Source organism: Triturus cristatus, chromosome 4_1 (assembly GCF_964204655.1).
Source record: "Triturus cristatus chromosome 4_1, aTriCri1.1, whole genome shotgun sequence".
Taxonomy (NCBI): domain Eukaryota; kingdom Metazoa; phylum Chordata; class Amphibia; order Caudata; family Salamandridae; genus Triturus; species Triturus cristatus.
The window spans coordinates 27,620,524-27,908,881 of NC_140585.1; the positions used below are offsets into that span (position 1 = coordinate 27,620,524).

A 288,358-nucleotide genomic window follows, 5' to 3' on the forward strand; every position below is an offset into this window, starting at 1 on the left:
TGCTCTCCACTCTCGGAGAGCCTTGCGTCAGCCTCTGCTCTCCGTCATCTCCGAGAGCCTTGAGCTCAGCCTCTGCTCTCCACTCTCGGAGAGCCTTGCGCTCATCCTCTGCTCTCCGTCATCTCCGAGAGCATTGAGCTCAGTCTCTGCTCTCCACTCTCGGAGAGCCTTGAGCTCAGTCTCTGCTCTCTGTCATCTCTGAGAGCCTTGAGCTCAGCCTTGCTCTCCACTCTCTGAGAGCTTTGAGCTCAGTCTCTGCTCTCTGTCATCTCCAAAAGCCTTAAGCTCAATCTCTGCTCTCCACTCTGAGAGCCTTGAGCTCAGTCTCTGCTCTCCGTCATCTCTGAGAGCCTTGAGCTCAGTCTCTGCTCTCCATCATCTCTGAGAGCCTTGAGCTCAGCCTCTGCTCTCCACTCTCTGAGAGCCTTGAGCTTAGTCTCTGCTCTCCGTCATGTCTGAGAGCCTTGAGCTCAGCCTCTGTTCTCCGTCATCTCTGAGAGCCTTGAGGTCAGCCTCTGCTCTCTGTCATCTCAGAGAGGCTTGAGCTTAGCCTCTGCTCTCTGCCATCTTTGAGAGCCTTGAGCTTAGCCTCTGCTCTCTGCCATCTCGGAGAGCCTTGAGCTTAGCCTCTGCTCTCTGCCATCTCGGAGAGCCTTGAGTTCAGCCTCTGGTCCCTGCTCTCTTTCATCTCAGAGAGCCTTGAGCTCAGCCTCTGCTCTCCACTCTCTGGGAGCCTTGAGCTCAGCCTCTGATGTCCACTCTCTGAGAGCCTTGAGCTCACCCTCTGGTCTCCGTTCTCTGTCATCTCTGAGAGCCTTGAGCTCAGCCTCTGCTTTCTGAGAGCCTTGATCTCAGCCTCTGCTCTCTGTCATCTCTGAGAGCCTTGAGCTCAGTGTCTGCTCTCTTGAGTGCCTTGAGCTCAGCCTTCGCTCTCTGTCATCTCTGAGAGCCTTGAGCTCAGCCTCTGCTCTGTCATATCTGAGAGCCTTGAGCTCAGTCTCTGCTCTCTGAGAGCCTTGAGCTCAGCCTCTGGTCTCCGTTCTCTGTCATCTCTGAGAGCCTTGAGCTCAGCCTCTGCTTTCTGAGAGCCTTGATCTCAGCCTCTGCTCTCTGTCATCTCTGAGAGCCTTGAGTTCAGTATCTGCTCTCTTGAGTGCCTTGAGCTCAGCCTTTGCTCTCTGTCATCTCTGAGAGCCTTGAGCTCAGCCTCTGCTCTGTCATATCTGAGAGCCTTGAGCTCAGTCTCTGCTCTCTGAGAGCCTTGAGCTCAGCCTCTGCTCTCTGGGAGCCTTGAGCTCAGCCTTTGCTATCTGGGAGCCTTGAGCTCAGCCTTTGCTCTCTGTCATCTCAGTGAGCCTTGAGCTCAGCCTCTGCTCTCTGCCATCTCTGAGAGCCTTGAGCTAAGCCTCTGCTCTCTGCCATCTCGGTGAGCCTTGAGCTTAGCCTCTGGTCTCTGCTCTCTGGGAGCCTTGAGCTCAGCCTCTGGTCTCCGCTCTCTGTCATCTCAGTGAGCCTTGAGCTCAGCCTCTGCTCTCTGAGAGCCTTGAGCTCAGCCTCTGCTCTCTGTCATCTCAGAGAGCCTTGAGCTCAGCCTCTGCTCTCTCTGAGCCTTGAGCTCAGCCTCTGGTCTCCGTTCTCTTATCTCTGAGAGCCTTGAGCTCAGCTTCTGCTCTCCTTCATCTCCAAGAGCCTTGAGCTCAATCTCTGCTCTCCACTCTGAGAGCCTTGAGCTCAATCTCTGCTCTCCGTCATCTCTGAGAGCCTTGAGCTCAGTCTCTGCTCTCAATCATCTCTGAGAGCCTTGAGCTCAGCCTCTGCTCTCTGCAATCTCTGAGAGCCTTGAGCCCAGTCTCTGCTCTCCATCATCTCTGAGAGCCTTGAGCTCAGCCTCTGCTCTCTGCCATCTCTGAGAGCCTTGAGCTCAGCCTCTGCTCTCCACTCTCTGAGAGCCTTGAGCTTAGTCTCTGCTCTCCGTCATGTCTGAGAGCCTTGAGCTCAGCCTCTGTTCTCTGTCATCTCTGAGAGCCTTGAGCTCAGCCTCTGCTCTCTGTCATCTCAGAGAGGCTTGAGCTTAGCCTCTGCTCTCTGCCATCTTTGAGAGCCTTGAGCTTAGCCTCTGCTCTCTGCCATCTCGGAGAGCCTTGAGCTTAGCCTCTGCTCTCTGCCATCTCGGAGAGCCTTGAGTTCAGCCTCTGGTCCCTGCTCTCTTTCATCTCAGAGAGCCTTGAGCTCAGCCTCTGCTCACCACTCTCTGGGAGCCTTGAGCTCAGCCTCTGATGTCCACTCTCTGAGAGCCTTGAGCTCAGCCTCTGGTCTCCGTTCTCTGTCATCTCTGAGAGCCTTGAGCTCAGCCTCTGCTTTCTGAGAGCCTTGATCTCAGCCTCTGCTCTCTGTCATCTCTGAGAGCCTTGAGCTCAGTATCTGCTCTCTTGAGTGCCTTGAGCTCAGCCTTTGCTCTCTGTCATCTCTGAGAGCCTTGAGCTCAGCCTCTGCTCTGTCATATCTGAGAGCCTTGAGCTCAGTCTCTGCTCTCTGAGAGCCTTGAGCTCAGCCTCTGCTCTCTGGGAGCCTTGAGCTCAGCCTTTGCTATCTGGGAGCCTTGAGCTCAGCCTTTGCTCTCTGTCATCTCAGTGAGCCTTGAGCTCAGCCTCTGCTCTCTGCCATCTCTGAGAGCCTTGAGCTGAGCCTCTGCTCTCTGCCATCTCGGTGAGCCTTGAGCTTAGCCTCTGGTCTCTGCTCTCTGGGAGCTTTGAGCTCAGCCTCTGGTCTCTTCTCTCTGTCATCTCAGTGAGCCTTGAGCTCAGCCTCTGCTCTCTGAGAGTCTTGAGCTCAGCCTCTACTCTCTGTCATCTCAGAGAGCCTTGAGCTCAGCCTCTGCTCTCTCTGAGCCTTGAGCTAAGCCTCTGGTCTCCGTTCTCTTATCTCTGAGAGCCTTGAGCTCAGCTTCTGCTCTCCGTCATCTCCAAGAGCCTTGAGCTCAATCTCTGCTCTCCACTCTGAGAGCCTTGAGCTCAATCTCTGCTCTCCGTCATCTCTGAGAGCCTTGAGCTCAGTCTCTGCTCTCCATCATCTCTGAGAGCCTTGAGCTCAGCCTCTGCTCTCTGCAATCTCTGAGAGCCTTGAGCCCAGTCTCTGCTCTCCGTCATCTCCGAGAGCCTTGAGCTCAGCCTCTGCCCTCCGCTCTCTGGGAGCCTTAAGCTCAGTCTCTGCTCTCCATCATCTCAGAGAGCCTTGAGCTCAGCCTCTGCTCTCCGTCATCTCCGAGAGGCTTGAGCTCAGCCTCTGCTCTCTGCCATCTCTCAGAGCCTTGAGCTGCTCTCTGCCATCTCTGAGAGCCTTGAGCTTAGCCTCTGCTCTCTACCATCTCGGAGCGCCTTGAGCTTAGCCTCTGGTCTCCGCTCTCTGGGAGCCTTGAGTTCAGCCTCTTGTTTCCACTCTCTGAGAGCCTTGAGCTCAGCCTCTGCTCTCTTTCATCTCTGAGAGCCTTGAGCTCAGCCTCTGCTCTCCACTCTCTGGGAGCCTTGAGCTCAGCCTCTGATCTCCACTCTCTGAGAGCCTTGCGCTCAGCCTCTGCACTGTGTCATCTGAGAGCCTTGTGCTTAGCCTCTGCTCTCTGAGAGCCTTGAGCTCAGCCTTTGCTCTCTGTTATCTCTGAGAGCCTTAAGCTCAGCCTCTGCTCTCTGTCATATCTGGGAGCCATGAGCTCAGTATCTGCTCTCTTGAGTGCCTTGAGCTCAGCCTCTTCTCACTGTCATCTCTGAGAGCCTTGAGTTTAGCCTCTGCTATCTGCCATCTCTGAGAGCCTTGAGCTTAACCTCTCATCTCAGCTCTCTGGGAGCCTTGAGCTCAGCCTTCAGTCTCCACTCTGAGAGCCTTGAGTTCAGCCTCTGCTCTCTGGGACCCATAAGCTCAGCCTCTGGTCTCCGCTCTCTGTCATCTCTGAGAACCTTGAGCTCAGTCTATGCTCGCTGTCATCTCCGAGAGCCTTGAGCTCAGCCTCTGCTCTCTGAGAGCCTTGAGCTCAGCCTCTGCTCTCTGAGAGCCTTGAGCTCAGCCTCTGCTCTCTGTCATCTCTGAGAGCCTTGAGCTCAGTCTCTGCTCTCCCTCATCTCTGAGAGCCTTGAGCTCAACCTCTGCTCTCTGTCATCTCTGAGAACCCTGAGGTCAGCCTCTGCTCTCTGCCATCTCTGAGGGCCTTGAGCTCAGCCTCTGCTCTCTGTCATCTCTGAGAGCCTTGAGCTCAGCCTCTGCTCTCTAGCATCTTTGAGAGCCTTGAGCTCAGCCTCTGCTCTCTGACATCTCTGAGGGCCTTGAGCTCAGCCTCTGCTCTGTGAGGGCCTTGAGATCAGCCTCTGCTCTCTAGCATCTCCAAGAGCCTTGAGCTCAGCCTCTGCTCTCCGCTCACTGTCATCTCTTAGAGCCTTGAGCTCAGCTTCTGCTCTCTGTCATCTCCGAGTGCCTTGAGCTCAGTCTCTGCTCTCCACTCTCGGAGAGCCTTGCACTCAGCCTCTGCTCTCCGTCTTCTCCGAGAGCCTTGAGCTCAGCCTCTGCTCTCCGCTCACAGTCATCTCTGAGAGCCTTGAGCTCAGCTTCTGCTCTCCGTCAGCTCCGAGAGCCTTGAACTCAGTCTCTGCTCTCCGTCATCTCCAAGAGCCTTGAGCTCAATCTCTGCTCTCCACTCTTGAGAGCCTTGAGCTCAGTCTCTGCTCTCCGTCATCTCCAAGAGCCTTGAGCTCAATCTCTGCTCTCCACTCTTGAGAGCTTTGAGCTCAGTCTCTGCTCTCCGTCATCTCTGAGAGCCTTGAGCTCAGTCTCTGCTCTCCCTGATCTCTGAGAGCCTTGAGCTCAGCCTCTGCTCTCTTCCATCTCTGAGAGCCTTGAGCTCAGCCTCTGCTCTCAGTGAGTGGAGAGCAGAGGCTCAGCTCAAGGATCTCAGAGATTACTGTCATCTCTGAGAGCCTTGAGCTCAGCCTCTGCTCTCCACTCTCTGGGAGCCTTGAGCTCAGCCTTTGCTATCTGTGAGCCTTGAGCTCAGCCTTTGCTCTCTGCCATCTCTGAGAGCCTTGCACTCAGACTCTGCTCTCTGCCATCTCTGAGAGCCTTGAGCTTAGCCTCTGCTCTCTGCCATCTCGGTGAGCCTTGAGCTTAGCCTCTGGTCTCCACTCTCTGGGAGCCTTGAGCTCAGCCTCTGGTCTCCACTCTCTCAGAGCCTTGAGTTCAGCCTCTGGTCTCCGCTCTCTGTCATCTCAGAGAGCCTTGAGCTCAGCCTCTGCTCTCGGAGAGCCTTGAGCTCAGCCTCTGCTCTCTGTCATCTCAGAGAGCCTTGAGCTCAGCCTCTGTTTTCCACTCTCTGAGAGCCTTGAGCTCAGCTTCTGCTCTCCACTCTGAGAGCCTTGAGCTCAGTCTCTGCTCTCCGTCATCTCTGAGAGCCTTGAGCTCAATCTCTGCTCTCCACTCTGAGAGCCTTGAGCTCAGTCTCTGCTCTCCGTCATCTCTGAGAGCCTTGACCTCAGCCTCTGCTCTCTACCATCCATGAGAGCCTTAAGCTCAGCCTCTGCTCTCAGTGTTTTATAAAGAACAAGGGTACCCCAATATACGAACCTGGGGTGGTAAAGTGTGAAGAGAAACACAATGGTTCTCAGTGAGCAGAGGCTCAGCTCAAGGCTCTGAGAGATGAGTCATCTCTGAGAGCCTTGAGCTCAGCCTCTGCTCTCCACTCTCTGAGAGCCTTGAGCTTAGTCTCTGGTCTCCGTTCTCTTATCTCTGAGAGCCTTGAGCTCAGCTTCTGCTCTCCGTCATCTCCAAGAGCCTTGAGCTCAATCTCTGCTCTCCACTCTGAGAGCCTTGAGCTCAATCTCTGCTCTCCGTCATCTCTGAGAGCCTTGAGCTCAGTCTCTGCTCTCCATCATCTCTGAGAGCCTTGAGCTCAGCCTCTGCTCTCTGCAATCTCTGAGAGCCTTGAGCCCAGTCTCTGCTCTCAGTGAGCGGAGAGCAGAGGCTCAGCTCAAGGCTCTCAGAGATGACAGTCATCTCTGAGAGCCTTGAGCTCAGCCTCTGCTCTCCACTCTCTGAGAGCCTTGAGCTTAGCCTCTGCTCTCCGTCATCTCGGAGAGCCTTGAGCTCAGCCTCTGCTCTCCGCTCTCTGGGAGCCTTAAGCTCAGTCTCTGCTCTCCATCATCTCAGAGAGCCTTGAGCTCAGCCTCTGCTCTCCGTCATCTCCGAGAGCCTTGAGCTTAGCCTCTGCTCTCTGTCATCTCAGAGAGGCTTGATCTTAGCCTCTGCTCTCTGCCATCTCAGAGAGCCTTGAGCTCAGCCTCTGTTCTCCATCATCTCTGAGAGCCTTGAGCTCAGCTTCTGCTCTCTGTCATCTCAGAGAGGCTTGAGCTTAGCCTCTGCTCTCTGCCATCTTTGAGAGCCTTGAGCTTAGCCTCTGCTCTCTGCCATCTCGGAGAGCCTTGAGCTTAGCCTCTGCTCTCTGCCATCTCAGAGAGCCTTGAGTTCAGCCTCTGGTCCCTGCTCTCTTTCATCTCAGAGAGCCTTGAGCTCAGCCTCTGCTCTCCACTCTCTGGGAGCCTTGAGCTCAGCCTCTGATGTCCACTCTCTGAGAGCCTTGAGCTCAGCCTCTGGTCTCCGTTCTCTGTCATCTCTGAGAGCCTTGAGCTCAGCCTCTGCTTTCTGAGAGCCTTGATCTCAGCCTCTGCTCTCTGTCATCTCTGAGAGCCTTGAGCTCAGTATCTGCTCTCTTGAGTGCCTTGAGCTCAGCCTTTGCTCTCTGTCATCTCTGAGAGCCTTGAGCTCAGCCTCTGCTCTGTCATATCTGAGAGCCTTGAGCTCAGTCTCTGCTCTCTGAGATCCTTGAGCTCAGCCTCTGCTCTCTGGGAGCCTTGAGCTCAGCCTTTGCTATCTGGGAGCCTTGAGCTCAGCCTTTGCTCTCTGTCATCTCAGTGAGCCTTGATCTCAGCCTCTGCTCTCTGCCATCTCTGAGAGCCTTGAGCTGAGCCTCTGCTCTCTGCCATCTCGGTGAGCCTTGAGCTTAGCCTCTGGTCTCTGCTCTCTGGGAGCCTTGAGCTCAGCCTCTGGTCTCCGCTCTCTGTCATCTCAGTGAGCCTTGAGCTCAGCCTCTGCTCTCTGAGAGTCTTGAGCTCAACCTCTGCTCTCTGCCATCTCAGAGAGCCTTGAGCTCAGCCTCTGCTCTCTCTGAGCCTTGAGCTCAGCCTCTGGTCTCCGTTCTCTTATCTCTGAGAGCCTTGAGCTCAGCTTCTGCTCTCCGTCATCTCCAAGAGCCTTGAGCTCAATCTCTGCTCTCCACTCTGAGAGCCTTGAGCTCAATCTCTGCTCTCCATCATCTCTGAGAGCCTTGAGCTCAGTCTCTGCTCTCCATCATCTCTGAGAGCCTTGAGCTCAGCCTCTGCTCTCTGCAATCTCTGAGAGCCTTGAGCCCAGTCTCTGCTCTCAGTGAGCGGAGAGCAGAGGCTCAGCTCAAGGCTCTCAGAGATGACAGTCATCTCTGAGAGCCTTGAGCTCAGCCTCTGCTCTCCACTCTCTGAGAGCCTTGAGCTTAGCCTCTGCTCTCCGTCATCTCGGAGAGCCTTGAGCTCAGCCTCTGCTCTCCGCTCTCTGGGAGCCTTAAGCTCAGTCTCTGCTCTCCATCATCTCAGAGAGCCTTGAGCTCAGCCTCTGCTCTCCGTCATCTCCGAGAGCCTTGAGCTCAGCCTCTGCTCTCTGCCATCTCTGAGAGCCTTGAGCTGAGCCTCTGCTCTCTGCCGTCTCGGTGAGCCTTGAGCTTAGCCTCTGGTCTCAGCTCTCTGGGAGCCTTGAGTTCAGCCTCTGGTCTCCACTCTCTGTCATCTCAGTGAGCCTTAATCTCAGCCGCTGCTCTCTGAGAGCCTTGAGCTCAGCCTCTGCTCTCTGTCATCTCAGAGAGCCTTGAGCTCAGCCTCTGCTCTCCGCTCTCTGGGATCCTTGTGCTCAGCCTCTGATCTCCACTCTCTGAGAGCCTTGAGCTCAGCCTCTGGTCTCCGTTCTCTGTCATCTCTGAGATCCATGAGCTCAGCTTCTGCTCTCCGTCATCTCCAAGAGCCTTGAGCTCAATCTCTGCTCTCCACTCTGAGAGCCTTGAGCTCAGTCTCTGCTCTCCATCATCTCTGAGAGCCTTGAGCTCAGTCTCTGCTCTCCATCATCTCTGAGAGCCTTGAGCTCAGCCTCTGCTCTCCATCATCTCTGAGAGCCTTGAGCTCAGCCTCTGCTCTCTGCCATCTCTGAGAGCCTTGAGCTCAGCCTCTGCTCTCAGTGAGCGGAGAGCAGAGGCTCGGCTCAAGGCTCTCAGAGATGACAGTCATCTCTGAGAGCCTTGAGCTCAGCCTCTGCTCCCCGCTCTCTGGGAGCCTTGAGCTCAATCTCTGCTCTCCGTCATCTCAGAGAGCCAAGAGCTCAGCCTCTGCTCTCTGCCATCTCGGAGAGCCTTGAGCTCAGCCTCTGGTCTCCACTCTCTGAGAGCCTTGAGTTCAGCTTCTGGTCTCTGCTCTCATTCTTCTCAGAGAGCCTTGAGCTCAGCCTCTGCTCTCTGTCATCTCAGAGAGCCTTGAGTTCAGCCTCTGGTCCCTGCTCTCTTTCATCTCAGAGAGCCTTGAGCTTAGTCTCTGCTCTCCGTCATGTCTGAGAGCCTTGAGCTCAGCCTCTGTTCTCCGTCATCTCTGAGAGCCTTGAGCTCAGCCTCTGCTCTCTGTCATCTCAGAGAGGCTTGAGCTTAGCCTCTGCTCTCTGCCATCTTTGAGAGCCTTGAGCTTAGCCTCTGCTCTCTGCCATCTCGGAGAGCCTTGAGCTTAGCCTCTGCTCTCTGCCATCTCGGAGAGCCTTGAGTTCAGCCTCTGGTCCCTGCTCTCTTTCATCTCAGAGAGCCTTGAGCTCAGCCTCTGCTCACCACTCTCTGGGAGCCTTGAGCTCAGCCTCTGATGTCCACTCTCTGAGAGCCTTGAGCTCAGCCTCTGGTCTCCGTTCTCTGTCATCTCTGAGAGCCTTGAGCTCAGCCTCTGCTTTCTGAGAGCCTTGATCTCAGCCTCTGCTCTCTGTCATCTCTGAGAGCCTTGAGCTCAGTATCTGCTCTCTTGAGTGCCTTGAGCTCAGCCTTTGCTCTCTGTCATCTCTGAGAGCCTTGAGCTCAGCCTCTGCTCTGTCATATCTGAGAGCCTTGAGCTCAGTCTCTGCTCTCTGAGAGCCTTGAGCTCAGCCTCTGCTCTCTGGGAGCCTTGAGCTCAGCCTTTGCTATCTGGGAGCCTTGAGCTCAGCCTTTGCTCTCTGTCATCTCAGTGAGCCTTGAGCTCAGCCTCTGCTCTCTGCCATCTCTGAGAGCCTTGAGCTGAGCCTCTGCTCTCTGCCATCTCGGTGAGCCTTGAGCTTAGCCTCTGGTCTCTGCTCTCTGGGAGCTTTGAGCTCAGCCTCTGGTCTCCGCTCTCTGTCATCTCAGTGAGCCTTGAGCTCAGCCTCTGCTCTCTGAGAGTCTTGAGCTCAGCCTCTGCTCTCTGTCATCTCAGAGAGCCTTGAGCTCAGCCTCTGCTCTCTCTGAGCCTTGAGCTCAGCCTCTGGTCTCCGTTCTCTTATCTCTGAGAGCCTTGAGCTCAGCTTCTGCTCTCCGTCATCTCCAAGAGCCTTGAGCTCAATCTCTGCTCTCCACTCTGAGAGCCTTGAGCTCAATCTCTGCTCTCCGTCATCTCTGAGAGCCTTGAGCTCAGTCTCTGCTCTCCATCATCTCTGAGAGCCTTGAGCTCAGCCTCTGCTCTCTGCAATCTCTGAGAGCCTTGAGCCCAGTCTCTGCTCTCTGTCATCTCGGAGAGCCTTGAGCTCAGCCTCTGCTCTCCGCTCTCTGGGAGCCTTAAGCTCAGTCTCTGCTCTCCATCATCTCAGAGAGCCTTGAGCTCAGCCTCTGCTCTCCGTCATCTCCGAGAGGCTTGAGCTCAGCCTCTGCTCTCTGCCATCTCTGAGAGCCTTGAGCTCAGCCTCTGCTCTCAGTGAGCGGAGAGCAGAGGCTCGGCTCAAGGCTCTCAGAGATGACAGTCATCTCTGAGAGCCTTGAGCTCAGCCTCTGCTCCCCGCTCTCTGGGAGCCTTGAGCTCAATCTCTGCTCTCCGTCATCTCAGAGAGCCAAGAGCTCAGCCTCTGCTCTCTGCCATCTCGGAGAGCCTTGAGCTCAGCCTCTGGTCTCCACTCTCTGAGAGCCTTGAGTTCAGCTTCTGGTCTCTGCTCTCATTCTTCTCAGAGAGCCTTGAGCTCAGCCTCTGCTCTCTGTCATCTCAGAGAGCCTTGAGTTCAGCCTCTGGTCCCTGCTCTCTTTCATCTCAGAGAGCCTTGAGCTTAGTCTCTGCTCTCCGTCATGTCTGAGAGCCTTGAGCTCAGCCTCTGTTCTCCGTCATCTCTGAGAGCCTTGAGCTCAGCCTCTGCTCTCTGTCATCTCTGAGAGCCTTGAGCTCAGCCTCTGCTTTCTGAGAGCCTTGATCTCAGCCTCTGCTCTCTGTCATCTCTGAGAGCCTTGAGCTCAGTATCTGCTCTCTTGAGTGCCTTGAGCTCAGCCTTTGCTCTCTGTCATCTCTGAGAGCCTTGAGCTCAGCCTCTGCTCTGTCATATCTGAGAGCCTTGAGCTCAGTCTCTGCTCTCTGAGAGCCTTGAGCTCAGCCTCTGCTCTCTGGGAGCCTTGAGCGCAGCCTTTGCTATCTGGGAGCCTTGAGCTCAGCCTTTGCTCTCTGTCATCTCAGTGAGCCTTGAGCTCAGCCTCTGCTCTCTGCCATCTCTGAGAGCCTTGAGCTGAGCCTCTGCTCTCTGCCATCTCGGTGAGCCTTGAGCTTAGCCTCTGGTCTCTGCTCTCTGGGAGCTTTGAGCTCAGCCTCTGGTCTCCGCTCTCTGTCATCTCAGTGAGCCTTGAGCTCAGCCTCTGCTCTCTGAGAGTCTTGAGCTCAGCCTCTGCTCTCTGTCATCTCAGAGAGCCTTGAGCTCAGCCTCTGCTCTCTCTGAGCCTTGAGCTCAGCCTCTGGTCTCCGTTCTCTTATCTCTGAGAGCCTTGAGCTCAGCTTCTGCTCTCCGTCATCTCCAAGAGCCTTGAGCTCAATCTCTGCTCTCCACTCTGAGAGCCTTGAGCTCAATCTCTGCTCTCCGTCATCTCTGAGAGCCTTGAGCTCAGTCTCTGCTCTCCATCATCTCTGAGAGCCTTGAGCTCAGCCTCTGCTCTCTGCAATCTCTGAGAGCCTTGAGCCCAGTCTCTGCTCTCTGTCATCTCGGAGAGCCTTGAGCTCAGCCTCTGCTCTCCGCTCTCTGGGAGCCTTAAGCTCAGTCTCTGCTCTCCATCATCTCAGAGAGCCTTGAGCTCAGCCTCTGCTCTCCGTCATCTCCGAGAGGCTTGAGCTCAGCCTCTGCTCTCTGCCATCTCTGAGAGCCTTGAGCTCAGCCTCTGCTCTCAGTGAGCGGAGAGCAGAGGCTCGGCTCAAGGCTCTCAGAGATGACAGTCATCTCTGAGAGCCTTGAGCTCAGCCTCTGCTCCCCGCTCTCTGGGAGCCTTGAGCTCAATCTCTGCTCTCCGTCATCTCAGAGAGCCAAGAGCTCAGCCTCTGCTCTCTGCCATCTCGGAGAGCCTTGAGCTCAGCCTCTGGTCTCCACTCTCTGAGAGCCTTGAGTTCAGCTTCTGGTCTCTGCTCTCATTCTTCTCAGAGAGCCTTGAGCTCAGCCTCTGCTCTCTGTCATCTCAGAGAGCCTTGAGTTCAGCCTCTGGTCCCTGCTCTCTTTCATCTCAGAGAGCCTTGAGCTTAGTCTCTGCTCTCCGTCATGTCTGAGAGCCTTGAGCTCAGCCTCTGTTCTCCGTCATCTCTGAGAGCCTTGAGCTCAGCCTCTGCTCTCTGTCATCTCAGAGAGGCTTGAGCTTAGCCTCTGCTCTCTGCCATCTTTGAGAGCCTTGAGCATAGCCTCTGCTCTCTGCCATCTCGGAGAGCCTTGAGCTTAGCCTCTGCTCTCTGCCATCTCGGAGAGCCTTGAGTTCAGCCTCTGGTCCCTGCTCTCTTTCATCTCAGAGAGCCTTGAGCTCAGCCTCTGCTCACCACTCTCTGGGAGCCTTGAGCTCAGCCTCTGATGTCCACTCTCTGAGAGCCTTGAGCTCAGCCTCTGGTCTCCGTTCTCTGTCATCTCTGAGAGCCTTGAGCTCAGCCTCTGCTTTCTGAGAGCCTTGATCTCAGCCTCTGCTCTCTGTCATCTCTGAGAGCCTTGAGCTCAGTATCTGCTCTCTTGAGTGCCTTGAGCTCAGCCTTTGCTCTCTGTCATCTCTGAGAGCCTTGAGCTCAGCCTCTGCTCTGTCATATCTGAGAGCCTTGAGCTCAGTCTCTGCTCTCTGAGAGCCTTGAGCTCAGCCTCTGCTCTCTGGGAGCCTTGAGCTCAGCCTTTGCTATCTGGGAGCCTTGAGCTCAGCCTTTGCTCTCTGTCATCTCAGTGAGCCTTGAGCTCAGCCTCTGCTCTCTGCCATCTCTGAGAGCCTTGAGCTGAGCCTCTGCTCTCTGCCATCTCGGTGAGCCTTGAGCTTAGCCTCTGGTCTCTGCTCTCTGGGAGCTTTGAGCTCAGCCTCTGGTCTCCGCTCTCTGTCATCTCAGTGAGCCTTGAGCTCAGCCTCTGCTCTCTGAGAGTCTTGAGCTCAGCCTCTGCTCTCTGTCATCTCAGAGAGCCTTGAGCTCAGCCTCTGCTCTCTCTGAGCCTTGAGCTCAGCCTCTGGTCTCCGTTCTCTTATCTCTGAGAGCCTTGAGCTCAGCTTCTGCTCTCCGTCATCTCCAAGAGCCTTGAGCTCAATCTCTGCTCTCCACTCTGAGAGCCTTGAGCTCAATCTCTGCTCTCCGTCATCTCTGAGAGCCTTGAGCTCAGTCTCTGCTCTCCATCATCTCTGAGAGCCTTGAGCTCAGCCTCTGCTCTCTGCAATCTCTGAGAGCCTTGAGCCCAGTCTCTGCTCTCTGTCATCTCGGAGAGCCTTGAGCTCAGCCTCTGCTCTCCGCTCTCTGGGAGCCTTAAGCTCAGTCTCTGCTCTCCATCATCTCAGAGAGCCTTGAGCTCAGCCTCTGCTCTCCGTCATCTCCGAGAGGCTTGAGCTCAGCCTCTGCTCTCTGCCATCTCTCAGAGCCTTGAGCTGCTCTCTGCCATCTCTGAGAGCCTTGATCTTAGCCTCTGCTCTCTACCATCTCGGAGCGCCTTGAGCTTAGCCTCTGGTCTCCGCTCTCTGGGAGCCTTGAGTTCAGCCTCTTGTTTCCACTCTCTGAGAGCCTTGAGCTCAGCCTCTGCTCTCTTTCATCTCTGAGAGCCTTGAGCTCAGCCTCTGCTCTCCACTCTCTGGGAACCTTGAGCTCAGCCTCTGATCTCCACTCTCTGAGAGCCTTGCGCTCAGCCTCTGCACTCTGTCATCTGAGAGCCTTGTGCTTAGCCTCTGCTCTCTGAGAGCCTTGAGCTCAGCCTTTGCTCTCTGTTATCTCTGAGAGCCTTAAGCTCAGCCTCTGCTCTCTGTCATATCTGGGAGCCATGAGCTCAGTATCTGCTCTCTTGAGTGCCTTGAGCTCAGCCTCTTCTCACTGTCATCTCTGAGAGCCTTGAGTTTAGCCTCTGCTATCTGCCATCTCTGAGAGCCTTGAGCTTAACCTCTCATCTCAGCTCTCTGGGAGCCTTGAGCTCAGCCTTCAGTCTCCACTCTGAGAGCCTTGAGTTCAGCCTCTGCTCTCTGGGACCCATAAGCTCAGCCTCTGGTCTCCGCTCTCTGTCATCTCTGAGAACCTTGAGCTCAGTCTATGCTCGCTGTCATCTCCGAGAGCCTTGAGCTCAGCCTCTGCTCTCTGAGAGCCTTGAGCTCAGCCTCTGCTCTCTGTCATCTCTGAGAGCCTTGAGCTCAGTCTCTGCTCTCCCTCATCTCTGAGAGCCTTGAGCTCAACCTCTGCTCTCTGTCATCTCTGAGAACCCTGAGGTCAGCCTCTGCTCTCTGCCATCTCTGAGGGCCTTGAGCTCAGCCTCTGCTCTCTGTCATCTCTGAGAGCCTTGAGCTCAGCCTCTGCTCTCTAGCATCTTTGAGAGCCTTGAGCTCAGCCTCTGCTCTCTGACATCTCTGAGGGCCTTGAGCTCAGCCTCTGCTCTGTGAGGGCCTTGAGATCAGCCTCTGCTCTCTAGCATCTCCAAGAGCCTTGAGCTCAGCCTCTGCTCTCCGCTCACTGTCATCTCTTAGAGCCTTGAGCTCAGCTTCTGCTCTCTGTCATCTCCGAGTGCCTTGAGCTCAGTCTCTGCTCTCCACTCTCGGAGAGCCTTGCACTCAGCCTCTGCTCTCCGTCTTCTCCGAGAGCCTTGAGCTCAGCCTCTGCTCTCCGCTCACAGTCATCTCTGAGAGCCTTGAGCTCAGCTTCTGCTCTCCGTCAGCTCCGAGAGCCTTGAACTCAGTCTCTGCTCTCCGTCATCTCCAAGAGCCTTGAGCTCAATCTCTGCTCTCCACTCTTGAGAGCCTTGAGCTCAGTCTCTGCTCTCCGTCATCTCCAAGAGCCTTGAGCTCAATCTCTGCTCTCCACTCTTGAGAGCTTTGAGCTCAGTCTCTGCTCTCCGTCATCTCTGAGAGCCTTGAGCTCAGTCTCTGCTCTCCCTGATCTCTGAGAGCCTTGAGCTCAGCCTCTGCTCTCTTCCATCTCTGAGAGCCTTGAGCTCAGCCTCTGCTCTCAGTGAGTGGAGAGCAGAGGCTCAGCTCAAGGATCTCAGAGATTACTGTCATCTCTGAGAGCCTTGAGCTCAGCCTCTGCTCTCCACTCTCTGGGAGCCTTGAGCTCAGCCTTTGCTATCTGTGAGCCTTGAGCTCAGCCTTTGCTCTCTGCCATCTCTGAGAGCCTTGCACTCAGACTCTGCTCTCTGCCATCTCTGAGAGCCTTGAGCTTAGCCTCTGCTCTCTGCCATCTCGGTGAGCCTTGAGCTTAGCCTCTGGTCTCCACTCTCTGGGAGCCTTGAGCTCAGCCTCTGGTCTCCACTCTCTCAGAGCCTTGAGTTCAGCCTCTGGTCTCCGCTCTCTGTCATCTCAGAGAGCCTTGAGCTCAGCCTCTGCTCTCGGAGAGCCTTGAGCTCAGCCTCTGCTCTCTGTCATCTCAGAGAGCCTTGAGCTCAGCCTCTGCTCTCCACTCTGAGAGCCTTGAGCTCAGTCTCTGCTCTCCGTCATCTCTGAGAGCCTTGACCTCAGCCTCTGCTCTCTACCATCCATGAGAGCCTTAAGCTCAGCCTCTGCTCTCAGTGTTTTATAAAGAACAAGGGTACCCCAATATACGAACCTGGGGTGGTAAAGTGTGAAGAGAAACACAATGGTTCTCAGTGAGCAGAGGCTCAGCTCAAGGCTCTGAGAGATGAGTCATCTCTGAGAGCCTTGAGCTCAGCCTCTGCTCTCCACTCTCTGAGAGCCTTGAGCTTAGTCTCTGCTCTCCGTCATCTCTGAGAACCTTGAGCTCAGTCTCTGCTCTCCGTCATCTCAGAGAGCCTTGAGCTCAGCCTCTGCTCTCCGCTCTCTGAGAGCCTTGAGCTCAGTCTCTGCTCTCCGTCATCTCGGAGAGCCTTGAGCTCAGCCTCTGCTCTCTGTCATCTCTGAGAGCCTTGAGCTCAGCCTCTGCTCTCCGTCATCTCTGAGAGCCTTGAGCTCAGCCTCTGCTCTCTGTCATCTCTGAGAGCCCTGAGCTGCTCTCTGCCATCTCTGAGAGCCTTGAGCTTAGCCTCTGCTCTCTACCATCTCGGAGTGCCTTGAGCTTAGCCTCTGGTCTCCGCTCTCTGGGAGGCTTGAGCTCAGCCTCTGGTTTCCACTCTCTGAGAGCCTTGAGCTCAGCCTCTGCTCTCTTTCATCTCAGAGAGCCTTGAGCTCAGCCTCTGCTCTCTGGCATCTCTGAGAGCCTTGAGCTCAGCCTCTGCTCTCCACTCTCTGGGAGCCTTGAGCTCAGCCTCTGATCTCCACTCTCTGAGAGCCTTGCGATCAGCCTCTGGTCTCCGTTCTCCGTCATCTCTGAGAGCCTTGAGCTCAGCCTCTGCACTCTGTCATCTGAGAGCCTTGAGCTCAGCCTCTGCTCTCTGAGAGCCTTGAGCTCAGCCTCTGCTCTCTATCATCTCTGAGAGCCTTGTGCTTAGTCTCTGTTCTCTTGAGTGCCTTGAGCTCAGCCTTTGCTCTCTGTCATCTCTGAGAGCCTTAAGCTCAGCCTCTGCTCTCAGTCATATCTGAGAGCCATGAGCTCAGTCTCTGCTCTCTTGAGTGCCTTGAGCTCAGCCTCTTCTCTCTGTCATCTCTGAGAGCCTTGAGTTTAGTCTCTGCTCTCTGCCATCTCTGAGAGCCTTGAGCTTAGCCTCTCATCTCAGCTCTCTGGGAGCCTTGAGCTCATCCTCTGGTCTCCACTCTGAGAGCCTTGAGTTCAGCCTCTGGTCTCCGCTCTCTGTCATCTCAGAGAGCCTTGAGCTCAGCCTCTGCTCTCTGTCATCTCAGAGAGCCTTGAGCTCAGCCTCTGCTCTCCGCTCTCTGGGACCCTTAAGCTCAGCCTCTGGTCTCCGCTCTCTGTCATCTCTGAGAGCCTTGAGCTCAGTCTATGCTCGCTGTCATCTCCGAGAGCCTTGAGCTCAGCCTCTTCTCTCTGAGAGCCTTGAGCTCAGCCTCTGCTCTCTGAGAGCCTTGAGCTCAGCCTCTGCTCTCTGTCATCTCTGAGAGCCTTGAGCTCAGTCTCTGCTCTCCCTCATCTCTGAGAGCCTTGAGCTCAGCCTCTGCTCTCTGTCATCTCTGAGAGCCTTGAGCTCAGCCTCTGCTCTCTAGCATCTCTGAGAGCCTTGAGCTCAGCCTCTGACATCTCTGAGGGCCTTGAGCTCAGCCTCTGCTCTCTGAGGGCCTTGAGATCAGCCTCTGCTCTCTAGCATCTCTGAGAGCCTTGAGCTCAGCCTCTGCTCTCCGCTCACTGTCATCTCTGAGAGTCTTGAGTTCAGCTTCTGCTCTCTGTCATCTCCGAGTGCCTTGAGCTCAGTCTCTGCTGTCCACTCTCGGAGAGCCTTGCGCTCAGCCTCTGCTCTCCGTCATCTCCGAGAGCCTTGAGCTCAGCCTCTGCTCTCCACTCTCTGAGAGCCTTGGGCTCAGTCTCTGCTCTCCACTCTCGGAGAGCCTTGAGCTCAGTCTCTGCTCTCCGTCATCTCTGAGAGCCTTGAGCTCAGCCTCTGCTCTCCACTCTGAGAGCCTTGAGCTCAGTCTCTGCTCTCCGTCATCTCTGAGAGCCTTGAGCTCAGTCTCTGCTCTCCATCATCTCTGAGAGCCTTGAGCTTAGCCTCTGCTCTCTGCCATCTCTGAGAGCCTTGAGCTCAGTCTCTGCTCTCTGTCATCTCAAAGAGCCTTGAGCTCAGCCTCTGTTCTCCATCACATCTGAGAGCCCTGAGCTCAGCCTCTGCTCTCTGTCATCTCAGAGAGGCCTGATCTTAGCCTCTGCTCTCTGCCATCTTTGAGAGCCTTGAGCTTAGCCTCTGCTCTCTGCCATCTCGGAGAGCCTTGAGCTTAGCCTCTGCTCTCTGCCATCTCGGAGAGCCTTGAGTTCAGCCTCTGGTCCCTGCTCTCTTTCATCTCAGAGAGCCTTGAGCTCAGTATCTGCTCTCCACTCTCTGGGAGCCTTGAGCTCAGCCTCTGATGTCCACTCTCTGAGAGCCTTGAGCTCAGCCTCTGGTCTCCGTTCTCTGTCATCTCTGAGAGCCTTGAGCTCAGCCTCTGCTTTCTGAGAGCCTTGATCTCAGCCTCTGCACTCTGTCATCTCTGAGAGCCTTGAGCTCAGTATCTGCTCTCTTGAGTGCCTTGAGCTCAGCCTTTGCTCTCTGTCATCTCTGAGAGCCTTGAGCTCAGCCTCTGCTCTGTCATATCTGAGAGCCTTGAGCTCAGCCTCTGCTCTCAGTGAGCCTTGAGCTCAGCCTCTGCTCTCTGCCATCTCTGAGAGCCTTGAGCTGAGCCTCTGCTCTCTGCCATCTCGGTGAGCCTTGAGCTTAGCCTCTGGTCTCTGCTCTCTGGGAGCCTTGAGCTCAGCCTCTGGTCTCCGCTCTCTGTCATCTCAGTGAGCCTTGAGCTCAGCCTCTGCTCTCTGAGAGTCTTGAGCTCAGCCTCTGCTATCTGTCATCTCAGAGAGCCTTGAGCTCAGTCTCTGCTCTCCCTCATCTCTGAGAGCCTTGAGCTCAGCCTCTGCTCTCTAGCATCTCTGAGAGCCTTGAGCTCAGCCTCTGCTCTCTGACATCTCTGAGGGCCTTGAGATCAGCCTCTGCTCTCTAGCATCTCAGAGAGCCTTGAGCTCAGCCTCTGCTCTCCGCTCACTGTCATCTCTGAGAGCCTTGAGCTCAGCTTCTGCTCTCTGTCATCTCCGAGTGCCTTGAGCTCAGTCTCTGCTCTCCACTCTCGGAGAGCCTTGCGCTCAGCCTCTGCTCTCCGTCATCTCCGAGAGCCTTGAGCTCAGCCTCTGCTCTCCACTCTCGGAGAGCCTGGCGCTCATCCTCTGCTCTCCGTCATCTCCGAGAGCATTGAGCTCAGTCTCTGCTCTCCACTCTCGGAGAGCCTTGAGCTCAGTCTCTGCTCTCTGTCATCTCTGAGAGCCTTGAGCTCAGCCTCTGCTCTCCACTCTCTGAGAGCCTTGAGCTCAGTCTCTGCTCTCTGTCATCTCCAAAAGCCTTAAGCTCAATCTCTGCTCTCCACTCTGAGAGCCTTGAGCTCAGTCTCTGCTCTCCGTCATCTCTGAGAGCCTTGAGCTCAGTCTCTGCTCTCCATCATCTCTGAGAGCCTTGAGCTCAGCCTCTGCTCTCTGCCATCTCTGAGAGCCTTGAGCTCAGCCTCTGCTCTCCACTCTCTGAGAGCCTTGAGCTTAGCCTCTGCTCTCTGCCATCTCGGAGAGCCTTGAGTTCAGCCTCTGGTCCCTGCTCTCTTTCATCTCAGAGAGCCTTGAGCTCAGCCTCTGCTCTCCACTCTCTGGGAGCCTTGAGCTCAGCCTCTGATGTCCACTCTCTGAGAGCCTTGAGCTCAGCCTCTGGTCTCCGTTCTCTGTCATCTCTGAGAGCCTTGAGCTCAGCCTCTGCTTTCTGAGAGCCTTGATCTCAGCCTCTGCTCTCTGTCATCTCTGAGAGCCTTGAGCTCAGTATCTGCTCTCTTGAGTGCCTTGAGCTCAGCCTTTGCTCTCTGTCATCTCTGAGAGCCTTGAGCTCAGCCTCTGCTCTGTCATATCTGAGAGCCTTGAGCTCAGTCTCTGCTCTCTGAGAGCCTTGAGCTCAGCCTCTGGTCTCCGTTCTCTGTCATCTCTGAGAGCCTTGAGCTCAGCCTCTGCTTTCTGAGAGCCTTGATCTCAGCCTCTGCTCTCTGTCATCTCTGAGAGCCTTGAGCTCAGTATCTGCTCTCTTGAGTGCCTTGAGCTCAGCCTTTGCTCTCTGTCATCTCTGAGAGCCTTGAGCTCAGCCTCTGCTCTGTCATATCTGAGAGCCTTGAGCTCAGTCTCTGCTCTCTGAGAGCCTTGAGCTCAGCCTCTGCTCTCTGGGAGCCTTGAGCTCAGCCTTTGCTATCTGGGAGCCTTGAGCTCAGCCTTTGCTCTCTGCCATCTCTGAGAGCCTTGAGCTGAGCCTCTGCTCTCTGCCATCTCGGTGAGCCTTGAGCTTAGCCTCTGGTCTCTGCTCTCTGGGAGCCTTGAGCTCAGCCTCTGGTCTCCGCTCTCTGTCATCTCAGTGAGCCTTGAGCTCAGCCTCTGCTCTCTGAGAGTCTTGAGCTCAGCCTCTGCTCTCTGTCATCTCAGAGAGCCTTGAGCTCAGCCTCTGCTCTCTCTGAGCCTTGAGCTCAGCCTCTGGTCTCCGTTCTCTTATCTCTGAGAGCCTTGAGCTCAGCTTCTGCTCTCCGTCATCTCCAAGAGCCTTGAGCTCAATCTCTGCTCTCCACTCTGAGAGCCTTGAGCTCAATCTCTGCTCTCCGTCATCTCTTAGAGCCTTGAGCTCAGTCTCTGCTCTCCATCATCTCTGAGAGCCTTGAGCTCAGCCTCTGCTCTCTGCAATCTCTGAGAGCCTTGAGCCCAGTCTCTGCTCTCAGTGAGCGGAGAGCAGAGGCTCAGCTCAAGGCTCTCAGAGATGACAGTCATCTCTGAGAGCCTTGAGCTCAGCCTCTGCTCTCCACTCTCTGAGAGCCTTGAGCTTAGCCTCTGCTCTCCGTCATCTCGGAGAGCCTTGAGCTCAGCCTCTGCTCTCCGCTCTCTGGGAGCCTTAAGCTCAGTCTCTGCTCTCCATCATCTCAGAGAGCCTTGAGCTCAGCCTCTGCTCTCCGTCATCTCCGAGAGCCTTGAGCTTAGCCTCTGCTCTCTGTCATCTCAGAGAGGCTTGATCTTAGCCTCTGCTCTCTGCCATCTCAGAGAGCCTTGAGCTCAGCCTCTGTTCTCCATCATCTCTGAGAGCCTTGAGCTCAGCCTCTGCTCTCTGTCATCTCAGAGAGGCTTGAGCTTAGCCTCTGCTCTCTGCCATCTTTGAGAGCCTTGAGCTTAGCCTCTGCTCTCTGCCATCTCGGGGAGCCTTGAGCTTAGCCTCTGCTCTCTGCCATCTCAGAGAGCCTTGAGTTCAGCCTCTGGTCCCTGCTCTCTTTCATCTCAGAGAGCCTTGAGCTCAGCCTCTGCTCTCCACTCTCTGGGAGCCTTGAGCTCAGCCTCTGATGTCCACTCTCTGAGAGCCTTGAGCTCAGCCTCTGGTCTCCGTTCTCTGTCATCTCTGAGAGCCTTGAGCTCAGCCTCTGCTTTCTGAGAGCCTTGATCTCAGCCTCTGCTCTCTGTCATCTCTGAGAGCCTTGAGCTCAGTATCTGCTCTCTTGAGTGCCTTGAGCTCAGCCTTTGCTCTCTGTCATCTCTGAGAGCCTTGAGCTCAGCCTCTGCTCTGTCATATCTGAGAGCCTTGAGCTCAGTCTCTGCTCTCTGAGATCCTTGAGCTCAGCCTCTGCTCTCTGGGAGCCTTGAGCTCAGCCTTTGCTATCTGGGAGCCTTGAGCTCAGCCTTTGCTCTCTGTCATCTCAGTGAGCCTTGATCTCAGCCTCGGCTCTCTGCCATCTCTGAGAGCCTTGAGCTGAGCCTCTGCTCTCTGCCATCTCGGTGAGCCTTGAGCTTAGCCTCTGGTCTCTGCTCTCTGGGAGCCTTGAGCTCAGCCTCTGGTCTCCGCTCTCTGTCATCTCAGTGAGCCTTGAGCTCAGCCTCTGCTCTCTGAGAGTCTTGAGCTCAACCTCTGCTCTCTGCCATCTCAGAGAGCCTTGAGCTCAGCCTCTGCTCTCTCTGAGCCTTGAGCTCAGCCTCTGGTCTCCGTTCTCTTATCTCTGAGAGCCTTGAGCTCAGCTTCTGCTCTCCGTCATCTCCAAGAGCCTTGAGCTCAATCTCTGCTCTCCACTCTGAGAGCCTTGAGCTCAATCTCTGCTCTCCATCATCTCTGAGAGCCTTGAGCTCAGTCTCTGCTCTCCATCATCTCTGAGAGCCTTGAGCTCAGCCTCTGCTCTCTGCAATCTCTGAGAGCCTTGAGCCCAGTCTCTGCTCTCAGTGAGCGGAGAGCAGAGGCTCAGCTCAAGGCTCTCAGAGATGACAGTCATCTCTGAGAGCCTTGAGCTCAGCCTCTGCTCTCCACTCTCTGAGAGCCTTGAGCTTAGCCTCTGCTCTCCGTCATCTCGGAGAGCCTTGAGCTCAGCCTCTGCTCTCCGCTCTCTGGGAGCCTTAAGCTCAGTCTCTGCTCTCCATCATCTCAGAGAGCCTTGAGCTCAGCCTCTGCTCTCCGTCATCTCCGAGAGCCTTGAGCTCAGCCTCTGCTCTCTGCCATCTCTGAGAGCCTTGAGCTGAGCCTCTGCTCTCTGCCATCTCGGTGAGCCTTGAGCTTAGCCTCTGGTCTCAGCTCTCTGGGAGCCTTGAGTTCAGCCTCTGGTCTCCACTCTCTGTCATCTCAGTGAGCCTTAATCTCAGCCGCTGCTCTCTGAGAGCCTTGAGCTCAGCCTCTGCTCTCTGTCATCTCAGAGAGCCTTGAGCTCAGCCTCTGCTCTCCGCTCTCTGGGATCCTTGTGCTCAGCCTCTGATCTCCACTCTCTGAGAGCCTTGAGCTCAGCCTCTGGTCTCCGTTCTCTGTCATCTCTGAGATCCATGAGCTCAGCTTCTGCTCTCCGTCATCTCCAAGAGCCTTGAGCTCAATCTCTGCTCTCCACTCCGAGAGCCTTGAGCTCAGTCTCTGCTCTCCATCATCTCTGAGAGCCTTGAGCTCAGTCTCTGCTCTCCATCATCTCTGAGAGCCTTGAGCTCAGCCTCTGCTCTCCATCATCTCTGAGAGCCTTGAGCTCAGCCTCTGCTCTCTGCCATCTCTGAGAGCCTTGAGCTCAGCCTCTGCTCTCAGTGAGCGGAGAGCAGAGGCTCGGCTCAAGGCTCTCAGAGATGACAGTCATCTCTGAGAGCCTTGAGCTCAGCCTCTGCTCTCAGTGAGCGGAGAGCAGAGGCTCGGCTCAAGGCTCTCAGAGATGACAGTCATCTCTGAGAGCCTTGAGCTCAGCCTCTGCTCCCCGCTCTCTGGGAGCCTTGAGCTCAATCTCTGCTCTCCGTCATCTCAGAGAGCCAAGAGCTCAGCCTCTGCTCTCTGCCATCTCGGAGAGCCTTGAGCTCAGCCTCTGGTCTCCACTCTCTGAGAGCCTTGAGTTCAGCTTCTGGTCTCTGCTCTCATTCTTCTCAGAGAGCCTTGAGCTCAGCCTCTGCTCTCTGTCATCTCAGAGAGCCTTGAGCTCAGCCTCTGATCTCCACTCTCTGAGAGCCTTGAGCTCAGCCTCTGGTTTCCGTTCTCTGTCATCTCTGAGAGCCTTGAGCTCAGCCTCTGCTCCGTCATCTCCAAGAGCCTTGAGCTCAATCTCTGCTCTCCACTCTGAGAGCCTTGAGCTCAATCTCTGCTCTCCATCATCTCTGAGAGCCTTGAGCTCAGTCTCTGCTCTCCATCATCTCTGAGAGCCTTGAGCTCAGCCTCTGCTCTCTGCAATCTCTGAGAGCCTTGAGCCCAGTCTCTGCTCTCAGTGAGCGGAGAGCAGAGGCTCAGCTCAAGGCTCTCAGAGATGACAGTCATCTCTGAGAGCCTTGAGCTCAGCCTCTGCTCTCCACTCTCTGAGAGCCTTGAGCTTAGCCTCTGCTCTCCGTCATCTCGGAGAGCCTTGAGCTCAGCCTCTGCTCTCCGCTCTCTGGGAGCCTTAAGCTCAGTCTCTGCTCTCCATCATCTCAGAGAGCCTTGAGCTCAGCCTCTGCTCTCCGTCATCTCCGAGAGCCTTGAGCTCAGCCTCTGCTCTCTGCCATCTCTGAGAGCCTTGAGCTGAGCCTCTGCTCTCTGCCATCTCGGTGAGCCTTGAGCTTAGCCTCTGGTCTCAGCTCTCTGGGAGCCTTGAGTTCAGCCTCTGGTCTCCACTCTCTGTCATCTCAGTGAGCCTTAATCTCAGCCGCTGCTCTCTGAGAGCCTTGAGCTCAGCCTCTGCTCTCTGTCATCTCAGAGAGCCTTGAGCTCAGCCTCTGCTCTCCGCTCTCTGGGATCCTTGTGCTCAGCCTCTGATCTCCACTCTCTGAGAGCCTTGAGCTCAGCCTCTGGTCTCCGTTCTCTGTCATCTCTGAGATCCATGAGCTCAGCTTCTGCTCTCCGTCATCTCCAAGAGCCTTGAGCTCAATCTCTGCTCTCCACTCTGAGAGCCTTGAGCTCAGCCTCTGCTCTCCATCATCTCTGAGAGCCTTGAGCTCAGCCTCTGCTCTCTGCCATCTCTGAGAGCCTTGAGCTCAGCCTCTGCTCTCAGTGAGCGGAGAGCAGAGGCTCGGCTCAAGGCTCTCAGAGATGACAGTCATCTCTGAGAGCCTTGAGCTCAGCCTCTGCTCCCCGCTCTCTGGGAGCCTTGAGCTCAATCTCTGCTCTCCGTCATCTCAGAGAGCCAAGAGCTCAGCCTCTGCTCTCTGCCATCTCGGAGAGCCTTGAGCTCAGCCTCTGGTCTCCACTCTCTGAGAGCCTTGAGTTCAGCTTCTGGTCTCTGCTCTCATTCTTCTCAGAGAGCCTTGAGCTCAGCCTCTGCTCTCTGTCATCTCAGAGAGCCTTGAGCTCAGCCTCTGATCTCCACTCTCTGAGAGCCTTGAGCTCAGCCTCTGGTTTCCGTTCTCTGTCATCTCTGAGAGCCTTGAGCTCAGCCTCTGCTCCGTCATCTCTGAGAGCCTTGAGCTCAGCCTCTGCTCTCTTTGTCATCTCTGAGAGCCTTGAGCTTAGTCTCTGCTCTCTGAGTGCCTTGAGCTCAGCGTTTGCTCTCTGTCATCTCTGAGAGCCTTGAGCTCAGTCTCTGCTCTGAGTGCCTTGAGCTCAGCCTTTGCTCTCTGTCATCTCTGAGAGCCTTGAGCTCAGCCTCTCCTCTCTGTCATCTCTGAGAGCCTTGAGCTCAGTCTCTGCTCTCTGGGAGCCTTGAGCTCAGCCTTTGCTCTCTGTCATCTCTGAGAGCCTTGAGCTTAGCCTCTGCTCTCTGTCATCTCTGAGAGCCTTGAGCTCAGTCTCTGCTCTCCATCATCTCTGAGAGCCTTGAGCTCAGCCTCTGCTCTCCACTCTCTGGGAGCCTTGAGCTCAGCCTCTGATGTCCACTCTCTGAGAGCCTTGAGCTCAGCCTCTGGTCTCCGTTCTCTGTCATCTCTGAGAGCCTTGAGCTCAGCCTCTGCTTTCTGAGAGCCTTGATCTCAGCCTCTGCTCTCTGTCATCTCTGAGAGCCTTGAGCTCAGTATCTGCTCTCTTGAGTGCCTTGAGCTCAGCCTTTGCTCTCTGTCATCTCTGAGAGCCTTGAGCTCAGCCTCTGCTCTGTCATATCTGAGAGCCTTGAGCTCAGTCTCTGCTCTCTGAGAGCCTTGAGCTCAGCCTCTGCTCTCTGGGAGCCTTGAGCTCAGCCTTTGCTATCTGGGAGCCTTGAGCTCAGCCTTTGCTCTCTGTCATCTCAGTGAGCCTTGAGCTCAGCCTCTGCTCTCTGCCATCTCTGAGAGCCTTGAGCTGAGCCTCTGCTCTCTGCCATCTCGGTGAGCCTTGAGCTTAGCCTCTGGTCTCTGCTCTCTGGGAGCCTTGAGCTCAGCCTCTGGTCTCCGCTCTCTGTCATCTCAGTGAGCCTTGAGCTCAGCCTCTGCTCTCTGAGAGTCTTGAGCTCAACCTCTGCTCTCTGCCATCTCAGAGAGCCTTGAGCTCAGCCTCTGCTCTCTCTGAGCCTTGAGCTCAGCCTCTGGTCTCCGTTCTCTTATCTCTGAGAGCCTTGAGCTCAGCTTCTGCTCTCCGTCATCTCCAAGAGCCTTGAGCTCAATCTCTGCTCTCCACTCTGAGAGCCTTGAGCTCAATCTCTGCTCTCCATCATCTCTGAGAGCCTTGAGCTCAGTCTCTGCTCTCCATCATCTCTGAGAGCCTTGAGCTCAGCCTCTGCTCTCTGCAATCTCTGAGAGCCTTGAGCCCAGTCTCTGCTCTCAGTGAGCGGAGAGCAGAGGCTCAGCTCAAGGCTCTCAGAGATGACAGTCATCTCTGAGAGCCTTGAGCTCAGCCTCTGCTCTCCACTCTCTGAGAGCCTTGAGCTTAGCCTCTGCTCTCCGTCATCTCGGAGAGCCTTGAGCTCAGCCTCTGCTCTCCGCTCTCTGGGAGCCTTAAGCTCAGTCTCTGCTCTCCATCATCTCAGAGAGCCTTGAGCTCAGCCTCTGCTCTCCGTCATCTCCGAGAGCCTTGAGCTCAGCTTCTGCTCTCTGTCATCTCAGAGAGGCTTGAGCTTAGCCTCTGCTCTCTGCCATCTCTGAGAGCCTTGAGCTGAGCCTCTGCTCTCTGCCATCTCGGTGAGCCTTGAGCTTAGCCTCTGGTCTCAGCTCTCTGGGAGCCTTGAGTTCAGCCTCTGGTCTCCACTCTCTGTCATCTCAGTGAGCCTTAATCTCAGCCTCTGCTCTCTGAGAGCCTTGAGCTCAGCCTCTGCTCTCTGTCATCTCAGAGAGCCTTGAGCTCAGCCTCTGCTCTCCGCTCTCTGGGATCCTTGTGCTCAGCCTCTGATCTCCACTCTCTGAGAGCCTTGAGCTCAGCCTCTGGTCTCCCTTCTCTGTCATCTCTGAGATCCATGAGCTCAGCTTCTGCTCTCCGTCATCTCCAAGAGCCTTGAGCTCAATCTCTGCTCTCCACTCTGAGAGCCTTGAGCTCAGTCTCTGCTCTCCATCATCTCTGAGAGCCTTGAGCTCAGCCTCTGCTCTCCATCATCTCTGAGAGCCTTGAGCTCAGCCTCTGCTCTCTGCCATCTCTGAGAGCCTTGAGCTCAGCCTCTGCTCTCAGTGAGCGGAGAGCAGAGGCTCGGCTCAAGGCTCTCAGAGATGACAGTCATCTCTGAGAGCCTTGAGCTCAGCCTCTGCTCCCCGCTCTCTGGGAGCCTTGAGCTCAATCTCTGCTCTCCGTCATCTCTGAGAGCCAAGAGCTCAGCCTCTGCTCTCTGCCATCTCGGAGAGCCTTGAGCTCAGCCTCTGGTCTCCACTCTCTGAGAGCCTTGAGTTCAGCTTCTGGTCTCTGCTCTCATTCTTCTCAGAGAGCCTTGAGCTCAGCCTCTGCTCTCTGTCATCTCAGAGAGCCTTGAGCTCAGCCTCTGATCTCCACTCTCTGAGAGCCTTGAGCTCAGCCTCTGGTTTCCGTTCTCTGTCATCTCTGAGAGCCTTGAGCTCAGCCTCTGCTCCGTCATCTCTGAGAGCCTTGAGCTCAGCCTCTGCACTCTTTGTCATCTCTGAGAGCCTTGAGCTTAGTCTCTGCTCTCTGAGTGCCTTGAGCTCAGCGTTTGCTCTCTGTCATCTCTGAGAGCCTTGAGCTCAGTCTCTGCTCTGAGTGCCTTGAGCCCAGCCTTTGCTCTCTGTCATCTCTGAGAGCCTTGAGCTCAGCCTCTCCTCTCTGTCATCTCTGAGAGCCTTGAGCTCAGTCTCTGCTCTCTGAGAGCCTTGAGCTCAGCCTTTGCTCTCTGTCATCTCTGAGAGCCTTGAGCTTAGCCTCTGCTCTCTGTCATCCCTGAGAGCCTTGAGCTCAGTCTCTGCTCTCCATCATCTCTGAGAGCCTTGAGCTCAGCCTCTGCTCTCCATCATCTCTGAGAGCCTTGAGCTCAGCCTCTGCTCTCTGCCATCTCTGAGAGCCTTGAGCTCAGCCTCTGCTCTCAGTGAGCGGAGAGCAGAGGCTCGGCTCAAGGCTCTCAGAGATGACAGTCATCTCTGAGAGCCTTGAGCTCAGCCTCTGCTCCCCGCTCTCTGGGAGCCTTGAGCTCAATCTCTGCTCTCCGTCATCTCAGAGAGCCAAGAGCTCAGCCTCTGCTCTCTGCCATCTCGGAGAGCCTTGAGCTCAGCCTCTGGTCTCCGTCATCTCAGAGAGCCAAGAGCTCAGCCTCTGCTCTCTGCCATCTCGGAGAGCCTTGAGCTCAGCCTCTGGTCTCCACTCTCTGAGAGCCTTGAGTTCAGCTTCTGGTCTCTGCTCTCATTCTTCTCAGAGAGCCTTGAGCTCAGCCTCTGCTCTCTGTCATCTCAGAGAGCCTTGAGCTCAGCCTCTGATCTCCACTCTCTGAGAGCCTTGAGCTCAGCCTCTGGTTTCCGTTCTCTGTCATCTCTGAGAGCCTTGAGCTCAGCCTCTGCTCCGTCATCTCTGAGAGCCTTGAGCTCAGCCTCTGCTCTCTTTGTCATCTCTGAGAGCCTTGAGCTTAGTCTCTGCTCTCTGAGTGCCTTGAGCTCAGCGTTTGCTCTCTGTCATCTCTGAGAGCCTTGAGCTCAGTCTCTGCTCTGAGTGCCTTGAGCTCAGCCTTTGCTCTCTGTCATCTCTGAGAGCCTTGAGCTCAGCCTCTCCTCTCTGTCATCTCTGAGAGCCTTGAGCTCAGTCTCTGCTCTCTGGGAGCCTTGAGCTCAGCCTTTGCTCTCTGTCATCTCTGAGAGCCTTGAGCTTAGCCTCTGCTCTCTGTCATCTCTGAGAGCCTTGAGCTCAGTCTCTGCTCTCCATCATCTCTGAGAGCCTTGAGCTCAGCCTCTGCTCTCCACTCTCTGGGAGCCTTGAGCTCAGCCTCTGATGTCCACTCTCTGAGAGCCTTGAGCTCAGCCTCTGGTCTCCGTTCTCTGTCATCTCTGAGAGCCTTGAGCTCAGCCTCTGCTTTCTGAGAGCCTTGATCTCAGCCTCTGCTCTCTGTCATCTCTGAGAGCCTTGAGCTCAGTATCTGCTCTCTTGAGTGCCTTGAGCTCAGCCTTTGCTCTCTGTCATCTCTGAGAGCCTTGAGCTCAGCCTCTGCTCTGTCATATCTGAGAGCCTTGAGCTCAGTCTCTGCTCTCTGAGAGCCTTGAGCTCAGCCTCTGCTCTCTGGGAGCCTTGAGCTCAGCCTTTGCTATCTGGGAGCCTTGAGCTCAGCCTTTGCTCTCTGTCATCTCAGTGAGCCTTGAGCTCAGCCTCTGCTCTCTGCCATCTCTGAGAGCCTTGAGCTGAGCCTCTGCTCTCTGCCATCTCGGTGAGCCTTGAGCTTAGCCTCTGGTCTCTGCTCTCTGGGAGCCTTGAGCTCAGCCTCTGGTCTCCGCTCTCTGTCAACTCAGTGAGCCTTGAGCTCAGCCTCTGCTCTCTGAGAGTCTTGAGCTCAACCTCTGCTCTCTGCCATCTCAGAGAGCCTTGAGCTCAGCCTCTGCTCTCTCTGAGCCTTGAGCTCAGCCTCTGGTCTCCGTTCTCTTATCTCTGAGAGCCTTGAGCTCAGCTTCTGCTCTCCGTCATCTCCAAGAGCCTTGAGCTCAATCTCTGCTCTCCACTCTGAGAGCCTTGAGCTCAATCTCTGCTCTCCATCATCTCTGAGAGCCTTGAGCTCAGTCTCTGCTCTCCATCATCTCTGAGAGCCTTGAGCTCAGCCTCTGCTCTCTGCAATCTCTGAGAGCCTTGAGCCCAGTCTCTGCTCTCAGTGAGCGGAGAGCAGAGGCTCAGCTCAAGGCTCTCAGAGATGACAGTCATCTCTGAGAGCCTTGAGCTCAGCCTCTGCTCTCCACTCTCTGAGAGCCTTGAGCTTAGCCTCTGCTCTCCGTCATCTCGGAGAGCCTTGAGCTCAGCCTCTGCTCTCCGCTCTCTGGGAGCCTTAAGCTCAGTCTCTGCTCTCCATCATCTCAGAGAGCCTTGAGCTCAGCCTCTGCTCTCCGTCATCTCCGAGAGCCTTGAGCTCAGCCTCTGCTCTCTGTCATCTCAGAGAGGCTTGAGCTTAGCCTCTGCTCTCTGCCATCTCTGAGAGCCTTGAGCTGAGCCTCTGCTCTCTGCCATCTCGGTGAGCCTTGAGCTTAGCCTCTGGTCTCAGCTCTCTGGGAGCCTTGAGTTCAGCCTCTGGTCTCCACTCTCTGTCATCTCAGTGAGCCTTAATCTCAGCCTCTGCTCTCTGAGAGCCTTGAGCTCAGCCTCTGCTCTCTGTCATCTCAGAGAGCCTTGAGCTCAGCCTCTGCTCTCCGCTCTCTGGGATCCTTGTGCTCAGCCTCTGATCTCCACTCTCTGAGAGCCTTGAGCTCAGCCTCTGGTCTCCCTTCTCTGTCATCTCTGAGATCCATGAGCTCAGCTTCTGCTCTCCGTCATCTCCAAGAGCCTTGAGCTCAGTCTCTGCTCTCCATCATCTCTGAGAGCCTTGAGCTCAGCCTCTGCTCTCCATCATCTCTGCGAGCCTTGAGCTCAGCCTCTGCTCTCTGCCATCTCTGAGAGCCTTGAGCTCAGCCTCTGCTCTCAGTGAGCGGAGAGCAGAGGCTCGGCTCAAGGCTCTCAGAGATGACAGTCATCTCTGAGAGCCTTGAGCTCAGCCTCTGCTCCCCGCTCTCTGGGAGCCTTGAGCTCAATCTCTGCTCTCCGTCATCTCAGAGAGCCAAGAGCTCAGCCTCTGCTCTCTGCCATCTCGGAGAGCCTTGAGCTCAGCCTCTGGTCTCCACTCTCTGAGAGCCTTGAGTTCAGCTTCTGGTCTCTGCTCTCATTCTTCTCAGAGAGCCTTGAGCTCAGCCTCTGCTCTCTGTCATCTCAGAGAGCCTTGAGCTCAGCCTCTGATCTCCACTCTCTGAGAGCCTTGAGCTCAGCCTCTGGTTTCCGTTCTCTGTCATCTCTGAGAGCCTCGAGCTCAGCCTCTGCTCCGTCATCTCTGAGAGCCTTGAGCTCAGCCTCTGCACTCTTTGTCATCTCTGAGAGCCTTGAGCTTAGTCTCTGCTCTCTGAGTGCCTTGAGCTCAGCGTTTGCTCTCTGTCATCTCTGAGAGCCTTGAGCTCAGTCTCTGCTCTGAGTGCCTTGAGCCCAGCCTTTGCTCTCTGTCATCTCTGAGAGCCTTGAGCTCAGCCTCTCCTCTCTGTCATCTCTGAGAGCCTTGAGCTCAGTCTCTGCTCTCTGAGAGCCTTGAGCTCAGCCTTTGCTCTCTGTCATCTCTGAGAGCCTTGAGCTTAGCCTCTGCTCTCTGTCATCCCTGAGAGCCTTGAGCTCAGTCTCTGCTCTCCATCATCTCTGAGAGCCTTGAGCTCAGCCTCTGCTCTCCATCATCTCTGAGAGCCTTGAGCTCAGCCTCTGCTCTCTGCCATCTCTGAGAGCCTTGAGCTCAGCCTCTGCTCTCAGTGAGCGGAGAGCAGAGGCTCGGCTCAAGGCTCTCAGAGATGACAGTCATCTCTGAGAGCCTTGAGCTCAGCCTCTGCTCCCCGCTCTCTGGGAGCCTTGAGCTCAATCTCTGCTCTCCGTCATCTCAGAGAGCCAAGAGCTCAGCCTCTGCTCTCTGCCATCTCGGAGAGCCTTGAGCTCAGCCTCTGGTCTCCACTCTCTGAGAGCCTTGAGTTCAGCTTCTGGTCTCTGCTCTCATTCTTCTCAGAGAGCCTTGAGCTCAGCCTCTGCTCTCTGTCATCTCAGAGAGCCTTGAGCTCAGCCTCTGATCTCCACTCTCTGAGAGCCTTGAGCTCAGCCTCTGGTTTCCGTTCTCTGTCATCTCTGAGAGCCTTGAGCTCAGCCTCTGCTCCGTCATCTCTGAGAGCCTTGAGCTCAGCCTCTGCTCTCTTTGTCATCTCTGAGAGCCTTGAGCTTAGTCTCTGCTCTCTGAGTGCCTTGAGCTCAGCGTTTGCTCTCTGTCATCTCTGAGAGCCTTGAGCTCAGTCTCTGCTCTGAGTGCCTTGAGCTCAGCCTTTGCTCTCTGTCATCTCTGAGAGCCTTGAGCTCAGCCTCTCCTCTCTGTCATCTCTGAGAGCCTTGAGCTCAGTCTCTGCTCTCTGAGAGCCTTGAGCTCAGCCTTTGCTCTCTGTCATCTCTGAGAGCCTTGAGCTTAGCCTCTGCTCTCTGTCATCTCTGAGAGCCTTGAGCTCAGCCTCTGCTCTCTGAGAGCCTTGAATTCAGCCTCTGCTCTTTGTCATCTCTGAAAGCTTTGAGCTCAGTCTCTGCTCTCTGAGAGCCTTGAGCTCAGCCTCTGCTCTCGGAGTGCCTTGAGCTCAGCCTTTGCTCTATGTCATCTCTGAGAGACTTGACCTTAGACTCTGGTCCCCGCTCTCAGTCATCTCTAAGAGCCTTGAGCTTAGCCTCTGTTCTTACTCTCCCTATTCCTTCTCAAGTGGCAAAGAATGTTGGATTTTGGCCGGATTGAAGATCACTAAGGGCCATCCAATGAGTAAGGAGTCTGCCAGTTGTTTTTGCCTGCTTAGAGTGCTGAGAAAAATCCTATGACTTGACTCCTACCCATTTGTACCCAAAGGACAATTGTTCAGGCCTTGATCATCTCTAGTCTGGACTATGGTAATGTACTTTAATGGGGCCACAAATCATCTGTGAAAAAGCATCAAGTCACAACACTGCAGCACACCGTCTGTGTCCCATCCATAAGCATGCCTCTGTTTCCACTCAGCTTTGGCATCTTCACTGTCTTACTATAGACAAGTGTATGAAGCTCAAAGCTTTTTGCTACATGCATAAAGCCAAGATGCAGCCAGGACCTAACTTTTCAAAGATGCTTGTTCATCTGATCCTTATTCTCCAACCGTTCTCTACACTCAATCAATCAGCATTTGTATAGCGCAGCAATGTCATCCTTACGGGTTTCGCTGAGGGTGCCATGAGGGTACGCTGTGAACTTGGCCACACAAAGAGGGCGTTCTTTTGCTTAAAATTCCAAATAAAGGACTTTTCAATGGGAAGAACCGTACTGGGATTACCCCGGGATTACGCCTGTTGCGAAGAGACTAAAAATATCTGTGCTTCTTTATTGTGAAGTATTACTGAACATAAGACGTCAATACTAACATGATGTGCCTTTATTTGGAATTTTAAGACTTGAAAAAGCCCTGGCCCAATTCTAGCCACTGGGTGAAACACGTGTCGGCTGTTAGCTCTGTTCAGTGTGAAGATAGAAACAACACAACAAATAAACAAGAAAGGATAGGACTTGATTGTTGGAGTACCTGAATAAGAGCGTTTTATACTGTAACAAATAAAACAAAAACCTGTACTTATTTAAGTACTCTGACCATTCTTACTTCAAATTAACAAAAGGAGGAGGTTTTGACTGATAACTTTACGTATGTACTTTTTTCAGAGGCTATAGAGGTCCAGTGTCTCGAGTCAACCTTCTTAAGAAATAAACAACATATATTGGGCAATCCTCTCTGGAATTGGGACCTCTGGACCATAGCAACTTTGTAAGGGCGTTCGTTTGCATATTTGAACTTCTTTCATCCTTTTATGAGACTTGTTCTGTAAACAATTGAACAAATGGTTATTTAATCTCTCTCAGTATGCCCCAGCTGTTCCAGTTCCAGGAAGCCCCTCGGAGTGGGCATTTCAAAGCCAGCTTGACAAATCAGAATAACATAACATGACCAGGGGCATATATAGTTTTGCAAGCCCTCCACGTACCTCAGAGAGAAGACAGGGTCTTGTCATCCAGACATGAAATCAAGATCTTCTCTGAAGCAAGGGATATGTTGGCTGACGTTGATATACCTTGCCTACTCTGAGGAAGGCTGGAGTGCGGGTGAGGACGTCATCAGTGGAGGGTACAATGAGCTGGTGTGACAGAGTCTTCTCAGTACCTCTCCCTGAGGGATTTAGCAGTAACTCCTAGGGTGCGCACCACTGCAGGTGTAACAGTGTCCAGAGCCCTGGCACACCAGTGGTAATTACCAACACACTAAAGGAACCTGTCCAGTGTCATCCGGATGTTCCAGACCTGGAGAAAAAGGCCTGATCTGGCTAACATCTGACTCTCTTGTTCCAGTCAGCATCATGGAGTCAGCTCTACTACGTCTCCAACTTTCTGACTGCTGACCACCACCTCTGAACCCTTATTCATATTAACCTCTCTTGGCGTTTAACGCAGTCGACCCCCCGCCATACCAGCCACTTGTGCCTCTAGACATCACCAGCAGTGCACTGCATTAGTTCTCGTCCCATCATTGCACCCACTTTACGTCTGTGTCCCGGTGCTCCCATAGTCTCTGACCACACCCCTATCAGTAGGAGTCCCTGGAGGTTCAGTCTTGGGTACCATCATCTTCTCTCTCTACAGATGAACATCTGTGGTGGCATCTGATGTCACTTCTGTGCTAAGTACTCAAGTTATACTATTCCCATTCAACCACATGTCCTCCGTCTGACTGAGAATATCAAACTTCCTCTCAGTTCTTAAGCAGTGAATAACTCCCTCTTTCTGGAGTTAAACACCTCATCCTCTTGCTCTCTACTACTGTTGCTCCCCCAACACTGACATGAGGAGGTGTCACTGTCACAATCACTTCCACCATCTCAAAGCGTAAGTGAGGCGGAGGTCAGATTTCGGCTTCTGAACACTGGGGAACAAGCCCTCATCTCCCCGTACAGTCACCAAATCACTGATCAACAACCTGGTCATGAGGTTGTTAGATTTCTACCACATCCTCTAGTCTATACTCCGTAAGTGACTGTTCCTCCAACTCACAACGTAATAAGTTTTGCCAAACACGAAAGGACTGATTCATTTTTTTGTTATTCTCAAACTACAAGTTAATACTAAGTTCATGACTGAGGAGACTCCGCAGTCAGGGTGGAGCAGCCCATAAACTGAAGTATAGATAAAACTTACATCTTGTAGTACGTTTTGTTTTTTGTTTACGTTTTGTAGTACTACAAAAAGTACTAGAAAGCGCAGTTTGTGACTCAGGCCCATGGTCTTTAAAGTGCCTAGACTCACCACTACTTCTCCCTAGAGGCGCCAAGATGGCCGTCATAAGAACCATGCAAACTCCTAACTACTGTCTGCAAGGCAGCACATGGCACAGCTCCTGACTGTTGCTGTTATCTCTCCCCCTTGCCCAAGCTCACTCACAGCTCGTGGGCATCCAGAGCCTCCTGTCTATTCCCAAACCAACCAGAACAAACTCCTTGGACTCCTCCAAAGGAGCACCCTTGCCGGACAACCTGGGGTGGACACCCCCATACAACTCACCCCATGACTGCTAGCCTCTGTATTTGAATGTAAACATGTGACATTATCAACGCATTATGTCTGTACTCGTTAACTAAACTATAGTATCACTTCTATATGTAACCTTCAATCTTTTTTTCAAAGTGCTTTTCTTGAATAAACAATAAAATACAGAAAAAAACAGTTGCGCAGATGGGCAGACAAGACTTTGACAATGCTTTTTATTCTCAGTATCCTCCCATGAGCTCAGAGTTTGATCAGATCCTTTCATTGGATGAAGCTGTTCCTGGTGAGGAGGACGAGATGTTTGATGAGGTGGCAGATGGCACATTGGTTGATGGTCCGACTACAGCGGCTTAGCAGGGTGGAAGGGTGGAAAGGTAGGGTTCTTGTGAATATCAGACTTCAGGTAGGCCTTGAGTTTTGGACGAGATTCCATCTTTTCCTGGAAGGCCTTCAGATAAGGGAAGCTGTTAAGGCACTCCGGGGCAACCACCAGGAGATTTTGGATGACATCCAGAAGATTATAATCTGCAAAGGAGACCTGTCCAGAGTAAAAGACATCCAAGTTATGAAGGGATCACTCAAGGAATAAGAGAGAGTAAGAGGGGTTTAGCAAACGAGACTTTTCCAGAGAAGATGGAGAAGAAACCCCCTATGTGACCAGAGTGAATGACAAGAGGAAAAGCAAAGGAGATCTGTTTATTTGTTAACACTGCCCTCAAAACAATCATTGGGTAAGCAACCACCCTGGGGCTCAAGGAAGGTGGAGAAAATGATCAGAAAAGGCCAGGCCTTGTGAGTCAGGCGGATGGGCAGTAGTGAAAGTTCCTTCCCAATATGGAGAACAAGAGTACCCATAATCTAGGTCTCAGCACCACAAATCTTCTGTGCACTTTGCAGTTTCTTCAGCGAATGTCAGGAGCATAAGATCAGCTGAAGGATTTAGTCAGGTGGCACTTGCTGATGTTTTATCTGAAGCTCGAGAGGGTTACACCAGAGAGACAGAATCAGACAGAATCTTGTACCGGGAGTCAGTGCATTCAGTCTCTAATGTGGTAGACCAGATCAATGTTTTGAAATCTGAAGATCAAATGCTGCGATCATGCGGTCTGAAAATTCAGCAATCCACCATACAAGGCGTTGTGTAATCAATTGTTCAACTGCTTACATCTCACTCAATCCTTGATGTGAATTCCAGGACAAAATGCAGGGGATCATGTGCAGCTGCCAAACTAATCCCCCTTCCTTGAGGACTTGCTTTATTTGGGGAGGATCTGTCCAGAGGAGAAGACAAAGAGAAGGAAGAATAACCCCACAAAGGGAAAAAAAGAAAGGAAAAACACTATGAAAAAGGTGGCTCATCTAGAGAAGAAGAAAACACAGAAGATGAAGGAATCACCAAGGGGTCTGTCCGAAGAAGAGGACACCGGAGAAGTAGGAGTGAGCAAGGGATAAGAGTGAGTGGTAGGCACTCGGGAACAGTACTAAGTAGGGAACAAAGGAGAAAGGTAGAAACGTAGATATTCTGAAAAAGATAACAGCAAGGGTTTGAAGCAGCAGCCAAGAGATACGGGAGTTAAGGAGAAAGGAAGAGTGATACAGCCAAGGATACTTGTTTGGAGGAGAATAAACGGCGTAGAAGAAGGAACTTTCAATAGTCCACAAAGGTATTAGGGGGGGAATCACTAACATAATATATAGAGAAACAATATTGTTCGACAAAAATGTTGTGTCCCTATACTTATAATGGTAACTACAAAAATATTAAAAATAAAATATCAATTCACTCTAATACAGTCCAAAAACATATAAAATGTAATTTTATATATATATATATATATATATATATATATATATATATATATATATATAGTTTAAAGTAGTAAATCTTACATATTTTAATACATAACTTTAAGATAATGTAAAATAAATACTAATAACTTTTAATACCATGTAAAAATATTAACTTATAAAAACATGTCTTTATATATATATATATATATATATATATATTACCTACTGGCGGTCGCCAGTAGGTAGTTATAGTTAGGACCCTGTTTCCATAGGAAAACCGCAACATTCTATTTTGAATAACTTTGGCGCCGGTCGACGAATCCTCGCGAAATTTTCAAAACTAATGGGGCGCTACGCTCCGCTCCTACCCTGAAAGTCTCAGGGGGATTCGTCAAGCGGGGGCTGAGAAAAAAGGGGGGTCCAAAAACGCGTTTTCCCCACGCATTTTTCCATAGGACCTTTAGACACAGCTACAGCCCGAACGGCTGAACAGAATTACTTGAAATTTGGCAGAGAGGTAGTCTACAGGTCAAGGAAGTGCCTTTTGTAGGTCTGGTGTAAATCTGTTCAGTAGTTCCTGAGAAAATAGCATTTATATAGCTATAGATATAGATATAGATATAGATATAGATATAGAAACAGTCCCTCTCTGCTCTTCACTTCAGCAGAAAAATGAAGGTACAGACCTCTCTCCTCCGTAAGAAATAAGCAAAGAGTGGATGAAGCAGGTATTTATTTCTCCCAAAAGATCAATGTCAGTAAATCATAGGACTAGTGTCCTCCATAACGCGTTTCGCTCCATGCAGGGAGCTTGTATATACACACACACACACATTATCTACTGGCGGTCGCTAGTAGATAGTTATAGTTAGGACCTATTTTCCATAGGAAATCCGCAACATTCTATTCCCAATAAGTCTGGCGCAGGTTGACGAATCTTCACAAAATTTTCCAAACTTTTGGCCAGCTCCGCTCTGCTCCTACCCTGAAAGTTTCATGGTGATTCGTCAAGCGGGGGACGAGAAAAAAGGGGGGTCCCAAAACGCATTTTCCCCATGCAATTTCCCGTAGGATCTGTTGTCCCAGCTACAGCCAGAACTGCTGAACGGAATTACACTAAATTTGGCAAAGAGGTAGTCCTCAGTTCAGACTCGTGCCTTTTGCATAAATGGTGTGAATCCGTTCAGTAGTTCCTGAGAAAATTAGAGTTAAAAGTACATATACATCTATGGCCGGGGAGGATCCACGGACCCTACCCGCACCGTAAGCGCAACCTCCCCGAACCGAGCGCGCACCCTCCCGATCGCGCGCTGAATGCTAATTGGCTGTCGAGTGTCTGTCTACATTTGAAACCAGGAACTGTTGGTGGCCATTTTCTGCCTCGGTAGAAGCGAGGCTGAAGAAGCAAGGGGAATAAGTGTGTAAAACATATAAAGGGGGCAGAGTGGAAATACTCTGACCCTCTAGAGGTGCTTAGGGGGTCCCAGAAGGACCCCCTGGGGCACTCTTTAAAAAAAAAAAAACGGCGGAATGCGCGCATGGTGCGCGCATTCTATCGTGTTTGGTACACGGATCCTCTTGCGTTGGGTGCGCGGATCCATGGAAAAGAAAATTGAAAAAAGACAAGAAATCATTGGTTGTATGACAACTTTCTACACTGAAAGGTAGGCTGTATATTTCTGTTTTTTTAAAGGCATGATTCTTATTGGTTAACAAACACTGATTGTAAGGAACATTATATATGATAAGCTGATATGCTGAAAAGTCAAGCACACTTGCTGTCTTGTTTAGCAACATTGTGTGCTGAACTTGTGACCTGTGTGCTCAGTGCAGTGTTCCATGACCTGTTTCTATGGTAACAGGCAGAAGGCAGATTGGGGGAAGGGTTGAAATGTATTTCATTTGGAAAGGGTTGAAATGTTTAACCAATAGAAATGTGTGTTTGCTTTTGAATTTATGTGTGAAGGATTGTGATTTGATGTTTACATGTATATGTGTGGAAAATGAAAGGGAAGCTTTTCCATTCTTTGTTTTTGCTGAGAGGTGCACAGTGCAGAGATTCTGTAAAAGAAAATCTGGTGTGTGACTGATATCTGGTGTGTGACTAATATACTTCTTAATCCACAAAACAACTTGAAAGGTGAGTTATTTAATTGTGAGGGGATGTATGTAGACTATTTTGATTTTAATCAGACTAATGTATTTCTCCTGCTAAAGTGTAGGGAGTACTTTTTTTCTCTACAATCTTATTGACAGTGTGTGTGCATGTAGAAACCATTCTGTGATAAGCATTTGTGTTTTTCATGTGTTTGCAGACAGATAACTGTGCTGTTTTTATATTTTGGTAGAATTAGAAACCAGTCATTGTTTATGAATTTGTGAAATGAGTTATGTTTCTATAATAAAATGTAGTACTCCTTCTAGATGAAGAAATGAGTTTTGGTATATTGCAAGGGATAGTGTTGTTTGTCTAGAATCACACAGTGAGTATGTGTGCATTTGGGAACCACTGTGAGAGGAGCATTTGGTAACATCGTGTATTTGCTGACAGATAACTGTTTTAAAACCTGTCATGTTGTCAAGTTTTAGCAGCATTAGAAGCCAGTCTTTGCTTACGCATTGATAAAATAAGTCATGCTTTGAGACTAATGTGCTGTACTGTAATATGTAGATTGTGTGTAGTCTCCTTACCCCTTGCACAGTAGTGAATGAGTTTTGGTAAGTTGCTAGGGATAGTGTTGTTTGTCTAGAATCACACTGTGAGTCTGTGTGCATTTGGGAACCACTGTGAGAGAAGTATGTGGTAACATCGTGTATTTGCTGACAGATAACTGTTTTAAAGCCTGGCTTGTTGTCAAGTTTTAGTAGCATTAGAAGGCAGTGTTTGCTTATGCTTTGATTAAATGAGTCAGGCTTTGACACAAAAGTGCAGTCCTGAAATATGTAGATTGTGTGCAGTTCCCTTACCACTTCCACTGTAGTGAATGAGTTTTGGTAAACTCCTAGGGATAGTGGTGCTTGTCTAGAATCACACTGTGAGTTAGTCTGCATTTGGGAACCACTGTGAGAGAAGCATTTGGTAACATCGTGTATTTTCTGACAGATAACTTTTTTAAAACCTGTCATGTTGTCAAGTTATAGTAGCATTAGAAGCCAGTCTTTGCTTATGCGTTGATTACATGAGTTAGGCTTTGACACAAAAGTGCAGTCCTGAAATATGTAGATTGTGTGCAGTTCCCTTACCACTTCCACAGTAGTGAATGATTTTTGGTAAACTCCTAGGTATAGTGGTTGTTGGCTAGAATTACACTGTGAGTCTGTGTGCTTTTGGGAACCGCTGTGAGAGAAGCATTTGGTAACATTGTGTATTTGGTGACAGATAACTCTTTTAAAACCTGGCATGTTGTCAAGTGTTAGTAGCATTAGAAGCCACTCTTTGCTTATGCATTGATAAAATGATTCATGCTTTGACACTGATGTGCTGTACTTTAATATGTAGATTGTGTGTAGTCTCCTTACCCCTTGCACAGTAGTGAATGAGTTTTGGTAAGCTGCTAGGGATAGTGTTGCTTGTCTAGAATCACACTGAGTCTGTGTGCATTTGGGAACCACTGTGAGAGAAGCATTTGGTAACATTGTGTATTTTCTGGCAGATAACTCTTTTAAAACCTGTCATGTTGTCAAGTTTTAGTAGCATTAGAGGCCAGTCTTTGCTTATGCATTGATAAAACGAGTCAGGGTTTGACACTAAAGTGCAGTACCATGTACTATTCTCTTCACTGTGCCAGAACTGAAAATTTAAAAGTTTTACCCAGGCACTGTCCTAGCAGTAGTCTGATGATTTAGTCAGTTTCCAAGTACTCATGTTGTGAACCATACATTACCACATAGACTGCTTCAAATGTCTATGCAGTCTTCTAACATACTATACACTTGTCTTTCACATCTTCAATTCCCTAGTCAGTATCCATACTGTCCAGCAAACATCCTGTCACTCCCTTTGCACTCCTCTAGTGACCCATTCAGTACCAAGTACTAATCCATTCACTGTGTCAAAAGCCAACCACTTATAAATTCACCCAGGCACTCTCTTTGCTGTACTCTAATCATTCCGTCAGTTCCCAAGTACTCATGCAGTGAGCCAGGCCTTAGCACATATGCATGCAGGCCTCTAACCACCTACACAGTTGTCTTTCACACCTTCAATTCCCCAGTCAGTATTCATACACTTCTAGCAAACACCCTGTTACTCACCCAGTGTGTCTCCTTATAGTACTGTAATCATTTAGTCAGTTAGCATGTAGTCTTTTAGTGAGGTAGGCTTTAGGGCATGAACTGCTTCAAAGTAGTATGCACTATGCATGTAGTGTTTTAACCATCGTCACACTTGTGGTTCAGGGCTATAGTTTCTTAAATAAAATGTGTTTGTACAGTAATGGAATAGTATAAATTTGAAAGTTATTAATATACATTTATTTGTGATTCTTTTTTACAGATACTGTTTTTCAATGTAAAAATAGAGAAATCATGCCAGAAAAAAAAGAAAAAGAAAAGAAACTCAGAAAGGCACAGGAGGAGGAGTGTTTCTCATCCGTTTGCACTCTTCTCGTGCAAGATTGTTTGGATGAAGGGTCCTTCGTTGTTTCATCATACTTGCCGTGCCGTACGAGTATTTCTTGTTAGGATCCCCTCGAGACAGTACTCTTTTGCAAATCTTGCACGTGACCAAGGTGGCATTAATCTTTGTTTCCACACCACTGAAGAAAAACATTGTGGGCGCGGTGCCTCCTCCAAAAATTCATCCTTAGATTCGGTGAATATTTTAAAGCGACAACATTTACAGTTTTTGTAAGTTAAACTTATAAAATTGTTAGCCGTAAGTATTTTATATATCTGTGATTTGTATCTTGTGGTATTTTGCTGAGAATAGCATGTTGTTGTTTTTTTAACAATCTTTCTAATTGTTTTTTTTTTGCCCGCTGTTAAGTGATGAGTACGATTGAAATCACTATTTCTAGTGAAATTCAATATATTCTGAGAACAGCAGAAAGGGCAAAGAAATTACTTTGTGGAAATTATGCTGTGTTGTAAAAAATGTATTATTACATGTTATAATTTTTTTTTCCTTTTCTTTCACAGATTCAAATTTAAAAATAAGCAATTTATATGAATTTAGATTACAATGACAATCTGAAAAAAATGTATACCATTTTTTATTGCTATTACTGTGAAGGTAAGTTTAACTAAGTCTCAATATGCAGAATGAGGAGGTCTGCAAGAAGCTACAAAGTTGAAACACGTTTCTAAAAACACTCTGTTTATACCTATGTAGTTTTTAAATCTGACCATAATCAGATATCATGTGACCTGCACAAAAAGAGATTTGAGGGGTTCATAATATTTCCCATTGTAGCTATTGAAGGACCGCAATTAATTCAATCATTCTTCTTTGAACATCTTTGCAGACAAAACTCTGTGCTTACCTTCTATCATTCGCAAGGAGTTTTTTAACTGGAAATATGTCACTTTTTGTAACATAGTTATTGCGCAAGACACTCTTTCATATTTACAAAGAGAGTAAAAGGCACTCTGTGCACTTTTTATACTCCATGTAAATACAACCTCATTATGCACACCAGTTTGCATTGAAAGGGTGTTCTATAAGTGTTGTTGTGCATGATTGCACTGAATACTCATAGAACAAGACACATGTCTAGATTTGTCAGAAATCATAAAACTCGATTTGTGTGTGAATGCTGCACCCTTCTAAAATTGGTGTAGGAAAGCACAACAAGGAGAATTGTTTTCATTTCTCCACATTTTTACATCTTCAATGCATGCTAAAATTCTCAGCATACATTGAAGGAGAAAAATGCCTTTACTGATTGTTTTTGTGCAGGAAGGTGTGTCTTCCTGCACAAAAACAAACAGCACATGACACAGATAACCTTGCACTATGGTGCAAGGGTGCCTGTGTCACCACATGGCTGCAGTTTAAGCAGCCGTGGAGAGAGAAGCATAGATTTGCAACATATTTATGTACATATGTTGCGTCCCTGTGCTTCGGAACTACTGTAGTTAATGAGGTTACTGTGTGATGCTGCAGCACTTCCTCATAGTTCTGCACTCATACATTCACCATACGCTACTTTGTTCAGTCAATTACATACTACACATACATTCATCTAAACTTTCACAGACAAACCAACAAATATAGCTCTTTTTTTAAACCAGGAAAGTTAGTTCTTAAAAGAACTTTTTTTTCAAAAGACAACAGGAGGAACAAAACAGTCAACTTCTGCAAAAAAATAAATAAACACAAGTTTAGCACTTGTGGATTTGCTGCGCTCGGCAGATTAGTTCAATTGACTGCTCGCCGTAACATAGTAGTTTGTTGCATTTAATGCAACAAATTTTTAGTTTTCCAAATTCTGGACGTATGTCCGGGTGAGTGCGTGATGGTGATGCTGCATAAGTGCTTGCCACTGCTGGCTGAGGCTGCTGTCGGAGTCTTCTGCATTCCTGCTTGGCCAAGTTCACGGGATGCAGAGTCTTCAGGTGTTTTAACATACTCGCAGTCCCACAAGAGTATTTTTTTGATGGATCTCCTCTGGAAAGTACTCTTTGACATATTTTACATGTCACTTTAGTTGAATTAGTTTTATTTTGTCCTTCTGGGAAGGTAAAAAATTTCCACACCACAGAGGTGTATCTTTCTGTGCGTGGAGGTTCCACAACAAATTCCCCATCGGACGAATGGTCTGATTCTGATGGTGGCTGCTGCTCAGAAGCCATTGTCTTCAGAAAAATTGCAGCTGTGGAAATCTTCCCCAAAAAGTTTCTTCTAGTTCTAAGGTGTGAGATGTTCCTCCAAAGAAGCTCAAAGAAGAATGATTGAAATGGGTGGGGTCTTTAAAAAAAAAATATACTACTTTTAAGACTAGTTTAGAGTTTGTCTTCAATTATTATTCACATGAAATACATATATATATGTTTTTTTAAATGTTAAATATTTCGCCGGATCCGTGCACCCATCGCGTCATACACGCATATGACGCATCGCGGAAGCGCGCATGCGTCGCGTTACGTACATCGTACGTGTCGCGTATAGGCTTGGAGTCGCGTACCGGTTGCATTGGAAACACGTACCCAACGCATACTGTGCGCGGATGCTTTCGCGTAGGGATCGAGAACGGTGCGCATAGGGTGCGCAAATCCCCAAAAAATGGAGAAAAAAAATAAAACATAAAGTTTTGAAAATATAGTTTCAAAATAGTTTTAAAAATATAAAAAAATATTTTTAAAAACCCAATAAAACCAAATAATATTTTTTAATTTTTAAAAGAATTAATTGAAAAAATAAGTTAAAAAAATGGTGATAAAATAGTATTACAAAAAAACATAATTAATGAAATTGACACACTGAAATTGAAAAATAAAGAAATGCAATGAAAATCATTAAACATGATATCTTTAGAGATAAGTTATAGATAGGAATTACCATTTATAAAACCTTTGCAATTCACTGGAAAAACTATAGGTTTCATGCACGTTATAGTTAGGAATTGGCATTTAAAAAACCTTTGAAATTCACTGAAAAAACCATAGGTTTCAGGGGACTTATAGTTAGGTTTTGGCATTTAAAAAACCTTAGAAATTCACTGAAAAAAACATAGGTTTAGGGGCGTTATAGTTAGCTGGAAATGTACCTCGTACAAAACCCTAGAAATTCCCCCGTTATAGTTAGTTCAGCTAACTATAACTCGCGCCCCCGCAATGCACTGCTGATGACGTCACATATTACATCACTCATGACATGGTCAGTGACATCACTGATGACATCTCAAATGACATCACTGATGACATCATCCAGTGAGTATGTGTTTCTGTACAGTTTTAATATGTTGAATATATATGGGGAAAGGTCTGTTGAAGAATGAGTGGGTGTACAAGTGTGTGAATGGATGATTTTCTAGGTGCGTAACTGACTCTATAAGTGAGTCATTAAATGTATCTTACTGCAGACTAGTGACTAAACTGTGTGAATGTCTGTGTGTAGGTGTATAAGTGGCTGCATGGTTTTGTGAATAGCTATATGAGCGTCTATATGGGTTATTGATTGGTTGTCGGAGTATCTGTATGGGTGCCTGAGTGTTTGTGTGGGTAGGGTGTGTGTGACTCTATGCATAGATGTGTGAGTGGGTGATTCTATGGGTGCATGGTTTTAAGAGTGCATCTGGGATGGACTGTATGGTTGGGTGAGTGTATGTATGGGTGTGTTAGGTATTGAATGTATATCTCAGTGGTACATGTGTAACTAACTACATATGTGAAAGGCAGTATATATGTGTGAAAGAGTATATAAGTGGGTATATGTGAGAGTGTGTGATTGTGAGAGTGGCTGTATGGATGAGTGTGTGCTTGTATCAATGATTGTATAAGAGCGTAAGAATGTGGTACTATTTTTATGAGTAAGTAAACTTGAGTGTGTTTAACTGTATAGGTGAGTACATTGGACTGTGTTTAATTACTTGCACGACTGACTAGGTGTGTCAGTACCTCAATGGATGATTGGTGGTGTGTGAGTGTCTATATAGGTGTATAAATGCATATGATAGTCTTGTACGGAGTGACTGTAAATATGAGTGACTGTACAGGTGAGTGAGTGGAGGTGTATGTAGACCTAAGAGTTAATGAGTGGGTATGTAGTTATTGGTATTGGAGTATCTATGGTTTTCAAAATGGCCGTCTGAAATTTTGAGTCGGTGTATCAAAGGTTAAATTAGGGTGTGAGAAAATGCACTAATTTATCACATGGATGATGTCATCAGTGATGTCATTTGAGATGTCATCAGGCTCGACGGCAGGCGGTGTGTCCAGCAGGTTGACACGCGGTGGCGAAACCTTGATGAATGTGTGACTACAGGACGCTACCTTGACACACAAGACCTGCATGATGCTATTTAGCATCTACCAGTAGAAAATCTACTGGAGTTCGAGTACAAGAAATTTTAGGTGAGTGCATTAAGCCTCATGAGTGGTATGCATGAAGTAAATGTGTAAAGACAAGGCAGGGACCTTAAATTAAGGAACAGAATAACAACGCCCGGACGAAGGCCCCAGACCCGATAGGGCTAGTAGCGAGGGCCGAAACATGTTGGCACTTGAATGAGGGTATATTTGAAAAATTATGTTCAAAAGAACCCCAACACATGATTTTAATGGTACCACAAGTACCCCAGAATAAACGATTTGACCGGGGTATACTTGTAGGTATTTTTACTATATCAAAAAATCTGGTTCCCTGCTCAACCAGTTATTATCTTATATAAGAACTCCCAAAACATCTTTGGTTGAGTCCGCCCAGATAGTACCACCTTATCTGGGTGTGGAGAAAACGCCTATGATGAAGCATGTCACTACTAAGTGAGTGAGGCGTCGTCTTCAATATCTTTGATATTCCACCCGACAAAGTGAACATCTCAGTATATAAGAAATTTAGAGATCTGGTGATAAAACAACGGATTTGCCGATACAACTGTAGGTCCGTGTGGGATTACAGTTTAACAACAGTTGCTTATAGTGAAACAAAAAAAAAAAAAAATGTCATCAGTGATGTCACTGACCATGTCATGAGTGATGTAATATGTGACGTCATCAGCAGTGCATTGCGGGGGCGCGAGTTATAGTTAGCTGAACTAACTATAACGGGGGAATTTCAAGGGTTTTGTACGAGGGAAATGTCCAGCTAACTATAACGCCCCTAAAACCTATGGTTTTTTCAGTGAATATATATATACACACATATAATGCAATATCATTATTACATTTGAGTAGTCTATTGAATTTTGTTATGAAAAGCATATGCATATTTAGATGTGTATAACTATACATATGCACACCACACACCTATTTAATTTTATCCATATCTAAATATGTATTTAAATGAAGCATAAAAAATATTCATAATTCAATTACAAAACATTAAATAAATAAAATATAAAAAAAATAAAAACAAAAAAGACATTTATAAAAAATATAAAAATTAGATACACATATAAATAAATAATATAAAAATAATAATAATAAAACATATATTTATTAGTATTAGGAAAAGTATTGGCGTCTGGGAATATTGGATACACTATTCCCACGCTAGTTTATGCAACAGCAGTGAAAGTGCAGAATTTGTAGGGGTAACATTTATTATTCCCACTCCAAACAGCGCAACAGTAGAAAAAGTGTTGCACTTCGGAGGGGTTAGATTTACTATTCCAACTCCAAAAAGCGTAAAAGTAGGGAAGCGTATGACTTCGGAGGGGTTAGATTTACTATTCCCACTCCAGTCTGCAACAGTAGGGAAAGTGTTGGACTTCGGAGGGGTTAGATTTACTATTCCTGCTCCAGTCTAAGCAACCAACAAGATGCTTATCCTCGGTAACACCTTATCTGGTAGAGGCTATATCTAGCCACAGATTCCTCATCTTTGAATTTACCAGGCATCAGACTGGATCCGGAAGGTTTTTCGTGAGCAGTACCCCTGCGCATTGGTAGGTGGTGTTGTTTGGCTCCGCATGCCTCATCGGCATCGTCTGTGCCAGAAGTGATGTGCACGGCACCTTTATAGGAGCCACCTATGCAAGCTGACATCAGTTTCTTTACACGACTTTACATAACCAGAAGAGCAGAGCCATGAACGACAACCACTGGTATGAAAAGCTAGGACCGTGAAAGGTATTCGCCATGTCCCTAGAAATCGGTTCGCAGACCAGGGAGGATGGGTGAGTCGGTAAGGAATCTGAGGCTAGATATAGTCTCTACCAGATAAGGCGTAACCAATTCTAATTAATTTGCTCACCTGATAAACGCCTAGCGGCAGATTTGTTTGCCTTTGAATAGATAAACACCTAAGATGCCCACGCAATAGCTCCCCGGAGGTGGGTCTGCAGACCAATTTCACACAAGGAAGTCCTGCAAGACCAAACGGGCAAAGTGCCCATCTCTACAGACCTGACTGTCCAGGCAGTAATGTTTTGTGAACGTGTGCAGGAAAGTCCATGATGCTGCCTGGCAGATGTCCAGGACTGGATCTACGCGTGCTAACGCAGTAGTCGCAGCATTAGCTCTGGTGGAATGAGCTCGCAAACCTTCAGGAGGTTGCTTCTTCGCAAATGCTTAGTAGATTTTGATGAGTATGGCCCATCTAGGTAGAACTACAACACTTTATGGGTTCAGATGATGGTGGAGTCGCTCCTCTTCTTTGGAAGGGTGTTGAGGAGCGTAAAAGGTAGGCTGGGCGATTGACTGACCTACATGAAATGAAGTGACCACTTTCGGTAAAATGGTGGCCCTCTTGCCCACCTATGCCATCTGGCATGAGTCACGAGCAGGATGCAGGAGGCCATGAGGCCCACCAGACTCAGTCAGTCTCACCAAAACCCAGGACAGTGGATGAAACATTGGTATAATAGCCTGAATATCCTGGACTCACCACTCCGGAGGATAAACCCAAAACTGCACAGTTTCCAGAACAGCTCTGAAGAAAGGGAGCATCTGAGAGGGAGTTAGGTGTGACTTTGGCAACTTGATAGTGAACCCCAGCAAATTCAGGAGGTTTGCCGTAGTCTAGAAGTGGGAGTCAACAGCCTGGGGCGAGCCTGCCTTAAACAGCCAGTCGTCACGATAGGGGAAGACTGGTACCCCTGATTTCCGCAGGAGAGCTGCTACCAAAGCCATCACCTTGGTGAACACCCAAGGGGCACTGGTAAGGCCAAAAGGGAGCATGGTGAACTGTAAATGCTCGTGACCTACGGTATACCACCGATAGCGCCGGTGGGCAGGCTGGACGGGGATGTGGAAGTAGGCGTCCTGAAAGTCCAAGGCTACCATCCAGTCTCCTGGGTCCAGGGCAGACAAGACCTTAGCAACCGTAAGTATTTTGGATTTTTCCTCCTTGAGAAAGAAGTTGAGATCCTACAGATCTAGAATATGACGAAGGCCTTTTTCCTTTTTGTGAACCTGAAAGTAGCAGGAAGCAACCACACCCTACTCTCTCTAAGGCTGCCTTGACCAAAAGAGTCAAGACTTCCTTGCGGAGAAGGGACAGATGATCCTCCGTCAGCCAGTCATGAGATGGTGGTATGGAGGGAGTGGTTGTGACTAAGGGGAGGAAGTAGCCCCTTTGGACTATCTGCGAACCCACTTGTCCGATGTAATGCTCTGCCAGTGGGGCAGGTGATGGCGAATCAGGACACCAACTGGATGCCCATGGTAGCAATGGGGCAGATTAGGAAGATTTGGAGGCTGCAGCTGCCCGGGAGGTGGTGGACTGACCAGGCCACTGGCTACCTGACCCATAAGGCCTGCAAGTACTGCGCCCTCGGCCACGTAGAGGCTGGGGAGCATGCACAGCTGGGTGATTGGGAGAGAATTGGCGCGGTTGGAAACCCTCCCATAGCTACGAAAGTAGTGAAAGGCGGATTGGGGTGACATGGAACCATAGAGAGGCCCAAGGACTTTGCTGTAGCCCAACTGTCCTTGAAGCACTTCAGCGCTGAAACCGCCTTGTCTCCGAAGAGACAGGTATCATTGAAGGGCATGTCCATAAAGGATGCCTGGACATCCCCCCCAAAAAACAGTCATCCTCAACCAGGCGTGGCGACTCAAGGCCACTGCTCTGCCCAGTGAGTCGGTTGTGTCTAATCTACAGCAAATAGTGAATAGGGAACTTTGCTGCGTCCCTCCCATCGGCAACAGCCTGAGAGTGTGCAGCCCGGGCCTCCTCTGGGACCTACGGCAGCACTTGTGCAACCGTGTCCCACAGAGTGTGGGAGTAACGGAGGAAAAGGCATCCTGTGTTCACAGACCACAATCAATCAATAAGGATTTGTATAGCGCATCTAATCACCCATGAGCATATCCAGGTGCGGAGAGTGCCGCTGTAGGGGGCTCAGTTGAATACCCAGGACTTGAGTCCCTTCCTGGATTTCAGCCGGGAGGACGCAATCCAGATGTGAAGAGGAAAAATATTCCAAGATTTCATAGTGAGAAGGAGAAGGAGCGCCCAACACTGTTGCTGCGGCAGATACAGGGGGTGTGGGCGAGACAGCGGGAGGCGAAGCAAAGATGCTTGGAGGGAATGTGGAAGTTCAGTCGGTGGTTGATGTATGCTGGTCCCAAGTTGTGGAGTGCCTTGAAGGGGTGGTTCAGCATCTAGAACTGGCACCTCTTCTGAGCAGGGAGCCAGTGGAGCTTCCTGAGGTGGGGGGGGGGGGAGAGTGGGGGTGATGTGGGTCCATTTGGGGAGGTCAAAAATGAGTCTGGCCACTGTGTTCTGTATAGACTGGCCACTGAGTTCTGTATAGACTGGCCACTCAGTTCTGTATAATGCTAGGTTGGTGAAAGAAAACATCTTCTTCCCCAAGAATTCCACCATCTTTGAATCCCTATCCGGGGAGCGGTAGGGCATTCACCATGGGATGTTGAGGCTTGGACGACCAAGATCTCTGGGGTAGGGTGTTGGGTGAGGAAATTTGGGTCTCTTTGAGCGTGGTGCTGGCAGTGGGCAATCATCCTATTCACAGGAGCCCCTGTGTTGGGTTTGGACCAAGTCCCCAAAGGACGTCAGTGAGGGAGTCATTGAACGGCAATAGCGGATTTGATGTGGAGACTCCCGGTTGCAGCACCCCTGTCCAGATGTTAGTCTTGACTGCCACTGAGGACCTCAGCCACCCTCCGCATCACCATTGCTTATGAGGCTCCCTCCTCCACAGCAATGGTAGGGGAGAAAGCATCTGAATAGGTATCCAGTCCACTGGCTTCACCCAGTTCCTCACACCAGTCCATGCTAGAGTCTTCCCCATCCAATTCTTCCCCAAGTCCTACCGAGTCCAATCCGCTATGACACTAAATTAAACTTCTAAATCACTTACAATTACAAACTGTAGGAAGCTGTCTCACTTTATACTATACACTACACCAAAAAGAGGCATAGTGTGCAGAGAGTCCACTGGATGCCAAGAGGTTTTACAGAGGCTCAAGTAGATAATACTAACACTCTCTTTTTTGGGAGTGTGGGCGAGCAGAGGGTAGTGTTAAGCATGTGTTGTACAATAAATGAAACACACACAATTAATAAATCAGAGACCAATTTATAAAAATAATACTTGGTTAGATTCATTTTGTAGAACCACAGAACTTGGTCTCGGGTAAATACGTTTTGCAATAGAAATACTTTTCAATATCAAAAGTGGGCACAGTGCAATTTTCAGACTTTGGGCAGCGTACAGGTAGGTAGCATCGGCTTACAAAACCAGTCTTCGGGAGTTGAGCGCAGTATTGGACAAGGTTTAGTTCAGCGCCAGCAGTGCACCACCAGCAGAGAGGAAGCCGGGTGCAGCGCTCAAGGTCAAAGTTGGGCCTCCTATACAAATCAATGAGGACTGGGGCAATCGGACAGAGGCTGCTTACAGGTAAGTAGCGGCAGCTTGCGGGGGCCAGTCTCCAGGGGTTGAAGCCAGCACTGGGCAGGGTCCAAAGCAGCACGAACACTACACCACCAGAGGCCTAGGGGTGCCTAGGGGCGCAGGATGCCAAAACAGCGTTGGGTGCCTGACGTTAGGCAATGGAGAAAGGACAAATTGGAAAAGGGGTCAGGCTTTGGCCTGGAGGCCGGTTGGAGGAACCAGCTGGAGAGGTAAGTTGCGTAGTTTGGGGATATAGGGATACATTTGGCCCTCTTCACCAAGGCCCAGGGTAGAGGGGTGGCTTTTAGTGTCGGAAACGGCTTACCGGAGCATGTCACGGTTCAGGGGGTCTCTGTGCAGAGACCAAAAGCGCCGTTGAGGAGCCCGGTAGAAGTCGACTCATGGTGGACTCAGGCTCTGGAGCGCTGGGGAACCTTGCTGCAACCGGTGGGTCACTTGGCCTCGGCGGGAGGCATTGGTTGCAGAGGTGGAACCAGGAGCAGGATTTTGTGGATCTTCAGGTCAAAGAGGCCTTGCTTGTAGTTTGTTCCTTTTGAACAGGTCCGCTGTTCTCTGAAGATCTTGATCTTAAGTGAAGGCAGGCAGCCCGCCCATGGTTTTAGAGGATGCTGGGCTGCCTGACGAGTTGTTTTTTAGCGCAGGATCAACGAGGGCTGCGGACAGGCCAGTGGGGCTCTAGCCAAGTCAGTAGTTTTCTGCAGTCTTCTCTGCTGGTACGGCTCTGTGGTGTCCGACATTTCTTTGGTTGTCAGGAACAGAAGTTAAGAGTCTGGGGATTCCACCTAAACACTAGTAGTGGCAAATGTGCCCTTAACTCGGGTGTCTACACCAGCTACTATGCCCACTTTCTCTGGGAACGGGACATAGTTCTAGCCCTGATTGGATAAGTTCCATCATCTTCAAAATGGTGGGTACTGAAAAGCGTACTTTACCTTGCCTCCAGCACCTGAGCTGTGAAGTTGGCATGTCCTATTCGTACTAAGGTTTCCTGCCTGTCCTTCCACCAAAAAGGGGGTGAGGAAAGGAAAGGGGTTTGCTCCTAACAGGAGAGGCTGGAGTCGCATTACAAAGGAGGTAAGGCCTTTGAAGCTCCCCACCACAGATGGTTCTTCCTGACGGTTCCATGATGGAATATCGTTAACATAAATATCGTCAGAAATAAATATCGTCACTAAAATATCGCTTACATTAATATCGTCATCCTATACTTAAACAAGGATTCACACAAATATCGATTTTTTTTTATCGACAACCCTAATATCGTTCACACTAATATCGACAACATAAATATCGACTACTACATGATCGACTTTATTTTAAATAACATGACCTTAGACATATATATCGACTACACTAACATCGACGACCTATCTGCTTATAGAAATATACAAAAAATATCGTCTTTTTATTACCAACTCGATATGCACTATTCTTTTATTTTACACACTTTTTTTAACTATTTAACTTTACAAAACTATTCACACATATAATTATTTAACGGTTTTCTAATTCTAAATAACGTTCTCGACCAATGATTTTGAAATTTCACTAATTGAACCAATCAAAAGCTACCATTAATTAACTCACTAATATAAAAACAATTATACACTTAACGTAATTTACCATTTTTGGGCCAAACTTGGAGAAAAACAGTTACCTTGCTGAGAGAAGAAAATACAAACCTACGACTACAACTACAAAACGTCATACTACACTTGAAGTAAGTAAAATCCCATTGCTTTTTTCATTCGAACTTAGCATAAAGTAGATAAACTCCCTAAATTAAAAAGTGTTCTTCTTTAGAGTGAAAAAAGAACATGTTGAACTTATCAACAACGACCAGAAACTTACATGTAAAAACATTTATTAACTACCTTATCCATGTCTACTTAGATAGCTGACAAAAATTATTTAAACTTGCTAAGTAAATGTACAATTTACTTCATATATTAACAACTACTATCATCCAAATACTATAAGTAACACAATGATTAGAAAAAAAAAATGAATGCTGCACTAGGTTGCTGTCCAGTAGCACAGGCGCAAAGGAGGATAGTTCAGTTAATCCATGAATGTATAGGCAGCATACGTGGCAACTGCTTCCAACAAAAAATCGTTTGCAGGGCCACTAAAAGTCTCAGCCATCCAATTAATTAAAGAAAAGGAACATACGTGTTCTTCAACCATCGGAGCCTCTAGCACAATCAGAGGGCAACCGGAATGTTCCTCTAAATAGCTCATAGCCAAGAAGTCGTAGGCAACCGTTGATATGTCCCAATTACCCAGGATAACATGCGCCGCACCACAAGCCATAATCCGGACACCAGAACAGGCCAACTCGTGAGACACTAAGGGCCTCATCAGTCGATCGAAATCCGGCACCGGAGACACCGTGTTGGTCAAGCACAAATCCAGAGGCCATTCAAAGGGACAATCCAGGCAGTGAAATACAGGTTGCACGCAGGTGAAGTAGGAATACCTGAAGGATAATCCATATGCCAGGCTTAAAGTCGCCAATGGCAGAGTACCATAAAAGTCAAGCATCCTATCACGAAGAAGATGCAGACGTGACAGGTGCTCGTGTGGCACAGAAACAGCAGCCATTCCGTAGTATGAAAAGTAAAAGCAGCACACCTGCCACCAGCGCCAGAAGCAGCGGAACACCTCCAAAGATGCTCGAGAAAATCGAATGAAAAAATGCCGGAATCACACCAAAAATAGTTTGGAAAGAGGTCACGAGGCCTGAGCCTACAAGTTTAAAAAAATGAGCCAGGCCGGTCGTGGACGAGGCATTGAAAATAGTTAGGATCAAAGCTCCGAAATGTAGGGGGAGGTCAGTATTCAAAACCGCCTGTACCTCAGTGCGCGTATTAGCAACGTGAAGGACAAATGTTTCACGAGAGGAAGTCAATGACACCTCTTTTTGGAACAATACAGCTCTTATTCTGCTCAACTTGTTGAACTCTGCTTTCAAGGTTGGAATCGAAGGCCAGATGGAAACATCCAGCCGCCCGTGCGGGGGTGAAAAGAGAACATTATTGCAGGAGACAACCCTCTCCGATACAGTTACTATATATGGGATTCCCACTAACATCCCGCAGCAAGCTTCATTATTCAAAATTAAATAACTACTGTTTGCAAGCAGCGTCAAAGAAGGCGTAATCACAGGCACTGGGACACCTCGTAGGACGCAGGCCAAAATCGGGGCTTGTACATTGCATGCACCGTGTAATTGAATGTGCCTACATACCAAGGAATGATCTGGTGTCGTGGTACATTCCTCACCCTTCAGATAAACCTCAGTTCCGTCCCTAGTACATCTATATGTAAAGGGGAGGGGCCACACCTCATGTATGAAAGCGGTGCCCAGCTGTTCATATCTACCCAGAGCATAATGTTTCATACAAGACATAAACTTAAGAAGTGCGAACGGTAGAGTTATCAACCCGTATATAAGCCACGTGACTGAATTGATTTCCGCCACAGAGAAAGGTAACGGTTCTAATTTTTCAATATGTAATAATGAATATTTAGCATCTTTCATGGACATAAATAGCTGCTTATCAGTAATGTTAAAAGGAATGAATAACGATGTAGTGCTCAAATAGTCCCAAGGGACCCTCCCTGCCTTTAACGTCTGCAATGTCCATGCAAACTGCATAACAGAACGCAACTGGTTTTGACCATTATATAACACAGACATATCATCATGCACAATATCAACAACTGACGAAACAATATTATCTAATGTATAAATTCTGGAAGAGAGAGTGCTAATGCTGTTATCTATAACGGCTAAAACTTTTTCCATGTTTGCTTGGTCAATAGCTCTCAATCTTGAAGCCGCCTCAATTTGCGAAAATTTCCACACTTCGTTGTAAATAGCATACGCCCACCTTTTGGTTCTGCCACCCACAGGACCTTTAACAAAAGAATTCAAATCTATTTTGTCATGTAACTTCGATAAATGAACTTTGACAGATGCTAAGGTGGAATGTCGCAGCCAGGATTGACATAACTTTCAGACAGAATATGTAGTTACAGGATGTGACGACTCAAACCGAGGGTCTACGCGTTCCAGAGGACTAAATACCATTTTGATCAAAAATAAATTGTAAACTCAGGGAAAGTTCTGGATAGTAAACCATAATAAATTACTATTCTAACTCCAATCCAACATAAGTCAGGGAAAGTGCTGGATAGTAAACCATAATAAATTACTATTCTAACTCCAAACATAACATAAGTCAGGGAAAGTGCTGGATAGTAAACCATAACGTAAGTCAGGGAGAGTGCTGGATAGTAAACCATAATAAATGACTATTCTAACTCCAATCCAACATAAGTCATGGAAACTGCTGGATAGTAAACCATAATAAATTACTATTCTAACTCCAAACATAACATAACTCAGGGAAAGTGCTGGATAGTAAACCATAACAAATTACTATTCTAACTCCAATCCAACATAAGTCAGGGAAAGTGCTGGATAGTAAACCATAATAAATTACTATTCTAACTCCAAACATAACATAAGTCAGTGAAAGTGCTGGATAGTAAACCATAATAAATTACTATTCTAACTCCAATCCAACATAAGTCAGGGAAAGTGCTGGATAGTAAACCATAATAAATTACTATTCTAACTCCAATCCAACATAAGTCAGGGAAAGTGCTGGATAGTAAACCATAATAAATTACTATTCTAACTCCAAACATAACATAACTCAGGGAAAGTGCTGGATAGTAAACTATAATAAATTACTATTCTAACTCCAATCCAACATAAGTCAGGAAATGTGCAGGTTAGTAAACAAAATACATTTTTCTATCTAAATTATTTTTTAGACCCTATTCCCCTATAATACCAAAATAACGCTTCTTCAATATTAATTTAATATTTTTTATTAATATTAAAAAATAAATTTCGTGTAAAAATTTTAATTTCGATGTTAAATTTTGATTTCATGATACATTTCTAATTTATTAATATTTTATGCAATTTTTAAAGACTACATTTTTAAATTACTACCCACCCTAATCCCCTATACCAAAAACCCGCTCCTAAAATTTTTATTTGAAATTTTTTAAATTTAATTACAAATTTAAATTCGTAAACAATTAGAAATTTAAAATTAAATTTTTAATTTCTTAATTATTTTCAAATTTGTTTATATTTTATAATAATTTACTATTCTAACTCCAATCCAACATAAGTCAGGAAATGTGCAGGTTAGTAAACAATATAAATTTTTCTATCTAAATTATTTTTTAGACCCTATTCCCCTATAATACCAAAATAACGCTTCTTCAATATTAATGTAATATTTTTTATTAATATTAAAATATAAGTTTCGTGTAAAATTTTAAATTTCGAGGTTAAAATTTGATTTCATTATAAATTTCTAATTTATTAATATTTTATACAATTTTTAAACACTACATTTTTAAATTACTACCCACCCTAATCCCCTATAATACCAAAAACCCGCTCCTAAAATTTTTATTTGAAATTATAAAATTTAATTACAAATTTAATTTCGTGAAGAATTCGAAATTTCAATTTAAAATTTGGATTTCTTAAATATTTTCTAATTTGTTTATATTTTATAAATTTTTTATAAACCAAATTTTAAATTACTACCCACCCTTATCCCCTATAATACCAATAACCCGCTACTAAAATTTTAACAATTCTTTTGTAGAAAATATTTTTTAACACATATTATTACTAGTAGGAGTTTTGTAAGTTTTTTAAAAACATAATACATATTTTTTTATAAATTTTATAACAACTTATATTTTTCTGTCGATATTATATGAAACGACATTTTCTTCAACGATATTCTGTTCATCGATATTTTTTTATGACGATATTTTTGTCATTCTCACGAAACGATATTTTTTAAAAAGATATTTTCTATAACGATATTTTTCACAGTCGATATTCTTACCACGATATTAATGCTAGTCGATATTTTCCCGTCGATATTCTATCTTTATACCCTTCCTGACCACAGGGACGTGTGAACACCTCCACCCAGGAAAGTCATTATTCTTGACCTCAGAGTGTGCAGGTACTGTCTGGTGGTAGCAGGCTGGCTAAGGCGAGTCGGTGACCACACTAAGGGTTGGTAGGTTTCAGGGGACCTCTCTAAGGGGTCCTCTGTGTTCAATATTTAATAATTATACCACTGGAATCAGTGCAGTTTACTATAACAAAATGGTTATTTAACAGTAGGAGTAGTTTTGCAGCTTGAAGAATTTTCTGGATTCACATGCTGTGCATCATTCCGCCATCTAGTGGTTTGGTCCGGAATTGTCTTTGTTTTTTTCCCCATTTTCTTTTCTTGTTTTGCTCGCTGTCGTCCACCATTTGGTGCCAGATACGCCCCCTGTGTGATGTCAGACGGTATCCTGGAGGTCGACGTGCGTGGTAGCCATCTTCGGATTCTTTTTTCTGTTTTTCTTATGTTTCGTAATCCTTGAGATGGTTTTGAAAAATTACTGGTGTAGTTCTTTGCTTCCCCACCGGTTTGTTTTCCTTATAGGGGAGGCTGGGTGCGTCGCATGTGAATCCAGAAAATTCTTCAAGCTGCAAAACTACTCCTACTGGTAAGTAACCATTTTGTTTCGCAGCGGGAATCCTTTTCTGGATTCACATGCTGTGCATCAGTTTACGTTGCGGTTTCTCCCGTATTTGGGAGGCTGTGATGAAAGGAAGACCCTGCAAACAGGAGTTGAAGCACCCGCTGTCCAATTTGAGCTTCCTTATTCACTTGTATGTCCACACAATAATGCTTCGTAAAAGTGTGTGGTGATGCCCATGTTGCTGCTGCACAAATGGAATCAATGGGTACATTGGCCATAAATGCCAACGTTGCTCCTTTCTTTCTAGTGGAGTAAGCTGTTGGTTGCATTGTTGCATTAAACACCCTAGCACACGTAATTTTATGATTAAGGTTAATTTCCCATATTATTCATAGCATAAAAACACAAGCGAAGTCTTTTCGTTTTTCTGTCTTTTAATCCATTCGGGTGTTCTTTAGCCAACACGTGTTTCGTCGTCTCTGTAGTTTAATACACACGACTTGTTCACGGCTAAATGAGAAAACACACAGTACGGTGTTTCAGTTTAGAAAACGAAAAAAACCTTAAGGGGCAATATTTTACAATTATATAAAAAGTTGTTACACTAATTGTGAACGTGTCTGTGCATATACAACACAAAGTGATTACCACATATTAGAATTTAGAACCAGTTGTGGGAGGGTATTTAACATTGTATACCCTTCACTTTTTGTTTAGAAGAGATTAAAAACACACATGTGAATAGTGAAGGTTGTATGTGATTGAAATTAAATCTATATGAGAGATTCCCTGTGTCTCATAAAACCTTAACCCAGGAAAGGAACCTAAGTGCATATAGAAGTCCAAAGACAGGACCACAATTCTGGTCCAAAATGATAAAGCCCTGAGTGAAAAGCAGAACCACTATAATCCAATCTGAAAACCATGCATTCAATATTGGGAAGGGCATAGAAATCCAAAGAACAAACCTGAACTGTTATAGAGAGAGTAATCTGAGGGGAAACAGGGGAAAGAAAAATGTATACACTAATATCAGTATACGTAATATATCAATGAGGTGATTAAGTAGTCCACAAACTCCAAAAAGAGGAAAACCAAATACGTACTCCTATTGTGGCGATAATTCCAGGCCACAATAATCCTGTGGCGTGGGGTACACGAGAAAATCCTTCTTTACGGCGAGTCAATTAATAAGTGCTCTGTATGGGTTGTCAATCCACAACCCTCGTTAATCCCTGGTTTCACGTCTTCATCAAGACACTAAAATAAACAGGAAATCAATGTTTGCTTAATCTAGCTCCAAATTTTCTTTATCAAGAAAAAATTGTTTTCTTTACTAATATAAAACTGGTGCTTAAAGGCTTCAAGCACGTCCTGTCGGGTTGCTGTCTAGGTACTTACTTAAGGTTTGTAGGCTGCTTAACTCATAGCGAACGTCTCCCCACGCCGGTCTCCTCGAGAATATTGAATGCATGGTTTTCAGATTGGATTATAGTGGTTCTGCTTTTCACTCAGGGCTTTATCATTTTGGACCAGAATTGTGGTCCTGTCTTTGGACTTCTATATGCACTTAGGTTCCTTTCCTGGGTTAAGGTTTTATGAGACACAGGGAATCTCTCATATAGATTTAATTTCAATCACATACAACCTTCACTATTCACATGTGTGTTTTTAATCTCTTCTAAACAAAAAGTGAAGGGTATACAATGTTAAATACCCTCCCACAACTGGTTCTAAATTCTAATATGTGGTAATCACTTTGTGTTGTATATGCACAGACACGTTCACAATTAGTGTAACAACTTTTTATATAATTGTAAAATATTGCCCCTTAAGGTTTTTTTCGTTTTCTAAACTGAAACACCGTACTGTGTGTTTTCTCATTTAGCCGTGAACAAGTCGTGTGTATTAAACTACAGAGACGACGAAACACGTGTTGGCTAAAGAACACCCGAATGGATTAAAAGACAGAAAAACGAAAAGACTTCGCTTGTGTTTTTATGCTATGAATAATATGGGAAATTAACCTTAATCATAAAATTACGTGTGCTAGGGTGTTTAATGTATGTATTTTTGTTGCTCTTGCCACAAATCCTTTGGGGGAGGCTGGTGGTTCTCCCTCACCTTTTAGCACCGTTCGTAATTAGTGAGTGATCGTGAACACTTGAAGTGTGAATACTTGTGGCGCCTATTCCCTATTACCTATACCGCCAAAATCGGTTGCATTGTTGGTTCCTTTTTGGTATTGCCATAACATAATTGGATAGCTTGTTCTATCCATCTTGCAATAGTTGCTTTTGAGAAAGCTGATCCTGTGTTGGTATGTGCGTAAGCAACAAACAATTGCTTTGTTTTCCTGAGTTTTTCTGTTTTTTGCAAACAATAAAGTAAAGTCCTGCTTTACCCAGGGTATGGAGCTTCTCTCTGCTTTAGTTTTTGGGTGTTGGAAGAAAACTGGCAGGAGAATGTTATGATTTAAGTGATACTTAGATACCACTTTTGGCAAAAATTGTGGGTTAGTCTTTAAGATTACTTTATCCTTGTGGATTTGTGAGTAGGGTTCTTGTATTGTTAATGCTTGCAGTTCACTTACTCTTCGTAGTGATGTTAAAGCAATGAGAAAGGCTGTCTTTAGAGTAATATGCCTGAGGTCCGCTGCATGCATGGGCTCGAAGGGTTTGGCATTAGTTGAGAAAGTACCGTATTTAAGCTCCATGTTGGTACAGGAGACGCTCTTGGTGGAGCTATTCATTTTGCTCCTTCTAAGAACCTTTTAATGACTGGTCTTGTAAAAAAGCTTTTGCATGATTTTCCTCTTGTGTATGCCACTATGGCAGCAAGGTGCATGTTAAGGCTGGATAAGTTGATGTTGCTGTCCAAGAGGTAAGTAAGATATGTAATAACGGTTTCTTGTGTATTGATTGAACTTGTGTTGTTGTTAGCGGTGCACCATGTGGTATATCGCTTCCATTTCGCTGTATAGCATTTTCTTGTTGACTGTTTTCTTGCTTCTTTTAGAAGATACATGGTTCTGAGCGGTAGATTGAGATGCCCAAATTCGATGTATTCAGGCGCCAGGCTGCTAGTTGTAGCGTTGGAAGTTCCAGGTGAAAACTCTCTGTCCCTGTTGCATTGTCAGCAGGTCTTTTTCTGCTTTGATTCGGACCATTTCTCCTTTGGATAGTCTAGGAGAGTTGAGTACCCTGTTTCCCATGGCCAATGAGGAGTAATGAGAATCATATTTGTTCCTGGTTCCTTTGCTTTTTGTAGCACTATTTCCATCAGGGGTATTGGTGGAAAGGCGTAAACAAATGTCTGTGACCAATTAAGTGAAAGTGCATTTCCCTCTGACAGGTGATGTGGAAACCTCGAGGCAAAGCTGTGGCATTTCTTGTTCTGCATTGTTGCAAACTGGTCCAACACTGGCATTCCCTAGATGTTGAATAGATACTGTACAGTTGTCTGTTTCAACTCCAGCTTGTCTGCTGTAATGTTGTCTACCCCTGGTAGATGTACGGTCTGTAGATTGATTTTTTGGGGTATCGCCCAATGCCAGATTTCCTGTGCAAGTTTGCTCAGGGGAAAGGACCTTGTCCCACCCTGTCTGTTTAGGGAGAACATTGTAGTTGTATTGTCTGTTTGTATTAGGATGGTTTTTCCCTGAATATGTTTCTGCAATGCTCTGAGGGCCAGATAAACAGTTTAAATCTAAAAATATTTGATATGTTTTGTGGAGTCCTGTTCGATCCATTGACCATGAACTTTCAGCTGGTTGAGATGTGCTCCCCAACCATTGAGGGATGCATCCGTGGTGACTGTCACAGATGGAGTTGGGTCCCTGAATGGTCTTCCCTGTGATAAGTTTTTGGATGCCCACCATTGTATCTCTGCTCGCACCCTTTGTGTAACAACCAATAGATCTTCCCAACTTCCTGTGGCTTGTGACCAGCTGTTGTTGAGCCATTCTTGGAATGGGCGCATGTTTAGGTGAGCGTGAGGGATGAGAGGGATACATGATGCCATCATGCCCATTAGTTTCATTACTTTCCTCACTGTCAGACTGTCCCCTCTGGTAGAGGGCTGTTTCGTGATGGATAGCTTGTATCCTGGCATGTGTGGGATAAGCCTTGGCGTTTGCTGTGTTCAGTCTTGCTCACAGGAAGGTTTTTCTTCTTTCTGGTGTCTTAGAAGATTTTTTGTGGTTTAATGAGAAACCCAGGATTTGGAGCGTTTGAATTTTTTGAACATGATTGTGGCATGTTTGTTTTGGGCGTCCCCTTATTAGCCAGTCGTCTAAGTATGGGTAGACGTGGATTTTTTTTGCTTTTTAGGTGTGGACGCCACTGCGGCTAGATACTTTGAGAGCACCCACGGAGCAGATTTTATGCCGAACTGGAGTCCCTTGAATTGGTAGTGTGTTTCGTTGTGCAGGAATCTTAGGTCCTTTTGTGCCTTTTGTTCATAGGGATATGTAAGTAGGCGCCTTTGAGGTCTATTGTTGCCAAGTAATCCCCGTTTGAAGCTGTGGGATTATTTCTTGAAGGGTACACATTTTGAAGTGCTGTGTTAGTATGAACTTGTTTATGAATCTTAAGTCCATGATTGGCCTTAGAGTTTGGTCCCGTTTGGGTACTAGGAAGTATGGGGAGTAGTTTCCTTTGTATCATTCTTGTGTTGGTACCTTTTCTATTGCATGTTTTAGGTATAGTTCCTTGATTTCTGTGTTTAGCAGTGTTTATTCTGATCGGTGTAATTTTCTTGTTTTCAGTGGATTTGCAGGTGGTGTTTTTGTGAGCTCTATGCAATATCCGTATTGTACCAAATTTAATATCCAATTGCGTGTTGTGATCCTTTCCCATTGTTTGTGGAAAAAGGATATTCTTCCCTCCACTGGTGGCTTGTGTGGTTCTTCTTCTGTGATAAAGTCAGTTAGAGCCCTTTCCTCTTCTTCTAGAGCATTGGCCTCTTCCTCTGCCATTCCCTCTTCCTCGAAAGGGCTGCTTCTGCTGTTGTTTGTTGCCACCCTTGATAGTTAGACTGTTGACCCATCTGTTGGTTTGGTTTCTGTCCCTGAAATTGTAGTGGCATCTGCTGTCCTTCACCAAAGATGCCTCTACCTGTGGTTTTTCTGTTAGAGAAGCCTCGTCTTTGAAAAAAGAACCTCTTTGCTGTAGGGCCCCCATTGCCCTTGCTGTTTCATTGTCCTTTTTAATTTGCTGAAGGGATTCATCCACTTCCTTGCCAAACAGAGCTTCTCCGTTAACCCCTTCGATGCTCCTGACGGAATGGTTCCGTCATGAGCATTGGTGCTCCTGTGCTCTTGACGGAACCATTCCGTCATGAGGACAGGGGCACGAAACCCCTCTGCTGTCTGCTTCTATTTTTCCCCTGTGACCTCGGGAGCTGGGGAAGAGCTTCCCCAGCTCCAGAGGCCCTCCTCCACAGTTTCTGTGAATTGACGATCAGCGTGCACGTCGCTCTGACGTAATTTCACAGAAACCAAAACAGTTTCACTTTCTTCGTGCTCAGGGGGCTATCTCAGCCCCCTGAGCACGTAAAGAGACGGGAGAGGTATCATTGGAAAGGGGAATATCTCCCCTTTCCAATGGTCCCAGTGGATCCCTGCTCGGGGATCACCCCAGGAGGGCGATCCCCAAGCAGGGATACACCCACTAGACACCAGGGAGGGGGGAACCTTGGTCAAGGGCCTTCGCTCCCCCCCAAAAAGTAATGGGCACAATTCAGTCTTTCTGCCCCCCTGGGGGGCATATGGGGCAGTAGCCCCCAATCTGCCCTCCTGGGGGGGGGGGGGCAGAAAGCCCACTAAACGCCAGGGATTTTCTTTTCCACAATTTGTTTTAGGGTGGGGGCTGCCCGAAACGGGCATGCCAATGCCCCCACCCCCGTATGAGGCAACATCAAAATTGCCTATCACAAAATATTTTGGGCCCTTGCCTATCGTGGGTACTTGGGCCTCCCACACGAGTGAGGCACCATTTTTATTGGGAGACCCAGGGGAATGCTGGGTGGTAGGAAATTTGTGTCAGCCCGGTGATACCACAACCTTCCCACACAAAAATGTGTGAAAAAAAGTGACTTTTTCAGCTAAAATTGAAATTTGCGGGGGATTCTGGGTATGGAAACGTTGGGGAATCCCCTGGGTGTCTAGTTTTCAGAAATGTGTGGGTTTGGTAGGTTTCCCTAGATGGCCATAGAGCACAGGGCCAAAAACCCAGGTGACCCCCCTTGCAAAACCGGGTCGTTTTGAAATAGGCAATTTTGATGTTGCCTCAATACGTTTTGGGCCCTTGTCTGCCGCGTGTACTTGGGCCTCCCACACGAGGGAGGCACCATATTTATCAGGAGACCCGGGGGAATGCTGGGTGGTAGGAAATCTGTGTCAGCCCGGTGATGCCACAACTTTCCCACATAAAAATGTGTGAAAAAAAGTGATTTTTCAGCTAGATTTGAGGTTTGCAGGGGATTCTGGGTAAGGAAACGTTGGGGGATCCATGCAAGCCATACCTCCCTGGAATCCCCCGGGTGTCTAGCTTTCAAAAATGTATAGGTTTGCTAGGTTTCCGTAGGTGCCGGCAGAGCTAGGTTTCAAAAACTACAGCTAGGCACTTTGCCAAAAAAGGGTCATTTTTCACTGTGAAATTGTGGTGTGTCCATGTTGCGTTTTGCGCCGTTTTCTGTCGCGGGCACTAGGCCTACCCACACAAGTGAGGTACCATTTTTCTCAAAAGACTTTGGGGAACGCAGGGTGGGTAGAAATTTTTGGATCCACGCAGATTCCAGAACTTTCCACCACAGAAATGTGAGGAAAATGTGGTTTTGTTGATAATTTTTTAGGTTTGCAAGGGATTCTGGGTAACAGAACCTGGTGAGAGGCAGTTGAGTCACCACATCCTGGATTTGCCTGGGTGTCTAGTTTTCAAATATGTATAGGTTTGCTAGGTTTCCCTAGGTGCCGGCAGAGCTAGGGTTCAAAATCTTCAGCTAGGCACTTTGCCAAAAAAGGGTCATTTTTCACTGTGAAATTGTGGTGTGTTCACGTTGCGTTTTGCGCTGTCTCCTGCCGCGGGCACTAGGCCTACCCACACAAGTGAGGTACCATGTTTCTCGGAAGACTTTGGGGGATGCGGGGTGTGTGGAAATTTGATGATCCACGCAGATCCCAGAACTTTCCACCACAGAAATGTGAGGAAAATGTGTTTTGTTTAACAATTGTTTAGGTTTGTAAGGGATTCTGGGTAACAGAACCTGGTGAGAGGCAGTTGAGTCACCCCATCCTGGATTTGCCTGGGTGTCTAGTTTTCAAAAATGTATAGGTTTGCTAGGTTTCCCTAGGTGCCGGCAGAGCTAGGATTCAAAATCTACAGCTAGGCACTTTGCCAAAAAAGGGTCATTTTTCACTGTGAAATTGTGGTGTGTCCACGTTGCGTTTTGAGCCCTTTCCTGTCGTGGGCACTATGCCTACCCACACAAGTGAGGTATCATTTTTGTCGGCAGACTTAGGGTAATTCAGATTTGTAAAGCAACTGTTATTACCTATTGACTTTTGATGCATTTCTGCCTTCCAAAAGAAAGACAATGTGTAAAAAAGAAGTAATTTTGAAAAATGATCGATAATTCTCATGCTAGTATGAGTATTCCCAATTTTGGAAATGTGCAAATATCTACTGTTTCTAAACTCTATATTTTGTTCCCATTTCAGAAATACATAGGTGTCTTTCATACCGATTTTTCCATGTATACATTTTCCCAGAATAATTGCTATATACCTGGTACATAATAAAAAACCATCGCTTCTCAGTTTTTGGCTCTGGGTTTGTCTGGGGTTCTCGGGTAAGGTCTAGCGGATGTAACGATATGTTGCTTTCAAAGAGCTGTCATAATTAGAAGAAGTTACAGGTGAAAACATTGACACAAAAGGCTGTTTTTTTCAACTAATTTTCAATTTTTCCTATATTTAACTGTTAGTTTCTATAAAGAAACCTTGAAAGATCTACACAAATGACCCCTTGCTGAATTCAGAATTTTGTCTACTTTTCTAAAATGTATAGCTTTCCAGGATCCATTATTGCTTTCCTACCCTTGTCTACCATTAACTGGAAGGAAGTTGAAAGCACAAAAAATAGCAAAAAACGGGCTATGTCCCAGAAAAATGCCAAAACTGTGTAAAAGATTTTGGTTTTCTGACAAAAGTCTGTCATTCTGCAAAAGCGGGGAAAATGGTGATTTCAGCCCCACAAACCCTTTTTTGATACCATTTGTAGGGAAAAACCCAGATGCTTTAATTTGCAGCACTTTTTGCCCATGTTTCCCCCCAAAAAACTAAATGTAGGGGTTAAATGGTCTGTTGATGATTGATGTTTGATCTTCTTGTTTAAAGCCAGAAGTTCTGAGCCAGGCATGCCTTCTGAGGATGGTTGCGGGGCACGTGTGTCTGCTTCCAGTATCTGCTGCATCTAGGGCTGATTTTAGGCAGGTGTTATAACACATAAAGAAGTAAGGATCATGAAATCGCAGTTTGTTAGATAAGATACAAGGTGTAGCAAAGTACAATGCTTTGTAAAAACTGCCCTCACCCACAACGGATTGTGGCATGCTTCATCATAGGGCGGCTGCGACACCTCTGCGCAGACCAACGCTAGAGGTGGAGCAATAGGGTGGGGTGGAGAATACAAACACAGAGAAAAGGAAAGGATCCGAGGAAAGAATAAGGAGTGCAGATATTAAGTTTAAAACTAACCATGGGTGGTCGCATAAAAATGTATTCCTGGACTCTCTCAATTAGGCTTAAAAGGGTATCTCCCTACCTAAGGATGGTGGTGAGGTAAGTGTATTTAAGCACCAACCACCCCTCCGTTCTGCGTTAAAGTCAACATGTTTCAGCTGGAATCCGTTATACCTCCGGCCTTCGTCAGGACTGTAGGATCCCTGTGCTAATTAAAAAATGAAAGCCCTCAGTAAAAGGGATGCCGGTAAGGATATGCCCCTCTATTAATATGTGAGACTATAATCGTTTCTGCTCAGCCATATCTTCAAAAACGACGACTCAACGGCGTGGCACCTCCGCTGCCACAGTTCTAAATCAGACCTCGCTCTGTCATAGCCCAGACCCCTCCTTACTTCGTCTGTTCCCCTTCCCTGAATAAATCCATGCTGCCATCGGGAGACCAATTGCCGCATAACTCTATTAAGGCGTGAGGCAAAAATCTTAGAATATAATTTGGCATCGCTATTTAGGAGCGTGATTGGTCTATAGGAACCCATATTTAGCGGATCCTTCTCCTTCTTTAAGAATATTACAATATTTGCCAACCCCCAAGACAAGGGTGGAACATCTCCGCCCTTAACGGTATTAAAGAGAGCTAAAAGCTCCCTTGCTATCTCCTGAAAAAAAGTTTTATGAATTCTAATGGTATGGCATCCATACCAGTAGCTTTAGCCAACGGTAAATCAAATAACGCCTTCTGGAGTTCCTCGTCTGAAATTTCTAAATCGGTACATTTCTAATTGGATTCTGGAGTGTGCCTTATAAGCCCCTAGTATATGGTATACAATGTACCTAGGGCATAGGTACCTTAAAGGCCTACCAGGGGCTAAAGCATGTATTATGCCACCCCAGGGAAGCACTCCAAAATGACACCACAAGTCTGCTACTGCAGCCTGGGTAAGGTGGTGCATGCACCCCTTACTGTGGTATAGGCTAACTATATCACTACCATTGCACACACATATAAAACCTATAAGTCACTCCTATGGCAGGCCTTAACAATCCTGAAGGAAGAGTGCTTGGTTTTTATGTGAGAGGGTGCCCCTGCATGAGCAGAGCCCCTCTGCAGCGTTCGGAGTACCTCCTCTGATGCTGTTTGTGGTGCAGCCTGACCATATACTCTTAAGTGCATTATAACCTCGCGGTAAATGCTAACTTTGGACTGGCTGCACGGAAGCATGTCGTGTTTGGTGTCAAACGCTTTGAAATACTACCCCCCCCCCCCCCGCCAGTTCAGGGGTAGCATTCCACCCTTCTAGAGGGAGAAACATGATCACACTGGTCTGCCCGGTTAAGACTTTCTAAAGCCCTGGCATCACAAATTGGATGCCACTGCCACAGACACGGGTCTGGCCTCCTGCTGCTGACCGAAACTCCAGAAGGGGAGGCCTGGACAGTAGGTTTACTGTCCCAGGGAGGTGTTTGATTTCGGTGCCTTCGGTGATTTTCACACTTCGGCAACCTTTGAATGGGTTCCGTGGGGTTCTTTTAATTGCGGCTGATCCTCAATCGCCTTTTTTGCTCAGCATCGTGGCGGCCTTAAGCGTCTTATGTTTGTGGCCCTTTGGCTCCGACGGATCTTTATGGTGTCTTACCTTTTTCATCTTCTTTTTCAACTCTCTCGCCTTCTTTTCGGCGCTGATGTTTTCGGAGTCCTTCTCAAGGATCTCCACATCCGATCCTTTGTGTGTCGACTCTGCTGGAGTACCCTGCTGTTCTTCGTCGCTACAGAAACCCAGGTCCCTCATGGAAGGTTTCTTTGTCGACTGCGCGTCTTCGGCAGAAACGCAGTGCAGGCCTCACAGTCCTTGTCCGGATGATCTTCGGGCAGGCAAAGGTTGCACACGTCATGTGGGGTCGCGTTGTGCATATTTTTGGTGGCACTTGGGGCAGAATTTGAAAGGGGTATTCTCCATGACCCCTACCTCGCCATTTGTGGACTTCTGGTGTTCTAACGGACGCTCTGCTCCTGCCCTTGGCTACGACGTCAGTTGATCGATCATACTTCGATGATCCTTAGATGAGAATCTTCTTTTAAAGTTTTTTCGAGAAAAACAAAAACTTTATTTGGAGCTTCCCGTCTTGCTTCCCACCCCTAACGGCAGAAAAAAGCATCTGAAGATGGCTACCACGCATGCCTACCTCCAGGATACCGTCTGACGTCACACAGGGGACGTACCTGGCACCAAATGGTGGTCGACAGCGACCAAAACAAGAAAGAAAAAAAACCAAAGACAATTCCGGACCCAACCACTAGGTGGCGGAATGATGCACAGCATGTGAATCCAGAACAGGATTCACGCTGCAAAACAAGATGTTTGGAACCAAATTTCCCACAGTTCAGTGAATTCATCATATTGCTAGAGAACTTGTAACGACCAGTGTCCATCCCATGTACTTACTTTGGCTTCCCTGGTCACTTACTATATCCCGGAATCGACAAGGATATTGCAGGGGTTTATCTGCTCATGCAGATATGCCCTTACAGGAGATATAGTGCACCCTGCCTTAGGGCTAAGGCCTGCTAGAGAGATATCTTACCTGTACCCCATGCAGTGTCTGTGGCCATGGCACACAGGGATGTGTGCCATGTGGACTCTTCAGTTTTGTCTGCACCAAGACACGCTGGCTGCTGTGGCAACGTGCATGTACTTTGTGAGGGGTCTCTAAGGGCCAAAGACTGCCAGAGGGGTGTCTTACCTATATCCCATGCAGTGTCTATGGCACTCAGTTTTGTCTGCACCAAGACACGCAGGCTGCAGAGGCAGTGTGTATGGGCTTTGTGAGGGAACCCTAGGGTGGCACAATATATGCTGCAGCCCTTAGGGACCCTCTTTAGTCACAAGGCCCTTGGTACCCAGGGTTCCTTTTACCAGGGGCTTATATGTGAGCTGAAGTAGTGCCAATTGTGGAAACAATAGGTACAGTTTAGGGAAGGAGCTCCGGCACAGGGAACATGCAGGCACATGCATCAACGTAGACTTGTGCGATTCCTTAATTGCGATTATTAAGGAATCGCAAATAAGGAATTGCAAAAGCCTATGCATGTAGGAATCGCTATAAAAATAGCGATTCCTACACATTCCTTAATTGCGACTCGCAAATTGCGAGTCGCAATTAAGGAATGCCATCCCATTCATTCTTATGGGCCTCCAGGCCCATAGGAATGAATTGGAGATTGCGGGAGCAATTTGCGAGTACCAGTTGGTACTCGCAAATTGCTCATGCAATTTCAAGGGTGCAAGGGTGTCAAAATGACACCCTATTGCACCCCTGAAATTGATCTGTGCACATATGTTGCACACACACATGCTCTAAGGGCATGTGTGTGGGCAACATGAAACTTTGAAAAATGCACAAAAGTGCATTTTTCAAAGTTTTTGCAAATTACCATGAAGTTCAACTTCATGGTAATTTGCTCACCCTATTAGCGAAATCGCTAATTTTTTTACTTTAATGCATTGCATTTAAGGAATCTCAATTTGGGATTCCTTAAATGCAATCGTAATTTAAGTAATCGCAATTTAGAGATTCCTTAAAGTGCGATTTTTGCATTTGGGATGATGCATCCCAAATGCAAAAATACCGGTCACAAAGGGGCAGATTCTGAGAATCTGCCCGCTTGCGACCGGTTTTTCCTTTGATGCATGTGCCTGATAGTTGGCAAGGACACTGTGCACTTCCGGATGAAATTACATCATTTTCCAGGCAAAACGTTGGGGCTAACCATGACCAAAAGAGGCACTTTCCTACACAACCTATATTTTAAAAAATAATTGCAAAAACAATAGTAACACAAAAAAAATATATATACTAAAACCCCTTAAAATAATTAGAATATATATTTTTACAACGATATAATTGAAAATGATATTAACAATATTCATAAAAACAATATTCATTACTAACTATATTTTTGCATCACAATATTTTTGTGTCACAATGTTTGTTTCTGATATTTGTAACTAATGATTTTTACAACTCAATATTTTGTCCAAACACCATTTGTGCAAAGGAAGAGGGGAAGGCAAAGAGAATTTATCAGGAGGTGAAGATTGCAGCGAAGAAATTGTCAATGGGAAAAGAGAGAGATGGAAAGCATTAACGGACAAAGCTACCATCCACTTCCAACCAACTTCCCCTGAGCTCTTCGGTGTCAGGTTCCTTACAGCCAGATGTAGGGTTAGACCATGTACACTATACGCCAAGTCGGTCTCTGTCGCTGTATAAATCAGTCATCTTTGTGTAGTGTGAAGGCCCAACCCCACCAACCATATACCTTACAGATTACAAAGCCACTATGTCTCTGTTCCCATAATGCATTGTGAGGGACAGAGTCCATGGGCCCGCGGGACTGGAAGTCTCCAACACTGTGGTTTTATGAAGCCCAACCTCTCTTTAACCTGCAGTTCTTTTACACCCCTCTGGAGGGCAGTCATGCTACTTACCGTGCTGCCAACGAGGAATCCAGACGAGTTCTCGGAGAGAAGACGCTCAAAAGGCCTCAGCTGATTGGGCAGATCTTCAATAAACTTTTCGTTGCCAGTTTCCTGTATTGAAATCATTCAAACATTGATAAACTCAATAGGTTTGGCTTCTTTATAGTGCATGCACACAGACACCCAATATAGAGGCGTATAGTCATGTATATAGGTGCTGACTGCTATGAACACTTAACAGCAATCCTGCATATACATACAGGCAGAAAAACATCCATATATTCAGCCAACAAGCGTGCAGGCATCTGCGCACAGAAACCAACATGCATACAGGTAATCATGCATCTAAAACAGCAAGCACATAGACACCATTATACACTGAACAGACATATAGATAGCCATGTGCAATACCCAACATACATACATATAGGCACTCATGTACATGGACAAACATACTTTCAGGTAGCCATGCACATAGGCCTCCATAAAACAGATATTCCTCGTAAATTGACCAAAAATGTTACCCATGCATGGAGACCTAAAGACTTACAAGCACACAACTACATGCAACCACCAATGTGCATACACAAAACACATACAAGCATCCACTCATGTAACAACCTACAAAGGCACACAGGCACCAGTGACATTATATAGAAAAATACACAAGTTATAACAACATATTCAAAACAAATGTATCAGCACTCATGCACACTGACCAACACACTCAAAGGTACCAATACAAACAGACCAACGGACATACAGGTGTCCATGTACAAAAGCCAATGGCCATACAGGTACTCATGCAAACAGACGAGCAGACATGCAGGCACTCATTTATACACAAATCAACTGACATTCTGGCACAATAATAAATAGAAATACAGACATTCATGTACACAGGTAGTCATTCACACCACTTCTCAGACAGTGATCAACAGTTTTACCCACACATGGAGACCTAAATACTTACAAGACCATGTTTTACTGTAGTTACCAGCAAGCATGCACAAAACACAAAGGCATACACATATGCAGCAACCCACCATGGTACACAAACACACACAGTCACAAAAATCGCAGTCAATACCAGACATACAAGTTTACATGGAACACCGAAGGGATGGACCAATAAACTAGTAGGTGAAGGCAATGACCACCGAACGAAGAGGTAGGGAAACGGATGAACAGTTGGATGCATAATTTGTGGCAGAGCGATGCATTCTTCTTTGTACTGAAGAGGAAATCTCAATGGAGGTGGGATGTTAATACTCATTTCATTCCTTCCCTTCCATTTGAGGAGTCACTAATAGGGGAATTCACCATCCTATCAGTGCAATTATTAGAACGAGTACCATTGCTAACATCACACTGTGCTCTGCACGCCCCTTCAACTAACCCGCCAGTAAAAAACAAACAACTCCGAGTCTAGTCAGCTCTCGGCCATTTTATAATAAAACAAGCAACAAAGCAGTGCAAGCTTCGCAAGCATGAACACCAACTTAAGCAAGTTACATTTCCATTAGAAAACACCGATTGCATTTAACATTCATAATGTTGATAATTTCACTATTATAGGTTTTTTGCATTCATAACACAGAATTTCAGGAATCAAACGTCCTGCTTCTGAAGCCTAATCCGCAGCATCCATGCAGAACTGATGGAGAGAGGCAGGAGACAGACACTGCAATCCCCAGAAACACACTCTCATAGTCAGCGTATTCAATCAGAGATCAGCGCACACTCTTAGTCAGCGCATTCACTCGGAGATAAGCAGCGCACACTCCTAGTCAGCGCATTCACTCAGAGATAAGCAGCGCACACTCGTTGACAGCGTATTCACTCGAAGATAAGCAGCGTACACTCCTAGTCAGCGCATTCACTCAGATAAGCAGCGCACATTCCTAGTCAACGCATTCACTCGGAGATAAGCAGCGCACACTCCTAGCCAGCGCATTCACTCAGAGATAAGCAGCTCACACTCCTAGTCAGCGCATTCACTCAGATAAGCAGCGCACACTCCTAGTCAGCCCATTCACTCTGAGATAAGCAGTGCACACTCCTAGTCAGCGCATTCACTCAGAGATAAGCAGTGCACACTCTTAGCGTATTCACTCTGAGATAAGCAGCGCACACTCCTAGTCAGAGCATTCACTCAGAGATAAGCAGCGCACACTCTTAGCGTATTCACTCAGAGATAAGCAGCGCACACTCCTACTCAGCGTATTCACTCAGAGATAAGCAGCGCACACTCTTAGCGTATTCACTTGGAGATAAGCAGCGCACACTCTTAGCCAGCGCATTCACTCTGACATAAGCAGCGCACACTCCTAGTCAGCGCATTCACTCAGATAAGCAGCGCACACTCCTACTCAGCGTATTCACTCTGAGATAAGCAGTGCACACTCCTAGTCAACGCATTCACTCGGAGATAAGCAGCGCACACTCCTAGCCAGCGCATTCACTCAGAGATAAGCAGCGCAAACTCCTAGTCAGCGCATTCAATCAGAGATCAGCACACACTCCTAGTCAGCACATTCACTCGGAGATAAGCAGTGCACACTCATTGACAGCGTATTCACTCTGAGATAAGCAGCGCACACTCCTAGTCAGCCCATTCACTCTGAGATAAGCAGCGCACACTCCTAGTCAGCGCATTCACTCAGAGATAACCAGCGCACACTCCTAGCCAGAGCATTCACTCGGAGATAAGCAGTGCACACCCCTACCCAGCGCATTCACTCGGAGATAAGCAGTGCACACTCCTAGTCAGCGCATTCACTCAGATAAGCAGCGCACACTCCTACTCAGCGTATTCACTCAGAGATAAGCAGCGCACACTCTTAGCGCATTCACTCGGAGATAAGCAGCACACACTCCTACTCAGCGTATTCACTCAGAGATAAGCAGCGCACGCCTCTGGGAGTCGGGGTCCCACAGGGCTCTATCTTGAGCCCGACCCTATTTAACATCTTCATGACCCCGTTGGCGGCACTGGCGGAGTCGTATGGGGCCCAGATCGTATCCTACGCGGACGACACCCAGCTCCTCTTCTCGTGTAAGAGAGGAGGAGACTTTGATGGGGAGAGTATCAGGGATTGCCTTGGGGCTGTTTTTCAATGGTTCCAACTGAACAGCCTCAAGTGCAACTCCGATAAGTCTGAGGTACTCTTCTTTGGGTGCGACACTGAGCCAGACTGGCAGGCCTGGTGGCCGATTGATATGTTTCCTCCGTCCTGCTCCTCCCAAGTCGCCAAGAATTTGGGGGTTAAGATGGATAAGGGGCTAACATTTAAATCCCATATCCTCGGGGTGTCGGGCACCTGCTTCGGCATCCTCAGGATGCTGCGGAGGTTCCTTCCCCTGCTATCTGAGGAGCATAGGAAACTGACAGTGCAGGCTCTGATCGGGTCCAGGTTGGATTATGCTAACATTCTTTACCTGGGCCTGCCAGAGTATTTGCTGCAGCGGCTCCAAGTGGTGCAGAACGCTGCTGCGAGAGCAATCTTTGGATTAAATAGACGGGCCAGTGCATCTGGCTTGTTGAGAACCTTGCATTGGCTCCCTATCCGGAAGCGGATCGCCTTCAAGGCTCTGACTCTGGCCTACAAAGCTCTCCACGTGGTGGGAGCTAAGTATCTTCAAAAGAGACTGGTCTTCTATCAGCCGACCCGGTCTTTGAGGTGGGAAGCTTTGTTTTTGGCGGTTGTTCCGCGCGTGAAGAGAGCTCGTCTGGGTGGCCGCTCTTTTGGACTACTGGCGCCACAGTTGTGGAACTCTCTGCCGCTCACTCTGCGGGGAGCTACCAGCCTATTAGCTTTTAGAAAAAGCCTTAAAACCTGGCTGTTTACCCAGTAGTTTGTTTTTTCTTGCATGTATTTGTCTGGCATTCTGTTTTTTCTTTTAATGGTGTTATGTTATTGTGTTGCAGCCTTCCTTTTCCAAAAAAAAAAGCGCCGGGACACTCTTTTTGAGTAGCCGTGCGCTATACAAAAGATTAAATAACATAACATAACATAACATAACATAACTCTTAGTCAGCGCATTCACTCGGAGATAAGCAGCGCACACTCCTAGTCAGCGCATTCAATCAGAGATCAGCGCATTCACTCGGAGATAAGCAGTGCACACTCATTGACTGCGTATTCACTGTGAGATAAGCAGCGCACACTCCTAGTCAGCCAATTCACTCTGAGATAAGCAGCGCACACTCCTAGTCAGCGCATTCACTCAGAGGTAAGCAGCGCACACTCTTAGCGCATTCACTCAGAGATAAGCAGCGCACACTCCTACTCAGCGTATTCACTCAGAGATAACCAGCACACACTCTTAGTGTATTCACTCGGAGATAAGCAGCGCACACTCTTAGCCAGCGCATTCACTCTGACATAAGCAGTGCACACTCCTAACCAGAGCATTCACTCGGAGATAAGCAGTGCACACTCCTAGCCAGCGCATTCACTCGGAGATAAGCAGTGCACATTCCTAGTCAGCGCATTCACTCAGATAAGCAGCGCACACTCCTACTCAGCGTATTCACTCAGAGATAAGCAGCGCACACTCTTAGCGCATTCACTCAGAGATAAGCAGTGCACACTCCTACTCAGCGTATTCACTCAGAGATAAGCAGCGCACACTCCTACTCAGCGTATTCACTCAGAGCTAAGCAACTCACACTCTTAGTCAGCGCATTCACTCAGAGATAACCAGCGCACACTCTTAGCGCATTCACTCGGAGATAAGCAACGCACACTCCTACTCAGCGTATTCACTCAGAGATAAGCAGCGCACACTCTTAGTCAGCGCATTCACTCAGAGATAAGCAGTGCACACTCTTAGTCAGCGCATTCACTCAGAGATAAGCAGCGCACACTCCTAGTCAGTGCATTCACTCAGATATAAGCAGCACGCACTCCTAGCCAGCGCATTCACTCGGAGATAAGCAGCGCACACTCCTAGTCAGCGCATTCAATCAGAGATCAGCGCATTCACTCGGAGATAAGCAGTGCACACTCATTGACTGCATATTCACTGTGAGATAAGCAGCGCACACTCCTAGTCAGCCCATTCACTCTGAGATAAGCAGCGCACACTCCTAGTCAGCGCATTCACTCAGAGATAAGCAGCGCACACTCTTAGCGCATTCACTCAGAGATAAGCAGCGCACACTCCTACTCAGCGTATTCACTCAGAGATAACCAGCGCACACTCTTAGTGTATTCACTCGGAGATAAGCAGCGCACACTCTTAGCGCATTCACTCAGAGATAAGCAGCACACACTCTTAGCCAGCGCATTCACTCTGACATAAGCAGTGCACACTCCTAACCAGAGCATTCACTCGGAGATAAGCAGTGCACACTCCTAGCCAGCGCATTCACTCGGAGATAAGCAGTGCACACTCCTAGTCAGTGCATTCACTCAGATAAGCAGCGCACACTCCTACTCAGCGTATTCACTCAGAGATAAGCAGCGCACACTCTTAGCGCATTTACTCAGAGATAAGCAGTGCACACTCCTACTCAGCGTATTCACTCAGAGATAAGCAGCGCACACTCCTACTCAGCGTATTCACTCAGAGCTAAGCAGCTCACACTCTTAGTCAGCGCATTCACTCAGAGATAACCAGCGCACACTCTTAGCGCATTCACTCGGAGATAAGCAACGCACACTCCTACTCAGCGTATTCACTCAGAGATAAGCAGCGCACACTCTTAGTCAGCGCATTCACTCAGAGATAAGCAGTGCACACTCTTAGTCAGCGCATTCACTCAGAGATAAGCAGAGCACACTCCTAGTCAGTGCATTCACTCAGAGATAAGCAGCACGCACTCCTAGCCAGCGCATTCACTCGGAGATAAGCAGCGCACACTCCTAGTCAGCGCATTCAATCAGAGATCAGCGCATTCACTCGGAGATAAGCAGTGCACACTCATTGACTGCATATTCACTGTGAGATAAGCAGCGCACACTCCTAGTCAGCCCATTCACTCTGCGATAAGCAGCGCACACTCCTAGTCAGTGCATTCACTCAGAGATAAGCAGCGCACACTCTTAGCGCATTCACTCAGAGATAAGCAGCGCACACTCCTAGTCAGCACATTCACTCGGAGATAAGCAGTGCACACTCATTGACAGCGTATTCACTCTGAGATAAGCAGCGCACACTCCTAGTCAGCCCATTCACTCTGAGATAAGCAGCGCACACTCCTAGTCAGCGCATTCACTCAGAGATAAGCAGTGCACACTCTTAGCGTATTCACTCTGAGATAAGCAGCGCACACTCCTAGTCAGAGCATTCACTCAGAGATAAGCAGCGCACACTCTTAGCGTATTCACTCAGAGATAAGCAGCGCACACTCCTACTCAGCGTATTCACTCAGAGATAAGCAGCGCACACTCTTAGCGTATTCACTTGGAGATAAGCAGCGCACACTCTTAGCCAGCGCATTCACTCTGACATAAGCAGCGCACACTCCTAGTCAGCGCATTCACTCAGATAAGCAGCGCACACTCCTAGTCAGCGTATTCACTCTGAGATAAGCAGTGCACACTCCTAGTCAACGCATTCACTCGGAGATAAGCAGCGCACACTCCTAGCCAGCGCATTCACTCAGAGATAAGCAGCGCAAACTCCTAGTCAGCGCATTCAATCAGAGATCAGCACACACTCCTAGTCAGCACATTCACTCGGAGATAAGCAGTGCACACTCATTGACAGCGTATTCACTCTGAGATAAGCAGCGCACACTCCTAGTCAGCCCATTCACTCTGAGATAAGCAGCGCACACTCCTAGTCAGCGCATTCACTCAGAGATAACCAGCGCACACTCTTAGTGTATTCACTCGGAGATAAGCAGCGCACACTCTTAGCCAGCGCATTCACTCTGACATAAGCAGTGCACACTCCTAGCCAGAGCATTCACTCGGAGATAAGCAGTGCACACCCCTACCCAGCGCATTCACTCGGAGATAAGCAGTGCACACTCCTAGTCAGCGCATTCACTCAGATAAGCAGCGCACACTCCTACTCAGCGTATTCACTCAGAGATAAGCAGCGCACACTCTTAGCGCATTCACTCGGAGAAAAGCAGCACACACTCCTACTCAGCGTATTCACTCAGAGATAAGCAGCGCACACTCTTAGTCAGCGCATTCACTCGGAGATAAGCAGCGCACACTCCTAGTCAGCGCATTCAATCAGAGATCAGCGCATTCACTCGGAGATAAGCAGTGCACACTCATTGACTGCGTATTCACTGTGAGATAAGCAGCGCACACTCCTAGTCAGCCCATTCACTCTGAGATAAGCAGCGCACACTCCTAGTCAGCGCATTCACTCAGAGGTAAGCAGCGCACACTCTTAGCGCATTCACTCAGAGATAAGCAGCGCACACTCCTACTCAGCGTATTCACTCAGAGATAACCAGCGCACACTCTTAGTGTATTCACTCGGAGATAAGCAGCGCACACTCTTAGCCAGCGCATTCACTCTGACATAAGCAGTGCACACTCCTAACCAGAGCATTCACTCGGAGATAAGCAGTGCACACTCCTAGCCAGCGCATTCACTCGGAGATAAGCAGTGCACACTCCTAGTCAGCGCATTCACTCAGATAAGCAGCGCACACTCCTACTCAGCGTATTCACTCAGAGATAAGCAGCGCACACTCTTAGCGCATTCACTCAGAGATAAGCAGTGCACACTCCTACTCAGCGTATTCACTCAGAGATAAGCAGCGCACACTCCTACTCAGCGCATTCACTCAGAGATAAGCAGTGCACACTCTTAGTCAGCGCATTCACTCAGAGATAAGCAGCGCACACTCCTAGTCAGTGCATTCACTCAGAGATAAGCAGCACGCACTCCTAGCCAGCGCATTCACTCGGAGATAAGCAGCGCACACTCCTAGTCAGCGCATTCAATCAGAGATCAGCGCATTCACTCGGAGATAAGCAGTGCACACTCATTGACTGCATATTCACTGTGAGATAAGCAGCGCACACTCCTAGTCAGCCCATTCACTCTGAGATAAGCAGCGCACACTCCTAGTCAGCGCATTCACTCTGAGATAAGCAGCGCACACTCTTAGCGCATTCACTGAGAGATAAGCAGCGCACACTCCTACTCAGCGTATTCACTCAGAGATAACCAGCGCACACTCTTAGTGTATTCACTCGGAGATAAGCAGCGCACACTCTTAGCGCATTCACTCAGAGATAAGCAGCGCACACTCCTACTCAGCGTATTCACTCAGAGATAACCAGCGCACACTCTTAGTGTATTCACTCGGAGATAAGCAGCGCACACTCTTAGCCAGCGCATTCACTCTGACATAAGCAGTGCACACTCCTAACCAGAGCATTCACTCGGAGATAAGCAGTGCACACTCCTAGCCAGCGCATTCACTCGGAGATAAGCAGTGCACACTCCTAGTCAGCGCATTCACTCAGATAAGCAGCGCACACTCCTACTCAGCGTATTCACTCAGAGATAAGCAGCGCACACTCTTAGCGCATTCACTCAGAGATAAGCAGTGCACACTCCTACTCAGCGTATTCACTCAGAGATAAGCAGCGCACACTCCTACTCAGCGTATTCACTCAGAGCTAAGCAGCTCACACTCTTAGTCAGCGCATTCACTCAGAGATAACCAGCGCACACTCTTAGCGCATTCACTCGGAGATAAGCAACGCACACTCCTACTCAGCGTATTCACTCAGAGATAAGCAGCGCACACTCTTAGTCAGCGCATTCATTCAGAGATAAGCAGTGCACACTCTTAGTCAGCGCATTCACTCAGAGATAAGCAGCGCACACTGCTAGTCAGTGCATTCACTCAGAGATAAGCAGCACGCACTCCTAGCCAGCGCATTCACTCGGAGATAAGCAGCGCACACTCCTAGTCAGCGCATTCAATCAGAGATCAGCGCATTTACTCGGAGATAAGCAGTGCACACTCATTGACTGCATATTCACTGTGAGATAAGCAGCGCACACTCCTAGTCAGCCCATTCACTCTGAGATAAGCAGCGCACACTCCTAGTCAGCGCATTCACTCAGAGATAAGCAGCGCACACTCTTAGCGCATTCACTCAGAGATAAGCAGCGCACACTCCTACTCAGCGTATTCACTCAGAGATAACCAGCGCACACTCTTAGTGTATTCACTCGGAGATAAGCAGCGCACACTCTTAGCCAGCGCATTCACTCTGACATAAGCAGTGCACAGTCCTAACCAGAGCATTCACTTGGAGATAAGCAGTGCACACTCCTAGCCAGCGCATTCACTCGGAGATAAGCAGTGCACACTCCTAGTCAGCGCATTCACTCAGATAAGCAGCGCACACTCCTACTCAGCGTATTCACTCAGAGATAAGCAGAGCACACTCTTAGCGCATTCACTCAGAGATAAGCAGTGCACACTCCTACTCAGCGCATTCACTCGGAGATAAGCAGCGCACACTCCTACTCAGCGTATTCACTCAGAGCTAAGCAGCTCACACTCTTAGTCAGCGCATTCACTCAGAGATAAGCAGCGCACACTCTTTGCGCATTCACTCGGAGATAAGCAGCGCACACTCCTACTCAGCATATTCACTCAGAGATAAGCAGCGCACACTCTTAGTCAGCGCATTCACTCAGAGATAAGCAGTGCACACTCTTAGTCAGCGCATTCACTCAGAGATAAGCAGCGCACACTCCTAGTCAGTGCATTCACTCAGAGATAAGCAGCACACACTCCTAGCCAGCGCATTCACTCAGAGATAAGCAGTGCACACTCCGCCATGCCCTGAGCCTCAGACCCAGCCCCTTAATCAAAGGTTTACAGCTTCTTAACTCTCCCGGTCTCCTCCAACTCCCTGAAGGCCTTCCCCTGGGCTTTCGGTGAGTAACTACCCAAACTAAAATGTTATTCAATCAAATGCACTAACACCACAAAAGGGATGGTAGGTGCCACCCCACCCCATGAGGAGTCAGGCCCAGTGCCCTGCACCCTGAGTCTCTAGATTGAAGGATCTCACTAAAGAATGAAGGTGAGAACAAGAGGTCAGGGTCTATAAAGTTGTGAGTAAATTAAAGGTAGCCATTCCTCAGAGCAGCAGTACAGACATTAAGCGTGGGCTGCCCTATACGCGCTTGCTGACATGAGATTGACTCTGCACCTTATAGAGCATTGTTTGGATTGGAAATCAACCCATTAGGCTACCCTTCTTATAAAGACTGTTATAGGTTTCTTACTTGGTGCCAGAAATGTAACCCTAAAAGGAGAGGACCCAGCTCTCTGGCTGCCATCTTGTAGTAAACATAAAAATAAACCTACCCATTCAACGTAATAACATTTGTAAAACTTCTCTCGCAGGTCCTCCAACCCGTCGTTGGCCATGTCAATGAGCGCAGCTTCCTTGTTGTTCTTCCCGTAGAGATCTGTGAGGGAAGGAGAGGTGTTGAGAAGGGCGCAATGGGGCAGCACGCGCATCGGGCAGGATCTGTTGGACACATATAAGTGGGTGACAATCAGTCTATGCTCGTTCAGCGTCTTATGAGCCTGGTAGGGTCGGTTCGAAACCTTCCCCTTTGGTGAACCCTAGTGTACTGAGAGCTTCACCGCTCCAGAGGCACTGAGAATTTAGTTGAACCAAGCATTGTGAGACCTTGAGTCACATCTACTTCACCTCACTTCTATCAAAAGAAAGGATTCCATAAACCCTACAGTCAATTCGTACCCCCCACCTCCTTGTATGGTGCTCACCATGTTTGCGCCCCAGATATCGCAGGATGGCATTGGACTGGAACAGGATAAATTCACCATCAGCAAGCATGGGTAACTGCCCAAAGACCTGAGAAAGAAGAGAGAATAAATACATTAAGCCGAGTATGGATCTTACAGCCCTAGTGAAAGGATTCTGGTGGGTAGAGCACAGATCGAGCCTCAGCCGATGAGGGCACTCAATCAAGAACCAAGCGGCTACCCATCAGCCCACGGTGAGAACCTGAGACATTAACCAGATTTCTGGTTCGAATCCGCACCTTGGAAACCCTATGAATCTCCGTGTATGCCGTTAGCAATATGCCCCTCATAGAACCACCTGGCCTAGGAGGCGAGGATGCCTTAAGAGCAGGCGTAATAGGACCCAAATCCATACTCAGAAATACTTACCGTTTTCTTCTTGAACTCAACCTTTCCATCTAGCCAGTCTTGATAGCAGAAATAGTCATCCTTCCACTCGCAGCCCTTGTCTGCCAGCAGGAACTGCATGGCCTCTGTGCGGCCTGGAGGGACAAGCGAGGCAGGGAATTACAAACACCTTCCAAATCCTTGCATTTGGGGATACATTATGAGCATCATACATACATCGGAGCCTGCAATGCCAGTATAAAAGAACGCCTCTAAGTTCAATATTACAATGGAGTTGTCACATCTGTATTCACCTGTAATAACAAAATGATGTAGCTTTTCAACTGTAATAATGTATTACAGTAGAGTAGTGACTCATAATACCTGCTGCCAGCAGCTAAGGTGTTCGGTAAGTAACAGACCATGACAGCTGCAGTTTAAATAACGAAAAGGGGAAGTGGCATTTTGTTCTTCAGATCTGTTTTTCTAAATGAACAGTGATCAGCAAGGTTAAGATATTTACGACAGCATGCTGATTTTCTGTACATGGCTCATTACAGGAAGGAAAGACTCTTTCTGAATGTTACTACTCCCCTCATAAATCTGATTTACATTAAATTGAGTCGAATGTTTTACAACAAATAACTAACTGCAAATTGATTCACAGTACATTTTTACAGCACATGCCACTTAATTATGTGAAGTGGCGCAACGGCATCAGTTCGGGAATTTCACATAACAACCCAACAAGAGAACCACAAAATGGTGGTGTTTCCGGATTGCATCCATGCTGTGCTGCAGCGCTAAGAGTCCTTCACCGCAGTGAAACAAAACCTCATGACAAAGCGGCTGGAGTATTTGCTGATGCCCCCGGTGTTGGAGCCGGCCTCGTGGCGTGGTCCTGTTCCCCCTCGCTAAGCCGCACGAGGTCCCATGCACCTCGGGGCTCCTCCATTTTGGATTGTACGTGACTCTACGTAACCACCTACGTGACCCCGCTCCACCCGGCCTCGGTCCCAGCGAGGCCCGACATCGAGGCGCCAACCCCTTGCCCAGGGGATACCACGTGAACCCTTCCCACTCCCGGCGGAGGGCAGTATCGATGAGACCCCCAACAGTCCTTCCACACCTAGGTGCGATCGCCCCACAGCTCTCTGGGGCCTGGCGCCTCTCCTGCTGGGCGTCTGGCCGCTCCCGACCTGGCCTCTCCGCCCACCCCGGGCGCAAGGGTCCGGACATCAAAGGGTTCCAGACCTATATCTGGGGCGACCCGGCAACAAGACGACAGTTGTATCCCGGAGTCAAGAGCCCTGCTGATCGGATCGCGGCTGACCCTACGGAGAAAGACTCTTCCTGAAACCACACTCTGAGCCCTGCTGACGACGTCGCGGCTCCATCGTGCTTAAAAGACCTTCACGAACCTTTGGGGCCCTGCTGACGCTGTCGCGGCCCGACCTTGTTGAAACGTACCATCAGAGCCCAGCTGACCTCGCTGCGGCTCGACCTTCATGATGGAGCTATGGACCGAAGACAGAGTGCAGATGACCAGCTCCTTGATGTCCAACAATCCAATTCCTCCATTCCCGTCCAATACAGATGTTGAAGATCTATGGAGAAGCCTCAGTCCTTAGGTAAACTGGGGAAATCTACGTATCTCACTTTAGTTAACAGGGGCTGGTCTACTCCGGCAGGTGAAACGCAAACAAGAGGGATGGGTCAACCTGCAATAAACTATCATGGGAAGGGTAGACATATTCAAGAAGGTCACACTACCCCGCTTTTGATAGGTCCCTCAAAACTGCACACAGTTGTTTCAACCACTATAGTCCCTTCTCTGTAATGTCCTACAGGGGAGAGGAAGTCAAGTGGTCCACATGCAAAATGTGATGGACGATAGTGGACTGGGAATACCAGGAGATCAGCAACATTACAGGGCCGCTCAGCTGATTCCAATCAATGGCTGGCTTTTCTGAGAGAGAACTGACTCTGCTGTGAGATAAAATTAGAGCCCTAAAACTTGTATACCCTATTATACAGCATACCCACCCCCAAAATGTTGGAAAGAAGCACTAGGACAAATTAAATGGCAAGGGAAGTTGTTAGACCTGGCTTTTTCAGCAGATGTATCCGCAGACTTTTTTTCTTTTTTGGCCTCCTGTTACTGACCTGTTTTTGTTGGTTTTATGACTCGGGGAACTTTACCACTGCTGATTAGTGCTAAAGTGTAAATGGACTCCATTTTAACTGTGTTTATGGATTGGCGTTTCAATGATTGGCTTACTTGATTTACTACTAAGTCTTTGTGTGTACCCACGACCTGTAAATTAAATGATGCTTGTGGGCTTTGAAGCTCTGATTGTGCCACCCACACGAGCAGTCTTTCAAAGGGTTCTCAGACCTGCCACTGCAGTGTCTGCACGCAGTTTCTACTGCCATGTCTACCTGGCAAGTGTACCCACTTGCCAGGCCCTAACCTTCCCTTTTATTACATGTGAGTCGCCCCTAATGTAGGCCAAAGGTATCCCTGTGGGCAGGGTGCAGTGCATGTGAAAGGTAGGACTTGCACTGGTGTGTGTGACATATCCTGATAGTGAAATACAGGGTATTTCTGTTTTCACTATGGAAAGGCTATCTGTTCCATAGGATAGAATGAGGAATACTTTGTAACATCTTATAAGTATAACTTGGCATGAGGACAAGATGGAAAGATCTAGTATGCCTGAACTCAGAATATAAAAATGCATCTTTTACCAAAGATGATTTTTATATTCTGTGTTTGAAAATACTACTTTTAGAAAGTGGGTATATTCTTGTTTAGCCATCCCTTGCGCCTCTGCTGGTTTGTGGATTGACTGTCTGGCTTTGGAGTGACAGGGGTTGGGGATGTGTATTCTCTTCAGACAGCCACGGGGGAGGGGGTTGAAGTGTGTCCTGCCTTTCCTGGATGAGACATGGCTGGGCTGAATAGACCTGGGCTGCATTTAGAATAATGGGAGGAGATTTCCCTGCACCGGAATAGGCCTGGTCTGCCTTGGACAATGCTGTCTCCACCTCCTGCCACGAAGCTGGGCCAGAGAGGACAGAACTAGTTTTGACTAAGCACGGAGCCCCTCTGTCACAAGAGACCAAGGAGAAATTTGAGTATAAATATTGGGGCCCAGACCCTAGGACTTTAGCTTACTTCTGGACTCAAAAGGAACCACTCCCAAGGAGAAGAGCTGGAAAAACTGAAGGAGAAGTACTGTCCCTTTGCTGTGTGCTGTGCGGGTTGGCTGCAATGGCTGTTTCTGCCACGCAGAGGACCAAAACTTTGCTGTGTGCTGTGTATCCTGCTTGAAGATCTCCAAGGGCTTGGTGTAGAGCGTGCCTCCTGTTCTGAAGTCTCAGGGACACAAAGACTTGATTTCCTCTGTCCCCCTGCACCTAGAACTACTATTTCAGCTGCCACAGAGGAAAAGAGCAACACCAACGGCGGGGAGCGGCGCCGCAACCTGCAACGAAGCCGTAGGCACTGCTCGTGAAGAGCACGATGCACCACCCCGACACCTGCTGCCGCCGCCCCGTACCGAATCTGGTATTTCTAAATTAGAGCATGTTTGCGTATCAAACCACATCTAAATATTACAAGAGCTGGCAAACTAGCATGCCCTTAAAATAAAACAATTCTTTAGGTACCTTCAGCTCCCATGCACTAGAAGTGTATCAAGAGAAATTAGAGGGAGTTCACAATGGGCAAGCTAGAATGGGCATATCCAGGGTCCATAAGTCATTACTACCCTTTGTGCAGTTGAGAGAAAGATGGGAACGAGAGCTGGTGAGACTTGATGAGGAATGGTCAGAGGCGTGAATGGCCCCCGTGCACTCTGGCCATCCCCTCATGCCTGGCTCTAATCCAATTTAATTGCCTCCATAAGGTAAATTATCATCCAGCCAGGTCATCGCAGATGGCTCGTGGTGAATGTCCCAACAGGGCTCCTTTTCACATGTGATCTGGATTTCTACGGCGGTTGCAGACTGGCACAGTGTTGGGGCACCCAGTGGCATTGGACCTAAAACTTGCAATCTTGAACATTCTGGGTAGTTGGAAGGGCATCTAAGAAATACTCAAAGACCTATTGGGAGTGGGACTCCTGGTGGCTAAGCGCAGCATTACACCGAAGTGGAGGAGAGCCAGTGCCCCCGCCCTAGCTGAAGGGCCCGGAGGCCTGGACAGCTGAGCAGCAACTGGGAACACAGTGAGTGTGGAAGCATGAGGAACTATCAGAGAAGCTGGGCCGCGTGGTGTGAATAAGGAGGTGCTAGATTAGGGGTTTATGCTCAAGCTGGATGTGGCTCTTCTGGTTTTTAGCTTTAAGACCTGATGGAGAGACGGCTGGGTGGAAGGGTCACAGATGGCCATTGTCTACCTGTAAGCCACAATGACCTGGTTGTATGCACGATGCCTGCACTGTCACCACAACACAAATTATAATAAACATTACACATTAATAATTCATAAGAATCATTTATTCAAAGAACAAAGATCCAGGGGATGAATCCGAAGCATATTGAAAGAGAATGAAGGGACCCTGAAACCTTTCAAAGGACAACTCCTGAGAGCAGTAGGATGACTAACAAACATCCCAGTGATGTCGCCAAACTGTGTAGAAAGAACAAAGGGACCCTGAAACCTTTCAAAGGACAACTTCTGACAGCAGTAAGATGACTAACAAACATCCCAGCGATGTCGCCAAACTGTGTAGAAAGAACAAAGGGACCCTGAAACCTTTCAAAGGACAACTCCAGACAGCAGTAAGATGACTAACAAACATCCCAGCGATGTCGCCAAACCGTGTAGAAAGAACAAAGGGACCCTGAAATCTTTCTGCAGACCCTATTACATATACATGCAGAGGTGTAGTAAGGTTGCAGTGGGCCCTAATACAAGAACGGACAATGGGCCCTCTATGATTGGTACCTCCATCCCTCGGCCACTCCTGCCATTTGTCAAACTCCAACAACATAATCTGTACCTGCCATCTCATCACCTCCCACCTCTCCCATGCACAAACCTCTCCTGTCTGGCTCCTTTCTCGCAAAGCAGCTCTGGGGGTCAAAGCCATAACCCTCAGAAGAGAGGGGCGGTTGAAAGGACAAACTACCAATCAGCAGCATTGACTTTGTTAAATATCTGTTATGTATGTTAGGATAAAAGGATAATGAATGGGTATTACTGTGAAACAAAGTCTTCAATCTTAGCTTGTAAAATATCTGCTAATGGGCAGCTACACAATGTATCCTGCTTCTCCGTTTAGGAGCAGTCTGCACAAAAACAAAGGAATCTCCAGATTCTTTCACTTCTCTCTGCACCTTTACTCTGCAGTCACACCTTGCCCCTGCATCCTGTGAAAGCAAACCCTTGCATACCAATCCCAAGACAGAACAACAAATTAAAAAAATAATACAAATATAACCACAGGGAAATTCTCCAAGAAACCGGTCTGTTACTATAAATGGTATCAATGCATCTGCTCGACATCTTTACACTAACAACAAAGCAAAAACATAATTTTCATAATCAAAACACTTATCAGCCAGGTTTGTGGATAATTAGCATTTTGATTGTGACTGGATAAGAACTTGAAAAAGTGCTTAATGTGTAATAATTAAATAAATGCATAAATAATGGCAGGTGTCAGACTCAGAACCCAGGTGTCCATCGCCCACTTTTTCACCTGGCACCACCCAGTTCCACCACCGGTGCAGTTCACTGTCCGCATAGGCAAAGCAAAAGTACCCCCCACCTTCTCCAGTGGAGGTCAGGGGCCTCCTCCCAAGAAAAAAGTGCAGTTTACATCACATTTCCACAGAGAAACTGGCTAAAAAGGTGAAAGGGAATTCTGTCACCTGCTTTCTGGTTTTTCAACTGTCTCCATCTCTGCTGCCTTCTTCTCTGCCCCCTATATTCCTTCCCCTTTCTTCTCACTTTTCTCTATGCACTCTCCTTCCCTTTCCTACCCACTGTCCCTCGCTCCAACCCTACCCTGCTTTTCTTTTATTTTTCTTACTTCCTTTTCATTCTTTCCATTTCCCTTCCCCCCTTGTCTTTTGTTTTCTACCCTCCACTGCTCTCACACATGCATGCCCTCTCCTCCTTGTGACCTCATCCTTGCATCCATGAAGCTGTTTCCTCTGCTCGTGTGAACCTATGGTCTTTTTTCTGTACCTTCAACTGCATCCTGAATGTGTGCTATTCGTCCTACCATTTGTGAACCAATGCCCTCTCTCAAGTACCCTTGAATAGGTGCTCTTGTTCATGCCCCTTAAAATACTTTTCTCTGTGCTAAATTACTGTGGTGGCTGATCTGTTGATGTCCACTGCATTACCTCTCTAGTGCAACAGGCATTAACAGGTCGTCCACTGCATTACCTCTCTAGTGCAACAGGCATTAACCTGTCGTCCACTGCATTACCTCTCTAGTGCAACAGGCATTAACAGGTTGTCCACTGCATTACCTCTCTAGTGCAAAGGGCATTAACGGATCGTCCACTGCATTACCTCTCTAGTGCAACAGGCATTTACGGGTTGTCCACTGCATTACCTCTCTAGTGAGATGGACATCAATGGGTCGTCCACTGCATTACCTCTCTAGTGCAATAGGCATTAACGGGTTGTCCACTGCATTACCTCTTTAGTGAGATGGACATCAATGGGTTGTCCACTGCATTACCTTTCTAGTGAGATGGACATCAATGGGTCGTCTACTGCATTACCTCTCTAGTGCAACAGGCATTAACCTGTCGTCCACTGCATTACCTCTCTAGTGCAACAGGCATTAACCTGTCATCCACTGCATTACCTCTCTAGTGCAACAGGCATTAACCTGTCGTCCACTGCATTACCTCTCTAGTGCAACAGGCATTAACGGGTTGTCCACTGCATTACCTCTCTAGTGAGATGGACATCAATGGGTCGTCCGCTGCATTACCTCTCTAGTGCAACAGGCATTAACCTGTCGTCCACTGCATTACCTTTCTAGTGCAACAGGCATTAACGTGTTGTCCACTGCATTACCTCTCTAGTGAGATGGACATCAATGGGTCGTCCACTGCATTACCTCTCTAGTGCAACAGGCATTAATGGGTTGTCCACTGCATTGCCTCTCTAGTGAGATGGACATCAATGGGTCATTCACTGCATTGCCTCTCTAGTGCAATAGGCATTAACAGGTTGTCCAATGCATTACCTCTCTAGTGAGATGGACATCAATGGGTCGTCCGCTGCATTACCTCTCTAGTGCAATAAGCATTAACGGGTTGTCCACTGCATCACCTCTCTAGTGAGATGGACATCAATGGGTCGTCCACTGCATTACCTCTGTAGTGCAACAGGCATTAACCTGTCGTCCACTGCATTACCTCTCTAGTGCAACAGGCATTAACCTGTCATCCACTGCATTACCTCTCTAGTGCAACAGGCATTAACCTGTCGTCCACTGCATTACCTCTCTAGTGCAACAGGCATTAACGGGTTGTCCACTGCATTACCTCTCTAGTGAGATGGACATCAATGGGTCGTCCGCTGCATTACCTCTCTAGTGCAACAGGCATTAACCTGTCGTCCACTGCATTACCTTTCTAGTGCTACAGGCATTAACGGGTTGTCCACTGCATTACCTCTCTAGTGAGATGGACATCAATGGGTCGTCCACTGCATTACCTCTCTAGTGCAGCAGGCATTAATGGGTTGTCCACTGCATTGCCTCTCTAGTGAGATGGACATCAATGGGTCATCCACTGCATTGCCTCTCTAGTGCAATAGGCATTAACTGGTTGTCCAATGCATTACCTCTCTAGTGAGATGGACATCAATGGGTCGTCCGCTGCATTACCTCTCTAGTGCAATAAGCATTAACGGGTTGTCCACTGCATCACCTCTCTAGTGAGATGGACATCAATGGGCCGTCCGCTGCATTACCTCTCTAGTGCAATAGGCATTAACGGGTTGTCCACTACATTACCTCTCTAGTGAGATGTACAGCAATGTGTTGTCCACTGCATTGCCTCTCTAGTGCAATGAACACCAATGGGTCGTCCACCGCATCACCTCTCTAGTGAGATGGACATCAATGGGTCGTCCACTACATTACCTCTCTCGTGCAATGGACATCAACGGCTCGTCCACAACACTACCTCTCCAGTGTGATGAACATCAATCGGTCGTTCACTGCATTACCCCTCTAGTGAGCCTTACCTCTCTAGTGAGATGGACATCAATGGGTTGTCCACTGCATTACCTCTCTAGTGCAATGGACATCCATGGGTCTTCCACTGCATTACCTCTCTAGTGTGATGGACATCAACAGGTCATCCACTGCATTACTTCTCTGGTGCAATAGACATCAACGGCTAGTGCACTGCATTACCTCTCTAGTGCGATGATCATCAACGGGTCATCCACTACAGTACCTCTCTAGTGCGCATTACCTCTCCAGTGTGATGAACATCAATGGGTCGTTCACTGCATTACCCCTCTAGTGCAATGGACATCCATGGGTCTTCCACTGCATTACCTCTCGAGTGTGATGGACATCAACAGGTCATCCACTGCATTACCTCTCTAGTGCAATAGACATCAACAAGTCATCCACTGCATTACCTCTCTAGTGCAATAGACATCAACGGGTCATCCACTGCATTACCTCTCTAGTGTGATGATCATCAACGGGTCATCCACTGCATTACCCATCTAGTGCAATGGGCATCCATGGGTCTTCGACTGCATTACCTCTCTAGTGCAATAGACATCAACAGGTCATCCACTGCATTACCTCTCTAGTGCAATAGACATCAACGGGTCATCCACTGCATTACCTCTCTAGTGTGATGATCATCAACGGGTCATCCACTGCATTACCTCTCTAGTGTGATGATCATCAACGGGTCATCCACTGCATTACCTCTAGTGCGCATTACCACTCCAGTGCGATGAACATCAATGGGTCGTTCACTGCATTACCCCTCTAGTGCAATGGACATCCATGGGTCTTCCACTGCATTACATCTCTAGTGTGATGGACATCAACAGGTCATCCACTGCATTACCTCTCTAGTGCAATAGACATCAACAGGTCATCCACTGCATTACCTCTCTAGTGCAATAGACATCAACGGGTCATCCACTACATTACCTCTCTAGTGTGATGATCATCAACGGGTCATCCACTGCATTACCTCTCTAGTGTGATGCTCATCAACGGGTGATCCACTGCATTACCTCTAGTGCGCATTACCACTCCAGTGCGATGAACATCAATGGGTCGTCCACTGCATTACCCCTCTAGTGAGCCTTACCTCTAGTGCAATGGACATCCATGGGTCTTCCACTACATTAACTCTCTAGTGAGATGGACATCAATGTGTTGTCCACTGCATTGCCTCTCTAGTGCAATGAACACCAATGGGTCGTCCACTGCATCACCTCTCTAGTGAGATGGACATCAATGGGTCGTCCACTACATTACCATTCTCGTGCAATGGACATCAACGGGTCGTCCACAACACTACCTCTCTAGTGTGATGAACATCAATGGGTCGTTCACTGCATTACCCCTCTAGTGAGCCTTACCTCTCTAGTGAGATGGACATCAATGGGTTGTCCACTGCATTACCTCTTTAGTGCAATGGACATCCATGGGTCTTCCACTGCATTACCTCTCTAGTGTGATGGACATCCACAGGTCATCCACTGCATTACCTCTCTAGTGCAATAGACATCAATGGCTAGTGCACTGTATTGCCTCTCTAGTGCAATGATCATCAACGGGTCATCCACTGCATTGCCTCTCTAGTGTGATGATCATCAACGGGTCATCCACTGCATTACCTCTAGTGCGTATTACCTCTCTAGTGCGATGATCATCAACGGGTGGTCCACTGCATTACCTCTAGTGCGCATTACCACTCCAGTGCGATGAACATCAATGGGCCGTCCACTGCATTACCCCTCTAGTGAGCCTTACCTCTAGTGCAATTGACATCCATGCGTCTTCCACTACATTAACTCTCTAGTGAGATGGACATCAATGTGTTGTCCACTGCATTGCCTCTCTAGTGCAATGAACACCAATGGGTCGTCCACTGCATCACCTCTCTAGTGAGATGGACATCAATGGGTCGTCCACTACATTAACTCTCTCGTGCATTGGACATCAACGGGTCGTCCACAACACTACCTCTCTAGTGAGATGGACATCAATGGGTCGTTCACTGCATTACCCCTCTAGTGAGCCTTACCTCTCTAGTGAGATGGACATCAATGGGTTGTCCACTGCATTACCTCTCTAGCGCAATGGACATCAACAGTTCATCCACTGCATTACCTCTCTAGTGCAATAGACATCAACGGGTCATCCACTGCATTACCTCTCTAGTGCGATGATCATCAACGGGTCATCCACTGCATTACCTCTCTAGTGTGATGATCATCAACGGGTCATCCACTGCATTACCTCTAGTGCGTATTACCTCTCTAGTGCGATGATCATCAATGGGTGATCCACTGCATTACCTCTAGTGCGCATTACCACTCCAGGGCGATGAACATCAATGGGTCGTCCACTGCATTACCCCTCTAGTGAGCCTTACCTCTAGTGCAATGGACATCCATGGGTCTTCCACTGCATTACCTCTCTAGTGCGCATTACCTCTCCAGTGCGATGAACATCAACGGGTTGTGCACTGCATTACCTCTAACACGCATTACCTCTGTATAGCAATGGACATCAACGAGTCACCCACTGCTTTGATGGAGAAACGTTTTCTGGTTCTCGCACCAGAAGAATTTCATTTTGTTTAATAAAACTCAAATCAGGACGCAAAGGAAAAGTTACTCTCACCTACAGAGTTTGAGGTTTTTTTTCCCCTGTAATGTGTAAAGTGCACAGCACGCTGAGGTCACAGTAAGCAAAACATAATTAGACGCGGTCTGCTTTCACTTTCATCAGTGTTCAGGGGACATGTCTCTGCCCGCCAAAGCTCTGATTTGTATGGGACAGGTCGCGCTGGAAAGAGGACAATGTCCTCTTTCCTGCAGTACCTCTCATAAGTGGATCCCTCATTGGGGTCACCCTGGGATCCCTATCCCCAAGCAGGGATCCACCCAGTAGACACCAGGGAGTTCCGATCAGGAGAGTAGAGCGAGCCAACTTGGCATGGGCAAAGCCCACCTTCCTGGGTACACACGTTTTTCTGCCTCCATGGGTGAGCAGATAGTGGGAGTTTAACCTCAATCTGCCCCCGTGGGCAGAAAGTCCACCAGACACCAGAGATTTGTTGGCAAAAATAAAAAGGAGTGGGAACAGCCCACCCTGGTATCGGGTCATTGCCCCACCCTGAAAGGAGCAATACAGTCTTTTTGCCCCTCTGGTGAAGAGTAGGGATTTTACCACCAATTTTCTCCCCCAGGAAAGAGGGACAGAAAGTCCACTATACACCTGGAAAAAATGATAACAAAAACTGATGGGGTAGGACTGCTCACCCAGGCCTTGGGCAGTCCACCCGCCCCAGACAAGACCCAACAAGCTTTCTGCCCTCTTTTAGGAAGTAGTTTGTGAGATATAACCCGCCCCCCCCAACCCATCTACCCCTGAATAGGGCAGCAAGACCAGTAGATTCTGGTTTACTTTTCTAAAAAATAATAGATTAGGGGCCTGACATAAGGCTGCACCCTCTTAAACCCACAACAGTCTTTCTGCCCTCCTGGGGCCTAGCGCATCCCCATCCATATGGCAAGCAAGAAGACATTTGGATCTTTTGGGCAAAGTTTTGACATACGTGCCGGAAGAGTGTGGGTAAGTGCTAATTTCCTCTAACTGGCCATGGCGAATACCTGCACTGTTTGGATTCTAGGTCACAAGGGAACCATGGAACCCAACCAACCCGGGCTATTTCCGAAACCTAAAGACCCAGACCAATCCATGGTGGTGTGGCTTGCATGGATCCCGCTAAATTGTCTTACCCAGAATGCCCTGCAAACCTCACACTTTAGCTAAAATCATGCATTTGTCTCACAATCCTAGAGGATGAATGCATGACTGATTATGTTCAGGCTGCAGCGACTGCAGGCCGAATGCATAACAGACTCCACGGTACCGGACAGAGGATGAACGCACCTGAATCGCAGACATGCATGTGCTGGAGCAGAGTTTTCTGTTGAAAATTTATCGAGTTTCAAGCTCCAGTTTTGTCTATATGTTATGATTAAAATTATTAATTTGTAATCACTAAAATATGTGTTTTGTTAAAAGTCAATGTTAGACCTGGCACCTTGGCGTGAGTTTCCCTTCCACTTTTTGATGGTGTGCCTCGATTGTTTTGCTGGTGTTGTCCGCTCAGGGCACTGCGCCACGGCTAATCCGTGCCGCAGTGCAAGTGCTCCCTAGGTAAAGTGTACCTGTAATTGATGTCCATGATTGGTTTATTGGATTCACTGTCAGTCCCCAGTAGAGTGCACCAGGGGTGCCAGGGCTTGTGACTGCCAATGCTGCTGGTGGGCTTGCAGCGCTGGTTGCGCCACCCACGGAAGCGGCCTTGTAAAATGTGTCTAGGGTCTGCCACCGCAGACCCTGTGCGCGGTCCGGGACCGTCGCGCTGACTGCGCAAGTGCCCCCACTTGCCAGTCCCTAAACCTTCCCTTACCTACATATTAGCCACCCCTCTGGTAGGCCCAAGGGCAGGGTGCATTGTAGGCATAAGGTAGGACATGCCCTGATGTGTGTGGCATGTCTTAGTAGTGAATTACAGCCCTTGTCGTTTTTCACTATTGAAGGCTACCTGCTCTCCATAGGCCAGAATGGGCTGCCGGGATCACGCCGACGCTGTGACCCCAGTGGACTCAGAGAGCATGGTAGAAGTGTCAAGTTTAGTATGCCTGAACTCAGGATGATAAAATACTTCTTGTAGTCAAGTTTATTTTAATATCTTGGGTTTGTAAATACTACTTTTAGAAAGTTAGTATTTACTGACCTGACCATCTCAGTCCGCCTCTGCTGTGTGTATGTGTTCTGCCTGGCAACAGTAAGGAGCAGGGTTGGGGAATCCCCAGAGACAGGTTGGCTGCCAGGTGGTGGGTAGAGAGATTACACCTGGATGGGTGGGAGGAGTACACCTTGACTCTTGAATAGACCTGTGCTCTGCCACCACAAAAGCCGGCGCCACCCCCTGGGGGGCGGCTGATGTCTCTGCCCTGCTGCTGAAAGGGAAGAGCAGAGTCACCATAACAAAGTGCTCCAGAACTGGACTGAGCCAGGCCTAGGCCCCCTGGCGCTAAAGAACAAAAGAATCATGGTATAAAAGTAGGAGCCTGGCTCCTAAGAAATCAGAATCCTGTTTACCACAAAGAACCTCTGCCCGACTAGAAGGAGAAGAAGACGCCGGAGGAGCTGGCCTGCTGCTTGCCTTGCTGAGAGAGGAGAGGAAGAGACTTACTGAAAAGACTTTGCTACTTTGTGCTTGAACATTCTCCAAGGGCTTGATCTGAGCTTGCCCCCTGAACTGAACCCCAGGAACAGTGGGTTCTCTGTGCTTCTTGCTCGTCCTCCAATTCGAGCCGTGTGTGCATCCCGCTGGAAAGAGACTGCGCCCCTCATCGCCCCTCCTAGGGCCGTGACACCCAGAAGCTCGCCTGCCTCAAACCCGTGAGAGCCCCGCTCCGTCCCGAGTCGCTCTCTGTCCCCGGGCCAGGCCGCCTGCATCCCTGTCACCGCCTGCTACTGGAGCGCGCTGAACGCGCTATCACCCCTCCTGCCGGAAGCCGTCCGACGACTGTGATCTACGCCGGGTCATCCAGCTGCACTGACTGTGCCCTGTGACCCCGCTTCGCTATCCTCGGACATCTCAGGCCGCGCCGCCCCCGCTGTGGAGACCCTCCTGCACCGCCGTGCTAAAGGGTCGCTGGCCGCGCCTGCCTACGTGCCCACACCTGCTGATTGAGGACCCAAGAACACTTCCCAAGCTGAGAGTCGCACCGACCTGTGCCGACTCTCCACATCACGAAAGAAGCTCCAGTATCGGGCTCGGGGCCCGCAACGCCTTATTTCCCCGTTCGCAGGAACCGATCTCTGTGAGTACTGGAACTACAAGTAAAGAACCTACGAACTATCCATTTGAAACTACGAACCAAGAACATTTGCCTGCTGTATAACCTGGTGGCCTAGCGAAAACGTTATTGGTCTTGTGATAAGTCTGTTGAGATATATATACCTTATTTTTACATAAAGAATCGTATTTTTATATATATCCAAGTCTGGTGTCCGTTTCTGGGGGGATTGATGTATTTACTGTGTGTACGATTGTAAGTGCTTAACCAACAACGCCTGAGGAATCGCCTTGGCTGCTCACGCCACGCACCTAGAGGGTGAGCAAGGGTCATTCGCGAGGGGTTATCCTGCGCCCTGACGTGGAGGATAGGGTTCCTGCTTGACACAAGGGCAACCTTGCGCCAACCAGAGATCCCCGACTCTAACAGTCAAGATTAACCAACATTACTAATGAGAGAAACTAGAGAAACTACACGTGGGAATGCAAATATGTTGCTTAATAATAATGTGCAATTTTATTAAATGAATGTCGCAAAAGTGCTATTTGTTTCGAGTTTGCGCTTTAAAAATAACGTGTACTAATGCTTCTTTATGTTGCAGATGGCTAGGTAATTACATACACATAAGGGTATTAGTGGGAATTAACACTGTATAATCATTATGCTGTGGTAACGTTGTTTTGTGTTTCTTTTAATTAAGATGGTCCGTTTTGGCCTAAACAAAGATGGCTGCTATTTACAGCCTGCGCTCGAGTGATTGAATTTTGACGAGAGGCCTTGCTGAACATGGTTGGAAGTCACCTGACCACAGCCTCTGCCTGAGTAAAAGTTTCCGTGAGGACAGCGGCTCTGGGCATGAATCCAATTGTCCTTGGAGAAGGATTAAGCCACAATGAACAATGAAAGATCTGTGGTGGCTCTGCTATGGTACCGAGGAAGAGCAATCGTAGTAGTAACACTTGCAAACTTGAGTTTCCTTCTTCCGTGTTTTTATTTTTGTGATTTTTCCTGAGCGGAGGTTTTCTAAATGTTGCAACATCCTTTCCTGCTGGCTCTGCTCAGCGGCTCAACGGATATTCAAGATTCATTTGTAACTTTTAATTTTGTCATTTTTTATTATAAATATGCTAGACTAGAGAGGGTCCGTGTTCGTCCCGTTCATTGCAGTTCATCGCGTTCAGTGCGTCCCTTGCTGTTCATTGCGTTTGGACTTCTTCCTGAACCTATGCTGAGGACGGCAGCTCGAGAGACTTTACTAAGAGACCTGTCCTGGCCCATTTAGCTAGAATAGGTAACTATGAGAATAATGATTTTGCTATTAATTGATTTCCATTTGAGTTAATTTAGATAAACAATCATTTGTTTGAATTCTAGTGTCGGGTGGTTATTTCCTTGTCATTTATTGAGTTTCAAATGTATGTCCTATGTTTTAAATCATGACTCAGGACAATGTCTTTAAGGTCGCATTGACCTCGTTTAGATGCAGACTGGTTTAGGTTTCTCTCCTATATTCAGTGTGGATAGAGTAATAGTATGAATTTTAGTGTGATGGGCCCTAGCGTATGATGAGTGTATGTGTGTGTGACTGTGGGTTTTCTCTGTCCGTGGAAGCAGGGAGATTTTATATGTGCCGATCTGCAGCAGTTTCCTGGTAGCAGAGGATGGTTATAGATTATTGTCTTGATCTGATAGATTGCTTGTACATAGGCTATTGATTTATTGATTTATTGATTGATGTTGGTATATGTACTAATACTATATGTTGAGGTCGTCGTATTGAGTTCTATGTAGTGTGTACGGCTTCTGGAACTTGGGAGCTGGTGACGGTTCCGTAGTAGGGCAGAGGGAAGTGAGTGCTGCTCTCGGGAAAGACGGGATTGTTGGAATTACCTGTATGTATGCAGGAAAAACGTGTGACAATAGAAGTTGCGCGTCACTTTGTCTGGGTTCGGAATTAGTGACATCGTCATGTGTTACTACTAGAGATATATTTTCGGTATAAAAGGAGTGCGTATGATGGCGAAAGGTTATCTGTGAAACTCTGGTCTTAAGTCCCAGGGATCCGTATGGTTTGCCGTTAAAGCTTATCGCTGGAGGAGTAATAGGTATTCTCTGAGCTTGTCTGAAGGACTGGGCAGAGGTAAGCGCTGCTTGGTTAACGTGTGTTATAATTCTGTAGTGGGACAGACTGTTCGCTGTTCTCGGGAAGGCAGGATTCTGTGTGGTTGTGCTATATTTTTCTGGTGTGAAAGTGCGTGAATGTATGAGCATTTAGTTGATTGTAAGACTCTTTGGAGCAGTCCTAGAGGAAACAGTTAATGGATGCATGTTAGAAGGGCAGAGTAGAGGGATGTGCTACTGTGTCAACCAAAGTAATTATTCCGTAGTGGAGCAGAGGTAAGCGCTGTTCTAGAAAGAAGCGGGATTCTTGTGAGAAAGAATTTTCTTTACTATTCTGTGGTTAGCGAAGCAGACAATGGAGATGTTTATATGTTGTAACTAATAGATTTTGTAGAATCTGGAACGAAGTCTACTGAGAAGGCTTTTGTAAAGGAGGGGTAGACGAGTGACAGGAGACAGAGCAGAAGCGTCTGCAGCGGTGACGTCAGGGAGTCATACAGACCGCGCTCTGATTGGGTAGTGGATCAGAACAGTGCTCGCACTGGGATTGGTGCGTTGGTGTGAGCCGCGCAGGGATTGGAAGGAGTACAGGGTGACGTAGACGCTCCAGGATTGGTGCGTTGGTGTGAGTCCCGCTGTTATTGGACAAAAGATCATACAGTCGCGGAAGGGACTAGAGAATATTGGTAAACGTTAAAATGTATTACCAACCGGAGGAAAAGAAGAAGAAATCCTTGTTCGGTAAAATTAAATGGTGGTTCGACAAGGATAAAAACATAATAACTTGAGAAGGTGAATTGCTACCTCCAACGAAAACTCCTGCATCCTTCATGGTTGCGAAATATGGGTATCATACCTGTATTTGGTTAAATAACTGGGCTAAGTATACTAAAGAGGATGGTGTCTTAGCGTTCCCGGAACATGGTTCATTTAATCTGGCCGTGTTGAGAAATTTACGGGAGAAAATGATGTGTCTAGAGCCTAGACCAAGGCCGACACAGTTCGAGGCGTTGGTGGAATGGGAAGATGAGGTGCATGAGCGAGAAAAGCAGAGGAGTGGAGGTAACTATAGGTACTTTTTTGGGAGGAAATATGATCGTGAAACTCATCATGATCGGATGAGGAGATGGCGAGATGCTAGTATGTCAGAGGGGTTATATCCTATGAGGACAGTTGACGAGAAGGAAGAGAGGAAGGGTACAGAAAGGGTGCCTGATGCAGAAGGGAGAAGGTATGGGGCTAATGATTACGAAGATGAGGTCTTGAATGACATGATTTACAAGACACCACCTCCGTATAGACCAGAATTAGAAGAGAGCACGCCAGTTGCTACTCCAATAAGAGATACTTTGCGAATTGTGAAAACTGAGGTTGTGACACCTGATCTGAAAAGTGGTAGCTCTTTCACGGAAAGGGAGAGAGAGAGAGAGCGAGAGAGAGAGAATCGAATCAGTGACGAGAAAACAAGAGAATTAGCCAGAACAACATCTGAGCTGACTGAGAAAATTAGGGAGCTGACGAAAAATCTTGAAGCAGTTACAGTGCCGGTAACAATTGGTCCGGTTGTGCCTATTTTTGATAAACAGAGAATGGGTGAAAATGGTTTGACAGTTCCCTATGTTGGAAATGGTTTGGTTGGTACTTGCACTTTGGAGGAATCAGGAACGAGAACAGGAGGAAATAATTTGAGACAGTCGAGACATGACACCTGTAGTGGAGGATTAGATGTGCAGCCTAATTCAGGATTGAATACTGGTTGCTTAGGAGGATCGATTTTGGAACCACAGAGGATGGCAGAACAAGTGGGTGCAGTGAAAAAATCTACTGAAATAACAGCTGAGGATTTGAATGATTGGTTGAAAGTTCTTCAAAAGAAGGATAAAGATTCACAAGCAATTGATGTAGCCAGGTTGCGCATAGAATTGGAGGAGCTTATTGCAGGAACAATTCCTACAGATATACTGAAAAACCGTCACGATGGAGAGTTGTTATTTATGTGCAAAAGTATCACCTGGAGGGCTAAGAGTACACATGACAGGTTAAGAGCAATAGCGAGTGAACAAGGGGTTGACATGGATAAGGTGAAAGCTTTGCAGAAGCCTTACAGGGTGGATTTCTCTGACAAGGATATTGAAAATCTAAATGGTGTTGGCAGAACAGGACAGATTAAGGAAATGATTGCCTTATTGCGAAAATGGGGTGATGTGGAAAAGTGGAAGGATAGGTGGTACAAGAAAAGGGAAGATTCAGTGGACAGGACTTACTCAGCTTTTCCAATGAGAGAAAAAGAAAAAACAGTGGATGCTTATCCTATGAGAGAGATTCCTGGAGGAGGATATCTACATGTCCCATGGACTAGACAGGATATTTTATCATTTACGAATGATTTCCCTCGACTGAGAGAAAAGCCCGTCGAGTGGTATAGGCAGGTAGACAGGTTTGTGAAATTGTCAAAAGTGCTGTGGATTGACCTGAATAGTCTGTTTGATATAATTGTTCCAGCAGACTTGTGGGCTGAGTGTAAAATAGTTGTAGATTGGCCTGCAAAGGAGTATCCAAGAGATCCGAAAACAGGAGCACCAGATCCAGAGGTTATGAAGAAATACGACCAGGTTATTGTATTCCTGAAAAATAAAGTACCCCCGAAAGAGACAGACTGGGTTAAGATAGATCGAACACATCAGGAAGCGAAAGAATCAGTTCATGCTTTTTATGAAAGGCTGATACTGGCTTTTAAACAGTTCAGTGGAGATGAACACCTGGGTGACAAGGATTTGAGTCATTTTGTATACAGATTTGTATATGGCTTGAGACCTGAAATTAGTGAAAGAATACGTGAGCACACAGTTGATTGGCAGAGTAAAAAGATTGATGAAATCTTGAGACATGTAAAGTACTTCAGTGATGAGATTGAGGCAAAACAGAGAAAGCTGAAAGAGAAAGCAATGTGGGCACAGGTGAAAGTGCCTGAAAGACAAGAAGCACAGTTGGTGGAACAAGCGAATAATCCAGGAAATAGGCCCAGATATGCAGGAAAGGGAAAGGGGAATATAGAGGAGGCCAAGAAGAAGTTCCCTTGTCACAACTGTGGACAATTGGGGCATTGGAGATCCGAGTGTACCAATCCACCATTAGTGAGTAATGAAAATAAACCCTTAAATCAACAGGTGCAGAACGAGGGGTGTAATCAACAGCAGCAACAGCAGAAGGTTGTCAGACAGCAGAGTCAAGAGCCAAAACTGCCCTTGCCGCAGAATAGAGGGTCCCAAAAGTATAACCAGAACTCAGGATTCTACAATGATGAGCAGGTAAACAAACCGAGACGTTCAAACCAGGTACAACAGTACTGGTTATAGAATGAGGGGAGTGAGTCTGAAGGGGACTATTGACGGTGCCGAAGAGAGGAGAAAGAGTGCATACTTGGTGCAACTCTAGAAATAGACCAGGCAGGACCATTTGTAGATGGGAAAATAAATGGGGAAAGTGTTACTTTTTTAGTAGACACAGGAGCGACGAGATCAACTGTCAGGTCAGCAGATATTAGAAATATTCCTCTCTCGGGCGAAGCAATCCAAGTGGTTGGTGTAGCCAATACACAGATTAAGACTCGTCTTACTGAACCAGTAAGGGTAAGAATAGGGAAATTTACAGACATGCACAGATTTGTAGTCTGTGACACTAGTCCAGTGAACTTGTTAGGTAGGGACCTATTGTGCAAGATGAATTGTACAATTTTTTGTACTCCGGATGGAATAGCTTTTGAGACACCAGATGAGGATGTTTTGTACCGGATGACTCTAGATAATAGAGAGAGTGAGATTGTTGGTACATATGCAGTGTTTAATCCAGATGATTTGCCTCAGGAGTTGAGACACACAGTGAAAACAGCAGTTTGGGATTTTACTGGAGAAGATGTGGGATTGATGAATAATGTAGATCCAGTGAAGATTTCAGTGAAAGAGGGGATTGTTTATCCTAATATTCCTCAGTACAGATTGACACCAGAAATATTGAGGGAATAACTCCTATAATCGACAAGATGATTCAACAGGGTGTTTTGAGAGAGTTACTGAGTAGCCCGTGTAATTCACCGATAATGGGGTTAAAGAAACCTAATGGAAAGTTTAGGATTGTACAAGATTTGAGAAAGGTTAACAAAATTGTGGTGGCATGTTGTCCCATTGTGCCAAATCCGTCAGTGATTTTGTATCAGATTCCTCATGATGCTGAGTGGTACACGGTAATTGATTTGTGTCATGCTTTCTTTTCAATTCCATTGCATCATGACAGCCAGCCGATTTTTGCATTTCGGTTTGGCCAGCGTATTTTAGCATGGTGTCGTATCCCACAGGGGTATACAGAGAGTCCTTCGATATTCAATCAGTTATTGAAAAAATCATTGGAGAGTTTGATCATGCCTGAAAGCTCAGTACTAGTGCAGTACATCGATGACCTACTTGTGGCATCGAAGACACGTGAAGCTTGTGAAGTAGATACCATAGCTTTACTGAATCATCTGGCAGATGGAGGGTTAAAGGTATCTCCAGCCAAATTGCAATTTTGCAAGAAAGAGGTGCATTATCTTGGACACAATATTGAAAAGGGTCTGAGAAAGGTGACCGATGACAGGATCAAAATTATCAGAGGAATGAGAGCCCCAATGACCCAGAGAGAAGTGAGGATGTGTCTGGGGATGGTGGGTTATTGTCGTCAGTGGATAAGTAATTTCTCCCTGATAGCAAAGCCACTGATTAAGCTGACTAAAAGTGAAGTGAGAGACCCATTGGAACTGGATGGAGAACAAATGGCAGCATTTGAGGAGTTGAAGAGCAGAATGTGTGAAGCCCCTGCTTTGGGAATGCCAGACTATGAGAAAGAGTTTGAGTTGTACTGCAGTGAGAAAAATGGTTGTGCACTTTCAGTGTTGATTCAGAAGCATGGACAATTGAGAAGGCCGATTGCGTACTTCTCATCGACACTTGACCCCGTAGCTGTGGGTTTGCCAGGTTGCCTGAAAGCAGTAGCTGCTACATGCAGAAGCTTGGAACAGAGTGAGGGCATAATAATGGGATATCCTGTAAGGGTATTCGTACCTCATGATGTGGCAATTCTTTTGACAAGAAGCAGAACTCAGTACATGTCACATAGTCGACTGACTAAATATGAGAAAATCATTCTGGGAGCATCAAATGTGACTCTTGAGAGATGTGTGAATGTGAATCCAGCAACGTTGTTACCAGATGCTGAAAATGTGAATGTGGGAGATGATGTTGATCATGATTGCTTGGATGTGCTTGATTACTGCACAAAACCAAGACCAGACATAAGAGATTTACCATTGCCTGAGAGTGATCATGTGCTGTTTGTGGATGGATCATGTTTGAGAACTGATGATGGTGTGCTAAGTGCAGCATATGCGGTGTGCAAGGTTTCAGAAGTTATGGAAGCTTCGCCTTTGAAAGGAGTAAGATCTGCTCAGGTGGCTGAATTGGTGGCATTGACAAAAGCTTGCAAAATTGGGAAGAATCTGAGAGTGACTGTGATGACTGATAGTCAGTACGGATTTGGAGTTGTTCATGACTTTGGCCAGCTTTGGCTACAGAGAGGTTTCTTGACGTCGAGTGGGACTCCAATAAAGAATGCTGAAGTGATTGGAAAATTGCTTGAGGCGATACAGCTGCCTAAAGAGCTAGCAGTTGTGAAGTGTGCTGCTCATGGACAGGGAGATGATTTTGTTACTCTTGGTAATCGTTTTGCCAATGACATAGCACAGTATTGTGCAAAGAACAATCATTCGATTAATAGGGCACGAGAAAGGGAGATGTCTTTTTGTTCTGTGATGTTTACCAATGTCCTAGAAACGTGGGATGAAGTGAAACAGTTGCAGGATGAGGCAGGAGATGAGGAAATGAGAGATTGGATCAAGGCAGGTTGTGCCCCAAGAGAGACAGATCATGTTTGGATCTATAGAGATGGTAGACCAGTCATGCCCAATTCCATGCTGTCGACAATGGCAAGAATGTATCATGGCCAGGGACATCTGGGGAGGGATGCGATGATTAGGTCTTTTAAACAGACCTGGTACAATGCAAAGTTCAGGTTAATTGCAGAGAGCATCTGTCAGAGATGTTTGATTTGTCAACAGTTCAATACTGGGAAAAAGACAGTGGTAAGTCTAGGAACAATAGGCAGAGAAGGAGGTCCTTTTACCAGAATGCAAATAGATTTCATTGAAATGCCCCAAGTACACAGACTGAGGTATGTTCTAGTGGCAGTCTGTTTGTTCTCAAGATGGGTGGAGGCCTATCCGACTAGGAGAAATGATGGAATAACGGTTGCAAAGTTACTGTTAAGAGAGTTGATTCCTAGGTACGGGTTCCCAGTGACAATTGAGTCTGATAGAGGTGGACACTTCTACAATGAGGTCATGGGTTTAATTTGTGAAGCATTGAGCATACAGCAGAAGCTACATTGTGCATACAGACCAGAGGCTTCTGGCGTCGTTGAACAGATGAATGGCACAATAAAAAACCGAATTGGTAAGATGTGTTTAGCCACTGGAATGAAATGGCCTGATGTCTTGCCTCTAGTGCTGATGACTATTAGGTCTACTCCAGATAGAACCACAGGTTTGAGTCCGCACAAAATCTTAATGGGACGTGCGATGAGACATGAGTGAGGGCATAATAATGGGATATCCTGTAAGGGTATTCGTACCTCATGATGTGGCAATTCTTTTGACAAGAAGCAGAACTCAGTACATGTCACATAGTCGACTGACTAAATATGAGAAAATCATTCTGGGAGCATCAAATGTGACTCTTGAGAGATGTGTGAATGTGAATCCAGCAACGTTGTTACCAGATGCTGAAAATGTGAATGTGGGAGATGATGTTGATCATGATTGCTTGGATGTGCTTGATTACTGCACAAAACCAAGACCAGACATAAGAGATTTGCCATTGCCTGAGAGTGATCATGTGCTGTTTGTGGATGGATCATGTTTGAGAACTGATGATGGTGTGCTAAGTGCAGCATATGCGGTGTGCAAGGTTTCAGAAGTTATGGAAGCTTCGCCTTTGAAAGGAGTAAGATCTGCTCAGGTGGCTGAATTGGTGGCATTGACAAAAGCTTGCAAAATTGGGAAGAATCTGAGAGTGACTGTGATGACTGATAGTCAGTACGGATTTGGAGTCGTTCATGACTTTGGCCAGCTTTGGCTACAGAGAGGTTTCTTGACGTCGAGTGGGACTCCAATAAAGAATGCTGAAGTGATTGGAAAATTGCTTGAGGCGATACAGCTGCCTAAAGAACTAGCAGTTGTGAAGTGTGCTGCTCATGGACAGGGAGATGATTTTGTTACTCTTGGTAATCGTTTTGCCAATGACATAGCACAGTATTGTGCAAAGAACAATCATTCGATTAATAGGGCACGAGAAAGGGAGATGTCTTTTTGTTCTGTGATGTTTACCAATGTCCTAGAAACGTGGGATGAAGTGAAACAGTTGCAGGATGAGGCAGGAGATGAGGAAATGAGAGATTGGATCAAGGCAGGTTGTGCCCCAAGAGAGACAGATCATGTTTGGATCTATAGAGATGGTAGACCAGTCATGCCCAATTCCATGCTGTCGACAATGGCAAGAATGTATCATGGCCAGGGACATCTGGGGAGGGATGCGATGATTAGGTCTTTTAAACAGACCTGGTACAATGCAAAGTTCAGGTTAATTGCAGAGAGCATCTGTCAGAGATGTTTGATTTGTCAACAGTTCAATACTGGGAAAAAGACAGTGGTAAGTCTAGGAACAATAGGCAGAGAAGGAGGTCCTTTTACCAGAATGCAAATAGATTTCATTGAAATGCCCCAAGTACACAGACTGAGGTATGTTCTAGTGGCAGTCTGTTTGTTCTCAAGATGGGTGGAGGCCTATCCGACTAGGAGAAATGATGGAATAACGGTTGCAAAGTTACTGTTAAGAGAGTTGATTCCTAGGTACGGGTTCCCAGTGACAATTGAGTCTGATAGAGGTGGACACTTCTACAATGAGCTCATGGGTTTAATTTGTGAAGCATTGAGCATACAGCAGAAGCTACATTGTGCATACAGACCAGAGGCTTCTGGCGTCGTTGAACAGATGAATGGCACAATAAAAAACCGAATTGGTAAGATGTGTTTAGCCACTGGAATGAAATGGCCTGATGTCTTGCCTCTAGTGCTGATGACTATTAGGTCTACTCCAGATAGAACCACAGGTTTGAGTCCGCACAAAATCTTAATGGGACGTGCGATGAGACATGCATTTGTGCCTGTCAACAAGTTGATGACAATAACTGATGACATGATTTTGGATTACTGTAAAGGCCTGGCTGACGCAGTTCATTCTGTGTTTCACCAGGTTGGAGGAGACGCTACCACACTTGAGAAGAAGCAAGCCCATGATCTGAGTCCAGGGGACTGGGTGAGGATTAAGGTGCACAGAAGAAGAAATTGCTTGGTTCCAAGGTGGGGAAGGCCAAGACAAGTAATTCTGACTACGACAACTGCAGTAAAGTGTGCTGGTGTGAAAAACTGGGTACATGCAAGTCATACTCTGAGAGTTCCAAATCCAAAAGAAGGGACTGGTAAGGATTATTTTGAAGAGTCAGATTCCAGTGATGATGCAGAAATTGAACCAGTGAGAAGAAAAAAGAATCCTGAAAGGGGTGAAGGAGAAAGAGAGTCAGGTGATTCTTTTTTCTTTCCAAGAGAGGCTTCAAGAGAAACTTTGAGAGTCTCAGAGGAGAGATCGGATTCTGGAAGAGTGCCTGAAGTTCCAACAAGCAGTGGAGAAGAAAGAAGAGAAAAGAGCAATTCCACAGAGACTACACCTGAATCAGATGAAGAGGTTGAAAATCCACTTGAGATTATACCTGAAGAAGCAGGGTCAGTAGAAGATAGAGAGGGACAGATTGCGGAAGACCCCCGAGGAGGTGTAGGGAACATTCCTGATAAGCTAGGTGAAGGGACAAGTAGACAGCAAGAAGAATGCGTGTCGGAGACCCGAGGAGGGAAAGAATTAGGGAAATCTCAATCGGTGGTGGAAAAGAGTGTGGAGCAAAAGAAAATTGTTGAAGAACAAGAGGCAAATGAAACAGAATCAGATGAGAGTGAAAATGAGAAATCAGAGGGTCAAGTTCTGAGAAAGAGAACTTGGATTGGAGAAAGATATAATAAAGAAGTGAGACCAAAGAGGGTTGTAAGGGGAGATCTTTGGCCTAACAGGATAAAGAGACTGAGGTACAGACTGACATGGGCAAATTCATCGAAAGCTGAACAGGTGAACGAGGTGTCGAGTCAGAATCAAGCAAAAGGTGAAAAACAAAAGATCACAAAGGAACCAGAGGAGATCAAGAGAATCAGAAAACCTAACCAGAAGTATAGGTCACCGGAATGGACGTACATGGCACTGTCTGAAGGTGAAGAGGCAGAGAGTCAAGGAAATCCAGAGAGGACCGTACGTGAAGTGGTTGAGGAGAAAACTGTTGGAATCCTGAAAGTTATCTTGACTGACATTGGAGAAGAGTCGGATGCTTAGGATGTTGTTGAAGATCTGATACAGTTCGATGTTGCTGAAGAAGAAGTGAAAAGTGATGAAAATCCAAATTGAGTGAACTAAAGGAGTCACTTGGAGGAAAGTGAAAAGAAGAAAATCTGAAATTAGCTGTTTGAAATAATCTAGTGTTCTAGTGTTTCAGTAGTGGAGTAGAAGAGGCTAAGTCAAAAGACACTGCCAAAGTAGTAAAATGGCTAACACAGAGAATAATCAAAGTAGATGTGCCTTCTTGAAAAGATGGTGTAGAATGTGCTGCTGCTGTACTGGATTATTAATGCTATTATGGGGTGTATTAGCTTTACTAGTTACTTTTAGAGTTACAATAGACACTTTTGGAATACATACTGAGAATGTGACCAATGTAGAGAAGAGTTCACAGAAAATAGTTCCAACTAGAATTAGTAACATTTACATACATAAAGATAGGTCAATTAATGATTTTTCTAGCAATGTTTTTTCAAAGTTGTTGTATGAATATGTAAAGACAATGGAAGTTAGGGATTGCTACGTCTGTATGCAATTACCTGCATCCGTTTCAGAAGGTGTTACTTATCACCATTTACCAGCTACGTATGGGATTTCATGTAGTGTGCTAAGTAGTGTTTTTTATTTGTTAGGGAAAATAGATTATGAGATGTCTAACAAAGATAACATTTTTGGGCAATTGCCTATGAACAAAAAGCTGAATCCAGCTAAAGAAGCTAACATTTTTGGTGTGATTTTTATTGAGAAAGAAGAATTAACATTAGATTACATTTTTAGAAACAATTTAACTTGCAGTTTGAAAGAAGAGGAGAAGGCTTTCCTAAACATGGTAGAGGAAAGGAGAATGAGCATGCATGAAAAGGCAGGGAAATATAAAGTGAGTGAGACAATTTGGGATATTGAGATGGGAAAGGAATTGAGAAATGGGGCTAGTCCAACTTTGGCTTTAGATGCACCACAGAAGGGTAAAATATGCATTACCAGAAAGAAATCCCAATATGATAATTATTTTGTTGGGACTAGTGAGTGTCATGATACATACTTCATTGCAACAGGATGGGGTTTTAATGGTGGAGAAGATCCAGTTTTCCCAGGAGTGTATTATGTTTGTGGGAACAAGGCTTATTACAAGTTGCCTGACCATTGGTATGGCACGTGTTATGTGGGCCTGGTTTTCCCAAAGATTTTTCATATAGATAGAATAGAAGATGTAGAACATATTAATTTACTAACACGTTTTAAGAGAGAAACTTGGTCAGAAATCGTAGGTGATATCTTTGGAGCTTTAATTCCAGCAGTGGGAATTTCTTTAAATGCATATGGGATTCGGAAACTGTCAACAGTGGTGGATCGCTTATCGACAAGTACCGCTGGAGGGTTTCTTTTGGTAAATACGGAGATGATTGCCGTACGTGCCATGTCTATGCAAAATCGACTTGCCCTTGATATTCTATTGGCCAAGGAGGGTGGAGTCTGCGGAATGCTGAAAGTTCAACATTGTTGCACTTACATTCCTGACGAAAGCAAAGACCTAAAGGTCTATATCAAAAATATTACTGATTTGCATGAAGAATTAGTACCACTGGAAGCTGAAAGTATCTGGACTAAAATAGCTAATAAGATAGTTGCAGTTAAGAGTTTTATTGCTAAGATAGGTAGTACCATTATTGGTAAAATATTATTTCCATTGACATGCGTAATTGTTACTTTATTGTTACTAAGATTGGGGTGTTTGTGTTGTAAAAACAGGGGAGGGAAAAAGAGAATAATTAGAGAAAATGCTGAAAAGAAACAAAAGAGGTCAAGGAGAAACCCACAAGAAATAGAATTAGTAGAGTTGAGGGAGAGTGTTTACTTGGAGTCAAAGAGGGATGATGTGAGGGAGTCTGGTGTTTAATGTTGTGTCATAAAGATAAAAGACATTTTCAATTTCTCCTAAAAATTGGGACTAAATTTTTTTTTTGGGTTGGTTTTTGTGGTGATAAGATATCACCAAAGGGGGGATTGCTGGAGCAGAGTTTTCTGTTGAAAATTTATCGAGTTTCAAGCTCCAGTTTTGTCTATATGTTATGATTAAAATTATTAATTTGTAATCACTAAAATATGTGTTTTGTTAAAAGTCAAGATTAACCAACATTACTAATGAGAGAAACTAGAGAAACTACACGTGGGAATGCATATATGTTGCTTAATAATAATGTGCAATTTTATTAAATGAATGTCGCAAAAGTGCTATTTGTTTCGAGTTTGCGCTTTAAAAATAACGTGTACTAATGCTTCTTTATGTTGCAGATGGCTAGGTAATTACATACACATAAGGGTATTAGTGGGAATTAACACTGTATAATCATTATGCTGTGGTAACGTTGTTTTGTGTTTCTTTTAATTAAGATGGTCCGTTTTGGCCTAAACAAAGATGGCTGCTATTTACAGCCTGCGCTCGAGTGATTGAATTTTGACGAGAGGCCTTGCTGAACATGGTTGGAAGTCACCTGACCACAGCCTCTGCTTCAGTAAAAGTTTCCGTGAGGACAGCTGCTCTGGGCATGAATCCAATTGTCCTTGGAGAAGGATTAAGCCACAATGAACAATGAAATATCTGTGGTGGCTCTGCTATGGTACCGAGGAAGAGCAATCGTAGTAGTAACACTTGCAAACTCGAGTTTCCTTCTTCCGTGTTTTTATTTTTGTGATTTTTCCTGAGCGAAGGTTTTCTAAATGTTGCAACATCCTTTCCTGCTCGCTCTGCTCAGCGGCTCAACTGATATTCAAGATTCTTTTGTAACTTTTAATTTTGTCATTTTTTATTATAAATATGCTAGACTAGAGAGGGTCCGTGTTCGTCCCGTTCATTGCAGTTCATCGCGTTCAGTGCGTCCCTTGCTGTTCATTGCGTTTGGACTTCTTCCTGAACCTATGCTGAGGACGGCAGCTCGAGAGACTTTACTAAGAGACCTGTCCTGGCCCATTTAGCTAGAATAGGTAACTATGAGAATAATGATTTTGCTATTAATTGATTTCCATTTGAGTTAATTTAGATAAACAATCATTTGTTTGAATTCTAGTGTCGGGTGGTTATATCCTTGTCATTTATTGAGTTTCAAATGTATTTCCTATGTTTTAAATCATGACTCAGGACAATGTCTTTAAGGTCGCATTGACCTCGTTTAGATGCAGATTGGTTTAGGTTTCTCTCCTATATTCAGTGTGGATAGAGTAATAGTATGAATTTTAGTGTGATGGGCCCTAGCGTATGATGAGTGTATGTGTGTGTGACTGTGGGTTTACTCTGTCCGTGGAAGCAGGGAGATTTTATATGTGCCGATCTGCAGCACATGCAGGCGTGGCACTGCAGGCCAGTGGCGACAGCACCGCCCAGCCAGCAACCGGAGCACTTTGGCAAGTCTGTCGCTGGCAGTCAGGGGCTGCTGAAAACATGGACCTAAACTAGGCAGGAGGGTCTCGGAATCGGATGCCTGGGAGAGAGGGGCAGAGAGAAGGACAGAGAGAAGGAGAGAGAACACTCTCCTGTATAGACGTGAACTCAGTTGTCAGCAGCTTAACCAGTGGATCAGTCACCTGAGTGTGTGACCGCATATGATTGCACACTTGAAAATAGGCGGGATCTGTTAGGGACACAGGATAGATCGCTATAAAATCATGGACTCCAGCACGTGTCGCAGTCGGCAGAAATAAGTGGCAGTGGCAACCACTGAGCTAAAGGCCCTGATACAGAGATCCCAGAGAACCTGCAGTCAAATGTTCCAAATCTGGAAAAAAACATAATTCTCTCAGGTATCATTTTCAGACAGTTTTACTTCATTGCACTCAATAGTTCCCAAATGCAAGTACTTCAAATATACTCTGAATCACAGCAACAGAATCTCACAAAACATTCCTCAAAGATCCTTCTCGGAGAAGATGCCACCAATATCGCCTATACCCTCTCCTCCCAAATCTTCTGCAGCACCATGAGGAGAAAGTGAACAGAGGAAGGGCATATGGCAGCCCCTTGGCCACTTGAAGGACACGGCATCCACTGCCCATGCCTGACTGTCTTCTACTTCCGCGCCACAATGACGAGTCTGTGCATTGGACAGGGAGGCAAATATGTCTATCCATGGGTGACCACGCTCCATCACCAGCCAATGAAAGGCCTCCTTTCCATTGCTGCCAGGCAGAGATGATCTTCCCCCATAATGCCAAATTTTGGGCTACTTCAGCTAGTCTCTTCACTCTGGCACTGCCCTGGTGACTTATGTAACTCTTGGCTTCCTCATTGGGCCCTCACGACAACTGCTTTCCCTTGAAGCAGAGGAGCTAAGGCACGAGCACCGGTCTCTATTGCTGCCAATTTTCTTCAACTTGAAAAGTGATTGGACCAATGCCCTTAACTTTCTCCTCTCTTAGGGTCACTCCCTACTCCGACTCACCCATATCTGTAGTAACTACAAATATTGGGATTTAGCGGCACGCTCCTGATCAAACTGACCACATTCATCTGCTCCCCCAGATCTTGCTTTAGTCTGGGTAACACCGAGATCCTTGCCTTGAAATGCGGTGATTCTGGTGGACAGTGGGCTGAAGAGGAGGCTTGAGGTGAAGACGGGCTACAACAACAGCTGCTGCTGTCCACCAGCCTTGTACTTTTAGAAATGCTCTGGTAGATGCTCGCTGATCTGATAGGAGGCAATTCAACGCCCCCTGCAACGAGAGAACTTGTGATTCAGGCAGAGGGCTCAAGACCTCAGGGTATTGAACAGGGCTCTAATGAAGACCTTCCCTTGCTCTGGCTCCAGATTAGAGGCATTTAAGTTTAATCGAAAACCTCGATTGACGAGGCACTTGGAAACCATCTCTACGACATTCAGTGCTGTGTTTATTCCTTCAATGCTATGGAAGCCCGTTCCGACTCTGTTGCCTGCTGCCTGCCATCGGAAGGGAGAGGGGGACTAGGACCACCAGTCCCAGCCTCCCACGCGGCCGTCGCCGCCAGCGCCACCATTCTGCGCCAGGTGGTGCTTTAAAAATCCTCGCAGGCTTCCGCAGCGCGGGAAGCTCATTTCGACTTTGTTGCCAGCTGCCTGTTGACTGCCATCAGAGGGAAGAGGAGGACTAGGACCACCAGTCCCAGCCTGCCATGCGGCTATCACCGCCAGCGACACCATTCTGCGCCAGGAGGTGCTTTAAAAATCCTCGCAGGCTCCCGCAGCGCGGGACTCGCACGGGCGTGCCCATCAGCGTCAGGAAGAGGCAGGGCTGGGCCACCCCTCTTATTTTTAGCACCAGCTAAGTCACTCGAGGTTGGGGAGCCCGTCCAACCATACCAGCACTTTCCCTGGCTGGGGACTGCATGTATAAGTGACTGTCAAGCATCGAGCCAAGTGGCATAGAGCATGTAGCAACCCTTCTGCATATCCCTTTCTGAGAGATATGGTTGTATAATGGGGAAACGTATGTGTAACGAAGACGGCTTGAAGGTCGCCACTAAAACAAGCATTGGCATAGCCAATAGGTCTCGTTTTTGGGACCTTGTAAGTATTTAGTTATGCAACTGTTGCATCGATAAACACTTATAAGGTCCCAAAGGCGAGACCTATTGGCTATGCCAATGCTTGTTTTCTTTCTAATCGCGGCACTGGCGCTTTACTTTTAACATTAAAAGTAAAGCGCGGGTGCCGCAATTATAGCAAAAGTAGAGAAATAGATGTTTGTTTCTATAGAAATAGATAATCGCGGCACCGGCGCTTTACTTTTAACATTAAAAGTAAAGCATCGGTGCCGCGATTAGCATGCTAAAAATGCTACAGCCGGCCACAGCTTGCAGTGCATGTGCGCGAGTGGTGCGCGCGCAGCAGTAATCACGCCATATGGCACCTCTGCTGAAGCGCGCGCCCGCGCACATGCACTGCAAGCTGTAGCCGGCGGTAGCATTTTTTAAAGACCTTACTAAAGTCTCTCCGAGCAGCGCATGCGCGCTGACTCAGCGAGACCTATAAAGGGCGAAGAAATGCAAAAAGGCTGCACGTCCCAGTGAAAGGGTTGGGGGGAAGGGGTGTTGGACCGAATAGATATGTTATTGGCAGAGTGTGAGGGCCTCCTTGATTCCAATAGCGCATTGACTCCAACACTTGGTACGCAGCCTCAGGGTAGGCCTGCTCATAACATCTGCCAAGGCCGCATTCCATCAATATTTAATAAAGCAAAAGTAAAAAAGCCATTTGCGTTTGTCTCAAAACCTAGCCACGTAGTATCTAACAATGAGGCAATAGAGGTAGTAGAGGCGCAAAAGCCTATTGATGAACTCTCAGTTCTCCCCTGTAGTGAAAGATGTGCCCCCCTCATTGACAACAGTGATGCCTTAGATAGACGCATTGGCCCAATTAAAGAGGGTAAAGAGGTGATATTAGGGGGTGTCATGATAGACCATACACATAGGGGGGATCTACACTATCTGGCCATGCTGAGTATACTAGTATGGAGGCATCCCATGCCAATGGAAGTCTAACCACGTTCCTTGCAAAATCCCTTTGCAGGGCAGATAGTTAACTTAGTGGAATAAATTAGACTGCTTAAGGCAGCCGTAGGTAGCCTCTCAGAGTCTTTCAGTAGAATGCTTAATGAAGTCCAATCGCTCAAAGTCTTATGCCCTAATTTCAATAACCCAGTGGAGGGTAAGGTGGGGCCATTAGCAACGCGCTCTACATTAGGTAAACTGCAGGGTGCCAAAACTGACACTGGAGGAAGACCCCCATACAATGGGAGAGCCAAGGGTGGCAAACAAGTATCTGAGCTCCACGGTGGGGAATCTCACAATAGAGGCTCCCTTTATCCCCTCCTAATTCTAAAACGTAAGCAGGACCCCAAAGAAAGCTCTTATTTCCCACAGGAGATAAACAAAGACAATTTCCCAGGGTGGAAGCAGACAATACACTTGATAATTGTTCCTAGCCTGAGAGAAGTAGAGAGGTTAAGGCAACCCTGGTCAATAAAGCCATCCACTGGATTCGACAAGGGAGAGGGTTTCGATCCATAATAAGGGAGGACATAGTAAGGGCGAAAAGGTACTCAACATTAGGATCTGTGACAGATACCATTGCCCTCACATTAACACATCACGACCTAGTAGAAAACTTGGTAGCTTTCGAACTCCAGACTCAGCATCTTTTTAACACTGCAATCCGGTTTAAATACAATCACCCAGATATGACCAGGGGTCCATCCTGAAAACTCTCCAACGATCCCCAATCCTCTGGGTCCCCACTAAGTGGGATTAATTGAAGGTGTCCTCCACCCTGTGCTATCAGTTCACAAGCCTCTAAAACGACTGCAGATAATGAGCGTACTATATCGTGCCCCAATGGTATATTCCAAAAGCAAATAAGCTTCCGTAATAGTACCAGGCACACATCGGACCAGGCCACAGGTCCATTAATTGCTGCAGTCGGCCAGAGGCTGGATACCGATGCAACGCCTCGTATCCTGAGACCAGTATCCTGGAACATTACCGGCCTGAAGCACAAGGGTGAAGACCCTGATTGGAACAACTTCATAGAGGAATTTGATATCTGTACCTTCCAGGAAACATGGGTTATAGAGCCTATATATCAACCTGGATACCTCAATTTTAACGTTCCGGCAACCAAGGGAGCAAGAGGTCGGCCATCAGGGGACTTCCACTGTGGGTCAGACAGGATATTGGCTTCAAAAGTTCGGCCCTCTCGACAGCCAGTAACAACATTCTCGCAATTAGGCTGGTGTCTGATCAATATGGCCCCACAGACTTATACAATGCGAATGCAAGAGGCCTCAGTGGAGGTTGGAAATCTGACACTATTCTGGCATTAGGTGATCTCTTAGAAACCCCCTTAGGGGCCACTCATGCAGTTATAGTTGGGGACCTAAACACAACATTCAAACCCTTTGATAACGAGGATAATGATGACGCGACTAGGGAGGAGGATGAACAATGGGGTATCCCATTACTGGAACTTGCACCCATTAAACGTTGGACTGAGTCTGCCATTCAAATGAAAGCTTTCTGTCTAGAACATGGTTTAAGGGCAGCAAATGGTAGAACAGTTTCCAATAGAATTGGAGCAAACACATTCAACAGTGGACACCAGGCAAGCCGCATTGACTATGTTCTTCTTAGTTTGAATTTATGGCATACTCTTGAGGACAGGGTAGTGAAAGATCATGTGGAGAGTGACCTTGACCCACTGTGCTCTAGGTTCGTCCTTTGAGACTCAAGGCCACAAGCACAGTATGATGCAGCCCACATTACTTGCAACCTCCAGCCAACAAATAACATGCAGCAAGTTCAATGGTCCATGATTTTAGAGCGCTCTGAAATTCTGTCCTCCATAGGTAATGAGCTGGAAAAACAGTAAATGCGATGGGGTCACCCAGTTTTAATCACCATTTGTCAAATGATTATATTCAACTGCATAATAGCTTATTTGCAAAAATTAGGTCGCACTTTCAAAGACCAATCCAAACCAGGACAAGGATAACAAAAGCAAAACAAAAGAGCGCTGGTATAATCCCGAATGTAGATATGCCCGTGGGCCCTCAGCGAGGCTATGAAGTGAGGAGATGTGGCCAGAGTGCGATCGGCTAGGGCTATGTATAAGAAGGCGACTCTTTCTTCCAAGAAAGCCTGGGACGAGCATAGGTGGATGGAATTAAAACGCACCTGTGGGACCAAAAACTCACAACGCTTCTGGGGGAGTGGAGGAGCGGCTCCACCACCAGAAAACCACGTTTGCCCGGCAGCGTGGATTCGATATTTCTCTGCTCAATATGCAAGCGATGAAGCAGAGGCCTGCAGCCCTGATTTGACACATTTCTGTGCTAATGATAACGTATGTGATGAGGCAGATGTAGATGCCGCCCTAAATTCACTAACAGGCGGTCGAGCCCCAGGCCTAGACTGTCCCTGCTGATATTTATCTCCAGGACAGGCTTAAATGGTCTATTTATATACTTTTATTAGCAAATGCTATTGCCCTCGGTGCTCCCATCCCGGATACCTGGTGGGGGGCAAAAATAATCCCAATCTACAACAAAGGAGACAAATCTATGCCTGCCAAGTACAGACCCATAAGCCTCATGGATTCCATACAAAAGGTGGTAGCTCGGCTGGTGCTGGCCAGGATCCATGTATGGATGTAAGATAATTCCATCCTCAGCCACCTTCAGGCAGGCTTTCGGGCTCACATAAGCACAATTGATCAAGTCTTTCGCTTTGTCACTCTTCGTTGGCGAACAGTAGTTCACGGCAATGGTAGCATGTCCGCTGCATTTGTCGATTTGAAAACAGCTTTTGACCTGGTCCCACAGCTCACACTATTGAGCAGGTTGACTTATCTGGGCATTAGATTACATAAGGACAGGAGTTGGAAGTCGCATGTAGATGCTATGGCACTAAAACATAGACAGTTAGCGGGTATTTTAAGAAATGAATTTAGAACTTCCCTGACAAAACCGCCCAGCACAGTACTCTAAATCTATAACATCAAGGTGGGGAGCTCGGCACTATATGGTGCCGAGCTGTGGGCTTTAGGAAACTTTCCGCAGCCAACTGTTGTGGAAAACTCATTCTTCCGAGCAATAACTAGTCTACCGCAAAGTACACCAATTGTTCCTTTAAGGAGTGATTTAGGTAGAAATGCTACAGCAGACCTTGTGCTGGCTGTTGGTACCTGGGCGCCAGCGATGCCACTTTCTGAGTGCTCTTCTCTGTAAACACTCAAAAGTTTGCATTTCAGAAGTTTGCCTTGCAGTGTTTCCTCCTGCTTTTCATCAACTCACAAGAAGATGCAATGGTGTATGGAGGTTATACCATATTTGGGTCACTACGTATTTCCATAGATGGTGCGGATACGCACTAAGTATTGGATGAGGAAGTCTCACCCACATGTCGGCAGCCTCATCCCAACCTAACAAGATGTTACTGTCAGGCAGACTCAACTTCAAGACGCAGGAATTCTTGATAAAAGATGTACTGTGTAAAAGGTGGGATCCAGATCATTTTTAAAATACCTTGACATAAACCCAAAGGAAATATGTTTCTTGGTAGGTACCTCGAGAATGTTTAAAAAACGACTAAGGGTGGATAACTATTGGGTGTAATAACGCATTTATCAGTCACAATGCAAACATGTTTCAGCCCGTACATGTGTCAATAAATTGTGAAGGCCTTTCATCAGGGCAAAAGGAATCTCTGCTCCTAGTGCTTTTGAAAACATGCAGGTGAGGGTAAAGGAATATCCTATCTCCTCTACAGAGTATGCTAAATGCTAGCTAAGAGTTCTTATAGGCACCTGATATAGACAGAAGGAGTCACACTCTGTAGCCGCACAGTCCTCAAGAGGTGTACCGGAATTTTCTCCGAAGTGATGAAATGAAAATGTTTTGTTATTTTGTTTGTGCTTTGTTCTCCTGGTAAGTTAGCATTCGCGGCAAACTTCTATGTTCAGGCACCATTTTGAATCATGTCGTCAGCTACGTATTCTATGATTCGAGAAGCAAGCTGTGGAAATGTTAATTCATCCAAGGTTAGGCCTTACTCTGCTAATGAATACACTGTTCTTATTAACGCATTCCTTTCCCATAGATAAAGGCTTTCTCCCCCTAGCGTAGCGATAGACACGAACAGAACGACCTTTGCAATAAAGATAATGTGTGCCCGGTCTCAGAGTCGAGACTCGTCTTACTGTACTTCTTTGTTGTAGCTGCCCCTGCTAGTAGATTTCTATTGGGGCGGGACATTCTTGGTTCAGAAACGTACAAAATGTATCTCTGTGTTTGGTGAAGTCAGTCTCTCTGCAGCAATCCCAGGAGGCTGGTCAGACTGGACTCCGCTCGAGTGCACCTGAATAAAATATACTTGGTTTGTATTCTCCGTCTGACCGACTCTTCATTTGTATGGAAGGCTGAGAGGTGGTCACGAGTGACCCGGGTGGCTCTCATCGGGTCATTTCCTTCAGAAGTAGCCCTCCATCAACTGTAAATTAAAAATCAAGGGTGTTTTAGTATCTTTTCTTTGCGTTTTTTTTCCACCAGACAAGTTACTTACCTTCTGTAATGCCTTATCTGGTAGAGACATGATCTAGCCGCAGATTCCTTACCTTTGAATTTCCCAGGCGTCAGACTGAATCTGGATGACTTTTCTTTGACCAATGCCCTTGTGCACTGGTATTTGGCATCGGTCACCTCTGTGTGATGTAGTCGGCATCGTCTTTGCCTTTGTGACGTCTGCTTCACATATATAGGCACCACCTCGGCGCACTGACGTCAGTTACTTTTCACAACTTTCCACGCGAGGAGCACGGAGCCATTAAGTGCACTGACAGTAGTGTGTTTCTGAACAAGTAGGGTCCTGAAAGGGAACAGCCCTGATCCTAAAAACCTGTCCGCAGTGTGGGGAGGATGGGTGGATCGGTAAAGAATCTGCAGCTACATCTACCAGATAAGGCGTTACCATAGGTAAGTAACTTGTCCATCCATGGTCAAGTGAGAAGGCTTGGATGTGAGAGCCTGGTATTCTCTTTCCATTCTGGCAGATGTGATTGCATTTAAAAGGCTGTTTTGATGGTAAGCAGTCGGAGGGGGCAGTTGTGCAAAGGTTCGAATGGAGCACACATCTTGAAGATGAGAATCAAATGAAGGTCCCACTGAGGCATGATGAAATGGGCAGGGGAAGACATATGTACAAGCACCTTGAGAACTATATTTACACTAGGGGATTTAAATAAAGAAGGTTGGTCTGACAGGACGGAAAGGTGCCCTTTGAGAGTGCCCAGAGCAGAGCCCTGCAGGGCAAGGGTCAAAATAAAAATTAAGACTTGAGAGAGGGAAGCAAAAAGAGGATCAAAAGATCTTTCTGTACAATATTTTACAAACTAGTTCCACCGGCAGGCGTACATAGTCTTGGTGAAGGGTCGACTGTCCGCCAAAATAATATTGCAAACTTCGGGAGGAAGGTCCAATGCTATCAACTGCTGCCACTCAATCGCCAAGCAAGAAGGTGCAGAGTTGACAGGTTCGGGAGGAGGACCCTACCCTGCTGCTGCAACAGAAGATCCTCCCGAAGGGGCAGCCTGATCGGAATATTAATGCTCAAATGGAGAAGCTCGGGACCCAGACTCTCCGTGACCAGTCCAGAGCCCCAAGAATGACTTCAGCCGGTCGGGTCTCACCTGATCTTCTTGAACACTCTGGGCAGAAGTGATATGGGGTGGAACGCGTATTGGAGGCCTGAGTTTCACTTAAGATGAAAAGCGTGAGAGCTGGCTTGGAAACTCCAACGTGCAAAACGGGTGGCATTGCGCGTTCTCTGGAGAGGTGAACAGATCTCACCAAGGCTCTACCCATTGCTGAACAACTGTAGGAATCTGGCTCTCTAGATACTGTACCAAAAAGAGGTATAGTGTGCAGAGAGCCAGGTGGATCTCTAAAGGCTTTACAGAGGCTAAAGTAGATAATACTAACGCTCTCTTATGTGGTAGTGTGGGCAAGCAGTGAGGCTTATCAGAGGGTAGTGCTAAGAATTTGTTGTACACACCAAGGTAGTAAATGAGGCACACACTCCATGAATACATTCAAGACCAATTTATAAAAATAATACTAAGTTATATTTATTTTGTAGGACCACAGAAATACTTTTCAATATCAAAAGTGGGCACTTAGTGCAATTTGAGTCTCTCAATGTGAACCATGAGGAGGAAGAAAATATTAAGCGTGCATATAGGTAACAAACGTACAGAACGAGTCTTCAAGAGGCTGCTTACAGGTAAGTGGCAGCGGCTTGGGGGACGAGGCTCCGGGGTTTGAAAAAAGTACTGGGAAAGATCCAAGGCAGCACCAACACTACGCCACCAGTGGAACGGGGCGGCGAGGTGCGGGGTGCCAACATAGCGTCAGGTGCCAAATCGGAAAAGGGCTGGAGGCCGGTCGAAGGAAACCAACAGCTCCAGAGAGAAGTTGCGATGCTCCTGGATGTAGGGACACCTCTGTTCCTCTTAACCAAGGGCGGACGGGTGCAGAGGTGCCTTTTGGTGTCAAAAACGGCTTACCGGAGCAGGTCGCGGTAGAGGGTGTTCGGGGTGAGGCTGCAGGCGACATCGAGGAGTCCAGAAGGGGTCAGCTTACTGCGGACTCGGGAGCTGGGGAACTTCGCTGGAACCAGTAGGCCACTGGGACTTGGGCTGGAGGCGTCGGGTGCAGAGGTGGACCCGGGGTCAGGCTTGTGTTTCTTCAGGTCACAGAGCCTTTGCTTGAGGAAGATTCTTTTGAACAGGTCCACTGTTCTCTGGAGATTTTGATCTTTGTCGAAGTCAGAAGTTTTCTGCAGTCTTCTCTGCAAGGGTGGCTCTATGGTGTATGGCTGTTAGGTCATCAGGAATCAAAGTTCATGGTCGGGGGATGCCACCTAAATACTAGATTAAGTGCGTTACAAGGGAGTGACAGGTAGTGGCCAATGGGCCCCTTACTTGTGGGATCTACATCCTCTATTATGCCCCGCTCTTTTGGGAGCGGGGACATAGCCCTAGTCCTGATTGGATAAGTCTTCAAGATGATGAGCACTAAAGAGTGTACTTCACCTCGCCTCTAGCACTAGAGGGGTGGAGTTGGCAAGGGGGCACATATCCTATTCTTGCTGATTTTTCCCACCTTTCTTCCTGCAAAAATGGGGTGAGGACAGGAGGGGGGCCTTCTCCTTCTAACAGGAGAGGCTGGAGTTGCATTACAAAGGTGGCAAGGCCTTTGAAGCTCCCCACCACAGATGGTTCTCCCTGACCAGGGGGGGTGTGAACACCTCTACCCAGGACAGGCATTGTTCTCAACCTCTGAGCGCGAAGGCGCTCTCTCCATGAGGCAGAACACTGTCTGGTCGAGGCAGGCTGGCTTAGGCCAGTCAGTGACCACACTAAGGGTTCGAAGGTTTCAGGGGACCCCTCTGAGGGATCCTCTGTGTGCAATTATTAATATATTTGACACTGGAATTAGTGCAAATTTATTATGACGAGATGTTTGGTACCAAACATCCTATACTTCAGTGAAGCCATTATAGAGCTGGGGAACTTGTAATGACGAGTGTCCAGGCAATGTACTTACTATGGCTTCCATGGTCACCTACAATATCCAGAAATCGACAATAATATTGCAGGGGCATATCTACTCATGCAGGTATGTCATCACAGCAGATATAGTGCACCCTGCCTTGGGGCTAAGGCCTTCTAGAGGGGTGGCTTACCTATATCTCATGCAGTGTCTGTGGGCATGGCACACAGGAATATGTGCTATGTCTTCTCTTCAGTTTTGTCTGCACCAAGACACACAGCCTGCAATGGTAGTGTGCATGTGCTTTGTGAGGGGTCCCTTAGGGTGGCACTATTCCTGCTGCAGCCCTTTGGGACCGTCTTTAGCCACAAGGCGCTTGGTACGAGGGGTACCTTTTACTAGGGACTACGATGTGACCTGAAGTGATGCCAATTGAAGACGTAAAGGGTACAGTTTATGGAAGGAGCTCTGGTACAGGGGACATGGTTGGCAGGTCGAAATTACATAATTTTCCAGGCAAGAAGTGGGGGATAACCAAGTCCAAAAGAGGCACTTTCCTACAGAGACCTTGCGCTACCTCTGGATGGAGAGGCCATCAGAGATCCGCTAGGCATCAACGGCTGAGTTCGTCCGACCTGGCGTCCAGAGAACCTGCCAAGTGCTGAACCACCAGGCACATGCCCTGCTGTTCCATCCATGTCCAGAGACGCAGGGCCTCTTGACCCGGTTTGTTGCAGTACCATATGGCGGTGCTGTTGTCCGTGAACACTTGAACCAGCGAATCGTTTGAAGCTCCATTAAGTTGATGTGAAGTCCGGATTCCACCAGAGATCAGAGTCCTCTGATCACCTCCTTCAGATGGCCGCCCCATCCCAGGAATGACACATCTGTCACTACTGTGTGATCTGGTTGGGGAAGGGAGGGGGGTCTGCCTTTGACCCAATCACGGTTTGTCAGCCACCACTGCAGATCCTGGGTAGTTCCCTCCGAGATCTGGACCATGTCAGAGAGATTCCCCTGATGCTGCGCCCACTGGAATTCAGATCCCACTGCAGAGCCCGCTATGCCATCTGGCATATGTCACAAGCAGGATGCAGGAGGCCATGAGGATCAGTAGCCTGAGAGTCATTCTCAACGAAATCCAGGATAGAGGTTGGAATATTGGTATCACAGACTGAATATCCTGGACTCGAGAGGATAAGCCCAAAACTGTACTGTGTCCAGAACAGCTCCAATGAAACGGAGTGTTTGAGAGGGAGTCAGGTGTGACTTCGGCATGTTGATAGTGAATCCCAGCGAATGCAGGGCGGTTTGCCGTGGTCTGGGGGTGGGAGACGACATTCTGGGGCGAGCCCGCCTTCAACAGCCAGTCGTCAAGATAGGGTAAGACTGGAACCCCTGATCTGTGCAGATGGGCTGCGACCACCGCCATTACCTTGGTGAACCCCCGAGAGGCGCTGGTAAGGTCAAAGGGAAGCATGGTGAACTGAAAGTGCTTGTGGACTACCGTAAACTGCAGAAAGCGCCAATGGGCAGGCAAGACGGGAATGTGAAACTAAGTGTCCTACAAGTACATCATTACCATACAGTCTCCTCGGTCCAGGGCAGACAAGATCTTAGCCAGAGTGAGCGTCTTGAACTTTTCCTTTTTGAGGAAGTAGTTGAGGGCTCATAGATCCAGGATAGGGCGAAGGCCCTTGTCCTTTTTCAGGACCAGAAAGTAGCTAGAATAACACCCACAGCCTACGACTGCCACTGGAACCCTTTATATGGCTCCCTTGGCCAAGAGAGTTCTGACTTCCTCCAGAAGCAAGTTCAGATGGTCCTCCGTCAGCCGTTCATAAGTTGGAGGCATGGAGGGAAGGGTAGTCTCTAAGGGGAGGGATTAACCCCTTGGAACAATCTGAAGAACCACCTTTCTGACTTGATGTTTTGCCAGTGGTGGAGGTGATGACAGATCCTGCCAGCAATTGGTCACCCATGTTCTTGAAGGGCCTGACTAGGAGGGCTAGGGGGCTTAGGGTGCAGGGGGTGGTGGACTGACCAGACCTCTGGCTGCCCGACCCACTGGCTTGGAACGAGCCACGCCCACTGCTGCACAGAGGTTGCTGAATTTGAGCGATCTTGTGGCTGGGGTTTGGTTGGGGCAGCTAAAAGCCCCTTCCATAGCCATGAAAGGGGCAAAGAGCAGACGGTGGACGTGTGGCCACTGAGAGGACCATGAACTTGACCATAGCCAGTGAGTCCTTAAAGCACTCATGTCTGCTCTTCCTCCGTAGAGATGGGTGCCATCAAAGGGTATGTAAATCAGGGAAGCCTGGACATCCCCAAAAAAGCCAGTAGTTCTCATCCAGGTGTGGTGTCGAACAGCCACCATCGATGAAATCGCTCCACCCAGTGAGTGGGTCCTGTGATGCCTGTTAGACGGACCGGGAGGGTCGGCCGAGGACAAGGGGAGAGGTCTCCGGGGAGAGCCGTCTCCAGCGATCGTACAGACAAATAACTTCCCCCCCACAGACAGATACCACACAAGGAGATGAGTTAGCGTTCTTTATAAGCACTTCTTAAGGTACGATGAAAAGGTACAAGGAGGTCTGGACTCCGGGGTCCCCTCGATTCAAGTCTCTCAAGATGGGAAAAGGGGGTAGCGGGATAGTCTGGTTACCAGTCTGGTAGTTGAGGTGGTATGGTGGGTAGTTCACAATCCTCGAGCTTGGTGGTCTAGCTGGTACGGGCCGCGGCAGCGCCAGCAGGTCCCAGTGAAAGATGGTCGATACACGGTCCGCGGCAGCGCCAGCAGGTCCCAGTAAAGATGGTCGATGTACGGTCCGCGGCAGCGCCAGCAGGTCCCGGTGAAGATGGTCGTTACAACGGGCCGCGGCAGCGCCAGCAGGTCCCGACGAGGATGGATGTTGCAGAAGGCCGCGGCAGCGCCAGCAGGCAGGTCGATAGGTCACAAGATAGGGCTACGGCAGCGCCAGTAGTCCGTCAAGGCTGAGTTCTCTCGGTGTCTCTCGACTCCAGGATACAACTGCCTTCCTGCTCCGGAGCTGCTCCAGTTATAGGGCAGGTGCCCTTTGATGTCCGGACCCTCGCACTTGGAGGTCGGAGGGTCCGGGATGAAGGTGTCCAGACACCCAGCGGGGGGGTGGAGCCGGTGCCTGGGGGAGCTGGAGGCGATCGTCACCTGGCGGGGGAGAGTCCTTGGCGCTTCGTTCTCCCATTGACCTGCCAAGTGGTCCGCTCACCTCCTGGGTGGATGGTGGTGCCGGGATGTCGGGGCCGGCCAGGCCCAGGGTTAGGGTCGGGGGGAGGCCACGCGGCCTCGTGGCGCAGGGCCCAAGATGGCAGCTTGACCCGGCCGAGGGAGCCGGTGGTGGCTTGGGCCCGTGATACATGGAGGTCCGAGGGCAGGAGTTCCGTCGGGAGACGGGGTGCGGGTGATTCTCGTGGGTCGCGCCTGGGGGGCCGGGGCTTGGGCCCTGTCATGCGGGGAGGGAGCAAGCCCTTCGTGTGGCCTGTCCAACATGCGTCCCCCCCAGCTGAAGGCGGGGAGAGTCACCCATCTCCTTGGGGACTCTCCTCGTCGAGGCGGTAGAAGCGGGACAGGCCATCTGCATTGGCGTGGTCTTGGCCCGGTCGGTGCTCCACGGTGAAGTCCATTCCCTGCAGGGAGATGGACCAGCGCAATAGTTTTGGGTTTTCCCCCCACATCTGCATCAGCCACTGCAGGGGTCTATGGTCGGTTTGTACCCGGAAGTGGGTACCGAAGAGATAGGGCCGGAGCTTTTTGAGGGCCCACACCACTGCGAAGGCCTCCCTCTCGATGGTGCTCCAGCGCTGTTCTCGGGCCAGGAGACGTCGGCTGATGAAGGCCACCGGCTGGTCATGACCCTCGGGGTTCACTTGGGAAAGAACCGCTCCGATGCCGTGGTCGGAGGCGTCTGTCTGTACTACGAATTCCCGACTGTAATCGGGGGCCTGGAGCACAGGGGCGGTGCACAGGGCGGCCTTCAGCTTTTCGAAGGCCGCTTGACAATCGGGGGTCCAGTTAATCCGCTTCGGTTGGTTCTTGGACGTGAGACCCGTGAGGGGCCCCACAATGCTGCCGTAGTCCCTCACGAACCGCCGGTAGTAGCCGGTGAGCCCCAAGAAGGCTCGGACTTCGGTCTGGGTGACGGGGGGCTGCCAGGACTGGATGGCAGCAATCTTAAGTTGCAGTGGGGCCACCAGCCCGCTCCCCACCTGGTGCCCCAGGTAGGTCACGGACCCTTGACCAATTTGGCATTTGCCGGCCTTAATCGTGAGGCCGGCCCGCTGGAGGGCCTGTAGGACCTCCTGGAGGTGGAGGAGGTGGTCGGACCAGTGGCGGCTGTATACAGCGATATCGTCCAGGTAGGCAGCGCTGAACTCTTCGAGCCCCGCCAAGACCTGGTTCACAAGACGTTGAAATGTAGCGGGGGCGTTCTTCATGCCAAAGGGCATGACCTTGAAGTGGTAGTGGCCATCGGGGGTAGAGAAGGCGGATCGTTCTTGAGCCCGGGGTGTGAGACCGATCTGCCAGTAGCCCGCTGTTAGGTCGAAGATACTGAGGTAGCGGGCGGCCCCCAGCCGGTCGATCAATTCATCCGCTCTGGGGATAGGATGAGCGTCGGTTCGGGTGACAGCGTTCAAGCCCCGGTAGTCGACGCAGAATCTCAGTTCAGGTGTGGTGCCGGGGGCAGCGGCTTTGGGGACCAATACAACCGGGCTGGCCCAGGGACTGTCCGAGGGCTCGATGACCCCGATCGTGAGCATTTTGGCCACTTCCTCTTGTATGCAGGCCCGTACCCGATCTGGTACGCGGTAGGCCCGGTGTCGGATAGGGGGACTGTCCCCGGTGTCCACGTCGTGCAAGCACCAAGGGGTGACCCCGGGAGTGAGGGAGAACAGTGAAGCGAACCGCAGCAGGAGGTCCCGGCAGCCCTGGCGTTGCTCTGGGGTGAGGGCATCGGAGAGCCGGACCCCGTCCACGGAACCGTCGTTCTCCTGAGTCTTCAGGAGATCCGGGAGGGGTTCGGAGTCCTCCTCTGCTCCACTGTCTGTAGCCATCAGGAGGCTGAGTTCTGAGCGCACAAAGTGTGGTTTGAGTCTGTTGGTGTGGAGGACCCGAAGGGGGTTCCGGGGGGTCCCCATGTCGATGAGGTAAGTGACGGGGCTTTTGCGCTCGACCACCTTGAAGGGCCCCGTCCACTTATCTTGCAAGGCACATGGTTCGGTGGGGGACATCACCCACACTTGTTGTCCAGGTTCGAACTCGACGGAGGAGGCATTGTGATCATATCATCTCTTCATGTCTTCCTGGCTGGCCTCGAGGTTCGCCTTGGCCATCTCCCTGAAGCGCCGGGTCTGATTACGTAGGGCCAGGAGGTACTTGAAGACGTCTGGAGGGGTCTTTAGGGGGGCCATCTCCCAACCTTCTTTGACTAGGCTGAGGGGCCCTCGCACAGGGTGCCCGTACAGGAGTTCGAAAGGGCTAAAACCGAGAGACTTCTGGGGAACTTCTCGGTAGGCGAAGAGGAGGCACGGGAGTAGTACATCCCACTGGCGACGGAGGGGCTCTTCCAATCCCCCAATCATCCCCTTGAGAGTGCGGTTGAATCGCTCCACTAGTCCGTTCCCTTGGGGGTGATAGGGGGTCGTGAATCGGTAGGTGACCCCGCACTGTTGCCAGAGGGACCTCATGTATTTGGAGATGAAGTTCGTGCCTCTGTCGCTGACGACTTCTCGGGGGAAGCCCACCCGGGAGAAGCTCCCCATTAGGGCCCGGCCAACCACCGGAGCTGTTACAGTTCGTAGAGGCACCGCCTCGGGGTAGCGGGTTGCGTGATCCACCAGTACCAGGATGAACCTATGTCCTTGTGCCGTGCGGGGGTCCAGGGGCCCCACAATGTCTATTCCTACCCTCTCGAACGGGGTGGTGACCACCGGGAAGGATTGTAGAGGGGTCTTCAGCTTACGGCCACTCTTCCCGCTGGCCTGGCACGTGGGGCAGGACCGGCAGTGGTTCAGGACGTCGTTCCGCATCTTCGGCCAGAAAAAGTGGGTCACTAGGCGACTGTAAGTTTTGTCTTGGCCCAGGTGTCCAGCCAGGGGGACATCGTGGGCCAGGTTGAGCAGGAAGTCTCTGAAGCGGAGAGGTACCACCAGTACTCGACCGGCCCCTAGCTCTGCGATTCTCTGTTCGCTGTATAGCAGGTCGTTCTCCCAGTAGACCCAGTGAGTTCCGGTGGAGTCCCCTGCGCTCTGGGCGCTGGCTTGTTGGCGGAGTCCCTCGAGGGAGGGGCAGGTCTTTTGCTCCTGGCGGAACTGTTCTTGGGTGGGCCCCCCTTCTTGACGCCACTGAGCCAGGCCGGGGACGTCCTGGAGTTGCGCGTCCCCTTCGGTCGTTGGCTCCGGGGGGTTGGCCTCATCGTTGTCTTCTACTGGGGCGACCGGGGGCGGAGGTGCTGGCCATTCCGGTTCTTCTGGTCGGGGAACGGCACGGGCGGCCATGGACCGGGTGGTTACGCAGGCCCAGTCCGGGAGGCCCAGCATCCCCAGGTGCTCTCTTCTCTCGACGGTGGCCCACGGGGAACTCTCAAGGTCATTCCCCAGGAGGCAGTCCACGGGGGCATCATCCCGGACCGTCACTTTCAACAGGCCGGAGACCCCTCCCCATTCGAAGGGGACGCAGGCCATTTGACACAGACTTTCGGAATTGTCGGCTGAGCGGACGGGGCAGAGAATGTTCGGCAGGATCTGCTCGGGTTTCACCAGGTGACAGCGGACGGCCGTCACACTGGCGCCTGTGTCACGTAAGGCCTCGGCCCGATGCCCATTAATGGTCACCCACTGACCGTATTTCCTGGTGTTGGCGGGTAGGGGAGCCCGCGGGACTATGTCTTTTCCCCCTAGGCACGCTAGAACCATGGCGGCCGGTTCCCACTCTTGCTGGGCCGGCTCATACTCTTCCTGTTCCTCTGATAGTCGTTCTTCCCCCAGGGCGGCGGCAGCTACCTGGCGGGGCTTGGGTGTTTGGTTCTGCGGTCAGCTCGGGTCATTGGCATAATGGCCGACTCGCTGGCATCGGTGGCACGTGACATTGGCTCGGAACCCTGGACGCATCGGGGGGTTTCCCCGGCCGGCCGGGGGCGGGGTGCTGGCCACGGGTGTTGCCGGGAGGGTGTCTCTCCCTCGCCCCTGGCCTCCTCCTCCTCCCCGAGGACGGTGCTGGCCTTGGTTGCTTCGGTTCTGCTCGTGCGGTCCTCTCCGGCCCACTCGGGTGCTCTCCCATCGGTCAGCTTCAGCGGCGAGCTGCCGGGGGTCGGTCAATTTACTGTCGAGGAGGTGCTGCCTGAGCTCGACGAAGCAGTTGTTCGACAGGTGTTCCCATACCATAAGGTTAAAGAGTTGTTCGTAGGTCGTTACATGGCTCCCCTTGATCCAACCCTCGAAGGCTCGGCTGAAATAGTTTACGTACTCCACCCAAGTTGTACCCGGGATCCGGGTGCAATCTCTGAACCTCTGGCGGTACATCTCGGGTGTGAGGCCGTAGCGGGTGAGGAGGGCAGCCTTCATGTGGTCGTAGGACGACATTTGGTGATCTGGGAGCTGCAACAGGGCATCGCGACCTTCGTTGACGAACCTCCCCCATAGTCCAGCTCCCCAATCACTCCGGTCGATCCGGTGGGAGGTCATGGCGATCTCGTAGGCTTTGAACCACTGCTGTATGTCGTCTTCTCGGACATACTCTCGGACAACATCCTTGGGGATGTGGACTTTTTTCTCGGTTGCCCCTGGGGTGTGCGGTCGCTCAGGCACCCCCGGTTCTTTATTCTGTTTCCGAAGTTCTATTTCCGCCAGTTTGCGCTCGTGTTCGAGTGTTATTCTTTTTTCCTCAAGCTCTCTCTGTCTCTGTTTTTCTTCTCGCTCCTCTCGGAGCCGCAGATGCTCTAGATTTAGTTTCTGCTCGGCTAACTTTAGTTCACCGTCCATCTTGAGTCGTGCCATTTCCAACTCGTGTAATCTGGTCCTTTCTCTTTCCTGGATCTCCTCCTGCGAGAGGCCCATTCCCCGCTCCTCGGGAGCCGTGGCGTTCCCCTCTGGTGCGACACTGTTTTGGTCGGGGGATCCGGTGATCCCAGTTTCTGCCCACGACTCAAGGGCGCGCTTCAAATCATCTTTGGTACTCAGGCCGGTGGTAGCAATGCCTAGTTCCATGCAGAATTGTTTAAGTTCGCGGTGGCTATACTCTTCCAACTTATCCATTTGGAACTTTTCAGTGAAACCGCTATCTTTGGCTGACATCGTGGTTTTGTCGTGGGGTGAGCTACTCTCTGTACGATTACGCGTTGATTCGGATCGCGCCGCTGGCCACCAATGTTAGACGGACCGGGAGGGTCGGCCGAGGACAAGGGGAGAGGTCTCCGGGGAGAGCCGTCTCCAGCGATCGTACAGACAAATAACTTCCCCCCCACAGACAGATACCACACAAGGAGATGAGTTAGCATTCTTTATAAGCACTTCTTAAGGTACGATGAAAAGGTACAAGGAGGTCTGGACTCCGGGGTCCCCTCGATTCAAGTCTCTCAAGATGGGAAAAGGGGGTAGCGGGATAGTCTGGTTACCAGTCTGGTAGTTGAGGTGGTATGGTGGGTAGTTCACAATCCTCGAGCTTGGTGGTCTAGCTGGTACGGGCCGCGGCAGCGCCAGCAGGTCCCAGTGAAAGATGGTCGATACACGGTCCGCGGCAGCGCCAGCAGGTCCCAGTGAAGATGGTCGATGTACGGTCCGCGGCAGCGCCAGCAGGTCCCGGTGAAGATGGTCGTTACAACGGGCCGCGGCAGCGCCAGCAGGTCCCGACGAGGATGGATGTTGCAGAAGGCCGCGGCAGCGCCAGCAGGCAGGTCGATAGGTCACAAGATAGGGCTACGGCAGCGCCAGTAGTCCGTCAAGGCTGAGTTCTCTCGGTGTCTCTCGACTCCAGGATACAACTGCCTTCCTGCTCCGGAGCTGCTCCAGTTATAGGGCAGGTGCCCTTTGATGTCCGGACCCTCGCACTTGGAGGTCGGAGGGTCCGGGATGAAGGTGTCCAGACACCCAGCGGGGGGGGGTGGAGCCGGTGCCTGGGGGAGCTGGAGGCGATCGTCACCTGGCGGGGGAGAGTCCTTGGCGCTTCGTTCTCCCATTGACCTGCCAAGTGGTCCGCTCACCTCCTGGGTGGATGGTGGTGCCGGGATGTCGGGGCCGGCCAGGCCCAGGGTTAGGGTCGGGGGGAGGCCACGCGGCCTCGTGGCGCAGGGCCCAAGATGGCGGCTTGACCCGGCCGAGGGAGCCGGTGGTGGCTTGGGCCCGTGATACATGGAGGTCCGAGGGCAGGAGTTCCGTCGGGAGACGGGGTGCGGGTGATTCTCGTGGGTCGCGCCTGGGGGGCCGGGGCTTGGGCCCTGTCATGCGGGGAGGGAGCAAGCCCTTCGTGTGGCCTGTCCAACAATGCCCACAACGAATGGTGAGCTTTGCCGAATCTCTCCCCTCTGCTACTGCTTGGGAGAGGATGGCCTGGACCTCCTCTGGGACCTGGGGCAGCACTTGCGTGATCGTTTTCAGACAGGGAGTGGGACTAATGGCCCAATAGGGTTTCGGTGTTCCCCGATCGCAATGCAAGGCTGGCGGAAGAAAATATTTCCTTACCCCAACAATCCAGCTGTAGGACGGTGTGTTTCTGTTATAGCAACCACCCCCCACACGTTTTGCCAGGTTTCTGATGAACTTTGACTTGATGTGCCCTGAGCCCCTGCCAATCAGGCTCCCAGGGCCTGTGTTTTTTCTCAAAACTTTACCTTTGAAGCCACAACGGGCACATATCTGGCCACAGGTAAGCCCCTTGTAAAAGATACAATGGGTACCAAGGGCACTGTGACCAGGGAAGGCCTCTAAGGGCTGCAGCCCCTATTGTGCCACCCATAGAGACCTTGCACCTTAACAACCACACACTGTCACTGCAGGCTGCGTGTTTTGGTGCAGAGAAAAGTGAAGTGCCGATACGGCACACATCTCTGTGTGCCATGCTTGCACTACACTGCCTGTGCCCTAGGTAAGTCACCCTTTTAGTACCCATATGAGGATACAGTTGCATGAGCACTGTACCCCTACAGTGTCTAGGTCCTTTCTTAGACATTGTATTTGCAGTAAAGCCATAAAGAGTATAGTGTCTGGGAGTTGGTCACTACAAACTCCACAGTTCCATAATAGCTTTACTGAAACCTGGGAAGTTTGGTAGCAAACTTCTCAGCACATTAAACCCACACTAATGCCAGTGTGGGATGTAATGTACAATGCACACAGAGGGCACATTAGAGATGCCCCCTGAAAAACGACCTGAATGGCTACCTGCCATTTACCACCACCAGACAGGTTTCTGGACCACTTGGTAGAGGGCCTCCGCTCTCTGGGTCCAGAGACAAAGCCCTTCCTGGACATAGGTGTCATGCATCCTCCCCCAGGATGGCAGGGTCCACAAAGGGGAAGCTTCAAAGGCCTGCTGCTTTTGAAAGCTTTCCCTGCCTTTTGCTGCACCCAGCAATAGGTTCCCACCGGTTCGGACCCCCACTTGCACAGGAGAATCAGCTGGAAAACCGAATTAGGAGGAGAGGTGTGCTCATCTTTGCCAACTCCACCCCTCAGATGGGAAAGGGGAGGTGAAGCACACATCTCAGTCCCCTCCATCTTTAAGCTGAGGGGACCCAACTAATTAGGGCGAGGCTCATGCCCCTCTCATTGCAGGGCGGCATAATAGGGTGTGTACTCACCCCCAAGGAAGGGACCCATTTGTCCCATCCTGCACACCCTAAATTTAGTATTTAGGGGCGACCCTGAACCTCACGTCCTCAGATTCCTGCAACCTATGAAGAAGGACGGAAGATGTCGCACAGCAGAAGAGACTGCAGAGAAGAACTGCCTTGGCCTCAGCCCTACCAGCACTTCTGCAGTTTCCGCAGAACCAATGCTGAAAGTCGACGTGTTCTGCAGCCAGCGACCTCCAGAAACCCCTGGGAGGACTGACTGCCTTCAACAAAGATCGAATCTCCTGCAAACAGCAGCTCTGTTTAAAAGAAACTCCAAAGAAAGACTCAGAGCCTGCTGAGGACATAGAAACCAACGTCTGGAACCACCACTGCACCCGTTGCCTACAGCCCAAGTCCACGTGGCCCACCGGTCCCAGTGAGGTCCCCCGGCTCTCCAGAGTCAGAGCGTGGGTTGACCCCTCCAGAACTCCCCGACGTCACCTCCAGCCTCTGCACAGAACCCCCCCCAACCGCAAGTCGTCTGGTAAGATGAATTTCATCCTCAAAAGGCACCCCTGCATCCAGCCACCCTGTGCCCTGGAGAAGAGGACCGGAGGTGCACCTACGTCCCCGAGCCCTCCAACTTACCTGCCCAGCTGTTAGTTCCTCCCAGAAGACTTCCTGGACCGAGTCTGCAGCCAAAGTCCCAAACCGTCAACCTGCGTATGATTGAATTCGGCTACCAACCCTTCCTAAGCACCCTGCCCCCGGCCGCCCCTGCGCCGCTGGGGGTGTGGATTTGGTGCTGACCTGTGTCAACCTTTGCCTTGACCTTAACCCTAGGAGCTTGTCTCCCACAGCTGAGTGGCCTGCTCGTAAGCATCCCCTGATCGAAGCACCCCCTAGCCCAACTGGCTAACATTAGGCTCCTGCATTGTGCACCCGGCCGCACTAGTCCTGCTGGTGGTACAATTTGATGTCTAACTGTTCCTTGAGGACCCCTGGTGCTAACCCCCAAAAACCATACTTGCACACACCATTAACGCTCTTTTCCCCATAGGAACCCATATTACTAGGATTTTGTATGGAAGTAAAGTAACTGTATCTTAAACCTGATAAAGTCTTACTTACCTTTGTATTGTAGGATCCACGGTGTGATATCTAGACATATCACCCTAAGTAGTTGATGTAATCCAAAAGGTAAAACAAAAGTAATTTCTATGTAATTGAAACAGTTTTTAAAGCATATACAAACCTGTAGCGATTGCAAATCCTTTCCAAATTGCAGAAACTTGTCAAGTTTTAGAATTGCAAGTGCATTTTACCTACCTGCATCAAGTCCTGCTTGGTTCTACAAACTAAAGCATAAGTATACTTTTTTATACTTAAATAATTGGTCTGGATTCTGTCTCCGAGTGTGTGCCATTAACCATTTATTGAGTGAGTACAATAAATAGGGGTGGGCGGAATTTGCGAAATTCACTTTCGCAAATTATCGCGAAAATGTTAAAAATCTCTGCAAACACGCGGAAATATCGCGAAGATGCGGAAGTTTTTTTCCCGCCCGTTCGCGATATTTTCTGCGTGGTCGCGGCTCGCCAACTTACCCAGGCGGTTGCTCGTGGGCGCGGCCATCTTGTTTTCACTTGTCTCGCGGTGCATGATCGTGAGAAGAAAGACGTGATCGCGCGACGCATGACGCTACTGCGGGCGCGAACTGTCGCGAGACAGCGCAAATGGCTACCAACAATCCAACATCTCGTGGAGAACGTGACCGGATCGGGAAAAATTGTCGGCGAACGCGGGAATTCAGGTAAGGCGATCGCGCGCACGCGAGAATGTATTATTTTACAGCGCGAGCAAGAAACAAATTATCGCTAAGCTGCGGAATGCGGAAATTTTGAAATTTTCGCGCTTTCCGCGGAACGCAAAAATGCCAAATTATCGCAATTTCCGCGAATGGAAAGGAATTTTGGCCCAGGCCTAACAATAAATGCTTTTCATACCCTCCTCAAAACCTAACTGCTCGCCCACACTACCACAATCTAATTTAGACTCTACTATACCTCTGTGGATCCACTGCACTCAGTGCACATTATACCTTACTTTGGTATAGTATGTACAGAGCCAGCTTCCTACACCAGCCTCTTGGATTCCCTGTTCAGGGGTGCGCAAGGGAACATGCCCTGTGATTGTAGAGGCTTGGACCCCCAAGCTCTCGGGGGTAAGGAGGTTGGTGAGGAAATTTGGATCACCCGGTGAGAGCGATGGCAGCAGACGATTGTTTGATTCACAGGAGTTCCTGTGCCGGGCTTGGACCAGGTTCCAACTAGGACATCAGTCAAGTCATTGAAAGGCAGGAGGGGTTCAGAGGAGGAGACACCCGGCTGCAGGACCTCCATCAAGATGTTTATCTTGACTGCCGTAGAAGGTAGCTGAAGGTCCAGGACCTCAGCTGCCCTTGCACCACCATAGCATATGAAGCCCCCTTCTCTGTAGCCACGGTAGGGGGAGAAAGCAGACCGCAATTCCTCATACCAGTCCATTTCTTGCTCTGGAATGTCTTGTAAAGGGTCCAGCGACCCCTCCTATTCTTCCCCCAGTCCCAGCCCCTCAGAATGAGGCTGAGGAACCAACCCAGGACCAAAGGGTTCTGTCTGTGCCGGAATTGCCGCCCATAGGGACCAATCTGGTTCAGGGTCGTCGGGGATGAGAATGGGGCTGGCACCGCCAGTGGCGTTGGGAGTCTGGGCGTAGGAGCAGGTGCCAGGGAAGGTCGCAGTAGCACAACCGGCATCTGTCTGGATCCATTACTACGGGGCTCGAAGGCACGCCGGTAGGGTCATGCCACCCAAATATGAGGCACATGGCGTCATAGAATTCCTTGAGCTGGGCGGGGGTCGCTTCGGCTCAAGGGAAGGCGGGGAAACGTGCAGCTGACCCAGGCATGGGTTCAGCCGAACAAGCCCAATAATGCCAAAACTTCTCCGTTGCATCAGCCGACCGATGGGGAGAAGTCCAAGCACGCTTTGACTTCTCGTATTTTTTATGCTTCCTACTTGACTGATTTGAAGACTTTTAGTGGGAGGACTGAATAATTCGGGCTCCTGGAGTGGAACCAGGACCTTCCTCTCGACTGGGACCGAGAGCGAGACCTCCGGGGCCATTAACGGTGGTGCTGACCGCCGAGCCCCAAGTATATTTAGGGACTGCTCCATCAAATTTTTTGGCGCCATGGCCCGGCAGTCGGAGCACGACTTCAAGCCGTGTTCATTCTCCAGGCACAAAAGACAAGCCAGGTGTGGATCCGTTACCAACATCGCGAGGTGACAGGCGGCACACGGCTTGAATCTAGAAGTCTTCTTGGACATCCTTAACACCAAACAATTTTGACAAAACGTCCAAAAAGTCTGTCAAAAAGTGACAGAGGACATCTCTCTTCGTGGATCTGGCTAACTGACTGGAAAGAAAAAAACTGATGTGAGAGCGCCAAGGTGGCGCCTGTATAGGTGACACAGAAATCACAATGGCAAGAATGACGCTGACGACGTCACGCGAAGCCGACCAACGTCACCTACCAGCGTGCAAGGGTATTGCTCAAAGAAAAATCTTCCGGATGCAGTCTGACGCCTGGGGAATTCAAAAGTTAGGAAATCTGCAGCTAGATGTCCTATCAGATATTTGTATATTTCAAGTATTTTTCCTATCGCAATATTCTGTGGCTTGGCTTAAACAGGTTACTGCTAAAGATGTATTTAAAAACTCATTTGAATTTCTTTGTATCTGAATTTTCGACTATATATTGAAAACAGATATTGAAAGTAGTTCTTTCTTTGCAATGGACCATTTAAGGTAGGAAAATATTAATATTTTACCACCAACTCAAAGATGGTGGTAACCCATTCACAAACCCATTTCCAAGAAACACCATCCGCTTTGTAAATATTGATCAACATTTTTTCAGAGTAGGCAGTGATCCATAGGACCACTACCTACTTTTGAAAAAGTTTGGTGTAATTTTGTTTTTTAAGGCATCTCTCATTCCTTTAAGGAAAAGAGCATGCTTTGAAAAAAAGTCTGCTTTATTTGAGTGCAATCACAGACATGGTGGTGTGCCAAGGCCAGCTGGCCACCATCCCGGAGATGGAGGCCTTCGTAGTACATATGCTGGTTTGCAAAATGACCATGTATTTTATTTATTTATTTAAAAGGTTTTATATAGCGCTGGCTGGACCAGAGGGTATCAGAGCGCTTTACATGGGTATTAATTGTAATATAGCAAAATTTACAATAAGGTAGTATTCAAAAACCAATACAAACAGTAGAAGGCAGCTTAAATATTACACTATCTAATTACAAAAGTTGCAATGGGCTACAGCAAGTCCTGAGAGATTAGCCTCGCATGGGAGGGAAAGGATGGAAAAGAGAGAGGTAGGTTTTAGGAATGGGGAAGAGGCTAGGGAGGGGGGAGGTTAAGGCAATATCATACCGCTATACATGGATAACTAATTGTAATGTAACAGGATTACTATGAGGTAGTACTCAAAACCCAACCAGACAGTAAAAACCAATCCTGTTTTACACAATCAAATTACATGTATTGCAATGGGCTACAGCAAGTCCTGAGAGATCAGCCTAGCGTGGGAGGGAACGGATGGAGAAGAGGGGGGACGGGTATGGGAATGGGGCTAGGCTGAGGAGGGGGGAGGTTAAGGCAATACCAAGTGGGACGAAGCAGGTCCTTTGGGAAAGGCTAGTGGGAGGAGTTAGTGGGCGAAAGGAAGATGAGAGAGGGGGAGGAGAACAGTAGGAGGTCGGGGTGGGATGAGTGCCCAGGGGAGGGCTTAAGGACCCCAGTATTTGTTGAGCAGGAGAAGTTTGAGATCTTTTTTGAAGCTGACGTAAGAGGGGTTGCAAAAAGTTCTTTAGGGAGGGAGTTCCAGATTCTAGGCGCGTTCCCGGAAAAGGATAGAGATTGTGTGGTTTTCTTGTTTAACAAAGTGGGGAAAAGAGCGCAGGTGTTGGAGCTCCTCAATCCTCTAGAGCAGCCAGCTCTGTGAAGTTTATCTGAGAGGTACTGCGGGGAGCGTTGTGTGTGATGCAAGCTGTCTTGTAGGAAGTTCTTCTTTCAACGGGAAGCCAATTGAGGGCTTTGAGGGCAGGGGAGATGTGATCAAACCGTTTGATGTCGGTAATGAGCCTAGCAGCCAGGTTCAGGACAGGTTTGATTGGGGCGAGGTGGGCTTTAGGGGTTCCAGAGAGAATGGCATTACCATAGTCGATTTTCGACAAGACCAGCGATTGGACGACTAATTTAAAGTCATCTGCAGGACTGAAGGGTTTTATTTTCTTGAGGTGATAAAGAGTGAAGATGGCGCTTTTGGCAGAATTTTTTATGTGGGGGATAAGAGTAAGGCTCTGGTCAATGTTAAAACTGAGGGATTTAACTGAGTTGGATATAGTGAGAGAGCGGTTGAGTGCGGTTAGGTCAGAGATCCAGGATAGAATGGGGAGCGAGTTCTACTTAGGAGAGAAAAGAATGATTTCGGTCTTTTTTGGGTTGAGTTTGAGGTGGTTGTAGTGGAACCAGGATTGAATCTTACTCAAGGCATCATTGAGGTGAAGAACATCCGAGCGAGATTGAATCTTATAGTAAAGTTGGGTGTCATCGGCGTATAGGTGGTAATTGATTCCCGCTTGTTTGAGGATAAGGGTGAGGGGTTCCATGACGAGGTTAAATAGAGAGGGGGAGAGGATAGAGCTCTGGGGCACCCCTAGGGAGACGGGCAGAGGTTTCGAAAGGGAGTCACGGATTTTAATTTGCTGGGTTCTGTGTTGAAAAAAGGAGGTGAACCATTTGAGCACTGAACCGTTGGGGCCAAAACGACCTTTAAGTGTGTTAAGTAGAGTAGAGTGGTTAACAGTGTCGAAAGCAGCGGAGAGATCATGGCGAATGAGCAGAGAGGATTAGCCTTTGTCGAGGGAGTGATGGATGTCATCAATTATGTTTAGCATTGCCGTTTCTGTACTACAGCCCTTTCGGAAGCCAGATTGAAAAGAGTCTAAAAGATTGAATGAATCAATGGGTCTATCTAGTTGGAGCAGGGCGCATTTTTCAAGGGCTTTTGAGGGAAGAGGAAAGTTAGAGATAGGACGAAGGTTATTTAGGTCATTAGGGTCACCAGCAGGATTTTTGAGGATGGGAGTGATTTGTCCCAGTTGGAGGGAAGCAGGGACACAACCCGAGGTAAAGGAGGAGTTGATGATAGAGGTCCAGTAGGGGGCAATGATATGTTTTAGATCTTGGACAAGGTTGGAAGGGAGAGGGTCTTTGGTGTAAGATGACGGTTTAAGTCTGGAAATGACGTTAAGGACATCAAGTTCAGTGACTGGTTGGAAGTCGTGCCAAGAAGCATTATTTCTTTGCTCAAGTATGACAGGGACGGGTTCAAGAATAGGGACGATAGGAGGGAATGATGAGGAGTCGTGAGGAAGCGTAGAGAGTGAAGGAGAATTGGAGGAAATGCCCGGGTGGGGAAGTAGGTTAAGAGGGAGGGGAGTTAGGGCGAAGGATGGATCAATTTTGAAGATTTTTTCTGAGAAGTAGCTGGCAATTTCTTTGCATCTCTCAGTGGTGGCAATCACGCTGGGGGGTGCAGAGGATGTTTAGTTTTTAACAATGCTGAAGCGTTACCTAGGTCTGTTTTGGGCCCGGTCGAGTTGGGAGCGGAAGAAGGAAGTTTTAGCATTGAGGATGTGTTTTTCATAGTTGGACCTAGCGGATCTGAGGAGAGAGAGATTAAAGGGGGAAGGGTTTTGCCTCCATATGCGTTAAGTCGATCTAAGTGCGCGCCTCTCATTGTTGAGAACGGGTTTGAACCAGGATTTGCAGGAGGAGTTTTTCTGTCGTTTTAGTCTGGCTGGGGCAATTTGGTCAAGGACCTGAACGATGGATTTATTAAAGTGTTCGGTGAGGTCATTGGCATTTTGGGAGGGAGGAGAGAGTCGAAGTTGACAATGTATTCAGTACAAGTCGGTGCACAAATTGCGTCCATTTTTACCAAATCCATTTTAGTACATTCTACATAAGAAATAGGAACTTGGGAATCGCTAGAAGTTGCTATTTCTTATTTGGAATCGGTGTGTATGGGCAGTTCCCAGGACATTATATCAACCGTATATCAAATAGAGAGAAAATGTACCTGTAGAACTGTAATTAAAGTAGAGGTGATAAGGACTATGAAGCCTTAAAGTGATAATTGTAAGTGAGCCCTGAGGAATTGGCAGCACGCCACGTTACATTTCAGATACTTGACTATGGGGCACATGCATCAAGGCGGCATTTTGCGATTTCTAAATAGCGAATTTTACAGATTCGCTATTTAGAAATCGCAAAATGCAATGCATGTAGGAATCGGAAAAAAAATGTGATTCCAAAAAATTCCTAAATGGGACTCGCAAATTGCGAGTCACAATTAAGGAATAGATTCCCATTCATTCCTATAGGTCTCTAGGCCCATAGGGATGAATGGGAAGCCATTCGCAATTTGAGAGTACCAAATAGGTACTCACAAATTGCAAATGCAATTTGAAGGGTTCTAGGGGGCCTTAAAGGCCACCCTGCTGCACCCCCAAATTTGGCATGTGTGCTCATGTCCTCATATGTGTGCGCCACATGACACTTTGAAAAATGCACTTTTGTGCATTTTTCACAGTTTTTGCAAATTACCATCAACTTGCAGTTGATGGTAATTAGCGTTTCCTAAATACGAAGTCGCATTTAGGAAAGTCTTTGATGCATCCCAAATAGGGAATCGCAATTTGCGATTCCCTAAAAGCAGTCGCAATTTAGGTCATCGCAAAATTTGCGATTACCTATATTGCGAATGGGTTTTGGGTTGATGCATCCCAACTGCCTACATACCGGTCGCAAAGATGCCGATTCTGCTAATCGGCCCGTTTGCGATCGGTATGGAGGTTGATGCATGTGCCCCTATAGAGTTACCATGGACCCAAGTCAGAAAATCTGATGGCAAACTTGAAACTGTTCATCAATCAGGACATAACTGTAGATTTACTAAATGACCATAGAGCGGGGACCAGGACATAACTATGGATTTACTCAATGACCACAGAGAGTGGACCAGGACATATCTATAGATGTACTAAATGATCATACAGAGTGGAGCAGGACATAACTATAGATTTACTCAATGACAATAGAGCGGGGACCAGGACATAACTATGCATTTACTCAATGACCATAGAGAGTGGACCAGGACATATCTATAGATTTACTAAATGACCATAGAGAGTGGACCAGGACATATCTATAGATGTACTAAATGACCATACAGAGTGGAGCAGGACATAACTATAGATTTACTCAATGACCATAGAGCGGGGACCAGGACATAACTATGCATTTACTCAATGACCATAGAGAGCGGACCAGGACATATCTATAGATTTACTAAATGACCATAGAGAGTGGAGCAGGACATAACTGTAGATTTACTAAATGACCATAGAGCGGGGACCAGGACATAACTATGCATTTACTCAATGACCATAGAGAGTGGACCAGGACATATCTATAGATTTACTAAATGACCATAGAGAGTGGAGCAGGACATAACTATGGATTTACTAAATGACCATAGAGAGTGGAGCAGGACATATCTATAGATTTACTAAATGACCATAGAGTAGGGACCAGGACATAACTATGGATTTACTAAATGACCATAGAGAGTGGACCAGGACATATCTATAGATTTACTAAATGACCATAAAGAGTGGAGCAGGACATAACTGTAGATTTACTAAATGACCATAGAGCGGGGACCAGGACATACCTATGAATTTACTCAATGACCATAGAGAGCAGACCTGGTCATAACTGTAGATTTACTCAATGACCACAGAGAGCGGACCAGGACATATCTATAGATTTACTCAATGACCATAGAGAGTGGACCAGGACATATCTATAGATGTACTAAATGACCATAGAGAGTGGACCAGGACATATCTATAGATTTATTAAATGACCATAGATAGTGGATCAGGACATAACTATGGATTAACTAAATAACCATAGAGAGTGGACCAGGACATATCTATAGATGTACTAAATGACCATACAGAGTGGAGCAGGACATAACTATAGATTTACTCAATGACCATAGAGCAGGGACCAGGACATAACTATGCATTTACTCAATGACCATAGAGAGTGGACCAGGACATATCTATAGATTTACTAAATGACCATAGAGAGTGGACCAGGACATATCTATAGATGTACTAAATGACCATACAGAGTGGAGCAGGACATAACTATAAATTACTCAATGACCATAGAGCGGGGACCAGGACATAACTATGCATTTACTCAATGACCATAGAGAGCGGACCAGGACATATCTATAGATTTACTAAATGACCATAGAGAGTGGAGCAGGACATAACTGTAGATTTACTAAATGACCATAGAGCGGGGACCAGGACATAACAATGCATTTACTCAATGACCATAGAGAGTGGACCAGGACATATCTATAGATTTACTAAATGACCATAGAGAGTGGAGCAGGACATAACTATGGATTTACTAAATGACCATAGAGAGTGGAGCAGGACATATCTATAGATTTACTAAATGACCATAGAGTAGGGACCAGGGACATAACTATGGATTTACTAAATGACCATAGAGAGTGGACCAGGACATATCTATAGATTTACTAAATGACCGTAAAGAGTGGAGCAGGACATAACTGTAGATTTACTAAATGACCATAGAGTGGGGACCAGGACATAACTATGAATTTACTCAATGACCATAGAGAGCAGACTTGGTCATAACTGTAGATTTACTCAATGACCACAGAGAGTGGACCAGGACATATCTATAGATTTACTCAATGACCATAGAGAGTGTACCAGGACATATCTATCGATGTACTAAATGACCATAGAGAGTGGACCAGGACATATCTATAGATTTACTAAATGACCATAGAGAGTGGAGCAGGACATAACTATGGATTAACTAAATAACCATAGAGAGTGGACCAGGACATATCTATAGATTTACTAAATGACCATAGAGAGTGGACCAGGACATATCTATAGATTTACTAAATGACCATAGAGAGTGGACCAGGACATAACTATGGATTTACTCAATGACCATAGAGAGTGGACCAGGACATATCTATAGATTTACTGAATGACCATAGAGGGTGGACCAGGACAGAACTGTAGATTTACTCAATGACTGTAGAGAATGCATCAGGACATAACTGTAGATTTACTAAATGACCATAGAGTGGGTACCAGGACATAATTATGGATTTACTCAATGACCATAGAGAGTGGACCAGGACATATCTATAGATTTACTAAATGACCATAGGGAGTGGACCAGGACATATCTATAGATTTACTAAATGACCATAGAGAGTGGAGCTGAACATAACTATGGATTTACTAAATGACCATAGAGAGTGGACCAGGACATATCTATAGATTTACTAAATGACCATAGAGCAGGGACCAGGACATAACTATGGATTTACTAAATGACCATAGAGAGTGCACCAGGACATATCTATAGATTTACTAAATGACCATAGAGAGTGGAGCAGGACATAACTGTAGATTTACTAAATGACCATAGAGCGGGGACCAGGACATAACTATGGATTTACTCAATGACCATAGAGAGCAGGCCTGGTCATAACTGTAGATTTACTCAATGACCACAGAGCGGACCAGGACATATCTATAGATTTACTCAATGACCATAGAGAGTGGACCAGGACATATCTATAGATTTACTAAATGACCATAGAGAGTGGACCAGGACATAACTATGGATTTACTCAATGACCATAGAGAGCGGACCTGGTCATAACTGTAGATTTACTCAATGACCATAGAGAGCGGACCTGGTCATAACTAAAGATTTACTCACAGACCATAGAGAGCGGACCAGGTCATAACTGTAGATTTACTCAATGGCCACAGAGCGGACCAGGACATATCTATAGATTTACTCAATGACCATAGAGAGTGGACCAGGACATATCTATAGATTTACTAAATGACCATAGAGAGTGGACCAGGACATAACTATGGATTTACTCAATGACCATAGAGAGCGGACCTGGTCATAACTGTAGATTTACTCAATGACCATAGAGAGCGGACCTGGTCATAACTAAAGATTTACTCACAGACCATAGAGAGCGGACCAGGTCATAACTGTAGATTTACTCAATGACCACAGAGAGCTGACCAGGACATAACTGTAGATTTACTCAATGACCGTAGAGAATGCATCAGGACGTAACTATGGATTTACTAAATGACCATAGAGAGTGGACCAGGACATAACTGTAGATTTACTCAATGACCGTAGAGAATGCATCAGCACGTAACTATAGATGTACTAAATGACCATAGAGAGTGGACCAGGACATATCTATAGATTTACTAAATGACCATAGAGAGTGGAGCAGGACATAACTATGGATTAACTAAATAACCATAGAGAGTGGACCAGGACATATCTATAGATTTACTAAATGACCATAGAGAGTGGACCAGGACATATCTATAGATTTACTAAATGACCATTGAGAGTGGACCAGGACATAACTATGGATTTACTCAATGACCATAGAGAGTGGACCAGGACATATCTATAGATTTACTGAATGACCATAGAGAGTGGACCAGGACAGAACTGTAGATTTACTCAATGACTGTAGAGAATGCATCAGGACATAACTGTAGATTTACTAAATGACCATAGAGTGGGTACCAGGACATAACTATGGATTTACTCAAAGACCATAGAGAGTGGACCAGGACATATCTATAGATTTACTAAATGACCATCGGGAGTGGACCAGGACATATCTATAGATTTAATAAATGACCATAGAGCGTGGAGCAGGACATAACTGTAGATTTACTAAATGACCATAGAGCGGGGACCAGGACATAACTATGGATTTACTCAATGACCATAAAGAGCAGGCCTGGTCATAACTGTAGATTTACTCAATGACCACAGAGCGGACCAGGACATATCTATAGATTTACTCAATGACCATAGAGAGTGGACCAGGACATATCTATAGATTTACTAAATGACCATAGAGAGTGGACCAGGACATAACTATGGATTTACTCAATGACCATAGAGAGCGGACCTGGTCATAACTGTAGATTTACTCAATGACCATAGAGAGCGGACCTGGTCATAACTAAAGATTTACTCACAGACCATAGAGAGCGGACCAGGTCATAACTGTAGATTTACTCAATGACCACAGAGAGCAGACCAGGACATAACTGTAGATTTACTCAATGACCGTAGAGAATGCATCAGGACGTAACTATGGATTTACTAAATGACCATAGAGAGTGGACCAGGACATAACTATGGATTTACTGAATGACCATAGAGAGTGGACCAGGACATATCTATAGATTTACTGAATGACCATAGAGAGTGGACCAGGACATAACTATGGATTTACTCAATGACCACAGAGAGCGGACCTGGTCATAACTAAAGATTTACTCACAGACCATAGAGAGCGGACCAGGACAGAACTGTAGATTTACTTAATGACCGTAGAGAATGCATCAGGACATAACTGTAGATTTACGCAATTACTGTAGAGAGCGGACCAGGACATAACTATAGATTTACTCAATGACCACAGAGAGCGGACCAGAACATAACTGTAGATTTACTCAATGACAATAGAAGACGGATGTAGGAGGCTGGCTCAGCATATGGTGTACACTCACAGGAGTGATGCACCTTACACTAATCCAGGTAACCCTTATGGCAATTTTAATGGTCTGTGATAACCTTAGGCTCTCAACGTGTGAGCTGTGGAGAGCAGCCTTCAGGCCTGCCTTTAAGGAGTGTAAAGCAGCTTGTTTTACCACCTTTATTGAATAGTGTAGGTTAGATAAAAGGGGACCACACAGTATTTGTAAGAAAATCAGTCTATTTACTATGCAACACACTCACTAACACATTGGTATATCTCCTACCCTGAGATATCAATAGCACACACAAGAATACTTCAAAACAATCAGGTAAGTAGCACAAAAATACACTGGTCTCCAGAGGGAGACCAAACTATATACTAAGAAAGTGGAATGTGAACTGTGAAGGAGAACGGGACTTGGACAAGAAGACTCAGAGGAGCTGAGGGAGCCAGGAACCACCCGAGGTAAGTACCCAGGAACCCCATGGAGGCTCTGTGCAGAGTGGAAACACAGCTGCGTGCCCAACAAAAATCAATGAAGAAGTTGTGGTTGCAATTTTAAAGAGGAAGGACCATTCTTGTAGGACCCTAAAGAAACCTCTTGGAGGACCGGAGGTTGGAGAGCCACCCCACTCGGGGATGCCCCAGGAACCAGGTTATCTGCACCAGGGGAGCCTGATGCAGAGGGGTGTAGTGACATCCAAACCGGCCATAGACAACAATGGAGAAGGCTGTGAAGGAGATCAGTGGAATCCAAGGATAGATTCTTGAAGAGGAGAACCTGCAAGCAGACGGGACCGAGTCCATCCCACTTGGAGGTGACCAGGAGGCACGGAAGCACAATGCCCACTGATGTCAGGAGGTTCAAGAGTAAAGACAGTGACCTTGTCACTGCAGCTTTGAGGACCAGGCGACGCTGAGGAAGACCAGGAGCCGTGCACAAGTTGTCCCAATTCGGATGTCAGTGTCTAGGTGATCGGTGTCCAGTGGGAGCACCAACAAGCCTTGGTAGCCGCAACTGGCATGGAAAGCAAAGAGATGCCAACGTTGGGACCAGGAAGGTCCAAGGGACTCACCAAGTGCATGAGTTAGACCAGGCCCTGAGCAAGCAGGGGAGCCCACTGAAGCAAAGGAAGACCCTCAAGAGGACCCACAGGCCAAAGGCACAGGAGTCGCAAGAGGACCTCAGGCAGCTTACCCAAGATGGAGGCCCACGGTGCAAGGGATGCAGTGAGGATGCTGATCTTCGGTGGATGAGGTGCTGGAGGCTGGGGCTTTTTGCATCCCGAAGATCTCTGGAGTGCAGCCCCAACAAGCCTTGGCAACGGCAAGTGAATGCTGTGCACAGTGGTTTGTCCCCAGCGGCTCCAACGAGGGATACAGTCCTCCAAATTGCAGGGAAGACAGGCCAGGCCTCTGGAGAGCCACCGAACCAACACCTGTGTTGCTGAGCCTCAGGAAGTCCATAGAACGACAGACGCAGTAGATGTTGCGGTGTCTGGAGATGCAGGGGAGTGGCTCCTTCAAATCAAGGGAGATTTCTCTGTATGCCCTTGATGCCCACAGGTCTTCTGGAAAACCTGGGTGAGGCACGGACACAGACAAGGCAGAAGACTTGAAAAACAGCGAGACTAGAAGCAGCAGGATTCTTCCTTGATGCAGTCTCGGTTCCAGTCGTAGTCCAAGTGTCCAGACGGTCGAAGAGTTTCTTGGCTTCAGAAGCGAGTCTTGTTCCACGATGAATTTTAGGCACCAACCACATGGGAGCCCTTACATACCTAAGAAAAGGGTTGGAACAACTCGGGGGCCCCTCCCAGCGGAGGGAGGGCTGGACAGAGGGGAGGATACTCCCCTGTCTTTGTCTAGTTTTGTGCCAATGCCGGAACCAAGGGTTCCTGAACTGGCTCACACCGGAGTATGCAAGGAGGGCACTATTTGTGCCCTTCAATGCAGTCTGGGAGTGCTGGAAAGCACCCCCACCCCAAATATTCTAAGTCCTGTCTGGGAGGTGGTCACACCTCCCTGTGACAGGAAACCCATTGTTCTATCTTCCCCTGATGAAGCTCAGCTCAGCAGCAGGAGGGACGAATAGTGTCTGTGGTCGGCAGCAGCACTAGCTTGCTGGCAGACCCTGAAAGGCTGTTACCCGGAGTACAGGGGAGTCTCCTAAGGGGCCCCCCAGTACATAGAATCAAACTTCCAGCACCAGAATCGGTGTTGGGGTATGATCCCAGCATGTTTGATACCAAACATGAGCAGCGTTGATGTAGCCATTATATAGTAAGACATCTCATATTAACTGATGTCCACTATAGATCTTAAAATGGCTGAATGTACTTACAAAATCTGGAGAATTGGACTGAAGGGCCTACTATAGGGTTGACTTGTAGGTTTTGAGTACAGTGACCTCAGATATAAGGAAACGTATATCTGTGGTTAGGGGTGAACACTCCATCTTGCACGGGCTGCAATGACAGGCCTGTAGTCAGAGTTTAAGTGGACTCCCAGGGTGGCACAATACATGCTGCAGCCCATGGGAGACCCCGGGTGTACCTATACCCTGGGTACCTCAGTACCATATACACTTCAGAACTCAGCTGGATGGAGCCAAAAATAGACCCAAGAAACTCTTCGGAATAATCAAGGAACAAACTAACCATTCTTCCAACCCGATCTCCACCGGCTCCCTAGTGGTGATGACTTCATAGCTCACTTCTCGAAGAAAACAAGGAAAATTGAATTAGAGCTATTAACCGTCTCCCCTAATCGGAGACCTTCAAACCCCTCTGCCGGAACAGCTGAGTTGGCGCATTCCTTGACAATATCCTTGCCCTTGGGCCGTACTCTCAAAAACAACGCCTCTTGGAATTCCTTTCTCCTCCCTGATGTCACGGAGCTCCTACACAATATGGCATCCCTAAACCCTCCAACCATCTCTGTGATTCTTTACCTGCTAAGCTTTTTAACGAACTCAATTCAGCCATTCGCCCTCTTTGGTCCAGGATCATTCAAGAATCCCTCCTACAGGGAAAGATTCTGGACTGCCTACAGGTTGAGCAAGTTACCTCCAACCCTAAAAAGCCCAATGCGAATCTATCTGATCCCACATAATCCAGAGGTACCGGTGCTTGGCAACGGCATGTAATTTTCAACACCGGCACTTAGGACAGCTGCCACATGGCGGCGATGTTTGTCTACTTTTAGGGCAAGCATAACATGAGAGTGTTTAATATTACAGTTTCAGTACTACTTCTTTCGTTGTGAACTTGAAAGAGAAAACGTTAGGTTACTTACCGCGGAGGTTGAAGTAGGTGATGGTGTACTGTGCCACTGCAAGAAAGAAAACAAAGAGTCAGAGTGTGTAACATACACATATAAACAAACAAGCACAAAAGGCTTGCTGGCAGTAACCAGAGGGCCAGCATTGCCCAAGGGTACAGCCTGAAGGCCAGTCTTCACTGGGGCAGCTGAGCCCAGACGTACAGCCGGAAGGATAGTCTTCACAGTGGCAGCACTGCCCAAGGGTGCACCCCGGAGGCCAGGCTTCACAGTGACAGCACTGCTCAAGGGTACAGCCTGAAGGCCAGTCTTCACTGGGGCAGCTCAGCCCAGGTGTACACCCGGAAGGATAGTATTCATAGGGGCAGCACTGCCCAAGGGTGCACCCTGCAGGCCAGTCCTCACAGGCGCAGGACTGCCCAAGGGTGCACCCCGGAGGCCAGTCCTCACAGGGGCAGCACTGCCCAAGGGCACACCTGGAAGGAAAGTCCTCACAGGGGCAGCACTGCCCAAGGGTACACCTGGAAGGAAAGTCCTCACAGGGGTAGCACTGCCCAAGGGCACACCTGGAAGGCCAGCAGGTGCAGCACTGTGCAGAGGGTTCTGGAGCCGCCCCCACAAACACTGGGCACAGAGGCCCTGCACGCAGTTAAAGCTATTGCCAGCCAGTGTCTGGCCCAGTATGACACAGAGCTACAAACCGTGCTAAGCGTGTGCGTCCGAAAGCATGACAGGCGCAGGGGGCAAAGAAGACCTGGCCAGTGAGAATAGTGTGTGCCCTCTGCAACCGGAGAGATCATGTCCCCAATGTTTCTTCTCACCCCTTCCATGTCAGCAGCCCATCTAAACTGCAGACGTGGCTACACATGGAATCCCAAAGCCCTCTCTAGGAAAGAATGCCAGGACCCCCTGCCCCCTCTCTCCTCTCCCATGTCTCCAGGCTGCCAAGCTTCCCAGGTCCAAGCTTGAAGGGCTGCCCCAGTCCTAGTTTTGTTCTTTGAATTCCGGGTCTTGCAGCTTGTTTTTATGATGCATTATACGAGACTTCAAATCCCAGATTTCAAAGACAGCCCTGGACTGGAGAAACCCACCCAGCATGGCCCAGGGAACCTTCCGGGCTGTGTCTTGTCGCCACCCTTCCCCTGCTGCCCTGTCTGACTTCCGGTCCCCGAAGCCCCTTGTCACCAATGGAGAGCCGGGATAGTTGGCACCACAGAGTGGAGTTTTTAAACTGGAATCTGCACTCTGGCACCAGACCCCCCATCTTCCTGCTTCCTTCTGATGCGAAGTGGGGTGCGCGGGGCTGCAGGTCAGAGATGGGGCCCGGCAGCCTCCAGCAGGGACTGTTCACAGGCCAAGCGGTATTTTTTGTGAAAGTGTCCGTCACAAAAATTGTACAAATGTTAGTTTTTTTTGCTGCAATATTTGTTCTCTCACCACAAAATTAGCCAACCCAGGCCACATAATCCAAACCGGCACGTCATTTTCAACAGCGGCACTTACGACAGCTGCCACATGGCGGTGCTGTTTGTCTACTTTTGGGGCATGCATAACACGAGAGTGTTTAATATTACAAAATACATTCAAATGGAATAACACACGCCCCCCCCCCCCCGAGCCATGCTGATAGCGTTGGGGCCTGGAATAGTCTGAAGTGTCACCCGTCAGAGTGTGAGGGTTCGTTTGTGGTGGTGCTGGCGGTGCTGAGAGGGACGAGGAATAGTGCACGCGCCACTGGCCTCCAAAGCAGGGCCCCGGAGCTCACCATTCTTACAAATGAAGCGCTGTGAGTCTGAAGAGGCGCTGTGTCCGCTGGGGAAAACGACCTTACTAACGAATTTCTAACAACGATGGGGCTTAACAACGGATCCTGAACCACGACTTCCTTAACTGCTACTTCACTTACAACCAATTTTCAGAGGTCTGTGCATTTATAAGCACACAGACATGGAAAACGGTTTCAACAGAGCATAAGAGTATAATGGTTTAACTAAAGAATTAAACAATATCGTGTTAACTAAAATATGAACATCTTTTTAAAAGCAAGCAGTACAATTAGTGATCCATCGGTATTTATTTAAAGTATGTGACAAGAGTAGGAGGGGAAAAGTATGTGCAGGTTCATGACCTTGAGTTTAAATCCGCTACCGACTGCAAAAACTGACACTGGACCAATTACAGGCAGACGTTTTGTAGCAGCAAATGAACAGCACCAGCACAGTAACTTTGGCAATACTGACATCTAGTGGCTAGATGTAACTCGACACGGTAGGGTTACAAATGCACTCGCTTATGTGGACAGCACGCAATTAACAAATATCAATTAGTGACCAGCGGAAGTGATGACCCAATTTCCAAGATAAGGATTTTGGGAAAGAGGTAACACAATTAGTAATAGTCGCGGCAAAAGCATTGCTGAGTTTTCTTTGAAAAGGGCTGATTTGTAGCAATACATTGCTTCAGCTTGAGTCCCTGGGCCAGTCTGGAACAGTAGAGACACAAGATTCTTTATTAAAAATAGTTTTTATTGAAAGTGTTGTTTAATTTATTTACTTTTTTAAGGATCGTGTTTCAAACCTGCGTTGTTTTGAACGTAGTGGTAGATTCGGAGTATATATCAACAGATTAATTTTCGAGGTTCACAAAGTCGTGGTTCGGTACACAGTTGTTTGGCTTTGGTCGTGGTTTAGCCTTCGTGGTTTTGGCATTCGTGATTTAGGTGGTAGTTGTATAATCATACATTCCCCGGACACGGTTTTACCGGGTACAGATTTGTGCCCGATAAAAAGGAGTCTGGGGAGGGGGCAGGAGTCTGGGCAGAGCCCGACATCACCCGCCCCGTCCACACCCCACAGGTCCCCACAAGCCTCACCAAGAGCCAGATGCCCCACTAACCCCACACACCACCAGTCACGTGACTTGGAATCCGTGTAATGTCTGGAACGAGAGGACACGCCCTACCAAATGATGGGCATCTGCTAAAGACACCCACAGTAGAATGTCCGAGACAACCAACCCTACAGAAATGGTATAGCCAACATTTTGTATCCACCCAACTCTTCTAAGACGCATTCCATTCCATCATTAATGCATGTATGCATTTATATATCACAAGCCAAGTTTAAGAGCAAAGGCGATCTGCAAATTATGTATGGGAGGGTGGGGCAGATACAGCAAGTATTTCATTTCACAATATTTAAACATTCATATATTTTACACCTTCGCATTTTGGTAGGCATGGGACGCACACCATCAGCCAAGTTTCAGGAAAGTGCCAAGTCCCTGCTTCAAAACCGAAGCTTCGCCTTTAGATCACATCCTCGACCCTTCTTAGCCTGTAGTGTCATTACAAAAGGGGGTGTGCCATAAGCACATGAGTTTACACATCATCCACTTAACGGGGCAGGGAAACTCAAGCACCTCCCGTCCCATGGTGGATTAGGGTGACCAACTGTCATGGGTGCAAATTCAGGATGGTGGGTTTGAAACGTCAGGACAAAGGGTCAACATTCAGGACAAAAAATCAGGACAGAAGGTCAAAATTCAGGACAAAAATTTGGGACAAAGGGTACGTTTATAAGTAAATTGACAACCAAAATTAGGACAAGTCAAAACAAGCATTTGCAATGCAACAGGTTTCGCATCTGCGAGAGTTAAAGCTATTTGCATTGCATATGACAATGCCTTTTATCTGTTTTGATAATTAACACACAAAAAGGCATTGCATTTACAATGCCAAGAGCTCAAACGCTTGTAAATGCGAGACTTCGACCGCCATTGTCCCGAGCTGCATGGAAAGTGAAAGCACGCATGGCGTGCTGAAAGCATGTTGTGCCTGCAGTAGGAGAAACGCATTAAAGAAAATAGTGCTTACCGACTAAAATAAGACATACCGTGTAACAACTGAAGTAAAAGGGCCAGTCCTCAAGGGAGGTTACAAATAAAGACAAGGAGGTACTAACAAGCCTATTAACAAATCAGAAGCCAGTATTTACAAGGGACAATGACACAAGCCAATAAAAAATATGGGCAGAGAGTGGGCAGAGATTCAATTCCATACTTGAATACAGCACGCTCTGCAGAGTATGCTGTGCCCAGGCTCGACCTAAATTTTTTTTTTAAAGGAAATAGAATGTGGCTTGGGTGTCATATGCCGTGCTCAGCATGGGTTTATCACCTGAGGCAGGGGCGGTTGAACCTGTCCATGCTTCCAACCCACAACTGCACACGCCCAAAAGCAGTGGTCAGCAGGGAAGTTAGCTGAATAGGATTTTAAAAAATTCACTGAAAATATTTCATTGGTTATAGTGCTGGTATAGGTAGATGTTAAAATAACAAAAATTAACACCCCAAGCCCCCCCAAAAAACTGAAATTCACCAGTTCTAGTTTGTTGAGCTAACTATATCTTGTGCCCCTCACCACACACTGCTATCGTCTCACATTACTCATGACAGGTTCATGACATCCCTGATTCTATGGATTCTACTGAACAGGTTAAGCAGAATCATACCTGCACGCTGCGAGACGAACAAGCTTTTACCCTTTTTTAATGTGAGGAATACTTTTAAAAACTTTGTGTCTATCTAATGATGAAATCTCTTATAGCCGGACTTTCATAATTGCTCTCCTGATGACTTTAATAACTGCGCACTTTTCACTTCAAACGCACTTTTGCACGAACCTCTAAAAATCAGCAGCAGCCAGTTAAGCAAGGAGAAGGGTGAGGCTGTGTACTTTTACCTCCCCTGCTCGAGATCTCCCCCGTCCACCGCAGCCATTAGCGGGCTGATCGAGTGACGGGTGATTGAGGACTCACTTCCAGTGGGCCACACTGTACCTGCCATCTTGGAGCAAGGACGGTCTAGTGTTTCCGCACCTTTCAAGGCTGGCACGGATCAAAAGAGGGCTGAGGCGCTGGCCGCAGCGGACACGCACAGTGGTCGCGCCAAAGGCAAGCCCGTCTGCGCCCGTCCGCGCCTGGATCGTGCCCAGTGTCAGTCCCCCTGGTCTTTTAACCCCGGAGCAGACAAACACGATTAGATACCCCGTGAAGCGCTACTAGCACCAAGATATTCCATCAAGACACCCCCTTTAAATCATGGAAATCATACTGCGCAACCAAAACGCCCGTCTGGCAACCACGCTGCTCCTGTGGCGTCATCGGGGGATGATCTAACGGATAAGCATGGCCCAAAGAGCAGTAACATTCACGGTGTGTTACTGAACGCAAGATCGCCGGTGAAACATCCGGTAGAATTGAATGACCGTGTTCAGATGAAAAATGCGGATGTAGCTTTTGTCACAGAAACATGGGCCGATGATGGCTCCGGTCCCGATATTGTGAGCGCCACACTTCCTGGTTTCGCAGTCTTTAGATTAGACAGACAAAAAAAAGAGGAGGACTGGCCATATGCTATCGCAATAATTTCAAAACCCGACTTGAACCATTAACTATGGTGGGTCTCGAGGCGATGACATTTCTGATATAGCCTCCAGACTCGTCCGCTTTAAAAGGGCTGCTGATATATCGTCCTCCAGGCTTTAGGAGCAATGTTATTGATAACCTTAGCACTGCCAAAGAAACCTTGATGACGAATGAAAACTTCACGGTGCTGGGAGATTTTAATTTTCATCTTGAAAAACTGACAGACCCAGATTCGCAAAAATTCATTGAAGCTAAGGACGCCTTCGGACTTTCCTTAATCTCCAAGGGCCCAACACATAATGCCGGTCATATGTTGGACGGTATCTTTCCCAACTATGAGGACATTAGGTTACTGCCATCCAATCCTCTGACCTGGTCGGATCATTGGGCGGTTAACAGGCTAATGAAGACAAAAAAACTGTCATGCGTAGGCCATCCATTCATTATACAACGGGCAGAGCCTGGCATAAAATCTCTCCAGCCGAATTAGAAGAAGCTGTTACCTCCACCCCCTGTCAACTGGGGGACGATGCACAGCAAAATGTGGATACCTTCACACATTGGCTAAACACAGCTTTAGACAAGATAGTACCAACAACCAAAATGTATGCAATAAAAAAAATATCCCAACCCTGGTATAATGAGAATCTCAGACTATCAGGGCAGGATTACCACCGGCAGGAACAGAAATGGAGAAAAAACTATGATGCAGGAGAGAAGACCAAAATTAGCAAAGTATAAAGAGGGCATACTAAAAGCAAAGACCACATATTTTACAGAGCATATAAAAAAGGCCTGTGATGCAAATAAAACCCTCTTCTCAGTTATCAAGAAATAGGTAACTCCTACTAATGCCACCAACACTGGAATAAATCAAGAATTCTGCGACAGACTGGCCCGTTTCTTCCGAGAGAAGGTGGTAAACATCTAGAATAAGTTTGCGGCAAACAAAGCAGTGCATCCTCAGGACAAGCACACAACTGAAGGCTGCGAGACAATAACAGTCTTTCTTCACTTGAGACCCCCTCAGAAGATGAACTCAGAGACATAACTCTGCTAATCAAATCAGGCTCACCATATGATCCCTGTCCGCCTAACCTCGTGCACCAAATACCTGCCCAGGTGGCAAGTAACTTGGGCCAAATTCTAAACAAAGTATTCACAAGTGGGACTTTCCCAGTCCAATGGCAACGTACTTCAATTCTCCCACGTCTGAAAAAAGATAATCTGGACATTGCAGAGCCGTGTAACTAGAGGCCAATCTCGAGACTCCCCTTCACGGCTAAAGTGGCAGAGAAAATTATGAATAAGCAAATCTCAGAATATATAGAAGCAAACTCACTGTTGGATGAATTGCAACATGGTTTTAGGAAAAATTATAGCACTGAATCCGCTTTAATCATAGCCATGGCAGGCCATTCCAGAGGCGAGAAGCCACCACTTGAAAAGATCTGCCACCCCTCCGAGAGAGCAGGATATGTGGGGTAATGATCAGTGACTGGGCGGATGACCTCAGAGTTCGACACGGAATATAGTGTTGCAGTCTATCTTCAAGATATGGGGCACCTGGTTTATGAAAGGCATTAAAGACCAGCACTAGGGATTTAAAGGCGATCCGTTTCCTAATAGGTAGCCAGTGCAGGGAGGCCAGGAGGGGTGTAGAATGAGTTCTCGGCCCTGCCATTTTGGATCACCTGGAAGCGGCCAAGTATATAATTCCTATCAAACCGCCAGCAAAATGTGGCAATGGGGAAGTTTGTCTCCAAGCAGTTCTCCTTACCATGTGGAGTACCACAGGGATCGGCACTCAGCCCTACACTCTTTAATCTTTATGTTACGCCATTGGCATCGCTTATAAAAAACGCTGGTTTTTCCCTCGCCTCCTATGCTGAAGACACCCGAATAGTGGCGTCTCTGACCAATGGGGAAAACAGTCCTGGATGCGCATTCAGCACTTGCATGAGAGGCGAGGGACTGGATGGACAGACATTGCTTGAGACTGAATGCCTCAAAGACCGAGGTCATCATCTTTAGCAACAAACCCTCCCCCTGGACACCAGACTGGTGGCCGTGGGAGCTAGATACCCTACCCACACCCTCAACCAAGGTAAAGAACCTAGGTATTATAATGGATCGGGAACTTAAATTTAAAGAACAAGTTAACAAAATTGCAGCGGCATCCTGCTGTTCTATAAGGTTGATTCAAGAAATCAAAAAATATATCCCGACTGAACTGCTAAGAGCAGTAACCTTAGAAATGGTCCTCACACGAATGGACGACTGTAATGGTCTTTACCTTTCACTTGCTACGGGTCTCGTTAACAGACTTGAGATCCTACAGAATGTGGCAGCCCACCTCATCTTTAAGATCCCAGAAATCGAATCAGCAAGGGAAGCCATAAGAAAACTGCATCGGCCGCCCGTCAGACAACAATGCAAACTCAAGGCCCTCTGCTTGGCGTTTAAATCCTTGCAAGGACTGAGACCAGACCAGCTCAAAAACAAACTGCGATGGTGTACGCCAGCAAGAACGCTGCGCTCAGGCCTGGCGAGAAACATGATGGTCCCTCCAGCAAAGAAGGACACACGGGGAGGCAGATGTTTGCTCTGGAACTAACTACCTATCGCCCTAAAATCAGCACCCTCACTGATAAGGTTCAGAGAGGGCCTAAAAACCCGGCTATCTGTGGAAGCCGGATAATTCTAGTTGTTTTTTCGTTCTCGCCCACAGCAGATGTTCCTCACCTATGCTGCACCGGTTCTCAGCTTTCTATAGCGCCGAGACGCCTTTGGGCATTAGCTGCGCTCTGCAAGTATCATTTACATTACATTTCACACCATGGTTACAGCGCCCTACAGCTTGTGGCTCTGAAACAATTCAATCTTCCACTCAACTAACGGCTTCACACAACCCGCGATTTCAAGTCAAAAGGTTGACAGGTCTGTATCGCCACTGGATAGATCTCCTGCCAGCTTCTCTGGACAAAACTCTAGTTTGGTAAAATAAACGACGCCCATTCCTGCGATGGGAAAAATGGGAAAACTTCAAAGCTGGGCTTACAACGAGATAAACTACCTCCGAGGCACACGCTGCTACTACAGAATCCGACAATCTGGACTGCGACAACATCTTTAGTGAAGTTCTGAAAATAAACATCCGCACCTTTGAAATGTCCTCTCAATTTGTCTATTCGACTGTATTAAACTACTTAAGATTGCCACCTGCCGAGATAACCCCTTGAGGGTAATATATCTCGCTAACAGACGTGTTGGCCTTTCATACACGTTTTTGGGGACAGATCCTGGCTTTACGCACAACCTACCTTGAACCATACCTCTGCCACCCCCTTCAGGTGCGCAAAGCACTTACCTTCTTTAACATGGATCAATACATGCACCCTACAATGTATTGATTTGTAAACTGTCGATCATGCAACTTTTCCCCACACACAACCACATTTACCTCCAGAACTTGCCCTGTTTCCAAGCTACGCACCCACGCATGTTCACGCAGTAACTTCATGCTGTATAGGACTATAGTGATGTCACTGACCCCGTCACGAGAGGTGATGACAGTGCATGGTGGACGCACGAGTTCTAGTTGAGTATTCATGAACTGGTGAATTTCGGTGGGGGGGGGATCTTGGTCACCATGAGGCTGCATGGGACTATCAATTAAAGTCTACACGGGTTCCCCAGCAGCCTTTTCCCTTGGTGATTAACTAATGGCACGTTCGCATTGCTGTCAGACAGCAGGCACTCTAGTGAGAAAGCGCTTTTCTTTCGCTCTCATCACCCTCAGCTCTGGTCCTCACAGGGCAGGAAACACGTCACCCAACCAGAAGCACCTCACGGTCTGCATTAACAGCCGGGTACTTTTATCCACAATAAGCATGCAAAAGTTTTTAGTAAACAAAACAAAAAAAAACAGGTGTGTTCCTCCCCATGTACCTTCGCCCACTTCAGCTTCAGTTACATGCAGATGCCCTCTCAGTTGGATGGCCGGCAAGTGGTCAGCAGGGTTACATTCACATTCAGAACCCTCATAGATTCTGGACCCATGACCTCAAAATCATAGCTCATGAGAACAAGAAAAGGTCAATCATGCATGCCTTTTCTAAAATCCTTTCAGAAAAATGTGTCAGTTCAGTCCTGCCAACATCCCCCCTGCTGGGAGGCCAGCTAAAGTGCATTTACTTTAAAAAGCTTTATTATTCGGGTACCAGTATTATGATACAACATGAAATGGGCTGCAAACGAGAGGGGCGTATTCCTATCTAGATGCAACGGGAGGGGCGTATTCCTATCTAGATGCAAACGGGAGGGGCGTATTCCTATCTAGATGCAAACGGGAGAGGCGTATTCTTATCTAGATGCAAACGGGAGGGGCGTATTCCTATCTAGATGCAAATGGGAGGGGCATATTCCTATCTAGATGCAAACGGGAGGGGCGTAGCGTATTCCTATCTAGATGCAACGGAAGGGGCGTATTCCTATCTAGATGCAAACGGGAGGGGCGTATTCCTATCTAGATGCAAACGGGATGGGCATATTCCTATCTTGATGCAAACGGGAGGGGCGTATTCCTATCTAGATGCAAACGGGATGGGCGTATTCCTATCTAGATGCAAACAGGAGGGGCGTATTCCTATCTAGATGCAAACGAAAGGGGCGTATTCCTATCTAGATGCAAATGGAAGGGGCGTAGCGTATTCCTATCTAGATGCAACGGGAGGGGCGTATTCCTATCTAGATGCAAACAGGAGGGGCGTATTCCTATCTAGATGCAAACGGGAGGGGCGTATTCCTATCTAGATGCAAACGGGAGGTGCTTAGCGTATTCCTATCTAGATGCAACAGGAGGGGCGTATTCCTATCTAGATGCAAACGGGAGGGGCATATTCCTATCTAGATGCAAACGGGAGGGGCGTATTCCTATCTAGATGCAAACGGGAGGGGGTATTCCTATCTAGATGCAAACGGGAGGGGCGTATTCCTATCTAGATGCAAACGAGAGAGGCTTATTCCTATCTAGATGCAAACGAGAGGGGCGTATTCCTATCTAGATGCAAACGGGAGGGGCGTATTCCTATCTAGATGCAAACGAAAGGGGCATATTCCTATCTAGATGCAAACGGGATGGGCATATTCCTATCTTGATGCAAACGGGAGGGGCGTATTCCTATCTAGATGCAAACAGGAGGGGCGTATTCCTATCTAGATGCAAACGAAAGGGGCGTATTCCTATCTAGATGCAAATGGAAGGGGCGTAGCGTATTCCTATCTAGATGCAACGGGAGGGGCGTATTCCTATCTAGATGCAAACAGGAGGGGCGTATTCCTATCTAGATGCAAACGGGAGGGGCGTATTCCTATCTAGATGCAAACGGGAGGTGCTTAGCGTATTCCTATCTAGATGCAACAGGAGGGGCGTATTCCTATCTAGATGCAAACGAGAGGGGCGTATTCCTATCTAGATGCAAACGGGAGGGGGTATTCCTATCTAGATGCAAACGGGAGGGGCGTATTCCTATCTAGATGCAAACGAGAGAGGCTTATTCCTATCTAGATGCAAACGAGAGGGGCGTATTCCTATCTAGATGCAAACGGGAGGGGCGTATTCCTATCTAGATGCAAACGAAAGGGGCATATTCCTATCTAGATGCAAACGAGAGGGCTGTATTCCTATCTAGATGAAAACGAGAGGGACGTATTCCTATCTAGATGCAAACGGGAGGGGCGTAGCGTATTCCTATCTAGATGCAACGGGAGGGGCGTATTCCTATCTAGATGCAAACGGGAGGGGCGTATTCCTATCTAGATGCAAGCGGGAGGGGCGTATTCCTATCTAGATGCAAACGGGAGGGGCGTAGCGTATTCCTATCTAGATGCAACGGGAGGGGCGTATTCATATCTAGATGCAAACGGGAGGGTCGTATTCCTATCAAGATGCAAAGGAAAGGGGCGTATTCCTATCTAGATGCAAACGAGAGGGGCGTATTCCTATCTAGATGCAAACGAGAGGGACGTATTCCTATCTAGATGCAAACGGGAGTGGCATATTCCTATCTAGATGCAAACGGGATGGGCATATTCCTATCTAGATGCAAACGGGAGGGGCGTAGCGTATTCCTATCTAGATGCAACGGGAGGGGCGTATTCCTATCTAGATGCAAACAAGAGGGGCATATTCCTATCTAGATGCAAACGGGAGGGGCGTATTCCTATCTAGATGCAAACGGGAGGGGCGTAGCGTATTCCTATCTAGATGCAAACGGGAGGGGTGTATTCCTATCAAGATGCAAACAGGAGGGGCGTATTCCTAGCTAGATGCAAACGGGAGGGGCATATTCCTATCTAGATGCAAACGGGAGGGGCGTAGCGTATTCCTATCTAGATGCAACGGAAGAGGCGTATTCCTATCTAGATGCAAACGGGAGGGGCGTATTCCTATCTAGATGCAAACGGGAGGGGCGTATTCCTATCTAGATGCAAACGAGAGGGGCATATTCCTATCTAGATGCAAACGGGAGGGGCATATTCCTATCTAGATGCAAACGGGAGGGGCGTAGCGTATTCCAATCTAGATGCAAACGGGAGGGGCGTATTCCTATCTAGATGCAAATGAGAGGGGCATATTCCTATCTAGATGCAAACGGGAGGGGCGTATTCCTATCTAGATGCAAACGGGAGGGGCGTACTCGTTCTTTGTTGAAAAAGTTGATGCCATCTATAGGTCGTTCTCTCACCTTCCCATCAGTGAGAATATTAGAGTCCCATTGACTTCCAAGCGGCTACTGGTCATTCCTAGCCCTACGCAAGAGGAGTTCAAATCTTTGACAATTAAAGTCAAATCCGGGTCACCTGATGACCCTATGAGACCAACTCAGTTTCGGGAACTTGCCGAGTGCTGTTACCCGGCTATGCACAATCTTATTAATCTCTCTTTTAGCACTGGTAGTGTCCCCACTGCCTGGAAGCAGGCGACCGTTATACCTATTCTTAAAAAACCCTCCCTTGACCCTACTAAATTAGAGCACTACCGACCCATCTCCCTCCTCCCCTGGATGGCCAAATTAGCTGAGGCTCACGCGAATTGCATTCTTTCTTCTCACCTGCAGGAAGCCAACATACTGGATAAATCCCAAAATGGATTTCGTGCGGGCCACAGCACCGAGACTGCTCTTTTGGTGGTAGTGGAACATATTAGGAAATTGCTGGACCAGGGTCAGACGGCGGCACTGATCCTATTGGATCTCAGTGCCGCCTTTGACACGGTCTCCCACCATATCCTTTTGCAGCGTCTTGGGGAGGTAGGAGTAGGAGGGATGGCTCTTGATTGGTTTCGCTCCTTTCTTATGGATCGAACCTTTAAGGTATCTTTACCGCCCTATGTCTCTGCCCCTCGCCCCATTCTCCAAGGTGTTCCGCAGGGTTCGGCTCTCAGCCCTACCCTATTCAATCTGTATGTTCAGCCATTGGCGGAGGTAGCCCATAGTTTTGGTCTCACCATGGTGTCATACGCCGATGACACGCAGCTGGCGGTGGCACTTAATGGTGATTCCACCGTGGATGCCTCTACCTTTCAGTCAGCCCTTAAGGCTGTGGCAGGCTGGATGGCGGAAAATAGACTCCAACTTAACGCTGCCAAGACCGAGGTTATCATCTTTGGTAAGGAAACTGGGCTATGGGGAGATAATTGGTGGCCATTGGAGTTGGGTCCTGTTCCCATTCCTGTAGATGAAGTCAGAAATCTGGGCGTATGGATTGACGACAAACTCTCTTTCACTCCTCATACCAAACGTGTAGCTGGTATCTGTTTTGGTGCCCTGCAGTGCCTTCGGCCCATTTTTAAATTTTTTGATGCGGACACCAGACAGATCATAGTGCAAGCTCTGGTTCTTACCAGATTGGACTATGCCAGCTCTCTGCTTCTGGGTGTTAATCAGGCAGAATTAGCTCGCCTTCAGCGGGTTCAAAACGCTGCGGCCAGAATGCTGGTTGGTCTTCCTAAGTTTGTCTCTGTTCGTCGTACTATTCAAGATCTTCACTGGCTACCAGTAGGCCAGAGAATTAAGTTTAAAGCACTCTGCGTAACTTTTAAAATTCTTAAGTTAGCCTCCCCTCCTATTCTTACCCAGACTGTCCTTCACTATGTTCCTCCCAGAACCCTCCGATCTGCAGGGTCTAACTTAGCCATTGTCCCGCGTTTCAAGAAAGCGAGAATAGGTGGTCGTTCCTTTTCGGTGTTGGCAGCCACCCTTTGGAACTCTCTGCCTGCTTCACTTCGTGCTATCCCGGACCTGCTCCCTTTTAGGAAGTCATTAAAAACCTTCCCATTTTCCACAGCTTAGCCTCCTCCCCTCTGGTTATCTCTGTGTTGTTGTGTTTCGTTATCTCCAAAGCGCCGGGACGCCTCTTGGCTGCGGCATCTGTGCGCTATACAAAATTAAATAACATAACATAACGTATTCCTATCTAGATGCAAACGGGAGGGGTGTATTCCTATCTAGATGCAAACAGGAGGGGCGTATTCCTTGCTAGATGCAAACGGGACGGGCATATTCCTATCTAGATGCAAACGGGAGGGGCGTAGTGTATTCCTATCTAGATGCAACGGGAGAGGCGTATTCCTATCTAGATGCAAACGGGAGGGGCGTATTCCTATCTAGATGCAAACGGGAGGGGCGTATTCCTATCTAGATGCAAACGAGAGGGGCGTATTCCTATCTAGATGCAAACGGGAGGGGCGTAGCGTATTCCTATCTAGATGCAAACGGGAGGGGCATATTCCAATCTAGATGCAAACGGGAGGGGCGTATTCCTATCTAGATGCAAACGGGAGGGGCGTAGATGCAAACGGGAGGGGCGTATTCCTATCTAGATGCAAACGGGAGGGGCGTATTACTATCTAGATGCAAACGGGAGGGGCATATTCCTATCTAGATGCAAACGGGAGGGTCGTATTCCTATCTAGATGCAAATGGGAGGGGCGTATTCCTATCTAGATGCAAACGAGAGGGGCGTATTCCTATCCAGACTACCATAAAGTGCCAGGGTAGTTCCAGAAGTGTAAAACAGAGGGGATCAGACCATAGTTCATCATGTAAACTAAGGAATGCTGGACAGATTGAATTTGGGTGCACCAGTGACCCAGTTCTTCTCTGAACGCTGAGTGGCAGAGCAAGGAACACTGCTGAAGTGTCGGTACTTACACAAATCCCACAAATTAAGTGTTCTTATTTCAGAGATGAAGGCACATAATCGTACTAGCTGTACAGACACAAAATCCACAAACATTTTTTCAACAAAGGGTTTGTGGAAAAGAATAACCCTCCTCCCCAAACCTACCGAGACACCCAACAGGAGGCCAACATTTTGGCAAATGTTGAACTCTACAAAACCCATGAACAAAAACAAAACAGTACAATCCCACTGGGTTTACCCGTGCACAGTGCTGTAGCCCCCTTCACCGCAGAGCTATTGTTACGCCACTGGGCAGGACTGGTCTGTCGGATGACCACAGGTTTCTCAGTCACGGAACAAACTGTAAACCACAGCCGGACAAACACAACGTGCCGTGGTCTTGCTCTGCTATCAGATCCTGGCAGGGAGGGGACAGGGAAGGGTGGTATGCCGTGGCTTGGCAAAGCGAGCTGAACCGAGGGTGATTAGAGTGTGTGATGGTCAGACCCCAGAAACGTGGGTCGCCCCTGCTGCCTGGCACTACTTAAGTTTATGGCGCTGAAACTGGGCCGGAGGCTAGTATGTGGGACGTGCTTCTTCTGGAATGCCATTTTTTGTGTTAGTGGTCTACAGTACACAATACCTAAACAAGCATTTGCAATGCAATAGGTCTACAATTTACACGAGACCTATTGCATTGCATTAATTTAATTTATTTAATGCATTTTTATATAGCGTGGACTTTACCCAAAGGTGTCAGTGTGAAGGCACGGACAACAGGAGGGAGGGCGGGGAGAGGAAAAGAAGGCACGACAACAGGAGGAACGGTGGGGAGCGAAAAAGAAGGCACGACAGCGGGGTGAGGGGGTAGGTACCAAAGCATGCCATGACGTACTGTGCAACAACCAAAGTGAAGAGGCCAGTCACCATGGGAGGTGACAAATGAAGAGGAGGGGGTACTAAAGAGGGACGAATCAGACGCCAGCATTTACGACAGACAATGACCGTTGTTGTACAAGCTTTATTCGAGATATTTCTCATAAAAGCACAGCATAAAAACATTTAGAGATTAAAAAACAAGATATTTACAAATATAAATTCATGTAGCACAGCATAAAAACATTAGAGGTTAAAAAACAAGATATTTACAAATATAAATTCATATAGGCGTTCTGTGTAGCTCATACAGTATTAGCATAGAAATGTTTACATTTGCCAAGTAATTTTACATTTTTAGCCAAAAAAATAAATAAAAGAAAAACCTGATTAACTGGTCCCCCCCATAAAACGTTGCCTGATGGCCCAGGCCCAACCCAAGTATTTGGCTACCCCAATGACTATCGATTCATGGGTTGTTGTACACACAATTCTTAAAGCCACTGTGCTATCACGTGTCCCCAGGTTTTTACATACAGGGGTGAGCCATAGTCTCCTGGGTAATGAGTAGGCTTTGCATACGAATAGAAAGTGACCTACACTCTCCTCTGCATTACCACAGGCTGGACATAACCTGTTGGTCGACTTATGCCAACGTGACGTTAATTTTTTTAAGGGAATAGATCCGGATCTTAGCTGGAAGACTAACTTCCTATCCATTGGTACCGTGATAGTATCCCAATAGTTTTCTAGGATAGGAAAAATTTTTGTCTCCAAAAAACGACCAGCCATAGAGTCGGACCTAACGTCGTTCAGCAAATTGCCACCCACCCAATCCCAATAACGTAATTTGAGGTCTTCTTTGCTTGGAAACTCTTCACCCGCTGGGTTATTCCAAAGATTGGAAAACCCCAGATCAATTAGCATTGCCCTTAGATTTTTAAGCCAAGTTATCTTGTGAAAAATGTCTTCCTTAATTATCCAGAGAAAACCCTCTGCATATTGTCTAATCTCTGGAGTTGTCCAAAGACGCCTCCAGTAGAGAACAGGGCGCAATCGCGCTCTATCAGTAATTGGGCGTTTACCTAACTCCAGGAACAATGGTATTAGGGGGGTGCTCTGAGGAAGTCCTGTTATCCCTCTGAGGAACTTGTTCTCAGATATCTGTAAGGCCGCTAGATTGTCCCAGGCCCATAACTCCGCACCATATAAAGTGGCACCTAAGACCTTGGCATCGTACACTATAAGTGCGGGTTTAATCGGCTTTGTTTTTGATTTGCGGTGTTCACCCCTCAAAGCACCTGAAACTTGTTGGTGTTTTATGACCACTTTTTCCAAATGATGCGACCAGCCAGCGCTCTCTGCTATCTGTACCCCCAAATATGTAAACTCCTTAACGGTGTCTAACTTACAATTATTTAGGGTTACCTTGGGATAGATTCTACGGTTTGGGGTAAAGGCCATTAATTTTGTTTTCCCCACGTTTACCTCAAGCCCGTGCTCCGTGCAAAAGGTATCAAAAATATTTAATGCACGTTGCAGCCCTGCAGGGGTTTTTGACAAGATAAGAGTATCGTCAGCGAACATCAGGATCGGAACCCTGGCGTCCGCTAACAGACAATGACACAAGCCAATGGCAAACATGGGCGGAGAGTGGGCGGGGCTTCTATTTGCTAATCGTCTAACAATAAGTCTCACAGAGCAGCGCATGCGCTCAGGCTCTAGGCTCGACCTAAAAAGAGCCTTGCAGCATGGCCTAGGACCCCCGCGCACAGGTCGCATAGGTTGGGCACAGATTAGAGGATGGATATCGGGACTTTCCTTGCCAGTTCCAAATTTCATACTGGACGAATCACGGTCTCTAGAGCATGAAATTAAGAATGTAGTGAAAACCTGTTTGTTTCACTTACTCTGAGGGCAAAAAACACCAATTTGATCCCTGAAATGGTTAGACCTCACCTAGTGGGTTCATTAATAAACTGCATAACTGATAAGTACTTATCCAGCAGCAAGAGGTGCAGAATATGGGGGTTCCCCTGACATCAAAGGAGATCAGACCATATCTCTAAGGATGGAGTGAATGTCTACCACACCGATTGCCCTACAGGCCGGCACACAATTCAAAGCCCTCTGGATTATATGTACGTGCCTCGTCAGAATGGCCGCAGGGTAGCAAAGGGAAAAAGTGTGCCAGTAGGTTCTACATACACTTATCAGGTCACAGGACAACACGAATGGGCTTTTAAAAGCACTTTAATCAATGGTCAATGGGTTGTAATCTCTTGAATAACAATTTCCCTGCGGAGAATAGGAATACTTTCACCACAGAGGCTTTTAAATCCAAAGAGGATCCCCCTTTCTTAGGCTACCCTACTCCTGCTAGGTGGATTTAGAGTGGTACAGCTCCTACAAAGCATTTAAAGAACCTTTTAATCATCTGTTCGCTTTTTTTGCTGTACTTGAGGTTGCAACATTCTACAACACCTATAATGCCCTCTCCATGGGTAGAGCGGATCATTCCAAACAGTTCAAATCACGTCACTGGAACCTGGACCACAGCAGGCCAATGGGACTGAGGGATACCAAACAGGTGATGGCATCGATGAACCGGCATGCCCTTTCTAGGATGCTTGCCTTTCTGTGGCTCAAAAAGCTATGGAGATATGTTTTTGACTTCCCCTACTTCTTCTCTGCGATCACTGCATCAACTGACGCAGTAATGCTCTGTCGATACCGCCCCTCCAAAATCATCAGTCTCACACCACTCTCTGGAATGTCAGGCGTGCACCCCACTCGGTCCATGCCCACAGTCTAACACCTTTCTCGCCAAAAAAAGCTGTGGTAGGTCTAAACAAGCATTGGCATAGCCAATAGGTCTCGCCTTTGGGACCTTGTAAGTGTTTAGCCAGAGCTATTGGGTTTGCCAATGGTATTAAGCTATGTTGTAGAGCATTGTGGTTGCAGTGCAGAATGTTGAAAATAAATAATAAAGTGTTATAAGCATTTTTGTCACCTTATATATACAAGAAAACAGGAGAGTGGAGGTTGGGAATTAGTACTTGATTGAATTACGAGTAGTGGACGGACACTCAGGGATTATCAATAAATGCCAGATTCCGAGGGCAGACTGAGTTGGTGCTGAGGGATGCTGAGGTGGTTGTGTGCTAGTGCGGAGGTGCTACCGAATGATGCTGAGGTGGAGGTGCTGCACCGATGATCAGGTGGTGCTGAGTGATCCCGAGTTGGTGCAGTGCTGAGGTGAAGCTGCACTTATGCCGAGGGGGTGCTACGTTAGTGCTGAGGTGGGGCTGCACTGATGCCGAGGGGGTGCTGCGTTAGTGCTGAGGTGGGGCTGCACTGTGGCTGAGGTGGGGCTGCGCTGGTGGTGGTGCACAGATGTGGAGGTGGTGCTGTGCTGATGCTGAGATGGTGCAGTGCTGAGGTGATGCTGCACTGATGCCAAGGGGGTGCTGCATTAGTGCTGAGGTGGGGCTGCACTGGTGGTGGTGCACAGATGTGGAGGTGGTGCTGTGCTGATGCTGAGATGGTGCAGTGCTGAGGTGATGCTGCACTGATGCCAAGGGGGTGCTGCGTTAGTGCTGAGGTGGGGCTGCACTGTGGCTGAGGTGGGGCTGCGCTGGTGGTGGTGCACAGATGTGGAGGTGGTGCTGTGCTGATGCTGAGATGGTGCAGTGCTGAGGTGATGTTGCACTGATGCCGAGAGGGTGCTGTGTCAGTGCTGAGGTGGGGCTGCACTGTGGCTGAGGTGGGGCTGCGCTGGTGGTGGTGCACAGATGTGGAGGTGGTGCTGTGCTGATGCAGAGATGGTGCAGTGCTGAGGTGATGTTGCACTGATGCCGAGAGGGTGCTGTGTCAGTGCTAAGGTGGGGCTGCACTGTGGCTGAGGTGGGGCTGCGCTGGTGGTGGTGCACAGATGTGGAGGTGATGCTGTGCTGATGCTGAGGTGGTGCAGTGCTGAGGTGATGTTGCACTGATGCCGCGAGGGTGCTGTGTCAGTGCTGAGGTGGGGCTGCACTGTGGCTGAGGTGGGGCTGAGCTGGTGGTGGTGCACAGATGTGGAGGTGGTGCTGTGCTGAGATGGTGCAGTGCTGAGGTGATGCTGCACTGATGCCAAAGGGGTGCTGCGTTAGTGCTGAGGTGGGGCTGTACTGTGGCTGAGGTGGGGCTGCGCTGGTGGTGGTGCACAGATGTGGAGGTGGTGCTGTGCTGATGCTGAGATGGTGCAGTGCTGAGGTGATGTTGCACTGATGCCGAGAGGGTGCTGTGTCAGTGCTGAGGTGGGGCTGCACTGTGGCTGAGGTGGGGCTGTGCTGGTGGTGGTGCACAGATGTGGAGGTGGTGTTCTGCGGATGCTGAGATGGTGCAGTTGAGGTTCTGAAATTTGTCGTTTCTCGATCGCACCCAGACTCCATCTTGTGTTTTCCGCCATCTTAGGTTGCCCTCACTCAGGCAGCTGGTAAACGAGATGTTTTTGTCAGTTATGCCCTTGCGTGTCAGGTAGCCTGTCGTCCCGTGTTTATTAACTAGTGTCAGGGTCTGGCCGAATACACTAATTCATGTCTGAACCGGATAACCCCCGCCCGAACTATCTGTTAGCTCACACCATTCTTTCCTCTCGCTTATCTTATCTACTGCCCTTCGGAACACATCTCATGCATTCTCTGGCTTCATGACTGTCCTTCTAGAACATACAACCATGTTTTCTCTCCTTGTAAACTGTATCATGTGGATTCTCTTTGCAATTTGCTTAAAGGTGCCAGCAACAAACATCACCTGGAACCCGAGTCAGTTTTTAGCTTAAACCATTGTTGGTGACATTTGTCGATGTCTCAAATTCTATATGTTTTTGGTTATCCATTGTATCCATTGTATTTCACTGTATAAAAGCTTGTGCGCCACGGAGGTCAAGGAGCAGTCTCTTGTGAACCCATCCCTGTGTGACTTCACGGACAACTGTCCTGGCTGCAGCTAATAAAACTTGATCTTTTACGCCAGACGGAGTGTCCAGTGTCTCTGTATTGGAAGGCAGGAGAACTAAAGGATTTCAGGCGTACTCTGCACCGCTTGGCCCTTAATGGTCAGGTTCCTCAAATGGCGACCACGAAGGGATGGCTTCAGTGGTAGCGGTGCAGCCAGAGGATCGTGAGGGGCCCCTGCAAGGAAAATCCGCAGGAGGCGCCCCACGTGATTGACCCCTGTATGTCGGAAGTGGACCGAAGGATTTTGCGGCGTGGCTTCTCCTTTCAGACAGCTGCTGCGACTGCTGCCCTGACTGCCGTCCTGCCTTGGCCCCGGTTTTTGTGACGATTTGGTAGAGCGAGACGATAGACGGACCTCCGGTTGGCGTAAGAAGATACTTAGTTAAGTATTTGATTGGTGGGTCGCTCCCACAAATTTTGTTTTTTGGGTCTTTGAGTTTCCTTTTTGTATTTTAATTGTTGCAATAATTGAAGCCAAGGGGTGAGTACGTTTGTGCTGTTTTTGTTAAGAATTGACACACACCCCTTTTTTGAAGTTTGTAGAATAGTCCAGAGAAATAACGATGCCTGGTCTAAGTAAGTTTCGTCGATTTTGTTGCTTAGGTTGTATTAGGGACTCCCAGCTCGAGGACTCTTGTCCGATTCCTCCGGTTGGAACTCCCACTTATGAGCTCTATTCGAAACATGGTATTGGCCCCATTACTTTTAACAAAACATGGGTCCGATATACCAAAAGAGACGGTGTTTTACAGTGGCCACAAAATGGCAGTTTTGAGCCCAATATATTAGACAATTTAGAAACCACTTTGTTTAGAAGAAAAGCCCGGCCGGCAATGTTTGACTCGTTCCGCCTTTGGCAAAAGGAAGCCAAACAGAAAGAAATGAAACAAGCAAGAAGAGATCAAAAGGATAAAAATATGTTGATTTTACAGGCTGCCCAGCAGTTCAGAAATAACGAAGTAGACTTTGCTAGGGAGGTATCAGAAAGACAACATCGCATGGCAGTAGATAGATGCTATCCGGTGTTGCCTACATCCCCTTCAGAGAAGAGTAAAGATATAGAGGAAGACCCTTTAATGTCTTGTTTGTTGAATTCTCCTCCACCCTATGTGCAAACTCCTAATGCACCTCCTATGGCCCAGCCAGCAGCTGCTCAGCGACCTGCTCAGCCAAATAATACTTCACTTCTTCCCCAGCCTTTTTTTCTCCTCCTCCTTTTATTCCATCTCCTTTAAATTCCTCTCTATCCCCTGCTCTGGTGAGAAACTCTCCAGGTACACCGAGGAGACTCACAAATACTGTCACGAGTTTCTTTTCTCCCTTAATTGGGGCCCTGAATCTGTTTCCAACTTTTTCTAGACGACAATCTCGTTGTCAGCTTCCTATTACAGAAGAAAAAGCAGTATTAGGTTCCCTCGCCCGTAAATGGATTGAGAAAGGTCCAATATATAGTGCACGGGATATTTTGAGCACCTTCTGTCAATGGACAGAGCCCATTCAAAGATACGTTTTTGACATAATGTGCGACACTCTCATTAAGGGTTGGGACGATATGGAATTAGACACGGCTCCTATGGAACTGATGAAGCTCCAAGCCGATTTTGATAAAGGTTTCATAGTAGGAGCAGACGTTGAGAAAGCGGTGATTATGCTGATTGAATTTAGGACTTCATTTCTCTCTCTAAAACTCCCCGAAACTGATCTCATTGACAAAACTAAACACCATCCAATGCGTGAAGTTCCCCCAGTATGGAGAGAGGCGGTAGGTGGTGCTCAGCCGGTGGCTGCTCATTTCCAGCGTATATGGGTACATGAACCTTGGAAGAGAGCCGAAGTTTTAGCCCTTAAACAAACACTTCCAGACCCACGTAAAAATCCTGCTGGCTATTATAAGGAGCTATCCCAGACAGTTGAGGCTTGCGTTATGAACTTAGCTGACATTGATATGTTATTTGGGAATGTTGTTCCACAAGCAATATGGGCGAAAATTCATAGGGAAGATCATGCTGCCGAACTAGGTGGTATTTGGGCAGCTATTAGAGCTGCTGACACAGCACAAGTTGGCAGCGCAAAGCCTGACGACCTGATTACAGCACTTCCTGGTAGAATCATTGATTTAATGAAGACTCTTATGCCTGCAGTACGAGTAAATTGGGATAAGTTAACCGCCTGTAAGCAAAAGAAAGACGAGAGCGTCTCTGATTTCTTCACTCGTTTTGAGGAGACCTTTCTGGATCATAGTGGCCAGGATATGAGCACTGAAGGTGGACAACGCTTATTTGTGGACAAGTTCGTATGTAACTTGCTTCCCAAATTATCGAATAAATAAAAAAATTCCAAGAGTGCATGGGCTGTTTCTTCTACTGCTAAAATATTGGCTACAGCACAATATTATGAAAACAGGGATAAGGAAGAGAAAGATAAGCAGGAGAAGAAAAATAAAGATTTAAAAACAAAGGTTCTTTTACAGCAGGCTTATCCTCCACGTCCTGCTCAGCACCAGTCTTCTCAGCCCCCACAGTTTCAGAAAGTGTTTCAGAAGCCCGAACATTATGTACACCGATCCATGCTAGGTCCAAACCAATGCACTTACTGTAAGGAAGAGGGACACTTTAAGAGTAATTGTCCAGTTTTGCTCCAACGTAATAATGGAGTGTTTGTCCCACGATGCCGTGGTAATTTCCAGTCAGTCTCCAGGGGTAGAGGTAGAGGTACGTCCCTCCAAGAGAAGCGTTCCTTTCCCTCTCCTAACGCTGTGAATTCTTTTGACCAACAGAGAGTCCAGTCTACACAATATTATAGTGACTATTATGTTGAAGGTGGCGACGAAAGTTTCCAAAATGAATAGGCCAGCCAAGGACAAAGTAAGGGAGTAGTATCAATTCCAGTAGATCAGAATGGTCCTTATGTCACTGTCAATGCAATGGGTATTTCAGAGCCATTTCTTTTAGATACTGGTGCAATGAGAAGTTCTATTATTCATTCTAAACTCCCTGGGGCACCTTTGTCTGGCTTAATAAACACATCTGTAGGATTTTCCGGCGCCCCAGTTCGTAACCCAGTCTCTTGCTCTTTACCTGTTTCGATTGGTCCATATGATCTGGAAGCATCACTTATCCTTACAACTGGTTGTGGTGAGAATCTATTGGGTTTGGATCTGTTGAAAAAGTTACATGCCACGTTACACTGCTCCCCTTCTGGTGTGTATCTTACGCTAGGTAAGAAACTAACATCGTCAATGCATTTGTCTAGAGATAAGTTTCCACCTGAATTACTATCTCTTCCTGAAAGTCTTTGGGCTACGGGTCCGAATGATGTGGGTCGTCTTGCGATTCCACCATATGTTGTCACTCTCAAGCCTAATGTTAAACTGCCACGTATAGCTCAGTATAAGATTTCCAATGAAGGTGAAAAAGCATTATTGGCTATTGTTCAAGATTTGGTCCAGAAGGGTGTGGTGGAAGAAACAAGAGGAAATGTGTGTAACAGCCCTATTCTTCCGATTCTTAAGCGAACTGATCCTTCTCAACCACCAGTCTATAGATTTGTGATTGATCTTCGAGAGGTGAACAAAATTGTTTCACTACAGTTCCCTGTTGTCCCAGACATTACAGCCTTACTGACGATGATAACAGCTTCAGCAGCATGGTTCACCGTGATTGACTTAAAGAACGCTTTCTTCAGCATTCCTATTGCTAAAGAGAGCAGAGATATTTTTGGGTTTTGTTTAGGAGGCCGAAGCTTCCGATTCAAGAGAGCACCACAAGGCTATTGTGAAAGTCCATCCATTTATAGTCAAGCTCTTAAATCACAGCTTGATACATTCCCTTTGCCTCCAGGAGCCACTCTTATTCAGTATGTGGATGATTTGTTGATCGCGACTGATTCTAAGGATGTGTGTAAAGATGTGACTGTGTCATTGTTGCGGCATTTGTCTGATCTCAATCATAAGGTATCACCTTCTAAATTACAGTACGTGTGCCAAGAAGTTACATACTTAGGACATCTCTTATCAAAGGAGGGAAGGCGACTGACCCCCGAACGTATTGAAGCAATTACGCACATGTCGGTACCATCGACCCAGAGAGAAGTACGTGCTTGCCTGGGGCATTACTTCCTACTGCAGGCAATGGATACCTAATTTCTCTTTATTGGCCAAACCTTTATTAGCACTTACACAGAAAGACACGCCCCATCCACTCCCATGGACTGATGAATGTCAGAAGAGTTTTTCTGACTTACGATCAGCCCTATGTTCTGCTCCTGTGTTAGGTACCCCTGATTACAGTAAATGTTTCACGCTCTATGTTCATGAGAGAGAAGGTTGTGCATTATCATTTTTGACACAACAATTTGGAGACAAACAGAGGCCATGTGCCTACTTTTCTGCTACGTTAGACCCGGTAGCTAAATTGAATTGAATTGAATTGAATTGAATTGAATGTAGATTTGTAAAGCGCGATTGCTGCCCCAAGGGCGTCCAAGCGCTAGGTGTACAGATGTGATCAATGAGGAGGTGATCAGGATCAGGGAGACTGTGTGAACAATAAGGTCTTCAATTGTTTACGAAACGATAGTAGGTCAGGGTCGGAGCGGAGTTGTAGAGGAAGAGAATTCCATAGCTTGGAGGCATTTAGGGAGAACATCCTACCTCCGGTTCTGGCTCTTTTAATTTTTGGTATTGAGGCCAGAAAACCCTCCGTAGATCGGAGATTCCTGCTAGGGTGGTAATGGGTGACTAGACTCTTTCTGATTGCTGGGCTCTTATTCCAGAAGGCTCGGTGGGAGATACATGATGCCTTAAATGCAACTCTCTGTTTCACCGGGAGCCAATGTAGTTTTTTTAATCCGAGTCTGATTGACTGTCTGCGTGGGATCTGAAGCAAGGTTCTAGCTGCACAGTTCTGTACCAGTTGGAGCTTCCGCAGGGTAGATTCGGGGGAGCCCAAATAAAGGGCGTTATTGAAGTCTAACCGGGATAGAATCAGACCCTGTATTGCCACTTGTTTTGCTTCCATCGGCAGGAGGGGTAGAACTTTCCTCACTGTTCTAAGTAAGCCAAAGCACGTGGCAGACAGCTTGATGGCTTGGGTGGTGAACGAGAGATTCTTGTCTAACCAGACTCCCAGGCTTTTTACACTTTCCTTCGGGGTTGGAGGAGGACCTAGACAGGACGGCCAGAGGGAAATAAAAGGCACTGGTGAAGGTGGGCCCAGGAGCATAAGCTCCGTTTTGTCTCCGTTGAGTTTTAAGGAGGAGGCTGTCATCCATTCCTTAACATTCTGGAGGCATTTCATAAGGCCTGTTGTTATGTGCCTGTTACCCTCCTGCGCCAAAGACACCACTAGCTGGGTGTCATCTGCGTATGATATGATCTTGATACCGAACGGTTGGACGACCCCAGCCAGTGGCTTCATATATACGTTAAACAACGCAGGGCTCAGAGAGGAACCTTGTGGTACCCCGCAGCTCAGTGGTTTGCTGGATGACACTGTGTCACCATCAAAGATTTGAAATGTTCTGTTGCTCAGGAAGGAATTGAGCCACCTGAGTGCGTTTCCTGTTATTCCGATCTTCGATAAACGGTTCAGCAGAGTGGAATAGCTGACCGTGTCGAAGGCCGCACTTAGGTCGAGGAGGATCACTGCCACTGAACCACCTTGATCCAGTATCCTCCGTGACTCTTCAATGACCGCTAACAGTGCGGTTTCCGTTCCATGCCTAGGTCTAAACCCTGTCTGAGAGACATCTAGTAACGAATGGTTTTCAAGAAATTTGATTAACAGTGGGCCCGATTCACAGAACTAACTTAAGACAAAATCCTAAACTTACTACTTTTGGTATTCACAGAAGTTAGGATTTTGACTTAAGTTTGTCTTAAGACAAACTTAAGACCGACTTAAGACAGACTTAAGACAAACTTAAGACAGACTTAAGACAGACTTAAGACAAACTTAAGACAGACTTAAGACAGACTTAAGACAGACTTAAGACAGACTTAAGTTAGGATTTTGTCTTAAGTTTGTCTTAAGTCTGTATTAAGTCTGTCTTAAGTTTGTCTTAAGTCTGTCATAAGTCTGTCTTAAGTCTGTCTTAAGTTTGTCTTAAGTCTGTCTTAAGTCTGTCTTAAGTTTGTCTTAAGACAAACTTAAGACAAAATCCTAACTTCTGTGAATACCAAAAGTAGTAAGTTTAGGATTTTGTCTCAAGTTAGTTCTGTGAATCGGCCCCTGGATGTTTATATGTTTCTCAAGAATTTTGCTTGTCCAGGGGAGCAGAGAGATTGGGCGGTAATTGGCATGATCCTCCGGGTCTAAATTGGGCTTTTTAAGCAGAGTCCGTACCATGGCTCTCTTCCATCCTGTGGGCACAGTACATGATGAAATGGAGGAGTTTAGTAGCTCCAGTACCACGGGTAGGGTAACCTGGCTAGCCTGCATCATAACATCTGGTGGTGCTGGGTCGAGTGGGGAGCCAGATTTGATTTGCCGAGCCAGAAGGTTAAGGGTATCCAGATCTAAAGGAAGAAAATGTTCTAGGGTAGGTTGGTCTGGGAGAGTTCTGTGTTTCAGTGGTGCCTGGACAGTTGTTATTGGGGTTATATCTACTGTTGGAAAGGAGGAGTAGATCTTAGTGACCTTTTTGTGGAAGAAGTCCGCTAGCTCATTACATTGTGCTTGTGTTTTAGCTAGGGATGGAGCTGAGTTATTCAATTTTGTAAGGCATTTTACCAAGTGGAAAATTTCCTTTGGTTTGGATTTGGCTTCCATAATTTTAGCCGAAAAATAAGTAGTTTGCGCTGTCCTAATCTCGTCTTTATAAGCCTTGATTGCCTCCTTGTATTGGGACTTTTTCTCAGGTAGAAAGTCTAGGCGCCATGCTCTCTCATGTTTCCTACATAAACGTTTTTTTGCTCTTAAGATGTCTGAAAACCAAGGGGCTGATTTGTGCAATCTTTTCGGTATGGATTTCTGAAAAGGTAGGGTGGCGTCCAAAGATTTTTCGATCCAGCCCTCATATTCCTGGTTTGCTATGTTGGGGTCTGTGGAATGGGGTGGGCAAGTGGATTCTAAGTTGCTTATCCAGACCTCGGTGGATAATTTCGCCCAGTTCCTTGTGATTTTGGGTTGGGGGGTGGACCGAGGGGCTTTATCGGTAGACCAGGTGAAAGGTATTAGGTAGTGATCAGTCCAGGGAAGGGCAGTGGGTTGACTGACCCGCAGCTCCGTGCAGTTGCTAAAGATCGGGTCTAGTAGGTGGCCCTTTTCATGGGTCGGGGCTGAGACGTGCTGAATTAATTGCAATGCTGCTAGGTCATCTGTTAGTTCCGAAGCAGTGTGGTCTGTGAGGCTATCAAAGTGGAAATTAAGGTCTCCCAGAAGAGTATGGTTGGTTGTTGACATGATACGTTCGGCTATAATGTTCGGGAGAAGTCTATGGAACATTTTTGCCGGCTCTGGGGGGCGGTATATCAGGGTGCCTGAGAAGGAGATATTTGAGGAGAAGTCGATAGTAAATGCAAGACTTTCACACTCGGGAATTGCTTCGGAGGTAGTACGACAACGATACTGACCCTTTAGTATGATAGCCAGGCCTCCTCCTCTCCCTTCCGACCGGTCTAGCCTATGGATTTGATAGCCAGGGGGTAAAGCTGTGACTAGGAACGGCTCAGAGTGGGGGGTGAGCCATGTCTCCGTCAGGAAGATGGCGTCCGGTTTCCGTTCTTCTAACAGCAGGGCAAATTCCGTGCTGTGTTTCGGAAGGGACCTACAGTTCAACAGGTACATACAATATTTCTGAATTGTGTCTACTGGGATTTTGGTGTTGAGGGGATATTTACAGGACGGGCAGCAAGGAGGAAGTTTATCAGGTGGGAATCTGTGGGTGCAGCGTGTCACGGCTGCAGTTCCACTGCTGTGGATGTTTGATGGGCTATAAGTCCTTAGCTTAGTGATAACGAGACTAGGGTTCATGGCCACGGGTCCCGTATGGTCGCGGACCTAGCGTTACCTAGCTGTCTCAGAGCTACGGCGGCGACAGCAATCTCTATTCGTCAATCAGCTGGAGTAGTATTGGACCACACTCTCACTGTCATGGTACCACATGCTGTGGACACTTTATTGAATAGAACTAAAACACAGCATCTCACGAGTGCTCGGTTGTCTGGTTACGAGTTGACTCTCTTAGCAAGCCACATACGTATAAAGCGATGTAACACCTTGAATCCAGCTACTTTGTTACCACTCACAGATGAAAGAGATCCTCAGGATCATCATGACTGCTTTCTTCGCACAGAAGAAGAAACAAAAGGAAGAATAGATTTAAAGGATACTGCGCTCGAGGATCCGGATGGAACCTTGTGGGTTGACGGTTCCTGTTTCAAATTACCCAATGGCGAGACTACCTCAGCTTATGCAGTCACCACATTACACACAGTAGTGGAGACAGCATGTATCCGATACAATTCAGCCCAGGCTGCAGAATTGATAGCCTTGACTAGAGCATGTGTGCTGTCGAAAGGGAAAAGAGTGAATGTTTACACAGACAGCCAATATGCTTTTGGCGTGGCACATAGTTTTGGTCGTTTATGGAAGGAAAGAGGATTCTTTACTTCCCATGGAACGAGGATTCAGCATGGCCAGTTGGTCACCGATCTTCTTGACTCTCTCACATTACCTACCCCAATTGCCATCATCAAGTGTAGTACACATAAAAGAGTCACAGATGGCATTGGTCGCGGGAATGCTTTCGCAGACGAGGTAGCGAAAAACACAGCTAGGGACATCACAAGTCACATGTATGTTGCAGGCCCTGCAAATCAGATCCCAGAAAGAGGAATGTGTGAGGACACAATTGAGAGCGTAAGAACGATTCAGGAAGAGGCTACAGAGAAAGAATTGAGTAAGTGGAAAGAAAGTACGGGAATGTTGGATTCGAATGGATGTTGGACAGAATTGTCAGAGCATCAGCGATGGATGTTGCCAGATGCATATGTATTACCTGTAGTGACTATGGCTCATGGACCAGCTCACATTAGTGCTAAAGGCATATGCAAACTCCTGGCTCCAGTTTGACAAAATGAAGGAATTCAGAAATGTGCAGACAATGTGGTAAAACATTGCATCATATGCTTAATGCATAACCCAGGGAAGGGTACTCCAACTCCTGCAGGCCATTTCTCTCCACCTACGTACCCCTTTGAAGTATTACAGATTGATTATATACACATGGATCGATGCAACAATCTCAAGTATGTTCTGGTGGTAGTATGTGCATTCTCTAGATGGATAGAGGCTTACCCCTTAAAAGATAACACAGCTGTATCAACTGCTAAAGTATTACTGAAAGAGTTTTTTCCTAGATTCGGTTTGCCGCGAATTGTCTGGAGTGACAATGGAAGTGAATTTGTAGGCAAAATCATGCAGAAAGTATGTACGGGTCTTGGTATTAGGCAGAAATTCCACGCGGCAAACCATCCACAGTCAGCGGGTTTGGTAGAGTGCTACAATGGCACTCTCAAACTGAAATTGGCAAAGATTCAGGCCAGCACAGGTCTTGCCTGACCTGACGCTTTACCATTGGCCTTACTATCCACCAGAACTACTGTACACTCTCGTATGGGACTTAGTCCATATGAAGTGATATTCGGACGCCCCGACAATATTTGGGGAGTTCCTCGCCCTAGGAAGTACTCAGACATACGTACCCTATGCTTATTGATTACCTTCATGACTTGACTGCTAAATTAAGTGTTCTTCGCCAACAGGTTCAAAGTGCTCTGCCAGAGGCCTCAACAGACCCAGGTCACTCTATCAAACCGGGAGATTGGGTCTGCACCAAGAACTTTCAACGAAAGAAAAATCTTGATCCTTGCTGGTCACCTCCTCGCCAGGTTCTACTGGCTACGCGGACAGCAGTGGGATGCTTCCGGGTAGCCATGCGCTATACAAGAACATCTTCATTCATTCAGCAGTAAGGATAGAAGGCAAGAAAAACTGGGTCCACGCCGTACATTGCAAAAAGGTACCCTTGCCCTTGCCTTTTGACCAGTGGGTCCGCGGGGGCATAGGTGAGTCTGAAGGAGACAAGACTCCCTGGTTCGTACCATTTAGTAACGCACGGCTGGAAGACACCCAGACTGAGGAAGAAAGTGATGACACTCTTCAAAGAACCATCCCATTACATCTGCAAGTGAACACTACTAATCCGGAAATAATCTTTCAGGTCCAAACGATTCCAACAAAGAAACGATACAACCTGAGGACCAGGCCTGAAGCAAAGACTTGAACATTTGTTACTTTTGCCACCAATGAACTATTTTTTCCTTTTTAGATAGTATTTGTGCCATCTGTCCCCGTCGCAGGGTCTCGGTAGGAGTCTTGGACTGAACCTGGTTTATGGTCAAGATCCGCTAGGTTCAGGATTATCAAATAGCCAAGTGATTGAGGAAAATTGCCACGAGCGACAAATTTTTCTAGCCAGGATGGATGGTACATCACGTCAGGTAGATAGGAGACAGAATATGCAAACCAAATATCGTAAATCATTACATAGTCGTTTTGGCGTAACCTTGTGTGTGTTGCTGATTCTATGTGTTTTGCTAGCATGTATAGGTTGGATTGTCCATGTGTTACAACTAAAAACTGTTCCTTTATCTACTTCTGTACCTTCTCTTCCCACTAAAATTCAACACAAGATAAGTGCCCTTTCCTCACATGAACAAATAAGAAGGATGGAGTATCAAAACAATTCGTTTATCCAGCTGTTACACCAACATCAGTTAGTTGTCAACATATCTGACTGTTGGGTGTGTGGACTCATGCCTCACACTGCCCATAAAGGGATACCCTATCTAGTATTGACTTTCCCATATGAAGGTTCAGCATGGGCTTACCTGACCATGTTTTCGGCTGCCTACCACAACAGACTTCGATATCCGATACATTTGAGAAAGGAATGGATTTTAGCCACGGTACTTTGATAAAGGGTATAGTGACCATGGCTAAAATTCTAGGGAAGAGTAAGATTCCTTTGGATGAAAAGAAAGCCTACGAAGGTTGGAATGTAACTCATTACATTTCCAGTCTTAATAACAAGACCAAACAAGAGAAGTCTTCCCCAGCATGGACTGTACCCCACCAAGGCAACTTTTGCCTCCGAATCAATAGCAAGGAGAATGACACTCAACAAAACTGTTCCCAGATATATGTATTCACGTCTCAAAATAACCCTCCATTGATCCCATCACAAGGAACCTATTTTGTCTGCTATGACAAAGCCTATACATGGCTCCCCACTGACTTTTCGGGAACGTGTTACATAGCATTCTTGCTTCCCCCAACGTATACTGCACCCTCAGACCATCACAGACACAGATATGGTAGAGGCGTATTTGATGCCAAAGACACAGCTGGCCAGGAGGGAGGAGATTTCTTCAAAGGATTCATTCCCTTCTGGGGACCAATGATTAACAGCGGAAACATTAGGCGATTAGTTCGCGTGGTTGAGACAACCATCGATGTTACTGCAGGTGCCTTAAGTAATATCACTGCAGAACTCCGAGCGGACCGTCTCATGACGTTACAAAACAGAATTGCGCTAGATGTGATCCTAGCAGACCGAGGAGGAGTCTGTAAATTAATTGGATCAAGCTGCTGTATATACATTCCTGATGACGCCCCGACTGTATATCAGGCCATCTCAAAATTACATACCATCTCCGCATCGATCCATCAGGACGAAGGAGATTGGTCCCTCATGGGATGGTTATGGGGATTGTTATCTACCTGGGGATGGAAGATACTAACATTCCTCGGAGCAATTCTGGCCATCATATTCTCTTGTTGCTTGTGCATACACTGTGGTCCTGCTATCTGTGGTCTGTTCGCTACCTTATGTGTATCAAAGCCTGTAACCCAACAAACAGAGAATAGTAAGATGATGGTCCAGCAACAGTTAAACGACCTTATGGCAATTGATATCGACTCCGACTCAGACTAACCTGAGCCCAGTCATTGTGTTATTGCCTGAGTAATGGCAAAAGGAGGGTCTGAGGTTCTGAAATGTGTTGTTTCTCGATCGCACCCAGACTCCATCTTGTGTTTTCCGCCATCTTAGGTTGCCCTCACTCAGGCAGCTGGTAAACGAGATGTTTTTGTCAGTTCTGCCCTTGCGTGTCAGGTAGCTTGTCGTCCCGTGTTTATTAACTAGTGTCAGGGTCTGGCCGAATACACTAATTCATGCCTGAACTGGATAACCCCCGCCCGAACTATCTGTTAGCTCACACCATTCTTTCCTCTTGCTTATCTTATCTACTGCCCTTCGCTACACATCTCATGCATTCTCTGGCTTCACGAATGTCCTTCTAGAACATACAACCATGTATTCTCTCCTTGTAAACTGTATCATGTGGATTCTCTTTGCAATTTGCTTAAAGGGGCCAGCAACAAACATCACCTGGAACCCGAGTCAGTTTTTAGCTTAAACCATTGTTGGTGACATTTGTCGATGTCTCAAATTCTATATGTTTTTGGTTATCCATTGTATCCATTGTATTTCACTGTATAAAAGCCTGTGCGCCACGGAGTTAAGGGGCAGTCTCTTGTGAACCCATCCCTGTGTGACTTCACGGACAACTGTCCTAGCTGCAGCTAATAAAACTCGATCTTTTACGCCAGACGGAGTGTCCAGTGTCTCTGTATTGCAAGGCAGGAGAACTAGAGGATTTCAGGCGTACTCTGCGCCGCTTGGCCCTTAATGGTCAGGTTCCTCTGAGGTGATGTTGCACTGATGCCGAGAGGGTGCTGCGTTAGTGCTGAGGTGGGGCTGTACTGTGGCTGAGGTGGGGCTGCGCTGGTGGTGGTGCACAGATGTGGAGGTGGCGCTGAGTGATCCCGAGTTGGTGCAGTGCTGAGGTGATGCTGCACTGATGCCGAGGGGGTGCTGCATTAGTGCTGAGGTGGGGCTGCGCTGGTGGTGGTGCACAGATGTGGAGGTGGTGCTGTGCTGATGCTGAGATGGTGCAGTGCTGAGGTGATGTTGCACTGATGCCGCGAGGGTGCTGTGTCAGTGCTGAGGTGATGCTGCACTGTGGCTGAGGTGGGGCTGCGCTGGTGGTGGTGCACAGATGTGGAGGTGGTGCTGTGCTGATGCAGAGATGGTGCTGTGCTGAGGTGAAGCTGCACTTATGCCGAGGGGGTGCTGCATTAGTGCTGAGGTGATGCTGCACTGATGCAGAGGGGGTGCTGCGATAGTGCTGAGGTGGGGCTGCACTGATGCCAAGGGGGTACTGCGTTAGTGCGGAGGTGGGGCTGCACTGTGGCTGAGGTGGGGCTGCGCTGGTGGTGGTGCACAGATGCGGAGGTGGTGCTGTGCTGATGCTGAGATGGTGCTGTGCTGATGCTGAGATGGTGCTGTGCTGATGCTGAGATGGTGCTGTGTTGATTCTGAGATGGTGCTGTGCTGATGCTGAGGTGGTGCTGTGCTGATGCAGAGATGGTGCTGTGCTGATGCTGAGATGGTGCTGTGCTGATGCTGAGATGGTGCTGTGCTGATGCTGAGGTGGTGCTGTGCTGATGCTGAGATTGTGCTGTGCTGATGCTGAGATGGTGCTGTGCTGATGTTGAGATGGTGCTGTGGTGATGCTGAGATGGTGCTGTGCTGATGCTGAGGTGGTGCTGTGCTGATGCTGAGATGGTGCTGTGCTGATGCTGAGATGGTGCTGTGCTGATGCGGAGATGGTGCTGTGCTGATGCTGAGATTGTGCTGTGCTGATGCTGAGATTGTGCTGTGCTGATGCTGAGATTGTGCTGTGCTGATGCTGAGATGGTGCTGTGTTGATGCTGAGATGGTGCTGTGCTGATGCTGAGGTGGTGCTGTGCTGATGCTGAGGTGGTGCTGTGCTGATGCTGAGATGGTGCTGTGCTGATGCTGAGATGGTGCTGTGCTGATGCGGAGATGGTGCTGTGTTGATGCTGAGATGGTGCTGTGCTGATGCTGAGGTGGTGCTGTGCTGATGCTGAGGTGGTGCTGTGCTGATGCTGAGATGGTGCTGTGCTGATGCTGAGATGGTGCTGTGCTGATGCGGAGATGGTGCTGTGCTGATGCTGAGATTGTGCTGTGCTGATGCTGAGATTGTGCTGTGCTGATGCTGAGATGGGGCTGTGCTGATGCTGAGGTGGGGCTGTACTGTGGCTGAGGTGGGGCTGCACTGGTGGTGGTGCACAGATGTGAAGGTGGTGCTGAGTGATCCCGAGTTGGTGCAGTGCTGAGGTGATGCTGCACTGATGCAGAGGGGGTGCTGCGTTAGTGCTGAGGTGGGGCTGCACTGTGGCTGAGGTGGGGCTGCGCTGGTGGTGGTGCACAGATGTGGAGGTGGTGCTGTGCTGATGCAGAGATGGTGCTGTGCTGAGGTGAAGCTGCACTTATGCCGAGGGGGTGCTGCATTAGTGCTGAGGTGATGCTGCACTGATGCAGAGGGGGTGCTGCGATAGTGCTGAGGTGGGGCTGCACTGATGCCAAGGGGGTACTGCGTTAGTGCGGAGGTGGGGCTGCACTGTGGCTGAGGTGGGGCTGCGCTGGTGGTGGTGCACAGATGCGGAGGTGGTGCTGTGCTGATGCTGAGATGGTGCTGTGCTGATGCTGAGATGGTGCTGTGCTGATGCTGAGATGGTGCTGTGTTGATTCTGAGATGGTGCTGTGCTGATGCTGAGGTGGTGCTGTGCTGATGCAGAGATGGTGCTGTGCTGATGCAGAGATGGTGCTGTGCTGATGCTGAGATGGTGCTGTGCGGATGCTGAGGTGGTGCTGTGCTGATGCTGAGATTGTGCTGTGCTGATGCTGAGATGGTGCTGTGCTGATGTTGAGATGGTGCTGTGGTGATGCTGAGATGGTGCTGTGCTGATGCTGAGGTGGTGCTGTGCTGATGCTGAGATGGTGCTGTGCTGATGCGGAGATGGTGCTGTGCTGATGCTGAGATTGTGCTGTGCTGATGCTGAGATTGTGCTGTGCTGATGCTGAGATTGTGCTGTGCTGATGCTGAGATGGTGCTGTGCTGATGCTGAGGTGGTGCTGTGCTGATGCTGAGGTGGTGCTGTGCTGATGCTGAGATGGTGCTGTGCTGATGCTGAGATGGTGCTGTGCTGATGCGGAGATGGTGCTGTGTTGATGCTGAGATGGTGCTGTGCTGATGCTGAGGTGGTGCTGTGCTGATGCTGAGGTGGTGCTGTGCTGATGCTGAGATGGTGCTGTGCTGATGCTGAGATGGTGCTGTGCTGATGCGGAGATGGTGCTGTGCTGATGCTGAGATTGTGCTGTGCTGATGCTGAGATTGTGCTGTGCTGATGCTGAGATGGGGCTGTGCTGATGCTGAGGTGGGGCTGTACTGTGGCTGAGGTGGGGCTGCGCTGGTGGTGGTGCACAGATGTGGAGGTGGTGCTGTGCTGATGCTGAGATGGTGCAGTGCTGAGGTGATGCTGCACTGATGCCGAGGGGGTGCTGAGTTAGTGCGGAGGTGGGGCTGCGCTGTGGCTGAGGTGGGGCTGCGCTGGTGGTGGTGCACAGATGTGGAGGTGGTGCTCTGCTGATGCTGAGATGGTGCTCTGCTGATGCTGAGATGGTGCTGTGCTGATGCTGAGATGGTGCTGTGCTGATGCTGAGATGGTGCTCTGCTGATGCTGAGATGGTGCTGTGCTGATATGGTGCTGTGCTGATGCTGAGATGGTGCTCTGGTGATGCTGAGATGGTGCTGTGCTGATATGGTGCTGTGCTGATATGGTGCTGTGCTGATGCTGAGATGGTGCTCTGCTGATGCTGAGATGGTGCTGTGCTGAGATGGTGCTCTGCTGATGCTGAGATGGTGCTCTGCTGATGCTGAGATGGTGCTGTGCTGATGCTGAGATGGTGCTGTGCTGAGATGGTGCTGTGCTGATGCTGAGATGGTGCTCTGCTGATGCTGAGATGGTGCTGTGCTGATATGGTGCTGTGCTGATGCTGAGATGGTGCTCTGCTGATGCTGAGATGGTGCTCTGCTGATGCTGAGATGGTGCTCTGCTGATGCTGAGATGGTGCTGTGCTGATGCTGAGATGGTGCTCTGCTGATGCTGAGATGGTGCTGTGCTGATGCTGAGATGGTGCTGTGCTGATGCTGAGATGGTGCTCTGCTGATGCTGAGATGGTGCTGTGCTGATGCTGAGATGGTGCTGTGCTGATGCTGAGATGGTGCTGTGCTGATGCTGAGATGGTGCTCTGCTGATGCTGAGATGGTGCTCTGCTGATGCTGAGATGGTGCTGTGCTGATGCTGAGATGGTGCTCTGCTGATGCTGAGATGGAGCTCTGCTGATGCTGAGATGGTGCTCTGCTGATGCTGAGATGGAGCTCTGCTGATGCTGAGATGGTGCTGTGCTGATGCTGAGATGGTGCTCTGCTGATGCTGAGATGGTGCTGTGCTGATGCTGAGATGGTGCTCTGCTGATGCTGAGATGGTGCTCTGCTGATGCTGAGATGGTGCTCTGCTGATGCTGAGATGGTGCTCTGCTGATGCTGAGATGGTGCTGTGCTGATGCTGAGATGGTGCTCTGCTGATGCTGAGATGGTGCTCTGCTGATGCTGAGATGGTGCTCTGCTGATGCTGAGATGGTGCTCTGCTGATGCTGAGATGGAGCTCTGCTGATGCTGAGATGGTGCTGTGCTGATGCTGAGATGGTGCTGTGCTGATGCGGAGATGGTGCTGTGCTGATGCTGAGATGGTGCTGTGCTGATGCTGAGATGGTGCTGTGCTGATGCCGAGATGGTGCTGTGCTGATGCCGAGATGGTGCTGTGTTGATTTATTTTGGTGAATTGAAGCTAAGAGCCTGACCATGGGCCGAGAAGACGAACTGATGAAGTTCGCCAACAGGTTGAAAAACATTGTGTCGCTGAAGAATCTGGTGGGTAATTCTAGATGTCTATTGAACTCGGACTCTTCCTCTGAGGTGCACGCTCGTGCCTGGTCGAAAAATGGTAGAACAATGTTATTGACACTGCTGTATTGCACAAGCGAGGTGGTCTTTTGTCACTTAGTAATCAATGCATTAAAAAACTCAGCAGCACTCATAGTATCTGCATCAGAAGTCAGGAGGCGGAGAGTTCTGCTGAGATGAATGTCTGGCACTTGCTACACACAGATCCCCGCAGCACGTGCTTTGACAGCAGAGATACCTACGCCGATGAAATGTTAAGATGCCACTCGATTAACACACAGTGGTCAATAAATGCCGCCCTTGATGCCGCTTTCCAGATACAAATCTTATTTGGCCCCCATGTGGATTCATCTCAGCAGAGCTGATGTCTGATATGCATCGTCTTGTCTCTTGCAACGCCCCCCTCGCCACACCAGTCGTTTCTCTGGAGCTGCCGGGGGTCTGCCAGGATGGCATGGGTCTTGAGCAGCTGAACATGTGCTTTGTGGGCGCGGAGTGAATAATATGGGATGTTTCCTGGCAGTCTATATACTGTTGGTATAAGGGTGTAAGGGTAGGGCAAATGGAATTATGCGATTCTCCAACCGCGCTGTTTCCGCATAGTTATGGGTCTGCGGCATTTGCCACATATTGCATTATCTCTTGCATAATTTGAAGAGTTTACCACACAAAAAAGTGTGTCTAGTTCAAATGAATTAAAAGCTATAAAACATGTGGCGATATTAATGCTATGCAGTGGAGGGCCTGTCACATAAGTGGACTTGCCACATTTCAACCCCTTAGTTCTATATTTGAATGTTACACCGTTGTTACGGAGGTGGGACCTTTGCTTACACAGTTTAACGTGTATATAATACAAAACAATGCAGTAATTGTGTCGCAAAATGTGACGCATTACACTGCAAAATGTGCCTTTTGATGCCACATAATTTAGTCAACACAGCCATATAATTTGGTTCTCCCCGTCGCTTAGTCCTAGTGCCCATTACCAGAGGCTGTTCTGAAAGGCCGGTTGGTGTGGGGCTGGACTGGACTCAGAGGGGCTGTAAAAGGCCAGGAGGGTTGGGACATAGTCAGTTACACATGAAGCTTGTCTCTGAGAAGGTGGGAGTGCTGGGGCGGTCGGACGAATGTCAGTCGCTGGTTGGCATGCCACTGACTCCGCCTCAGCCTAATCAGCTTTGGAGAGGCACTGGCTGTCGGGAATCTTCTCCTTGTATAATAATTGCTTTTTTCAAGCCCAGCCTTGCCACTTCGCCGCATAACAGGCGCGAGTAAATCAAAATTAATGCCCTCAGTTTAACCGAACGTGTAAGGGTGAAAGGCTGCACTTCCCGCGCTGGTACATGTGTGACAGAGCTGCAGGGCCACGGCTCATGGAAGGACACAGTCAGCCATGGTAGAATTCAACAAAAGATGTATTTTGTGAGTCTTAAATCAAATCTAATGTCTGAACTGAACTGTATGGTATGATTGGGGCAGTGGAAAGTTGGGTTACAAGGTTGCTTATTTATCTTATGCAACTAACACCCATTTGTCGGGAGGGCAGGTAGGCCTCACTCGTGTGGTTCTCTGCTAATGCACGCTGTGACACAGTGAATAAAAACACGGACGCTCCTAGCTGCTATCTCCTGCCGGAAGTCCCGCGCGACCTCCGCACCTTTATTTAAGCTCTCTGGCCACGCCTGGCCAGAGAGTGATACAAAGTGTGGCATGGCTTCCGGGACGGTGGTGTGTTAAGATCAACTAGACCGTTACACCATTGACAAAGTCAATAGTCCTGGCTTGTTGTAGGTGTAATGTTAGTAGTTGATTTGTATATCTGGATGCCAAGACAGAAGCACAAAATACCAGTCCGCAGCACACTATGCTATGCGCAGATTTGAGTGTTTAACTGTTTAAGCCGCGCACTTAATTGCATCGGCCACACCCCAGACCCCTCACTCCAATTTGTTTCCCCATTTAAAGCCCTGCGTTCATCTTTTGTGCATTTCTAACCACAGATGTATTTTACTGCCATGAAAAATCCACAGTAAGAGGAGTTTACCGGAAGTTAGAGTTACCATTGGAAACGCTCATATTCTCGATGGATGGCTTGACACTTTGTCCCCAAAGGGCAGGAGGAAGTATCAGTGTAGGGTGATTGAAGCAGGAACGTGAACGGGAATAGAAGTTCTTTAAACCGGTTCTGCCGTGGCGCGTGGCCTGTAGACTGTTCCCCCTCTTTAAAATAACGACGTGGATGGTCATATTAACACGGACGTTTTGAGCATTCAAACTTGAAACGCGCATCTGTGTCTACGAAAAACGGTTAACAGAATGTGATGGCCAACAGGAAACAATAGGTCTCACATTAGTGAAAGTTTGAGCTATTGGCCTTGCAAATAACAATGCAACGTCAATAGCTCAAACTTTAAGTAATGCGAGACCTATTGCATTGCACCGCTGGGTGTATTGATAGATCACAGAGCTTTATAATGTCAACCAAGGCCCCAGAGCCTGCTAAGGCATGCCCCTCTCCCCTGGGGGACGGGTGGGGTGACTCAGGAGCCAGCCACACGTCTCACAGGATCAAGGCACACGCGACTCCACCCATGAACTTCTACAGACTTCCCTGGTTAAACACAGGCTGAAGGCAGCTAGCAGAAGGGATATGGAAGGTATGTGGTTTAAGCCACAAACCTCAGAGAAAGACTCGGGAATGTAAAAATGTCTGCAAAGAAGCCGAAGAGAGAAAAGGGTGGAGTGAAGAGACGGTTACATTTATAAAGGTGATAAACTCAAAGCAGGATGCTGTATGTTCATAAGAAGAGGCATTTACAACTACAACCATACTCTGAGGCAGGGAGAAAAGGCCCAGGAAGTAAAGGGCATAGCCGCGCTCCAAGACAGGGAGAAGAGGCCAAGAAAAACAAGCCCGGGAGTGGTGCGTGCGTGCTCTTCACTTTACAAGCACTGCACTTGTGCTTGTGGCGCACCGCTGCTCGCTCCCGCAAGGTGGATGCCGCCACAAGCACGAGTGCAGTGCTTGAAAAGTGAAGACCGGTGGCTAAAGGCCCTCCTAGGGCAGCGCATGCGCGCTGCCTAGGCGAGACCTAAAAAGGTTATATTAGGTTGAGACGATCGTACACTTCACGGCTTGTCCGTACGCACGCAGTTTTGAGCAACTGTGCAGATCTTTCTGTGGGAATTCATTTGATCATAATCTATTTTATATCATTCTTTTCTCTCTATTCTTTAAATTCATATTTCATTTTCTTTTCATATTTCCCTATTCTGTATTCCCATTCAATTCTTAGTTCCTTCTTTTTTATTTGATCATCCTTTTGACCTTTCTTTATTGATAAATCTGTCTTATATCTCATACTCAGTTTCTTCCTTTGATTCCTCACTCCATTTGCGTCATACATCTTTTTGATTTACCATTTTAATAATTTATCTTTCTGCTCCGCTTTTGCCAACTTCGGCATCAATTGGGCCCCTCCCCACAGCAGCATCATAGGGCCACATGCATCAACGAGAAACCTACTCGCAAACAGGCAGATTAGCAGAATCTGCCCCTTTGCGACCGGTATTTTTGCATTTGGGATGCATCATCCCAAATGCAAAAATCACTATTTAAGGAATCTCTAAATAGCGATTCCTTAAATTGCGATTGCATTTAAGGAATCCCAAATTGAGATTCCTTAAATGCAATGCATGAAAGTTTAAAAATTAGCGATTTCGCTAATAGGGGGAGCAAATTACCATGAAGTTGAACTTCATGGTAATTTGCAAAAACTTTGAAAAATGCACTAAAGTGCATTTTTCAAAGTTCCATTTTACACACACACATGCCCTTGGGGCATGTGTGTGTGCAAGATGTATTCATATGCAGATTTCAGGGGTGCAACAGGGTGTCCTTATTGACGCCTTGGCACCCTTGAAATAGCATGAGCAATTTGCGATTCTCTAATTGAGAAAGTCCTCCCATTCATTCCTATGGGACTCTAGGCCCATAGGAATCAATGGGGAGGTATTCCTTAATTGCGACTTGCAATTTGCGAGTAGCAATTAAGGAATGTTTAGAAATCGCTATTTTGTAAGCGATTTCTACATGCATAGCCTTTTGCTATTCCTTATTAGCGAATCCTTATTTTTCGCTATTAAGGAATCGCAAATGGCATTGTTGATGCATGTGCCAGATAGTGATTATTCTTGTTTTCTTTATTAGGTACTTATCCCGTCTTGTGCTGACCTGCGAGCCACATATTAAATTTAGGAAAGGCGATGAAGCGCTTTTATCTGACGCAGTGTCTCCCCCCCAACCCCCCCTCCCCGCCACCACCACTTAGTGGGTGCTTCAATACACCCTTGGCCCATTGTCATTCTTTATGTGATCATCAGCCACAGTCAGAATGACCATGGCCTGTCCACAGCCTGAGCGAGGTCGGGGGGGGGGGGCCGCTGCAGCCTCTAGAGTTCGAAAGAGAAGTGCGAGCTGGCTGATTGTCGCAGGGGAACAGCACAGCTTGCTGAAACCCCAAAATTACGGACAAAAGGCGTCCGTAAGAGGAATAATGACGGACAACGGACAAGACAGCAAATTGATGGACAGTCCGTGAAATTTAAGGGCGGTTGGTCAGCCTATGTTGGGAGTGATCTGCATGTGACATGCATGTCCTCACCCTGCAGAAAAACATGATCTCTGGCTTTGAGTCATCAAGCTGTGAATCACATTCTTTACTCAGTCTGGGTCAGAAATGTCTTTACATTTCTTGAACAACTTTGTGATTTTGCTTATGGTCTCAGATTTTTTTTAAATTTTTTATTATTAAGGACAAGGGTATACAAAATAGACATCATGCAGACATAAGTATCCAAAGGTGCTGCGCTGGCACAAAGTTAGCTACAAATCCCAGTCCGTAGCCTATACTATCCAACACTTACCCTACTGTTGCACCCCTTGGAGTTAGAATAGTAATTTTTACCCCTATACTATCCAACACTTACCCTACTGTTGCATCCCCTGGAGTGAGAATAGTAATTTTTACCCCTATACTATCCAACACTTACCTTAAATGCAATGTAATATTATGCGTTGTAATGATATGCGTTGTAAAGGTAGTATGCGATGTATTGGAATGCGTTGTAAAGGTAGTTTTTAAAAATGCGTTGTAGTGTCATGCGATGTAATGGAATGCGTTGTAGTGGATGTTGCGTTGTAAAAATTGCGTTGTAAGTGCATGCGTTGTAAAAGTTGCGTTGTAAAGGTTGTTCCCCCCTCCATACCATTAGGGGTGATATGTTTGCACTTTACAAATGTGGATTATTTTTATTAGTGGGTTGCCGTAGTCGAGCCTGCTAGTGAGGAGTGCTTGCGTGATCGTACATCTGGTGTTCTGTGACAGCCACCTGAAGATGTGTTGTAGCATAGGTAGGATGTGGAAGAAGCCAGCGCTAGCTACGTTGACTTTTGCTGTCATCCAGGATGATGATCCCACGTCATTATCGGTTATTGTGATGTAAATAGAAGCCATGATATATGCACACATAATGTCAATACCAGTAAAAATGATGTACACTGACAGATGTATGCATAATAATGAGAGTGTCGGTGCAAGTGGAGAATAGAAAGAGAGAGTGCGCTCGCCTGGAAGCTTAACAGGAACAGAGAACAACGCACCCTCCCCCGTAGGAAGCCAGGGCTAGGGCCTGGGCTCCACATGAAGATGAGCCTGGGGAAGACGCAGAAGAGAGGTCCCCAACAGAAATCCATACTCCACCCAGTCACTGGGGTAAGAGAGGGGCTGACCAAGAACTAAGAAATCACGATAGCCTAAAAGAAACACAATTAAGACATGGGACGAGCAGAATGACACCTTTACATGTGCACATGGAGAGTGGCGAGGATGTCCGCCACTCGTCCCAAATGAGCCGGTCAGGCAAACTGACCCCTATAGAGATAGTGTCCAGAGAGGAAGACAAGGCCTTCGCGAAACCATTTTGCCATCTGCTAGCCTACTGGATCAAAAGAAAGGGCCAGTATGTGAGACCTTGGTCCGAGGAGGGGTCTTATGCACCAGAAAACATGGCTGTCGCAGAAGACTGCATCCGGCACGAAGGGAAAGATCCACGATGGAAATTACCCTACATGAAGGAATGTCGGAGAAGATGGGAGCTCTACGTCGGGGAGAAACCAACTCAGATGCTTCACGCCAAAATAGGTCAGCCGTTACAAAAGGGTGTGTCAGGGGCCATCTATATGCCATGGGCATAGATAAACAAAAAAGGGCTCAGGAACAAATTGCCCACATTGATGGACGGGGCAGGAAAAAGGATCTTATGTTTTGAGATACACACAGAAAAAATCAACTTAGCTATCGACGACATCAAAAGTTTGCTCAGCAGCCTCATCAGTGAGCAGACTGACATGGTGTATTCCCGACCCCGTATCCCCGCAGTCACTCTGATCAACGCCGAGAACGATGGGGCCGCTTCCAACTCATTTAGATACTAGATACGGATGGCCCTGAGATATGTTCCCAGACCGCACAGGAATAGGCGGAGTGATGGAAGAAAGCATGAAGCCTGGGAAGAATGTGATTAATTTCCTAGATAGAAGGAGGGAATAATGCGAACAAGAGACGGGACAGCCATGGACAAACACGGGTCCCCAGGTTGCATTCTTCTACAACATTCTCAATAAGGGACTGCCCACTGAGATACAGACTGGACTCGATTATTTAATAGGGCTAGACACGACGTCTTGGAGAGAAATATAGGCCAAAATATTACATTATTACCTGAAAAGACAGGAGAGGGACAGGGAAAAGCTGGAGCAATTCAAAGAGACACCGTCAAACTGGTCCAACAAAATTTTTAAATGACTGCCCTCGAGGGGGCCATGTTGGTCACAAACATGCAAATGTTGCCAGTCTTGAAGGGAGCTCAGCCTCCAGACCAGAAGGGGTATCCACCCAGTCCTAGCATCAGAGGTCGCGTAAGATGGCTACAGCCAGGTCTAAAAGAGTGCTACTATTGTCACAGAATGGGTCACATGTGTGACAGATACCACCTGAAAACATATCAGGAGCAGAATGAAATAGTCCCAGGACAGCCCCCACAGAATACCCACCCAAAAACCAAGCCCTGACCAACGCAAATGAATCGTACAATCAGCCTTAAGGAAATGTTATGTTATTAAGATTTCTAGAAGGCACAAATACCAAACGGTGTCTTGGCGCTAGCAGTCCTGAGTAAACTGAGATCCCTATTTATTTATCTGCTCATCGCCTTCCTGGTCACTGTCAAGTGACCCAGACTATGTCCCCTCTGCTTTCAGGTTCTTTTCATCTTCAATCCAGGCTTGGATCTCTTCGGACACTTCGCATCTTCACGGCAGCAGCACTTCTTCGCCACCTCCCATTGAAATCGACGACGCGACCCGACATCAAAAGACACCTATGAACCCAGCTTCCTTGGGTGAGGTAACACGAGTACTCCGGTGCTCCAGTGGGTGCAGGCCCTAGAACTTCCTAAGTCCAAAAGGGTTTGGTCCTGACTCGATTCTAAGTGTCCCTAATCTTTAAATATCGAACCGCAACTTTCCCCATAGAAGCTAACGGGAGCTCGCGGCTGTGTTCACACACTGCACAAGGCCCCCGTGGGTCCCCTGTGTCACTACCTTGGGTGGTTCCTTGGGTTCCCAGCGATTCTACAGGCTCTAGGTCTTGTGTCTAGTTAAGTTGTGGTTCTTATACCACTATTTTAGTATATAGTTTGGCTCGCCCCTAGGGCCTGACGTGTATTTGTGCTATTTTACTGTGATTATTGAAGTGTAACTTATGTGTTTTGACCTCTAGTCTCATAAAGAGACTAGGAGGGTGTGTTTAGTAATAAATACATATATTTTAAATATATACCTGGTGTGTATATCTTTCATTTAGTGACTCAAGAGATTATAGACTGGTAAAACAAGCTGCTTTACATTCCTTCAAGACTTAGCCTGAAGGCTGCTCTCCATAGCTACCGCTAGGATAGCTTTCAATAAAGGTTGTCTTTAACCAATCACCATAAGGGGTTGTTTGGACTGATACAAGGTGCCCACTAGAACTAGTGGACAGCATATATCAGGCCACCTTCTCACAAGGCCGCCCCTTTGTCAATTTGCTTTAGTGATTATTTAGACAGTCACAGAGATGGAGAAGTTTAAACCTGGTAAATCAGCCTTTTACTTTAGCCAGTCAGCCACAGAGGCTGCCTACTTCCCAGTGAACTGCACCCCCTTTCACTCCCTTTACTTGCTTTGGCTTTTAGTTCCCATTGTTTATTATGGGTTCGTTTTTTAGGTCTCGCTGAGCCTAGCGCATGCGCTGGCTCGGAGAGACATTTTGGAGGTGAGTTTTCAAAGTGCTGCTGGCTGGCCTAGGGCTTGCGTTCACGTGACCGTGCACGCGCGAACCGCTAGCCTTCAGCAGCACTTTGAAAACTCGTGCATCATCGCGATCACTTTCGCTTTCAGAGCGATCGCGATGACGCACGCTTTCACAATGCTTGTTTTGTTAATTGCTGGCTTAAGAAATGACAGTCCGCATATACATAATGTTACATCCCACTTGCTCTATAACAGAATGTAAGTAAACATCGAACATCCCGTCTGGCTCTGTTACGGGGACAGATATTCAAGAAAAGAAATCAGTAGTGTGCCTGTAATGATACGAGATGTGGAACGAATGACACTCTGAACTGGCAACTTTACGGCAAGCTCCAACAGGAAAAGGCAGACAGAAAGCAAAGCGGTTGCAATATACTTCCTCACTAACGGCTGGTAAAAATGAGCTGTTACACGAACACAAATGATACGGCAAATTTGCAACAAAGCAGAACTTCTAATAGAGTTCCACATATGCTGGTCCGTACCTGAATACTGCTCCTGCTCTTGGTCGCCATGGTAGAGTTGTTAACTTGGGGTTGCCTCGACAACCAAGAGGCAGGTGAGTGACAGCCGGCGAGCCTACCATTGGGCAATGGAAGTCACATGGCAACAGAAGAAGGCCAGTTATTTTTTGTTTTTTGCTTTTAATGGAAATGCGGCCTCTGGGTCTATGAAAAAACAGCAAGTTTCTGAAAGCTAAGGAGGAGCCCAGCAGCTGACAAAGGAAACTAACTTGAGGGCAGATTTTACAGCTGTTCCGTGATGTGTGGGTGAACCGTTGTTTCGAAATAGGATACGTTTGTAATCGCTAGCTGTGAATAAATGGGCACAGAGTTTAGTGCACGCATCACTGAATCCAAACATTCTTTTCCAGGAAGCTTTAGTGTGAAAGCTGTTATTCACCGCACGCTTCTCAGCAAACACAATATTTGCCAGTTTAAAAGTAAACCACTTGTACTTGTGCCTACATAATGATTGTGGTAACAGTATTTCGGTTTATTGGCGATGCAAACAATAGATGGAAGAGGGGATGTGATGTGGTGTATGTGTTATGGCCAGAGCGTGCGACTTTGGAACTGGAAAACCAGATTCGAGTGTCTGCGTCCATACTGTGAATCTAGGCAAATCACGTAATCTCCTTCCTGCCTAACAAATCTTAGGGAAAAAAAGTGTCCTTGTGTAATACCTTCGGGTCGAGTTTGCGCTGTATAATACTGGACCCCAAAATAAAAGTTATTAGTGCCTTACTTAGTAGTGCTCATTTTATTGAGCTTAAGAGGATGAGATGCTGGGCACGCAATGAGAGTCCCATAGCCGCCAAGGTTTTTTTTTGTTTTTTTTTTAATCATTGAAAATTAACAAGTGGTCATGGCACATGAAAAAGCAAATTATTATGTAAAAAAAAAAAAACGACAGCAAAATCAGGCAATGGAGCTCCCACAAATCACATTCCCACCACAAGAGAAAAGAAAAAGAACAAGCATTGGCATAGCCAATAGGTCTCGCTTTTGGGACCTTATCAGTATTTAGTTATGCAGCACAATATCCTTGGTGCAACAACATAAACAGTTGCATGGCTAAAAACGTATAAGGTCTCAAAGGCGAGACCTATTGGCTATGCCAATGCTTGTCTAAATCTTGATGTCATTTTAACCCTTAATTTGCATTCTGTTTAGCTAAACTGGATTCACATTTTTAAATTATTTCTTTCTGAACTGTTGAGTTGCTTTGGTGTCGAGGTCTTGCTGCTGTGTAAAGTCACCATGGGCGAGTAAGGAATCCCTCTCACAAACCTGTTGACCTAGTAGATAGTTTTTTCTTTGAGTGCTCAGTGGCAGCTCACATCAATACTGCTCTCTCTCGCTTTCTATTCATCTCTGTCTCTCTCTCTCTCTCTCTCTCTCTCGCTCTCTCTCTAATCTCTTTCTCTGTCTCTCTGTCATAGCTTAAAAACTTTGTTTCCTACACATATCAAATGCTGCAACTCTGTGATTCTGCAGAAGCCTGTATGTACCTTTCCAAAATGTGCTAGGGGTGTTTAACGGACTGCTGAAACAGACATAAACAAGCATTTGCATAGCCAATAGGTCTCACCTTTGGGACCTTATAAGTGTTTAGTTATCCAGTACAATGCAACAACATCAAGTGTTGCATGGCTAAACACTTATAAGGCCCCAAAGGCGAGACCTATTGGCTATGCCAATGCTTGTTTGATCATGCCACAGTGCTGTGACTCGATAAAAGGAAATAAACCTCTTAGAATCTGAGAAAACAGCTGCTCAAGACAGTTATTATTACCTTTACTATTTGTTGCAACCCAGAAACCAGACATACATGAACAGAGAAACTGTAATGACCTCAGCCCTGACCAGAGAACCATCATCTTGTGTGACATGTACAACTTCTTCTGTGAACACATCATTTGTACGGTTCACCACCAAAACGCCTGTCACATGTAAGTATAGTCAAACCACATATATTCAGGGTATGAGAAGAATCTCAGTTACTGAGGAATCATTGGATTTTTAAATATGCATTTACAATGCAATAGGTCTCTGTTGGACTTGGCCCTTCTGGCCGGTTCACCCCGAAAATTTTTGCTTAATATTGTGACTTGGTTTAGTGATTTTATTGCCTTCTGCGCACTTTACCGCTGTGTCCCAGGGTAAAGTGCGTGCGTGTTGTGAGGTTGGCCTGCCCTCCCATAGGAATGCATGGGGGAATGTATGTGTCCCGGTAGTTCCTGATGCGTGGGGTGTGCAGGCCCGTGTTTGGTATGTGCGGACTCGTGTGAGTGAATGCTGCGCGTTGATGTGTGCGGCGTGCATGTACCTAGTGTGGAAGTGCCACTTCTAGAAGTGGGCACTTCAGTGTGCAGTCTGAAATGTGTGGCTTGTCTGGCGATTGGCTGGTGAGGTCATGTGACGGACTAGGGAAATCCCCAGAATCAGGAGGAGTCACCCAGTGGTGAATGGGAGCTTAGCATACTGATGGCTGGGGAGGAGTACACCTGGGTCCTGAATAGGACAGGGCTTTCCCCCACACAATGCTGGCGCCGGCCCCTGTGGTGCGTCTAATGACCCTAGCCCTGCCAGTGAATAGGGAGAGGGGCTGAGCAAAACAAAGTGCTCAGGAACCTGTTGGAACTGGTTCGCCCCTTCCCTGCACCTTTAGACAAAGAATTTACTGTATAAAAAGGGGCTGTGTCCCCTTACAATGTGTTCTCTTGCAGGATCATCTGAGGGGGGGGCCTGCTGCTGCTGGGCGCCAGGAGAGACCGCCACTGGGGACTGCCTCCCTGCTGGAGGGCCCTGTGTGCTGGCTCTGGGCCCAGCCTTTGCCCCCTGTTCTTTAAGGACTCTTTACTGGACCTTTTTGTTGATCTACAGCGCCTGGGAGCGCTCCTTGAACTTTGTAGCGCTGTGCGCGCTGTTTTCCTGGACTTGCTATCTTTGTAGCGCCTGGGAGCGCTTGTTGGGCTTTCTAGCGCTGGGAGCGCTGTGCGTGACTTTATAGCGCTGTGTGCGCTTTGATTCTGCTAGCGGGTGCCCACCCCGCTGATTTTCGTGCCTCTGGCCGTGAGGACGGCCGCGGGTGCCCACCCCGCCTTGTGTGATCATTGGCGGGTGCCCACCCCGCTTATTGCCGGTTTAAAGTTGCGGGAGCCTACCCCGGCGAAACAGGAAGTCAGGCGTCCCCTGGGGGCGTGTCACGGGACGGAAGCCTCGTTCTACAACCAGGAAGCGGACGGGAGCCTACCCCGCGCTCCTGGGATCCTGACCGCGAGGGAGGAGAGAAGCGGACGGGAGCCTACCCCGCGCTCTGGTGAGACGTGCGTCTGCTTCCCTTGCAGGGCTCCCGAGTGGTGAGAGCCCTGCGAAGTCCAGAAGAGCAGCGCCGCCATGACCGGAGCAGCAATCCCGGTGAGTGGGGGCCGTGCGGGGCAGCAGTGTGGAAGAGTCCCCCGTGTGGGACTCCAACTGAACGGGGCATTGTCTGGTGTTCAGAGCGCCCGGAGCGCTCCAACGAAGGGGAGCATGAGTGTCTAGAGCGCTAGACGCTCCAACGTGGGGGACATTGTCGTTTCTGAGCGCGTGGCGCTCCAACGGGTCCACAGTGTGCCTTGAGCCCCGTGTGGCTCTAACGTGGTGGCAGTATTTTACTGAGTCCGGTGAGACTCCCACGAGTGGCCCAGTATTTGTTTAGAGCCTGCGAGGCTCTAGGGGGCATTTTGAATGGTCAGAGCCCAGAGAGGGCTCCAGAGGCACGCAGAGTGCCTGAAGTTTCGTTTCCCAGCTGCCCAGCACTTAGTGGGCAGCTGCCACGTTTAGGTGGGGGACCATTTTCGTTTTAGTCTGCGCAGCTGGCGCAGCTTGACTGAACACAGGGCGTCCTAGCCCCTACCAGGCCAGTTGGCCCAGGGACTGCCACAGGTGGTGGCTCATGTGGAGCTTTGCGCTGTTGTCCCTACCTGCACCTCTGAATGTGTGTTGATGCATCATGTGCCATTGCTTTACACCTCTGAATGTGTTTTTATGCATCATGTGTTTTCCTTCCCTACACCTCTGAATGTGATGCATCATGTGTAACGTCCTATTACCCCTACAGGTATTGTGATACTTAGGTGGTTGTTTGCTTTCTCCTAGTACAGGTGGTGCTAGTGAGGTTCTAGTTCCCTGCGTGACAGTCTCCTAAGGTAGTTAGGGTTACGTAGGTGGTACTTACCTGATACCAGTAAGTACTGGTTGTGTGCTATACATATTATTTTTGTGCTACAGTGATCTTATATGTTTTTGTGCTACGTTCTAAAAAGTGCTAATTCCTGACAGTGGTCCAGGTGGCCCTGTCTTGTACATAATCCCTTGTAAATTCTGCCCGTGCCTGTTGGCACATTGTAAAGTGTGTGTTTTTATCTAATGTGTTGTGTATAATACAAAGGCTATTTTTATAGAATACCTTGTGTGGAGTTTCCTTTGTGGTGGGCCTTGGGTGTTGTTGCTGGGTGCGCGCGCACACGCTTTACACATCGCCTCAGAGATAAGCCTGACTGCTCGTGCCAAGCTACCAAGGGGGTGAGCAGGGGTTATCTTTGGCGTGTAACTTCCTTGCCCTGACTAGAGTGGTGGTTTCTGCCTGACTTTGGCGCAAGCCTTAGCCAACCAGAAATCGCCAGGTCTAACAGTCTCGCATTACTGAAAGTTTGAGCTATTGGCGTTGCAAATAATAATGCAACGTCAATAGCTCAAACTTTCAGTAATGCGAGACTTATTGCATTACAAATGCTTCTATCTGTTAGGCACGGGAAGATTAAGAGACTTGCTCAGAATCATAGGATGTTAAGCATCATTGCCAAGACTTCAACCCGGTTCCCCAGATTTGAGGTCGACCGCCCTAGCCGTTAGACCACATCCTCTCCCCAAGCGTGCCAACACGCCTATAATGTGCAGCCACTGGAACCTAAGCGTCTGTTATTTAGTGCACTGAGCACATATGTGAGGGCGTCCAGGCGCTTGAGCAGGTGAGGGTCCCCTCAGAGTAACTGAAGGGCAGGTCCTCAGTTCTTGCAGAACTCAAGAGGTGAGAAGGAAGCTCTGATGTGTGTGGACTTGCAGCCACTGCTCCTCACCCCAACCCTTCCCTCACACACGTGCACATCTCTGGATGTCTCCTGTAATACTTGAACAGAAAACATGCAGCGGCAAAGCCAATTGCTCAGCTGCAAAGTTAGATTGATTAGATTTGCCAATGCATGTTTATAAGCTAATGTGGATAACTATTTTTTTTTTGTTCATCAAAAGCATTGGTTAAGCCAACGGTTCTGCATTCGAAAGGCGAGAAGTGAAGCCAATGGTTTTGCCAATGCCTCTTAGCCATTCTACTTCTGTCTGCTTCAATGCTTATTTACGATTAATGCAAACAGCCCTCAGAGCTACTGAACTGAATGCGTCGTTTGGTAATTGCCTCATTGTGGTTTTTAATTGTTAGGTCTCGCCTTGCTATCGCGTAAGCGATCGCAAAGCGAGACTATTGTAAGGGGCTCCCAAAAGGGATCCGAAAAGCGGATTGCATGGCGAGCACGCGCACAATCACGCGCATCGTGCCGCCGTGCAATCCGTTTGGCATTGCACTTCAAAGGGTCCGCTCCCCCGCTTGGAATGCGCTCCCCCGCCCCCGCCAAGCGCGCGCGCCACGCTCCACCGGGCTTGTCTTGTTTAACTTTAACACTGAGCGCGGTGCCCGTGTTAAGGACACTGCGCTCAGTGTTAAAGTTAAAAAAGAAAAGCAACCAAGCGCGGTGTCCTTCAAGCGGCGCTGCGCTCAGTTTTCTCAGTTTTAAACTGCTCGGTGGGTGTTCATCTCCGACATCGTTTTTTTTTCATTGTACTTTGCGTATTTGAAACAAGGTCCTTAAATTTGAGTAAAGCATGCACATCGCTTGAGGCCACGCTCAGTAAGGGCACATTGTTATTTTTGAGTTTCGTGCCTTCTCAGTTGTTAATTTCTTCAGTTTTCCGCGCACTCTGTACTTTGCGTATTTGAAACAAGGTCCTTAAATTTGAGTAAAGCATGCACATCGGCCGAGGCCACGCTCAGTAAGGGCACATTGTTATTATTGAGTTTCGTTCCTTCTCAGTTGTTTATTTCTTCAGCTTTCCGCGCACTCTCCACATCATAATTCATAGCCTTATACACGGAGCACTCTTTAAACATGGCGCACGTTTCGGGTATTCATTTTTAGTCCCTTTTCCATTTCCAGGGCGTTTTAAAACTTCCTGGCGTACCTGTTCTGTTAACTCGGTTTTCCTAGGAGTGAGTTCGGCACGGCAGTCTTGGTGTGTTGAGGTAAGAAGAATGCCAGTACTTTGGATCAAGAGTTAATATAGTTACTTTGCGCACGTCTATGCTAATATTGAGACTACTAATTCTTTCCAGCAACCTTTGAGACCATTTCACCGGGTGACAGTGTGGTCACCGATCAAGTTTCACTGGCATTCGGTCATATGAGGTAATTACTTGACGTTTTCAAGCTTACACGTTGAATGGACGTAAGTTTGCAGAGTTTACCTGTGCTTTCCACCATTTCTTAACAACAGGGTAAGGAAGAATTTCAGTGTTACTGCACGCAGCAATTTAAATTTGGGGTTCAACTCCACGCTTTTCAACATTGTTCACGGGTAAGGGATACTGATCAGCTACTGTTGACATTCTTAGACAGTGTGGCTTTAACAAGCTCAAACACGAGGTTCGGATACATTATGATACGTTTTGTCTTTAGATCACTCCAGAGGAAGTGCTGTGGTCGTTATATATTGTTGCAGAGCCATTCTTTAAGTGGTAGTCTTTCTTGAGCAATGGTAGTGACGGTTTTTACTGTTGTATTATGAAAAAGACTTCTACACTGTCTGCATGGATCGCCGTCTCATCACGTCCCTTCACTGCGCATGAGTTTTCAGCTTTTCACCTCCTGGCTTCTTCTGCTTCAGTCTTGTACCCTGTCTGCATGGATCGCCGTCTCATCACGTCCCTTCACTGCGCATGAGTTTTCAGCTTTTCACCTCTTGGCTTCTTCTGCTTCGCTCTTCTTTACCCTTCACTTTTGCACATCCTGATATCCATTGGCAGTACTATTGCCATGTCTGTGTGTTCGCTTGGGTGCTACAGGCGACACCCCTGTATGTTTGATTGTTCCATCATTTCACTGAAGGCAATTCAATAACAGCACAAATATATAATGGCACGGTGCACTGCATTGCTGACTTGGAAAAAAAGCATTTGCAATGCAATAGGTCTCACATTTGCAAGATTTTAAGCTGTTGGCATCGTAAATGACTATCTTTTATTTATGTTTGAAATAACTGCAATAATAAAAGGCATTGTCATTTACAATATCAATAGGACAAAGTTTCGAAAATGTGAGACCTATTGCATTGCAAATGCTTGTTTGTACAGTAAACACCAACTGAGTCAGTAACATCCCGCCCAGGAGGCACCGCCCCCCGCCCAAGGGAAGGGTGGATGCACTTACTTGTGGTTCCCGGTTAAGCAGCGTTTCTCCGACCCGTCCAGCCCCGCAATCTGAGAGCGAGTGCAGCGCCTAGACTCGGTGCCAGACTTTATCTGTTCTGGGAGCTGCTGAGTCATGCAGAGAGAGGGTGGGACCAGAAGATAGAGGAGGAGAGAGAGGAGTGAGTGAGGGAGGGAGAGAGACAGTGATTGGAGGAAGAGAGAGTGTGAGCGAGAGAGAGGGAGGGAGAGAGACCAGAGGAGAGAAACAAAGTTAGAGAGAGAGAGGTAGTGATTGGAGGAAGAGAGAGTGTGAGCGAGAGAGGGAGAGAGAGCCAGCAGGAGAGAGAGAGGAGAGACTGGGAGAGAGAGCAAGGGAGTGAGTGGAGGGAGAGAGTGAGTGAGAGAGGGACAGAGCCAGCAGGAGAGAGAGGAGAGAAAGAGGAAGCCATAAGGGGACATAGTGAGTCAGCATGAGAGAGAGGGAGTGAGTAGAGGAAGAGAGAGTGAGAGAGAGAGAGAGACAGCCAGCAGGAGAGAGAGGGAGGGAGTGAGATCCAGAGGGAGACAAAGAGAGTGAGAGAGAGAGAGAGAGCCAGCTGGAGAGACAGGAGAGAGTGGGAGAGAGAAAGGGAGTGAGAGGAAGAAGAGAGATAGTGAGTGAGAGAGGGAGATAGCCAGCAGGAGAGAGAGGAGAGAGGGAGCCAGGAGGAGAGAGAGGGAGTCAGCATGAGAGAGAGGGACTGAGCATGAGAGAGAGGGAGTGAGTAGAGGAAGAGAGAGCGAGAGAGAGACAGCCAGCAGGAGAGAGAGGGAGGGAGTAAGATCCAGAGGGAGACAAAGAGAGTGAGAGAGAGAGAGCCAGCAGGAGAGAGAGGAGAGAGTGGGAGAGAGAAAGGGAGTGAGAGGAAGAAGAGAGAGAGGGAGATAGCCAGCAGGAGAGAGAGGAGAGAGGGAGCCAGGAGGAGAGAGAGGGAGTCCGCATTAGAGAGAGGGAGTGAGCGTGAGAGAGAGGGAGTGAGTAGAGGAAGAGAGAGTGAGAGAGAGAGGCAGCCAGCAGGAGAGAGAGAGAGACAGAGAGAGAGAAACAGCCAGCAGGAGAGAGAGGGAGGGAGAGAGATCCAGCGGGAGAGAAAGAGAGTGTGAGAGAGAGAGAGGGAGCTGTAGTGTCCTGCGCGACAAGTTCTAGTGCTCTGTAGGAAGCCGTTCTCCCAGCCACTCCCTTGAGGGCTGGACACACTTGCACTAAAAAGAGAGAGAGAGAGAGAGACAGCCAGCAGGAGAGAGAGGGAGGGAGTGAGATTTCAGAAGGAAAGAAAGAGAGTGAGAAAGAGAGAGAGCCAGCAGGAGAGACAGGAGAGAGTGGGAGAGAGAAAGGAAGTGAGAGGAAGAAGAGAGAGAGTGAGTGAGAGAGGGAGAGAGCCAGCAGGAGAGAGAGGACAGAGGGAGCCAGGAGGAGAGAGAGGGAGTCAGCATGAGAGAGAGGGAGTCAGCATGAGAGAGAGGTAGTGAGTAGAGGAAGAGTGAGGCAGCCAGCGGGAGAGAGAGAGAGTGAGAGAGAGAGGCAGCCAGCGGGAGAGAGAGAGAGAGAAACAGCCAGCAGGAGAGAGAGGGAGGGAGAGAGATCCAGCGGGAGAGAAAGAGAGTGTGAGAGAGAGAGAGAGGGAGCTGTAGTGTCCTGCGCGACAAGTTCTAGTGCTCTGTAGGAAGCCGTTCTCCCAGCCACTCCCTTGAGGGCTGGACACACTTGCACTAAAAAGGGCCCGGGTGCACGTGCTCGTGGCCAGTTCATGCACCATAATACAGAGTGTCCGTGTCTGTCTCTCCTCACCATGTGGGCCTGAGGCCCAACTTTATACTGGCGACGAGAGGGCTGTGCCCGTGTGAGCAGCAGCCCAACTGATCGGCGTGGAGGGGGAAATGCAGCCCATGTCGAGGGCACCCCTCTGCGGGCCGGTGCGGGTCATGCCCGGAGGCCTGCGGGCATGAGAAGGGCCTCGAGGGAAAGACGGTGATCGGGAGCACCTGGTGTGCCCGTTAGTACGTGACGACACAACGGGAGTAACAGACCACGCGGCGAGTCCTGGAGCCGGTTTCACGGCCCCACTACCTGCCTACTGAAGCTCGAGTCCAGAGCGAGCCGACCGGAGCCTACCCACATCAGTCGTGACGATACGCCGGGCAGGAGGTGAGCCCATAGAAGGTGAGAGGTGTCGTGAAGGCCGTAGCGCGAAGAAGGTCCGCGGGAGCCCACCCCGCATGCTGTGCTGGTGGCCGCCTCTCACACTGGGCGGCCCGACAGTGAACCCTTGGCGGAAGAGAGGGGTCTGCTAAGGACGGCCTCAGGCTCGAGGTGACTGCATGAGCTGTGATTGGTGCCACAGGAGTGGAGACGCTGCGGAGAAAGACTGCGCTCATCATCAGACCAGCGGGGTGCCCAGGTGAGAAGAGCCTGGATCGACCGTGCCTCGCAAACCCCCGGCGCACACCACCACCCGGAATGACCGTGCTGGCCACACACGCCGACACACGCTCCCCTGTGCGACCGCTCATTGTCCCTGAAAGGAAAAGGCGAGTGAAAGAGTGCGTGTGAGACTTTAAAGGCGACGCACTTCCGCCATACCGGCTGTGGGACCTGTCTAGCACCTAAATGCTGGCAGCTTTCACCAGAGCCACGCAGCAACAAGAACGGGCTGCCCCTACCTTGAACGCCTGTCTCTACAGCCACAAGCAGCAAGAAGCGACACTTGCGAGGAGCGGGCGGCCACTTTTTCCAAGCCCTCGCACGCCTCTGCAGCGGCCCCTGGGAGGCCCCTGTAAGCGAGAGAATCCACTGCATCAGGGTCACTGCATGGACATTGCAGCGGAGGGGCCAACAGGCATAGAGCCTGCACCGCGAGGCCAACACACCAGAGGAAGCGGCGGCGGCCAGCAGCATCAAAGCCAGCGCCACCCAGCGGTCGCATGCCTGCACCGCACCTGGGGTATCAAAGCAGCAGTCTGACGCAGGCCAGAGTGGAAGAGCCCCAGCGGCCAGAAGCCAGCAGCACCGCTGCTCCCATGAGCTCGGCCGAACAGAATTGCACCGAGGCTCAAGGGGCCAGAACCAGGAATGAGGAGCACCTCACAGCCACACTCCTGCCTCTCCAAGCATACAGGCGAGCAACTATCGACCGCAACACCTTTGGAAGGAAGGACAGTACCCCTAGTGACGGTGGGCGGTACTGCAGACAGTGAATTGCAGCCCCTTCTAATGCAAGGTCAAGACAAGGCAATTAGACTGAGGGCAGCTGATCCGCCCGAAGACTGGGTGCATTGCGCGCCTCCCCAGGCACAGCAAGATGTGCTGTCAGAGATGGATGTTGGGAAAGTGGCCCTCAGCACTTGGCAAGTGAGAGCAGCAAGGACACCCTCAGACACAGCAAAGTCTCCAGATAGCTGCCACCCCTTGAGACACAAGGCCAAACACACACCACCGGTGGTTGCTCGACTCTACTTCAAGCAAAGATGCTGCAACAGAAGCCCCACGAGCAACAGTGGACGACAAGCATACAGAACAGCAACGTCTCATGGTCGCTGTCCCCACCAACAGTTCAAGAGAGACTTGTACAGAGCACGCACCAACTGTTGCTGCCCGACGCCACCGCCGGAGGAGAGATCGCATCACTCGCTTCTCCAGGTACACAGAAATAATCGCAAGCTGCAAAGAGACGACGGAGCGCGCTAAATCAGATGTGCGCAGAAGGCAGCGCCAGTGAACCTGACGAACGGGCGAGCGCCCAGGAGACAGAGACATCTCCCCAAAGAAGCACTGCAGAACGTAGGTAGGAGAGCATCCACTTCTCCACCGCCCCAGCGAAGCCCTGCAGAGGCCGAAAGCAACACAGAGTGTCCTCCCTCACACCGCCTCAGGACGGAGTCGGCAGAGACCCGCGACAGGCAAGAGAGAATTCACACACTCCATGTGGCAGGCCGCCACAGCGGCAGGCACTCCGACAACTGGCGACACATGCCCGGACGTCACGTCGCCCAGCAAGCAAGGAGCACGTCACCCCAACTGACCAGTCCGGACAAGCACCCCGAAACGAAGGCAGAAGCCAGCGCCGCCTCGAGGTCCAAGTGCAACGCCTTCGAAGAAAGAGGAGAGTGACATCCCTGCCACCCCAAAGACCGGATGAACACAGGTGGGCTAAACAGACCAACAAAGGGAGAAGACCAAGGACTCATACAGCAAGCCAAAAGCACACCCTGACACACCAGATAGCCACCAAGGGGGACCGACGGCCCTGGAGACAGCACCAAGGGAGAACCAAGAGTAAGCGCAGCAAGCGCAAACCGAGTCTCATCCCAACGCTTCCCCCGGTGATCGTCAATTGGCATCCCTGGATACAGCCTCAAGGGGACAGCCAGAGTACAACCAGCGTATAAACACAGGGGAGTCTGCTCAGGAGCAGCAAGGGGACAGCCAGTGTTCAACCAGCTTATAAACACCAAGGAGTCTGCTCAGGAGCAGCAAGGGGACAGCCAGTGTACAACCAGCGTATAAACACCAAGGAGTCAGCTCAGGAGAAGCAAGTGGACAGCCAGTGTACAATCAGCGTATAAACACCAAGGAGTCCACTCAGGAGCAGCAAGGGGCATATGTTCTCATGAGCCCGTGTGGGCTTAGATATGTTGGAACATGTTGCACAATTAGCCCGGTCAAAAAGAGAGTCCTAGAGTATTTCAGGACCATTAAAAATCTTGATGGAGCTTACCCTGTTGCAAGACATTAGGCCAAGTAACACAGACCGGATACCAACCTTCTTGTCTTTTTTTTGCATTGACAGGATCGCAAGGAGCAGCAGAGGTGGCAACAGGGAGAGAAAGCTAAGACAGAGAGAGTCAGAGTATATCATTTGCTTTGGAACAAGTTCCACAGGGGATTAAGCAAGAGTAAAGAATTCCATATACACATTGAGTGATGTGGTAGCATTCTCTTTATTGCCTGCTGCCTGTTGCCATTTTTGGTCTCCCTTGTCTCTTTGCTCCTCATTGTGTTAGTGACTTTCTTCTCTGTTTCTTCTTTCTGGCTATCCCTTCAGAGAGTTATGTCCCCTCTCTTGTTTTTGATATTCTGTTTCTGTTTTCTAAACAATGATGCACAATAGATCAATGTGACTTTTTCTTTCGAGCTCCTATAATGATAAGATGTGTGCTGTCCTTTTGGCTTACTTTTCACTTATGCACATAGTGCCTCACACGCTTTGACTCGGGAGAGGAGCTAGGGGTAAAAGAAGTGAGTGTGGCCGGGAGGGAAAACTCTCATTTCTTTTTGTTTTACTCATTTGGTTTCTCTTGCATATGTCTACATGGATGTGTTGTCTCATCCAGTTCATGTTTACTGATTATGTGGACTAATGAAATTTATTCACTAACAATGTTTGCCAATACCTAAGCCACTCGACGTATTATGGGATGGGAACGTAAGCCACTTGGCTTGTAATCTGAACTGGTTGTGTTTAGCAGATGTAAATCCAAATTCTGAAGATTTTTGTAACATTAGGCAGTCGAGTAGATTTTTTGATTTGATTTGATTTTAAATTTATATAGCACACAAATGCCCAAGGGCATCTAGGCGCTGTGCGGAAAGGTTTTTAGTTATTTTCTAAAGGAGAGTAATGTGAGGCTGAGTTTGATGTCCATCAAGAGGGAGTTCCATAGTTTCACTGTGCTCAGAACAAAACTTCTGCCTCCCCATCGGACTTTATTGTATTTGGGGTTTTGGGGGAGTTTGCTCTGTGATGATCTTAAGTTTCGAGCTGGATGGTACCAGGTGAAGTGTTGTTTCAGGAACAAGGGACCGGTCCCGTGCATAGCTTTGTGTGCTAGGCATAAGGATTTGAAATCTATCCTCTTTTTCACCGGGAGCCAGTGAAGGGTTTTCAGGCCTTGGGAGGTAGACTGGAGATAGACTGGAATAGAGTAGACTGGAGATAGACTGGAATTTGGGAATGTCCAGCAGCAGTCGGGCGGCTGCTTCTGCGCCCGCTGGAGTTTGAGCAGATGCTGTTTTTGAAGGCCCGCATACAATGCATTTGCGTAATCGAGTCTGGCCAAGTCTAAAATGGTTACCAGTGTTTTTAATGCATTTGGAGGGATAAAAGTGCAAATTTTCCTGATTGTCTTGAGTGTCAGGAAGATCATCAATGAGACCTTATTAATCTGATGATGAAATGTTAATTTGTCATCAAAAATAATACCCAAATTCCTCACCTTATTGACCGGGACAGGAAGAACACCCATACTGTGAGGCCACCAGTTCTGCGACAAATAAGATGTGTCGGAGCCCAACAGGAGAACCTCTGTTTTTCCTCCGTTGAGCTTCAAGCAGTTCGCACTAATCCATTGGTCTACGCGGGACATGCATTGGCTAAAATGGTCCGCAGTTTCCTCCACACTGCTTGAAATGAACACCACTATTTGAGTGTCATCCGCGTAGGAGATCAACGAAAAGCCGAACTGCCTAATTATATCAGCTAAGGGGGTCACATACAAGTTGAACAATGTGGGTCTCAACGAGGAGTCCTGCAGTACCCCACAAGGAAGCGTAAACTACTCTGAGCATAAGTCACCAATCTGAACATATTGAGACCTATTGTTCAGATATTATTTGGTCAAATTAAGGGCAGCGTCCTTACTCCTGCCTCTAGGAGCATTCCGATTAGGATCTCATGGTTAACGGTGTCAAAAGCTGCCGATAGATCCAAGAGTATCAGGGCGGCTTTTGCACCAGAATCCAATATTGCTTGTAGCTCCTCTGCTGCCTTAACCAGGGCGGTTTCCGTGCTGTGCCCCTGTCGGGAACCATATTATGTGGGATCTAACAGGTCTGCCGAGGAAATAAAGGCTGTTAATTGGGTGTTAAGGAAGACCTTAGTGGGGAAAGAAATCCTTGCAATAGGTCTATAACTGCTAGTGTTGCTGGGATCCAGATTGGGTTTCTTTGATAGAGGAAGAATTGAGGCGTTTTCAACGCGTCAGGAAAGATGCCAGAGCTAATAATTTCTTTACAAAGTATGCTGAGTTGCTCACCGATGCTATCAGGTGCCATCTGAAATGTTTTTGGGGGGCAGGGGTCTGTCGGTGCTCCTGACTTCAATGATCTGGTTACCTGGGACATCTGTCCTATATTAGGAGGATAGAAAGATGCTAAAACATTATCGGAGCCGTGCGGTGATTTAGTGAGAGTATTGCCAATGCTATCTATACCTTTGTCTGTTAGGGATCTAAAGACTGTCTGCACGAGTTGGTTGCAGAATTCCACACCTGTATCCCCATTTGATGTTTCAGGTCATTTGACTGGCTTCTTTAAACTTGCAAAGAGTGCTTTGCGAGAATTACCTGCATGCAGAATTTTCTCTGAAAAATAATGATTTTTTTTCGAGTATCATTTTTTGATAATCAGTCAGTGTCTGAGCGTATGTGATTTTATCAGCTACATTGTACTGCCTTCTCCACCGTCTCTCTGACTGTCTGCAAAGTTGTTTTTGCACCCGCAGCGCGTCACAGAACCAGGGTTCGGAGTTTTTCTTGCGCTTGGTGAAGCTTTTTTCCGGGGCTAAAGTGTTTACTGCCGTTTTTACCCGGCTGGTAAAAGTGCCCGTCGCCCTGTTTCCCCCGGATGTTAGGTCAGGTTTTGAAGCTGCCAGAGCAGATTGCAGTAAACGGGGGTCGATGTTCCTCCAGCTGCGCCCTTTGTGAGCCCTATGAGGATTATGGGGGCGGGAGATATGATGTGTAGTGGTTACCGCAAACACTATGGCTTTATGGTCAGACCACGTGATTGGCAAAGCCTCCTGAATTTTCAGGTGAGGGTTCGATGTTAAAAATCCATCTAGAGTATGGCCAGCATCATGTGTGGAATGCTTGACCAGCTGCTCCAACGAGGCACCGGCCATCATCTCAACAATAGAGGCTGTGTTATAGTCACCTAGATCTTCTAGATGGTAGTTAAAATCACCTAGAATCGAGAAAGTCTAATAATTTCTGCAAATCTAATTTTCCACCTGGAGGTCTGTACAGTAACGTTCCTCTAAACGTGTAGTTATCACTTAAAGTGATTCTAAAGGAAAGTCGTTTGTACCTTTGAGGATGATCGCTAGACCTCCTCCTCGTTTGCTCTGTCTGTCATTTCTAATGATTGTAAATCCTGATGGAATGGCTAGAGCCAAATTAAAATCGGAGGTAGTATCCGCCCAGCTTTCTGTCACGAAAGCCATGTCCATTTTGTGTGCTGTCCACAGCTCCGCAAATTCTAAATTGTGTTTCACAAGAGCCCTTGTGTTGACGGTCAAGCCTCAGACCCTTTTGGGTGCCGGTGATTGTTGGCAATGGACTTGTTGCAAGCTTGCAAGCTCTTACTTTCTGAAATAATGTTTTGGGGAGCAGTGCACCCATGAATTGGGCTCCTTAAATAGATCAAGGTGAGGACAAGCTGGAGGTTTAGTAGACCTATTAAGACTCAGAGTAACACTTTTTGAATAGGTCACTCTGCGTCTCCCATTTGAAATGGATCCGGCAGGGGTTATCGGTCCAGGCGCGGACGGGTGCAGACGGGTTTGCCTTTGGGGCGCCTTTGGCGCACCCGCTGCGCGCGTCCCCTCCGGCATCCTGCTTATGTATAGATTAACCACAGGAAACTGGCGCGCAGACACCGGCTGCGCCCTTTGACCCGGAAGTTCAATCCCAGGTGTTTCCGGTTCACTGAGTCGCCTACGCAATTGACAACAGCACTGGTGGAATGAGGCTTTGAACCGGAAGACAGCCGTCGACTGAGTGAGTATGAAAACTAATTTTAATCTACAACTAACAATCCACTGCCTCAGGATTTTTTTTTTTTTTAAAAGAGTAAAAGGAGTTCGAGTTAAAATTCTCCCGGCTGTAAAGATATTTGAAAAAGCACAAGATTAAAAGATATGCGCCTTATAGCGTCAATGCCAGTAATAGTCAGAATGGGCAGAATGCGCAACAAACAAAAGAACGCAGCAAACCTACCACTGGTCCTTTATCATTGGGCCACGTGGCATGAAAATGATTGTAGGAGATGCCAGAAAAGGCTGGTAAGTGTAACCCGCTTTCACTTTGAAGTGCAGTCTGATTATTTAAAGATTGTGATTTTTTTTTCTTTGGGGCAAAGTGGATCACTCTGTCCTGTATTTATTTGGATTCTGGCATGCCATCATGTATTTAAAATACTGAAATGATAACAGAGAGAGCCACTGCAATGTGTGCATAACCCCCCCGTCACTGATTTTGAAATTAATGGGACGCACAGCCTGTGAAATGTATTGTTCCACCGAGGATGTAAATACAGCCATATTTGTGTACAGTTCATGAACTGCATGGACAAACACGTTTCAGCTCATTGTCTTTATCAATGATCATCACCTGGAGGTCCTTTAAGTCCATGGATGTTGGCTCCCATTGAACATGTCTATGACCACACCAGTCTTTTAAAGTGACAATGTCCAGTCATTGTGCAAAACAATACGCTTCGCAGTCAGCTGCTAAAAGACCATAGGCAGATCCCTACTGCAAGCGTTAATTAAGCAACTGGCGCTCAAGCACATAATAATGCCGCAACTTACGTCAGTTTGCGGGATACACGGTCATCTCTGTGGCCGAGTCTCTGCTTCTGGTGGTCCAACTGTCACTGCTAAGGCCCCTTCACACAGTAAATGCTGCTTCCTCTCTTCCCAATGCGAAATTTACAACCATCAGTAGTGGGGGGGGGGGGCATTGCGGTGTATCACTCCCTACGGGCCACCTACTTTGACAGCAGCCGGACTACTGCTGACCGGGTGGACGTGTTGGTGCCAGTGCCGACAAACTAGCCAAATACTACTTCCCCAAACCTCACTCTAACTGGAGAATGGGCTGCCACACAGCAGAAACATATATTTAATTGTTCAATACATGAGACTCCTAGGACAGCTAAAGCTCTTTCTAGGTCAGTTCTATAAAGTGACAGCTTATCAACACAGTGACTACTGCTTAGAAACAGGCAGTGTGGCAGGCTATGTGCAGTGACACACTGCGGCTCCTTACATCCTAATTACAAGTGTGGAGGTCCCCTTCATGTGCGCTGCCTCCTGTGCTGTGTGTCCTGGCAGATGCCCCTCACACCCTGCAGCCCCTCCCTCCTAGGGGGTTTCCCTCTGTGGTGAAACCCCCTAGGACTACCGGAGTAGAGAATCCGTCTGATTAGCACAGTGCGCACTGTCTGCAATGTGGTGCCTAACATTCAAGATTGACTAAGTCTTACTTTACCCCATCCTTGAATTTTCCCCTATGGGGTAGGGGAGGGGGGTGCCCACCGCCAACCCTGAGCATCCCCAGCGGTGGAAAATTACCTGCCCCGTTACGTTTTCGTTTTTGTTGAACACTGTACGTGCCAAATGTTCTATTGACATAGTAGCCCATTGTGCTTGACACCTTGTTACCCAATTTATTGGGACGGCAGCACACTATGTTGGCTGCCCGCGTCCACACCAATCATGGCTAATATAGCTGACCGTGCGGGGCTTTTGAGCTTAACTGCAGCAACAGGTCACCCACCCTTGGTTCTGGTGTGCACTTACTGCACCCCGTTGACCAGACAACTACACAGGCCCCTTTGAGTGCTAACTCTGTTGAACACCTTATTGGTGTCAAATCTGCTTTGAACCATCTATGTATTGTCCCACTATTGGCGACACCTCCCCTTTCGTGTATTGACAATTTACGCAGCGCACCCCGCTTGCTTAACTGCCGTCGGATCACAGATGCCAGCACCTGCTAACCATCTCTGACCCTGGATGTTTAATTCGCAAAAGTGTCGGAATCCCAGATTCCCAGTTTTATGTTAAGCTGCAATAAAACCTTCAGTTGACCCGCTGGGAGATACCACCAAACGGCCCTTCAAGGTACATCTACCCCGGCATTGACTATCAACGTATTTAGGACACAGGTCGCAGAAGATGCCCCTTCCAGTCTCTGGTTCAAGCCCATAGAAGGATAACCCAGAGAGCAGACAAGTCTGTGGGAACCGGAGGGGAACATTATATGCAAATACCTGCACTTTCCTGAATATTCGGAATGTCAAATTGTTAGACCCGGCCCTCGTAACATAGCCATCCCTGTCCCCGCACCACATAACCTGACCCCTGCACCTCACGCAGCCCCGGAGCCCACGGCCTAGCCGATCCTTCCCACCAGAACACACACACACCCGACCCGGGCTTCCCCGTCCGTGACCTTCCTCCCTTCGGCCACACCGGGCCCGCGTGCCCTCTCCATGCACCATGATGGCCGCCCGGCCCCAGCACGACCCTGGCCTAGAGGCGCCACTCCGGCTGGAGGACATCGCGCTCCCATTGGGATAAGAGAGGGAGGAGCAGTTTCCATCGCACCTCTGAGCTCCCCTGGGAAGGTGGGTTTCGATCGGCCCTCCAACCTCCCCGAGGGCTGGCTCCACGCCTGCTGGGTGTCTGGGACTCCTCCCGACCCGGCCCTGAAAGGATCAAAAGACAATGGCAGGAAACCCCGACAAGTGACCCCCAGGTGACAAGACCCCTGCCTGCACAGACTCCGGACATCAAAGAGGAGTCGTCCTATAACAAGGGGTGCTCTGGGACTGTCCGGGAGATTCGCCTTTGGAAACACCTGAGCCCTGCTGAGTGACTCGCGGCTCCCTGAAGATCGTAAGACCTCCGAACTTGTGCTTGAGCCCTGCTGAGGGACTCGCGGCTCCCTGAAGATCGTAAGACCTCCGAACTTGTGCTTGATCCCTGCTGAGTGACTCGTGGCTCCCTGAAGATCGTAAGACCTCCGAACTTGTGCTTGAGCCCTGCTGAGTGACTCGCGGCTCCCACAGACTCTCTTGGTCCCGCCGGACCCCGAAGCCGACAAGCATATCCCCCAGCTCGAGGATGGTGAGCTGTGCGCCGGGTACGCTCCTGCATTTGATCCATATCCCCAAAGACTGTCCCGCTACCTCCTACCCCCCCTCCAAGACTCTGTGAGCCCGCGCTCCACTTGTATATATTTGCCTTGCTGATCATAAAGATCCTACAACTCCGATCTGATAAAGATTTGCTCTTAAGAACTCCCGGTGTGGTGTCTCTTTGTCGTGTGGTGCCGAGTGTACGATCCTAGATACGAGATTCCTCCCCTGAGGAGTCTCCCGCCAGTGCCCGGCTACGATACTTCGAGGGTTGGTCTCAGGATAGCCAGGGCCCCCTCCGGGCTCCTCTGAGGTCGCCTTCTAACATTGGTGGCAAGCGACGGGATTCGGACCCATAATCTAGAGATCGTACCGTGAACGGCTGACGCACTACCGACAAAGATGGCAGAAGGAAACGCCTTGGTTCTCACAGAAAACAACACCAGTGCCGTGTTCAAGGCGGAACAACTGGAGGAGTACACGCGCAGAGAATTGAAGCAATTCTGCAAAGAACTCAAAATCGCTACCACTGGTCTCAACACCAAAGAAGATATGCAGAAGGCACTAAAAGCTTGGGTGGATTCTGGAGCCCCCCGCCCAGAAGGAGCGGTGGAGCTCCACGACGAAGCTGGACCCTCCCAAGGAGAACGCAGCAGCAACCAGGTGCGAAGCTTCGTACCAGACGGGGGCCTATCCCCGGAGGAACTCGCAGACAGAGAAAGAAGTCGCCATCACAAACTCGAATTAGCCAAACTCAAAATCGAGGGCGAGTTGAAATTAGCCGAGAAAAAGCTAGCAGTGGAACAGATGCGAGTGCAAGGAGAACTAGAAGAGAAGAAACTCCAACGGGAACACGAAGGAAGGAGACTTCAACTGGAGCACGAATGCAGCTTGAAGGAAATGGAGCTAAAAGCAAAAGGCGAAGAAGCGCGGCCCCCGGGGAACCGAGAGGCGGCCTTTCCGGCGGAGCAGAAGGTCCACATCCCCAAGGACGTGGTCAAAGAATATTACAAAAACGATGACATTCAACAGTGGTTCAGGGCCTACGAGGTCGCCATGACCTCCCATCGGGTCCCGCAGAAGGATTGGGGGGCCGGGTTGTGGGGACGATTCCTGAGCGAAGGGAGAGACACCCTGCTCGACCTACCAACCTCCATGCAGACCTCCTACGACCACATGAAAGAGGCCCTCCTCACAAGGTACGGCCTCACCCCGGAGATGTACTGCCAGCGGTTCCGGGACTGCAGGAAGATCCCGGGCACCACCTGGGTGGAGTATGTAAACTTCTTCAGCCGCGCATTCGATGGGTGGATCAAGGGCAGCAAGGTAACCACCCTAGAAAACCTAACCGACCTCATGTTGTGGGAACACCTGGCTGCGAACTGCTTTGTGGAACTGCGCCAGCATCTGCTCGACAGCAAGCTCACGGATCCGAGAAAGCTGGCTGTCGAGGCGGATCGCTGGACCAACACCCGGGTCTCCCGGGGCCCTGTAGGAGAGTACCCCCGAGCCAGTCAGGGACCACCCCGCCAGAGAGGGGGGGGGAACCAGGGAGGGCAGAGAGAGTCCCAGTCCCCCGAAGACCCAACCTCCGCCTTTCCCGGCACCCCCACCAGCTGTATCCGGCCCCCCCCTGAGACGGGGCACCGGGTGACCATCACTTGTTTCCGTTGTCAGAAGCCCGGGCATTACGCCAACGACCCTGAATGCCCCATGGCCCCACACACCACCCAGGCAGCACCCCCCGCTAGACAGATAGCCAATGTAGCACTGGGGGAGGAGGTTGAGGAGACCGTAGAGTGGGAACCCGCAGCCATGGCCCTAGTATCCTTAGGAGATAGAGAAATGGTCCCTGGAAGCCTCCTGCCCTCCAACACGAAGAAATATGGGCAGCTCGTAACGATCAATGGCCACCAAGTAGAAGCCCTCCGTGACACCGGGGCCAGCATCACCGGTGTCCTCAGTCATTTGGTCAACGAAGACCAGGTCCTCCCCAATGTCTTTTGCCCGGTCATTTCCGCTGACAACACGGAAAGTCTGTGTAAAGTAGCCCTGGTGCCTTTTGAATGGGGAGGGGTGGTCGGTAAACTGAAAGTCGCAGTGAGAACCTCCCAGCCAGTCGACTGTCTCCTGGGGAACGACCTGGAAAGTTCCCCCTGGAAACAAGTCGAGCGCAAGACCCACCTAGGGATGATGGGTCTCCCTGAGTGGGTGTGCGCCACCACCCGATCCATGGCGACCCGACTGACCCCCCTGGGGGAAGTTGACGACGCCCCGACCACTGAAGATAGGATGGTCCTCGCCGAGGGTCCCCACATCCCCCCACAAGAAGGGTCGGTCGCCAGTGACGAACCCCCACCTGCCGACTCCGCACAGGTCACCGAGTTAGGCGATCTGCCCGAATTGGCCCAGTGGCGCCACGAAGGGGGCCCCTCCCGAGAGGAGTTCTGCCGAGAGAAGGCTACCTGTCCTTCCCTGGTCGGGCCCCGGCAACAGGCAGAGGCCCAGGCCGCGGGCGACCAAACTGGAACGCACCGGGTGTATTGGGAGAATGACCTTTTGTACAGCGAGCAGAAGTCGGTGGAGCTGGGATCCGCCCGAGTGCTGGTGGTACCCCTACGCTTCCGAGACCTCCTCCTGGGCTTGGCCCACGACGTTCCCCTCGCAGGCCACTTGGGCCAGGACAAAACCTACAGTCGCCTCGTGACTCACTTCTACTGGCCCAGAATGAAAGCAGATGTAGAAGCCCACTGCAAGTCCTGTCCCACGTGCCAGGCCAGTGGGAAGAGCGGAGGAAAGCGCAAGGCTCCCATCCAACCCTTCCCTGTCGTCAGTACCCCTTTTGAGCGGGTCGGGATCGACATCGTGGGGCCTCTGGACCCCCCAACCTCCCAAGGGCATCGCTTTATCCTCGTCCTGGTGGATCATGCCACCCGATACCCTGAAGCCATACCCCTGCGCACCGTCACAGCCCCCGTGGTGGGCCGGGCGTTGATGGGAATCTTCTCCCATATGGGTTTTCCACGCGAGGGCATGAGCGATCGCGGTACGAACTTCATCTCCAGATACATGACGTCCTTGTGGCAACAATGCGGAGTGTCCTATAAATTCACCACCCCGTACCACCCCCAAGGGAACGGCCTGGTAGAGCGGTTTAACCGGACTCTGAAGGGGATGATCGCGGGCCTGGAAGAGCCCCTCCGGCGTAAGTGGGACGTCCTGCTCCCCTGCCTCCTGTTCGCCTACCGAGAAGGTCCCCAGAAATCCTTGGGGTTCAGCCCCTTTGAGTTACTCTACGGGCACCCCATCCAGGGGCCCCTCAGCCTGGTCAAGGAAGGGTGGGAGGCTGCGCCCCGAGGCCACCCCCGAGATGTGTTCCGTTACGTCCTGACTCTCCGAAACCAGACTAGGAAGTTCCGAGAGATGGCCGAGGCCAACCTGGAGGCGAGCCAGGAAGAGATGAAGCGCTGGTACGACCAGAATGCCACTCTGGTCGAGTTTCAGCCGGGCCAGCAGGTATGGGTCATGGCCCCCGTGAAACCCTGCGCCCTCCAGGATAAATGGACCGGACCCTTCAAAGTGGTTGAGCGGAAGAGCCAGGTCACGTACTTGGTGGACGTCCAGTCCCCACGGGACCCCCTCCGGGTCCTCCACGTGAACCGCCTCAAGCCCCACTTTGTGCGGACGGAGCTGAGCCTCCTGCTGGCCACGGATGACGGGTCCGAGGAGGAGTCGGACCCCCTCCCTGATCTCCTGTGCACCAAAGAGAAGGACGGCTCCGTAGAGGGAGTGAACCTCTCCCCATCCCTCACTTCCCAGCAACGTGAGGATTGCCGCCAGCTCCTAGGACAGTTTTCCGACCTCTTCTCCCTGGTCCCCAAAGTCACCGACTGGTGTGTCCATGACGTGGACACCGGAGACAGCCCACCGGTGAAACACCGAGCCTACCGAGTCCCTGATCGGGTCCGGTCCTGCATTCAAGCCGAGGTCTCGAAGATGTTGACCTTAGGAGTGATCGAACCCTCAGACAGTCCCTGGGCCAGCCCCGTGGTTCTGGTCCCGAAAGCAGCTGCCCCCGGTGTCGCCCCAGAACTCCGCTTCTGCGTGGACTACCGGGGACTCAATGAAGTCACCCGAGCCGATGCCCACCCCATTCCCCGAGCCGACGAGCTCATTGACCGACTCGGGGCTGCTCGGTTCCTCAGCACCTTCGATCTCACCTTCGGCTACTGGCAAATTGCGCTCACAGAAGGAGCCAAGGAGCGGTCCGCCTTCTCCACCCCGGATGGGCACTATCGCTTTCGCGTGATGCCCTTCGGGATGAAAAATGCCCCGGCCACCTTCCAGCGACTGGTAAATAGAGTCCTGGCCGGGCTGGAAAAATTCAGCGCTGCCTATCTAGACGATATCGCAGTTTTTAATTCCGAATGGAGTAAGCACCTCCAGCACCTCCGGAGGGTGCTAACCGCCCTGCGCCAGGCAGGCCTCACCGTGAAAGCCAGCAAGTGCCAGATTGGGCAAGGTTCGGTAACCTACCTGGGGCACCAGGTCGGAAGCGGCCAGGTCGCCCCTCTACAGCTTAAAATCGACGCCATCCTAGCCTGGGAATCCCCCACTACCCAAACGGAGGTCCGCGCCTTTCTGGGCCTCACGGGCTACTACCGGAGATTCATCCGGGGGTACGGCAGCCTCGTCGGTCCCCTCACGGAGCTCACGTCCAAGAAACAGCCCAAGAAAGTGCAGTGGACCCCTGCCTGCCAAGAGGCGTTCGATGCCCTGAAAGCGGCAATGTGCACTGCCCCCGTCCTCCAGGCCCCCGACTACTCCAAGGAGTTTGTGGTCCAAACGGACGCCTCCGAGCATGGAATTGGGGCCGTCCTGTCCCAGGAAAATGACCAAGGCCTAGACCAGCCCGGAGCCTTCCTCAGCCGAAGGCTGTTGCCCAGAGAACGGAGATGGAGCACCATCGAGCGCGAGGCGTTCGCCGTAGTCTGGGCCCTCAAGAAATTACGCCCCTATCTGTTCGGCACCCATTTCAAGGTCCAAACCGACCATCGCCCCTTGCGATGGCTCATGCAGATGCGAGGAGAAAACCCCAAACTACTGCGGTGGTCAATCTCCCTCCAGGGGATGGATTTCACCGTGGAACATCGCCCTGGTACTGACCACGCCAACGCCGATGGCCTCTCCCGGTTCTTCCGCCTCAGCGAAGAGAACCCCCAAGAGGATGGGTAGGTCTCTCCGGCTTTCAGCTGGGGGGGACGCGTGTTAGACCCGGCCCTCGTAACATAGCCATCCCTGTCCCCGCACCACATAACCTGACCCCTGCACCTCACGCAGCCCCCGAGCCCACGGCCTAGCCGATCCTTCCCACCAGAACACACACACACCCGACCCGGGCTTCCCTGTCCGTGGCCTTCCTCCCTTCGGCCACACCGGGCCCGCGTGCCCACTCCATGCACCATGATGGCCGCCCGGCCCCAGCGCGACCCTGGCCTAGAGGCGCCACTCCGGCTGGAGGACATCGCGCTCCCATTGGGATAAGAGAGGGAGGAGCAGTTTCCATCGCACCTCTGAGCTCCCCTGGGAAGGTGGGTTTCGATCGGCCCTCCGACCTCCCCGAGGGCTGGCTCCACGCCTGCTGGGTGTCTGGGACTCCTCCCGACCCGGCCCTGAAAGGATCAAAAGACAATGGCAGGAAACCCCGACAAGCGACCCCCAGGTGACAAGACCCCTGCCTGCACAGACTCCGGACATCAAAGAGGAGTCGTCCTATAACAAGGGGTGCTTTGGGACTGTCCGGGAGAATCGCCTTTGGAAACACCTGAGCCCTGCTGAGTGACTCGCGGCTCCCTGAAGATCGTAAGACCTCCGAACTTGTGCTTGAGCCCTGCTGAGTGACTCGCGGCTCCCTGAAGATCGTATGACCTCCGAACTTGTGCTTGAGCCCTGCTGAGTGACTCGCGGCTCCCTGAAGATCGTAAGAACTCCGAACTTGTGCTTGAGCCCTGCTGAGTGACTCGCGGCTCCCACAGACTCTCTTGGTCCCGCCGGACCCCGACGACGACAAGCGTATCCCCCAGCTCGAGGATTGTGAGCTGTGCGTCGGGTACGCTCCTGCATTTCATCCATATCCCCAAAGACTGTCCCGCTACCTCCTACCCCCCCTCCAAAACTCTGTGAGCCCACGCTCCACTTGTATATATTTGCCTTGCTGATCATAAAGATCCTACAACTCCGATCTGATAAAGATTTGCTCTTAAGAACTCCCGGTGTGGTGTCTCTTTGTCGTGTGGTGCCGAGTGTACGATCCTAGATACGAGATTCCTCCCCTGAGGAGTCTCCCGCCAGTGCCCGGCTACGATACTTCGAGGGTTGGTCTCAGGATAGCCAGGGCCCCCTCCGGGCTCCTCTGAGGTCGCCTTCTAACACAAATGGTATATAATACCCTGTCGCCATTTGGCTCTAACGCAGTGTTTCCCAAACTTTTTTGCACCACAGCACACTTGTTAGATGACAACTACCACAACCCGCCTGCTGCCCTGGCTAAAGCGCGGGTGAATATGTCTTAACTGAAGTGACCTATAGCCTGCCCTTGTTTGCAGAGGGCACTTTTTAACTGCATCAACCAGACATAGCAAGATGAGACGAGCTTGCGAGCCCCACTCCCACACAACTAAAATTAAACATAGTCCATCAGGAGCCGAGGCATCGCCTTCGCTGCCCCTCCCCTTGCGTTGTAATTGCCCAGAGTAAGTGTAAAATTGTACTGTCCCACCATTGGGCTGGTAACCAAAGGCAAAGAAAGACAGAACCTGGGAATAAGATCCCCGTTTCCTAGGGTCAAACAGTAATTATCCTGCGCCGTTCTCAAATGTGTCAATGCGCTATCCACCTGTTGCTATGCAGATGTCATCCAATTCAATGACATAAGCGACTTATCAACCCATTCTGCCTATGTGGTGAACAAAATACCATCTGCCAGGATTTCTCCACTAATCCTATGATGCTGAACCTGGATTTGTAAGGCACACGTGAGGTTCGGCGATCGTCCCAATACTGGATGCCATGTCCAACTTATCAATATCGTCCCACTTAGTGAGGGCACTACCAGGACTCGTGAAACAGAATAGAGGTCTAAAGCCTTAGTGCCAATTAAGAAACCGCCAGGAAACCTCCGCATCATGCAGGAACTAGCCAGTGGGGTCACATCACCGAAAATCAGCCACAAACCCGTAACCCCCATAATCCCGCAATCCAGATATACCCCGGGGGGGGCAAACAGGCAACTCTGATAGAGGTGAAAGAACGTGCAAATTCCATCCTTGCATCCCGGGCATACTACTAAGTTAGAACCGAACATCTCTATAAGCAAACAAAAGGACAGCTGGACACAGTCGTGCCACATCCAAGAAAAACCCTCTACAGTTTAAAACCCACTGAGGGGAGAAGTATAGTTCCTGCCTACTTCAAAACCAACAAAACTAAAGAGAAGGTGGACCTCACTGGAGTGCCCCACCTTGGCCCCCTGACATGCACATGTCTAGGGGGGTGGGGGCAGAGAAACCATGACCACTGAGTGGTCACTCGCGACACCGATTGGGTTGAATGCCCAGACAGAACTGATATTGAAACCTACATGCTCCATGATTTTACTCGGGCGCCATGAGACAGAGTCTTAAACAAGAACCGGTGGACAGCCGGCCCACTGGAGGCAGAGGTCTGTCCAGTTCTCCTCCAAATTCTCCGCTATAGGGGCTCCAGATAATCTCAGGTGTGAGAAAAGTCTATCTAACGTAGCCAACCTACGTCTTATATGTGAGTGACTGCCCCCCATTATGGTACCACCAAACCAAAGCTAGAGCAATAGGAGCATGAGGCCTTAAGCAACGGGTGTCTTTGTGTACTGGAAACCTTAATTAGCCATGCAAAGAACCATGGAAATCCTCGTAAATGCGAGTCATCAGATCGTCAATGCAATAGTGTTGGATTTGAGACATCGGCGCCATCGAAAACTACTGGTTAAAATTGATGAAAATAGTTCTATGAGAGAAAAGCATTGAACGTATCGCTCATCAAAGTCAAAGGACATATCAAACCACTTTGGTCTACCTTGCTGCGAAGGATGGAGCGATGGCCCATATCAGTATTAGTGAATGAAGGCATTATACATTCATGTTCAGCCAAAGTGAGAAACACTGCCCCCAAGTAGCCTTCCCACTTTATGGCACCCTGGCAGTGCAAATTGGTTTAACGCACCAATAATCATCCCCAAACTGATATACTGTTTTGCCCCACCCAGGGCACCCTATCCGGTTAGGCCAACTGAAGGCAGATTAAAACACAAGTTCTGGCCTAGAGCTGTTCACGGCGACACATACATAGAGACGCCCAATGCTGCGCGAAACTGGAATCAGCGTACGCCCGCGCTACATGCAGCGAGGCAGTTCTATGGAAAACCTGACACTTGTGCCGGCCACTTCCTTTTGCACCACACCTTGCTCCTGCCGTGCCACCAATATAGTAACACCACAACTACTAACCCTGACACTCGTGCAAGCGTGACCTTTCCGCCTATTCCAAGCCCTCAAAGCTATAAGAATGGCTTGGGCAGCAGGCAATAGCAGCAGGCAACTCTAGCTTCCTTGAAGAATGTTGAAAATTCTTTTGTTCTGAAATGAAGAGACTGCAAGATCTATGATGAGTGTCTTGTAAGTTACAACCCAGTCCCAAAACTCCACAAAGCTACAACTTTATCGCAGTGTTGTCTGAAGATGGGCAACCTATCATCAAAGTAACAAAATGCAACTAACAATTCGAACCTTAACCTGACAAATAACAATCACTGGCCCTGAAACGAGGCACACAATGCTAGAGCAACTCAGCAGCCTCACATCAAAATTTCATGCCCATTGATCGAAACAGGTGAATAAATAGAACCCAACCTCCAACACCATCTGACTGGCACAAGATAGACCTTAAGGCATAATCAGCATGCACAAAAAAAAAAAAAAAAAAATTGGAGCCATGGGAGGTCATGCGGGGGAAACCGGTTTCGAGGCGCAGCACGGCTTAGTCACACGATGCCACGCAGGGGAATAATGCTGCCATGCAGGTGTAACAGGGTTTGAGTGCGGGAGGGCTCCGTGATTATGGACAGATTACCATATATTTCCCGTGCCCAACAGCATTTACTGGGTTCCGCAACGGGTCACGGACAATGCTCCCATGAGTTTTGCTACAATGGGGCCTCGTGGCACGTCTCACCCGGTTTGTTCGGGCTTGGCTAGAGCTCATCCAACGTCCTCTCCACCCCCTCACCTAGCGAGGAGCGCTCTCCCTCCATTGCATTATGGGGCATCGCTGGACGCACGGAGACCTCGGGCTAAACTCCCCGGCGCTTTTAGACCGCCCTATTGCGACCAACACGGTGCATAACGGACGAGGTTTCAGATTGCGATGTGTGACATTTCCATATGCACTGTCTCGTCCCACCGCTGGGAAAGGGTAGCGCTGGTAAGTGCGGGTCAAGTGAACATAACGGGCTGTATTGGCGGTGGTAGATGATGCAGATTTCTTTTCACAACATAGGAGGGAGAGCTGCGAATAGGGCTTGCAAGAGCCTAGTTAGGCGCGCCGCTACCTTCGGTTCGAGCTCGTGCTATACAAATATGCATCCGGGGCTACTATGAGTCGCGCGGTGGGGGAGACAACTGGTCAGCTTGTGTGCACCTGCGGTTTCGAGGCTTCCTGTCTTTGAAAGATAAAGCGCCGGCACGCCAGGTGCTTTTAGCCGAGGCAGTTACGGTGCCTAGTCCAGGAAAAGGACACCGCACGATTGGCGGCCCAGGCACAATCCACGGTCGCCAATTGAGTTGTTTGCTAGAGCAAAGGTAGGACATGGTTGAGCGCAGAAGTAGAGTCTCCTCTTATGGGACGCTCTTGGCGGTCCCAGCATTCGGGTAGGTAGTCTCCAGCACTATGCCACAGTGTGGTCACTTGCAAATCACTGCGGGGGCACTGGAGGGCGAGGCCGACCACGCTGTGCATGTCATGCCCCCCTCCCCCATGCCCACGTGGGGCAGGTGGAAATTAGGACAGGCACCCTGCGGTATGTGTTTAGTAGGGTGAAGTCCAAAAGGTTACTAAAGCATATGTGCCACTTTCACCTTTCCAAATGGATGCACTTTCTATATACAATGCACCACAGCCATAAGTGCTGCCCAGTATCATTTGCAACTACAAGCATTGACAAAGACAATAGAAGGGATTGCGTTGGTGCAGTGCTCCTTTGGTAACATATGTTGGGATGCATCTAACAATGCGGCAAATATCAGGCAACTGTAAAGCGCTGCATCCTTCAGGATGCGTGGGGGTCTCTGACCAATTGGTTCAAGATTTAGGCTAGGTCGGAATTAGGCAGCATAATGGCAGAACCCAGGGGCAATTCCTTAGGGACCAATGGCCAGCTGTTTAAGCTCAGAACACCCCCAGGCGGCAGGCCATGTGTCCAACCTCTCCGGAAGCAAGGCCCTCACAGTGAGGTAGCCCCCATCTCCCAGTCGCGGCCAGGTCTTATGGGCCTCCAGCCATGACCATTGGCACTAGTTGGGCAAATGTTAATTTTAAAAAGGGGCGTAGGTCATACACCAGGTTAGTCAGGGCCAACTGGCGGTGGGTTGACTCAGGCAGGCGAAGGCTTAACACAGTTCTTGCCCAGCCCGTCAGTCCAGAATGGAAGCGTACCTGAGGTATTCCGGGGCCTATCCCTGATAGGGCAGAGGACAATGGTTCGGCTCTAGGAAACTCGGACCTTACGCCCTGGTTCCGTCTTCCTCGGCTGCCGGCTACTTGCACATTGCCCAATTTATACTTTCCATGGCTGCCCGATGCTTGGCAGCGCTGGAGTTTCTAGGTTTATGTTGAATCTGTTTACATGCTTCCATGTAGGCATGGAGCCCACCGTGGGACAGCCATGTTGCGCTGTTGCGCTCCAGCCCACTAGAGGGCATCGCTACATTAGTGTAGTCTCTGCAACGATGCCCAACAGCCTGAAATCCTGTGCAAATTACTTAACATCCCTGTGCCTTACAATATGTAGATTTCCCGGGTTACGGAATTGTAGCTCATGTAAAGTGCTCGGTGTCCCGACGTCTCGGGTCGCAGCTCGCGCCATACAAAAAACTCTATAAAGAATTTAAATAAACAAATAGTCGTAGTCCAGCCCGGCGGGCTTACTAAGATCGAGTGACACAGCTGCCCACAGAAAAGGCAGTGCCAGCACACAGGGGACACATGCTACCGATAAAATGCAAGGGCTTTTATGGTTCTTGTCAGGGACCCCAACGCACGCTGCAATTGTGCACTGGCCAGTCGCAAAGGGGGGACTAAAAGCAGCTACTTTGCCTCAGGTGCGCTCACCATGGCATTTTAAGGTTAGAGGAGGAATGCCCTCTTGCGTACTACGGCACAGGCGGTAGTATTAGCAGCTGGAGCAGCATTGGTTTTGATAAAGCCCATCACCCCCGTTTTTATGCCCACTCAAGGGAAGGTACTGACAGTACACGGGCGTGGCGCGTTTTCAACAGGGTTACACAGCAGCAGCTCACTATTAGTACAGAAATAACAGGTACCCTCCCTCTTAGCAGACAGGAGTTTTTGTTTACCAGTGAAACCGGCTAGTGATGGTAAGTGTGGAACACATGGCCTAAGCAGCGCAGGGGGAAGCTGGGCAGGTAGGCATACCAGGGTCGTTAAGTGAAGCGCTGTGGGTCGGTATCGTGACCAGTGACGTTTGTTTGCTCCCACAGGGAGAGGATCGAACTGAAACCAGTTCTTGGTCAGCACCAGCGGATAAAGGACGGCGTCCTTTGCGAGCAATCGGAGTTGGATAACCAGCGGGTTGCTACATACAATTAGGGACCATCCACGAAGGGGGTAATTCAAAGGGTGGTCCAAGCAGACCCAAGCATCATTGGTTAAGGCATTCACGAAGGATATTGAGGGACCAATTTAAACATCCCCGATACCCTAAAGGCGTCGGTGTTCCCAGGACCCAGCTTTGCGAGCACGAACTCCCGGAGCTGCCCCGGTCCACTGGTCTTCGGTCAATAAGCTTTCATGGCTGCAGCTCCAGGGTTTTCAATTTCTGTAGGTTCAGAGATAGCTCTCCACCAGCCAGGTCACATGACCGCAGATTATGCGGAGGCAGGTAAAGAAAGCACCTTATGTTAGTCAGCTCCAGATACCACCGGGGAAAGGTACTCAATTAGTCAGAAGTGGAAAGGTGAAGGTTTTGTTCCCACTAGCACAGGAGCTTTTATGCAGGGGTGCCGTCATTCGCTAGGCTAGGAGGTTAGCTTCTCTATTTCAGAACAAGGGCCGAGTATGTTACTCCCTGCCCTCTCATCCAAGTAAGGGCTAACTCCTTGGCATATTGGGATACTGTAGCAAAAGGGTTATGGGACACATAGGCTGGGTAAGGGACGTACTCAAGATCAGTTTTCATGCCCAGGGCCTGCCTGCATTGCCACTGGTCAACAGCTCCTCAGTGGGAAGTATAATTGCATTCTCACCCTGGTAGTTACAACCCAAAGAGAGGCGCTGGGAAACGCTGATAGATAAGTAACAGCAAGTGGGTAACAGTCTCCGCCCCTTCAGCGACATCGTACCCTGGGAGCACGCGCGCTGTGCAAACACAGAGCTCCGACCTTAAGGGTGCCGAGTAGCAAAAACCAGTAAACCGGTTCAAGGGTTGCGTCTCTGGCCTCAAAGCGGTGTGAAACCACCATCATTCAGAGGTGCGCCCAGGTGAGAATGGGGCGCTTGTTAATGTTCGGAGGACCATTGCGGTTTGTGGTATCTCCCAGCGGATCCACTGGGAGTGTACTGCAGACAGCAGTAAACGGGGAACCTGGGACACCGACACTTGTGCCACGCTTAGGGGGATGCGGTCAGCCAACATAGTGTGCTGCCGTCCCAATAACTGGGGTAGCAAGGTGTTTCAAACACAATGGGACACCATGGCAAGAGAACATTTGGCACGTCCAGTGTGTAACCAAAGCTAAACTTCAATGGAGCAGGTAATTTGCCACCGCTAGGGATGCCCCGGGTTGGCAGGAGGTACCCCCCCCCCTGCCGTCCCCATATCGGGGAGTATTCTAGGATGGGGGAAGTAGGACGTAGTCAATCCTTAATGTTTGGACCACACTGTAGACAGTGCGCACTGCTCAAATCAGACAGATACTCTAAGCTGGTATGCCTAGGGGGTTTCACCACAGAGGGAACTGAACGGGCATACTTCCCATAAGGAATAAGGGATACATGGCAAGGGCAGGAGGGCCCCTTGCCCATTGTCACGCACGGCTGGATGAGCACTCCTGTGCGTCAGGATTTAGCAAACAAAGGGACTGTTCAAAGGTTAAGTATAATCCTTCTCGCCTTAATAGCCAAAGTAGGCAGGCGGGTGGGGGAGTGGTCACCTAGCTTGCAGGCTGCTGTCCCATAGATGGGCCACGCAGGTGTTCAGGCACACACAGTGCTAAAAAGACGGCAGCTAGGTGAGATCAGCAAATAGATGGGGCAATGTGAGCCTTGGTGATGCATTCGCCCCGCCCACAGTTGGCACGGGGCAGAGGCATGTGATGCAGTGGAACATTCTCGCAGGAGTGTGAATAGTTCTTGGCACAACTTCTCAGGCTTAACGGGCCTTTGGTTTCATCAGGCAATATCTGTCCCAGGCTAGCGTCAAGGGCTTTGGGATACAGATGGGGCCATCCATAACCAGTAGGGATGGTTCTCTGCATCTAGATTTGCAGGAAGCTCTAGACAGAAGAGGCTGCAGCTGTTCTGGTGGGGGGCCCTGGCGGCGATGGTGAGCCACCTCCAGGGCTGTGGCGGAGTTACAGGGCGATCTGGAAGCAGGCCGGTACAAAGGGTACCTCTGCGCGGCACCATAGGGGGTGCCTGAGCCAAAACCGAGGAGCCTCAGGGGAGGGTCCCGGAAGCCTTGTCGGCGCCCCACTAGTCCTGCGGGCGGTTGTGGGCCTGAACAACCAGGGGGTTTGCTATGCGACGCTCCGCCCCGAGAGGGGGGGCGTGAGTGGAAGTTACCAACGGCACGTGATCCTAGAAAAGAATCACCTGGATGGCAGCAAAGACGGGGTTCGCTCCTGCGCTGTCCGGCTCATCAGGCGGGCAGGCGGCCCAGTTGGTTGCCTGCCCTTGGATCGCCCGTAAGATAACCCACCCATTACATATTGTAATATGTAATAAACCTGCAGCAAATTTTACCCAACTCAACAGTCTGTGTGTGTGTTATTTGGGTATGCATTTTGGGGGAGGGGGGACAGAGGGGTGCCCCTGGCTGTACTATGCCGCCGACCGCGGCCCCCGCAGGGGGCCACTACAGCGGTCGGCGCCCTAGTGCCACCGGGGCACCGGTCACCCCTCCCCACCCCCTCCAAAGGGGAGAGGGCGGGGACGCCGACCGGTGTCCCCCTCTCCTCGTGCTGGCCGGATATGACGCACAAGCGCGTCACTTCCTGGCCCCTGTGGGGAAGGGGAGGCTATTTAGCCTTCCCCCACCCTCCTGGCGACCTCTTTGTCGCCCACCACGCCCCATCCCTCCCAACCGCTTACCCGGCGCAGGGGTCGGGTGGGGGTGTTTTCAGAGCGTTGTAATGTTTCTTTTTTCGTTGCAGGCGGAGTTACAGGGCGATCTGGAAGCAGGCCGGTACAAAGGGTACCTCTGCGCGGCACCATAGGGGGTGCCTGAGCCAAAACCGAGGAGCCTCAGGGGAGGGTCCCGGAAGCCTTGTCGGCGCCCCGCTAGTCCTGCGGGAGGTTGTGGGCCTGAACAACCGGGGGGTTTGCTATGCGACGCTCCGCCCCGAGAGGGGGGGCGTGAGTGGAAGTTACCAACGGCACGTGATCCTAGAAAAGAATCACCTGGATGGCAGCAAAGACGGGGTTCGCTCCTGCGCTGTCCGGCTCATCAGGCGGGCAGGCGGCCCAGTTGGTTGCCTGCCCTTGGATCGCCCGTAAGATAACCCACCAATTACATATTGTAATATGTAATAAACCTGCAGCAAATTTTACCCAACTCAACAGTCTGTGTGTGTGTTATTTGGGTATGCATTTTGGGGGAGGGGGGACAGAGGGGTGCCCCTGGCGGTACTATGCCGCCAACCGCGGCCCCCGCAGGGGGCCACTACAGCGGTCGGCGCCCTAGTGCCACCGGGGCATCGGTCACCCCTCCCCACCCCCTCCAAAGGGGAGAGGGCGGGGACACCGACCGGTGTCCCCCTCTCCTCGTGCTGGCCGGATATGACGCACAAGCGCGTCACTTCCTGGCCCCTGTGGGGAAGGGGAGGCTATTTAGCCTTCCCCCACCCTCCTGGCGACCTTTGTCGCCCACCACGCCCCATCCCTCCCTACCGCTTACCCGGCGCAGGGGTCGGGTGGGGGGGTTTTCAGAGCGTTGTAATGTTTCTTTTTTCGTTGCAGGCGGAGTTACAGGGCGATCTGGAAGCAGGCCGGTACAAAGGGTACCTCTGCGCGGCACCATAGGGGGTGCCTGAGCCAAAACCGAGGAGCCTCAGGGGAGGGTCCCGGAAGCCGTGTCCTCGCCCCACTAGTCCTGCGGGCGGTTGTGGGCCTGAAAAACCGGGGGGTTTGCTATGCGATGCTCCGCCCCGAGAGGGGGGGCGTGAGTAGAAGTTACCAATGGCACGTGATCCTAGAAAAGAATCACCTGGAGGGCAGCAAAGACGGGGTTCGCTCCCGCGCTGCCCGGCTCATCAGGCGGTCAGGCGGCCCAGTTGGTTGCCTGTCCTTGGATCGCCCGTAAGATAACCCACCCATTACATATTGTAATATGTAATAAACCTGCAGCAAATTTTACCCATCTCAACAGTCTGTGTGTGTGTTATTTGGGTATGCATTTTGGGGGAGGGGGGACAGAGGGGTGCCCCTGGCGGTACTATGCGCTGCATGTTCCAAAACAGTGATCTTACAATAAAACCAAAGAGACCGTCACGTGATGCAGCTCATTCCAACACCCGGGAAGAGTATTTAGAAAAAGAAAGAGGCCGGTTTACCAGCGGCTGCAGCAGGCCCGAGTCCTTCACAGTCCACAGTCCTCTTCGCGGAAAGGCAGGTTCCAGGAGCCGGACAGCTGGAAAAAGGACACGAGATGCCAAACGACAACAAACAAACTTTTTCTGTTTGAAGTTTTTGACAGCGCGAGCTCTTGGCAAGCGCTAAATAGGAGCACTTTACATGAGCACCAGTTACATACAGTGGCGTAGCTAGGCCCCTGTGCTTGCTGCCCACGGCAGCCGAATCTAATGATCTAATGGGGGGGTGGGAGTGCTGGGGCGGGAAAGTCATTGGCCGTCCCCCTCGCCAAAACTCGTGCCGCCTGGACCTAACAGGACAGCCTTCTGATTTTGTTGCTGCTGGCAGGGTGTCGATTTTTGAAAAATCAGCACCAGTAACAAAACCGGCCCCCTGTGAAGAAACCGGCCGCCACCCCTTCCGGTCTACCGGGGGATTGCCCGGTGCCCGGCTTCACCAGTCCAGCCCTGCTATCAAAGTAACAAAATGCAACTAACAATTCGAACCTTAACCTGACAAATAACAATCACTGGCCCTGAAACGAGGCACACAATGCTAGAGCAACTCAGCAGCTTCACATCAAAATTTCATGCCCATTGATCGAAACAGGTGAATAAATAGAACCCAACCTCCAACACCATCTGACTGGCACAAGATAGACCTTAAGGCATAATCGGCATGCACATTTCAAATGTGCCAAATGCACGTTGAAAGTGCCTAATGCAAATAGCAAGTAACTGGGCAGCAGAGCCAGTAGATGGCATAGCTCATTTCTGTTCTTGACTGGCATAATGTTAGAAATACACAGTGGAGCACTCGAAGAGGACATTTCATAAATAATGTGTCCACTGTGCTCCACCTCTTCATAGTTATAGTAACAGTAAAATCGTGCAGCACTGCCACCCGGTGGCATACATAGCCTATGGCACCAAGTACTGCGGTGGCCTACATAGCCTATGGCACCAAGTACTGTGCTCGAACCATAGGAAAGGAGACTGAACCTGCGAGTGTTGTTCTAGCCCGCCCACGTTAAATAAGTGCTGAAGGACGAACAAGGTGAAGGTGGGCGAGTCCACGAGCTTGAGCTCAACACGCATTTAAGTGCCCCCGACCCCAATCTGTTGTCCCACTAATAAGTCTGTCTTAAGTCTATCTTAAGTCTGTCTTAAGTTTGTCTTAAGTCTATCTTAAGTCTGTCTTAAGTTTGTCTTAAGTCTGTCTTAAGTCAGTCTTAAGACTGTCTTAATTCTGTCTTAAGTTTGTCTTAAGACAAAATCCTAACTTCTGTGAATACCAAAAGTAGTAAGTTTAGGATTTTGTCTTAAGTTAGTTCTGTGAATCGGGCCCTTAGGGTCCAGCGGTCGCACCGGGGCTGATGCTGCGCCAACACAGAGACCCGGCTGCTAGGATCAGCACCTTCCGATGTGCATCAAGCTTTCTAAGCACTAACGATTAACCGCAGGCGCGCCTTAGCTGCCGAGGCGTCATGCTGCCGACCCGTAGTGCAGTGTACAGTGCGGACGGGACAACTGGGACAGCCGGCACGCCTCCCTGCTTCCAGCCTTGGGTCTGTTACCAGGATTACTTCATCCTTTGCAGTAAAAGTGGCCCACCACCTGACGCAAATTTATTAGGTCACCAAATGCTTTTTTTTTTTGAAGAATGCGTAAAACTCATGATAGGTGATGTTACTAGGCACAGGGAGATGAGTGGTTCACCCACACTCACGGTACGTTGAGCCCACGCCGAGCTCGAACCAGGATATCCCGATCCACAGACGGCATGTCCGGCCGTTGATTCGCCTCCTCCCTTCTCCCGATAAGTACCCTTTTTGCAATGCCTGTCGAGTGTACAAGTTTTTGGCCAAATACATAGCGAACGAGGCATAAATTATCGCCCTTGCCTCCTACACATTGTGTGATTACCTCCAGCTGACCTTAGTGGAGACAATTTCGGCAAGCTCGCTCTGTGCGAGACTGGGGAAAGGTATTTCCCCAACCTGAAGCACGTTGACGCCTGCCGGAGCTGCATGTATGCCACCCCCTGAAAAACACGACACTCCGCGTGCGCGAACCTGGTCCGCAAATGTGCCACTCAATTTGCTCGCACGCTTGATTGTCATCAGGTCAGACCTGCCCCAAATGCCCGTAGACAGTGACAGCCGGCCCTAAAAGGCATCGCCAGGAGGCCAAGCAAACCGCCCCACTCCTGAGACGGGGTCCCACACGGGCCATGGCCAGCGTGGTGAGACCCAAAAGAGGGGGGTGCGTGTGGGGTAGCACTCACCGCTACTAATGCACTGAAGCACAACCTCAGGGCACCGAGCCTTGCTGGCACTAGAGGCCCGCCCTTCTAGGGCACCCTGCGGGCGCCAGGGCAGCCACATTCTCCTTGAGTCGGTGTTGGTCATTCTGCCAAGGCAGTAATACCTCATAACATGCTCAAAGGCTCAGTGCACACCCATGCCTGTATACAGTGAATTCGTTCCCCCATAACGAGGCTGGAAACTGTGTGCCTATCTAGTTAACCCCTTGTTTCTGCCGAACGAATGCACCCGGAAAGGGTATGAACTTCACCCCCCACGCCACCACACCTCTCGTATGAATACTGCACCCACCGTACCTCCCGGCAGTTGGCTTAACCCCTCCCCAGCAGGAGCCACCGGTCAGGTAACTGTGGGCAGGGAGAGAAAGGGGGACAGTGGAGGAGGGGGCCTTGCGACCACGCTGCCCGCCCCACCTGTCAAACCACACTCGATTCAATGCACAGGAGCAGAATGTCGCAAGTTTCCAATGCCTCACCAAGGTTCTCCAGCAAACACGCAAGTTGTAGCGTGTATGCTAAACAAACCCCAGGGGGGAAAGGGGATGGGACAGAGAAGAGACAGTCACACTGCTTCTGATCTTTTCCTCAGCTTCTGACTCTTCCTTCTTGTCTTCTTCAGGCTAACACGAGTTCTTAAAGACTGTAAGATAAATGACACTCGTTAATTCTGTACCCTATCTGCTATTCATCCAAACTAACTTAATCTAAACTTGTACACCTACCCTGTCTTGGTGTGACCTTTGCCTCTCTTCTATTTGTATTCTTTCTTGCTTCTGTTTGCTGTAACTAAAGGTTATATTTTGTTAATACTTGATTGTTGTTCTCCCTTTCTTATATTATCTTTTTCTTTTACAGCTTCCTCACCTATTCAGGGAAACAGCTGGGGCGTATATTTGGATTCTGTGTAGGTAAGGATTTATTAAATCAAGACTTGCTTCACCTTACTTGAGGTATATTATTCTATGTTAGTTTAGTTCTATTCTGCCTTGGTATTACTAACTTCAATAAGAACCTGTTAATTGGATTACTCAACTCTTTCCTATAAATTTTCTACCAGCCGGTAAGTTTACTCAGTAATAATTCTCTCAGTGTCTGTTCTTTATTGGAATTAGAAGACTACCAGCGCTGTTATGGGTTAACTTGAAACCTGTGCTGACTCTGCTTTTCTCTCTCTCAGAAAACAAAACTATTGTGGTACTACTGTGCGCACGTTCTAAGACTCTCCGTATTTTCCTAATAAATGCGCATGACCGCACACGCGACACTTCCAAGTATCTCCTTGCGCATGCCCCTCAAATACTTCTCACGGAACAGTCTTACCACGCTCCACAGACTTCTTCCTCAGGAATTCCGAACTTGCCCAATTTCAAGATTTGTGAAGCGCGACAAAGTTTTTCCCTAACTATCTTTCGCGGCGCTCCACAGAAACAACTTCTCTCCTCCTCAGTTCTCAGGTGAAGTGCGCCACAGCGCGGGTGCTTCACCTGGATCTTCGTGATTGAGCGCGAGCGCTAACCTGCTGACCTAATTGTTGACTCTTGGCGACCATCTTTGAATCAGTATTTGCCAGTAATTAAAATTGCCCCTTAGCCTTCCTGATTCTTCCTCTAGTTTCAACCACTACGGTGTTCACTGACAGTCTTTTCCTGCAAAGAGGTCTGACAGTCCTGACAGTACCCTCCCACAAAGTGCTTCCTTTCTGCTTGGGCCTTTTTGGGAATTTGCTGTGAAACTCTTTAATTAACTGAGGGGCATGAACATCTGAAGACAATACCCAAGATCTTTCTTCGGGGCCATAACCTTTCCAATCCAACAGATAGTACAGTTTTCCTTTCCGTACCTTAGCATCTAAAATCTGTTGTACTTCAAACTCCTCTCCTTTCTCTGTTTGTATTGGTTTTGGGGGTTTGTTGATTCGTACACCACTCGATGTCTTTTTTAATAAAGAGACGTGAAATACTGGATGTATGCGCAACCCCTTGGGCAACCTCAACTGATAATTTAAGGCACTCAATTTTTTGTCTATTTGATAGGGACCTACAAATCTTGGCTGCAGCTTCCTGACTCCTTTTAGTTTCAGATTTTTAGTGTTCAACCAAACCTTATCTCCTTCTTGTAACTCAGGTTCCCTTCTTCTCTTTTTATCTGCATAGTGTTTGTAACTTTCTTTAGCTTTGGTTAAATTTTCTGTGGCTAAACTATGCACTCGTGTCATGTGTTCGACTAAATCTGTAACTGCAGGGACATCCACCTCCTGAAAACTTAATGATTGATGGGGATTCCTTCCAGAGTTCAAATAGAAGGGGAATACCCTGTGGACACGTTTTTTGCATTGTTATGCGCAAACTCCGCTGCCCACAGGTAATCTGGCCAATCACTCTCTTGCTCTAATAAACACAATCTCAGATACTGTTCCAATTCTTGATTGGTACGTTCCGTCTGCCCATCGGACACAGGATGATAACTAGTGGAATATCTAGTTTCAATGTTCAATTTTTTATTGAAGGCCTTCCAAAAATGGGATAGGAATTGAGAACCCCTGTCTGATATCAAAACCTTTGGAATACCATGTGCTCGAACAATATTTTGGCTAAAAGTGTGTGCTAGGGTTTTAGCTGTGGGTAATCCATTTAAAGGTACATAGTGGGCCATTTTGGTAAAAGCATCCACACAAACCAATATGGTATCAAACCCGTGACTCGATGGTAAGTCTACTATTAAATCTAAGGTGACTGCATGCCATGGGTAAGGTGGTGTGGGTAAGGGTCGCAATAACCCTTGGGGAGCTTGCCGCTCCGATTTACCCCTAGCGCAGATCTCACATGTGGCTACATATTGGCGTACATCTTTAATTACGTCTGGCCACCAAAAACGTCGTCTCACTAATTCTTCTGTCTTGGTAATGCCCTTATGTCCTGCCAAAATGCTATCATGACATTCTCTCAAGGCTTTTTGTTGCATTTCTGGCATGGGCAAATAAAGTGCACCATCGTGATACGGTAGCCCTTCTCGAATTTCTCGTCTTGAATCACCTTCCACCCAATCTGTCATTTCTTCCAACGTCATTGCATTCTGACTCTTTTCCTCTTGAGACTCTTGCAAGACTGCTCCAATCACCTTCTCCGCTAGAATGATAGTCTGATCCTTGACCTCTTCCAAAACTCCTTCTGTACCCAATCTGGATAAGGCGTCTGCCTTACCATTTTGCGAACCAGGTCGATATGTTATGATGAAATTATAATCTGCGAAGTACAATGACCATCGCAATTGCCTTGGTGTTAACGTTCTGGCTGACTTCAAAAATTTCAAATTCCTATGATCTGTATAAACGGTGACCATATGTCTTGCACCCATCAAATAGTGTCTCCATTCTTTAAAGGCGTCTTTGATGGCCAACAACTCCTTTTCCGTTATGGTATAGTTTACCTCTGCTGCCGTCAATTTCCTTGAATGGAAAGCCACCGGCTGCAACTGTCCTGTAGTTTTGTGCCTTTCAGACAATACTCCTCCCAGTGCCAGATTGGAAGTGTCAGTTTCCACAAAGAAAGGCTCTGTGGGATCTGGATGAAGTAAAATCGGCGCAGTCGTGAAATCTTTCTTTAACTGAAGGAACGCCTCCTCTGCTTCCTTCGTCCATTCAAATTGAATTCCTTTCTTCAATAATCTGGTTATGGGTATCAACTTTTGGGAAAAATCTTGAATAAACCTCCTATAGAAATGCGCGAATCCAATGAAACTTTGAATGTCTTTCACGGTTTTAGGGGTTTCCCAATCTATGACTGCCTTGATCTTATGTTCATCCATGGTTATTCCGCTTGGTGCAAGCACAAACCCCAGAAACTCCACTGTAGTTACGTTGAAGGCACATTTCTCTAACTTGACAAACAAACAGTTCTCTCGCAATCTTTGTAAGACCTTCTTAACGTGTTCCTTATGATCTTCCTCTGTGTCAGAATAGATTAGTATATCATCTATATATACTATAGCATTCCTGTTAGAAATGGGATTTCTGGTTGGCTAGGGCTTGCGCCAAAGCCAGGCAGAAACCACCACTCTAGTCAGGGCTGGGGTGTTACTCGCCAAAGATAACCCCTGCTTACCCCCTTGGTAGCTTGGCACGAGCAGTCAGGCTTATCCCGGAGGCAATGTGTAAAGCGTTTGCGCGCGCACCCAGCAACAACACCCAAGACCCACCACAAAAGAAACTCCACACAAGGTTATATATAAAAATAGCCTTTGTATTATACCAAAACACATTAGATAATATTCACACAATTTACACTGTGCCAACTGGAACTGGGCGGAATTTACAAGGGACTATTTACACGGGACAGGGCCACATGGGCCACTGTCAGAATTAGCACAAATCACCAATAGTAAATGTAGAACATATACCAATGGAAACACAAAGTAACTGTAGAGCACAACCAGTAACTACTGGCGCAATAATGACCTCAGCGTCATCACACTATAATCAGGTATAAAACCTATCCTGCATCCATCACAGGGGCATAAAAACATTATGCAATTTCTCATTAGTCTAACGTATTAGACCTAACCACCTAAGTATATCTACACTAGGGGCGTACATCGCACAGGGAAGTATTATCTCCCTAACATCAACCTAAACAGGTAAAACAACCTCCTAGGCAGAAATGACCACATTTAGAGGTATAACACACAGGGTGCGCAAAACATGCTATACACAGTACATTTCCTAACACCCAATCACGTTAGCACATAAATCACATTGGGGCCTGGCGCACTATAAATCTAACCGTGCCGCTGGCCAACTGGCCATCTCAGAAGGTGGGCTCAAATGCCCTGTGTCCCCCAAAGTCAAGGCGCGCTGCAAAGGCAGCGAAAGTCAAGGGTGCGCAATCTGCGCAGTCCTAAACGTTGCAGCTGCCCACTACTTGCTGGGCAGCTGAGAACAATAGTCTGGGGGCCTAAACGGTGCAGCTGCCCACTACTTGCTGGGCAGCTGGGAATCCAATGAGGCCTGGCACCACTGTGCCACTCCTGTACCTCTCAGAGACTCCTACATCAACTACTTGCGCATAAACGTTGCAGCTGCCTGCACTCTCGCAGGGCAGCTGAGATCAGCAAAAACACGGGCACCGCTGTGCTGCTGGGCTCAATGTGGCCCCCACACGGGGCGAGGCCTTGGCCCCTCTGGGCCTCCTATCAAAACAATGGTGCCCTCGTTGGAGCCACCTGGCTCTAAGGATACTTGAGGCTAAGCGTTGGAGCCACCTAGGCTCTAAGGAATAAACATGCCCACTAGCGTTGGGGCCGGCCAGGCCTTGGAAATTAATATACCCACGATGGAGCGGAGTAGCGCTCCAAGCAAGCATGACCTCAAAAGAACAGGCCCCTCTCGTTGGAGCAGCCCGCAACGGCGGGTCCGCTCAGAAAGCAACCAAACGGGAACACCCTTGAGCCCCCTCTTACTGGCTCTCGGCGAAGGCAGCTGTCGTCCTTTTCACCCGGTCCCTCTCCTAGGGGCCGGGACTTCTCACAGGCGGCGGGGCAGGTTTGCCCCGACCGCCTCTCTTCACTCGTGTTCTCTCTGGGTGCGGGGCTTCCCTCAGCCACACGGGAAGCCCTGCGCAGATTCGAGACGCTGGCGCCACTTCCCGCCCGGCTGCAGGCTCCGCCCCCGTCACGGGCAGGAGTGCCTGACTTCCGGTTCAGCCGAACGGGGCCGCAGCGGTGACCTTTTCATTCCAGCAACGCGGGGTGGGCACCCGCAAGCAAAACTACGGGCAGTAAGGCGGGGTGGGCACCCGCAAACAAAACAAAGGCACCAGTAGGCGGGGTGGGCTCCCGCGATTAGACTCCAATAAGCGGGGTGGGCACCCGCATTAATTAGGAAATAAAAACGAAGATGCAGGGTGGGCACCTGCCTATAATTAAAGCCAAAGAAGCGGGGTGGGCACCCGCAAGGCTCACGAGGCGGGGGGAATCCCTACGAGGGGGATTCCCTCGGCAAGGGTTGCTGCTTGGCGCTGATCAGCCACACAGGCTCCAAGGCGACACCATGCCTTGGCAAAACCAAAACAATAGGTCCAAGAAGTCCTGGGCATAAAGAAATGGAGCAGAGAAGCTCCCAACAAAGAAAAAGTCCTCCAGTATCTAGGGCATCCAGGGGCTGGGCAGGGCCCAGGGAGGCAAGCCTTCCCCTGGGCCCCAGCAGCAGCACGCCCCTGGTAGATTCAAGTTAGAACAAGAACATTTTCATGGGGTCACAGCCCCTCTTTTATACACCAAATTCTTTGTCTGCAAAGGTGCAGGGAAGGGGCGAACCAGAGGCAACTGGTTCCTGAGCACTTTGTTTTGCTCAGCCCCTCTCCCTATTCACAGGACAGGCCAGGGACATTAGACGCACCACAGGGGGTGGAGCCAGCATTGTGTGGGGAAAGCCCAGCCCTATTCAGTTCCCAGGTGTACTCCTCCCACCCATCTGGCTGCAGATCTCCCCATTCACCACTGGGTGACTCCTCCTGACTCTGGGGATTCCCTAGCCCATCACATGACCTCAGCCAGCCAATCGCCAGACAAGGCACTCATCTCACACTGCACACAGAAATGCCAACTTCCAGAAGTGGGCACACTAGGTACATTGACGCCGCACACATCATCGCGCAGCATTTCATCACACGAGTCCGCACATACCAAACTCGCACCTGCACTCCCCACGCATCAGGAACTACCAGGGACACATACATTCCCCCATGCATTCCTATGGGAGGGCAGGCCAACTTCACTACACGCACGCACTTTACCCTGGGACACAGTGGTAAAGTGCGCAGAAGTAAAAAATCACTAACACCAGGTCACCATAAAAAGCAAAAAGTTCAGGGGTGAACCTGCCAGAAGGGCCAAGTCCAACAATTCTGATCAATGAACTCTTTCAGTACATCGTTAATAAAATGTTGAAAGGCGGCTGGAGCATTGCATAAACCATATGGCATTACTTGATATTCATAAAGTCCATGCTTGGTTCTAAATGCTGTCTTCCATTCGTCTCCTTCACGAATTTTGACAAGATGGTAAGCCCCTCTCAATTCTAATTTAGTGTAGACCCTTGCTCCTTTCACCTGATCCAACAGCACTGATATGAGGGGCAAAGGATATCGATTTTTGATGGTTATTCGATTGATTGCCCTATAATCAATGCAGGTTCTCAATTCTCCATTCTTCTTTGGAATAAAAAATAGTGGAGAAGAGACTGGAGATTGGGACGGTCTAATGAATCCATTCTCAAGGTATCTTTGTATATACTTCTTTAGGTGCTCATCTTCTCGCTCAGTCAAAGCATATATTCTACTACAGGGAAGATTGGAGCCAGGTTCCCTATCTATTTTACAATCATAATCTCTATGTGGAGGGAGTTTTTCAGCCTCCACCTCATTAAAAACATCCTGAAATTCATTGTATTCTTCTGGTAGTTTTGTCGTACTTATCACACAAATAGTCGTCTACTTCTCACTCAAATGAAAAGCCGGTGATTTCTCTTGGTTTCTTTTACATTCCTTATGACAATTCTCCTTGCAATACTTAGACTCTAAGGCTATTGATCGAGCTTCCCAATCGATAGTAGGATTATGCTCCGTGAGCCAAGGGAGGCCTAGCATTAATTGTGGGGCATCAATTAAGTTGAATTGCCGAATTTCTAAATGTCCCTCTTCAGATTCCAACTCTACTGGCTCAGTATGGCTCACAATGGGTCCCGATGAAAGATTCGTTCCATCGACAGCTCGCACCGCTTCACTCCTTTCCTTCTTGATAACCTTCAATCCGATCTTTTCGGCGAACTTAAGATCACAAAAGTTGCCCGTAGCTCCTGAATCAATCATGACGGTTACTTGTGTTAGCATCGTTTCACGGAACCGTAAGGTCATCATTAGCACCAGATGTGGAGATGCTGATTGTAGGGTATTTGTCAATGTTTGAACTGCTGGAGTTGTCTTTGCTTCTGCAACCACCAGTCCAACTCCATTTACTGGTGGTGCAAGGCGTTTTCCGTCGGTGATTGCTTGGGTTTCTTTGGACAATTACGAACGAAATGTCCACCGTTTCCACAATAAAGGCATTGTTTATTTATTCTTCGCCTCTCCTTCTCTTCCTTAGAGAGAGGCCCTCGAATTGTTCTAATTTGCATAGGTTCTCCTCCCTTGACTGAGTCCATTTCTTTGCTGCCTTCTACTCTGACCCTATCAAATCTAGGAACACTGGGACGATAATCTCTTTTTCTCTCTCCTATTCTTTCATTTTAGAGGAAGTCAATTTCTAAAACCAGATCTATTAGTGCTGAAATCTCCGTGGGTCTATTGGGCACCTGCGCCAAGGCATCTTTTAATTCATCTTTTAAACCACGATAGAACACTGCAGCTCGTTTGTTCTCTGGCCATTCAGTTTCCACAATCAACTTATTGAACTGGGCCAAATAGGCAACCAAATCTCGATTGCCCTGTTTAATTTCCAATAACTCGTTGTCTGTTGCTTGGGAGACCCTTCGTCTGTCAAATATTCGAAGGAATTATTTTTTAAACTCATCCAAATCATATATATTAGATCATTTCTGGTCACCAGAGGCATTGACCACGACGCAGCATCCCCGCTTAAGTACGACAAAATAAATGCCACTCGAGACTGCGCATCAGGGAAAACCGCCGGACGGCACATGAAGTGTAAAGTGCATTGTGTCAGGAACACCTGAGCCTTCTGGGGGTCTCCGCCAAAACGCTCAGGAGGTGCCAAAGGAATTACCGGGGACAGAGAATGAATAACTTGTGTAGTAATCTTGAGTTGGGAAACTGTAGTTTCACTAAGATTCCCTTCAAGTGAATCTGAATATTTAAAACTGGGACTGGATACTAAACTACTCACTTTTTGGGCCAAATCTGTAGTCTCTTTTTTAAGCTCCCTATTCTCTTCCCGTACTGTTATCACTCCCTTTGTATTCCTTCTAAAATTTCCCCTAGTTTCTTTAAATCCAAACCTTCCGTCATTCTGCTCAGGTGCTATTTAACTCGTGGGCACTTCACTCTGTCAAACCATGCTCGATTCAATGCACTGGAGCAGAATGTCGCAAGTTCCCAATGCCTCACCAAGGTTCTCCAGCAACACGCAAGTTGTAGCGTGTATGCTAAACAAACCCCAGGGGGGAAAGGGGACGGGACAGAGAAGAGACAGTCACACTGCTTCTGATCTTTTCCTCAGCTTCTGACTCTTCCTTCTTGTCTTCTTCAGGCTAACACGAGTTCTTAAAGACTGTAAGATAAATGACACTCGTTAATTCTGTACCCTATCTGCTATTCATCCAAACTAACTTAATCTAAACTTGTACACCTACCCCGTCTTGGTGTGACCTTTGCCTCTCTTCTATTTGTATTCTTTCTTGCTTCTGTGTGCTGTAACTAAAGGTTATATTGAGTTAATACTTGATTGTTATTCTCCCTTTCTTATATTATCTTTTTCTTTTACAGCTTCCTCACCTATTCAGGGAAACAGCTGGGGCGTATATTTGGATTCTGTGTAGGTAAGGATTTATTAAATAAAGACTTGCTTCACCTTATTTGAGGTATATTATTCTATGTTAGTTTAGTTCTATTCTGCCTTGGTATTACTAACTTCAATAAGAACCTGTTAATTGGATTACTCAACTCTTTCCTATAAATTTTCTACCAGCCGGTAAGTTTACTCAGTAATAATTCTCTCAGTGTCTGTTCTTTATTGGAATTAGAAGACTACCAGCGCTGTTATGGGTTAACTCGAAACCTGTGCTGACTCTGCTTTTCTCTCTCTCAGAAAACAAAACTATTGTGGTACTACTGTGCGCACGTTCTAAGACTCTCCGTATTGTCCTAATAAATGCGCATGACCGCACACGCGACACTTCCAAGTATCTCCTTGCGCATGCCCCTCAAATACTTCTCACGGAACAGTCTTACCATGCTCCACAGACTTCTTCCTCAGGAATTCCGAACTTGCCCAATTTCAAGATTTGTGATGCGCGACAAAGTTTTTCCCTAACTATCTTTCGCGGCGCTCCACAGAAACAACTTCTCTCCTCCTCAGTTCTCAGGTGAAGTGCGCCACAGCGCGGGTGCTTCACCTGGACCTTCATGATTGAGCGCGATCGCTAGAGCGCTAACCTGCTGACCTAATTGTTGACTCTTGGCAGCCAACTTTGAATCAGTATTTGCCAGTAATTTGCATTGCCCCTTAGCCTTCCTGATTCTTCCTCTAGTTTCAACCACTACGGTGTTCACTGACAGTCTTTTCCTGCAAAGAGGTCTGACAGTCCTGACACCACCCCAGCACGCCGCATGAAGTCCCCGCTGGCCGGGAGGTAGAACCGGCTCCCCCAGGTCAAAAAGCAGCGGGGTGGAGGTGCCTCGCAGTGCTCCATGCCCCCCACGCAGCAACAAGCCCACGCGGGCCAGGGTCCAGAAACCGGTACAGCCGGAATATAGAGCAGGGGGAGGGGGGCATACATAGCAAACACTTGGAGGTGGAGGATTGCTGCGCTCGCAGCAAATTAGGCTCACGACGGCCGGTGAACCCGAGACCTGGCAACGCCGACCTGAGCGGAGGGAAGCCTCACTGACTCATCACCCACATGGGTCTCATGGCGCCGGGGGCAGCCCTCCTCCCAACAGCTGCTATGACTCACCCGCAGGTTCTGCTGGCACCGCCTCTGGGCAGAATGCCTGGCAACGGGATAAAATTGCAGGTTGCGGATCGATCGGGCACCCTGGAGGGGTTACAGGCAGGTCCTGCGCACTGAGCTAGCTGTGAGGTAACCCCCTCCCTGCACGCGGGAAAAGAAGGCCGGCGCAGTGCCCAAGTCCGTTGCGGAGTCCCATGTGCCATGGAGGCATATTTGGGGCTCAGTGCCACCGGGCTGGGGGAGTGATCCCTAGCCCCATCCAAGCAAGTGAGGACGGGTAGTTCTGGCTGGGGGGGGGTGGATCAGACCACTTATGCCGCGCCGATCCTGCCAGTGAGGAGCCTGCACCCCCAAGGGCTTGCGGGTCCCATTAAGGCCTACGAGGGACCTGACCCACCTCACTAGCTCCCGCAGCATGCCGCAGCATGAACAGTCTCCCCACTTGCCCCCCCCACCATCGGCCGCAACATATCAGGGAAAATGCTGCCGCAGCAACCTAATAGCTGGGGCGAGGCGGCCTCTCTTCGCGTGGGTATAACTCTGCCTGCACCGTCGCTGCCCTCTCCCCAACCCAACGTGCCTCCAGGGCAGCTGGCGGGATGGGGAGGCTGCTGCTGGACGCAAATGTTCCAGGCCCGCCTCTGATTGCCCGATGCCGTCTCCGATCCGAGCAGCTTTCCGGTGCATGTTATCACCGAAACCCGCTCCTTGAGCTCTTCCCCAACCCCCTCCTGCGGCGGACCAAGAATGGGCAAAGGCCGATACCGGCCGCACAGACTAGTAAGGGGAGGAGGGTGGGGATGAGGATACACTCACCGGAGAGTTGGATCGGGCGCGGAACCCGTGGAGAGACGTGGCAAACAGCGGGACCGGCAGCGGTCAAGATGGCATGTCCAGGGCGCAAAAGAGGAAGACCAGAGGGTGGGGGAGGCCTATATACCCCCCGTTCCTCGTGCCCTGGAAATGACGCGCCCTGCGCACCGCAGCCCCTGGCTGCCAGAGTAGGGGGACTCCTCCCCGAGGGGTCCCCATACTTAGAAGAAGGGGGTGGGCTGGTGCCGTGCTGGCACTAGAGGCCTGCCCTTCTAGGGCACCCTGCGGGCACCAGGGCAGCCGCAGGGTGTGGAGGTCGCCTTCATTTGTGCTGCCTCCTCCCATGCTGTGTGTCCTGGCAGATGCCCCTCACACCCTGAGGCCCCTTGCATCTCCTAAACACAGGGTGTGGGGTCCCCTTCATGTGCGCTGCCTCCTGTGCTGTGTGTCCTGGCAGACGCCCCTCACACCCTGCGGCCCCTTGCCACTACTAAACACAGGGTGTGGAGGTCCCTTCATGTGTGCTTCCTCCTCCTGTGCTGTGTGTCCTAGCAAACGCCCCTCACACCCTCCGGCCCCTTGCCTCTCCTAAACATAGGGTGTGGAGGTCCCTTCATGTGTGCTGCCTCCTGTGCTGTGCTGTGTGTCCTGGCAGATGCCCCTCACACCCTGCAGACCCTTGCCTCCTAAACACAGGGTGTGGAGGTCCCCTTCATGTGTGCTGCCTCCTCCTGTGCTGTGTGTCCTGGCAGACGCCCATCACACCCTGCAGCCCCTTGCCTCTCCTAAACATCAGGTTTGTCTGTCCCCTTCATGTGCGCTGCCTCCTCCTATGCTGTGTACAGGCAGATGCCCCTCACACCCTGCGGCCCATTGTCATTCCTAAACACAGGGTTTGGTGGTCCCTTCATGTGTGCTTCCTCCTCCTGTGCTGTGTGTCCTGGCAGGCGCCCCTCACACCCTGCGGCCCCTTGCTTCTCCTAAACACAGGATGTGGAGGTCCCTTCATGTGCGCTGCCTGCTGTGCTGTGTGTCCTGACAGACGCCCCTCACACCCTGCGGCCTCTTGCCGCTCCTAAACACAGGGTGTGGAGGTCTCCTTCATGTGTGCTGCCTCCTGTGCTGTGTGTCCTGGCAGATGCCCCTCACACCCTGCGGCCCCTTGCCACTCCTAAACACGGTGTGTGGAGGTCCCTTCATGAGTGCTGCCTCCTCCTGTGCTGTGTGTCCTCGCAGATGCCCCTCACACTCTGCGGCCCCTTTCCTCTTCTAAGCACAGGATGTGGGATCCCCTTCATGTGCGCTGCCTCCTGTGCTGTGTGTCCTGGTGGATGCCCCTCACACCCTGCAGCTCCTTGCTTCCTAAACACAGGGTGTGGCGGTCCCCTTCATGTCTGCTGCCTCCTCCTGTGTTGCTTGTCCTCACAGAAGTCCCTCACACCCTGCAGCCCCTCACGTCTCCTAAACACAGGGTGTGGGGGTCCCCTTCGTGTGTGCTGCCTCCTCCTTTGCTGTGTGTCCTGGCAGAGGCCCCTCACACCCTGCGGCCCCTCGCGTCTCCTAAACTCAGGATGTGGAGGTCCCTTCATGTGCGCTGCCTGCTGTGCTGTGTGTCCTGGCAGACGCCCCTCACACCCTGCGGCCTCTTGCCGCTCCTAAACACAGGGTGTGGAGGTCTCCTTCATGTGTGCTGCCTCCTGTGCTGTGTGTCCTGGCCGATGCCTCTCACACTCTCCAGCCCCTTGCCGCTCCTAAACACAGGGTGTGAGGTCCCTTCATGTGTGCTGCCTCCTTCTGTGCTGTGTCTCCTAGTAGATGCCCCTCACACCCTCCGGCCCCTTGCCTCTCATAAACACAGGGTGTGAGGTCCCTTCATGTGCACTTCCTCCTGTGCTGTGTACAAGCAGATGCCCCTCACACCCTGTGGCCCCTTGCCGCTCCTAAACACAGTGTGTGGAGGTCCCCATCATGTGTGCTGCCTTCTCCTGTGCTCTGTGTCCTCGCAGATGCCCCTCACACCCTGCAGCCCCTTGCCACTCCTAACCATAGGGCGTGGAGGTCCCTTCATGTGCACTGCTTCCTCCTGTGCTGTGAACTAGCAGACGCCCCTCACCCCCTGCGGCCCCTTGCCCCTCCTAAACACAGGGTGTGGAGGTCCCCTTCATGTGCACTGCCTCCTCCTGTGCTATGTAAAAGCAGATGTCCCTCACACCCTGCAGCCCCTTGCCTCCTAAACACAGTGTGTGGAGGTCCCCTTCATGTGCGCTGCCTCCTCCTGTGCTCTGTGTCCTGGCAGACACCCCTCACACCCTGCGTCCCCTTGCCTCCTAAACATAGGGCGTGGAGGTCGCCTTCATGTGCGCTGCCTCCTCCTGTGCTGTGTGTCCTCACAGAAGCCCCTCACACCCTGTGGCCCCTTGCCTCTCCTACACACAGGGTGTGGGGTCCCCTTCATGTGTACCTCCTCCTGTGCTGTGTGTCCTAGCAGATGCCCCTCACACCCTGCGGCCCCTCACCTCTCTTAAACACAGGGTGTGGAGGTCGCTTCATATGTGCTGCCTCCTCCTGTGCTCTGTGTCCTCGCAGATGCCCCTCACGCCCTGCAGCCCCTTGCCACTCCTAACCATAGGGCGTGGAGGTCCCTTCATGTGCACTGCTTCCTCCTGTGCTGTGAACTAGCAGACGCCCCTCAAACCCTGCGGCCCCTTGCCTCTCTTAAACATAGGGTGTGGAGGTCCCTTCATGTGCGCTGCCTCCTCCTGTGCTGTGTAAAAGCAGATGTCCCTCACACCCTGCTGCCCCTTGCCTCCCAAACACAGGGTGTGGGGGTCCCCTTCATGTGTGCTGCCTCCTCCTGTGCTGTGTGTCCTGGCGGATGCCCCTCACACCCTGCGGCCCCTTGCCACTCCTAAACACGGTGTGTGGAGGTCCCTTCATGAGTGCTGCCTCCTCCTGTGCTGTGTGTCCTGGCAGACCCTCTCACACCTTGCGCCCCCTTGCCTCTTCTAAGCACAGGGTGTGGGGGTCCCCTTCATGTGTGCTGCCTCCTCCTGTGCTGTGTATCCTGGCAGATGCCCCTCACACCCTGCGACCCCTTGCCACTCTTAAACATGGTGTGTGGAGGTCCCTTCATGAGTGCTGCCTCCTCCTGTGCTGTGTGTCCTCGCAGATGCCCCTCACACTCTGCGGCCCCTTGCCTCTCCTAAACACGGTGTGTGGAGGGTCCCTTCCTGAGTGCTGCCTCCTCCTGTGCTGTGTATTCTGGCAGACCCCCTCACACCTTGCGCCCCCGTGCCTCTTCTAAGCACAGGATGTGGGATCCCCTTCATGAGTGCTGCCTCCTGTGCTGTGTGTCCTGGCAGATGCCCCTCACACCCTGCGGCCCCTTGCCACTCCTAAACACGGTGTGTGGAGGTCCCTTCATGAGTGCTGCCTCCTCCTGTGCTGTGTGTCCTCGCAGATGCCCCTCACACTCTGCGGCCCCTTGCCTCTTCTAAGCACAGGATGTGGGATCCCCTTCATGTGCGCTGCCTCCTGTGCTGTGTGTCCTGGTGGATGCCCCTCACACCCTGCAGCTCCTTGCTTCCTAAACACAGGGTGTGGCGGTCCCCTTCATGTCTGCTGCCTCCTCCTGTGTTGCTTGTCCTCACAGAAGTCCCTCACACCCTGCAGCCCCTCACGTCTCCTAAACACAGGGTGTGGGGGTCCCCTTCGTGTGTGCTGCCTCCTCCTTTGCTGTGTGTCCTGGCAGAGGCCCCTCACACCCTGCGGCCCCTCGCGTCTCCTAAACACAGGGTGTGGGGGTCCCCTTCATGTGCGCTGCCTCCTGTGCTGTGTGTTCTTGGGGAAGCCTCTCCCACCCAGCGGCTCAGTAGAAGGGGGTGAATCACTCACTCTGGTAGTCACACAGGCTCCAGCTGGGGACAGTAGAGGTAGAGAAGCTGCTCTGCCAGTGTAAAAATCCACAAAATGCCTTGGGCTCAAAACCTAAAGGACATGTAAACAAACTGCAGACATTGTCCAAAGTAACTTCACTCTCAGCCCGAAAATGAGCACTGAAACTAAACCTGAAGATACAACAAGCAAAGTTTAGTTTTCCAATATCAAAAAGAAAAATGAGTGTCTGATAAGAGCGCAACATAAAATGGATTAAAAACCAGGATACCCAAAACCTCAATGAGAATGTAATGAATGAGATTAATGGTCAGTCATAGATCCAGCTAAGAGTTGGTTCAGGAGGTGCCTAATTCAAGATTTCCTGATAAACAGCAGTCCAAACTTGGAGGCCTTGTAAGGACACACTTCACAGCATTGCTAGAGGAAAGAGGACTAGAGTATTGTAGGTTGAATCAACTGCAATATGAGGAAAGGTGAGTCCTATTGAAACATACATATACATATATATATGTATATAGAGAAAAAATCTAAAATCAGTTTGCAGAACATGGAGCTTGATTAAGAACAGCTGAGTTGCTGTTGAATCTGCAGTGAATCCTGTCTTTAGAGGGCACATACCCTGGTCAGATCACCCCAGACTGAACCCCAGGCATGCAGCTCCTTATGGACATTGGCAGCTCCTACGCTAAGGCGGAGGAGTGTCGCCCCTCTGCTTTGCAGCACTGAAATAAAGAAAAAATAAAATTATAATAATTTGAGGTTATTATTGTATTTTTTCCTGCTACGACAGCTTTGTGGGCAGAGCTGGACTGCTCTGCTGACAGAGTAGCAGGGGGAGGAGTGGTGGCACACTGTAATCAATGTACTGGGGTGAATGTATGACATTGTTCTTCATTCTGTCCATCAATAGTTCTTTTTGCATTTGTCACCCCGAGTGGGACGGGTATGCTCAGACGTGAGTCCCGTGCTCTCCATGCCACAGGAATCAAGCTATCCTGGCTGAAGAGGGGTGAAACCCCGAAACCGGTCCTAGGATGCTTGTTTCCAGTCCAGGGAGGACCTGGCCTGGCAGTTTGGGGTGGACTGTTCCCATTGGGCACAGGGTCAAGACTGATTTGCATATTGCTGAGTCCAAACTGGAATGGCATGGTGAACAAAAAAATGATGGATTTAGGTCCAGATCAATGTACTGGGGTGAATGTATGACATTGTTCTGCATTCTGTCCATCAATAGTTCTTTTTGCATTAGTCACCCCGAGTGGGACGGGTATGCTCAGACGTGAGTCCCGTGCTCTCCATGCCACTGGAATCAAGCTATCTTGGCTGAAGAGGGGTGAAACCCCGAAACCGGTCCTAGGATGCTTGTTTCCGCTCCAGGGAGGACCTGGCCTGGCAGTTCGGGCTGGACGGTTTCTATTGGGCACAGGGTCAAGACTGATTTGCATATGGCTGGGTCCATACTGGAATGGCATGGTGAGCAAAAAAACGATGGCTTTAGGCCCAAAACAATGTACTGGGGTGAATGTATGACATTGTTCTGCATTCTGTCCATCAATAGTTCTTTTTGCATTTGTCACCCCGAGTGTGACGGGTATGCTCAGACGTGAGTCCCGTGCTCTCCATGCCACTGGAATCAAGCTATCCTGGCTGAAGAGGGGTGAAACCCCGAAACCGGTCCTAGGATGCTTGTTTCCAGTCCAGGAGGACCTGGCCTGGCAGTTCGGGCTGGACTGTTCCCATTGGGCACAGGGTCAAGACTGATTTGCATATGGCTGGGTCCAAACTGGAATGGCATGGTGAACAAAAAATCGATGGATTTAGGCCCAGATCAATGTACTGGGGTGAATGTATGACATTGTTCTGCATTCTGTCCATCAATAGTTCTTTTTGCATTTGTCACCCCGAGTGGGACGGGTATGCTCAGACATGAGTCCCATGCTCTCCATGCCACTGGAATCAAGCTATCCTGGCTGAAGAGGGGTGAAACCCCGAAACCGGTCCTAGGATGCTTGTTTCCAGTCCAGGGAGGACCTGGCCTGGCAGTTTGGGCTGGACTGCTCCCATTGGGCACAGGGTCAAGACTGATTTGCATATGGCTGGGTCCAAACTGGAATGGCATGGTGAGCAAAAAAACGATGGCTTTAGGCCCAGATCAATGTACTGGGGTGAATGTATGACATTGTTCTGCATTCTGTCCATCAATAGTTCTTTTTGCATTTGTCACCCCAAGTGGGAAGGGTATGCTCAGACGTGAGTCCCGTGCTCTCCTTGCCACTGGAATCAAGCTATCCTGGCTAAAGAGGGGTGAAACCCCGAAACCGGTCCTAGGATGCTTGTTTCCAGTCCAGGGAGGACCTGGACTGGCAGTTTGGGGTGGACTATTCCCATTGGGCACAGGGTCAAGACTGATTTGCATATGGCAGGGTCCAAACAGGAATGGCATGGTGAGCAAAAAAACGATGGCTTTAGGCCCAGATCAATGTACTGGGGTGAATGTATGACATTGTTCTGCATTCTGTCCATCAAGAGTTCTTTTTGCATTTGTCACCCCAAGTGGGAAGGGTATGCTCAGACGTGAGTCCCGTGCTCTCCATGCCACTGGAATCAAGCTATCCTGGCTAAAGAGGGGTGAAACCCCGAAACCGGTCCTAGGATGCTTGTTTCCAGTCCAGGGAGGACCTGGCCTGGCAGTTCGGGCTGGACTGTTCCCATTGGGCACAGGGTCAAGACTGATTTGAATATGGCTGGGTCCAAACTGGAATGGCATGGTGAGCAAAAAAACGATGGTTTTAGGCCCAGATCAATGTACTGGGGTGAATGTATGACATTGTTCTGCATTCTGTCCATCAATAGTTCTTTTTGCATTTGTCACCCCGAGTGGGACGGGTATGCTCAGACGTGAGTCCCGTGCTCTCCATGCCACTGGAATCAAGCAATCCTGGCCAAAGAGGGGTGAAACCCCGAAACCGGTCCTAGGATGCTTGTTTCCAGTCCAGGGAGGACCTGGCCTGGCAGTTCGGGCTGGGCTGCTCCCATTGCGCACAGGGTCAAGACTGATTTGCATATGGCAGGGTATAAACTGAAATGGCATGGTGAGCAAAAAAACGATGGATTTAGGCCCAGATCAATGTACTGGGGTGAATGTATGACATTGTTCTGCATTCTGTCCATCAATAGTTCTTTTTGCATTTGTCACCCAGAGTGGGACGGGTATGCTCAGACGTGAGTCCCGTCCTCTCCATGCCACTGGAATCAAACTATCCTGGCTGAAGAGGGGTGAAACCCCGAAACCGGTCCTAGGATGCTTGTTTCCAGTCCAGGGAGGACCTGGCCTGGCAGTTCGGGCTGGACTGCTCCCATTGCGCACAGGGTCAAGACTGATTTGCATATGGCAGGGTCCAAACTGAAATGGCATGGTGAGCAAAAAAACGGTGGATTTAAGCCCAGATCAATGTACTGGGGTGAATGTATGACATTGTTCTGCATTCTGTCCATCAATAGTTCTTTTTGCATTTGTCACCCCGAGTGGGACGGGTATGCTCAGACGTGAGTCCCGTGCTCTCCATGCCACTGGAATCAAGCTATCTTGGCTGAAGAGGGGTGAAACCCCGAAACCGGTCCTAGGATGCTTGTTTCCGCTCCAGGGAGGACCTGGCCTGGCAGTTCGGGCTGGACGGTTCCTATTGGGCACAGGGTCAAGACTGATTTGCATATGGCTGGGTCCATACTGGAATGGCATGTGAGCAAAAAAACGATGGCTTTAGGCCCAGATCAATGTACTGGGGTGAATGTATGACATTGTTCTGCATTCTGTCCATCAATAGTTCTTTTTGCATTTGTCTCCCCGAGTGGGACGGGTATGCTCAGACGTGAGTCCCGTGCTCTCCATGCCACTGGAATCAAGCTATCCTGGCTGAAGAGGGGTGAAACCCCGAAACCTGTCCTAGGATGCTTGTTTCCAGTCCAGGGAGGACCTGGCCTGGCAGTTTGGGGTGGACTGTTCCCATTGGGCACAGGGTCATGACTGATTTGCATATGGCTGAGTCCAAACTGGAATGGCATGGTGAGCAAAAAAACGATGGATTTAGGTCCAGATCAATGTACTGGGGTGAATGTATGATATTGTTCTGCATTCTGTCCATCAATAGTTCTGTTTGCACTTGTCACCCCGAGTGGGACGGGTATGCTCAGACGTGAGTCCCGTGCTCTCCATGCCACTGGAATCAAGCTATCCTGGCTGAAGGGGGGTGAAACCCCGAAACCGGTCCTAGGATGCTTGTTTCCAGTCCAGGGAGGACCTGGCCTGGCAGTTCGTGCTGGACTGTTCCCATTGGGCACAGGGTCAAGACTGATTTGCATATGGCTGGGTCCAAAGTGGAATGGCATGGTGAGCAAAAAAACGATGGATTTAGGTCCAGATCAATGTACTGGGGTGAATGTCTGATATTGTTCTGCATTCTGTCCATCAATAGTTCTGTTTGCACTTGTCACCCCGAGTGGGACGGGTATGCTCAGACGTGAGTCCCGTGCTCTCCATGCCACTGGAATCAAGCTATCCTGGCTGAAGGGGGGTGAAACCCCGAAACCGGTCCTAGGATGCTTGTTTCCAGTCCAGGGAGGACCTGGCCTGGCAGTTTGGGGTGGACTGTTCCCATTGGGCACAGGGTCAAGACGGATTTGCATATGACTGGGTCCAAACTGGAATGGCATGGTGAGCAAAAAAACGATGGATTTAGGCCCAGATCAATGTACTGGGTGAATGTATGACATTGTTCTGCATTCTGTCCATCAATAGTGCTTTTTGCATTTGGCACACTGTAAGTGAACATGACGCTTTGGTCAGACCTGTTGGGCCGGCCAAACAGTCATGAACACTTAGCATGTTCTCCACCCAGGCTGCAGAACATGCCAATGCTCCCATTCCCTGGCTGAGAGCTGAACCATGGCACTCAGACCAATCACAACACTGCATCGCAGCATTGTGATTGGCTCAGGTAAGCCTGAGTGCTTCCTGTTCTGTTCCGGATGGAAGAGACGATACCCCTTCAGTCTGTGAGAATTAGAAGAAGACAGGCCCCTTCAGTCTGTGAGAGTTAGAAGACCGTCCCTTCAGTCTGTGAGAGTTAGAAGAAGACTGTTGTTAGAAGAAGACTGTCCCTTCAGTCTGTGAGAGCTAGAACAAGACAACCCCCTTCAGTCTGTGAGAGTTAGAAAAAGACAGCCCCTTTCTGTCTGGAAGAGGTTAAACAAGACTGACCCCATCAGTCTGTGAGAGTTAGAACAAGACACACCCCTTCAATTTGTGAGAGTTAGAACAAGACAGCCCCCCTTCGCCCTGTGAGAGCTAGAACAAGACACACGCCTTCAGTTTGTGAGAGTCAGAAGAAGACAGCCCCCCTTCAGTCTGTGAGAGTTGAAACAAGACTGACCTCTTCAGTCTGTGAGAGCTAGAACAAGACACACCCCTTCAGTCTGTGAGAGTTAGACCAAGACATACCCCTTCAGTCTGTGAGAGGTAGAACAAGACACACCCCTTCAGTCTGTGAGAGTTAGAACAATACACCTCCATTCATTCTGTTAGAGCTATAACAAGACACACCCCTTTACTCTGTGAGAACTAGATCAAGACACACCCCTTCATTCTGTGAGAGTTAGAACAAGACACACCCCTTCAGTCTGTGAGAGTTAGAACAAGACACATCCATTCATTCTGTGAGAGCTAGAACAAGACACACCCCTTCATTCTGTGAGAGTTAGAACAAGACACACCCCTTCAGTCTGTGAGAGTTAGACCAAGACACACCCCTTCAGTCTGTGAGAGTTAGAACAAGACACCTCCATTCATTCTGTGAGAGCTAGATCAAGACACACCCCTTCAGTCTGTGAGAGTTAGACAAAGACACACCCCTTCAGTCTGTGAGAGTTAGAACAAGGCACATCCATTCATTCTGTGAGAGTTAGAACAAGACTCACCCCTTCAGTCTGTGAGAGTTAGACCAAGACACACCCCTTCAGTCTGTGAGAGTTAGACCAAGACACACCCCTTCAGTCTGTGAGAGGTAGAACAAGACACACCCCTTCAGTCTGTGAGAGTTAGACCAAGACACACCCCTTCAGTCTGTGAGAGGTAGAACAAGACACACCCCTTCAGTCTGTGAGAGTTAGAACAAGACACCTCCATTCATTCTGTGAGAGCTATAACAAGACACACCCCTTCACTCTGTGAGAACTAGATCAAGACACACCCCTTCATTCTGTGAGAGTTAGAACAAGACACACCCCTTCATTCTGTGAGAGTTAGAACAAGACACACCCCTTCAGTCTGTGAGAGTTAGACCAAGACACACCCCTTCAGTCTTTGAGAGTTAGAACAAGACACCTCCATTCATTCTGTGAGAGCTAGATCAAGACACACCCCTTCAGTCTGTGAGAGTTAGACAAAGACACACCCCTTCAGTCTGTGAGAGTTAGAACAAGGCACATCCATTCATTCTGTGAGAGTTAGAACAAGACTCACCCCTTCAGTCTGTGAGAGTTAGACCAAGACACACCCCTTCAGTCTGTGAGAGTTAGACCAAGACACACCCCTTCAGTCTGTGAGAGGTAGAACAAGACACACCCCTTCAGTCTGTGAGAGTTAGACCAAGACACACCCCTTCAGTCTGTGAGAGGTAGAACAAGACACACCCCTTCAGTCTGTGAGAGTTAGAACAAGACACCTCCATTCATTCTGTGAGAGCTATAACAAGACACACCCCTTCACTCTGTGAGAACTAGATCAAGACACACCCCTTCATTCTGTGAGAGTTAGAACAAGACACACCCCTTCAGTCTGTGAGAGTTAGAACAAGACACATCCATTCATTCTGTGAGAGCTAGAACAAGACACACCCCTTCATTCTGTGAGAGTTAGACCAAGACACACCCCTTCAGTCTGTGAGAGTTAGACCAAGACACACCCCTTCAGTCTGTGAGAGTTAGAACAAGACACCTCCATTCATTATGTGAGAGCTAGATCAAGACACACCCCTTCAGTCTGTGAGAGTTAGACAAAGACACCCCCCCCTCAGTCTGTGAGAGTTAGAACAAGGCACATCCATTCATTCTGTGAGAGTTAGAACAAGACTCACCCCTTCAGTCTGTGAGAGTTAGACCAAGACACACCCCTTCAGTCTGTGAGAGTTAGAACAAGACACACCCCGTCAGTCTGTGAGAGTTAGAACAAGACACCTCCATTCATTCTGTGAGAGCTATAACAAGACACACCCCTTCACTCTGTGAGAGCTAAATCAAGACACATCCCTTCATTCTGTGAGAGTTAGAACAAGACTGACCTCTTCAGTCTGTGAGAGCTAGAACAAGACACACCCCTTCAGTCTGTGAGAGTTAGACCAAGACACACCCCTTCAGTCTGTGAGAGGTAGAACAAGACACACCCCTTCAGTCTGTGAGAGTTAGAACAAGACACCTCCATTCATTCTGTGAGAGCTATAACAAGACACACCCCTTCAATCTGTGAGAACTAGATCAAGACACACCCCTTCATTCTGTGAGAGTTAGAACAAGACACACCCCTTCAGTCTGTGAGAGTTAGAACAAGACACATCCATTCATTCTGTGAGAGCTAGAACAAGACCCACCCCTTCATTCTGTGAGAGTTAGAACAAGACACACCCCTTCAGTCTGTGAGAGTTAGACCAAGACACACCCCTTCAGTCTGTGAGAGTTAGAACAAGACACCTCCATTCATTCTGTGAGAGCTAGATCAAGACACACCCCTTCACTCTGTGAGCGCTAGATCAAGACACACCCCTTCATTCTGTGAGAGTTAGAACAAGACTGACCTCTTCAGTCTGTGAGAGCTAGAACAAGACACAACCCTTCGGTTTGTGGTCTGTGAGAGGTAGAACAAAGCAGTCCCCTTCGCTCTGTGAGAGTTAGAGGAAGACCGTCCATTCAGTCTGTGAGAATTAGAAGACACAGCCCTTCGGTTTGTGAGCATTAGAAAAAGACAGACCCCTTCAGTCTGTGAGAGTTAGAAGAAGACCGTCCCTTCAGTCTGTGAGAGTTAGAAGAAGACCATCCCTTCAATCTGTGAGAGTTAGAACAAGACAACCCCCATCAGTTTATGAGAGTTAGAACAAGACTGACCCCTTGAGTCTGTGAGAGTTAGAACAAGACACACCCCTTCAGTCTTTGAGAGTTAGGACAAGCCAGACACCTTCAGTCTGTGAGAGTTAGAACAAGAATGCCCCTTCAGTCTGTGAGAGTTAGAGCAAGATCCACCCCTTCGGTCTGTTAGAGGGGGAAACATCCATTACAACGCAGTCACTACAACGACCTACCTTTACAACACAACTGTTACAATGCAACTGCCTTTACATCGCATGCCATTACAATGCATGCCATTATAACGCATGTCACTACAACGCATGCCGTTACAACGCATACCATTACCACACATGCCATTACAACGCATTATAAAGTAAGTAATGGTGATTATTTTAGTATTACGGTGGGTATGGGTTCTGGGGTACAAGGGAATAGTAATTTTTACCCCTACACTATCCAACACTTTCCCTACTGTTGCACTCACTGGAGTGGGAATAGTAATTTTTACAACGCGTTTCCATCACATACTTTTACATCGCATATGCCTATACCACGCATGCCATTACAACGCGAAGGCATTCTTGGTAAACGCATATACTTTGTAAAAGTGGTTTAGGTAAGTTGGGCAACCAGGAGCATTTATATATATATATATATATATATATATATATATATATATATATATATATTCACTGAAAAAACCATAGGATTCAGGGGCATTATAGTTAGGAATTAGCATTTAAAAAACCTTAGAAATTCACTGAAAAAACCATAGGTTTCAGGGACGTTACAGTTAGAAATTAGCATTTAAAAAACATTTGAAATTCACTGAAAAAAACACAGGTTTCAGGGACGTTATGGTTAGTTGGACATTTCACTCATGCAAAACCAGAGAAATTTGGCCGTTATAGTTAGTTGAGCTAACTTTAACTCGCACCCCTGCAATGCACTGCTGATGACATCACATATTACATCATTCATGACATGGTCAGTGACATCACTGATGACATCACTGATGACATCTCAAATTACATCACTGATGACATCATCCAGTGACTAGGTGTTTCTGTAAAGTTTAAATATTTTTCATATATATCTATGCCAAGGTGTATTCAAGAATGAGTGGATTTACAAGTGCCTGAATGGATTATTTAGTAGGTGCGTGACTGACTGTATAAGTGAGTGATTTAACATGTGTTACTGAATGTATGGGTTAGTGACTAAACTGTGTGAAAGTCTGTATTAGTGTCTCAGTTGGTGTATAAGCAGCTGCATGGGTTGGTGAGTAGCTACACGAGTGTCTATGTGAGTTATTGATTTGTTGTCTGAGTATCTGTATGAGTGCCTGAGCGTCTGTGTGGGTGGGTGGGGGGGTGTGATTCTGTGCATACATGTCTGAGTGGGTGATTCACCGGTTGCATGGATTCAAAACCACATCTGGAAAGGCTGTATGGGTGAGTTAGTGTGTGCATGGGTGTGTTGATGAGTGAATGAATGTCTCGCTGGTATATGTGTGAGTAACTACATATGTTTTAAGGCAGTATATGTGAGTGTTGGAGTATATAAATGACTATACGTGAGAGTAAGTTATTTGAAGAGAGGGTGTATAAAAGAGTGTATCAGTGATTGTTTAAGACAGTAAGTATGTGTTAGTATCTGCATAAATAAGTGAAGTGGTGTGTGTATAAATAACGCAGTTGGTGTGTATAACTGTATACATGAGTAAATGGGTATGTGATTGATTCTTTGCATGACTGACTAGGTGTGTGAGTAACTCTATGGATGAGTGGCGGACTGTGGCTGTATGTATTGGTGTATGAGTGCATATTATAGTACTGTATTGATGAGTAACTGAATGTATAAGTGAGTTGATGTGAGTGTAGACCTAGGAAATAGTGGGTGGTATGTAGTATCTGACATTGTGGTGTGTATGGTTTCAAAAATAGTAGTCTGTATTTTAGAGTGTGTGTATCAAAGTTTATATTAGGCCATCAGTATGTGCATCAGATTATCATGTGGGTGATGTCATCAGTGATGTCATTTGAGATGTCATCAGTGATGCCATCAGTGATGTCACTGACCATGTCATGAGTGATGTAATATGTGACGTCATCACCAGTGCATTGCAGGCGCGCGAGTTATAGTTAGCTCAACTAACTATAACAGGCAAATTTCTCTGGTTTTATATGAGTCAAATGTCCAACTAACTAAAACGTCCCTGAAACCCATGGTTTTTTCAGTGAATTATCAAAGGTTTTTTAAATGCCAATTCCTAACTATAACGTCTGTAAAACCTATGGTTTTTCCAGTGAATTTCGAAAGTTTTTAAAATGTTAATTTCATATTTTAATATTTATAAACCCTATATTTTTTCTATTTTTTTTGTAATATTTTGGAACTCTATTATCCTTTTTTTAAATTAATTAAAAAAATATGTCATGTTTTATATCTTCAAAAAAACAAGTATTTATAACTTTTTTTTTTGGGTGAGAAAACTGAAGTCCCGTACCGGTAGTGTACCAAGCTCCATCAGCACGCGAATCCTATCTGCCATATTGCTAAACTCGTAAAGGATGCGCATTTCGTATCCGACGGGTTCGTGGCACCGCGTCCCGCATAACATCATATACGTCATGTACGTATGGGGTCACGCCCGCTGCGCGTTGTGTATGCGACGAGCGCACGCTGCCAGGCCCTGTGTTATGACATAGATGTATGGTGTCGCGCCGAGTACGCCATTCCCTCATATTTTTTTTGTCTCAAAACTAGATCTAAATACGTTTAAAGTGTATATGAGAACAAGCGATAATCTAAAATATTTTAAACATTTATATATTTCTAACTGTAATAAATTTCTTTTATGGTAAATATATTTTCTCAAAATCGCGTCGGGTGCCGCCTCCTTGCGTGCTCGGCGCGCGATTGCCATGTGACCTTAAAGAAAAGCATTTGATTGGTTCATAACATTTCCCATTGTAACAGTTGGAGGACCCCAACCATTTGAGTCATTCTCTCTACAGCGTTTGATGAGAGACTCCTCTTCTGCTTAGAGAGCTTTTTTGAAAACATTTTGCTTTGTACACATATCTGACACTACACACAACATGCAACCATCATCTTCATCAATATTCATGCTCTGTAAAGTAGCCTTCCACCTGTGATAGCCATGCATCTAAAAGCTACATAACAGAACTTTTCCCCACTGCCAGAGGTAACATGGTTGCATATGCTGTCCACAGCACAATGTAATGTGATACGGCCCACGGGCAGTATCATGCATAGATAATGAACACACGGACACAGATAGATAGTGGAAGTGGGTACGGGCACGTGCGCTCAACTCCTTTTTATTACCGGGGTCACATATCCAGTGACGTCTGTGCTGAATGCGTGTGGGGTGAGTGTAAACCAGCCCTCAGGGAATGGTTGCTGCTAGAATCAACTATAACACTAATCATTGGATCACACACACAGATTCAATAATAAAAGGGTCAATAGATTGTGCTGCAGTAAGGTAGGGACACTAGATGTGAAATAATACAGAAAAGATTCTATCGTAAAAGAACCATAACTTGTGACATACTGAGATACAGGCAGTAGATCGGAAATAATACACAAAAAGTTTGTATCATAAAGGGTCCATCAGGTCTAGTGCACTCAGATAGCCACATCAAAAGCAATCAGCATGTGCACAGCCAGCGATTATGCGTGCTCCGGGCGGACCGTACTAGGAACAATGTCTGTTGCCTACAGGACTGCCTCATCTGCAATAGTGACTCGATCTGAATTGTAAACACTGCTGTCTGCAGTGTAGGACAGAGAGCGGTCACCAAGGGCCCACAGCCACGTGGCGTTGACTTGAGCTGTCCTGTTTGCCATACGCGAAGCAACAAAAAACGTGTGCGGACCCTGTGATGATGCGTATGCGTGGTGCGGACAGAGAGCACTGGAGCAATGTCTTCTGCCTACAGGACTGCGTCATCTACAATAGCGACTCGGTCTGAATTGTGAACACTGCTGTCTGCAGTGTAAATTGAAGGCAGTAGTGAGCACAGTCTTCCATGAATACTTTTTCTCACTTCCTCTTCACAAAATACAACAACACAAATTACACAAAACTCTGCAATAAAAAAATCAAAACAATTTGAATTGCGATCTCTGCGGTCCACTGTGTACACTGTTATTCAGTGTTCTTTACCACTACCAAGAAGAATTTGGTCATTGTACATTGTACTTATTCTTATTATTATATCTAAATTTATATGGCGCAGCAGCTACCCAGAGGTTTCCCGGCGCCTACAGACACATGAATAGAAGAGGGGAGCAGCGGGTCAAAGCTCAGACATTGAATAACCACGTTTTGATGCTTTTCCAAAATGTAACATAATTTTGTTCACAATGAAAGTGGAAGCGAATTCCGTAGAGTCGGGGCCAAGTATGCAAAAGACCGATCGCCCATGCGGGCACGTTTGAACCTAGGGACCACAAACTTTGCCTGCCTTGATGATCTGAGAAGGTGAGAAGGGCTGTAAGGTTGAACTAGTGCATTAAGATAGCAAGGGGCAGTACCAGCATTGATTCGATGCATATAACAAAGGGCTTTGAATTTGGACCGGTTTTCAATCTTTAGCCAGTGGAAATCCCTGAGAGACCCTGTGATGGGAGCCATTCGAGGTAGCTGACAAAGGAGTCTGGCCGCGGAGTTTTGGACTACTTACAGCCTCCTGGTTACATCCTTGTTGGCACCTAGATATAAAACATTACCGTAGTCCAATCTGGATACGATTAAGGCTTGAACCACCGTTTTTCAAGTCATAAGTGGCAGCATCCATAGGATTTTTTTAAGCCACTTCAAAATTCCAAAGCAAGTAGAGGCAACCTTGACCGCTTGTTGATGCATGGACAATTATTTGTCTATAATAATGGCAAGGTTGCGAACAGATTGCGAAGGTAGGGGAAGGGCACCCATTTGCAGAGGCCAGTGCTGTGGCCCCAAAGAGCTTTGCTTCCACCGAGAATTAAAAGCTCTGTTTTTCTTCCATTCAGCTTTAACTTATTAGTATGCATCCATCCAGCAATTTCTTGTAAACCTGATTGAAGAGAAGATAACTTCGAGGGGTCTTTGGTAGATAAAGAAAAAATAAGCTGGGTCTCATCAGCATAGGAATAAATAGTTAGCCCAGCCTCTCCTGCTAGGGACGCTAGAGGGCTGATGTAAATATTGAAGAGCTACGGGCTTAAGATAGAGCCCTGGGGCACTCCATAGGGGGAGTTATGGGATCTGGAGCTGGCTGTTGGAGAGAAAACCTGAAACGTTTGGTTAGTAAGGAAACTCGCCAGCCAGTTCAAAGCAGAGCCAGCAATGCCCTTAGATTGTAAAACTTGAAGAAGGGTCTCATGGGATACAGTGTCAAAAGCGGCACTCAAATCTAATAATATGAGTGCCACTGTACCACCCTTATCGAGTCCTTGGCGGATAGTTTCTGTGACTCCTAAGAGTGTCGATTCGGTGGAAAGGCCTGTTCTAAAAGCAGATTGGGATGGGTCAGAATGTTTTGAGAGTCTACAAATTGTGTCAATTGGCGGTTAATGTGTTTTTCTAGAACTTTGGAAAATGCGGGGAGCAATGAAATAGGACGGAAGTTCTAGAGAACTTATGGATCAGCAAAAGCTTTCTTTAACAAAGGGAGGATCATAGCATGTTTCCAGGTGGCTGGCACTGCTGCTTCCAAAAGTGAGGCATTAAGAAGTTCCATAATAAGACAAGAGTATGGGGGTCCAATTTTTTTAAAACGGAGATAGGAAAAGGGTCCTTGGGGGAGCCAGATTTGATACTAGTTAAAATATGATTAAATTACACATTATCAAGGGGTAGCCAGTTATCGAGTAAACCCTCAGATTTAGCCTCTTTGTTCAGTATGACAGGTAAAGAGGTGTTGTCTGATAGTAAGTTATTGGACTTAGGAGATTGATCTCCCTTAGTATCAAATCCAGAGAATTTATTTTCAATTTTGTCAGTGAAAAATATCGCAAGATCTTCACGTTGAGTTTCTGGTAATTTTGGAGGCTCGGGTTGGTGCGCGACGCCCGACAGTTCTTGCACCATCTTGAACAAAGTTTTAGGCTAGTTTTGAGACAGCAAGATATTATTGTTTATGTATTCGGCGTGCGCAGCTCTACAAAGTGCCTGGTAACCTTTCATGGCCTGTTTGTAAACCTGTTTCGCAGCCGGAGCATAAACTTTTCTCCAGTGTCTCTCCAGCGTTTTGCACTTAGATTTTTCTGATTTGAGCTTATCAGAGAACCATGGGGCAGGAGGGCGATGACTATGTGTTTTATTCCTAGAGAGAGGAAGGCATCTGTCAATGGACGATATTAGCCAGTCGTGAATAGCGTCAGCGTCTGAGGTGCTAACTATGTTAATGGCCGGCCTAGAGTTCAGAAGGTGAAGATTAAGATCGTCAACGTTGAGTTTTTTCCACTTTCTAGAACCAGATTTACCTGCTGTGGAGAACGGAGGCTCATGCCCCTTCACCTGTTTAAGCTTAAAATCTACTAAAAAGCGATCAGACCATAGCAAGGGAAGGGCTCTCTAACAAGTAATATTTGCTAAATTAGAGAAGACCGGATCAAGTTGGTGGCCTGCCTTATGAGTGGGGCCAGAATTATATAAGATAACGTTTAAGGCAGCTAAGTCCGCAATTAAAGTGGAGCTAATAGAGGAGTTAGGATCATTAAGATGAAGGTTAAGGTCTCCTAAAATTGAAAAGTTAGTAGTTTCTAGTATGAGGGGAGCAATTAAATCTGGGAGTGCAGCTGCCCAAGCTCCAGCTGGACCCGGGGGACGATAAATCAGCGTCCCCGAGAAGGTGAATTGCAACGTGAGGGCAAGTTTAAAAAAGCCGGCTTCACAATTATTGATGGAAAGTTCTTCTCATTTGCATGTAAAGATCTTTTTAAAAATAATTCCTATGCCCCCTCCCGTTTTATTCACACGATCAAACCTAAGAATAGTGTAGTTGGGGGGTATGACAGTGGCGATATCAGGTCCAGAGCTGGCATTAAGCCAAGTTTCAGTAAGAAAGATGGCATCAGGCTGGGAATTCATAAGTAAATCATGAATATCTTCTTTATGTTTAGGAAGGGACCTGCAGTTAATACTGAAGAACAGGAATTCTTTAGTGTTTCCTTTTTATTAGCAGCATAGGAAGTAAGAATGTTTGGGGCCAATAAGGGGGATGAGTCATTGTGTGGTCCAGAGGAGACAGAGAAGCCACAACTAAGGCAAGTAGAGGAATAATTATCAGGTGACAGAATTACACAATTGTGTTGCTGCTTAGGGCGCAGGGCAAAAAAGTCTTCTTAAGAGTATAGGCAATGATCTTTAGGAAATTGCACAGGGGTTGTGGCCCCTGGCCCCAGTCGGGCACGGACGGGCACAGACGGGCTTGCCTTCGGCGCACCACCGGCGCGCCCGCTGCGGGCGTCCGCTGCACGAAGCGTCCCTCATAGCCTTAAGTAGTCAAGATAGTATGCAGCCCCCGCCTCCCAACACCTCTGACCCGGAAGTGACGAAATCTGCCGCTTTCACTCCCTCCACACAATCGGGAAAACCTAGAGTTGGTTGCAACTGGTCGAAGGGTGTACCTTCATCTCCACTCTCAGACTCAGTTCTAACATCGTCCATTGTGGGATCAAGACCCCGTTTCGCAGTTCGGAGCTGCTGTACCGCAGTGCACTCCACCGACTGCAGTCTGCCAAACCCAATGATCATGTGCAGCAATTAGCTATGGAATCACAGAATGTGATGCACCTCAACGGAGGGAGTTCTGTGAAAACCAAGCAGCAGGTAATATTGTACATCGTCCATTTTGGGATCAAGACACCGTTCCACTGTTGGGACGTAGAGTTGGTTGCACCTGTTCGAAGGAAGTACCTTCATCTCCACTCTCAGATGCAGTTATAAAATCGTACATTGTGGGATCAAGACCCCGTTCCACTGTTGGGACCTAGAATTGGTTGCACCTGGTCAAAGGTAGTACCTTCATCTCCACTCTTAGATGCAGTTCTAACATCGTCCATTTTGGGATCAAGACCCGGTTTCACTGTTCGGACCTGCTGTACCACGGTGTACTCCAGCAACTGCAGTCAGCCAAGCCCAATGATCATGTGCAGCAATTAGCTACGGAAGCACAGAGTCTGATGCACTTCAACTGAGGGAGTTCTTTGAAAACCAAGCAGCAGGTAATATCGGACATCGTCCATTCTGGGATCAAGACACCATTCCACTGTTGGGACCTCGAGTTGCTTGCACCTGGTCGAAGGGAGTCCCTTCATCTCCACTCTCAGATGTAGTTCTAACATCGTCCATTGTGGGATCAAGACCCATTGTGGGATCAGCCCGTTCCACTGTTGGGACCTGTTGGACTACTGTGTTAGTAGTATACAGAGCACTCCACGGTGCTGGGCCTTAGGTTGGGCGCTGTCTGCCTGTGTCGTGGAGGGCCAGCGTTGATCTTAGGAGCCTTCCCAGCTCGCAGACCTCAGCCCAAAAGATTCCGCCGGCATGTGGTGAGCCCTCTTTCACATACCGCGGTGTCAAATGGTGAACTGTGGGGCATATGTGTGTCGCAGCGGCCATGACGGTTTCTGGGTACCAGCAGGCTGAGAGCATTATTCCTGCAGCCACCTTCGCTCACGGCGTCAGCCTCGTGGCGGTGTAAGCTGCGCAGGCCTGACAGACATGTTCGCCATTCCAGAAGAGAACCACACCCAGAGAAACGTGCCTTTTATTCATACCACTACGCTAAAGATTTGGGTGGGGTGAGGGGGGGCACGTACGCGCTATGTTTTCGTAATCTTCCCTACTGACTGTACTAGCATGGTTGCCTCCACTGTCCACTTCACTCAATAGACCATCAGTGTATGTTGACATGTACATGTCTGTGCTCTGCATACTCAAGTCTGTCCGGAACATCCCCTCAACATTTTGCATTGTATACTTATATAATCGAGAATCTCTTGCCACCTTCGCACATACTTTGCTCCCATCTCTCCCCGCATTCTGCATTGTGTGGCAGAGGTGCAATGTTTGGTTTGTGTACATGGCTAGCCACGGTTCCCACAGTACGTAGTGTCGTTGTGTCTGCTAGGTGTACATGTTGTTTGTCATGTTGTATGTGATTATATAAGGTAGCGCGTTTATTTACTAGCAGTGGTTTCTCCCATTTACATATGGCTGTCTTAAAGAGGATACAGATGTTTCTCTCACAGATGAAAAGTGAGACCACAATGGCAGTCATTCATTACTATACAAAGAATGTCCAACTGCATGACACTTCTAAGCTTACAGCCCCCAATCTTGCGTGCTGTCTTAAAAGCATGCCAACTCCCACAATCAGACCAACATTCACACGGCTGTCTAACGGCAGTTATCTGCTTCTTAATAACATTGACTGCTACGCAATGTGAGCTAGCATACCGTATGTCCTTACTGTTTCAAACCGGATAACTTCCTCTGGCAATCTCTATTCCCACCCACACAAAGTAACTCCCAAAGTTTAACTTGGCCTTCAATACCTACTTTGAAAACAGATTTTATTAAACGGAGCAAACTGAAAGCGCTTTTGTTTCAAACAGAAGTGTCCCTCACTTCTCCAAAAGTAATTTATCGACTGCAGATAGCACGAACTTCAAGTAAAATACACTCCCTTTTAAATATGAACCTCCCATTACACTTTGTGAATTGTTACACAATTTTCAACACATCTGACATTTAAGGTCTGGCACACTTTTTAACATTGTCTCCTCCGACCTTGTCACAGGCTTTCAAACTGTTTTTAGTCTAATACCAGGCTTCATTCATTCGATCATCTCTGGAATAATAGGAACAGTGCCCATAATTCTCGCTCTGTTTGCGGCCATCCTAGTACTATTTTAGCTTGTTAAAAATGGCTGCGCTCCCTGTGGTAACAAGCATGTCTGACAGAATATGCCTCTACGCAAAGCTACATAAATACATCAATACCGTGAAACAATTGAACAACTTTTTGTCTGCCTGCCTCTATCTATTATCGGAGCCAGCTACAATATGACATTTATTTACACATATACAGTCTGCGTGCAACCATCTTTTTATTGCAACACTTGCCCAATCGACTGGTGAATGGATCTATGCCTTGCCAACATCCCAGCAAAGGCTCCAGATATCCAGCAGGTAATAGAGTATCTTGAAAACCATGAACTTGTTTGTTCGGGCAGTGGCGTAATGGCGGATGCAACGCAAAATGGTATCCTGGCGGAATGGGATTTCTGCGCAGCCGCGAAAGATCTCCTGCAACGTGCGACCTTTGACAACATTGCAGATTGCCTGCCAATTCAAATTGACGCTCCAACATTCGAGGAACATTACTGTCCCTTTGAGGATATGAATTGGATCGCTTCGCTTTTCTCACACGATGGCAACAATCACCTCTTGGAACATTATGCATTTCAAGCCGCTAAAGAACTTCTGGACTGCAATTTCCAAGACTTGTAAGAAATTCACTTTATTCTTGGATTGATTATCAAGATCAAAAAACACGGCATTGTTTAGGACCTGGTTGGCACAGTGTGGTAATTGTATCCTACCTTTATTTTCATTCTACAATTTACAGTCATTCATGTCTAATAGGTATTGTTTATGTCACATGGAACTATAGCATGTAATGCGGAATTGACTGATGCAGGAGCTTAGGTCTGAATACAGCAGAAGCGGCTGGAGTTTGCCTCAGCTGGATGCCTTAGCTCTTGCACCAGTGGGGCCATTTATGGCACTTAAATAAAGACACTTTTTATATAAATTGCAGACTCCATCGCTTTATCCCACACAGCCACTTTCTTAAACACACCTGATTTCACCATTTTATCTTCTGTGGCATTGCAACATTCTGCATTATATTCTTCACAATTATTTATTTATTCCTGCTTGCTAAAACACTCTATTAGAGTCTTCAGACCGGTAGGGGTGAGTAGTTTGCTTCCCACTCCCGCTATAGTCTAAACCTATACTAACACCACTTGCACAGCTATGCTACAGCAGCCAGTATGCTACAGCGCCCAAAGCACATCAGTTTACAGCAATCAGCTCACGGTTTCATCTCCGAGTGTACCGGCACCTCACCTCAGTACCATCTCACTCTGGGCAAAACAGTACTTTCACACTGCTAGGGGTGAATACTTTGCTTCACACTCCCTGTGTAGCACACCTTAACCACCACACAGACCTCACAGCGCTCTTACCCTTCTCTTTCCTACTCTTTTCACCCTTTTTTCACCTTACTCGCATCAGTGGAATCACAAAATGTCTGCCAACACTTCCTAGTTGCAACCGCTCGCACCGCTCGCAGCCAATAAGCAGCAAGCTCGTGCTCGTAACGCCTCAGCCAATCAGATGGCAGAATTCCCAAATATTGATATCTGTAAATTTTGATATTTCTCAAAAACTACTGAATGGATTTACACCAGATAAACAAAAGTGTGCTTTCCAGACCAATACCCTTCTCCCTGCCAAATTTGGGGTAATTCCGTTCACCCGTTTGACCTGTAGCCTTGTCTAAAGTTTCCTATGGAAATTGCAATTAGAAAACACGTTTTGGGACCCCCCTTTTTTCTCGGCCCGGCCCCCCCTTGACGAATCACGCCCAAACTTTCAACATAGGTGCTGATAAGAACAAATAATTAGTTTGAAAAATTTCATGAAGATTCATCAAACGACGCCAAAGTTATTAGAAAAACAAAAAATGCTCTTCCTATGGAAACTTGGTCTTAACTTTAACTACCTACTGGCGACCATAGGTTTCAGGGACGTTACAGTTAGAAATTAGCATTTAAAAAACCTTTGAAATTCACTGAAAAAAACACAGGTTTCAGGGACGATATAGTTAGTTGGACATTTCACTCGTACAAAACCAGAGAAATCCGTCCATTATAGTTAGTTGAGCTAACTATAACTGGCGCCCCCGTAATGCACTGCTGATGACGTCGCATATTAGATCATTCATGACATGGTCAGTGACATCACTGATGACATCCCTGATGAAATCTCAAAATACATCACTGACGACATCATCCAGTGACTGTGTGTTTCTGTAAAGTTTAATTATGTTTTATATATATAAATGCCAAGGTGTATTGAATAATGAGTGGGTGTATGAGTGTCTGAATGGATGTTTTAGTAGGTGCATGACTGACTGTATAAGAGAGTGATTAAACGTGTCTTACTGAATGCATGGGTTGGTGACTAAACTGTGTGAAGGTCTGTATCAGTCTGTCAGTTGCTGTGTAAGCAGCTGCATGGATTGAAGAGTAGCTACATGAGTGTCTATATGGTTTATTGATTGGTTGTCTGAGTATCTGTATGGGTGCCTGAGTGTCTGTGTGTGTGGATGGGGGTGGGTGACTGTGCATAGATGTGTGAGTGGGTGATTCACTGGGTGTATGGGTTCAAGACTGCATGTGTGAAGGGCTGTATGGGTGGGTGAGTGTGTGTATGGGTGTGTTGGTGAGTGAATGGATGTCTCAGTGGTACATGTGTGAGTAACTACATAAGTGAAAGGCAGTATATGTGAGTGTTGGAGTATATAAATAACTATATGTGAGAGTGAGTGATTGTGAGAGTGGCTGTATGGATGAGTGTGTGCTTGTATCCGTGATTGTATAAGAGAGTACGTATGTGTTAGTATCTGTAGGAATAAGTGAGGTGGTGTGTGTATAACTGTATAGGTGAGTAAATGGGAGTATGATTAATTCTTTGCATGACTGACAAGGTGTGTGAGTAAATCAATGGATGAGTGGTGGTGTGTGAGTGTCTGTATAGGTGTATTAATGCATATGATAGTGCTGTATTGGTGAGTGGCTGCATGTATGAGTGACTGTATGGGTGAATGAGTGGATGAGTGTGTAGACCTAGGAATCAGTGAGTGGGTATGTAGTAACTGGTATTGGTGTGTCTATGGTTTCGAAAATGGTAGTCTGTATTTTAGAGTGGGTGTATCAAAGGTTATATTAGGGTGTGAGGAGGTGCATCAGATTATCACATGTAATTATGTAATATGTTCTCATAGCATGCCATGCCCCCTTTCCACACCACTCTGCAAACGCGCTTCCTGGCGCGCTCTTGATTGGGGATTAAAGGGTCCTTGGTACATGTCCAAGAAACTACATATGTAAAAGGCAGTGTATGTGAGAGTTGAAGAATATAAATGACTATACTTGAGAGTCAGTGATTGTGAGAGTGGCTGTATGGATAAGTGTGTTCTTGTATCAGTGATTGTATACGAGAGTAAGTATGTGTTAGTATCTGTATGAATAAGTGAGGTGGTGTGTGTATAACTGTATAGGTCAGTAAATGGAAGTGTGATTGATTCTTTGCATGACTGACTAGGTGTGTGAGTAACTCTTGATGAGTGGTGGTGTGTCTGTATAGGTGTATAAGTGCTTATGATAGTGTTGTATTGATGAGTGACTGCATGTATGAGTGATTGTTTGGATATATGAGAGGATGCATGTGTAGACCTAGGAATCAGTGAGTGCATATGTAGTAACTGGTATTGGTGTGTCAATGGTTTCAAAAATGGTAGTCTGTATTTTACAGTGGGTGTATCAAAGGTTATATTAGAGTGTGACGAGGTGCATCAGATTTTCACGTGTATGATGTCATCAGTGATGTCATCAGTGATGTCATTTGAGATGTCATCAGTGATGTCACTGACCATGTCATGAATGATGTAATATGTGACGTCATCAGCAGTGCATTGCGGGTGCGCGAGTTATATTTAGCTGAACTAACAATAACGGGAGAATTTTGATGGTTTTGTACAGGAGAAATGTCCAACTAACTATAATGTTTTTTTCTGTGAATTTGTAAGGTTTTTTAAATGCTTATTTCTAACTATAACGTGCCTGAAACCTATGGTTTTTCAGTGAATTTCAATGGTTTATTAAATGCTAATTTCTAATTATAACGTCCCTGAAACCTATGGTTTTTTCAATGAATTGCAATGGTTTTTTAAATGCTAAATTCTAAGTATAACGTGCCTGCGACCTATGGTTTTTTCAGTGAATATATATATATATATATATATATATTCACTTAAAAAACCATAGGTTTCACACATGTTATAGTTAGCTGGACATTTCACTCGTAAAAAACCAATGAAATTCCCCCGTTATAGTTAGTGCAGGCAACTATAACTCACGCGACCGCAATCCTCTGCTGATGACGTCAGATATTACATCACTGATGACATATGTGTCTTTCTGAAAAATAAATATTTGTAATATATGTATAGCTAAAGATTAATGGAAGAAGACATGGGTAAATAAGTGTCTAAATACAGTGATGTAATATCTGACGTCATCAGCAGAGGATTGCGGTCGCGTGAATTATAGTTGCCTGCACTAACTATAACGGGGGAATTTCATTGGTTTTTTACGAGTGAAATGTCCAGCTAACTATAACATGTGTGAAACCTATGGTTTTTTAAGTGAATATATATAAAATGACAACTGTATTGTGAGAAATGCAGATAAGGGGGGCAATATAGTCCTCTGGGACAAACATAAATACTTAATAGAAGCCTATAAACAACTTAACAACAAACAATGTTATATAAAAGTGGGAGAGAAAGATCTAATAGAAAGCAACAACAGCTATAATACTAAGCTGAGAATTTGGTTCGAACAGGGTTTACTCAACCATGATGAATACAAATTTCTTGTAATTGATCACCCTATCACACCAGTTTTCTATCTAATCCCAAAAATCCACAAAAATATCACAGATCCCCCAGGGCGTCCAATCATCTCAGCCATAGGGAGTTCATTAGAGAATACGTCTAAATACGTTGATACTTTTCTAAATCCCTTGGTGCAATCTTTACCTTCCTACATCCAGGATACTGGAGATTTTCTAAGAGGAATCTACGATATACCCTGGGAAGATGATTATTTACTTGTAACCATTGATGTGGCAACACTATACACCAGCATTCGCCACAAGGATGGTTTGATGGCTATCAAGCACTTTTTGGGGATGCGGCCGATATCATTGTGGTCGCATACCCAAATGATCCTTAGCATGGTTGAAAAATGTCTGACAAGTAATTATTTCCTCTTTAATGAGGAATTCTTTCAACAAACCTGCGGTACGTCAATGGGCACCTGCTTCGCCCCCAGCTATGCTAATTTGCATATGGGCTGGTGGGAGGAGCAGGTGGTCAGAACCCAACACAGCAAAGAATGGGAAGAAAACATCATGCATTGGAGCAGGTACATAGATGACCTATTTGTAGTGTGGAAAGGTACTGAAAACCAAGCAAAATCTTTCATAAATAATCTCCAAACCAATGACCTCAATTTAAGTTTTACGAGTGAAGTCAGCCGGACGAGTGTCAACTTTTTAGATGTAACAGTGTTTATAGAAGACGGTAAAATACAAACCAAACTTTACAGGAAACCCACATCTACTAATAAAATTCTACATGCCAAAAGCTTCCACCCGGTAAAATTAAAAAGGAGCATCCCCTACGGGGAATGCTTAAGAACTAAACGGATTTGCAGTAGTGAACACGGATTCAAACAAGAAATGAAAATTTTAGAAAAAAGGTTCAAAGCTAGAGGGTATCCTGATAACTGGGTTGAAGATGCAATGCATAGAACTAAGGAAAAGAAAAGAGAAGAAATCTTGTTTAATAACAAAAAAGTAAAACAAAAGAATGAAAAAGAATTAAACAAGGAGTGTAGATTTGTGACAACCTACAGCATTCAGCATGAAAAATTAAGGAACATTTGTAATAAACACTGGCACTTAATAAAGAATGACCCTATTTTAGGTAAATCTGTCACACGGAGACCCCAAATTACATTCCGCAAAGTGAAATCTTTCAAACAAGCACTTGTGAAAAACACTATGAGTAAACCACAACAAAAAACTACATGTCTTACGAAACGCAAGGGATTTGTGAGATGCCCCAAGTGCAAAGCTTTCAAACATGGCGTAAACACAGAAAGGTATAAACCATGTTTTAGTAAGCAATCAAAGAAAATTAGAGGCAAGTATACCTGCAAAACAGATTTTGCTGTCTACGTGCTTAAGTGCCCTTGTGGGCTGAAGTACGTGGGCAGCACAATTTTGGAGGTACATAAGAGAATTTTACAGCACCTTAGGGCCATCAAGAATGGCGATCGGACGTATCCGGTCGCCAGACATTTTGAGAAATTTCACAACAAAGATGAAAAAGGATTATCATACTTTGTAATTGATGCGGTGCCAAAAAATGTAAGAGGGGGGAACCGTGAAAGGATTTTAAGAAAAATAGAGTCACGTTATATTGTTGAGCTCAATTCCAAACAACCAGATGGTCTGAACATAGAAGAAGATCTGTACACTCACCTAGTTTGAATAATGTAATATTTTCTTAGCATCAGTTTTTAAAGTTGGATTTTAATAATGGGTTTTAAGATGAATTCATGACTTGTAGTATAAACATGATCTGGACTATGGTTATAGGCCCACTGGGGCAACACAAACTAGCAGCATAACAGGTGATATCTTTGAAATGTAAGCCCACTGGGGCTACATCGATAAGCAACAGAAGCTTTAAAATATTTAAAAGATGTAAAATATTTAATATTTATAAATATTTTTATTTAATTCAATGTATACAGCTGCATTGTAAAGTTTGTATATATTTTATACAGTTTGTTTTACGCTTGTTTTATTCAATATCAAATTAATTTTAACTAAATGCGTGATTGTCACTCACAAAGTGCATTGAAAGACAGACTTGTAGTTCTTTGGTCAAACTGTTACCGCGTGCTGCTTACACGTAACAGTTTGACCAAAGAACTACAAGTCTGTCTTTCAATGAACTTTGTTTGTAGTTTAATTTAATCACGTGCTTAGCAATGTAAAAATGCTCGCTCGCTTTGATTTCATTTGTCAGTGAACAAGAGTGCGTGGCACTCGAAACACGTTTGGCAGAAGTGGCTGAATAAAGATTGAAGGACCACACACGGCTTCGTTTTTCCTTCCAAGGATCGAGAAGGATTTACTGCAATTTAACAGGACCCGCTTCTGTGGGGTCCTCCCGTAACGAAGCGACTTCCGTTCAGGAGGAGGCAGTTTATACACAGAGGACGTCTTCTTATATATATATATATATATATATATATATATATATATATATATACACTGAAAAAACCATAGGTTTCACACATGTTATAGTTAGCGGAAATTTTACTGATAAAAAACCAATGAAATTCCCCCGTTATAGTTAGTGCAGGCAACTATAACTCACGCGACCGCAATCCTCTGCTGATGCTAATACTGTATTTAGACACTTATTTGCCCATGTCTTCTTCCATACATTTTTAGCTATACATATATTACAAATTTTTTTTTCATAAAGACACATATGTCATCAGCAGAAGATTGCGGTCGCGTGAGTTATAGTTGCCTGCACTAACTATAACGGGGGAATTTCATTGGTTTTTTATCAGTAAAATTTCCGCTAACTATAACATGTGTGAAACCTATGGTTTTTTCAGTGAATTTGCAAGGTTTTTTAAATGCTAATTCCTAACTATAACGTGTGTGAAACCTATGGTTTTTTCAGTGAATTTGTACGGTTTTTTAAATGCTAAGTTACTTTACGCCATTCGTGGCGTGCGCGCCCACTTAACGCAGTTCGTTCCGTGCGCGCACGGTGCGCTTCGCGCACTGTGCGCGCACAGTGAGCACGCGGTGCGCTTCGCGCACCGCGCGCCCACTTTACGCAGTTAGTGGCGTGCACGCACGGTGGGCACGCGGTGCGATGACAAAGCAAGAAAGCACGTCAACAAATCTGTTTCTGCTTTCCTCCGTGACTATGGTATGGGTGCCATTTACCACAACAACTTGCGTTATGACATGCAAGACATTTATAGAGGAGATGGTGTGCACTTCAATGATGAAGGGAACAGTCTTCCTCTTGAACCTTAGACTCTGCATCGGTACTTACTTGTAGGTACCACTAAAAAATCATTTCATAAACACAACGGCTCTTTTTAGAGCCCCCTAATATCTAAACACTTAAATCTGTTTTTCATTTTTTTTTTTTTTTTTCTACCGTACGCTTACCGTAAGCTTACCGTACGCGTACCCCGTGATTTTTTTTAAAATCAATAAATGTTTTCTTTGTACTTTTTTGTCCTTCTTTGACCCCCTTACAAATGTTAGGGGGTCTGTAACTCTCCTCATTGCCCCCTTTCCTTGTTTTCACTCTTTTTTTTCAGAGTGAAATACACAAAATGGCGGCTGCCGCTTCCTGGTTTCGACCGATTCGAATGTTTACTAAGATCTAAGAGCCAATCAGAATCGCGCTCGCGCACGCCACCGTACGCTTACCGTAAGCGTACGGTAAGCGTACCGTAAGCGGGCTCAGATATATATATTGATTTAAAGGCTATTTTCTCAGAATCTACTGAACAGATTTACACCAAACCTACAAAAGGCACTTCCTTGACCTAGGGACTACCTCTCTGCCAAATTTTGAGTAATTCTGTTCAGCCGTTCGGGCTGTAGCTCGTTCTAAAGGTCCTATGGAAAAATGCATGGGAAAAACGCGTTTTGGGACCCCCCTTTTATCTCAGCCCCCGCTTGACGGATCCCCCCGAGACTTTCAGGGTAGGAGCGGAGCGTAGCGCCCCACCTATTTTGAGAAATTCGCGAGGATTCGTCGACCGGCGCCAAAGTTATTCAAAATAGAATGTTGAGGTTTTCCTATGGAAACGTGGTCCTAACTATAACTACTTACTGGCGACCGCCAGTAGGTAATATATATATATATATATATATATATATATATATATATATATATATATATATATATATATGTATGTATATATCTCTGTTTTTTTTAGTGAATTTCTAAGTTTTATTAAATGCTAATTCATAAGTATAACATCCCTGAAACCTCTGTTTTTTTCAGCGAATTTCTAAAGCTTTTTAAATGCCTTCATAGGAAGGACATATGGAGAAAAAGGAATGCAGTTGCAGAAAGAACCAAGAGAAGTGCGGAAAGAGACAGGAGAGGTGCAGAAAGAAGCAAGTGATGTGTAGAAAGAGACAACAGAGGTGCAGAAACAGGCAAGAGTGGTGCCGAAAAAGGCAAGAGAAGTGCAAAAATAGGTAAGAGAAATGCTGAAAGGAGCAATAGAGGTGTAGAACGAAGAAATAGAAGTGATGAAAGAGACAAGAGAGTTGCAGAATTAAACAAGAGACGTGCAGAAAAAGGAAACGAGGTGCAGAAAGAGGCACTTAAGGTGCAGGAAGAGGCTAGAGAGCTGCAGAAATAGGCAAGAGAGATGCACAAAGAAGCAATAGGGGAGCAGAAAGAGGCTAGAGGAGTACAGAAAGAAGCAAGAGAAATGCAGAAAGAGGCAAGAGAAGTGCAGAAAGAGGCAAAAGAAGTACAGAAAGAGGCAACAGAGTTGCAGAAACATGCAAAAGAGGTGCTAAAAGAGGGAACAGTGGTGCAAATAGAGGCAGGAGGGGTGCAGAAAGAGGCAAGAGAGGTACAGAAAGAAGCAAGAGGGGTGCATAAAGGAGAAAGTGAAGTGATGAAAGAGGCAAGAGAGTTGCAGAAAGAAACAAGAGACGTGCAGAAAAAAGCAAAAGAGGTGCAGAAAGAGGCATGTAAGGTGCATAAAGTGGCAAGAGAGGTACAGAGAGAGGCAAGAGATGTGCACAAAGAAGCAATGGTGTACAGAAAGAGGCTAGAGGGGTACAGAAAGAAGCAAGAGAAGTGCAGAAAGAGGCAAGAGAAGTGCAGAAAGAGGAAAAAGAAGTGCAGAAATGGGTCCTGGCCTCACGTTGGCGACCATGGGAGGAGCCCCAATGCCCCTGCAGTCCCTGGGGGAGCCGGTATTTGTTTTGGGCAAACGGAGCTGCTAACATGCAGCCCCCTTTGCCCAAAAGCAATTCTGCTTCACTTCATGGAAGCAAGAGCAGTTTTCCTGCTCTCTTTTCCATGAAGTGAAGCAGATGCAGTGCTTAATGTGTGCCAGTGGCTTTCATTGCTCAGCACCAGCACTTAATTTACAGGGCCAGGACTATACATGCTTTTTTCTCACTGTAGCAATCTCAGCATCACCCTGGTACCAGAATCTGTCTGTGCCCCAGTATTGGCACTCCAGCGGGTTTATCATCACTCAGTAGCCAGCTGCTGCATGTGTCTCAGTACTGGCTCTCTGTCTGCCGATGGCTACCAGGCACAGGTGGGGGATTCCCACCAGAGCTGGACCTGTACCTACGACTGGCTGCCTGCTGGCACCAAGAGGCCTGTCTATATGTAAGCAACTGTTCCTGGCCCTCCCGTGTATCCCCTGTGTGCTCCTTTCCATTCCATCCCCTCCAACCTGGCACCAGACATATGCTGGCCGGCTGCTTGTCAACTTTTGCAGGTACTGCTGTTAATGCAATTTTTCTGTCCTGTTTGTGACACTACTTCCTGCCCTGGGCAGTCTGCACTGGACTCTGTTTTACCAATCCGATGTGAAGCACACTCCAGTCCACGGTGTAAAGAAGTGATTCCTCCCACACGCCTGCTAGGAGAAGATTCCCGATATCCAAGCTGTATCAATATACATGTTCTTGCTGTCTTGTCGCTGCAGTTAGTCGCCATGTTTGGCATGATATCATAGAGAAGGTATAGTTCAATGACATCCATCCCGGATTTCACAAATGTGCATTCATATTTCACATGATTCACTAGCCAAAGTTAACAAATTTACATTCGGGTCACCTGCCACTGTTGATTGAAAACAAATAGGCGCAAAAAAAGTATTGGTAGCGCTTGTGAACTGAGCGCAACTTGTGTGTGCCTACATACTGCACGTTTTAGTTCTTAGGTGGTAGTAAAAGCGCCCAGTAAACATAAAATGCAGAATAAAAGGACACCATAAATACAGTTTTCACATATTTGTGCACCTATCTATGTAAAGAGAGTTGAATGTACGTAGCGGACAGAAATTGTTCTTGCACGTCATGTATTACACCAGAATCAGAGTGAGCAAGCATGTCTCACAGCACCCACTGCTAGTCTTCTGCTGACTCCTGTGTCGATGAGAGTTGTGCACACATCTTTACAAATCCATTCCGGATATTATCACATGCCGCTGTCTGGTTCAAAATAAATATATCTAGCTGGGTACCTCCGCTGACTGGCCCACCCTGGTTTAGACATGATGAATGTGTATTGTTCATCATCCTAGTGATGTTATCATGCCTTCATGTCACAGGCCTGGGCAATCACTAAATAATTGTGCCCTGCTCTCTAATCTATCACCTGGCCTGCTTAAAACAGCATGTCTATGCACCCCATTAAATAATTGCATCAGGAGGCTGGCTCCTTATTGAACTGAGCGAGGTAGGCTGTGAAAGGACAGGACAGATTTTGAATGATTTTGCATTGTTCATGTAAACAGTGGCCACGACAATGATAAAATTGAGTGGTGGCAGGAATATAGCTAGGTGGCCATCTGGAAGAAGTGGCTGCTGCCTCCTCAGAAAAATATTGAACACCGGGACTTAATATTTTATAAATTAAGCACAGAGCAGATGTTTGCTATGACAGAGCGTGAGCAGTGCTCCCACCCTGCCACTGCAAACTGCAATTTCCCGGGGGTGGCCACCTCAGGGCATTGCTGGAGCCAGCCCTGGGGGGGGTGGCGGTCCCCAGGGCCAAGGAGGGCTCCACGAGGGGCCCCCCTTCAGCATGTGTGTAGCCCCGGGGAGGTGTTGGTCCCTGGGGCAGTGTGGTGAACCTTGAGCCCCCCGAAGCTTAGCTTTTAAAAGTAGCCCCTGGAGGTGGCAGTCTCCTAGGCTGTAGGGGGCCACATGTCACCCCCACATTTAAATATAAATGCCCGGGAAGGTGGCAGTCCCCGGGGCGGGGGGGAAGGAGACCCCCATGCAGATTTCTAATTCAATAAGCTCCGGGGGGTGGCGGTCCCCGTGGCTGCGGGGGGCCACGTGCCCCGCATTTAAATGAGTACAGCCCGTGGGAGGTGGCAGACCCCGGGACAGCGGGGGCCCTGCAGGTCACCTCAACATTATTTTGCACTGCCCCCAGGACCTGGCCCACCCGGGGGCATAAAACAAACGAAGCACGGGAGTCCACGCTTCGTTTTTAAAAAGATTTCTGCCGGATTCGAGGACCCTACATGAACCCTGACCCTTTTTCTTGTTTTTAATCATTTTTTCACCTTTTTTATTGTGACTCGGTTCAACCGAGTCACAATATGGCTGCCAACACTTCTTGGTTTGAAGTGTAGGCAGCCAATCAGAATCAAGCATGTGCTCGGGAGGGTTCACGGATCTACCGCGGTCACCAGATAATAACATTTTATTAAATATGAATTTCTCAGGAACTACTAAACGGATTTACGTGATTTAAAGCAAACATTGCACTCTGGAACAAGAGCTACCTCTCTGCCATATTTGGTGTAATTCCATTCAGCAGTTCGGGCTGCAGCCGTGACAAATTTTTCCTATAGAAATTAACATGGAGAATACATGTTTTGGGACCCTCCTTCTTTCTCGGCCCCTGCTTGACGAATCGCCCCGCAACTTTGAAGACAAGAGCTGACCTGAGCGGGCCATTAGTTGTTAAAATTTTGCGAAAATACATCAAACGGCACCAAAGAAATTGGCAAAAGAAAAAACGCTTTTTGAATGGATAGAAGGTCCTAACCATAACTACCTACTGGCGACCGCCAGTAAGTAATATACAAATGTATATATATTCACTGAAAAAGCCATAGGTTTCACACAAGTTATAGTTAGCTGTACATTTCACTCGTAAAAAAACCAATGAAATTCCCCCGTTATAGTTAGTGCAGGCAACTATAACTCACGCGACCGCAATCCTCTGCTGATGCTAATACTGTATTTAGACACTTATTTGCCCATGTCTTCTTCCATTAAATTTTAGCTATACATATATTACAAATATTTTTTTTTCATAAAGACACATATGTCATCAGCAGAGGATTGCGGTCGCGTGAGTTATAGTTGCCTGCACTAACTATAACGGGGGAATTTCATTGGTTTTTTACGAGTGAAATGTACAGCTAACTATAACTTGTGTGAAACCTATGGTTTTTTCAGTGAATTTGCAAGGTTTTTTAAATGCTAATTCCTAACTATAACGTGTGTGAAACCTATGGTTTTTTCAGTGAATTTGTACGTTTTTTTAAATGCTAAGTTACTTTACGCCATTCGTGGCGTGCGCGCCCAGTTAACGCAGTTCGTTCCGTGCGCGCACGGCGCACTTCGCGCACCGTGCGCGCACAGTGAGCACGCGGTGCGCTTCGCGCACCGCGCGCCCACTTTACGCAGTTAGTGCCGTGCACGCACGGTGGTCACGCGGTGCGCTGCGCGCACCGCGTGCCCACGTTACGCGGGATGGGCCATGTACGCACGATGCGCTTCGCGCACCGTGCGCACATGGGGGACATATTATGCGCTTCGTTGTGAAAGGTATTAATTTGTAGTTTTCATAAGTGTATTTATGCCAAGCACAAATGGTGCCCTTCGGGCGCCATTTGCACACGGGGTGGGGAAAGTGTGTATAATTTTTTTTTTTTAATTATTTTAACCGTACGCGTACGGTAAGCGTGATCGGCGATTTTTCGAAAAAAGTTAAAATTGTTTTTTTGGCCTTGGGGGTTGTTGGGGGACACCTATATCGATGCTGGGTGGTTAAGAACTGAATATACTGCCCCTTTAGATGTTTTTTGTCTTTGTTTATGCTGCCCCCCTCAGAGTGCGAGAGAGAAAATGGCGGCTGCCGCTTCCTGGTTTCGACCGATTCGAATGTTTACTTAGATCGAACAGCCAATCAGATTCGCGCTCGCGCACGTCACCGTACACGTACGGTAAGCGCACCGTAAGCGCACCGTAAGCTGGCTCAGATATATATATTGATTTAAAGGCTATTTTCTCAGAATCTACTGAACAGATTTACACCAAACCTACAAAAGGCACTTCCTTGACCTGTAGACTACCTCTCTGCCAAATTTCAAGGAACTCTGTTCAGCCGTTCGGGCTGTAGCTGTGTCTAAAGGTCCTATGGAAAAATGCATGGGAAAAACGCGTTTTGGGACCCCCCTTTTATCTCAGCCCCCGCTTGACGAATCCCCCCGAGACTTTCAGGGTAGGAGCGGAGCGCAGCGCCCCACCTATTTTGAAAATTTCGCGAGGATTCGTCGACCGGCGCCAAAGTTATTCAAAATAGAATGTTGCGGTTTTCCTATGGAAACAGGGTCCTAACTATAACTACCTACTGGCGACCGCCAGTAGGTAATGTATATGAAAAAAAGAAGAGTTGCCTCAGGAGAAGGAGCCACACACGTCGAGTTGTCACCTTTTAATTTGGGGATTGCAAAAGCATTACACCAGCACTCCAACACCAGTAATCGTGCCATATGTATATATATATATATATTATCTACTGGCAGTCGCCAGTAGATAGTTATAGTTAGGACCGAGTTTCCATAGGAAATCTGAAAATTCTATTTTGAATAACTTTGGCGCCGGTTGACGAATCCTCGCGAAATTTTCAAAACTAATGGGGCGCTCCGTTCAGCTCCTACCCTGAAAGTCTCGGGGTGATTCATCAAGCGGGGGCCGAGAAAAAAGGGGGGTCCCAAAACGCATTTTCCCCATGCATTTTTCCATAGGACCTTTAGTCGAAGGTACAGCCCGAACGGCTGAACAGAATTACTTGAAATTTGGCAGAGAGGTAGTCCTCAGGTCAGGGAAGTGCCTTTTGCAGGTCTGGTGTCAATCTGTTCAGTAGTTCCTGAGAAAATAGCATTTAAAAGCATATAAATATCTATAAGCGCGCACCGTGCGAGCACCCTAACGTGCGCGAGCATAATTCTGATTGGTGGTTTACATGTTAAGTCAACGTTCGAATCGGTCAAAATCAGGAAGTGTCGGCCGCCATTTTGTTTGTTTTCAGTGCGAGAGTGAAAAAGGAAGGTGGCGAACGTGAAAAGGGGGCAGGGTAGAGAGTTCCTGACCCCCTAGCCTTTGTCAGGGGGTCCCTGAAGGACCCCAAAGGGAGACATTTTTTTTTTTTTTTTTAAATCGCGGGGGTGCACACCAAAAAAAAAAAAAAATCTTTCTTTTTTTTTTTAAATTGCGGGGGTGCGCGCACCGTGCACGCACAGTGAAAACAAAAAAATAAATAATACATTTTAATACGTAGTTTATTGTAAAATAAATATATAAAAAAATAATAACATAAATAAATTAAAGCATTTAAAAAACCGTACAAATTCACTGAAAAAACCATAGGTTTCACACACGTTATAGTTAGGAATTAGCATTTAAAAAACCTTGCAAATTCACTTAAAAAAACCATAGGTTTCACACATGTTATAGTTAGGTGGATATTTCACTCGTAAAAAACCAATGAAATTCCCCCGTTATAGTTAGTTCAGATAACTATAACTCGCACGACCGCCACTCTATCACAAGGATGATGTCATCAGTGATGTCATGAGTGATGCTACTGACCATGTCATGAGTGATGGAATATGTGACGTCATGAGCAGTGGATTGCGGGCGCGCTAGTTATAGTTATCTGAACTAACTATAACGGGGGAATTTCATTGGTTTTTTACGAGTGAAATATCCACCTAACTATAACATGTGTGAAACCTATGGTTTTTTAAGTGAATTTTATATATATATATATATGTATATATATTTATATATATATAAATATATGCAAAAAGAAGCAGAGAAAAAAAAAATATATATATATATGTATTTATACATACATACATATATTTTACCTACTGGCAGTCACCAGTAGGTAGTTATATTTAGGTCCTTGTTTCTATTAAAAAAAAATGTTTTTCTTTTGCCAGTATCTTTTGGTGCCCGTAGACGAATCTTCACAACATTTTCAAAACTAATGGACTTAATCCCCCAATATACAACGCACCATGGGTCGTGTTTGCACACTTGTTACATCAGGCCGCACCACCTCCCTGCACCACTGTGCAAACGCGCCCCCTGGTGCATTGTAAGTTGGGGGGAATAAGTCACCGTGAATCCTGAGGGTCCCTGTGGGCCAACTAGGTTCCTCCAGTAAGCGCCACAGAGCTAATTTACTGCACATTGCCCCCAGGACCTGGGGGCTTATACAAAAAGCGAAAGAGCCCGCTCTTATTTTTTTGTTTGTTTTTCTCGGCTGGATTCGCGCACCCCGTGCCAAATTCGGACGATTTTGTTTTTTTTTAAATTTTTTTTTTGGGCTTAGGGTGTTTCTACCCTGCCCGCTTTTCTTCATTTTTCACTTTGTTTCACCCTTTTTCTTGTGACTCTGTTACTGAGTCACAAGATTGGCTGCCAACACTTCCTGGCTTGGAGTTATGGCAGCCAATCAGAGTGAAGCTCATACACGGGAAATGAAGAAAAGGGGGCAGGGTAGAAACCCACTGACCTCCTATGGACAAAAAAAGCATTAAAAAAAATAAATCGGCCGAATTCGCGCTGGGGTCGCAAATCCAGGCGAGAAAAAAAAACAAAGCACGGTCTCCCGCGCTTCATTATTGTTAAGCCCCCGAGTGGGCCAGGTCCCGGGGACATGCCCAAATTATACAGCGGGGCCCATGGGGACTGCCACCTCCCCGGGGCTTTACTGATGATTTGTGTGGGGGACATGCAGCACCCCCCCCCCGCAGCCCCGGGGACCACCACCTCCCCGGGAATCTTATTTAAAAAAAAAAAATGTGTGTGGGGGCTTGAGTCCCCCCACACGCCCCGGGGACCACCACCTCCCCTGCGCTTTGTCAATTAAACGCAGGGGCATGCGGCACAACCACAGCCCAGGGGACCGCCACCTCCCCGGGGCTTTGTTTATTTATTTTTTTTAAATGTGTGTGGGGGGGCTTGAGCTGAGCACTCCACATGCCCCGCGGACCAGCACCTCCCCGGGGCAGCAAATATTCAAATTTGGGGGTCCGTTACGGACCCCCAGCCCTGGGGATCACCACCTCCCCGGGGCTTTGCAAACATTGGAAGGGGGGCCACGTGGCCCCCCTCCTGGAGCCCTTGATGGCCCTGGGGACCCCCAACCCCAGGGCCAGCTCCTGCAATGTCCCGGGGTGCCCACCCCTGGGACATTGCTGTTTGCTATGGCAGAGCGGGAGCATGGCTCCCACCCTGCCATAGCAAACACTGCTTTGCTTCATTGATGCGAGAGCAGGAAAACCTGCTCTTGCTTCAATGAAGCAAAGCAGGATTGCTTTTTAGCAAGGGGAGTTGCATGTCAGCAGCTCCCCATGCTCAAAGGCAATGCCGGCTCCCACAGGAGGTGGGGAGCCAGCGGGACCGAGGGGGCATTGCGGCTCCCCCCATGGTCCCCATCACAGAGGCCAGGCCCCGGGGGATGGGGTTCCCGGGGTCAGAAGTGGCCTGGGAGGAGGGCCACGCGGCCCCCCTCTCAAATAATAAATACATTAATAAATAAATAAAAACAGGAAGGCCGGCCCGGTGGATGGGGTCTCCAGGGCCATAATTGGCCTTAGTAGGGGGGCCACAAATTGGAGAGTGCACTACCTGCTTACACCTCGTGCACACAGATCACTTTCATTGGCTATCCTCCTGGTAGAACCAACCTATACTGGGGTCTTCCTGTACTGGTATCTGTCTGAACAGTAACTTCTGCAGGTCCGGTAGGCTCCTTCCCTCTCTCAGCAGGCAGGCTGGTTTCCTGATGCTTCAGGTCAGACGAACAGCTTATTCAAGCAAGGAACAGACTGAGATGATGTACCCTCATATCTGGGAAGTTAGCTGTAAGGCAGACACCAGCCCTGGTTGCGCTGCAGACTTCAGAGAACCCTCCAGAGTTCTCCCTTCCTTGCTCATTGTAGATCCACTTTTGTACAGTCTAATCAGACAGGAGATGTGGATGCAATGTCTAAGAACTGGTCTGGGGTGGTTCTCATTTCAATTGTCCTTTCGAGACTGCTCACCAGACACAATTTTTTGTAGAGTGATGCTCCTGATAGAAGGGTAGCCTCCAGCCTGAACCACCCACAACAGAAGCACTTGGCTATCATCAGCCACACTGAAGAGTAATCTAAGGAAAGGCAAAAGGCTGGCCTTCCCTCAGGCGTCCCTTTCACATTGAACAGCAGAGACTGCAGTCAGTTCCTTCACCCCCATCACCTACAAAAAACAGCAGTGCTCCAGGAAGATTAATCAGGAGCTCGTCTTAGCAAAAGGTCTAATTTAATTTTTAAACAGACCTCATCTCCTGTTTCGCCAATTTAGTGTCTTGGTCTCCACGCTTCAGCTTTACGTATGTCAACATCTCACTCCACTTTAGTGTCTAGGTTTCCTCGCTTCAGCCTCACGTATGTCAACATCTCACTCCACTTTAGTGTCTAGGTCTCCTCGCTTCAGCCTCACGTATGTCAACATCTCACTCCACTTTAGTGACTTGGTCTCCTCACTTTAGCTTCACGTATGTCAACATCTCACTCCACTTTAGTGTCTAGGTCTCCTCGCTTCAGCCTCACGTATGTCAACATCTCACTCCACTTTAGTGTCTTGGTCTCCTCACTTTAGCTTCACGTATGTCAACATCTCACTCCACTTTAGTGCATAGGTCTCCTCGCTTCAGCTTTACGTATGTCAACATCTCACTCCCCTTTAGTGTCTAGGTCTCCTCGCTTCAGCTTTACGTATGTCAACATCTCACTCCACTTTAGTGTCTAGGTCTCCTCGCTTCAGCTTTACTTATGTCAACATCTCATTCCACTTTAGTGTCTTGGTCTCCTCGCTTTAGCTTTACGTATGTCAACATCTCACCCCACTTTAGTATCTAGGTCTCCTCGCTTTAGCTTTACGTATGTCAACAATACACTTCCACTGTCTGGGAAAAAACCCACACATGTATCTAGCTCCAAAGGCCAGCCAGGGTATCCACACGTGGCTCCCACCAGCCACACACACAGGCACAACATCCACTTGAGATGTTAGCGCCTACAAGTGGGTCTGTACACGAGTGGGTCAGTACGCTTCCCCTTGGGTGGAGCAGGTAAAAAGGTCTGGTCACTTCTATGAAAACTTTATACTTATTTGGTGATTAGAAAGTTCTATCGGTTTATCAAACCCGTACACCATTTCAAAATGGCGCCTATATATTCGGGAACTCGCAAATGTCGCTTATTTATTATGAGAGGCGTCTACATTATTCCTCTCGAATTAATCTTACCTTATACACCTTCTGTAAATAACAAAAAAATGGGCTTTATTTTAGCAAAGATAAAACGTTATACTCGTTTTTAGCCTAGATAAAACGTTATAATTATTTGGTGATTAGAAAGTCCTATCGGTTTATTAAACCCGTACACCATTCCAAAATGGCGCCTTTATATTCGGAAACTCGGTTTCAATATCATAACAACATTTCAAATGCTTCCGGGTTCTCTTACGTGACATGAGGGGCGGCCTTATTTAAGAGGCTCGACCAATGAAGCATGGTTTCGCCGCTAACTCGAGGAAGCGCCCGATGCTAAGGTAAGACAAGAATTGTGTCGTTTACTTAGAGGTCTGAAAACTAACGTGATATCCTTGGGACGGAGGATAGAACATCAACGCGATATTTCTATGCTATACGGATGATACAGATGTTGTGTGCAAATTATCAGGGAACAGAACAGTAACGCAATATTCCTATGCTAAATAGTTGTGATAGGTGTTCTGTGCAAATTATCGGGGTCATGTGTGTTTCTTTTACGCGATAAGTACCGCTGCAAGTCGACTTACAGAGATAGTTTGGTCTTTATGACGGGAATTAGGTGACTTCTTGGAGGTAATATGGAGTGAATCTATCCACTGTATATTTCGATCATAGCAACTCTGCTCGGCTGAATTATTATTAGTAATAACCGACGGCTCTTCTTCCTTTTAATATAACATCGGAGGAATCTTACAAAGATGGAAAATACAAAAATAAATATTTTTAGTCTATAATATGTTGTGGGTTACCGCTCTGTTAAAAATACTAGGAACCTGGTTTTCTATCTTTGCTGTTTCTAACAGACAAATATGTTATACGATAGTATCGGTTTTTAGGTTGTAGAAAAACGCATGGTGGGAGACATCGACTGTCGCAACCAATAGCCCCGTTTACTTTCATAAATACGTGGTATCTGACTAATTCCATATGGTTAATCCGTTAGTAGTGGGTCAGAATATTAATGTTATGATATGAGAGTGAGAATGAGTGTTCATGATATAATATGAGATTGAGTATGGGTGTTCATGATATTCTCCGTTTCGTTTTTAGAAAAATGGAGCCCACACATTGGTCTTAAATATACAACAACAGTGTTGATTCAATTTTATTTACGCTATCTCTGGACTAAACTAAGAGTCCGATCTCTAGTTGAACTAACCGGTGGTGTACATAGGATCTTAACTATATATACACCTTTCAGCTACTTGGAGAGGTAAGATGATTTTCGCTTTTCTATAGAAATATCTTGCCATTCGCGCTTTTCCTTTTATTCCAATCTGTCATGCCCAAAAGTGGTTATATTAATCTCACAATTCACCCTTACCAGGTCACATGACATTTCTTATGAACAAGCATACAAATTGGAAGTTGACCAACTTTTGAAATTTCTGGAGGTCGTTTCTAAAACACAATTTATGGTAAGAATTGAAATATGAAACTTTTCTTAATACGGGTGGTAATCATATTAACCTCAGATATTTAGTATCCACAATAGACTTTTTTCATCATAAATCTAATAGGTCATTTGCAGATGAGGTTTTTTTACACATATATATTAAACTGGATCTTCTTCCTTGGGTATCTGATTACATATATACTCAGGCAGGACAGACATGTGGTGGTTCGAAAGTTTTAACTCTTGTTTTGTATGTATATTTGAGTAATATGTCGGAATATTGAATATTGTCTGTGATATTTCTATACGTGAAATTCATGTTATATGTTTTCTTTTGTTTTTTCTTCAGTTTCTATTATTTGTATAGAAATGTATAGTAACGTCATATATTTTTATGTAATAGAAAGAATGTATTAGTCTGTTGTGTTTTATGTTGTACATAATGTGTTTTTATACATATATATGTTTGTATTTGTATTTATTCACAGCCCTGACGAAGTTCGTAAAGAACGAAACGCGTTGGCTGAGTCTGATATCTCTAAAAGTTGACTAAGAATAAAAGAACAACAATTAGAGTACTTGAAAAGACTTTTCTTTGGTGCACCGTCCTTTTGTAAAAAAGTTTGTATATCTGGTTTCCTGTAGAGCATAAATACGGCTCGCTCTGGACGTGTTCTTGCACCTACTGAGAATTTGTATATTGATTTTGGATTTGATGTGCTCAACAGTGGTCAGCCGTACGGTTCCTTTTGTTCATATTCTATTGATTGACCGTTTTGCACTCTTTTCCATTTGTTATTTCATTAATACTAATTAAAGTTAAGGGCTTTATACCCTTAAGTACCATGCCTAGATTTCAGGATGGACGTGAGGAATTGGCCCTGGATCTTTTTGGGACCAATGGCTCTAAAAACACAACAACTGTAACCAATACAGTCACTGTGAGCCTTAAAACATTGTTTGTAAAACTAGAAAAATTACGTAAACAAGAGTTAAGCAGATGGTGGGACGGAGTCACCCTGGAACAGTACATGAAGAATGGTAAAATTCCAAGGGGACTCTGCATTCTAATCTTCCCAACTTTTGAAGATTTAAGTGGGGATCTACTTAAGGAATGGGAATGTATTCTAGAGGGTGCATCTACAATGATGATGAAAATATTGGTGAGACACGCTGCAGAGAAAGGGGAGAAGTTACAGGCAGAGATTGAGATTCTGGAAAAGGAAATCAATAGTATGACTGAGAAAGACCTGATTGAGAAAAATTATTTGATATTGAAACAAGTGATGGATGATCATCAATAAAATAAGAAGGGATGACAAGGACTACCAAAATGGCAGAATCTATACTTTTGCCAAGAAATTTGATGGGTTACAAGGAACTGAGGATGTGACCAAGAAAAGAACAAGGGATGATAGAGATGTAAGTGAGGAAACAGGTTCTAACAGCAACCTATCTTTATCTTCACTAGGTAGTTCC

At 48.1% G+C, this 288,358-nt stretch overlaps 1 protein-coding gene across 1 annotated transcript; it reads right to left on the reverse strand.

The window, feature by feature from the left end:
- Positions 1–34,602: 34,602 nt before the first annotated feature.
- Positions 34,603–203,876, reverse strand: LOC146839363 (glutathione S-transferase P 1-like). The gene is made up of 7 exons (XM_085651364.1): positions 202,243–203,876; positions 148,368–148,403; positions 81,659–81,771; positions 81,251–81,338; positions 80,822–80,925; positions 70,507–70,608; positions 34,603–34,943 (listed from the first exon to the last, which is right to left on the reverse strand). Coding segments are annotated over exons 1-7 (642 nt in total). The 5' UTR covers positions 202,244–203,876; the 3' UTR covers positions 34,603–34,745.
- Positions 203,877–288,358: the final 84,482 nt, after the last annotated feature.

Coding starts and splice junctions, on each gene's coding strand:
- LOC146839363 (XM_085651364.1), bottom strand. Junction 81,339..81,658: donor TTGAGTTCAAGAAGAAAACG/GTAAGTATTTCT, acceptor CTTCTTTCTCAG/GTCTTTGGGCAGTTACCCAT. Junction 70,609..80,821: donor AATGTTATTACGTTGAATGG/GTAGGTTTATTT, acceptor ATTTCAATACAG/GAAACTGGCAACGAAAAGTT.